Here is a 288,358-nt window from a genome sequence, read left to right as displayed (position 1 = left end):
GTGGAGGTCTCTCCTTGGACACAGACGCTGCTGCTCTCGCCTTTAGGCTCCCCGCCGGAGCTGCCAAACGCCATGAAATCTGCAAAGTCGTCCTGAGACGCTGCCACAGCTCTTCCCGCTGCGGAAGCCTGAGCAGCATCAGAGGATGAGCCAAAGAGGGTAAAATCCCCAAAATCATCTGCACCTCCCCCTGGGGGTTTGGCTCCACCTGGTAAGAGCACTAGAGGGGGGGGCACAGACACTGAGGGGAACGTGTTGGGTTTTGTCTCTGTGGGGGCAGGAACAGAGGGAGCTATAGAAGAGAAAAGGTCCAGGTCGGCCATGTTGAGAGGATTTTTGGGCTGAGAAAGAGACACTGCCGGTTGTTGCTGCTGCTGCTGTGGTAGATGTTGAAGAGACTGAGAGGTTGGGAAAGCAGAGGGGAAGGAAGGTTGAAAGATCTTGGCCTGGTCTGAAGGGTCTAATGGAGAGACGCTGTCTGCGGTTTTAAAGTCTGTGAAGCCATCATCAGCGCTGACGGACTTGAAATCGGCAAATCCTTCCCCTGCGAATTAAAAGACAACAATTTAAGATCATTACTAAATATTTATCGTGGCAGAGAGTCATCATCAAACACTTACAGCTGCAGCCGCCATGATTCTGTTATATTATAATCCTACAAGAAAGGAAGCGGGTAGTTGTTGGTTATGGCCCTGAGGCTTTGTGAACGTTTGCGGTAAACTTCCAGTCCTCCGATCAACAGCACACATCACTGCACAAAGAAAAGCTACGTCATCGAGAGACATCAGCACTACCATGCAATGAGCTGCTCACCCTGGAACAGAACATGATGAAGAAACTCTGCAGAAGTAATGTCCATCTTAACAAGTAATATCGTCTCCTTATGTCTGACAATCTCTCAACTTCCTCCCAGTGGAGTAATAGAGGTCAACTTGCTGCCAGTGCCAGTTTTTTAACAAGTGCAAATTAAATATAGGGACGCACCGAAATAACTTGTCCCGATACTGATATCGTTACCTGGGCTTTGGGTATTAGTGTGTATTTTCATACGTTTTGCAACAAAATCTTATTTTTCACAAGACATTCACTTAATTTCCCTGGTAAACCTGAGGGCTGGCTAATACCTGGAACAGTCATTACCATCCCATAAGGTTCTCATGCAATGGAAACATTGTTCACAGCTCCAGTAAATAGAACAGACGGGAGATGTTTCGAGTGCACTCAGCTCATTGAACCCTTTGGATCAACTACGAGACATGTCATCGTCTCCACCAGTCCAGTATTTTCACAAACAAACCAGAGAGGCCATGTGTACTGTACAGCCTGAAGAAGCCAGTTGAATAGCGAATAAGTGAAGCTCACTTACATGCGTCAGTAAATTCAGAGCGGCAGTGGAACCGTCTGCTAGCAGCTCGTCTGTTACAGTCGCCACAGATTTTGGTCGCAAAACACATGACGATATAATGGAATGGTACTAATCATTTTACTCTTCGCCAAATGAGCATAGCAGTATAATGCCCTTCAAGGTGTCCATAATCAGGAATTAATGGGCTTTGCAGAGACAACGCTGGCATTAGCGCTTACTTAATAGACACCCTGCAGTCTATCACAATCTAGTAATTACTCAAACCGTGGTGCAATAAGCTGCATGCTTCTTTGGATCATTCTTTCATGTTTAAGGCAATATCAGGCTTTGTAAAACAAAATGTAACAAATAAATATGCATAGATGTAAATTTACTGAATTGTGATTTAAAACTCAAATAATACATCGTTTTAGCAACTTGGTAAGAAATCTTCATAATTAACAGGAACTACAATTTGAGTGTAAATCTCTTACAGCAACAAATTGGTCAAAAGTTATGCAGGAATTAAAATTGCAGTATATAATGTGTATAGTATACAAACATAGAATTGAACAGATACCCCAATATCAGCACCGGTGCATCCCGAATTAAAGTTGCACTAGTTACATTTGGCTGTTTTTTGGGTATTCTAGCAAGTTATGTAACCTTTGAGACATGGATCCAACATGGTTTGGAGAAGATAGATTTGACTTTAAATCGAGGAAACCACCATTCATACATTTTACTCCCATTAGATACGTTGCAAAGGTTTTAGGCAGTTGCGACTGCCTGAACTTGGGTAACAATACAAACAGTAGGTTGTTTTACTATTTGTTTGACGAAATAGCAAAAATGTAATTGAAACTAGAAATTGCTTGTTAAGATGGGTGTTGTTTGCAATGACAAAGCTCCAGATATGCTATAAAAAGAGCAGCAGAAACATTCTTGGAACAGAATCTTTTTCGTCTCAAATCTTTTGAAACAAGCCGCTGGTGTAAAAACCTCAAAGAGAAAAAGAGTCAGAATGCATTGTTGAGTTTCAGGGGTTGTTAATCCGCTGCTGTATAATATATGCATGGATGGAAACAGAGAATCTGTTCACACCGCTGGTGTGCGGTGGAAAAGAGATAACTAATGGGCTCATTAAGGAGATGGAGCCTGACAATGCCAAGGAAAGGTCACCGCAAAGCATGACTTACTGGAGTTGTAAGAGCGGTCCCCATCGGGAACTGTTCTAATGAAACAGGGATGGGGGAAACACACTGGCATCAACACTAAAGACGTGCAAAACAAGACATGGTGTAAAGAATGGCATTAAAATATGGCATTGTAGCGCCCTAACAACTTTACCCAAGTCACGATGCAATGTTTAATTCGGAGGGGTTTCACACTAGCGACCATATATGAGCCCAACAGGTCCTCTTTGTCATGTGGCAAAAAGGCCAAAGGATTTATTCTCAGGAATACACAGAAATGTATTTTTCTTAAACGGATTGATTTGCTAATGTGTGCGTTTTAGAAACAGGAGACTTGAATGTGTGGCCGAGTTTCTTACCGACTGGTTTCTTGTCAGCAGGTTGCTCGAGCTGCCTGAATACACTGTATTTGTCCCCAACATCTGGATCAGAACAGATAAAGAAGAATGGGTAAAGTATGAACAGAAAATACAACACATTTAACAGGTAGGCAGGTGTTGCCTTAATGCAGTCTGCTCAGGCAACCGGTACTCTAAGTTTCTTCAAGGACCACTGAGATTCTAAGAAGTTAAAACAATTCCCATAAAACTGAAGGTGGCCTGATTGGAAATAATGTCCAAGACTGAAATTGCAGTACGTAACGTTCAGGGATCAATATTATTTCAGAAGTAGTAAAACGCTATATGGAGGTGGATAGGAAAGGATAATATGTTAGAATCTGAGGAATAGTGGTCGCGCTATTCCTCAGCTGTGTCACGGTGAAATGTGTGGAAACCCATGTGAGAGATGAGACATTCTCTGTGTTGCGAAGCTGGTATCACATCTGAAGGTCATATTTCTTTCCCTTCCCTAATCTACTCTCTCTTTTCTTCCCAGATTCCCCCGACTGGAGCATTTCACGGAGAGCAGACAGTGACTCGTAACATCCCGTCCACTCCGTGTGAGCTATAGAAGGTACCTGAGGCAGTGGGCGCAGGCTCTGCCGGCTGCTCCACAGACAGCTGCTTGAAAACAGCGTACTTATCAGAGGCCGTGACGGAGGCGGACGAAGAACCGGACACTGGAGTCAGCATGGCCGACGCACTGCAGGGACACAATCGTTACAGTCAGACATCAGGACGAGTGAGGTTCGATAGAACAGTTGAATCCCCGTAAGATGATTAAACACTTGCCGTCGGCTGTAAAGTGTGGTGAGTGAGTGCTTTTTAAAAAGCGTTCTTATTCTATGCAGAACTAACCATTATGGTGGCGATGATGAACGCTGAGGGCACTTTTATCTGTAACTGTGCTTCATTCATGCAAACACTGAAAAAGACTAAGTCACACATAACAAGAGAGCCACCTTCATATTTGTGAGTGTCGGTTAGTTTTAATTGGAGTTTGTCCAATTATCACTGCCGTCTGCCTGCATATTGTAAGAAATGTATTTCTGACTAATTAAACATCTGTGCTTTAAACAATGCTGGTCTAACTTGGGCTCAGCTTACTGGGCCTCTCTGAAGTTCTGTTGCTGCCAACTGACATGCAGCCCAATAAAAACAGCTGTGCTGCAGTATTTACCATTGTGCTTCATGTTTTCACCTCATCTTGTTTACTGCTTGTACCTCGTCTCAAAACAAGTTGAATTTAAAAGGAACAGTTTGACATTTTCACCACCAGTAAGTAAATAAGCGTATTTATATGTCAAACCATTTCCTTTCAGCAAATGTTATTTCAGTATATTTTTATGTTATGTCATTGTTTTACTAATTGTCTGTGCTTACTGTAGGAGACTGCAGATGAAAATGTGTGCATGTGTCGCTAAATCTGTGACATTTGCATGATGGACTCAAGTGCTCATGTTAATTAAAGTGCATTGTCCCTTCCATACTGAAAATAAACATAAATGTAGTTGTCTATATGACTATTCGTGTTATGTTCCGATGCCTCTGTGAGATACAAAAGACAACACTGTACATGTGTATAAACCTTGCTTTGCATTGAAAGTGTAGCTGATTGGATGACACATCACATGTGACTGCAAGCTATGCCTGCCAGTTCAGACCGGCAAACCTACACAAGCTTTTCAGCTTCTCATTAATTAGACAATATCAGACTGTGGGGAATTCTTCTTACATTGCTGAAACAGTCAGAAGTGTATGTTTTCAGGGGAGAAACAGGAGGAATTATAAAATGCCTTCAGCTCTGCTCTCTCTCTTTGTCTTTTAACGGATAATTGCTTTTCAGCTTCCTCTCCGTGAAAAGACGGGTCTCTCAAAACGAGCTTGGAAAGTGATAGAAAGAAATGAGCCGATCTGCTGTCCTTTGAAATGAATTCATTAAGAGACGACCCAAACTCATTGCTATTCTAGGGTGGTTATTACAAGATGATAAGACACAGTGTCTGACTGTGTGGTTTCCAAGATAAACGACTGTTGACGCAAATATTATGCAGCATAGCTCAGCTATAAATAACCAACGAGGGCTGAATACGAGACCCTCATCACTACAGACACCGACATCTTTGCTTTAGAAAAGTAGAACTAGTGAGGTGTAAGAAATAACGAGGAACGCTGAAGAAATTGATTTCCTGCAATGTAAACTCAGCATTAAGATCATACAACTTTCACCAAGACATTGCTAATTAAGTGAGCTAGAATTAAATACCTTTTTTGGTGCTGCGATGGGAGGGTGGTGGGGAAACCTCCACCTGAATCCCCCTGGAACTCAGTGAAGGACTGGTCTCCCGCTCCGGCCTTTGGAGCCTCCTGGAAATCCTGGAAGTCATCGTCATCGGCTTTGGGCCCCTGAGCCGACAACGCGTTAGTGAGTAAGATGTGAACTATGATCAACTGATGGATAATGCAGACCTGAAGGCACGGTGTTGTTACCTGTGCAGGAGGGAAACTGGCTATGAAGTTAGCGTTTGTCGGCGCTTGAGCCTGCGTTGCGGTAGTCATGCCCATCACTGGTGGTGCTGATGTGGGCATGGCCATGGAAACCGGGGGCTTGGTCATCATGGGCTGCTGGTGCTGGGGCATGACGGAGGCCATGGCCATAGCCAGGGCCGGCAGGTTGGGCACAGGTGGAGAAGGGAACTGGCTGAGAATTTCCACATTCATTGCTGGGAGGCCACTCTGAAACAAAGGAAACAGATCTTTAGGGAACCGACTAGGGAAGCTACTGTGGAAACCCTCACGAAACATTTGAATGCACTTTATTGTCCTTGTGTTTTAAAGCTCCTGATGATTTACATCACCGATGTTCTTATTGCTTGCATGGAAGCGGTGGCATGCAGTGTTTCGTGAGCTGGTGGTGACAGGCCCAGGCTAAGGATGATAAGAAGCCTCCTGCCAAACACGGCTGATGAGGACTGATGGAGCCGTATACACGGCTTCAAATGCCCCACGAGCCCTGGGCTGATTCACAGCGCTGCCTCTTTCTACCTATTTCTAGCTAAGCCCGTCTGATTACAGTGTGGACTTGACGGCGAGCCTCTGTGGGAGCCATGAAGTCGTTCTAAGGTGATCATTTGTCACCAGCTTACCTGCGCCACACCAATTAGTGCAAGTACAGTGTAGAGCTCCTCCTTGGTCAGCATGCCGGGTGTTGTGCGGTTGGCTGACGCCCAGATTTGCCCCAGTGCTTCCCTGGGAAGTCCTGATGACATTAGTATTGGGTAGAGATTGGCTGTGTCTATCCCTGCCGGAGTCATGGTGAATTCAAGAACCTTCTTGAACATTTCTAAGGAAAGACAAACAGAAAGGGCAATATTCATACATGCTAGAAATAGAGTTAAATGCTCTCAAATCTCAATCGTTATGGAGGTTTATAGAGTTTAATTTCTTTATACAAAATACAGCATCAAAGAGGAATGTCTAAAAAACATTATACTGGACATATTCATGTGTAAATGTTTACCTGGGATGAGGCTGTCATTGTAAAGCCAGGCTGGCAGCATGGGTTGAATGTGCTCTTGTTGTGGGTACACACCAACACCTGCTGGCACAAGCGCACGCGCACACACACACACACACACACACACACACAGTTAGCCTCGAAAGAATTATACATCTGCTGTCTGGAAGACTCTGTGCATATTGCCATGCTCTCCTGCACTGAATCACTAGAGTCTGGCCCCGTCAGACATGAGACTTTTATGGCTTCCAGATGGGCGGACAGACGAGACTGCCTTGTAAAAAAAAAAAAAGAGAAGAAGCTGAAAATCAAATTTAACAGCAGTCATTGACCTAAATAAACAATTTTGTTTTTTAAACTACGGCAAATTTTCAAGACATCTTATTGAGTCTACAAGGCGTGTGTTTACTCAGGCAGCCGCTTTACACATAATACTCCCATCAGCGGGCAATGAAACTAATCTTATTACAAATCTCACAGGTCTCCATGATTAGCCTCTGTATTTCCCTTGATGACACAGAAGACAAACCAATAAAAAAAAAGCACAAAGGAGTAGCTAAGTGGCATGCACAATCAGCCTCGGATTATGTTCGGGCATCAGTGGCACCTGCCGATCCATGCGCGTCCCTGTTAAACCATAGCAGTCAGCATGCGCCAGAGGAGGTTTCTCTGAGAAGGTGTTAGATAGCGAGGGGAACGAGCAGCAGCTTATTGAGTCACCTCAGGACCACGACAGACACGGTCCATTTCCACAACGTGTGCAGAGAGCCGCAGCATGAGAAGCCCCTCTCAACAAGATGTGGTCTGAGGTGACAGAGGTATGAAGCGGGCAGATATAAGAGCAGAGACTTGGCTTAGGAGCAGTTTGTAAAGACAGCGGGGAGGATACCTCAAAGACACCGCCACTCCATTTGATCGAAGAGGCGAAGGAAATTAAGAGCAGAATTTTATTACAGAGGCTACACGAGTATGATGACCAGCCCAGAATCTGGTATGAACCAGTTATGACCCCAAAGGTACAGAGTTGTTTGTTAGAAAGAGTAGAAATATTTTCCCAGGAAAGAAAGAAAGAGAAGTACTGCCTTGATTGTGTGCAGCAAAGCAAGAGAGAGAAGAAGAAGCTATGAAGACTAATAAATAGGCACGTCTCTCACCGCTGTCACTACCGGTTTGAGGAGACGAGTCAATGGCTGATGGGGGGGCGGCGGGTGCCGACCCCGGGACCTCAGGTAGCTTTTCTGCGATGAAGACCGAACTGAAGTCCTGAGGGGCCACAGCCCAATTCCTCGCTTTAGTGCTGGAGTGAAACTGGGTTGAAACTTTAGTTCCAGGACCCATTTTAGCCAAACTCGGCTTGGGTTTAAAGCTAAACTGTGCCGTCCCACCAGCAGAAAAATCGCATGAGGAGAATAGCTTCTCTTCCAGGGACGGGCCTAGAGGGGTGAATGAGGAACAGAGCTCTTGATAACGCACACCGACTACACAAAGCAGTTGAAGCCGTATTTACTTCAGTAATATACAGCGTATCAATCCTAACACTAACCAGGTCAAATATATCATCCAACCTGCAATCGATTTTACATTGTCGGAAAAAGAAGAAAAAAAATCCTAATATATATTGAAAGAGGTCTCTGTCGTCAGAGGTAAGCCTGAGGACATTGAAACTGTTTATTCCAGATGCTCAACAACTAGGTCAGAAGAGACTGAGGACTCGACGGAGGGCTGGTGTTGTATCTCTCCGTCCTGTCATTCATAGTCTAGAGACAGAGCTGTCATGGAGCAGCTGCTCATACCAGAGATTAGACGGCAGATGACACACGAGTGTGACAGTCTTCTATCAAACCACAAACAGATTCGGTATCAATGATGGATTCTGCTACTATATGGTTAAAACTCTCACTTTCTAAGGACGAAGCAAGGCGAGTTTCTTATTGATGCTGCATCCTTGTTTGTAGTGTCTGGTAGCTTTGAAGGCTTTAGGTAGTAAGGCCAGGGTAGCTGCTGGGCTAGCTGTTGGGCTAGCTGTTGGGCTAGCTGCATGCTCTCACACTGTAACACAGGCCAAGGCCAACGAAAAAAAACCAGACGTGCCAGTAAAAATATTTAGCATCAGCAATAAAAGCAGCACTACAATAAAAAATCATCCAGATTCATTAAAATTGTATATGGTTGAGTATAAACTATGAGGATGGGCAGGGAGGTGTCAACAAAGCAAAAAGACAGTTACCTTGACATGTAGATTGGGAACTGTTGTTGACAGCAGAGTGTTGGGTGACAGTGGAAATGGACACAGAGGCAGGAAGGGACTGAGGGAGGGAAGAGGAAGAGGAAGACAGTCCTGCCTTCAGGGAAGGGGAGGAAGGTTGGACTTGGTCGGAGGGAGGGAACGCATTTAGAGGACCCTGAACAAAGTCACTAAACTCGTCATCGTCCGGGGAGAAACCTGTCACGGTGGACGAGGGCTGGACAAGGGCCTGAGAGGAGAGGCCGGAGGCGGAGGAAGTGGAGGAGGGCGGAGGGAAGGTGGCGGGAGCGTCTACATGCCCGTGAAAGTCACTAAACTCGTCATTGTCTTCGGACAAAGCTGGGGGGAGGGAGCGAGTGGGGACAGAAGGATGTGGTGGTGATGAGTCTGCAAAAATGAAGAAATAATGATGATGGCACAACACATGACACACACTGCAATGGAGAATGAATTCCGAGGAGTGAGATAAAGGCTGTATTGTGCAAGACCAGAAATTGTAGAACTGCAAATTCAACCAAAATCTTGCATTTAATTAAATATTCAGATTGAATAAAATGCTTTCGGGGTTGGGAACGTCGGCTGTAATATTGCTTCAGGCCATGTTTGTTATCTGCATAGCTACAATTTCCTGAAATGCACAAGAACAAGTTATAGTGAGGGAAATATATTGTCAAAAAAATGTTTTAATGACAATAGACTGACAGCTGTACAGATGTGAGAGACTGAAACAATAATGTGATAAAAGAAATGTGATCTGTCTGCCTCCAGCTGAGCAGTCATCATGCTGACCTGCCTCTAATCCAGCTGTTATTCTCAGACGGAGATCTGCTGATGGAGAGGAACAACAGGAACAAAACTCTCAGAGGTTACAGATGAAGCCATTGGGGTGAAGGTACCTGGCTTCTTGGTCTGCGATGACGGATTCGGGTACATCTTAGCGTCTCTGCTGAAGCCATCCAGGTTGCCTTTGATTGCCTCCAAGGCATCATCGCGGCTCTTCTCAGCCGTCTGAATGCGCAGTAATACAGGATCAAGAGCCCAGAAGGTTGCAAAGATCAGCAGTCGACATGCCATAAGAAAAGCAAAACGAACACTCACCTTGGGTTTGACACTGCTGAGCAGCCTCAGCTTCTGTTTCTGCTCCTCAAACTGTCTTCTTTTCCGGTCCTCTTCCAGCATCTTCTGCTGCTGCTCCAGGCGTTTTCTAAAGGCCAAGAAGAGGAGACATTATATGGAGAGCCAAAGACAAAATATCCTTAAATGTGTTGGTAAAAGAAGACCTATGGTGTCCAACCTCTCGGTTGTATGCTTTCTCCAATCAGTCAAGTTGCAGTTTACACCCACGTCTGTCCAAAATGTCATTACTTTATCATTTTATCCGATTTGACTTTTGTGTGATATTGTCATAATTAGCCTCTAAATTCTTGAGTCTATCACAATATGCCAGTTAGGCCTTAGTGGTGGGGGAACAAAACAGTGATGCCAGCCTCTCAAACTCTCATACATAATGTAGTGTGTTAGTCACTCAGCTGGCTATGCAGATGCTTACACACAAACAAGAAGCATGATATTATTGTAAAGACGTCTTACTGGTGCTCCTCGGCCATTTGTTTCTGCATGTCCGCAGTGTACTGGGGTCCAGCAGGTCTCATACTCATATACTGTGGCTGACCCAAGAACTGCATCCCAGGGGTCTGCATACCAAGAGCCATCCCACCCTGAGAGATGCAAAACAATAACACAGACAGCAGCTCAGACATGCCATTAGCATTCGTCACACTCTTGCACATGACATTAAATGCTCACACTGAGGGAAAGCATTGCAATTCAGAATGACAGTAAGATAAGCTCTAGGCCCAGGCCTGAATGAAATCAGTTAAATCTACACAGCAGGGTTTCAGTATGCATTCGTGAATGAAAGTAAACATCAGCAAGTTTGTTAAAAACACTACAAATGCAGACGACAAATCTCGAAGGAAACATTAGGACAACTTTCTCCTTAGACAACAAACAAATCGACAAACACAGAAAATAAGCTCACCTGCATAGGCATCGCTCCTGCAGGCATCTGTCCCCCGAAGTTCATTCCCATCATGCCCTGCATGTTCGGTTGCATGACCGGAACCATAGGGAAGCCCTGCTGTTGTTGCTGTTGTTGCTGCTGCTGCTGCTGCATGGGTACCATGCCTGCAGAAACACACACAAACACCGTTATCATATACTGTAGACACGGCAAAGAATAATGTCTTTAATTACTATTTGAAGCACGAGTACGCCCAATTTAAAGTACACTGAAGACGACTTAATACAATCCAGGACTGGAGCCTCTAGAGCAGGGGTCTCAAACTCCCGGCCCACGTCATTTTATGTGGCCCGCGAATCCGCCAGCAAAAATTTAAAAAAAGTTTAAAAAATAAAAGTAAATTAATTTTTTTAAAGTTAGACTTGATAATAAAAATATCCCCATAGTCGGAATTCTGAGATAGAAAGTCATAACTATGATAGAAAGTCATAATTCTGAGATAGAAAGTCAGAATTATGAGATAGAAAGTCAAAATTATGAGATACTTAAACAGTCATAGAAGCAGCTCTTTGGCTTACTGTACATTTGACATGGAAATGTATTGTGAGTACATTGAAGACTACTTTAAACTGTGAATGCAGAGAGTTATTTAACAATATGTTACGAGTAGTGACATTTACAACCGGCCCTTTGTGGGCGACCATGATGCTGATGTGGCCCGGAGTGAAAATGAGTTTGAGACCCCTGCTCTAGAGACTGGACATGATTCAGTGTTGCAAATCAATTTCATACACAGCTGGAAAAGACTCTGGCTCAGCAACAAAACAAATCTATGTTTCTGGTGACTACAGTGACAGCTCGGAGAAAAGTGTCTGTGTTTGTTTTGACGGATGCGGTGTGAGCTGACAGCCACACACTGGAGCCTCCAGATGATTCACTATTGTACGGCTCAACCGGTCTGAAGAAGTGGCTTGTTTAGGTGGCTACACATAACGTACTTAGTCTAAAATGACGTTGCTAATGGGAGCATGTAATGGCCCCTGAGAGTGGTGTGTGGATGGTTTATCGGGAGTTACTGCAAAGTCAATAGCCTAAATATGACAATGCACGCACAGCTAAATGATAGTATGAGGCCCACAATGCACAGCTCTGGGCACAGGGAACAAAGGTGTGAGCTCCGATGTGCTGAATACTTGCTGCTACTTAATTCTGCCGAACCACTTATGGTGATTTTAAGGGGCAAAGACCAGCTGTTATTAGGAAAGAGCAATGAGAAGTCTAATGACTAAAGAAATACATATACAAACAAAGAGTCATCAGCTTTTGGTAATGAAACTGGTCATACATATTTTCAAAAACTCAGCCTGAAAGAACCGGCTGGTAGTATTGACTGCAGAATGACTCACCTTGTGGCGGTCCCAGGCCCCCTCCAACAGGATACATGAAACTAAAGTCAGACAAACAGAATTGCAGGTAATGAGATTCAAACTGAGGCACGAGTAAAGAAAGCTACAGATAACACCTCCAAACACTCATCATGTCGCCTGCAGCTTTGAACAATGCAAAGTATAAATCAAAATCACAGAACTTCTATCCAGTGATTGTTATCTGTCCTGTATAACAATACAGCCAAAGCTAGGCTAGTGGCTGCTATACAGCTGTATAATACCATAGGTATGATGTAATACTTATAACACAGTAGTAGGAGGTGAAAGACTAAAGAGGACATTTTAAACTGTATTTGACTAAATATGGTGATTGCTTTGAGTCAACGAGCAAATAATTCAAATCATTTAATTGGATGTGGTTTCATTGGGCAAATGCCTGCTTGCACTGTAATTGTTGTTGGATTCGTATTGACACAACTAAACAATAAATAAAAGCCTTGATTGCTTTTCATAACTGTGACAATACATTAGAGTGGGATCGTAGTACAAAGTCTGATTGATTTTCTGTTTGCATTCATTGATCAGCAATGAGCATTTATTCACAAAGACCAGGGGGAATTTTCAGACACTGCTCCTTTGAAAATGTAACATTAATGCCCAAAAAGGCAGAATTATTGATGCAGTTTCATTTCCACAGGCGACTTGGACTCACTGGGTCTGTGCTGAGAATCGGGCCTTTAAGAAACAATCAGAGGACGTTCCTACAAGTCGGCCAAGTCTCTACTCACCAGAGCCAACACACACACAGGCCACAGGCTATTTGTCAAATAACGCATTACAACCCAGTTCTTCAGGCTGGAGCTGAGGCTGCAGAGACAAACAGAAGAAAGAGCCGGCCAGGCCTCTCGTGTCCCGGACCGACTCTAAGCATCACTAATCCGATGGTTGACTTTATCATACGGATAACTTTAGTACCAACACAACTGTGCTAACAAAAGAGAGGCCGGGAACTCATCATCGGGCAGTCAAGCATTTACCAAAGCAATTAACGTAATGTTGCTACTAAATCCCTTTAAAAAAAATGTATTATCAAGTCTAAAAAATATCTTTGATCAGTTAAGCGCTATTGTACATGCAAAATGTAATTGTACAGAAATAATATCAAGTTAATAAATAAGCTTTAAAGCTGATACATAATAATACACATATTTCAAAATGAACAACGGATTAAATCTTGTAGTGATGAAAACAACAAATGAGGAGCCAGATGTCTTCCTAAGGAGTTGGTGGAGACTAACAAAAAGATTAAAGAACTCACATTCATCAGGTCGATACAAACATGATTCAAAAGTGATGCTTCATGTCTCTTGCATGTGTGAACAGGCCACTGCATAAGAAGTCAACTTTATAACGTGATAATATGGCTACATGAGTATTGTGCTTCCCCCATGTGGCCAAAAAACAATGTAGCTGTAAATGAAGGGGGCGACATTTTCAACAGAGACTAGAGTAATGCCACCACAGAATGAGCTTTTGATATGCTTTCATGTTATAAATCAACAGGCCTGATGATGCTCGACTTGGAAGGTTTCAGAGTCACATCTGCTCCCTGTAACATTTGCAGCTTAAAAGCATTTAGAGGAGCGCTACAGCGCTGCTGCCCACCATCCTGCAGCAAATAACGGGTCACGGCCGGGCAGATTAACACAGAAGGAGATAAGCGGAGATAAGCGGTGATAGCGGCTGTGCACGCCCGTGCCTTGTAAAAGGCCCGTAATCATCAGACAGCTATCGTCAAAGTGTTTCTGACAAACAGATGGCAGGGTCAGGAGTTTCAGTCAATGTCATCATTACTGAGGAAGCTAAAAGGAAAAATGAATTCAAGCTTATTCTGCAGCTTCTCTCACAGCGGAATATGCAGAATGTCTGACGAGAGCTCCCTCAAAGGGAAATACAGATGTAGAGTGTCATGTACCCAGTTCTCCAAGACTGACGATCGGACAGAGAAGATTTCTAGTTAGAATTCAAACTTTGAAATGTCAACACACCCCACAATAACATACTCTGGACAAGCACAACAGAGCATCATTTGACAGTCAAGAAGTCAAATGTCTGACAATCACATGACCTGTTGAGGAAATACACATGGAGCCAAATACCAACAGAAGCTGATATCAAGCTGTTCTGTCACTGCCTCCTGACAGATACATCTACTGTATCTTTGACTTAACAGCTTCGCATTATTTCATTCATTGATACATTTACTCCAAACACCTACAAATGTTGCTCAAGCTGAGGTGCTATGCTTATTTCACAAGCTGCACCACTGCTCCACCTCCTGGCTTTCCACTCTGGCACTCCTGACACATTGTAATTTATTATTGCTGTATTATTATGTCTGGCAGTCACACACACGATCCAAAACTTCATTCCTTCACATGGAAACAGATTTGAACACGCTACTGATAGATGGCCCCCGGCTAGAAATATGAAGACTTTGTGGATGTGAGAGAAAGTCACCTGTCAAATAAAGTCAAGGCCTTATTAGCAGCAGTGAAAAAGTGGTACTAGTTAGGAGTGACCAATATGGATGAAATCCACCATCTCTGGTACAGTATATATTGATGTTTATGAATGTATATATATATATATATATATATATATATATATATATATATATATATATATGATACGGTGACTTTTCTGAGAAACGTAAGGACAATGTAGCCTGACAGGAATGTGTTTTTTAGTAATCCAGGAAATTAACTAAGATACTGGTACAAGTCAAGGTCCTTCATCAAATAATACAAAACTCCTTTAAAAATTAAACACAGCAATAAGACAGTTCTGTTCATTGATTTGCAACACTGCCCACAGCGGCCTAACACACACAAACACCTTTTTCCCCCCTCACACTTTTGCATGTCACTATTACATTACAGACATTCCTGTCTGACTAAATACTTTAAGTCATTACCTCCTGCTCTGTGCTAATGTTTCTCAGGTCAGTAAGTGTCCACCAGACATCAGCAGACTGATCAACACATAAAGGAGAACTACAATTACCTCCAGGTCTTCACGTTACACCTGCTTTTTTTCCTGTACTGCACTCATTTACAATCATGAGGGCTCTGGTTTCACCTGTCAGATCAGTATCACCTGGCTAACCCGGAGTTCATGTATTATTCAAACTGCTCGAGCTCAGCTTTGAAAGAATCATGAGGCAGGTATCGTCATCATACTGCTCTAATAAGACACATGTACATCTCCTACAACTATGTATCAACCGGATATGGGTGAGAGACACGCGGGACAGGGTTTACTTTACAATTTAGTAAATAATTATGAATACAAAGTAGCTTATGTATCTTGTAATTTAAGGTTAGCTACTCTTTGCTAGATCTTCCCTCCTGCTTCACTTTATTGAATACTCAACCACGTAACAACATGATACTAAACAGCCTACCTACCTGGCAGATCATGTAATACTAACAAAGTTGACCAGGCCAGATTGTAACATTGTCGGCCGTGCACAGGCCTGTCTGTAGGTGCTATAGCTATTCTCCTGACAATGCTAAAGTTACAAGAGAGTAATAAGGATTTATTTTCGATAAATATCCGGATATCACACTGGACACCGTGAGCTGCGTGCACACTAACGGTCACACGAGACGTGACACGTGTTAATATAGGAACACTGAGGCATTGTTTTGGTCCACTCTTGAGCATGGACAGGCAGCAGCAACCAGCTAGCTGACGTTAGCCGACACCTGACAAGCAGCCATCTCATCATCTCCTACAACAAAACCCTGTTTGTAATCGCTGTCTTTGAGGCCCGTCCGTTAGAATAACGTGTCGCTGAGAGGCACTCAGGGGTGGATATTTCACAAGTTGTTCCCGTTCGAGCGAGAGAGTTGATTTTAAAATAAATACCTGCCACCTCCCCCTGATCCTGGCCGCAGCGCCATCTTGATAACAGCAGTCACTAGTAGGAGATGACGTCAGCAGTGATGGTGGCTGACGTGCGGGCTGAGAGGAAGGCTCGTGGCCCTGAGTACGGTCTCCCGGGCACAGCTCGCTTCCTGCTCCATGCTAATCCCTCATGCTCTACCTACCATACCTGTGGAATTATTCAGGAGCAAAGGTTGGGTTTTTTTGGCGGGGGGGGGGGGGTACTTCATTTCCTTTCTCATTCTTGTGATTGTTTTGAGCATCAATTTTGAATATTCAAATCGTTGTTCTCCTGTAGATACAATTTTGTCATTTACAATATCATCCCTGCAATATTATCCCTGCAGAAGGCAAACTGAACGTGACCTCGAGCCATTGTGGAGTTTGAGTATAATAGAAAAATTAGGGACTGATACTCGTTTGGACTTCCTGCGAGGCAGAACACAGGACCTGAGATTCCCAAATAAATGTTATGATTTAGCTGCAATAAAAGTTATTTTCCAGCAGATGTCAGTGTTAAACTGGTTTTCAGCTACGTATCGTGTAAAGTCACACCAACAGGATCTGGCCTCTGTATGATAAAACCTGTATGCAGTGTGTAGTCTGATACTGGATAGGTAGTGTATGTCTAGAAAGACTTATCATTTGTTATTCTGGACAAGAAGCATGATTATGGAAAATTGGGTTCTGCATGTCGCAGCAGATGGAGTTAGGAAACTATTAAAGCGCCCCAGACAAAAATATTTCAGTTCACCAGTTCACCCTAGCACATTCAGTATTTTTTGAAGAAATGACGTCTGCTTCGATTAAGGTTTAGTGTGATTTTTTTTTGTATACTTATGAGCCAAAGTAGAGCTCAATTGATGATGAATGGCAAAGACAACAGCAGTTGCATTCTTAAACTTGCAGACAACTATTTAAATTACATTTTTTTTAAATTAGTAAACAAGATTTAATCTGTCTTCACTTCTTAAACAGGCAGAAATCATCACCTGTTTTTCAGCAAGTGTATATTTTATGCTCTTAGTTAATTTATTTGAAATGTGTCATAAGTACATTTCGAATATTGATATGTTTTATTGCGTTCTGTATTGCACGCCTAATGTGTCCATCCCCTGATGTCTTGTCCAACATTTCTACCGGCTGCTTAAAGCATTGAGGCCATTGACAGAGTAACTCACTTGGCAATTTCATTGTTACACCAATGACAAGGTGGAGCAACAAGGAAAAGCCTCTCTGGCATTGTCTTATAGCGGCTGTTGTTGTGAAAGATTTACAGCTTGATGAGAGCAGTGTAAGGCAGCCGATGACAAGCCCGGCTGCTATCCATCACCTTGTGGGCCCTCACGCTTTCCTATACCTCTGCTTTATTCAACAGCGGCGATTCAGAGTCCATATACATGACAGAGGGACTAATGTGGCCATTTAGGCTGCATAGTGACACATAGAAAAACAGCAGTTTTAGTTTCACATATGAAGATGATGGTCTTGGAGAGAAAGATGTTGTTTTTTCAGTACTTTACGCACATGATGACGACCGTGTGGAGAGTGTTTTTCTCCTGGATTTAATTTATTTTTCATCTTTCATCTTTCACTTTTACATCATCACAGTCCGTCTCACAGGACGGAGCTGCAGCTATAATTGAGGACACTGAGATTGTGTCCTTGGTAATTGTTTTGTGAATTTTGTGGCTACATTTTACAGTTTCAAACATTTGTCATGGCAGGTGTTTTACAGACTGATTACATTATGTTCAGACTCGAGGTAGAGTCACATTTCACTATTTTTTGTCCAACATGAGCAATTTGATAAAGAACTGTGTCCGGTGTTGAAACTTGGTGCCTATATGGACCAAACGACATAAGTTCTCAGTATTGTCTCTAGGAAATTGTTTTGTTTTGTGTTTTTTTAAATGGCCTGATTTTATACTCGACACACATGTTGGGAGTTGGAGGCTAATTCTCGACTTCAGTATCATTAACTTTGAAAGGTTGAAAAATTCTCCTCCAAATGTTTATCGAGAAAGAAATTGATCAGTCGTATAAAAATATGAATGATTTTTTAAAGTAATAATCTCAAAGATTTTCATTTGAATAAATGTCTGTTAAGTAACCATCTATCGCCGAATGAGTTAATACAATGCTGATTGAGCCAATGGCCTATACTGATGAAAGCCTTTGCATTTGCAGTATTACAAACTGTCGGTGTCGGTGGCGACGTTTATGGGCAAAATCACAAGAGAACGCACAGTTTGTGACGTGTTTTCCATCACCCAGCTGTGGTTGGCCCACCAGAGATGTAGGCAGAGAGAAACTGTCCCTCTCCAGCAGATACATGTGAAAACAGCCTTCTAGTGTCAAACTACATTCATCATCCCACACAATGGCGCTCAAACATTCACGTTTTGAGGAGAGGGCGACTTGAATTATCACCTGTGTGCTTTGGCTTGTTTATGTGAGCTCATTACAACTGCTTGGATTATTTCCTGCTGCTCTTTATTGCTTCTATTTAAACTCATTAAAAAGACGACGAGGCCTCGTCAGTCTCCTGTCCCCTCCACTTCTCTGAGAGCAGATCGTGGTGTCCCTCCCTGCTGTGTGTGCCGGGTTTAGCTGGAGGCCGGCCGACTCAGTCAGTCCGTCAGTCAGTCACGTCCCCCTCCAGTGTTGGAGGTGGACTGGCTGTGGGCAGCCCCCCAGAGAGAAGGTCTGGCGAGAAAGGTGAACATTAACCCGGGTCCCATTCTGGGCATCACACTATTCCCCATAAATCATTAACCCGTCCAGCATCAAGCCTGTGACAGCATCAGCATGACAACATCAATCCGTCAGGATTCCTCTAAACTGCAGATTTTCAGCCTCAGATGCAAATAGAGGAAATTTAAACTCATTCTGGTGAATACAGACTTACATTTCAGGACTGCAGAGTCTCATCTGAAACATCTCATGTGGTCCTAATATTTAGTTTAATGCTGGTTCATTAGAGATGATTTCTTTCAGGTAAAATCCCACATAGAGAACCATAAACAAGCCTCATTTCTCCAGTGCTTGGATTGTGACAAAGTGAATTTCGTCCAAACATTTGAATATTTTACAAGATCATTAAAGGGTAGATACATCTGGCATCAAGCACATGGCTCTTCAGCTCTATGTGAGATCCATCACAGTCTGAGGTCATGCTTCTGACAGCTGCTCAAGTTGTAGATGAAATATGAGACGAGACTGAATCTTTACTGTTAGGAATTAATTGTTATGAATTCATTGAGTAACCCCCTTTTGTTTTGTTTTTACATGCTGAATATACACTCCAATAACATTTATTGTTTTTATTTGAAGACAATATTAAGGACATATAAGGATACTGAACAAAAACAGGGCTCTGAATCATGTGTCACCTTGCTTATTAGTTTAGTTGAGAACTCTTTCTGTGTTCCTCCTGTGGCCATGGAAGTTGGCAAAAACTATCCTGGAGAAAAAAAGATTGTGCTTGCTGCGTGATTGGGGAGAAGTGGAAAGTGAGATCCATTTGTCTTTTCACTGGTTACATAATGATTTAAGAGAACCCGGAAATATTCAGGTGTGTGCAGATGATCAAAGTTTATGTGTTGAAGTTTGTTAACTCCTGGGAAAGAAGTCATGGTGGACTATTACTTTAGTATTTATTCTGAGTGCTCAGTATTATTATGAATATTTCAACAGTTTATGAATTTGGTTGTGGACTCAAATGTCTGAAAATGTGATTGTGGAAATGATTCAAATTGGTTTTCTTCAATGAAACAAGCTCAAAACCATTAAAGTATAGACTGAAGATTAAGGTAAACCAAAAAATACTTCTCACATACACCCTTCATATTAATTATTTGAAAAAAGTTAATGCTAATGAGCTGAATGGAACTTAATAAAAAAAACTTGAGATCAACAGCCACCAATCTTTTCACGCGTCCAGCCTAGCTGTCACTGTAGGTGGTGCTGGTGGCGATGTACGGTGAAGGGTGCTGATTGTTACTGCGGAGGCCTGACTGATCTCCATGACTGTGCAGAGCACAACAGAGGCCTGCTTGATGAGGGCTTTTGATGGAAGACCTCTGTCAGAGCAGCTCCATACATGTGTACCGGTATGTATTTCTCCATTTAAAGGTTTGGCGTTCACTCTGGTCGCAGTGACCAATTAGCCCTGGCAGAGAGTGGCCTCCTGACCCTTGACCCCTGCTGGGTAGTCTTATCCATTAACCCCTTGGAACCCCAGCTGGAGTTGATGTAGTATCCTTTCTTCTGCTAAACACACGGCCACATTCACCGAGCAGCTTCCACTTTCTGTCTCTTTGCCCCTCTCCTCTGTTACCCGGGTGTCATCTCGCTCCTCGCGTTGACCTCTCGAGTCCTCGACTGCACAGATCTGCTGGTACACCTCCATTAACATCAGGGATTACGTCTTTTTGTAGGCCAACCCGGAAGTTAGCATCACACTGGTTCCCTTGACAAAAAGCCAATGGTATTTTTCCATTGGATTTTTGATTCGTGCAGAAAATGAGCTCTGTGGCAAACAAACGTCAATGATACATTTTGACATGTTTTGTTCATCATGATACTCTTCCCAAATGAACACAACTTTTATGTTTTTTTTAAGCGTGAATGCAATCAGCAGAAGTAAAAAACTAACGTTTGGCTAGGATGTTTTGTTGTCTAATTTAGCAAATTGATAGCAACCCCCTTTTTAAAGACATGTCAAAGCTTTTGTTTTTGTAGAACGAAATGTTCAAATCTCTTACGCTTGTGTTAACCACAGACCTTATTTAAGGCATCTAAGGGAACCACAAGTGCAAAAATGCTGAGTCCTAAAACCTGGAAAGGTGTACTCATTCCTGTTGCACTCAATAGGACATCTCAGATAGAGGCCAATTGTTTTTTAGGTCACCTTTGTGTGTAGGAATCACCTGAGCTCACCTGAGCAAGTATTACAACTTGCATGATAATAGCAATAGAATGCATTTTAGTGGCATTTTATAGTTGCTATCGCTGATAGCAGTAGCAGTATTTATTATTTTATTGCAGTAAGTTTTACAGTATGTGTCTTGTAGTGTTAACGCCGATTAAGAAACTTGAACTTGTCCCAAGTGCAAATGTGTACAGAGCAGGTTCAGAGGGAATAACTTAATATTACATTCAAATTTGATTCGTTTGAATTACAGGTGAAGGGACAAACATCAGCAGTCAAACTTCTCTTGAAGACATCATGTTCTGACTGACAACATTTGCTCAGATAAACTTCGTCTGGCTCAAGTTGAGGAAGCATCAGTCGTGAGTCATGACCTTCCCTGTTTTACGCTCTGCTGCCTGTGAGTCATGCCAGTCGGCTCACAAGAGGTGAAGGGAGAGTCAATGATCCTCTGTTCCCTGGAAGTCGTGTGCTTTGATCAGACAGATGCAGCGCTGAATTAGACGGCTATGGAGGAGTTGACGGTTATCTTGTAAAACTGAATGTCCTGAAGACTGGCTGAAGCTTCCTGGAAGATGACAGCAGCCCTGCATACGGACAAATTAATTATGATATTTTAGAGTTGAATCACTTTGTTTTGCTCCTCACAATTTTGCGTGCTGAAAAATGAATTTGTATCAAATGTTTTAAGGTAATATTTACTTAGGCCTGTTAACTGTGACAAGACATTTTTTTACATTCAGGTTAGTTGTCAAAAATATTCCCAAAACTATAATGATTATTAAACAATTGTAATAATGACACCATACTTCTATTAGCAATGTGTAATGTGTTTATTATTTTCTCTTGTTAAGCCACATTATTGCTGTTGGCTGGTATTCCTAAATGATTGAAGCCCCCCGCTGAAAGATGAGCAATAAAGAGTAGATAACACACTGAAGACATTATTTTCCCCAGAAATGAATTGTGTAATTAGTTGTTTCAAAATAGCATGTGGCAGCTAGTTATAACTTTAACCGTGTGCTGTAATTACTTTAACATTCAGCATGTGTAATAAATGAAAAAACATTGAATATAATCGATCTGTATTGAGATGGACATCAACGATTTAAAAAATAGCTGTCCATCTTTAAGTTGATCATGTATATATGTGTATATGATGTATGTATCAGAACATTGGATGGCTGAGATGATCAAATAAATCGTTGATTGTATTTCATAGAAAGTTAGCTGTAAGGTAATAAAATCCATGAAAAGATGACCTACAATGTTTCTTCATCAATAAGCATAAGCTCATCCCTCAAATAACAAGACTTACAATGAAGCACACGGGAGGTAAAACAATACAACAAGCTAATCACTGCTGGGTCAGCAAATATAAACCGTGTTTAAAGCCACAAAAGTCCGGAGCACATTTCTAACAGTCGTCCAAGAATGTGTCAATGAATCGAGCTTGTATTCACACTCCAATTCAGGGCAGAATTAAATGGCATGTTTAGAGAGTTCAGTGTTGTGTTTCAAACTCTAACAGATGCTAATGAGCCTTTCAGTATTTCAGTTTATTTTAGAGGAAAGAGAAAAAGAGACATGGTCAGATCTTTAGAGGCCTCCTGGGTCTGAAAATCAAAGGCCTCATTGAAAACCAAATAGAGCAACATCAGTGGATTACAAGGCTTCAAACAGCAGGGCTCCACGACGGAGGCTGCAGGTCAACGCGGGGATAGAAAAGCAGAGTTAAGGGATTCCCAAGTGATATAAGTCATTCGTTTTAAAGTGGTCACTTTTTTTTAACATGACGCAAACATTATTATTAAAGCGAATATCTTTAAAATGGCTGTAATATGTTTTTTTGTACGCAGGACAGGCTTAAGAGTCTTAAAATGACTGGTTTATATCACACTTCATAGATATTACAGAAAGATTAACCGCTTAAAATGAAGGTGTTTCTTGTCATTAGGAGAACTATAATGACAGCAATTATATTTTTTACAGTGGGCTCTGTCAGAACCAGATAAAGGCTCAAATGAATTGTGCTATCAACATGTCGGGTTCACTGAACTTGTTTCTTGAAATGTAATGTGCACTTTAGATCTATGAACTTCAAAAAGGCTGTTTGTCTTATCGCGCAACAACACCACAGCATCTTTGTAGACGTTATAAACATTTTGTAGATGTGGAAAGTAGCTCAAGCACTGCATTTAAGTACACATTTGAGGTACTTCCATTTTATGTTACTTTAAACTTCTGCTCCACCACATTTCAGCGGAAAGTATTTCTCCACTACATGTATCTCAGAGCTATGAGCTACACTACAAGTTACTTTGCAGATCAAGATTTTACATAAGTTGGAAATATATTGTAAGATAAAATTCCAAATATGTTTAATATGATAAAAATATATATAGAAAATTCTTATAAATGTATTGTAAAACATCCCAACAGTATATCAAATCGTTAGACTGAGCATAATAATAGTAATATTACAGCAAGAGCATTTTTTGTACACAAAATAACCCAAACCATGTATTCTTTTTGAAAAAAAACTTTTACTTGAAATATCAACATTTTCTCAGAAAGTATAAATAATGATTTATGATTGATTTAAATTTTTATACAAAAATAATACATTAGGAGGAGAAAAAAATCATATCCTGTCACACAAGTGTGAGTGCCCTCTGATCAGATGGCAGTATATGTGCCCATAATAACACACAAACCAACCGACCAAAATAATAATAACAAATGTAATGACCTAATATTGAACCGGAGACTGGATGTGACACACTTATGATACGCAGTAATAGTGATTCTTGATGCCAAATTTGGTCCCAATCTCTACCTTTCCTCATCATTGTCCAGCTAAGTTAACATTCGCTAAACTGAACTGAGGATGTTGTGTTCGGACAGAACTTAGCTACCTAACAGCCTGTACACACAGTCCGTACACTTTGTACGTTACCTTCGCTGTTTGCGGGCGAACAAACACAAATGGCCCGTTCGCGGCGAAGTAAGTTCGCTTCCGCCCAAACACACTTTGGTACATTTAGCGTGGGCGTCTGTACCCACAGCAGCTGCTCCTCTCCCCAACATTTCCCAATCTCTGTGGATTCCTGTATGATTAGAGCAGCTGCTGTCACAACACTGCCCTGTCATGTCTCTCTCCTTCACAAAATACCAGACTAATTTGACTGTTTTGTTTCAGAATACTTGTCAATATTTCCATTCTAACCCCGGGGGGGTCCTGGTGTATGATGAGGAGTTATTAACAATATTTGTCCAATTTGGTATCTCTTCACATTGAGGCAGGAAGTGGGAGGAGGAGAGGGCGGTTGAGTTCCATTCCTGAAATTCACCTGAACCTGTGTGTGCAAACAACACGGAGGGGAAGGGCACCAGTTAGAGTGTGTGAGTCAGTCCTCCCACCGCAGACTTTGCTGGCTGACTCTTATTCTTTGGCATATTTGTCACACATTCATCCATCTGCTTCTCTGTTATGTTACAGGCAGCTTCATCAACAGCAACTCCAGCATACAGTTTATACTGTATGCTATGGGCTAATTGTTGGTGACTTCACTGATAGTGCATAATTCATGTCCAGTCTCAAGTGTGTGGAGTTCTGTGCAGACTCCGTGATACAAAGAATTGCGTACACCTTTTGGACGCATTGCATAGTCCTTTTTAAGATTGTCAAAGTCTTTTCAATCACAGTATACACATTGAACAACTCCTGAAAGGATGAATCCCTCGCATTAATCACCTGCACTAATGCTAGCACAGTAAAGCTGAGTGTGAAAGAATAATATGGAAGACTTCTTTAAGGCCCAGTGAGAATGTCAAATGCACGCACAAGATCAATACGTGGTTATTGTGATTGTCACACAGTTCTGCTCACGTGCAAGACAATTTGTTTTGGCATCCAGGAACTTGTTGCGAGTCTTTCAGCCTTCACAGAGGCTAATCACTGTCTCTGTTAAGTTTCAGGGTGTCTTCGTGTTCCCACCTTAAATCACAGGGTAATATAAGTTGTCCCAGAGCCTTCATTCAAGTCTGTGCCACCACAGTCTGTGAGCCATATTTGGGTGCTTGGTTTTTGTTCCATTGTAATGTCAGAAAAGAGGATGACGGGTGGCATAAAAAACTGAATACTGTTTTCAAAGCTTGTGTTAAAATCATCTCTGTTGATCATGTGTGTGCGACAGAGGGGGAATCCAGTCTCCTCACTTTCAGGTGCAGCGAGTTTTTGTTTTTCCTCCCCCTCTGTCCCCGTTTCTCATTTTCACCGCTTGGCCCACCGTCGTTGCCGCTCCTCCAGTTTTGTTGACCGACTCGTCATCCAGCGCGGCGTTGCCGGTTATTAAGAGTTGTCGTGGTTACCGCGGTGAGAGGGTGGAAAAATGTGCTCCCGTTGCTGGGCACCGAGGAAGTCAGGTGGACGCTCTCACCAAGCTTGAAGAGGACACTGAGAGGAGAAGGAGAGAAATGTGAGACGAAGTAGACCTGCGTTACATAAAACAATAAATACAATCTGTCCAGTAACACAGGTAGCCTATGTACAAAGTGCATCAAGGCTTCCTGAAAGTGACAAATTACACCTACGTTAATACCAGTAGTGGGAAGTAACTTAGGACAGCTTTGAGGTGAGTTTTTCCATTCCACGCCATAACATTTTCAGAGGAAAGTACCACACTTTTTAATCCACTACATTTATTTTACAGCTATTGTTGCTTTTCAGATGAAGATTGTACAAAACATATCATTTATTAAAATATGATGCATTATTAGAGGTTAAACTATGATGCAGTTTTTAGAATTAGCTCCACCGTGACCAAACTACAATGTTAAAGTGCCATTTACGTCAATAATATTACATGGACAGGATATATGTTTCCTTTTCCTAGGTACAGTCAGTACAATGCGTTGCTGAAGTAAAATTAGGAATGCAGGACTTTTACATGCGATGGAGTATTTTTTATAGTGTGGTACTTTTACTTAAGTAAACGATTCAAATACTTCTTCCACCACTGGTAAACACATCACCCCTGCACCTTCATGTGCCACACCTGACCAAATACATTCCTCGTCCCTCTTTCTCCCGGCTCTCAAAAGCCTTGTTTCCATTGAAATGCTGTTTTTTTGGATTGTTTGTGGAATTTATTTTTCCACCTGCCTCTTCAAGGGTGAAGGCAGGTGACCCTGGTGTGACCCTGGTGTGACCCGGCGGCCAGCAAACAGCTTCACCTGATAAAGGTGACCCGCAGGGTAGGACTTGAGTCATTAGACGCCGGGCTCTGAGCCGAGGTGAGGCTGAAACAGACGCAGGTATAATGGAGGGTGCTCGGTAAACAATGACCGTTATAAAGCCCGAGCGTGCTAGTCGTGTCACAAGAAGAAGGCTGTCCCATCCAAATAAAGTCCTGATAAGAAAAGGGCCTACCAGCTAATTGCTCTCTAAATAGATGTGTTTGTGAAATGCCACAGTGTGATGCTGCCAGTGGTGGAAAGTAACCACCAGTACATCTACTCAAGTACTGCACCTAAGCACAATGTTGAGGTACTTGCGCTCAACAAATGTGAAAATGTGCTGCTTTTCTTGGTAGCATTTTGGGTTTTGGACTGCTGGCCAGACAATACAAAACATTTGATGAAGTCACCGCAGGCATTGACACTGTTTCTCTAATGTTTTTAAAACTTGAATTGACATAATCAAATGAAAAATAATTGTTAATTGTTAAACCAGTGGTTCACAACTTCTTTGCCTTCTGACTCGTTAATCCTCTTGTCAGGTCAATCTTTAATTCACATAAATTAGATTTGTTTCATTCACGATCCATCAAATATCTAAACACTCCATCTGTGTAATTCTACAATATTTGAAGTATTGAAGTATTCCTTATGTTATCACAACAAAGATCTATCATCAAACGTATGAAGCGATTTAGAATTTATAAATCCTAACGTGAAGATTCAGTCTGGAGAATTCATACCTTGTGGTTTATTCACACAGGTAAAGGATTTAAAAATACTTCTTCCACCATCAGGTACAGCGTTTATTACAGCATACACCTGAATTGTTTCGCAAAAGTGTATCAATAAATATCTGATTGACCCCGTAGAAAGAGCAACACCCCGACCAAAATGCATCTATATTTCAAAGCCTCAGAGAGTTTTGTTTTACGTCCTTCCTCCACTGAGGATGCACCGCTCTGAGCTATCATCCCATCATCCCATCTGTCGGTCGGTAGCGCGGCGGTACGAGTGCTCTGCCTCAGCGTGGGAAATTGAGCGTGTGAAAGCACCATGGACAACATTTCAGGCAAGAGCGATCACTGAGCGCAGGGAGAAGTAGGAAAGAGGAAGAGGTGTAATTACCCCCACCACCCCCATCTCATCTCCAGCCTCACTGTAGCATGGAGGAAAGTAGCAGCGCACCAGGCTTGAGAACTTTGATTAACAGCGGGGCTCATTTCCTGATCGCAGAGGTAACTCTCAGCAGGGAGATGAAAGTGAAAGGAGGCAGCATTAATCAGGAGGCGTTCGGGCTGAGGGAGCAGGTGATTGATTAGACGTCTGTTTAAGAGGAAATAGGAATTCTGAGGAGTATACTTTCCATATATCTACCTCGTCTATTAGTTTGGAGGCAAATGAAAGCATTTGAACATCAGCAACAGCCCCGACAGTAGAACAAGCAGTGTGCAGGGCCACTTAAAGTATTTGGTCATTTTACTCATTTAAAATGTGTGACTGAACAGATCAAATGATATTTACCCAAGAGAGGCCCCCGAGTTGTACCATCTTGTTTACAGTACCGTCCTAATGTGACAGGAATTAAACAGGTCAACACACAATCGTAACACACACACTTCTCATTATTTAGTTCCTGCTACTATGTGTGTGCTTTTCGACTGTGTAGTTTCTCTCTATCAGTACAGGGTTAGGGTGATTTCGGTGTATCAATAGGTGATGCGTGAGCTAATCAAGTGTTACAGCACTTTTTTACAAAAGAGAGATTTGATGAAAGGATAATTCTATAGATTGCGAAATGAATTACACCAAAAACTGCAAAAACATCTCAGATTTACTGCTGATTCTCATGCAGATTACCCGACATTGATCACAGACTTTCACTTATTTAATCTGAAAACCCCACAGTAGCAGGCAGGCAGAGGTGAGAACATGCATCTCACTGAGGCCTCTGTGGTGTGACTGACCGTCTTGTTTGAGGACATGGAGCTGAGGGTGCTGAGGGTGCTGAGGCTGTTGCCGTCTGTGACGACCATGGCCGAGGGGAAACGTGACGGGTGGGAATATTGCGGTGGCTCTTGCTTGTGAGGATACACTGCAAAGGAAAGTCAGACAGATACGAGATAGATAAGAATTACACACTTGTACATGGATTTTGTTTTTTAAAAGTACCAAGTTTCAAGGTTGATATCAGATTTAAAGCAACTGCAGAAACTAAAGGAACAAGAGAAGTATGATTTAATCCAACATGTGGTATGAGTGCAGCCTGTATTTGTATCTGGTGAGTGGAGCCCCTTTCCTTTTCTGTTTTTAGAATTGAGAGACAGTTTGGAAATCATGTGTCAATGTATGACACCAAAATGGAATTTGGGTGAGAACATCAATAACTATTAATGAAGTAATAAGTTATAATAGGATGATAGGTTTTTTTTTATGCTTTATTTTACACACTGGTTTCCAATATGGGAATCGTACCCCTTAAAGGGTCCCCAAGATAACTAGGAGAGAATCAAAAACATATGTCCTGCACACCTCCACACTTTACGCTTTTAGGCCTCTAGAGTTACTGAAATGAAACAAATTAAAACAGTTTTAACTGCTCACAGAGTAGACTGTAGCTTTTAAAGCCACGCAAGCCCAAAAGCTTTTGAACCCATGATATAACTGACAGGCAAAGCACACTAGAGGCTTGCATCCAAAGATGATGGGAGAACAAATGAGTGTTACTGACTGTGCGAGTGTGTGACAGTAGCCATGAACGGCTGCTGACTCATGTGGCTGGGGGACTGCTGCATCAGGCTCTGCTGGTGGGGGCTGTGGAGCTGATGGGAAAACTGCACCGGCTGCAGCGCCGCTAGGCTGCCGGCCACGCTGTTGATCACTGGCACCGTCTGAGATTGCGATGAGTTTAAACCTAGTGAGACAGAGCGAAACCTCAGTCAAAACATGTCGTGATGGAATCAATTCAAAGACTTCCACTTCTTGATTTAAGACGTACTCTGTGCTATGGCCATGACTCCAGATAGAGGCATGATGAGGTTCTGTGTCTGCTGATGGCTGTGATGGGAACTGTGGATGTTGGTCAGTGTGCTGACCGGGGGAAGACCTCCGCCTGAACCTGAAATCTGGGGAAAGATGAAGGAAATCGATACAATTAGAGTTCCGATTTATTGCTGTCATGTTTTATGACAAACTACCCCACTTCAAGTTATGAGTGTCTGCTTTGTACATTCACATAAATGTGTTTTCAAAGTGAAACAGATGTTGGCTGCTAAGCAAACAACAGACATAAATGTTGACTTAGTTCAGATTCTTTTGTACGACACTGTACTTGTGTAACTCCACTCACACACAGCACACAAGCAAATACTGATAAGAAACGAAAGGTCAAGAAGAAAAAGAATCATACTAAAAAATGTCAGCAGAAGAGCATGCATGAGTTTTTGTAGCACAGTGACAGTGTCTGTACACCTGCGTGTTGGTTCATGTGAATGATTCCGGGAATATTTGCAAAAAACAACATCTGCATTTGCAGTAATAGCTATCTGGATCCTCCCACTCGGCGGGGCAGTGACTATTTGACGACCGCCAGCTGCCCAAAAACGACAGACCGGCCAAACACACATCTGCAAATAAGAAACTGTCAGCTCTGACCTGCTGTAAAATACACAGCCTGTGGTCATTTCACTGAGTGTCGCTCCAAAAGACAGAAGTATTTTGATCCGACAGGGAAGTTATTGAACTTCAGTTACATGACATATTTATACATATATATTTTATGTGACCCTGAACTAGATAAGTAGTTCAAACGGTAGAACTTATGGTTGTATGGCAATTCAATTTTGGTCCATTGAACCAACATTTGGTTCAATGTGTGATTTTGGTAAATCACACATCTCAAAAGATTTGTTGCACCACGACTCAAACGCTGTGGACCAGTGCACAGGTTTCCTTGTCACTGATCAAATATTGGACGAGGGCAGAAGGGAGAAACTCTGAAGTAGACACAAACAAAAAGAACACATTGGGTATAATCAAATGTTGGCGTCATTTCTCTGGCAGAACAAGCAGGGCTCCACCCGTGGCTCCTCTTTGCGAGGCATTTAATCAATAAGAAAAGAATGTTTCTTTGTCCGGTTTATTGGCTGATGCCCGCACACTCTGGTCTGGTGAAGGCTGTGTGCTAGTCCAGCCATGGCCTGCCACCCCAGCTCCACCTTTCAAACAGAGCAGCACAATGTGCTAATTGTTGGCTCTTTGGCCGTGGGTCCATGGGAGAAGAGGTTCAGGAACCTGCTTTGTACGTTTATGCTAAACGCAGGCCGGGCCTTATCTAATCTGAGGCCATGAGGGCCCAGGTGTGTTCACTCACCATCTTGGCGTCAGGTGACAGCAGGCTGTGGCTGTGGTCCAATCCTCCCGGAGACACCTGCTGGAGCACCGACTGGCTTGTCGCCATCGGGTTGCTACTGTGGTGGCTGATGGTCGTGGAGGAGGTAACCTCACCGGGGCCTTGGCTGTAACGCACTGAGAGAGAGAGAGAGAGAGAGAGAGAGTTAGTTTCACTTGTCGTATCATACAACTATAACAGCTGTTGTGTCCTACAACTATAACAGTTATGTAGAGCGGAGATATAGCAGCGCAGGCATCATTCTGTGCTGAGAAACACTGCTGTCACTCCAATCTACCTGCTCTTTGACGCAGACGGGGGAGGCCAGAGCAAACAAACACAGTGACCCGTCTGCTGCTATCTGCGTAGCTCAGCCAAGGCCATTCACTCGTTCACTCGCTCACAACAGAACTCCCATCAGACTCTCTGATCAGCACACAAATGCTACTAATGGTGTTCTTAATTGCATCAGTGTGAAGTTTCACCAGAAGTGCTCAGATCCTTTACTTCAGCAAAAAGTCCTGCAAGTCCTGCAAACAATTAAATAAATAAGGTATTTTCAGTGTTTTCCACAAGATGTGTTGAAGTAGTTCTTATGTGTGATATATTATTGTACATGACATTGTCAGATTGGTAATACTGATGCATCAATGTGTAAGCAGCATTGTGCTGTTGTAGCTGCTTGAGGTGGAGCTAGTTTGAACTACTTTATATTCAGTTTGTTAGTTTAGTTCAGTGATTTCTAACCTAGGGGTCGCACTCCCTCCAAAAAGTCACAAGATAAATGTGAGAGGGAGATGACGGCAAAAAAAAGGTTCTGCAAAATAAATTTCTCTGATCTTTGATTTTTTTGTGAAATATTGGATAATTGTACCTTTTTCAGCCTAACAATAATCACAGAAGTGTATTTTGTAAACTTATCATATTTTTTTTTACGTAAAATCTTTTACGTTTTAAGAGAAAAGAAATACTAGAAACTATTAGAAAATAAGTAGTAGTAGAGTAGAAGATTAAAAAAAAGACCCAATAAATTCAACGTACAGTGCTCAAGTAAATGTACGTTTTGTGTTATTTTTACATCTCCAGTGAGGTTTCAATGAAAATTGAATTCTTATTTTCGTGCCATCACTTAATCCTGTGTCTAGACTTCTTGTTGTCTCTCACTGGAGGCCCAAAGGAATGCTTCACCCCACCACAACCAACAATCCAATGCCTGTTTGCCGATGCAGGCCCCCTCTGATACCAACAGAGTAAACATTACACAATTACAAGCAATGTCAAACACATTCTTATCCTGTGGTCTCAGCCCCACACAGACACAGAGAGCGTCCCTCCCTCAGTGACAGCGTAGAGACAGACTGTGTTTGCCCTCAGATCTCCCTTCTTCCCCGAGCCCTTGGTCCCTGACCCAGGTGTGACAGCCTGAACGGCCTGTCGAAGTCGCTCAGACATGTAAGGATGCATTGATATGCAGCCATTTTCAGATAAAAGGGAGGGAGAGGCACTGACACTAAATGTGACCAATACGGGGGACATTGTTTTCTTGTTGCTGCAGGATGTGTTTGCAGATCTGACAGTTTGCTTCAGGTGCCAGGGCACACAAATCTTTTTCTTCTCCTGAAATCCTGCTGTTGGAACTCGTACAGATTCATGTATGTCAACGCATAATATGTCACAGCAGTTATCGTAATAATCTTGCATGAGATTCCGCACATTTAAAGCAATACGTTGACATTTTCGGACATACAAGCTGAGCGTTAGCGATCGGCAAGATGGCAAACAAGCGTATTTTCCATACTGTTGAACTATTCCTTTGACTACAGACACTGAAAATACAGATACCGCGATGTCTGAAGCCACAGCGCTATATTTCATCCTCTAAAGTACCTATCCTCCATTTTGTTCAGACCACAGACTTCATATTGTCTTCTGCAACCTTCTAGCAACCCCACAACACTCCACCATGCCTTGTAAACACTGCCGCAGAACAATAAAGCACTCCATTGGACTCATGACCCCCATTGCCACACAATAGAGGAGGACTCATAAAAAGGCAGTTATCTCGGAGCTGGACGACCTCTTAAAGTGTCAGACACAGAAAAGGATGCTATTCAGGCCAGTTTTGTTTCTTTGGGTCCGGCAGTAATCCAGCTGCACGGAGCCTCGGAATAAGTAAAAACGACTTCCACAATCTGAACTAAGAAACTCTGCATTAGAAACCGAGTTTTTTAGAGACACTTTAGTTTCTGTAAAACTAAAGATTTGCTTTCACAAGATGGGACAATCCAAGAAAAACTGAGGCGTCTTTTTTGAGAGCAGGGGGGAGGGCGAGAACTTCAGAGGGGGAGTGGTAGCAAGGATCTTCAGCAGGTTTTAAAGGCTCTAGCTCCCTGTGTGACCCATGTTATATCAAAGCCTGCCTCCCCAACCCCAGGCAGTGCTCATTGTAGTGCCGCTGCATATGACAGACCTCCTGGGTCTCTGCAGGACGTATCCAGTCTCTTCTTTGTGGCTCTCTGGGAGTCACAGAGCAGTGGAAAGTGCAGAGCTAGGCCATTATTTTCTGTGTCAGTTTGTGTGTGTGTGTGTGTGTGTCTTGTTTCAAGCTAGCCTGAGGTGACGGAAAGCGACACAACCCACGGATAATCCCCCCCACTGCTGTGTCTGATCAGGAACTTCTGAGTCTGCTAGTTTTGTAACGTGCCGAATGATGCAGCTCAGCAATGATTCTATTTAATGGTGACTTCAGCTGCTGAATTATTAGTGCTGCAAGAAGCACTAATCTAAAAATACTCCATCACAAGTTAAACTCTTGCATTCAGAATCCTATGCAAGTAACAGTACATAAGTATTGGAAAAATGTACTTGAAGAATCAAAAGTAAAAGTACTTGTCAAGCAGAAAAGCGGCCCCTGTGACAGAAGTATGATTATATTTTAAATTATGAGACTGTGTCAGCTGGGATCGGCTCCAGGGCAATCGGAGGGCGGGCACTACACTTCTGTCGGGAGGCCGTTATCAGCTGTAACCACCAAATGAGAGTAGGGCAGAGCGGCGGCCATGAGCTATAGGGGATATCTCTTTGGTGGAGCAGCTCACAACTTGACATCTGAAAGAATTGACAAGGGGCCCCAACTAGACAGCTTTTTGTTAAATTTGGAAAGAAGCGTTTAATCCTTAACAATGAACGGTATTTTGTAAGATTATTCTGTGTTTTTTTTTAGGTAAAATCTTGTCTCGGCTATTAAACACAAAATTACGTTTAAATAACAATTTACCTTTGTAGAGGAGTAAATGTATAGGCTAAAATACAATGAAAATACTCAAATAAGTACTCGCGTAAATGTACTTACTCACTTCCCACTACCGCAAACAACCTTTTCTTCAGATTATTTTATTATGTTAAATGCATACTTATTATTGTAATTATTAAATTCATGAGGAAATCTATCATTATACGGTCGTATATATTGATTTAGTCTGCATATCTGTGACATGAACTAACTAGCGGAGGTTTATGCTTCAAAGCAAAATGCCGTAAATAAGATGAATTACTTGAGCTCGGTAAACGTTGTCAGCGGATGAACAGCAGGTAAATATTACATGGGAAAACACAGGTGCGTGCACACATACGCCTTCTGACAAACGATGTAATCTGCCTGAGTTCAGTTTCATTTCTGAAAGTAAAAAAGGTCACCAGCAAAACTGTTGTGACCGACTGATCAACGAACTGAAACAGAATCAATAAAAACTCCCAAAGTAAGAGGGATTTCTTTGATCCGACCCAGCGGTGACCTCTCTCGTATGACTGAAGGTGTGGCGACAGTTTAGAGAGGGGGGGTTGACTCGGTTTCTCTCTAGGCGAAGAAGGGGTCATCAGTCCTGTCTGGCCAGAAAAGGGCCAATACCCCAGTGGACAGCTCATGCTGCTCCAAGTCTGCACCCAGCCTCAGCAACTATGCCAATGCCCATAAAGATGAGGGGGGGGGGGAGGCTTTAAAATCAGTCCTCCCCAAGGCCCAGCAGAGATAAATGAACCTAGGTTACAGTCACTGCAGTCTTCTAATACACCACAGACAATGGGACCTCCTGCTGAGGCAGAGTATAGAGAGTAGAAGTCAGAGGAGCCCCTTATCAAAGGCCTAGGAGATGTAGTAGCAAAGGATTTTAATTGTCCATTAAGCATGCATAATACAGGCCGTGCCCTAGCAACGCAATGAGACGCCCTGCTGGGATATTATTGTCAGGCCAGAGTCTGACACTGAAAAACAGCTGATGCTGTCGGCAGGATGCCAGCAGGACACCATGTAAGCAGCTAGCTGAGGGGCTTTTTTGTGGGGAGAGCAAACTGTTTTCCACCACGCACCGACCCTTCCCTTCTGCAACCTCATCGCTGACCCTCTGGCTTGGCAACCTGAGGTCAATGCCTGGTCAGGTGTTCTGAGCAACAACAAGACAAAAACAGAAACCTCAAGCAAACAGACAATCACCAAAGGTAAAAGAGCAAGGCAAGGCAAACAGTTTGTTTTCCCTTCAAAGCGTGCTCGTGTCCGAACACGAGAGGACAACAATAGGCCCCGAGCGAGACTCTCAAATCACAGTTTTATGGCGGGTGAGTGATGGCGCGGAGGATAATGCTCTGCGAGGCCTATCAGCTTTGTTTTTATGTCGTATACGCCAGGTAGACTTAGTCAACACCAATTACTGCAAATGCAAACATCAGCTTAGGGTGAAATGGCCGGAGCAATAACGCACGGCCTTTCCTTGTTTTGGAGACTCTCTGAGCGATGTCATTAGCAACCTGCATGGGAGGAGGAAATGTGGAAACGACGGCGTCATGTCGAGGTAACCTGGATGTGTCTGTCCCCCCCCCCTCCCTGACCCTGGCCTGACCCTGGCCTGTCACAGGATTGCTGCCCTTTGTGTCATGCTCCTCCATGCTGACTTTGGAGTGGAGATTGCAGGTACAATGTGGATTGTTCTCAGTGTGTTTTCAAAGATCAGAATAACAATGGCATTTGCTCAGCTCACTCACTCACGCTCATTGATCACTTGTCCCCTCTTTCTCTGCCTCTCTGATCACATCAACTGCGCTTACGTCGAAGAAAACGGCTGCTTTGCGCTAGCACCGAAAATGTCGGCGTTCAATGATGAATCTGCACACGTAACATTTAAAGCGTAACTCCACCGATTTTACACATCAAAGTCTGATGTAGGCGCCGGGTTTTGATAAAGACAAAGAATGTGTGGAATAAAAAAGACAATATCTCGCGTTGCTGTATTCATTTTGAGTATTTTCTGTCCGACGGTGTTATAGGAGTCCAACCTTAAATGGGTGGAGTACTCTTTTAAAGAAAAATCTGTCATCATGACACATGTTTGCTCTCTGTGGTGCTGAACTGCATGCAAAGCAATGCCACTTGGCATCTTACTGGGAGGTGAGATGCTGGTCTGGGGATGATGTGGCGAGTTGTGGGACAGCAGAGGGTTCATGATGTGGGGGTGGGACGGTACGGTGATGGCATCCATTGCCAACTTCTGCCTGAAGGCTTCCTCCTTACGCCGGTTGGCAAACCAGTTATATACCCGCACTTCAGTGACCAGATTAGAGCCGAGGCCCTGAGCTTTGGAGGGGGAGACGCCTCTCTGAAGACACTCGGCTCTGCAGGAAACAGATGAACAGGGTGAACAATTGGGGTTGGTTTTTGTTTGGGTGACATTTTTCAAAGACGGCGGAGGAAGGTGTCATGTTTACCTGTTGCACTCTTCTACCAAAGCTTCCCTCTCCTCCTTGCTGGGGTTCTTCTGGCGTTCATAGGCCTGGTACAGGATTTGCTGGGACGCAGGCCCCCATTTGAAACGGTTACGTCTCATTTTCTTGCAGGAGGGTTCGCTGCCGACCTCTTCACCTGGCTGACCCATGCCCTGACCGGACGGGTTGAACTCTGGGAAAAAAAACATCGGATCCTGATTGCCTTTGTCTGTCATGTTGCCCATAGAGCCTTGCACTGCCTGGTTGAACTCTGCAAAACAAGAAGAGGTACATTTATTAAAACTCGAATAGAGCTTTCTTTTAAAACCACAAAAGGAAAATACACATTTGTAAAAGTACAAGTTAGTTATGTACATAATAGTGGTGTTTTCTGTCCATAAATCATATGCATTTCCTTTGGATGCCTTGTGACAGAATGTAGGTGCTGTTTAGTCACCCAGCATTATCAGAAAATGTCCAACCCAAAATTGATATCCCTACAGGTGTTAAGCCCAAATAAAATGCAGCGCTTTTGCCAAGTACACATTATAGGCCGGGGCCAAACTGTGAGAAACTCAAATATTAACTTACGTTGGAGAATTTCCCGCTGTTTCCTGACATACCAGGTGTAGAGGGCCGCTCGCTTCTGTGTTTTCATGGGCGTGCCTTTGTTGAGGTGCTGGGAGAGGTGAGACTGGTTCAGCCCTGTGACGTCCACCACCTCCCGTTGGGGGATGTTGTGCTGCTGCATGTAACCTTTGATCATGCGGGCAGCGCGCCATGGATCCTCTCTGGGTTCAGATAAAACACAGGAGCAGAAAACACTCATTTCACCACTGAACTAATCGCAGCTTTCAGAGGGAAGTCGTAAATATAGCAAAGACACCTTTACTCACGGCTGAAACAAAGTTTTTGGTCTATTTCATGCTATTAAAATAATGTACCGTAAACACATGACGGAATTATTCATGCAGGTGGAATTTGGTTAGATTTGTTGATATTAAAATTAGTTCATTTATATGTATACGAAATATACAAATATGGAAATACTCTGATGGAACACACATGAACTTGTTCCTTTCCTTTAGCTTGACTGTTTTTTAGAGCCTCAAGTTTAAAGGGGAAGTCCCTTCAAAGTGGTTTCAGCCAGGTTGAGAAATTTGGACCTTGTATTTGTTGCCTGAACGCATGATTTCAGCCTGGAAACAGTTGGATTAGGTTTGTGTACATTTCAAGTAAACACGAACAATAGAACTGTAAATTAAAAATAACCCCAAAACTGTGAAACAAATCTTCAAACAGCTTGACATAACTTAAAACTTAGGAAAAAGATATTTCTCAGATCATTTAATAGTATTTGGAAAAAATGATAATACTTGGCATCAGTCTAATATATATAGTGTAATGTATATCCTATATTTAAATACAAAAGAAATGCATTTGTTAAAAGACGATCAGATATTCTTTAAATAATAATCAAAGGAACTTCTGGTCAGGATTGTATACTTGTCTGTAATATTAAGGATATTAATCTCAAAGAAAGGCAAAGTTCAGTAAAGAATACATATTTTTCGTTTCAAATAAATTTCATTTTATTATATTCACATGAACGTTGCATGCATATATGTATCATTAAAACATGTTCTTACCTGTATAATTAGCGGTTCAAATTATTCATTCATAATTCCACTTCCTGCAGCAGTATTATAGCGTATGGCAGAAATATACGTGTAAAACGGATCCGAGATTAGCAGGCCTGACACACTGACATCGGTAATTATAGCAAATCTACACACATCTGTTTGTTTTGGAGAATGTGGAGGCCGACATCTAAGTCTGCGGGTTAAGTGGGATATGTTAGTTTATAACTTTTGACAATGAATAACCAGATCTCCATTCACTCTAATCACACGCCACTGTGTATCTTTCAGTTGATGATTTATAGAATAAAATTAATAATAACTTAACTACACGTGGGTTAGTTTTGATATTCTTCCGGTCCGTGTTAGGACCTCAAATATTAGTTTTACAGTGAATCAAGTGGTTTGAGTGGATTAAAGGGATTAGAAGCACGAGGTCCAATTAGGATGTTTTCGCACGATGTGTTTACTGACACCTGAATAAATTGAAATAATAAAACTGTTAAATTGTAAGTAATAACTACACACTTAAATTGATTTTATATTTATTATTGAGAATGTATTATCGTATTTAATAATATGTTCCATATCTAAATTCTCCACCAGAAGTTCTTTAGTTTTTTAGGTGGAGCAGGCCTAGTTAATAATAAATATATCTAAGTGCAGCTGATATTTTCCAAAGGTAAAGAAAGTATAAGCCATGTGGAAAATTAGACCGCGGCGGGTTACTTCAAAATAATTGTAAACAAAGAAGGGAAATTACTTTTATATATAAAGGTCGATTCATATAATCGTAGGCTGTGCTTCATTTTCTAACCTTTAAAACGAAAACAAATAGAGCATTTGATGTGAGTTAAAGCAAATTCCACCCCGCATACTGTGATTGAAATAGATTTAAACTAGTTGTTCACACTTTTGAAAAATGTCAGATAACATAGGAACTTACGCCAACATGCGATCCACCTCCGCCCTCTGCTCGGCGGCCTCCTCCGTGTTGAGCGACTGGAGCTCCTTCAGTATCGGCGGGGTGTCGTAGTCGTCCCCGTCCCCGTCCTCGGAGCCCTCGTCCCCGGACATCTTGCCCTTGTTGTGGCCGTTGGTGAGCGTGTGGAATACGGGCTTCGAATCGACGTCCACCCCGTTCATTTTGCCGTTCTGAGGAGGAGCGGGGGACATGGGCAGGTTCTCCAGTTTTACTCCAAAGCCAGGCGGACTGGGGTCCATATCATCCAGGGCCTGGATCAGAACATCTTTGGTAACTCCTGAGTCCAGCAGGGCGCTGAGGAGCTCCTGCTGCAGAGATGTCAGCTTGGATACCATTTTTGAGAACATTAAAAACTCAACATAGGCCTGCTGTTTGCGCGCTGCAGCAGAGGGGAAAAGGGAGGAAACAGAGAGATATAATAATAAACAAAGTCAAAAATAAAGTTCCTGTCTTCCTCTCTGCTCCAGTGATGTGGGGAGATTGCGGCTGCTGACACCTGCTCCGACAAGCTGCTTCACTTCCCTGTTGAAGGGGAGGATGGAGCTAGTTTCTCATGATGCTTTCAGAGTGCAGGGGGATATAAAACGTGGTAATGAGTGGGCCGGCTGATGGGAGCCTTATGTAAATCCAGTGAATAAGGCCCTCTCTGGGCCGAGGTAGACATGTGTTTACACTGCTGCACTGCTGCTTTTATTGGCTCCCCTTATCAGCAAAACTTTCATGGACTTTGGACCATGTTGTATATGCCATAAAGACTTTTAAGAAAGGCGAGCTGCACATATTCACACTGCTCTTTTATTCTAGTTGTAGGCCTTGACGTAGTTGACGTAGTTCGGCGAGTAGAAACAAAAAGTTACTCTTGTGTATTTATTTGACTAATTATTTAGGTATTCAAGTACTCTCATTATTACTGAATGTGATAATCGTAGAGGTGTTAATAGCTGTCGTTGTTGTCATTAACTCAGCTGGTTTCCTTTAATGAAGCCAAATAAACGCATTCGTTTTAGGCAAATAGTCTCACATCACGGGGCCATATACATGCTTAGTTACATTTTAATACAGTGAGAATAAATTGTTTAACTTTTCAACTTTCTCTGAAAAAGGCTCCGTCTTTAGAATCACAGGAATAATAAAATACTTTTTTTCGGGTTGTTTTTACTTTCAATATATGATGTAAAACTATGTTAATAGTCCATAAGTATAGAAAACGTGTGATGAAAATCCGTTTTAGAAGTTGTAAATTGCCTCAATTGTCTCTTATCTGCGCTCAACTTCACGCCACCATATCAACTATTTGGGTTCCTTAAATGGCGAAATGAAACGCCTCATTTATTATCTCACTTTGCAAATTTAGAAAAAGACCATAAACCTTCAATCCACGAAGGGGATCAACAAACTTTTAACCATTAATGTAGGAACAGGGGTAAGCTATTTGGGACATTTTCACCTTTGCTTCCTTGTGGAATTGTTCTGTAAATAAAACAATAATAAAGCTGATCAGCTGACCCTCCTTCAGTTAAAGCCTTCAACAAAGACAGAGAGGTCAACAAACAGGTGCAGCGCGATGTCGAAGGTGTCCAATCAGACTTCAAAGTTCAAGCAAACCCATTCAAATGTATTTTGTAAACTTTATTAAAGACATTTTCTTGCAAACATTAAATAAGATGCGCTGCATGTAGTTTGATAGTCAGTGGGGAATATTCATGAAGCAGATCAAAGGGGGGAAATCCTGAGAAGTAGGATACAAGACGTGGATAAGTGTTGATACATGAGTCTGTTTTTTGTTGCTGTTGTTATTGGAAGGTGAAACAAATCGGCCTTAAACTTAAATCTGTAAAACTGCATCTTTCACGGAGAGCTGAAGACGTTTTCATAGTATACCCAGTGGCTGCATGAGTTCTCGCGGGGCTGAGCCTTCTGTTATGATCATGGTTTTATTGGAAATATATAAATTGAAAAAAAATGATCGCACGATCAAAGTTGAACTCAAATTAGACTCGTGCGGAAGATATGTCAACTATCGCACAATTAACAATTATCTGCGATGTTCACAGATACAATATATTTATTACACAAACACTATGAACAATGAAAACAAAATAGATGAAAAATTTATGAAAAAAACACATCTATAAATGAAAGCAAAGATGGAGTTGCAGACCTTTATTGTACATAATGGTGTGTTGGCATGTTGCCTCTCTCCATCAGTGTGAGCCTGACCAGAGGTGTTAAATAAACAACACAATATTGCATTAATAAATGCATTACAGTTTCAAACTATAGGGGGAGATGTTTCCATCGACACGCTGCAGTTACAACAACTTTATGGATGAACATATTATTGACTTTCAATCTCCGTTAAATGCCTGTATGTCATCTGAAATAAGACTTAGTGGTGAAAATGTTATTTTCACAACGACAAAAATAGCTTCAGTATCTTTTGTATTGTACAACATTGTAAATCAACTGCATTAACGATTGAAATTCATAAACACTGCAAAAAACATTTCTATTCTCTATTCAACATCAAATTAGTTGAGTTGACTTGATATTAGTTGCGATTACATTGTTTTTCACGCTAGTATGACTGGACTCTCAAATTGGATTAAAGCAATTACAAATAATCATATATTCTGATTTACTGTACATCCAAAATATCACGAGATGAATGATATGTAGCTCAGTGTTGACAGTTGCAAAGCTGACCTGGGAGCAGGACTTAAGATCAGCTTCCTGCATAGCAGGTTGGTTTTACAGCATTAGTTGTCTTGGAAACATGCATATCATCAACAAACGGGCGTTTGGAACATAAAATCCAGGATTTTGTCCGAATTCTGAGTGAAATACTGAACAGGTGTAATCATTGTTTTGATGATAGAACATTGTGTTAGCAAACTGTGTAGTTTCCTACAAAAATATAAACCAACCCGAGTGAAATGATCTTTCTGCAACTTTGCTCTAAACAAAAACATCAACACAGAAGCCACGGACCTCTTCTGTGAATAGGCATGATGGTTTACAAGATACTTAACAAATTATTGGTTAGAGATGTAATCTTTCAGTGTAGTATGTGGTTGATCATTAGTAATACAGGATTGCTCTTAACCTATTAGAACCAGAGCCAATATGATGCAGACACTCTTTCTTAAACACAACATGTGCTGTTAGTGGAAGTTTAGCCTTGCAGGGAATTTTTATGATGATCCGAATGTAACTCATATTATATGACTATAACAACAGTTACGATACAGGAAGAGATAAAACCATGAAGCTCAATAAGGTCATTAACTAATACACTGCTGACTCGAGACAATTCTCTGGAGGAATGTTGATTTTATTGTAGTGCAGCCTTATTAAAAGTACTTTTGCTCTATTGGGACACATCATCAAAGAGCTTTTTGCTGGCGCTTTTGGTGTTATTACACAGATCACACTCTTTTCTCCGGCTACTATTTTGGTATAAAGTTTCCCTGTGTTGTGCACCTGAGCTGCCCTTCGCGCCAGTGTGTTAAGTGCCATAGACGCTGATGTGGGTAAAGTAAATAAGCCAGTGGAAACACATAAATTACAGTCTGTCTGCTGCCCTGTCATCTCCGGGTACAAGTTAATGACTCAAGTGTTTTTAGGGCCCAAACAAATTGACTGATATTCTTAATAACAGAATAAATTGGACCATGTGCTGTCTGACACTAAACCTCACACAATCAAAGGGGAACGTAGTGTTAAAAGTATAAGTTAGATATGATTAAAGAAAGATGATCTGAAAAATAGTCCCATTCATTGAGTTTTCTGCCACATCAGTGTTCATAAATTAAACCAATTTCAACGAAGAACGGGATGACACACCTTCGTATGAATCGAATTGAAAATGTAAGCCCAAAATGATCTCAGAACATCTTTTATGTGAGAGATAATAACTAAACAAGCAACAGTAGCATTAACAGACAAGCGCACGCTAACTTACAAAAACATACATCTTGTCACCTCTGGGTGACAACACTTTGCCGTACATTTTCCTGGCACTTTCACATGTCTCCATTTAAAATGCGTCAACCATTAACGACAAATAATAACAAGAAGCAAAAATCAGTTTATCCAGTACACAGACCGTCACGTCTGTTGTGAAATCGTCCTGAGCGCTGGAGCGTGATGTGGAACATGCACTGCCCATTAACACTTTCACACAGATCGGTGACACGTGGGTTGAGTAACCGGAGGGACAGGGACCATCCGGGGACGGGACAGTCCACCTGTTTCCTGTAACTATACCTGTCTGTCCACCTGAGCATAGACCATCAATCCCAAGACCAAAACCAATAATTAGTTTATTGTTATATTTATCGTTGTCATTTAAAATGTGAATTAATCCGCAGCTGACAACAGTCCCCAACAAATGCCTTACTCCTGTTTGACAAACCTTAGCTAAAAACAGTGCCCAGCTGTTTCAGTAAATTATGTAGCTATTTCAAATATGAGGAAGTCCATTGCATAACTAAAACTTAAAACTAAGTAGAGCTACTGTTGGAAGTATATTTTGAAAAGACACTATGCAGAAAACAAGTAGAAAGTGACACTTTGTCCGTGACACGTCCAAAACTGACTCGAGGTGTACCTAGAGCGTCATAGTTTGAGGCGTAGGGCCACTGACCAAGTTGCAGTATTTGAAGAGATGGGAGTGAGAACCATAGAATATGTCTCTGTGATGTCACTCATAGGTTTCTGAAGAGCCGCTGTGACGACACAGCCTAACTCCAGGCTAATCCAAAGTGGGCAAAGAGGTGCATCGTCGGTGAAGATGAGACGAGCGAGGGTGAGAGAGAGCCTCCAATCTGGTACGGCACCCACCTGTCACTCAAAGCCGCCACACCCTCAACTATGCGTACAGCCTCAATATCATTTAAACGGGTTAGTTGTATCAAAATTAGCCCTAGAGACCAAAACTATTTTTGTAGTAGCGGGCTGTAAATATCAACCGGAGTTGGTCTGTCCTCACAAAGCGGGTGGAAATCAAAGGTTTCCAACGTTGACGTTGGAAATCTAATCTGTATGTTGTACAGATTGTAAAGCTCCTTGAGGCTAATTTTGTTATTTGTGCCACATAAAACTGACTTGACTTGATAATATAGATCATCTAACATAATAATATATACATCTAAACACTAAAAGAATAAAATGAGGGTGAAAGAAAGCAAGCTATACCTGAATTTTGCATCTACAATACGCTGAATAAACGTGCTTCTTTCATTGGCCTGGATATGATCACACTCTAAATCTGGATCCAGCCAGAGTTGACTTGTTCCCCCTGTCAATTTAATACTTCAGCTCCACGGACACACTGTGAGTTACTGATGTTGGATCAAGGAGTGCTTGGCTGCTTTGTGTGTGTGTGTCTCTGACCTCTCTCGACCTCTCGCTCCTCACCCCACGGCCTGGTCAGTGCACTGACTGGAACATTTGGAAAGTGACTGAAATAAAAAAGGGTAAAGTCTGCATGTTGTGTACGTGAGAATCAGGAACCAGTGACCATTTACCGTTCCACAGACTGAGCTGGACCTTACCCTCACCCTGAACTCCCTGACTACTCATCCTCTCCTCACAGACTGGAGATGATGTTTGCTGTCAATCCTGCTGTTAGCTGTATCTGCGTGAAGAGACAAACATGTTGAAGTCCTTTTTGAATTCTGGGCACACTTTTTAAAAGTTTTGACTTAAAGGAATAGTTCCACATTTTTGGAAATAAGTCTTTTACTTTCTTGCCAGGAATTAGATGGGAAGATTGACCCCACTCTCATGTTTGTACGCTAAATATGAAGGTACAGCCATATGTAGCCGGCTAGCTTAGTTTAGCACAAATATTGGGGTAATTAGCTAGATTGGATCAGTCAAACAGTAACCCGCCTTCTAGCGCCTCTAAAGCTCAATAGCAGTTTGGTCAGTGCTCCTACGCTTCAAACTATGACGCTCTACGTACCCCTCGTCAGTTTTGGACGTGTTAGGGATGGCGTGTCAATTTAGATTTGTTACAAAGAGTCTTTTCAAAATAAACTTCACAGGAAGTTGGGTTTAGGCAACACAACTTCGTTAGGTTTAGGAAAAGATGGTGGTTGAAGTTGACTGACTAACGACTCTTGTGACAAAATGTCAACGATTGAAAGTGCTGTGTTTGTTTAACCTCCATCCATCTCCCTTCCCATCCGCCATACTGTGTCAGTTGCTCTGAGCGTGTAATAAGGACGCAGGTGTGTTACATTGGAGTGAACTGCAAGCCTGGTGCGTCGCATGCGCACGCTAAACAGTGCCTCAGTGCGTCAGTGTCAGATGTCAAGGAGCGCTGACCAAGATGCGGTATTAGACGCATTGGGAGTGAGAACGGTCTGTTTGATCCGTACAATACAGTGTGTAAAATGACATGTTGTGGGATTCACAGGATAAAATCTCCGACACTTCATAATAACACACTCCAGAATATACTAACACAAAAATGATTTCGGTAACTGCTGGTAAGCACTCGACACCAGCAAAGTCTTTGATATCTATCGTTGTACAACCAATTAAACATGAACAATACTGTCATGGAAACCTTTGTAGAAGCCTTTTCTAATGTAAAAACAGGAACACATTTTCATCAACAGCAACTTATTAAGTATTTCAACTGAGTTTAGGTCAAAGGTCAACTTAACCCAGGGGCAGGAGACAGCAGTCTGGTGCCCAACAGATGGCGCCATGCAAAGCTAAGAAAAACAAAGTAATAAACAATACTATGGTTAATATAACAACAGTGTAATGGATAGTAACTGCAACCTCACAGCGATGACAAAGCTCAAGAAGGTCACAACGTCCTGCAAAGAAGTAGTCCGGCACAAGACAAACGCTTTTTCACGTTTTTTTGTCCAAAAAGTACGTTAAAGATAGATTTAGATATAACGTGTCAATAAGTAAGCTGTAGAGGTGCTCACTGGCTGATTTATTTTTATTTGGATAGATCCAGGCCAACTGTTTCCCAATGTTTCTTTATGCTAAGCTAAGCTAATAAGGGCATTTTCCAGAAGAACAAACTACTCCCTTTAAATGCTGCAGACAAAAGAAAAACAGCACATTGCCCAAAATGGCAAACTTTCTCCTCAAGGAGAGGCAGTGCTGGCTTTCAAAACGAACCTAAAAAAGGAACAACAGATGAATTCAGTATGTCTTGTTGGTTTTTGCCAAGTTAGGAAAATTGACTCTGTTGACTCAACCAGGAAGTATCAGCAAGAAAAAACAATCCTCTAAGTCTAAGGGGAACCTAGATTATAAAAAATAAAAGATAAGAGTCTAAAGATCCCAATTCTCATCTGTTCTTTTCAACTGCCCTCACAAAACCTCATTAATCATGCAAATCCTCTGGCTACTTTAATGATACTCAGCGGTTGTAAAGGTTTATCTGTGATAAATCCATCAGTGATCAGACTTTTCCACTGGCGCTTTGATTTCGTCACAGTTTCTCCTCATCGGATGGAGCAGCAGCTTTGATCTCTATCAGCGCAATAAGATGTCGTCACCACACCCATGAATCACAGGAAGATGGCCACACGCACACAGAGGACAGTTTTGTTTGCAGTTGACTGATACAAGTGAGGATAAGGACGAGGAAAGTGATGGAAAGCGCTGACATCCATCCACTCCTCCCGATTCATAAACATGACCTATGGATGATCCTGCACTGGGAGAACTGGGGAGTCCTGCCAGCCTGTAGCGCTGGCGATGTGTGTTAAAGTCAACTCTGTCGACACCCTCTGCAGCAGGGTGTGTGTGTGTGTGTGTGTGCGTGTGTGTGTGTGTGTGCGCGCGCGTGTGTGTGTGTGTGTGTGTGTGTGTGCGCGTGGGTTTGTGTGTGACAGATTGTTTTTGTGGGTTTGAATCAAACCCAAGACTTGAAAGTCTTTGGACTGTGTTTGCTCTTCATGCGAAAGGTGTGTGTGTCGTCAGGGATTGAGCTTTTCCTCCTCTTTTCTTTTGTTAAATCATGTCAGATCAGAGCAGCTTTGAGGTTTTGGCTGTTAGTCACTGCACGCCAAATTGGTTTCTGTCTCAGTGTTGTTTGATTACCTCTTAACTTTTCGCTTGTGTAGTATTCTTTTTTTTTCTTTTTTTTTGCAGTGACAGAGAAGCTGATAAGAAACACCAAACAGACCCAACAGATCCTTCCTGTGAAGCTCTGTGATGCAGTATTCTGTTCGTCAGGGCAGCACGACCCCTGGCATCATACAGCACCCTTGATACTCCCACACGTTTAGTGTAACTGAGCCAAGCTGATGTATTTATTGGTATAAAAAGGATAATAATAATTTTATTTTTTGTGCATTTTGTGTGTGTGTGTGTGTGTGTGTGTGTGTGTGTGTGTGTGTGTGTGTGTGTGTGTGTGTGTGTGTGTGTGTGTACGTGTGTAGCAGATGATGATCTCCTGGCTGTCCTCCTCCCAGCTGCTGCTGCTGCTGCTGCTGCTTCTCTCTCCTGCAGGCTGGTGGTCAATATTGACTCAGGGATCGAAGCAACAGCCACTTTGTCAGGGTGCACAGGGGGGCAAGACCTGCTATCTCTATGGCACCAGGTGAAAACAGAAAGAAGACTGCTCTTAATATGATGCAGAATTAAAGGCAACTTTGATTAAGCCAACACAACAGTCACAATTACGGCCACATTTTAAAATACAGTGAGTGTCTTAGAAAAGTAAAGCAAATGAGGTAAAGAAAGGACTCTTTTGTCAACAACGGGCCCTTTTTTGTCAGCAGACATTTTGACTTGTCACAGAAGGAAAAATCAAGGTTTAACTAGCAACATTCACTGCGTTATATTCAAGTTTCCCAGTAAGTCATGGAAGTGTGACAGTGAGTCGGCATGCGCAATACAAGGACCGTGAAATTTAAGCAGCTAAATGGAATTAAAAACAGAAAGTAAAAGTATTAAATGTTTCGCAGTATAATCGATGTTGAGACTGCTCTATCCAATATTGATAGATTCCTAGATACAACACTGTAATATATCTCTGTGCTTGATCGTTAAACGTCACTTTTGTAATGCTTTTATTTACTCAACATTATTATGTTGAGTTGAATTTGAAACATGCAAAAAGCAAAGCAAAGTGGTTGACAGCAGCGTCACACTCAAACTGAAGTAAATGAGCCAAAGAAAAAGCATACATGGGCGCACGGAAGCATGAGAAGAAAACTGCAGTACGACGACAGGACGAGCACGCTGTTGTTTTTCATTAAACTAGATGAAGTGTCAGCAATGTCAATCGATAGATGTGTTAGATTCATAAAAGATTAGCTCCTCCATTCGTTGATTTCACACATTTGTTGGGGCGAACACCCACTCAAAATGTGTGGAGCAAAGCTGCTAAAAGGCTAACACGAGGAGTCAAGAAGGTGTCCGTTGTTCATTTCACTTTTCTGAAATAATGCTTCTATTTTTCTGGAGTCTGGAGATGGAATCATTTGATCCTTCCTGAAAGCACAACTATACCCAAATGTTCCCAACAGTGTGCAAGATGTGCCATGGTCGACATTTGTTCCCTGGTTATCTATTAGTGACTGTTGAACGGGTCAACTATGTATAGATTTGCATGACTCTGACACTGGCTCATGAGCTTCAGTTCCATACCAGTGCTTCATTTTGCATAGTCCTGTGGTGGAGGCATAGACTGCTTTTGTAAAGGCATAGCTGCAAAATGTGAAGCTCCTGAGAACCTCTTGAACTCACTGCTGTCACCTAGTGAACAACAGGACATCGTGCAGGTAAGACTGACCCACTGTCGTGCACGCACCTGCACAGATCATGTTTTGGTCACCTTCTGCAACATTTAATTCAATCTCTCTAATCAAACTCTGTATATTTTAGGAGTTTTATTGCACTACACAGTGTGCACCCATATGACAATAAAGTTCAAACACAGACAACCCTGACCTTTTTTTTGAGCAGAGAAACTGTGCCAGGTCCGTGTAAGGTGTGTCACTGTGCAATAAATCTCCTGAGAAAAGAACATGAGTGAATCAGATCCAAGCCATTAGCTGTTGTACTCAGCGGGAAGTCAAACACATGCCTACAAGGAAGAGTTTGTGACGAATTATGCCGCACGATAAGAAGTCTCTTTATATAGCAGTGCGTTTGGAAACAAGGATGGAATGCAGTTATCAGATGTTTGCTTTGTGCTCGTTAACATACAAATGCTGTGTGAACTCTTTGTTGTGCTTTGCAAGAAAGACAAGACAGACAATCTTTGCAAATTGGACTCATTAAGACTAACAACAGAGTAAATCAGTGGTTCCCAAGCTTTGTTGTCGGGTATGTATATATGTATGAGCCGTGAGAGGCTCTGCCAAAGAGCAGTGATGGAGGACGTATTCAGCTCCTTTACTGGTGTGTCTTTTTTCTTATATTTTAGGTAGGTCGGACTTTATACCTGAGCTTGTGCTGAAAAAAGGATGCCACGGATGTGGTGTCAGGACAGTTTAAAGGGGGCTAAACAAAGACAAAAAAAGACAAAAAAAAAACTAAAATCAACCTGAACTCAAACGTTAATGTTGCTGGTGAAGGTGGAGATCACCAGCTAACAAATTGTATTTCATAATAAGTTTTTATACATAGAATGATGCAGTGTATTAACTACAGCTGTCAGATAAATGTAGTGCAATATTTGCCTCGGCACAGTAGTGGAGTAGGGGTACAAGTACAAGCGCCTCAAAGGTTTACTTATGTACAGTACATGAGTAAAAGTAGTTACTTTCCACCACAGAGTATCACTGCAGCAGGGCTGTTTTATTAGATTGCTTTCGTTAAACTGAGTGTAGCTAACAAAGTACTGAGGGTACTTTCCATGTGATCTGTTTTTATAGCTTGAATAAGAACAAGACATGAAGATCAAGCTTGAACAGCTTTCGGCTCTCATGGTTCTCACACTATTGATGAGTCAGTGATCAGAGTGTTCGGATGCTTTTTATAGAGCTCAGTCTGTCACACAGGGACGTCCCAGGAGTCAGCAGAAGGATATATATGATTTTGGTTGGCTGCCTCCCTGCCCGGTGTTTTTCTTTCTCCTTGTCTGCGCAATTAGAGATTCAAAAGTAATTACCTGCTCAGCTTCCTCCGCGATTAAACGGCAGGTTCACAGCACCCTGATTAATGCAGAGGCATGTACACCTGCCATTATTGGGCCATGAGAGGTGGAACGTTCTGACTGAAACCCTGCAGAACAAACAGACGGCTGTCAAAGCCTACACAACATGAGCAAGGACACAAAAGTTATAAAAATGCATCGACGGTCACATACTCTGACTGGTCTCTGATCACATTTATTTACACACTCATTTTTCATCAATCTGTTTCACTCCACATATTGTATGAAGTGAGATAAAGTGCAGATGAGTATATCATTATGTAGTAGTATTACATCCTGAATTTCAGATGTGTTCAGTCATGGAAAGTATCAAAGTACATTTACCGCTCCAACTTCGTTTTGAGGTTCTCGTACTTTACCTGAGTTTCCGTTTTGTGCTTCTTTAGACTTTACTCCTCTAAATTTCAGAGGAAGAGTATTATTTCTGTACTTCTACTGAAGTAATATGACTTTAACTTTGTGTATGGAGTATATAGACACTGTGGTATTGCTACTTGTACTTCAGTAAAAGATTAGAGTACATATGCATACCTAAAAATCATTTTAGTAAGTATGAATAGAACCTCTTAAAACAAACCACATGACTTAAACGTGGGTTTTTGAAGCTATCCTAATTCATCTCTTCCTCTTTAAAAAGACATTTTAAAGACACTTAAATTCATGGGTGGAATCTCCTCTCTCTCTCTCCTCCCACTCTCCGACACTCGTAGATCTTTATTTTGGCCATAAACGCACCAATAACACAAAAATGTGACGGTAGCAACAATGACCTTTAGTGTCAAGATTATTTTTTCTGTCAGCGATTTATTTGCCTGGTCTGACAGATGCAGTAGGAGGTTATCTGTCCAAGTCTATAAGCTCTTTTTATTTATTTTTTTGTTAACAGTTAATGTGTAACCGAGTGTGCGAGGAATCAGCACATTGCCTTTTACCTCATACAGCGATCGATGTCGGCGTAGCTTCGCTGCGAGAGCGCTAAATGGGATCATTGTCAAGAAAGCTACAGTAACTTATCACATCCTGTCTGGAAGTTTGACGTGAAACAAATGAAGTCATACTGTGTGTTTTAAACAGTGAACTGGGGAGGAGTGTAGCTACCAAACAGTCTCTTCAATAAAAGGATGAACATTATGAAACACCTGTCATCAACCAGTGACACAGACACCTAAACCTCATCTGGTTGTCATGATAAGTTCCGGTCTTTCTGTAAGTCTATCATCTGTTTTTACTGTAAACATGAACTTTGATAGGAAAGGTCTCACAGCAGCTTTTGAACAATTAAGATTCTGGCCCTGTGCCACCTAATGTGAAACCCAGTTATCTATTATTTCACGAGTAAAGAGAAAATCTTCACACTCAGTTAACCATGGTGTCTGTCTTGTCCCCCGTGATTGCCCAAAGCACCTACAATTAACGTCTTTGTATAGTCATCGGACGTGACTCTTTATTCCAGTGAACCTCAGGAACGCTGCTTTAGATCCTACTCCTGTTATTTTTGTCATTTGTGATCCTGCTGAGATTCAGTGGTTCACCTCTCCAGGCCTTGAAAATGGCTTCATATAAAAAGACAAATATCAAAAAAAGAATCAAGACACAGCCACACTAGCAGATCTGTGAGGCCTGGAATGGGAATATCATTAGTTTTGCACATATTCGGTCAGAAATCAAAATGTCAGACGGATGATGGAGCTAAATGAAAAGTTAAAGGGGTCGCCAAAGTTGTCACAAATTGTCCAGATGGAAACTCTGATCTCCCATACTCATGCTCACATTTCACTAAAAGACAGAAATGTCAGCGTCATGGTAGCGCTGGAGGATCACTAAAGTCAGTAGGGTTCATCCTCTGGGGACCATGAATGTATGTACAGCCAATACATCTGATAGTTGTTGGGATATTTCAGTCTGAACCCGACGTTTCTTTATATAACCGTGAAAAGTTGGCCACCGTCGATCTACTCCAGAGGCTGGAAATTAAATTTTAAAGGAAGGAGGAGAGGAAGACTTGTTTCGGTACTTTCTTGCCTTATCTCAGATCATATTCAAGCACCGAAGGCATGTGCTGTTGTGCAATAGGGTCGCCCCTCCCCCCCCCCCCCCCCCCCTTCCACAGCTCCACCACCAGTGGACTCTGGACCGCTGTCTCCACGCTCCTCTGCTCATCCCTAAAATTAATTCATCCGCACATCTCTGTCCCTCCATGACCACATTAACCCCGACCACAGGAGGCATCCTGTCGGAAAAAAATGTCCCTCTCTGGCTTCACGGTGAAATATCAGGTTGACCTTTCCACCTCAGACCCTCTCTCTGCTCTTTTCCCACCCTCACTTGCTTCATCTGGATTTCAACATGCTCATGCTGCTGAATGATCTCAAGGACTGAACAGAAAACAGACAGGCGTTATAAGTGGGCAAACAAGATTTAAAGCAAGTATCAATGCGTCGCTTTATCTAGGATATGAAAAATAACATCAAGCCTCCTTGGTCGCTAAACATGTCTGTGGTTACCGCGCTTTTGTGAGGAAGACTCATTTCAGAGTGTCACGCCACACTAGCTGCTTTCTGAAGGACAGAGAAACTGTAATTGGGGGCCATTAGCTGTTGCCCAAGACCAGTCATGCAGGGTCAGTTTGTAGATTGAGACATGGTGACTGCACAGTCCCACCGCCTGTATCCGTGTCCCCTACCTGTGTGACTTCCCCACCCCCCCGACCTCCCTGACCAAACCCCCTGCATGACCCCCCACACACACACCTCCCCATGTCCTTTATTTTGCATTGTCTTCAAACAAACCTTGAATGGAGTCAGGGCCAGCAAGACCCAACAGCAATCAAATAAAATGTCACTTTTATAACATCCCCATTTTATAACCCCATCAGTTACCTGTCTGACAGCACCTGCACTGCTTTGTTGTGAGGCTCAGCTCTAATAAACACTGATTCAAGGTTTTCATGTAAAAAAATTAACATTTTCTATTACAAAACTGAACATCCCTATGAAAATGAGAACGTAAGTTTATTAACAGTAAGTCATTCCTTAAAAATATTTCATTCATGAGCAACAAATAAACAACTCAGCTCACAAAAACTTCGATAAACTAAGCTTAAACTCAACTATACTAAATAAGGCTAAACTATAAGCTATAAACGAATCCAAACTTACCCAAGCTGGACTTAAAACTAATCTAAACTGCAACTGAACTAAGATAAGCGGCTGTGGCCTTGCGTGAGAAGCTTACCAGCAGCCCACTGCTTCTACATGCTTAGAATGGGTTAAATGCAGAGGTCAAATGTCATGTATGTACCTGTATGATAAATGTAATTAAGTTTCCAAGTTTTAAGTTTTAAGTTAGCCAAGATAAACCGAGTTAAGCGCAGCATAACTACACCAAGCTTAACTAAAAACAAATCTAAACTTAAACAAAACAGCTCTAAACTAACCTACACTGCACTAAACTCAGCGAATTAATCAGCGAAACTAAATCAAGCTGAGCTAAACTCAACTAAGATAAAATAGGTTAAGTTGATGGCTAAACTAAACTAATACTCACATGATTTAAGACGACAATTACAAAACAAATACACATGAAATGAATAAGAAATACTTTCCAAATACATCTCATCTACTCATAATTGATTTTAGATCTGCATAATCCATGCAAAAAAACAGGACAGAATCAGAACTTCAGGCCTATAGCGTATTAATAAGTACTGCTACAAAATGAGTAACGTTGGAGCTTAGAAGTATTGATTACTCTCATATCATGTTCAAATTCCCAACAAAACATCCATGAGTTCCGTGCTAGTTATCAAACTCAGTGTTTTTAACAAACATGTTGAAGAAATGTAGTTTGAAGGAAAGAAATTGTGGAAGAAAACAATTAAAACACATTTGAACAAATAACTTATTTCATCGCTCTGTCTTGATCACTTGAAGACTGGGGCAAACTGCTCATAGTTTTGCAAGAACTTCTTAATTTCTCACTCGGTCTTGCCTCAAGATACGAACATTTGTTCAAGCGTTTTTTTTTGCAGTGCGGTAGCCCCCCTGCAGCCACAGAGTCAGTCAGCGAGGCCGGAGTTTCACAGTCCCTCTCATAAAGAGTTGCCCTGCTTTATGACCCTATTGCACAACATCACATGCCTTCGGTGCTTGAATATGATCTGAGATAAGGCAAGAAAGTACTGAAACAAGTCTTCCTCTCCTCCTTCCTTGCGCTGCTCGTTCAGGCAAATGAACAGGACGGGGAACACGTTGAAGTTTGGTTTTAAAACTGCTGTGACAATAAAGTCTACCGAGTGGAAGAAAGTCTTGCGTCTCATTATTTCTTAATATCAGGGGAGAAGTGGAAAGTGAGACCACCTCTTTGGAAGATATCAAGGAAGGTCTGAATCACTGAGATGCCCTTATTGCACACAAGTTTTATAAATCATGTCTTTATGATAAGCTGATTACCTTATCCTTGACAGCAGCGCACAGCGAGGGCAGTAAAGGTGCAGGATTACAAGGTGATGGTTCATAAAGGTTTGGCTCAGATAAGATGGTGTGTGGGAGCGAGAGACAGAACTGGTGACTTTATGTCAACAGAAAGCAGGTTTTCTTATTGCCAGTGAGGCTGATTCAGCCACACGTTATTGCAAAACATCTGAACGTTTGGCCAATTTTTTTTTGGATTCAGGAATCAAGTTCAGTTTTGCCAGGAGTTAACTTTTATGTGTTGCCAGTAGTGCCTCTGCTGACAAGGTCATAAAAATATTGCGGCCCATGAAAGGCAGCCATTCCAACCTTTAACCTGCTCCTCACTTAGTCATGCAGGATGTTTGCTAAGATCTGGTGACTTTAAAACCGAGCATTATGTAGTTTGTTTGCATAAGTATTTTGTTTTTTATGTTTTCTTTTTCACTCAGAAAAAGTTGATTATTCCTCTCTGATGCCTACAACCACGTTGTTTTCAAAGTCTGCTTTAAGTGTACATTGTTATGCCAACAGTCACAATAAAAAGCCACCTTTCCAATCCCCAGAATGGCTCTATTAATGAGCCTAATGGCACATGGGCGATACCACACCTGAGTGAAACTGCTTCAACAACTTCCCGGTTTGCAATGCGAGCCTTCGTGGATGCACTCCATTCAGAGGAAACCATAAGAACAAACTGCTCTCGGGTGCAGCAAAGCAGATCGGGCACCATCATTTATGAACCAAATCACCTCTGGGTGCCCTACACGCAAGGACAAAGCACCGACTGTCTGCATGCAAACCCTCACACATCCAGATTTATTTGTCTTATGTCCAGTGTAGTAGTTTTCCTTTAGTGTTGGGAAATTCCACTTTTTGGGTGACATCATAATGACATTTGAATAATTCTCGGTACTAAAAAAGAAAAAGCTAAGTCCAAAGGTAGAAATAAAAGCTCTATGTTCATGGCAACATATCTACAGTAATATGAGCTGTGCAATCACTTTAACTCGGTACAATTTTTCCACGATAACGTTGATGGGATATACTTTTCCTGAGCCAAACAGCACAGTATTTCAACTGGAATATTCATTCATCCGTATTTCTCACTCATAAAATGAACATTTTTATCCAAGACATAATTTGTGAACGCATATCATTTGTTGACTGTTGTTGATTATGCGGTTTGTGGCTTTTCACATGGAAATAAAAAAAAGAAGAGAAAAGTGTTTGATATGCAAATATATAGTTTAACTGCGCTGTCAGTTACTAACACCAGAGAACACATGATACAATAATTGTCTCATAAGCATTACAAGCTAAATCAAAGCTTTGCTAGATTCTTATTTGTGTTCAATTAATCGAGCATTCAATTGGATTTCTTCTCCAAAATATAGTGATTATTGTGATTTAATAACAGTGACTCACTGTAGCCGCTGATTTCAAGCGTGGCTGCTTTAGAAAGCATTGTGAAGCTTTTCACCGATGTTTATGTCAAACACTGATCACACTGGCTCCTACATTCATATCACAGCAGAAAGAGATCTGCTATAAAGAGAAATGTTTCCCTCCTGTGGTCAAAATGTGGAAGTGCGTATATATGTGTGTATATACAGTATATGTGATTTATATATATATATATATGAAATCACATGATTTATATGATACATATTATATATAAATCACATGATTTATATGATACATATTATGTATAAATCATGTGATTTCATGTTTTCTCATTAACCACCATGGCCCTTCTCATATCGTCACGTTAGGTGAAGAATATTACGCACATTCTACAGTATTCCCACTTTGTACCTTCATTTTGCATCTTCCAATGGAAATGAGTCAATACAGGCAGATAAAGCAAGGAAGTGTTCTTTGTCATATCTCCATTGTTCCCCATGTGTGCTGTATGTCCTCGGAAAAATGAATAATAGCTCCTGATGCGTTTGTGAGTGTAAAAGGAATTTCATGCAATGATGTGTGCAAAGTTGATTCCCCCTGACAATAACATGTACTTCAACCGACACACCATGTCATCGTGGTGGTCCATGTTGCTGCAATTAACATATTCATGTGGCACCTTTTCTTTCTTTTTTTATCGACATCCCTGATGTTTGAGTCTGAGTCACTCTGACCATGAATTACAGCTCCGTGTGGGAAGATGGATGAAGGCAGCCAGAGGCTACAGTATGAAAGAGAAGCAGGCAGGTATGTGTGTGTGTGTGTGTGTGTGTGTGTGTGTGTGTGTGTGTGTGTGTGTGTGTGTGTGTGTGTGTGTGTGTGTGTGTGTGTGTGTGTGTGTGTTGGGTGGGGGGGGGGGGGGTGAACAGGCTGAATAAAAGCTTTGAATCCATATTTATTTCACTCACCAAAGGGAGTGAATCCCAGGACATTCATGTTTTAAAAGGAGCGTTTCTAATATTTAGGCAAAGTGTTCCTGTTAACTCCACAAAGTGTCTCATTTCACCCACTTTGACCTCAGTCTGTCTCTAGAAATGATTCATTAGTCACTTGTCCTTTATTTTGTCTGCTTCCTCAGCTCTACTGGCCCGGCATGCTCTTGTTCCTGCAGATTTTGACTGACAGACTTCACATAACTTCAATACAAACTCAAGGCATGACACTCTACCCATGCTGATTTTTGTCAATAAAAAAAACAACTGCTGCGACACTGAAACTGAATAAAACGTCTCAGACGATGGTCATATTGTATGCTGTACTGAAGGAAAACATATACTCCGTCGTTTTTCCTTTAATTGCATCGCATTGAAATGTATCCCATTACATCAGCCCTGATCCTGACACACAATCTCTGGATTGAAACTGAGGCCCCACTTCTGTTTTCTGTTTGTCGTCTGCAGCCACGTCGACACAGATGTTTTATGCCAGACAAACAGCACCAGCTCTGCTCTCAGAGTTCACCCTGACTGGAGGTTTGTTTGTCAGTAAAATCAGCTGATGTAGTATTCAAACATGGCTCTGGATGGCACATTGTTGGACACCACTAGTTTGTGATTGGGAAAAGAAATCGAAACAAGCATTTCCACCAGGATTGGGATGATGCAACTGAGAAGCAAAACTATTATTGATTTGTCTGAATGTGGCTGATAATTCTAACATGTAATGATCTGGATTTAAAGTTGTATTCCTGTAATGTAGTATTTTACTTCCATATGTTGGGGGTTTGCAAGAGAGATAATATAGATAGATCATTTTATTCTACAGAGGCTGAGATATGATTTATACTCGCTACTTATGGGTCTAGTAGAATATAGTTGGATCCTACATTTCCCTTTTTGTTAGACATTCTTCATTTTTATTTAACTCCAAACCCCTGGTTTAGGCAATGGAAGGCTTGCAGGTTTTCTGTCAAAACTCACCATCGGAGTGATTTTCTAGATTCTATAATATATTTTTATAATATTTTATGTTGCGGTTCATGGTCAGCACCATAATTCCTCGTCCACTAACTAGACGGGCAAATGGACTTTTTTGTTAATCAGTACTCCGCATGCAGCACAAATGTTACATTTAAATCCGTGGATTGTCCCTTTAAGAAATGACTCAGAATACGGGAAATATGGGAATCAAAAAAAAAGAGAAGAGACTTGAACGCAGCATCAGTGCATCACACAGATGAGTGGTGAGCAGCCGAGTGTTTTTGCGAGCCGTATGGGTAATAACCAGCACAACACTACAGCGACACATGTCACGGTGACGTGGTTTGTGCTCCTCATCTCTGAGCGAAGGTCTCACACACTTGTTGCTATGGACTGTTTTTCACACCACTTGAGCTACAGTTATTCAGAGTAAACATGAATCCAACACTACAAACATACTCTGTGCCCTGCAGCTTCCACGCATGAATACTGAAACCTACGTAGTGTGTGCATGTGTTTATCATACTTTTTGAGATTGCACTTTATGGATTGCTGTTGTGGCATTTTGTTGTCCATTGTGTCGTGATTTATTTTAGAATTGGCATAAAATGTAACCGGACATCTAGTGAAACCATGATGGAAGCATATTGTGATGGAAGGATGTGTCAAGGTCTGTTTGGAAGTGCAGAAGAGGAACCTATCATCTGTACATTGGAGGAACCATCAGCTATCAGTAATGCCTTCAATCGTCCAAAACTTGAAAGATGTTCGAAGATTTAAAAAAAGAGAAAATATGTTAAATCTGACATTGGAGAAGCTAAAATGGTCAATTGTGACAATGTTTGCTTTAAGGTAGACTTAAAGTGACACAGTGTAACATTGGAAAAAGGAAATGCCAAATCAGGAAAAAGTTTGAACAGATCTGTATAAATCAACTGACTTGACTTGGTATGGTACTGTTCCACCAGTTTAGCAGGTCATAGCACAACATAATTGTAGAAAGTACAGCTGTTTAGCAAAAGATACATACCCTCACTTTAAGTGACTGATTTGACATTCTTGGAGATAACGTTAAAGATGACGAGATCGATGCCACTCATGTCTCTACAGTAAATATGAACGGTTAGTCTAGCTTAGCATAAAGATTGGAAAAGCTAGCCTGGGTCTGCCCAAAGGTCACAAAATAATCCAGCTACCAGCGCCTCTTAAGCTCTCTCGTTAATTAGTTACATTTTGTTTTTATACCTTCAGCTGTTTGTCAATTTCTGTGCTAAGCTAAGCTAACAAGCTGCAGGTGCTCGCTTCATATTCACTGAAGAGACATTTAAGTGGCGTATATCTGGGACGAATAAGGGACAACGACAAAAAAAAAGCTCACTCTGTAATAAGTCAACAATTATTATTTTTTTTATTTTATCCAGTTTATACGATTTTGGTTCTGTAGCAACCTACTGGGTGACTCAAATGAAGTGCAACTGTACTCAAGCCGGTTACAGTTGAGAGCAATGACAGGCACACGTTTTGTGCAAATGTAACAGCAGTGGAACGGCTCCTACATACACACAGCAAAAACACATGCCAGAGGAAAACAATACTAAATCATTTTACATTGACAACAGTTAGGAAGACTTCCCTCGATGTCAATCCACGCTAACACTTGAGATACACATTTTTACCCATTGTTGGATTATGGGAGTTAGCAACTGAAAACATTGTCTTTACACACAGCGAGAAATGTGCGGTGTTAACCAACTCCATGGACTGAATCCTTCCAACCTGCCCTCTTAAAGAATCCAAACATGCATTGCCCTCTCAAACTAATTATGCCGACATGACAAAAAGGAAACCCCAAATCAGTGTGCAAGACAAGAGATGCGCCTCCTTCCCGTTGCTTTAGGAAGTACTCTAAAATGTGTCGTATTTCCTGCATGTCTGGCAGTACACATAAAAAAAGAATTACATTTTTAAAAAGTAATGTTTGATGGTAAATGCAACTTGAAAGTATCACAAGCAACACGTGACGGCACGACCATCTGAAACGCACGGGTGTGGGTAGCGCCGGTGGAGTTGACTGCAGATGTTCCTAAAGCTCAGTCCAATATCTACAGACTCAAAAGTTTAATAAATGATTCAGCTTCAAGGTGAGCGTAGGTTTGTGTTTGATGACAGTTAAAGAAATGGTGTTAATTATCCTCCAAACATGCAGAAACACAGGATTACAAGAATAAAATCTAAGTCGATGAGTTGGAAGATTTTGGTGACCAGTCTGCAGTGTTGTTACTCGGACATTACAGGCTTAAGGTCTGTGTTTGTGAGCTTCCTTTGCTCCATCGTCCCTCACAGTGAAAACTAAACACCCCTGGAAACATGTGCACTGGCTTGTGTTCGGTCCAAAATGTCAAGTTTGTCGCATGTTGTGACATCTTTGTCTGAAATCTGTTGAATATGTTATTTAAAATCCAAATTGAAAACATTAAAAGGTTTTGCATTTGCATGTCCAGACAACATAATTCCTTTAAATGAGTAAAATAGCAGTAATAAACTGAACCCATGCCGTTTGTTTACGTGGAAACCAAAGGAAGGCCGAGAAATAACTCACCATGTGAAGACTATTTTGCCCCATTGTTCAACTTATTTTCGTGATCACACGTGAATATCTTGATAATGAATTGTTAAACTGGTGCACGCAGTACGATTTTACCATCTAAACCGACAGATGGAGTCTCATAACAGGGTCTGGCGATGCCACTTGTGAAGGAAAGCAGATGCACAACTACATTCTACAGCTTTCCTTTATTATACAATCATGGGCCACGTTGAAATCGTTTACAACCTAGAATTTAACAGCATCAACAAAAACTACTTCAGCTGCAATCAAATGGCAACCGTCGAAAAGTAAACTTACTGTAACATACATATTAAATAGTGTATAGTCCATGCAATTGCGCATGGCCGGGTTTGCATCGTTATGGTATGTCGTTATTAGTGTATGGGAGACATCAGCCACCAGTGCATTTTCCGATCTAGGTTCAGGGAGCAAACACCCATCAGAATCTTCTCAGCCAGACTTGAAGAGCAAGATGGCCACTTGGCCCAAGTAGAAGTAAATGAAATGCTTCGTCTCGTGGGTGACGTAGCTGCCGAAGTTCCTCCCGACGATGCAGTGCCAGGTGGGGTTATACTTCTTGTCAAACTCCTGAAAAAGGTCAGAAGAAGACGATTGGTGTAAACAAAAAAACTAAAATCAAAAACAAAACCAATGGCTGCAATCTACAAAATCTGGCTTATATATGATCAAGGACGCAGGATATCTTCAAAATTGCTTGTTTTATCCGAACCAACGTGCGCTCGCAAAGATTTGGTGTTTTTGATTGGAAAATGACTGAAATTATTATTCAGTTGTGAAAAAGTTGATCATTTTCATTCTTGGAATTTGGGGGTCAACTATTAGGCCAATAAATAAATGAATAAATAAATAAGAGAATAATTATTGATCCCAGGGGGAAGCAAATCAAAATCATGATATAGTTATATTCAAAAGGCGTTGAAAAAGCATTACAGCATCAAACATGAACTTAAATGGAGACTGGCTTTTGATAAATATGGTTTAGGTCCATTATCAAGTTTGTACTTTAAAAAAAGATATTGTTCGATTGCCTGTTCTAGTGTAAGACATTCCTGTTGTGATATCAATCAACATAAAATATGAACAATACAAACACTTCAGTGTGTGATATATACATGTGTGTATATATGTGTGTGTGTGTGTGTGTGTGTGTGTGTGTGTGTGTGTGTGTGTGTGTGTGTGTGTGTGTGTGTGTGTGTGTGTGTGTGTGTGTGTGTGTGTGTGGTGTGTGTAAGGGGGGGGGGGGGGGGGGCTTGTGAACTCCTGATAAAAAAAAATTCTGTCTACGGCCCTGATCACAAGCGCCTCGTCTCCACATTGAAACAAAAATAGATGTGGGAATAAAAAACGGGCTCTGAATGTGCGGCTCGTGTGCCAGTGATGTAAGCGTCCATGCAGCCGTCCCGTCTCACCTTCTTGATGTAGGCTGCTATGTCCTTCTCTATGTTGTACTTCTCCATGGCCTGGGTGGCACAATCCACCGCGTCCTGCTGCATGTCCTCGGACATGTCTGCGTTCTTGATCACAGCTTTCCTGTCAGTCATGGTTGAGGAGGAGGAGGATGCCTGCCTGAGGAAGAAATAAAAAAGGAGCCCGTTCACTGCACTGGAAATTAAAAACCGCACGTGGGGCGATGATGGGGACAGTTTAGGCCAGCCGGATCATCGCAAAAAAACATCATTCATACGCAGAAGATCGGTCGTTTGACACCGTGTTTTACCCCCCAACATGTGCACTGATTCATCATCGGAACTTGCGCTCGTGTGTTATGTCGAAGCGATGACTTGGATGTTGCATAGATTGGCTGCGAAACTTGATACAGGTGGAGTTATATTACTTGGCAAAATCACTTTCCGATAAAAGCAGCTCGTGCATCAGGAGACCAGAAGTATCAAGATGTAGCTGATTACTTATGTGCTCAGGCAAAAAAATAATATATAAATATATATATATATATATATATATATACCTGCTGTTATCCATGGCAGCACAGTCTACATCATACCAGTCGAAATACAGTAAGCCATACAGTAGAAAAATAAAAATAAGCTCAACATCACAAGAGAAACTCGGATCAGAAATATGTCATGACATGCAAGTCAATCTTCTTCGCAAAAAGGAATCTGCAACTCACCTTTTCTTGAGCCGAATGAAAACAATTATTTCCCAAAATAAATATGTATTTCACCCAGCCGGTGGAGGTTCAGATGATGCTGCGGCTAATTGCTTTTTAAAGATGTACACAATAAGCATGTAGGTAGGTTGGCTCTCTCTGCTGCGCTCCAACAGCTCCCCGCCCCTCTGCTGCATGCTGCACGCTGCCATTGGCTGAGCTGCAGCCTCCCTGTGTGTTGCAAGCGTTTTTCTCCAGCTCCTGTCTGCCGGCATCTTATTTCATCCCACAATGCATCATTCACAGTATACACCACCGAGTGGGGGCTAAAAAGGAAACGAGACCTTGGCCACGAGCAGGTATCGTGTGTAAAAAGGGGTTTTCATCAGCTGTCGTCACAGATGGGACACTGGAGCTGTGAATACTGAACATGTGGACTGCTGCTACTGCGTTGGTGTCATATTTGAAAGTGATGCTTTTATGCAAATTAACCTAATTTTCTGCTCTATTGGTTTCAGGTTTACCAATATATCATCTCTTAAATGTCTTATTAAAGATAATGAAGTAGTTATGAATGGTGTAAGGAATGTGCTGGGCTGAAGTTGTAACTATTGTGCTAAGGAAGAAGCTTTCAAATGATTAATACATCGACATTTTGGTTTCAAATAAAAACAAACTAAAGTATTGTCGTTTGAAAGTGTTTTATTGAAAATGCTAAGAGAAAAAGCAAGATCAAGCAAAATCAAACATACAAACTACTCCCACATGAACCCCCCCGCCCTCCCCAATTTTTAATTCCTTCATACCAGGCATCTACGACTCCATCCTTTGATCCAACTTCCTGGTCCTCAGTTTCGTTTTCTTGTAAAATAAAGCCATTACCAATGAAAAACTTTAAATAGGCATTTGGGGGCCTAATGGGGAAAAACAAATGTTGCTCTGGGACTCCTGTTAATTAGTTCTGAAATCAAACTCATTTGAATCCTGGAAAACCTGATCCCGTTCCGAGCAGCCATCCTTGCCTATCCCTGTCCTAATCGATCCACTCATCCAGCTCCAAGGATTGGGATCCACTGAGCCACTCCTCCAATCAAAACCTTGAAATACCAGGAAGAAAATCAGAGGCAGACTGTTAGAATAAAATGTCAATTTTTGGGCCCAATTTTTCCATTTTTGTGCACTCATGTCAGATCAAGAAAGAAAGAAAAAAACACCACGCGCACAAAAACTGTAGCTCCCTGAATTTAAAACATTTTAACCAATGAGGGCATTTTTTGCAACAACGTGATTCAGATGTTTTTACATTTGACAGAAAATATGTTACACTAACATCACAACACTTGATCTAGGACTGCTTATTCTTACACAAGCCAGAGTAGCAAGTTAAAAATAGTACATACATACATACATACATACACATACGGCTGTATTAAAAATATGATATGCATGATATGGCAACCTATCAAAACGTTCAATTTATGGAATATAAAGCGTACCATTGCCCCGACCTGATTGCTCCTCAATTAGATGTCCTATCCTGATCATACAAATGACATGTGCTCCACAATGGTTTTATTCCAAATCACTTTAATCCTTCTCTTCAGATGTCTAAGAGGAAGACACAAAAGGTAAAGTACAGTTAAGCATCGGGCTCCCTGTCCGACCAGCCCACCCCACATATCCAATGAGAGAAGCTCTGTGTGTTTTTTGAAAAAAAACTAACAAAACTCAATCGTCAATACTTGCAAAGACATTGAGTGCAGCTTATAACAACTCAACGTTTTTGAAGTTCCACAAAGCACAATTCCTCATGTTGCAAAAACTGAGAGGACAGAGAGAGGAGGAGAAAACAAAGAGGACAAAAGCAGCTGGAGAGGGTGAAAGAGGATGAGGGTACATCCACATACCAAGATCATCCACAAGGACACCAGGACATGAAATGCAAAACATCTGGAGAAACTCAAACGGAGGTAAAAACAGGAGGGTATACATCAGAAAAGGGTCAAAACATCGGTGGTAGAAAGGTTTAAGAGCGAGAGCGGCTGTGACGAGGCGAGTAGCAGGGCGATCCTCGGCCCCGGGAGTTGCTGCGGCTGGCGCTGCGACTGCGGCTCCTGCTCCGACTGCCACGGCTGCGGGAACGTGATCTTCCGTAACTTGGGCTGCGGGGACCGTCTAATTTCACACCAACGTAAGCAGTCTCTCCCTGGCGGACACAAGAGAACTTGACATTGAAAAGGCAACACTCCGGCCTACGGTGGGAAAAACCATAGATGGAAATGAGGGCCAGGTGTTGCTTCAAACGGTGTAGCATGTCTTGACGTACTCACCTGGACACGGCAAAGAAACATTGTCCATGAGAATGAACCAAATCAGTACACATACCTCATGGGAGCGGAATTTGGTGTTGTCCAGCTTTCGAACGGCATAGGTCATGTCTTCTTTGCGCACAAACTCTACAACCCCGGTTCCGTCTCTGAAAACGTCAGCGTAGCACACGTCGCCCGCTTCACGCATGTGGTCCTTCAGGTCCTGCCAGCTGCCGCTCTGAGGGAGTCCTGAAACGTTATCCAAAGCTACATCAGCTGACGCACGGTGAACTGTCCAGCTCGGTTTGTGTGCGAAAACTTCAACATGTTAGAATTACACAACTTATTAGTTTCCCTGAACAGAAGCTGCAGGATTTAGTGACACATCAGCAGTTCAATTCATTCAATTGAGACCAACTGTAGTTGAAAGAAGACATGTTAATAACCGGTTGAAACTCAAGACATTTTAGATTTAGATGTATAATATGTCATTTTTATTCCATTGGCCTTCTCACTGTTTGGCCAAAGACAACAGATGAAAATGAACCTTCCTGGTGCAGTTACCACGGGTGCAATCAGCCTCTAAACAGCTGTATTGGGAATCTCTATGAAGCCCGATCAGACAATGCAACACACGACACAATTTCTTAACATCACTGAAACGGCTTCACCAGAGCTGAGTTGTGTCTCTAAAGCACTTTTTACAAGTGTGTTCAAGGCCGGAATGCTGCGTTGTTACTCTGCCTCGTATGTATGAAAACGGTGCGGACACGGAATAAGGGGCATTGATGGCGCATGCAAGGCCAAGTTACAAAAACAACTTTACACTTCATGCCCCCATACTATCTGAAATCCCAAACTGGAGAAGCATTATGCCGGATTTGTTTGGTTCAGTGTAGAAAAGCAAAGGTGGTGTAATGAGGGCTCATCTTAACAGCAGTTCAGCGAGATCGCTGTAGAAAAAGGGCTCAGAGAGAGTGAACCATGTTACTCGTCTACTGTACATTTACTATCGACACTAAACAGTTGTACTTTCTCATCTCTTGATTGTAAAATACAATGTTGTTAAGAGTAGTTCAATAAATAATGCCAGGCCGATAAATGGAAGTCTTGAGATAGACCCTGTGATCTGTATCGGACGCTGCGCCCAGTGATCAGACGAGGCTTCCATTGAGCACAGTTATCAGTTAAAGTTTGTTGTTTATGTTGATCAATGTTCATTGTCCTGGTCTACAAAGCAATGTCAAGCCTAACATTGTGGAGATTATCAATTTAGCTTTACGGTCACAACAGAATGCGAGGACACGTTGGTTTACATTTTCAGTGGTACTATTGGTGCTGCACAGTATACTAGATGAATAAATCAATAACCTGTCGTTTAAACCGCACAACATCACATTTCATTAGTATCGTCAATATGCAACAGCGGATCTCTGCTTCCACTTGCTGCTGGCGTACTTCTGTTTTTTACAAATACAAACGTTCTTGTAAGACGCTCACAGCTTGTCGTCAAAGTATCACAGAGCAAAATATGGCACATCAAGTACTGTAGCCGAGGGTTTCACTTTGCGCCTTTATTTATGAAGGTATTTATTAAGGACTTAATTTTCTGAACCAAGTTCAGAAACTCATCACTGCTCAGACCAAGTAAACAGCAGCAGAGGTGCATTACAGCTTTCCATTCTTACCTTTCACAATAAAAGCCCTAGATATGTATATTGCATCGCTGCTTATGAGAGGGTTCTTAACTTCATTTAGAGCATTTTGCCAAGAAGCAACTTGACAGAACAGCGTACAATTCTGCTGGTGCTTATTTCTGCAAGGATTTATTATTGGCATGAATGTAACATGTGAGGGTGGAGGGATGTAAACGTATAGCTGATCTAAATTAAGAGGAAATAATAATGTACGAACACACTATGGTACAACACATCAGTCCTGACTTTTCACACCCTCCCTGGTCTTGCATCAACCTTTCCTGGTGTTCTAGGTTTAAGCCGTGGGATCGTTTCAGTACCGAGATACTACAGACAGGTAGCATAGCAGAGTCACACCTCTGGTATCATGACAGCATAATAAATACAGACAGCAATTACCACACAGGGAATATCCCATCGCTTTACAGCTGCCTCCCTGCATTAACAACACGCCTAATCCATTTGTTAACAATACATGCACCAAATTAATACAGATGACTGGTCTGTTAATACAGTTCTGACTTTAACACATCTAACAAACTGGAGCTCAACTTTTAGCAAAAGTTTGTTGGGATCCAACCTGTCAAACTTCAAACAAGGCCGACTCTTCGACTGTTACGTTCAACTAAGAAGCATTCAGCAAACAGCCGTTCAGACAGCGGATAGACGAGAATGACTTCTCTGTATAATATGAGCCATTTAAAGGACTACTTACCCGACACTATGACCCTGTACTCGGAGCGTCTGGACGGAGGGCCGAATCTTCCTCTGGGAGCTCCACCGATCTCACTGAAGCCGCCTCTCGAGCCCCTGCCGCTCCGAGGAAACTCCACGCGCAGCCGGTAGCCGTCATAGTCGTAACCGTCTCGCCCATAGACCGCGTCATCAGCGTCCCTGATAACGAGACGGTCCAGTTCAAACACAACACGCACGGAGGGCGGACAGTTAAGTTTGACACACACATACTTAGACGGGGTCAGCCATGCTAGCGGCTAACGTTAGCTCGGTCCAGTTTACGGTTGCTAATCCGCCGTGCAGACGTGCACGGCAACACAGTCATTTTGCCTCCATTTGTGCTAAGACAAAACACAATGTCATTTGTTATTCGTTCGCTAAGAAAAAAAAAACACCCCACGTTAAATATTACTCCATGAAGCGTAGCGTAAATATAGGAGTGCATTGACTATAGCAGCCAGGAACAATACAAAGTGTTTGTTGTATCGTTAAGGACGCAGTGCAAACACGGGCACTAGCGAAGAGTTTCGGGCGCGTGAGCAAACGTTCGACCTCGATTAGAAACACACACTGGAAACCGGAACAGCTCACACCAGGTCAGGTACATGGTACAGTACCAGTGAGTCCAGGGAATAGTCTGAGCCCGCGTTAGCACACGAGTGTGTCAGCCACACAACGGGGCTGGCCATATCAGCAGCTTACCTGGGGTCCTCGAACTCAATGAAGGCGAAAGGCGGCCCGCCCCTCCGGTTCTTCAGGTCGATATCTCGAATCGCCCCGTATTTGTAGAAAACGTCTTCCACGTCTTTTGTGCGAATGTCAGGAGGGAGGTTTCCCACGTAAATCCTGCAGTCGTTGTTCCCAGCTGGGCCTCGCACAACACCCGACATCGCAGCGCACGATAGCTCGCTACTCAACCTAACGGTTCGTTAGCAAGAGATCCTGCAGGGTCGGCGGAGCCACACGGAGATCAGACTCCAGCCACTCACAAGTGTGTAGAGCAGAGAGGAGAAAGCAATCAAAAGCGCAGTTTCACTCTGCAACCTGAAGGGTATGTAAGTGGGGCGCCAGTACTTTCAATAAGGCGCCCACTACTCCTGTTTTCTCCTCAGGACCCGCGCTCCTTCACAGAAGCTTTCACGAATACCGGAAACACCGCAGCCAGCGCGGACACATCCGCCTTACGAAATAGTCCGCGGAAAGGATCAGGTGTAGTGACGACCACCAATTGTTTAATTGACAGTAACGAAACAACATGTAACTAATAGGATGGTGGTAGACAGATTGAAAGAAAAGTATAAGCCTACCTGTTCTGAATATGTAGCCTACATGCAATTATTCATGACATATTTTGACTTGGCTCATGCAACTATTATGATAATCTACTGTTCTGTGAAATAATTGGTAAGAAGTGGTAAGAAGTAAATACAATACAATATACCTTCTTTTTTTTTATCTGATGCTAACCACAGGTTATGTGATCAGCCGGACAAAGAAATGTTTTATATGCAGTAGAAAACTCCCTCTGGGTTGCTACAAAGATAATGCAAATACCTATAATCTTACATGCATAATGTTATATAAGCATATCAGCCGAAATCGTTCAATAGCATCACGATCATGCATGTGACGGTTTATTTAAATTGTTAGATTTCTCCTGATGTGGAGTGCAAATCAACAATTATTGTAAATGTATGCACCCCTTTATCACAATAGGTGTACCGGCTGTCTTATTCCTAACTTATTGTTTCATACTAAACATGTTAAATGGTAAATTGATTGAGTCACTTTACAAAAGATGCCAAAACAGCCAAGACAGCTTTGATGGTGTTAAGACTTTACAGACTACGAGATTGAAATGCAAAAACTGTCTCATCATACCTGCATTTTAAGTGTTGAAGTGTTGTTTCCTAAGAGTAAGAGGGGAAACTCATTTTGAGGGAGGAACCAAGAGGTAAAGTCCAGTTTGCTGTGTCAAATTACTTCTTAAATGAATCACACTGCATGCATTCTTATTTTACATCCCTTAGATATGAGAAATAATTACGAGATCACATGGTCATTTTTTCATTGTGTGTTAGAGGAGGAATAAATGCAAGGACCTTGTTTATTTTTATCTGCTCTGTTCTGCTTTGTTTTAGTATCTCTCCCTCGCTCTCTCCCTCTCTCTCCCTCTATCTCTCTCTCCCTCTCTCTGACTTTGTCTCCAGAGATTACAGTCTACACAGATCTTTGGCTTTTGGGACATAATGTACAATAATGGGACATTACATGCAATATCATGGACATTATCGTTCAATGTTTTGAATGAAACATATGCACTTATCTGTACTTAAACTTTGACCTCGCATATTGTAAATTTTGGATTGTATGGATTTCCCAGATCTGTTTTTTGATATTTATATATTTGCCAATGTAATGATGTTTCATATTTGCACTCTGTCCTACTTGCAACTGCTGCAAAAGAATTTCCCTCGGGAAAAAAAGTTATGACTTATCTGATATCTTCCATATCAAGAGGACTAAAGAAGTATAACTATGTGACATATGTTACCTAATTAACTGTCCCTTTGTTGAGTCTTGTACACGACAGTTTACACTACGGCATGTGATTTACTATTTGGCCTATTGTCAGTCACATAAGCTTTGACAAACATAAAACGAAACACCCACACCAGGCTGAACCTGAACACTGTTTTATTGCTTGAATGCTTACATTTTAACCACGGTATGTTCATCAGACTATTAGAACAATTCAGAATGACAACATGCAATAAAATCACATTGTGTTATAGATCTCTGCTGCGTGGATTGTACTTTCTACCTGCGTACTGCAGAGACACATTAGCTTGCAGCTAATTCAGATGCAATATTTCTAATTGTGCATCGTCACTAACGGAGCTAAAGTACATACACATGGTGCACAGAGACGCTTTGCACATCTTGAAGATATTTCCACGTCACTGGGAAATTTTACATCAGAAATTCAGTGGTTTTCACTATTTTTAATACAAACTAACATCATTGCTCAGCAGCCAATATCCAATTTACTAACAGCAAATGGCTCGTTAGTATTTATGATACGAAGTAATAAATGCGAGATTTTAAAGCTTGAGCGATGGCACTGTCACAAGAGCATGTACATCCATAACAACAGTCAAGCAAACATCCCGAATACATGCATTATAAATATATCCAAGGCCATGCACTGATTGTCCTCATTTGTCAAGACAAGGAAACACGCTGTCACTTGTTTTTTATGTAACATCATCACGAGAGGCCTGAAATAACCTAATTAGCTACATCACAGTTCCTCTTTGTTATGGTGCTGGAAGACAACACAGTGCTTATGGAAACATGGCTTCTCAAAATACTCAGTATGCATGACAGGAGCCATAGCTGCGCTGGCCAGACTCGCCATAGTTATCACCATCGGTGTACTTCCCCTGACATGCCAGACTGTTCGCCTGTGGACAGAGAAGTCATTAAACAAGCAAATAAACACCGAATAGGAAACAAACACTGGTTAGTGGTCAAGTTAGGGATGAGGATCTGCAGGAAACAAGAGGCGGAGGTATACCTCTGCTCTCTTGATGAACTGCTCAGTGGCGGCTTTCTCGTTCTCTTTGTGTCCTCTCCAGGCTCTGAGTGCAGACGCCTGCAGGGCTCGGCCGAAGGAGAACGTGAGGATCCAGGGTTTGGCCAGAGGGCAGTTGTTGATGGCATTGAGGTGGACAGAGGCTTCTTCTTCACTCTGACCGCCCGAGAGAAAAGCCACTCCTGTGTGTGTGTGAACAAAAATAATCTGGTTTTACTTTCATTTCGTTGCTGCAAACTCCAAACATATCTCTGTAAAAAAATCCTCTCCAGACACGACAGCGCTCTGGGTCTGGGTCACCTGTGACCGCTGGGGGGACAGTGCGGCGCAAGGCGGTGACAGTTGCCATCGCAACGTCCTCTGGGCTGTACTTAGTGGAGCAGCTGTGTCCAGCGGTGACCATGTTGGGTTTGAGGAGAGTGCCTTCCAGGTACACATGGTGGTCCGACATGGCCTTGTACACCGCAGCCAGGACCTGCAATACACACATTGTTTCACCAAAGGGACAGCAGACAGGTACTTCCCTTCCTCTCTTGTAGTAACACCGTCACACACACCATGCACATGCAGTATGTAAGAGGTAGAAAGTCACCTTCTCAGTGATGTACTGGCTGCGTTTCAGGTCATGATCTCCATCAGGCAAAATCTCCGGCTCTATGATGGGCACAATGCCGTTCTGGCCGAGAAAAGGAAAGACGATCAGACCTACACAGGTGCAACATAAACACAGATGTGGTTTACACTGTTGGGTTCTGACCTGCTGGCAGATGCTGGAGTAGCGCGCAAGAACATTTGCATTTTCTGCGAGAGCCAGTTGAGATGGATTGGCGTCACTGATTTTAAGCACACAGCGGCACTTTGCAAAGACAGCTCCATCCTTTTTGTACTGCGCACAGCGCTCTGACAATCCATCCAGACCTGTGAGGTTTACAAAGGAGTGATAGTTTGTCTTGTAATATGCATTCCTCTGGGGGCTTGTGAGTGATATCAGCAGCAAACCAAAGTATTTTGTTGTCTGACCCTGTGTGGTGGTTTCTCCGCAAGTTCCTGCCAGGGGGACGAGACCCTTGTCAACCTGAGGAATAAGGCATAAAGACACGATGTTGAATTCTCATATACAGAAACAACTGATAATCAGAATGCATTGCCATGATGATCTTCGATCAGATATTCAACCTATTCCCACAAGGGTTGGTACGATTTGACGCTCCACATTTATATTATTCGGAACTAAACCGCCACACCTTGATGCCGACCATGATACCCCTTTCCCTGATCATTTTGACAAAGAGAACGCTGTTATCAGAGTGCTGGTACAGCGTCTCATGGAAGAAGATGATCCCTCCAATGCAGCCGTTGATGCGATCGTCTGCACTGAAGAGAACCTGCCGGTACTGTCTGCGGTTCTCCTCTGTGTTCTCCACCCCGACCTGGGCCAGGCGCTTAGCCATGCTGCCTGCAGATCACATATTAGATGTTAATATCCATATACATTGCAACATTAATGGCATGCTTGTTTTCTACAGTTGAAAGAAAAGAAAGAGTGCTACAGACCCACAGATTCATCTGCAGCCAGGATGCCCTTCCCTGGAGAAACTATGCGTAGAGCAGTCTCATGTAGCTCCCTCTTCTGCGCCTCGGAGAGTGTGGGGGACTGGTGCGTCATGCCGAGTGACTGATTGCCCTGCAGCCTGATTGTATTATTCACACGTTAATGACCAAACAATGACAAATGTCACCCATCCGTCAAGTTTGACAGAAAAATGTCTAATGGTTCATCCACATTTGTTTCTCCCTCTGTGCTTCTCAAAAGGAGTAGAGCCAGTTAAGGATGTATGATATTGAGATAACTGGGTTTGAATGAGTGCTGAACCTGCTGAAGTAGCAGCTTCTAGAGACGATGTTTTAAAAATGTGGAAGCTAATGTCTGGGTAAACTTTGAGTGCACGGTTACTTGATAATCAAAAGAAAAGATGGAATACATTAACATCTTATGAATGTACATCAAATGAACTAAACCACTCACCAAATTAAGATAATGAATGTTGTCTTTTTTGATCCCTAGAGGTAAATTCACATGTTAGAATAACACAAGAAAAAGACTAAAGAGGTCGTAAACAAATACAACGGAGGCATTAATTAAAAGTTCAAATGTAAAATTGGCTAAACCATTTTTTTATGGTGTATAAGATGAAGTGAAGTTTAGAGTTGCTGCAAGTAAAAACATGTCAGTTATCAGTAAACCTAAGTTATGTATAACTTTAAATATTCCCAATCAGCCCCCTTGCAATTTACACCAACTTTCTCACAACTGCAGGTTTACAGTCAACAGCTTGAAGCGGTGCAAAGAGATGTACTCACTGGAGTCAGTGATATAACCCTACATTTAAAAAAAGAGAGATGAGCAAGATCTTACCTGACAGAAATCGAACGTGTCTTGTCCACTGATGTAATGAACACTAACTGGAGACTCTCAGTCAGCTCTGGTTTGTATCCAGCTCAAGTGTGTCACACCTCATAAGCCGACACCCCTGGGCGGCGCTTGTACTGCCCCAAATAAATGAGAACATTTTTGATGAATCATTGTTCTGCTTAAATAAAGAGGTTTCTTTTTCTCCAGCCATGCAGATTATTGTTTTTTATGCTGATACAGCTGCTTTCTGTCTCTTCCTGCACTGTGATTCATTTATTTCTGTTTGATTATTTTAAATTTTGTTGTTTGAATTGTGCAAAATAAATAACTCTCACTCTAACTCTAACTCTTTAGCATTTCTTCAGTCACTCCATCTCAATCTAGTGCTTACATTGATGGTGTGTATATCTATGATTATTGATGAGTTTCCAAAACATACTGTCGTGTTTTAACTATGTCAACTCACCCATGTTGGCTGATTGTAAAACAATGTATTCTGTCAGACCCTCCTCCCCTATAGCAAGCTAATTTAAGCGTTTAACCATACCCCACGACGTGCTATTTTTATTCTAATTAGTAAAAATGTGCCCAGAGGAAGGTTTCAAGTCTCCTGATAATTTGGTCTTCATCCTCGAATTCTCAGGGGTGTTTCAGTCTCAGAGCAATCCATGCACTCTGTAACATCTTCTGTGAGCTTTAAACTGAGAAGAATGCGATGGAATGGCTTCCGAAATAGAAATCATTTTCAGGTTCCAGTCAATGTAAATGAAAATGGTGATATGGCCCAAATTAGACCAAACTGAGGTCAACTACATCATTTCCATTTTGTTGAAGGAATTTTCTACTTCCCCCCCCCCCCCCCCCCCTCGATTTGTCACACAGCTGGTCATTTTATACTGTATCAGACAATGTTTGTTTAAAAATGCTAACACAGAGAAACTAAAATGTTGTGATTACATTCAGATGAATTATGTTGGTCTGCATCATTGCAGTGTAAGCTCAGGAAACTGCATGTTTTCTGTTTTGTGTTCTGCTCCAAGGTGTAGGCATTTAGTTTGACTCAGTGGGACGGCTCGCCGGCCCTTTCAGGGGACTCCTGTCTTCATTATTGTGGGTCAGTGTGCCTCAGAAACTAGATATGGGTCACTGGACTGCCTGCCACTATACAGCCATAACACAGACATGGTGGACCCGTCTAAGACAAGGGCCTGAGAGGGAATTCGATGTCAGGAGGCATTGGGAGGAGGAGCCGGTGCACTCCCTTTCAGGAAGATCCAGATTTAAATAGCTACATGACTGCAAGAAGTACAGCAATTATACGTGGCTGTCTCCTCCGGGGCTCTGGATTTTTACCTAATTAAAAACATTTAATGATGATACTTTATCTGGTCCTCAATTATCTGTCCTATTAAGGTTGTCCTCGATGGGTTTGAGCGCTCCTCTAAATAGATCGAGCCAAGGCTGAAAGTTGGCCACAATGTATCCGGGTACAACATGAATAGGATAACTGGTTTAGAGTCAGACACGTGGTATGTTTTACCCAAGTGTCAAACAGCTAATACCACAGGAGGACAACTTAACACTGGTGTCACTGACCCTACAGTTAAAATAGACCGCACTGACAGGAGGTTATTGGTATTCTTAAGTTTGATTGATGAAGGTTAAGGGTGATTCTCTATACATGAAGAAAGATAAGGCCTTCATATTATGTTTATACTCTTGCCCATATTCTTTTAAATGAATGCCCCCATACTATCTGAAATCCCAACTGGAGCAGCATTATGCCGGATTTGTTTGGTTAGGTGGTGTAATGAGGGCTCATCTTAACAGCAGTTCAGCGAGATCGCTGTAGAAAAAGGGCTCAGAGAGAGTGAACCATGTTACTCGTCTACTGTACATTTACTATTGACACTAAACAGTTGTACTTTCTCATCTCTTAATTGTAATATACAATGTTGTTAAGAGGAGTTCAATAAATAATGCCAGGCCGATAAATGGAAGGATACATTTGTTTACTGATGTTTCTAAAGTCAAGACTAAACCTTTGATGTCAATTTTAAGACCACATGGACAAGAACTCTAAAAGTGTTCAGAGAAAAATGGAAATTTGAACAGAGTGGACCACGAGTCAAGATTGATTTGTCAACTGCAAAGGACATATATATTTTATTTTCACAGTTTCAATGAAAAACTGCATCTTCCTCAGCAGATGGAGTTTTGCCCACCTGTCATGATGGCTCAGTTGCCCTCATGTGACTCACTGTTTGGAACTTTGGTCACATGACAGCAGGTAGTCACATAGATGTACTGGTCATATACATGTACACTATCAGTCAACAGTCAAACGAATGTTCTTCAACATAAAGGTTCGGAAATGTTGTAAGAATGTTCCAGTACAAGAGAAATAACAATATACGTTGGATTTTGATGATCTGTATAGTAAAACACGATTCACGCTTATATGAAAATAGAAATGAACTTCAACTAAACTCAGTGAAGAAGAGTGAAGTGTACAATGAAACTCATGTACCTTGACTTCTTTTGGTGATAAAGGGTTATTTAAATAAAGAATACAAATGCAGGAGAGAGCGGAGAAATCAAAGATGCATACGGCTCATAGATCTCAACTGTACCAAGGAGGACAAAATGTTGCTTCCAAAAGTTTACATTTTGAGGATAAACCACCAAATAATTTCATAGAACTACAATACTGTAAATAAACAAACAATAATGCCAATAACTGAAAAGGTATCCCACAACTTTGCTTCTTATATACTGACAGCAATACAAAGTGATCAGTAAAAATATAAAAGCAAGTCTAAGACGTGACACGTGTATCAGAGAAATATATCGGCTTCTTCATCAACATATTTCAGTCTTGTGCTTTACAATTCTGCTCCGTAGCCGGGCTCAGGTCCATGTTGGTCAATGTAGGAGACAGTTCAGTGGGAGTTGTAGGAGAATCGAGGATTTTATCGCAGTCAAAGCTGTCAAAGTAGTCCAATGAAAGGCCTCTCATTGCTTTGGCTTCCCAATCAGGTTGAGTCCTGAGTTCCAGGATGACTTCAACAGGCATCTTTTGGAGGATGAGAGAATCAAATGAAGTGCCCCGAAAGAAAGCCTGCATCTTGAAACACTCCAGGTTACGAAGCCGGTTCACTGGATTCTTGCACAAAAGCTGTAAAGAGGATGTGATATTTCATCCAGAGGGATCACAGTGTGCATGTTTGAGAGAGGAGAATCGCATTTACAAACCTCAGAGAGCAGTAAGATCAGAGAAGAGCGGACGGTCTCAGGCAGGACATAAGGGAAGTCTGTGACCTTGTTCAACATGGTGCTGTGGTCCGGCTCTGCCGGTAACGGAAACTGCAAAGTGGAAAAGTAAAAACACTCCAGACAGTTAGCACAGTACCACGTGCAGCGCTACAGTAGTATTACCGGTACATGTATGTGCCCTCACCTGTCCCGTCACCAGTGAGAACAACATTATGCCAAAAGACCACCAGTCAGCAGCGTGGTTGTACGGACCCCCACTTAAAACTTCAGGAGCTTTGTAGACAAAACAGGAAAACAATTATGATAAAAACCCTCACGGATGACAGATGAAAAGATGAAAAGAGGTCATCAAACAGATATGCAACAGAGATTGCAGCACACTGGAGCGAAAAACAAAACAAAAAGTCCATCACAGGTGCCTGATTCATAACTGGGTCATCTGAAGCCAAAGGGAGCGAAACGCAGGTGCAGCTCAAATATCGCTCTAATGCAGTCAACCAATATGCAGCATACCGTACCTCAAACGGCCACTATGTTTCCCTCCAAGTGAAATGAAATGAAACCCAAATCTCACCCATGTATTGTATCGTCCCACATATCGTAAACGCTCGTCCTCCTCGTTTCAGCCGCCGGGAAAGTCCAAAATCAGACAGGCGGAGGTGACCTGAATCATTGAAAATACACGCTGAAACTGACGTCTCTCGTGTTGTCCGCTGGCGACTCGTCTAGTTTGTGTCTCTGTTGTTATTTGTCAGTGTGCATGAAACGAGCTTCTCCTCCGAGGATTAAAAAAGTACTGCCCTCATGTTCTTACAGGCCAAAAGTAATGAAATATGGACAAGCATTACCTTGATCACTTAAAAGAATGTTCTCCATCTGAAAAGAAAAGTACAATTATTATCACAGAAAGCCAAAAATACAAATATGGATGAAATACATCACAAATAAAATAAATCATACCTTTATATCTCTATGCATGATGCCTAAGTCATGAAGAAATCCTAAAAAAAATAAAATGAGAATACGCAACATAAATACAAGATGCTCCGTGTTTAAAATACCCTTTTACCTGAAGCATGATGTCTGTGTCAATAAAGGTCAATGCTAAAGGTCTATATGATGAACTCTTAATGGTCAAACACTGCATACGGACACCTACCCAGCGCACTGCCCAGCTCTGCAGCAAAGAGCCGGACCTCATCCTCCCCAAACTGGCCCTTCAGTAACCAGTAAGTGTACAAGTCTCCAGTGCTGCAGTAGTCGCACACTGCAGAGGACCACACACACACACACACACACACACACACACACACACACACACACACACACACACACACGTTATGTCTTTGCAAGCGGCTACTGAGTTCATGTAGGACAACTTTGAAATGAAATATCAGAAATGAGAAGAAGAAGCAGAACATTTCGCTCGTCACACTGTTGTTCTGCAGGAAAAGGAAGAAGTAAGGATACGAGTCACGTCAGAACCGCACATGCATCTGTCTAGTCAGTCTCCTGTTAGCTGAGTTACATCATTTAATACCACTTTGGATGCATAGAAATCAATGTATGATATGGGTTGGTATGAACTGGAAAAGTCATGCAGGCAGAGCAGCTTTACCCAGCACTCTTATTAGATGGCAGCGTACCTCTTCAACATCCAGCCCTGACATTTGTATTCAGACTCAGGGATGCAGCACAGTTGTACAACAGCGTAACATGTTTCATGTTCTATTGGAGCAGAATGGGAGGAGGGGGCACATAAAGAAGGACAGGATAGTAGAAGGTTGAGGGGTTGAACCGTGCCATCGTTCACGCTCATCGACTCACTAATGAAGAGATGGTGCTGTGTCTGCCAGCAGTCCTGCAGATTGTGGATGAATGGGTGTTTGAGCTGCCGCTGCAATTCAACAGTCGACACACACACACACACACACACAGAGTGAGAGTGAATTGAACAGTGAGAGATGATTCTACATTACAGATGATGTACCGTATAAAAGAGTTAGGATGGAAAAATACTGAATTGTTCAGACATCATTCAAACATTTTCCTCTTTTTTTAACTGCAAGTAAAACATCACTTTTAGCAGCGATATCCCGTCTGACTCATATACTGAGTAGCTGTATTGATTTATATTTTAATACGATTTTTCTGTTGAGTAATAACTTTGACTTAAGTAAAGAGTTAGGGCTGATTATTTTCTTGATTCATAGATTAATTTCTGTGAAATGACAAAACGTTGTGAAACAACAGCCATCAGGACTCCCCAGTCCAAAGAAATGTCCTTAGATTGATTGTTTTAACCAACCAAAAAAAATATTAATTTACAGCCAAATATGATTAAAAAACAAGCAGCGTATCCTTATTTGCCAGCACATATTTGGCATTTTTACTTGAAAAATTATAAACTGATCATCAAAATAGTTCTTTCAATGAATGAATCAGCGGATGTTGCAGGTCTAATGTAGATAAGAACAGTAAAGCTACAGCACTTTACCGACCACTTTCTTCCAAAAACATACCTGAATGATGACTTCTTCTTTTGACTGCTCCAGCGTTCCATGCTTCAAGATATCTGACTTTGGTAGAACCTATGCAACAATGCAAATAATTCCACAAAAAACGACTTTATATAATGTCGTTATAGCACTGATTATTACAGCTGAACTAACCTTAACAGCGTAGGTCTTCTCTTTGAAAATGTCCTTCACTTTCAAGATGGGTCCATATGAGCCTTTGGCTATGAAGCCCAGGATCTGTGAGCATAGGAGCACAGTTAAATTAATGTTTCCACTATCTGCTACTTTTAATTCTGTTGAGCACTCTTGTGTTTGTGGTACCTGGAAATGGTCTCGTCCAGGAAGTTTACGCTGTGGGAACTCCGGCAGAAAGGCAGAGATGAAAGCTGGAGGAGTCGTCTTTGCGTCCTCTGGAGGCAGGAGGAGTTTGGGGACGGGCGGCCTGCCGTCCGGTCCCACGGGCTGAGACAACAGAGCCGAGTGTGCCAGTCTGTGACTGATGGAGACCCTCATGTTTGAGAGGAACCCATGACTGAGGCGACGCTGAGCAGGTGGTCCTTCTCTCTAGATAATAACATTTTTATTTTATTATTTTTTATTGTGATCAGGGGTTGAATGCAATTAACAAAATGTACCCAAGTAGCTTCATTTGTATGCTACTTCATAGTCATTTTAGAGGGAAATTCCTACTTTTTATTAATTTCACACAATCTAGTAAAACGATGCAGCGTTAAAGATAAAATGATCTAAAACCCAAATCAGCTACGATGCTGCTTATATGTTAATGCATGTAAGTAAACTGTTGAAATTACAATATACAGAACATATTTACAGTATAGCACAGTAAAACACAAAAACAGTATCATGTTCCAAAGCATATTTACAGAATCATATTGTAAACCACAAATACTGGAGAGCAGTTATGATGTAAAGCACAATCACGGTAAAGCTGTTTTAGGCCTATCATAAAACATCATAACAGTAAATGTACTCCAAACAAATGATCGTGGTAATTTGCTGCAGAAAGACATGTCTAACAGTATAGTTTAATAAAACCTGAAAAGTGATTATAACTGACTTTTTGCTGATACACTTCTTTTCAAAGCAGAACTTTAACTTGTAATTGAATACTTTATTTAAGTATTTTAAGTATTTATTTCACCACCATTTACAGGGATGATTTCATAAGATACATTTGTAATCATCAATTTACTCTATAATTATGATTTCTAGCCTCTGCAGTTTTGTTAAAAAATCTATTAACAAAAATACGACTTTACCTCTGGTGTCTTTTTTTCTACACTTTCAATAATAGGCAGCATGAATAGAGAATAGATAATAAAACTGCAGAAGCTTCATATTTTGTGTTAAAACTGTGCAGGAGTAAACAGACAACGTGTGACACATGAAGCATGATTTAATTAATCAGCTGCAGCCATTTCAATCAGCGCTCCACAAAACCAAAGCAAGCTTCTATTGACCCCTTAATGCAGCTGTGGAGAGGAAGGTCAGTGATCACTGAACAACTAATCAATACCTCTATTTCTGACAAGGCTCCACTTCGATCAGGCGCAGTGTTGCATTTAAAAATCTAAAAAAAACACGTTGAATGGACAGATTTTTCCATAGTTTATTTCTAAAAACCCAGAGAAAGATTGTTCTGTACAGAAAACATCAAATTCACAAGTTCCGTTTTCTGTCACTGTGGTAGCAAACATCTTCTCCATATGTTGTCTCATCAACCACATCCGTGACATCATGTAAATCAAATCTGATCGACTCACCTCACTCGCTGTACTGATGTCGCTGCCCATACAGAAGACTGAAGTATTTCACACAACAAAGCAATGTAAAAAGAAGAGGCAAACATTCAGTTTTCCTCTCGCGTCCTTTTTGTTGTTTCCGCCGCGGCCATCATCACGGCGTCTCTGCTCCACGTGCTCGTGTTTTTGTGTGAGCACTCGGAGAGCTCGTTGCCCGCGTGTCTGCAGAGACCCGCGGAGCTGCGAGAGCTCGATTCCGCTCCAGTTCAGGCTGTCGGATGAATGACCGACCGACCACCCCTCTGTTCACAAAGTTACTATTGCGCACAAAAATCCAAACGCCACTGAGACTGGAACTGTTGTTTTTATTGACAGATAAACAATAAGCCACAGAGCATTGCAATGTGAATTCTTCTTGCGATATGATTGAAATGTTTCGGGGCATTTTCTTCTTCTTCTTGTGACAGAAACAATAAGCTGAGCAGAACCGTTAGGCAAGAAATTGAACAGACGCGGTTACAAAAATATCAAAATACTTTGCATAAAAAGTGCTTTAGTAATAAAATTACAAAACATACACTCAGTTATTAGCTGAAACATATTTTCTTTTAGCCACAAAGCCAAGTGCGACGTTGAACACATTAAAATGTTTTTGCTGCACTTGTCGCCATATTGCACTGGGTTCAGGTACAGTATAACAGCTATAGCAGAGGGATGCACAGTCACTGACAGGTGAATATATAAAATATCGTCATTTATGGGTATAAAGGCCTTCCTGTCACAGCGACACTCATACAGCCATTTACAATACCTTTCATTAGTAAAACAGATATATATTTATGACATTTCATTTTTTTTTTTGTTTAATTACAGCGGACAGCGCTCCCAGTTGAGTCTTATTTATTCAGGCAGAAACACGGCACTCCTGAGCCAGCAGGAAAAGGTGCTCTCGGTCTTGCATTAATAGAAGCAGAGGAAACAGTGAAGTGCTAGCTACACACTGTAAACACTCTACATCCAATGGAACGCAAGTGGTCATCATGTGTACGAAATGCAGAGTGAAGTATTAATGGCACACAGATAAACAATATAATAATATGGATTTGGTCTAAACGGCACCTCGGTAATTCCTGGAGCTCTTTTTAGTTAACCTTTATTTACACAGGGAATCTCATTGAGACACAAGGTCTCCTTCTTAAGACCTGTTTGAGTTCCCTGTGGCCATGAACTCAAATTTGGAGTATTATTTCAAAAACATAAACATAACTAAGTTCAGCAGGCTCATATGATACAGTGCGATATGTCCATAAACAGTTTTTTTCTTCCCTCTGTGATCCACAAAGCCGGACTGATGTGCTGAAGAGGCAGTTTTTCCCTGATCCTCGTAGCGAGGGAGTGTGGCAGCTGCTGCTGTGGATCCTCCGTGCGAGTGCTTCTTGCTTCATTTGCGCCGACTGAAGATGCTCTTCTTGCCGGAGCTCTTGTCTGCGCTGCTGAGGCCGATGAGGAGCCGGGCCTTCTCGTCTTCCTCCTGCTGCTGCTGGCTGGTGTCCGACTTCCCTTCGGACGCCTTCCCCCGCAGCTCTGAGCCCGACGCCGGCTTCAGACGCAGCTTCTCCTTGATCATCTGAGCAGCGAGGAGCAACAAATACTAGAAAACATTCATGAAAACAGAACTATTTTTGTGTGTGTGAACGTTTAATAAGGACAGGAGTCAAATGGTGTGTACCTGTGCTACAAGAGCTTTGCGGCTGTCCCTTTTCACAGCCATTGCAAAGTCGAGCCACGTCCAGGTATTGTTATGGTACTCCAGACAAGGCAGAACCAGGTTCAGGTCCTTCCAGTCCACACTACTCTTCTCTCCCTGAATAAGGGGGATTCAAATAGAGCCAAACATTGGTTCAACAACCAAAACAAGGGAATTAAACCTACAATATGTTTAGTTTTCTAGCCTTTTGGACATCAGAAACAAGCTGTAAACATACATTTTGAGTTATATTTGTATTCTAATTATTCTTTACACCTTTTGTTTTGCCCAATCACTGAAAAATTAAACCCTTAAATCTTATTTACTTTAATTGCATCTTTAGTTTTCCTGCAAAACCAAAAGGGCCAAAATCCAAAAGTTAATAAAGTGCCATTATGAATTGATGAACATTGTGATTTCCAACAATTAGTTAGTTTTGTATGGCTGACTGTAGCTGGTTTAAGGTCAAGTTAAGAGAGAATAATCCTTTTCAGTCTTATTTCCATTCAAGTTTATCATCAATACAAATGAACAGTGATTGCATTGAAGAGTGTAGCGCTCAGTAACAGCAGAACACCCACCTTATAGCTGACACAGAGGGGCACTTGTGGAATCTTGATGTAGATGAAGGAGTTGTTCATAGCAGCTCGCTCCTTCATCTTGTCAATGTCATCAACAGGATGCTGGTGGGAGGAAATCATAAACCAATTACATTTTTCCCATTTTCTCAGCCTCGACGTCTGAGCACCGATAGTCAGAGAGCACAAATACCTCTGGAGGTTTCCTGAACGACCTCCGGACCCCCGAGGTGCGGTTCAGGCCCTGGGCAACACCTTTGCTGGGGCCCATAGCACCCATGGTGTCCTCCGATGACTGACGAGGCTTCACAGGGAGACCTGTGACACAGATCGCATCAGCACTGTGGCCTCTAGGTGACTCTGCACCCTACACCTTATACTCCCAGTGAGATTCTCTCTCTCTCTCTCTCACACACACACACACACACACACACACACACACACACACACACACACACACACACACACACACACACACACACACACACACACACACACACACACACACACACACACACACACACACACACACACACACACACACACACACACACAGAGCCTTTTAATAGCTCAGAGCGATGACATAGCACATTAATGGCTATTTGATTATTGATCAGCTGGTTAGATTACAGGCTGGTGACCCCACAGAGAGACTGCAGACTGAGTGCTACTCAGCTGACTGCCGTCATGTTGACAACACACACCTGTAGTAACCAATCTGAACTTGTCCTCTTCATCAGTGACCTCTTCCTCCTCAACATTTCTTCCTGGGAAGAAGAATCCCATCATCCTCTTGAAGAACTGGTACATCAGCTGGATGGTGAGAGGCACCACGTTCACCTGGTGATGGAAACAAATCGCTCAAATAAAAGTAAAAAAACACAATCCAGATGTTCTCTGTGAATGTGGCTGCGTGTGCGCGTGAAGCTCGTCACCTCAAAGTGATCCTTAACGGAGATTCCTCCCACGGGGGGGCGCACTTTACTGAAGATACGCAAAGCAAACTGGCGGCCCGACTGGCAGTTACTCTGAGGACGAAGTACAACCTGTAAAACCAAAAGGGAGTTAATGAGACATCACTAAATAACGCTCTCGTCAGATAAGATGCTACTTTGATGTCAGTTTGACTTTAGACGGCACACGTCACTGATGACAGAATGAACACAGTATGGACAACACCACCAAGTTAACGTAACTTGTAATGAGTCCTTGTTCACACATGCATCAAGGAATCCGTGAGTGTACATGCAACACCGAGTGTGAAAGTCTGAAGATGGAGTCAACACAGACGTCTTGTCACTATACGAGCACTGTACATACCCTCACACGCTGCACAGAGGAAACCAGGCAGAGTCATAAATAGCGCATAGTGGAGGCTTTTTGTAAAACACATGTCAGCATCAAAAGGACGTTTGTCATTGCATTTAGTTGTATAGTTAAAGGCAGGGTTGGCTATCTTAATAAAACTAACAAGAGTACACAAGGTTTTAAAAATTATCCTGGATTTTGTTTTTGTCAGAGCATTTGATTTACTGATTGCTGTCAGGAGAATGAAACATTTTCTAAGATTACCAACCCTGCCTTTAAGGCTAAAATGTTGTTAAAATCTAATTATTTTGCCTATTTTGTATGATGAGAGAGAACTGTACCTTGTATGATGCATTGGGCAGGAGGTTGTTCATCGTGAACCACCCTAACTCCAACAGATGCTCGGCCGTGTCGTCAGACTTGTTTAGCTGTGGTAAGAAAAGTATTCACACTCATCAACATTCGCCATCCAGCAGTGATTCATTATCAGTGATTAGTGTGAGGCGTGAGACATCTTAGGATATTGTGCTGCACATTGTGTTATAGTTTCGATGTGATCTATGTTCTTATTATCCCAGGATGGTCCTTCAAATACAGAACGCTAGAAAAGGGTAAATAAGAGCTTCAGAGGGAACATTTTTCTGAAGTGCAAATAGTAAAAGAGGATATGAGAGGCGTTAAGAAGCGGTTCTGCCGTCCTGTCTGCAGCGCTTACCTTACTGTACATAAACCTCTGCAGCTCCAACTCAGCAATGCCAAGCTGGCCGTCCTCTTCGGTGAGACACCAGCGGGCCTGGGCAAAGTAGATCTCCGTCCTCCGGACCACACTCACATCCTCCGGGGGCTTACGCAGCTCCAGCTTGTTCGTCCGTTGCAGCTGAAAGTCCTTAAAACACCTGAAAGACAGAGAATAGAACATTTCTCGACCTGTGTGACATTTCCCGTCCGTATTTCACGTGAACCCGTGCGCATGCGAGACCTGATGAGGATGTTGAGCTCTTCACTCTTCATCTGCATGTCGTTCTTCTCCTGATTTAGCTGGTTCTGCAGTCGTGTGTTGACCTCCATCAGTTCATCGGCGTACAGTTCTTCAGATTGTGCCTTCAAATTGAATCAAATAATCTTTTGTTTGTTGTCCAGATAAACTCTCAGTTGCAATTTAAGGAGTACAGCACCGTGTGACTCACCCTGATGTTGGAGTAAATCTGTTTCTCCAGACGTCTGATCAGGGCCAGGTGCTGCCTGACTGCCTCCTGGAGGTGCAAGATGCTGCTGCGCTGCTCCTCAGGGTTACTGGAAATTTCCAGCTGGAAACGCACACGCTGCTTTTTCTCACTGTGTTCCTACATGTCCAGAAGATTAAAAAAAAAAACAACACCACAGAATGAGTAAGGAGGAAACGTCACAACATGTTTTATGAATTGGGATCATTGGCCATCTGGTGCTCCAGCCTACCTTGCGTCTGGGCTCCACGTGTAACAACAGGTTGTTGACGATGTCCAGGATCATAGCGTACTGAACGGGGTTAGTGGATATCTCGAGATCGTGGTGAATCAGGGTGAAGGTGTCCACTGCCCCTGTTAAATCGACATAATAAAGCTCATCTATGGTGATTTAGTATTGATATATGCTCCCCACCTGACGGTGTTAATGAACAACACTGTACAAGAAACCAGATGCATTATTCCTCGCTGGCTAAACGGTGGTCAGACATACCAGCCTGCTTTTTCAGAAGGTCCTCTTTCTCGTGGTTGTTCCTCAGCTCCGGTGGTTTGATCAGCGTGGCCACCTCTGGGTTGATGTCGTGACTGTAACTGATGTAATGCATCCGACAGCTACAGCGGGAAATGATTCGCTGAACCTGTTGAGCCTCGTTCACCTGGGCTGGCTGGTTCCAGTCTACAGACACAGAAAAAGGGACTTTAGGGTCTGCGTGGTCAGTGTCCTTCAACGCAGCATCGTTTCCACGTGGTTAAGGAAGAAAAGATCCTGCGTTTGAGAAGTAACTCACCTGTGGTGGTGCTAACCATTCCTCCCACAGCCTGGCCGCTCTCCATCAGCTCCAGCACCGAGTCTAGATTACGCTGCCTGTGCTCCTCTATGTTTTTCACCTAAACACAACACAGCGTCACGAGAAGCAAAAATCAAGAGCAGGAACAATCCCTGGTTTAACAACTGTTAGAAGGAAATGGAACTTAATGGATTGTACCACTGAAACAAAAGTAGAAAGAGGAAAATAAACTAAAGAGAACTGTAGTTGGACGACTATGCTGATCTGTGCTTTTTTGTCATTCTTTGTCTCGTCCCGGTCTTTAAGACAGCCTAATGCAGCTACAGAGCAGCGCTCACCTCCAGCCACAACTGCCTGTCCTCCTGCTCAGATGGGTTGGGCTCCATGGTGGCAAAGTACTGCATCCCATCCAGCAGACAGGTCCAGGTGGTTTTCTGCTTCAGGGTGTCGTTGTACCAGGCTGGGTCGTGCTCACACTGAAGCAGCTGAGCCTTCGCTGCAGACACCAGCACGCAGCCTGCAGTCTCTGTGCCGCGCAACATCATCTGGGAAAAGCAAAGAAGAAGAATAAAACACTGGGCCAGATCGACACACACACCATTTCTTTCAGGAAAAAAAAGATAAATTTGGTAAAATAGAAGCCTTTCAAGATCAAAGAACATATTTTTGGAGGTTTTAAACAGCTTTATCAGCAATCGTCATAGGATGCTGCAGCCACTATTGTTGGATTTTGTCAATTAACAATAGTATACATGATCTTCAATAAGATAGAAAACAACAAAACCGGAGTAAACACGCTTTTTAGAGTGACATTAAGGAGGAATTTGATTGAGCAGGCAGCTACCTGACAGTTGACCAACTCAATAAACCAGTTGCGGTTGTAGACATCGTCCGTCTGACAGGCTGCGATGCCACACAGCTGGTCGCTGACCCCTGAATCCTCCTCCGAAAACACCACAAACTTGTCCGTTTCCTCAATCAGTTTCTGAAGCATCGATGTTCCTAAAAAAAAGAGGAGAAAAAAAGAGGTTAGTGGGTTTTAATAGACGCTGCATTTTGTCTTTTACTTTGTCAAGCTATTTCCTTACCTTCGTTCTGACTTTTTTCTGCTCGATTGACGATGGGCGTAACTGGTGTGGTGGGGGCTGTGGTGGGAGAGTAGTTGGAAGGAGAGCGTTTGAGCTTCTTGGTCTGCAGCTGTGTGTCGATCCTCAGACCCTTTAACGCCTCAGTAGAGAGATTTCTCTTCAGCACAGACGCCTTTTTATAACCGTCGTACAGCCCGAAGGCTATGTTCCTGTTCGTGGTGGTCCAGGAAGCACGTAGGTTCACCAGGCGCAGTTTGTGCGTGTAAGAGGTCTCATCCTTCTGGTTCACCTCCTGTCCCGAAATACACAAAAAGAGCTTGATTATGAGTTCACCGACAGTGAAGGACAGGCTTGTAGTGCAGCCACCTCCGGGCTTTTACCTCCTCCATGCGGTTGCTCTGTCGCTGGTAGCTCAGGGAGGACAGGCTGAGCAGGTGAGTCTTCTTCACCTGTGCGTTGATCTGGTGGTCGGCCGTCTCGTCCCAGGTGGAGGCCATCAGGTGAACCGTCACCTGAGATAGCTCACTAACCATCTGGGTCACATTCCATTCAGAGATCAGCCTCCTCATCACGGTGCCAGCTGAGAGACAATACAAAACACACACACACAGGAATCAACATAAAATCATGCGTGTATGAATAAATGATTTTTTTCCTGAATGGCATGTTAACACGTGTACCCTGTGGAATAAGTCTCTGTGCTCCTCGAGTGAAGACGTGGCCTTTGTTGCACTCCACTTGGATACCTCTCTGTTGGGCGAAGGAGGCCCAGTAATGCACCTGGAGGACACGCAATATGCAGAAATGTATTGTAGATATTAGAGCTATTAGGTGTGGTGAAATGGGAAAAAGGGATGGAACTCAGTTTATTGTCTGTCAGACAGTAGTAATCATGATTCAAATGTATTATATATGCATTACCCCAAAAAGCATATGAAACAATATTTTTCAGCAAAGCTTCAAAGCCCCAAAATATTTACCTTCAATATTTGGGACAACACCAACTGATGCAGATGTTGCGGTAACAGCAAGCAGATCTGTAGTGTGCGGTTTCTGGAAGGCAGACTAGAAAAACACTTACTTGTAGTTGTGGAAAGGCAGCCGTGTAGGACATCTGTTTGTAGTGCTGACCCAGCTTCTTGCGGATAGGCCTGAGGCTGTGGAAGAGCTTGCCTCTGCAGATCGGTCGAGAGACACCCGTCCATGTGGCCCAGAAGTTCTGCATCCAGCGCAAAGTGCTGCTATACAGCAGAACTCGCGGCTGGGAGGATTCTACAAAGAAAGAAATACATAGTTCTCCACAGCAGAATACAAACATGCCACTGGTTTTAAAGCGCTAGAGCAGGGGTCTCTAACTGGCGGACCGCGGTCCGGATCCGGACCCAGACGCAATTGCATCCGGACCCAGGACCTAAAATCGATATTTCACACATATCACACATATATTAGGCAGCGAGTTTGTACTTTAACCGGTAGGGTTGCACGGTGTATCGACACTAAAAAGGTACCGCGGTACCTGTAAGTTAAAAACGATACGATTTTGCATATTTTTAGTATCGATACTTTATTAAAATAGCGCGCGATCAGAGCGCACTCGCTACTCCGCTCCCTGTCATGATGCCTGCAGACATGCAAGGGGGCGGGGCTGCCCAGCACGCTCACAGCAACAGGCAGCGCGCGCACTCACAGCGAGTGATCACAGGGGAGACATGCAGGAGCTTTTACCGACTGTCCTCGGGTTGTTGGAAAACAAGATGCCAGAAGTATCATCTGGAAGTACTTTGGCTATATTGCAGACAGTGAAGGAAAGCCCACTGACCTACAGAGACCCGTCTGCAAAACGTGTTTCAGACCAAGTGAGGCAACACGTCTAACACGGCAAAGCACCTTTCAGACAGACACCCCCAACTTTTCAAAGAGTTCAAAGAACGACAGGTAAGCAAATGTGATTATAAACATGAACACCCCCAAGCTCACCTATATACAGCTAACACGAGGAGCCTTAGCCTAGTCTGACAACAAGCCCATATGATCATGAGGTCACAATGCACACAAACGTGCACTAAATGAAACACAATTCATGCAAAATGACTCCATGCTGGTGGAGCCTGAGGGTGGCGCTTGAGCTAATTATTTTTATTTTTGGAAAAATAATTATTCCATGAATTAAGATAATATATGAAGTGAAAATATCAAACTCACTATGCAAGTAAATGAAGCATTGTTTACCCACCCACTCCCACAGACAGATGCCAGAGTCAGCAGCAATCATGGCACCTTGTAGTTTTCATTAATGTCTTGCTGTTGGCTAATACTAATATTAATGACATTTGTTAAGTGTTCAAAAAGCTGGGCAGGAACAAGCTGGTAAAAAAGGGAACCGTACAGATGTTTTATTTATTACTAGATAAATATACCAGTTCTCCAAAAAGAGAAACGTGTTTAGAATATAATTTATAAGCAAGAATGAACAGACTCTTCTATGTTAATTCTTCCCACAGGCAGTGTGTCATATGTTCAGAAACCGTAACTATTGATAAAAGCGGCAAATGAAGCGCACTACGAGGCAAAGCACAACTCCTTTGAACAAACGTACCCACTCGCATCTAAATGAAGACACAGAAAATAAACCTAAGAGCCCAAAATGATCAGAATCCTAACACATGAATTCACTGTCCAACAATGATGTTACCAGAGAGAATAGAGCTGAAACAAGTGGTTTAATAACCACAGATAAAGCCCATACTCACCGATTTCTCTTTTTAGACGACAAAAACATAATATTGTGGCTTTTTGATTGACATCACTTCACACCTGAATGAACTGAATTTAAAGCTGCAGGACAATTCAGTGAAATAAATTTTTCTAAAATGAATTACTTTATTTTAAGATGCACATTTTTCAAAAGCTTTCTGTTATGTCAGTTATTCTTTAATCCAGCCATTATTTTACTTGAAATGAGAAGAACATTTATTTATGTATTATTTATAATCCATCCAGTTAAATTTGAAAATTGAGAATAATAGTTTGTTAAAAATGTAATTGAAATATTATTGTAATGTTTCGGACCTTTGCCAGAGGAGATTTTCTCAATCTGGACCTTTTGGAATTTTAGTTGAAGACCCCTGCGCTAGAGTATCGAACAGAGCTGCAGGTACCTGTGCCACAGTGCTGGTTAAGGTCCATGGTGATGGAGAAGTTGAGGTTCTCAGAGCGAAAGGCTCTGTAGGAGTCATGCGGTTGTCCTGAGGTCACGTCTGCAACGTTCTCCGCACAGCAGAGCATCACACCGTAGTGGTCGTGGGGGTTGCCATGGCAAAGCCATTGGAGCTCAAGGGTCATACACAGGTTGGGCAGGTGTAGAAAACAGACATCATCATACCTAGTATGGAACAAAGGGGGACTTGTGTTACTGAATGATTCAATTAAAGTTGCACTTAAAAGATTTTTCCCCACATCTGACACCTCCACTCACTTTGACGCTGTCCTGACGTTCACGTCCAAATCTCCTTTAAAAACAAACTGGTCGGGGTTCCAGTCAAAGTTCAGCGTATTCCACTCCCAATGCAGGTTTTCTGTCGTGTTGTAAGGGTCCTGTAAGAATGCAAGGTTCATCTTTGTATGCGATTCGGTGATTTATACACTCAGTGACACACCGAGTGTAAATGTCAACTGACTTAAAGCTTTGCTAAACCCGTCTTTGCATCGACTCAACAGTTTTTTTTTAGGTGTACATTGCTTTACCTCTGTAGCCAGCTGATGAAGATTGGCGTGGTCAATGTCCATAACCCAGCGCCCATGCATAAGGAGACGACTTTTGTCCCACCAGGCCAGCAGAGGTGAGGGGTCAACTGTGGGTTTGGTCAGCAGGTCGATAGATTGGCCAATCAAAGTCCAGGCAGGGTCCCAACACGGCCCCCACACAATAGTGTACAGAGAGATGCTTGCTGCATGAAGAGAACATTCAGTGAGAGACATTAAACGTACAGTGTGCGAGAGTAAACCGGCACGGTGACAGCATGATTCCCATAACTCACATTTGACATCATAGTAGAACTTGAGTGGTGGCATATTCCGGTGAACCGTCACATCTCCCCATGGCGGACCGAGTGGGACAATCTCCTTGCGATGAGCCCGGGCCAGTCCATCCTGCTCTGTCCCAATCAGACGGCCCGACAGCTCCCAGTCCCGGATCTCAAACAGGTAGCGGGGGTAATCCCGAATTCTCACTGGCAAGAGAGGACAGACATCTTTAAGTAAGCTAAAACCATGAAGCCTTTCATGACATGTCAACTCCAATTTGGTCTCATCTAAATCCCATCGCATATCTGCAAATGAATGCTGTAAATTGTCATCAACTCACCCAAAAATGCACCCAGTTTGAACTTGACGGCACGGCACCACTGGACCACCAGAGGGAGCCCGTCTCTGGGGAAGGGACTGATCCTGTCGATGTCCCTCAGCTGCTCTCTCACCCTCTCCGGCCCATGAAGACCCTGATCCGCCAGGGCTACCAGCTCCAAGTCCGACACAGTCCAGGTCAGCAGAGACTTCCTCATGGGCGTGTTGGCGTAGAGGCGGCGCGAGCGCTGGATGTAGATCTCAATGTGACTTTTCTCCAGCGTACTATACAGCTCTTCGATCTTTCTGGCAGGGAGAAGTTCTCCGTGCTGCTTGCGCAGATCCACCACCTTCTTATCCAGAAGCTGAAGACGCTTGGCGCTTTCCTTGCTCTCGTCCTTCATTAGCTCGTAGTTGTCTCGCAGCTTGATTTCAAATACGTCGTCCAGGAAGACGAAGGAGAACTGGCTGATTTTGAACACGAGGTCAGGAGGCAGACGCTGGATGGCGGCGGCGGCGGCTTGGCTCGGCGAGCGATGCAGAGTCTTCAGCCACTTCTGCACATTGACGGCCATGTCGAAGGTGTTTGAGAAGTTGTACTGGTAGGGGAACTCGACAGCCAGAGAGGGGCAAGTGAGGACCCAGACACAGTTGTGAGGAGTGGCGAGGAAGGGGAATGCGTCTCTGTGCGGCTGCATCTCCGTCGACTCGGCGTGCGTTTCGACGTCGAGACTTTTAAAGGTGACGATGTCGTTGCCATCCAGGTTGAGGATCATGGAGGGAGAGCGTATATGCATGGACCCAGCGTGTTTGGAGACTGCAAGGGCTTCCGTGTGCAGGAGAATGTAGTTTTGTTCACTGACGTGGGCCGTCAAACGGGTCACACCCAGTTCAACACGCACACACAGCCCTCTAGTCTGGTCTGACATGGTTTCACTCTGCGTAGGTTGGACTGGACTGTCCTCTCCGTTCTCTCCACAAAGCATCCGAAAACAAGCCTGAGCTTCAGTCATGTGCTGGTATAAGACCATGTGGTCGGGCGGCGTCCACTCGACAGTGAGCTCCTCTTCACATTGAACCTGATTTGAGACACAAGATATGAATATCGGCACAGAGATTCAGTCCATTCAGGGAAATATAACTGATGGGAGATCTGAATACCTGTAAGGTGTGGGTGGGGATGAAGTAAGAAAAGGCTATCTCGGTGAGTTTGAGCACAGGATGGGGGGTTTGGGAGGCGGGGCAACACGACTCCATGTTATCCGTGAGTGCTTTGATCGCTGACAAGCTAATGCTCAGAAGAGACACCGTGGATCTCTCTGCAGAGCTGTGGACTTTGACAGTGTCCATTCGTAAAGACACGGCTCCTAAAGAGAACAAAAGGAAATAAAAGATCATGAAAGGTGACGATGGACTGAAGAGCAGATAGTTTTGTGCATGCTGTGGTCTTTAACAACGATAATAAAGATGCATTGAGGAATTACTACAACGACTATGAGCCCACTATGAATATGTTCCTTACAGTGCCGTTTATGTCACATATAGTATTATATTATATTCACGGCTCGAAGCCATGCAACATTCTGACATATTCTGAAATAACTTACCCGCTAGATTAGACAGTGTGAACACATTGACGTCCTCCAGACAACAGTCCAGTTTGAACAGCAGCTGGAGCTGCGAGGAGGGGATGGGTGGAACGGTATCGTCACTAGAGGGAGACACTGAGGCCACATCTGGCAGCTGTGGCCCAGCGTCGGGAGGAACACACATGAGAGACAGCAGGCGAGACAGACACAGCGTACAGGTCTCCGAGAGCTCCACTTGGAGCCCCTTCAGGCTGGACTCCACACTCAAGCTCTGATCCCTGCTACTCGACTCCATCTGGGGTCGGTTGAAACTCCCCTGGAGGGACGAGTTTAGAAGTGCGCCAACATTAGCATTTGAGTTTACAAATAAATCCGAAACCAAACCCAATACATGTGAAAATGGATCATTAAACATACAGTAAAACAAGTTTGTCAGTATTTCTGCTCCTACCTGAAGACTGAGCGAGTCTAAAATCAGCGCTTCTCCCCACACATGTTTACCAGGAGGGTGGGGTGCTTGTTGGATGTGAGACCCCTGACCCACTCTCCACCAGAAGTTGTCCAGGGACAGCGAGGCCCGCCGGTGCACATTCTGGGACTCTGTGATCTCTGCGTCATCTTTAATGTCAAGAAGATGCTGCAGTTCTACAGACACAGGAAGTGAAAGTCATCACTAAAAATGTAATTTTCCAAAAACAAAAGCCACTAAACATTAACGTGGATACAAAGGAGTACAAGTTAATGTGTAACATGTAGAGGTGACTAAGAAAAGACCTTATCTTATCTAGTTTGGCATGTTTGGAAAACGATTGACCCAAAAAGTTGCCTTCAGAATAAAACCCACGAAGATCTACTGAATGAAATCGTGTTGCGACAACAGTACAGGACTTTCAACACGATGTAAAGTAATAACGTTCAGTGCTGCTGCTCGCCATAGGATGTTGAGGTTATACATTAACGCAAACAACGCCCTCATGTTGCTCTGTAGCAGCAACATCACGTGACGTTCCCATGCAGTTCTCTGACCGTGTGCAGCACGTGAAAGAGCCGACCGTACCTGCACTAGCAGAGAGGAAGCCGAGAGCGAACGGCGTCGTGTCCCCCAGCTGGACAGACACGTTGACGTTGGACACGGAGGAGGTGATCATCACGGGGGCGTCCAGGTGAGGGAGGCGCCTGAGGAAGAGGAGGGTGGGCAAATAATCTAATGGACTACACGACACAATCACGCCACGGGAACAAGAACAATACAGGATGAGTGATGTGCGAACACAAGCGTACATAAGGAAGAGAAGACAGTAAAAAAGAGATTAGGTCATTGTGACAGAACACAGATCCAATCACTGCGGTTAACTTTTTTTAGAGACGTCACTGAAAATGTCTGAATCGAAGCCTTTGATTTTTTTATTCTATTTGCAACTTGCCTTTTTCTATGTGCGGCCTTCCTGTGGATTAGCTGTTCCCATGGAAATAGATGTAGCCAATGGGATAACTCCTGGTGACGGTAGTGGATGATGCAAGTGTTGATCGTGAATGACCCTGAGATGTCAACCGACGTAATCTAAATGTAGAGACCGAGTCAAAATAATGCCAGTTCTGGATTTAAGAAGCTTTGCTCTTGCATTGTGACTATCAAGCCTCCTCCTCACCTGCAGGGCTGTCTTCAGCATGTTCACGCAAAGGATTCTTTGCCTACTTTGTGAGAGTAGAAGTCCATCTGTCAGTTAAGATAAAATAAATTCAGAATGCGTTACTCATGGCCTTCGCCTTCGTCCGACTCTCTCTGCATTGCGTGTTGCACCCAGCTGTCCACTGACCCTCGAGAAGGAGCTCCAGGCTGCTCTGGGGAAAGCTCAGCTCGGGAGTGAAGCCTCTGAGAGGGAGCTGCTCGTCGTCACGTCCGTAGCACACTTTTAAAGACTTCAGGGTCCAGTTCAGGTGCCTGTGCAGACAGGAAGAAGAAGCACACGATGGAATAGAATCGTGCAAAACAACAACTATATGCACTTGATGGTAAAAACGTTGACTCACCTTTTCTGGCTGTGCATGGACATGGTTACAGTCGTATTATCAAACTCCATGTTGACCTTGTGCGGAACCAGCCGATGAAGCTGCTCCACCGTCTCAGTCTGGATGAACACCGTGTTTTCACACTCTGAGAGGAAACAGCACCAATACTATTAAATCACAACAGTATTTATGTATGATGCAATCAAAACTGTCGAGTCTGCCACAGCTAAATAACCTGTTAAATGGTTGTAGAAAGAAAAAATAAGCTTCTACAAAATGTAATGAATACGATTAAATTTACATTTTTGGGGCTTTGTCTATATGCCAGCTGATAGTTTCTGCATGGTGCATATTTTAGAGGCCTACTCTATAGCGAATGTATTCTACTTCATTTTTTAGCTGCCTGATGATTCAAAAATGTGTTTGCCGTGGAAATACCTGAGTGAGCTAATGTGTCATATTCTTCCCTTTTTGCAGTTATTAGTGTGTATTTATATAGAGGACAGTGCCAACCTTAACCTTGATGTCTGTGCTACTGGGGTTCTAGTTTTAACAACACATTTCCTACAGTTTTCAGTCAGTGAATAAAAACACGAAACACACGACATTGTTTTCTTACTTTTTAAACTTATTGCATAGCGTGTGCTGTATTTCCTGGGTAGGTCAGATTGTATCCATTCATCATTCAGCGTGTGGACATTTCAAACACCTACAGAGTCAATGCAGCTCTATCATGTGACCGTGTCCTCATTTTTAGCAGAACAGCTAAAAATATCACAGACAACAGTAGACATCCAGGTGCTTTACAATAAGCAGAGGCTAGCGGATGGAAAACAACCATAAGAACCATCATAGTTATAGTTCTTGGGCAATAAAAGGACAAATACAGCTAATCGTTGTATATGTGCGGAATATTGTGGCTTTACAAGTTGACATGCTTCCTCACTCGCCATTGCTAAATTTGTTTATTATTATTCTCATAACAACTTTTGGGCATTTCAGAGATTACACTTTGCGTTTGCTCACCAGAGGCTTCCTGATTGCTCTTTTTGGGAGAGGGGGGCAGCAGGAGCTGGCTCAGAAATAGTCCCTCATGGAGCTCTGCTATGAGTGTCCTCACATTCAGGGACAGAGAACCTGGCTTCATCTCCGGCAGGCTCACGTCTCCAGACAGCAGCAGGCTCAGGGCCACTTCAGCCAGACATATATCCTACAGTGGACCGCATGTTAGTCACTCACACTTAATCACAAGTTTCCATTTCAGGGGGAACAGAAGAACTTACCAACTGACTGCTTTTAAGCACTTTACTGCTTAGCTGCCCGACTGAGAAGTCCCACGCCAACCTGTAATGAAAGCTCATAACATTATCCGCTGATCCTTCTTTCCTTTCTATTAAATGTAATAATTTAATTAGATCGTTGGTAGACAGACGTAACAGAGCGTGAACTGCGCAGTTACCTTTTACTCTGGTGGTCTAGTAACAAGGTGATGCCTGCGATGGTCATGTGCCAGAGAGACTCTGTCAATGCCAGGTTCAGGACCATCACGTTGATTGAGCTGACGTGGACCGACAGCAGCTGAAAACACAAGACAAGAAGAAGTGGGACGCCGTCTACGAATGCGTTTAGCCAAAGAGTGAACCTTTAGTGAGGCTCCATACTTGTGACAGAAAGCGGAGCGTTGTGGGGCTGACTGAGATCCTCCCAGACTTTTTTCCATGGCTCTTCTTCCCCAAAGGTCCGAGTGGTGCCTGCAAGTCGAACCTAACTCTGGTTTCGCCAACGCACAACGCCAGGTACCTCCTGAAACACAAACATGCAGTAGCTGTCTCAAATTACAAAGTTACTTAATGTCATATATATATATATATATATATATATATATATATATATATATAAATAAAGCTTTTGAATCTAGAACTGACTTGCTGAAAGATTTCATCTCAAACTATCCAACTGACAACAACAAATATGACAACTTACGGCAAATCCTGGTTTAGAAGTTTACTCGAAATCCATATTCTGTCAATTTCCTGTCATAAAGAGATTCACTGTTATGGTACAGTAAGTCAAAAAGGATCCTTGATTTATTTTTGGGACAGTTGACAAACTGCCATTTGCCATTACTGAGCCAAACATGAAGCCGTGAAGGGGAAGCATGCGCCTTGAATGAGCTCGCCACATAAATGTCATGTAAACACAGCGTGTCTCACCAGAGTGTGCTGGGGGTGAAACTGGATACTAACGCCTTGGACAGAAAACAGCCCGACTGATTTGATCTTTAGATCAGCATTCAGTGCAGTCTGGAAGAACCGCACAGCCAGGGTGCAGATGAGCCACCTAGACGCAACAAGGAAAGAGCAGAAATGTTAGATTTTGTAAATAATTGTTCATGTAAATAAGACACATCTGGGTTAAATCCTACAACTAGTAGAACATCAGTTGCATAAAAAAAAATGTACAGTAGAATTGAACACGTTTCAATAGTTACCTGAAAATGACACATAACAACACAATCCCGAGCAGAAGAATAAGCAGGAAGGAGATCAGAAAGAGAGACATCGTGTCCCGAGTCGTTCACACCCAAATCTCGGACATGAGTCTGTCTCTTCTCCCATCAGCTGCTGTCAAAGAGGAACAGACTTCAGATGAACACGCCTCACATGCAGGAGTGAGAGTCGTGTGACTGGTTGCTATAAAAAAACAAAAACAGTAATCAATAACTCGTCCTTCACGTTGACAAAGTGTCGCACCATTTGCTGTGGAAACATAACGAATGTTAATTGTGTTTTTCAAGCAACAACGCCTATAGCCTCGCGGTGCTAACGCTGCTCATTAACTAACGGTAGTGTAGTTAGAAATGAACATGAAACAGCACTTAGCTTAACTTCATCACTCAGCGTGTGACAGTGTTACCTAAACTTAGTCCTCGTCAACGAACCACCAGTTCAAACCGGTGTTGAGGGATTAACGTCACAGCGTTAGCTCAAAGTAACAAAACACCAAATAGTTTTAAGGTGTTTTGTCGCCGCGTCATCCAAACAAAATCGGTAGCAAATCAAAGTTAGCAAGCTGACGCTACGGCTAACTTAGCATAGCATAGCTGGCAGACATAACTTGGCGTTCATTTGGGTTACTGCTGTAAGATGTCTTAGCTTCCGTCGGCTCCAGGTCATAGGTTACTTACCCTGACACCTTCATAGCGCTGCAAAGAGCCGTCTCATGTGACAGTTAGCTCTCTGCTCGGGCAGCAGAGGAAACACCGAGTCCTGGTCCGCTCAGCCGGCAGCTCATTTGACTTGCAGCCGAAAACTGTGACTAGTGGGAGAGGAGCTGGCGCAGCGCCAAGTAAACACTAATCTTTAACTTCTTCTTCTTGATTTTATGACGGATGGCACTAATCTTTAACTGTACTCTGCACTCAAACATAAAGAGTCATTAAAGGAGGCCACCCCCACTTCATACACAGTAAACACACAGTCATAATCAAACTATTTCACAATGGTGACAAAGTGACAGAAACTCAATTTATTCACTTTTTTTTAATCTTCACAAATTATTAGATTCAACAACATGAATAAACTATTTATACTACATGACACTGAATGATCAGTAAACAGCTAGCAGGAGCCTATCAAAACATCTTTAAACATTTTAAGTGGAGTAAATTGAATGAAATTGACTTTTTGACCACCCATCTGTGTTATTGATAGTCCAATATTCATTGGAAGCATGTCAATAAAATTAAACAAACAAGTGGTTCTTCCACAAAGTGCTGTCAATGAGACATCATGGCACACATCCAGGGAAGAATAATCCTCACACTACCCGAATAAGGATAATTGGGTTGTCATATTAACACCGCAGGTGCCTTGTAGAGCGTCTTGTCATCATTGATGGTGTTCAATTCATGTCATGCAGCAGCTTTCTGTCTGTTGTGTTCGGCAAACCACTCGTCACTTTTATCTTCGGCCATAGCCTAAAAAACAAGTTTGAAAGCAGAAGGAGCACAGGTACGGTGAATATCAAATACATGTAGCATATTTAATCTAGAGAGGAAGATATTGAAGCAACATTAACCTTATCAAGCAGTTTGTTTCCTTCGGGGTCCACCTTGGACAGCTGCCTGAAAGCCTCATCTCCCACAAAGCAAATTTCATGACCATCCTAAAACAAGCATTGGCCAGGTGAGTTCATTTTAAAAACAGAGACTAAGTTAACTTTATTACAGCATTACATTGATAATGCACTTACTGGATCAGCCAGTATAACCACTTCTACTGTGGTCTTTCCAGGAGTGTCTAGGCTGACTAATGGAGTGAGAATTTTCTGATTTTCCTTTTTCATCAAGGCTTCCAGGTCCGGCAGCTGTGGGATGTAATAAAACATTGATGATGAAAATGCGAAAGATTTTCTCCAATATTAACACTTACTAGAATGCATCCATGACATCATGTTTTACTTGTTCCCGTGGGCATGAAAATGCTATTCTCCCAAAAGATGTTCCATGATCTACTGCCCCACCGTTATCATGAAGCTCCAGTTTACACTGCATGGAAATAAAAAAATAAAACAGTCAGACTAAAAGACATACAAAACATAATTATTTCTATGATACTTGACTCACGTGAGTGTCTGCAAATCCCAGCAGCACCGTTTTCTTTTCCTCATTCTTCTCCACCACCTTCATTCCCAAAAGCGTAGTCCAGTAGTGGGTCGATCTCTGGAGGTCCGACACTCCGAGACAAACCTTCTGCACCGGGTCTGGGAACAAACTTTCAGAGGTGAGTGCTGAACACTTTCCTCTTCAGCATACTGCACATCTGTCTGCCCCTGCTGCATCAGAGATATGGTCAAAGGAAACTTTGCATGTGTCATGCAATTCCCATTAAGAAAATCTGATAATGAGCTTTACTCCAAGAAACTAAAAGATACCGTGGAGCAAGTCATGACATGGTTATATTTAATTATTTTTGGGTTAAAAAAAATCTTTGTAGCAGCAGATCATAATTATTCTTCATTATATATTATTAATGTGTGGATTGATCATTGAATGAATCAATCAAAAACACACAAAATATCATGACATATGCTTAATTAGCTTGGCCAATATGATAAAATGAAAAGAGTATTGCTATAAATAAATGTATAATGCTATGAAACCAAGCAACTCTATGCATTTGTGAAGCTTGGTATTTTTCCTTGACACACGTGATGAAATGACGACAGTCATTGATTCATTGTCACTCACCACTGTGAGGCTGCTCTTTGTCCACGAGGTAGAAGGGATACCCTCCAGGAGCCCGGGTCAGATACAGAGCCTCCCCCACTTCAGTCAGAGGCCAGCCCAGACGTTTAGCGTTGCTCACAGCCTGGCTCGACTGCAGAGTGAGCCCCTAAAGTGAAGAGATAGAGATATATATATATATATGACAACAAGCCTTTACAATACGACATGGTGTTGTCCTCTGTAAAGTCTTTCACTTAACTCTCACCCACCAAGAAGTCGTTGCCAAGATGATACTCTCCCACCCCATAATTGTATGTCAGTTCAGCAACAAAATGGTCATCTTCAGGGCCAAAGCCGACCATCGTCTTGCTCCACTTCCCATCGTACGGGCTGTATGGACACAGGATGAGTGTAGTGGATATTAACAGATCTGCATAACTCTGTGTTGTACACCTTTGTGAGTACAAAGTTCAGATATGAGTTTAGTTTTCTGACGTTACCCATTACACGTTGCTTTGCAGCCTTCCTCAAACTCTTCATGACGTAGAATCTAAAATGAATGAGAAGAGAAAATATGCATTCAGTAGAAGTACACATTTATTAATGTGTGACTCATGTGACAGGAGGAATTGACGTTAGCTAACTGACGTTACGCAACACAAAACAAAGTTAATTAATTGCTTCTGGCCTTTAAATGTAACTCATCAAACGTACCTTCATACCCAGAACATCTCGGTAAAACGTGGCCGTTCTGGTCCTGTCACCAACTTTGAAAACAAAATGCAATGCTCGTCTCAATGCCATGTTTCTTGACAGATATAAAAGTGAATGATGTCTGTGAGTGACGATCGGTGAGCAGGGAGCGATTAAGCGTCCTTGATGATCGAGTTATCTGTCGTCGATTGGTTGAAAGTAAACACAAAGGTAAGCAAACAGGAGGAATTTACAATTGTAAGTAGGATTCCTGGTTATTGTGTTGGCCTTTACTGATGTATTTACATTATTAAATCCCCATGGAGAAGGGAAGCGTCTTTACGTAGAATAAAAATGAATAAAACCACATTCGCCACCCCTATCCATTCAGGTTAATGGTATCGCCCATAATGTCACACTCTATCGCGAGGCTGCAGCACCAGCCACTGTGACCGTTAATTGAAATTAGAAAAGAAAAAGTAAACGAAGAAGACGACACATTTAAAAATAGACTGCAAGTCGCTTGGTAACTACGCGGTTAATTATTAACTTTACCCATTAAACTAGATTTATTTTATATACTTAAATGTAGTGTCACCTTCACTACAGCTGGTGGCGGTAAGTAGATTGGTTTGTGTTAGTGCAAGGTTCCGGGAAACAAGAGAAGAAGAAACGGGGCAAACATGGCGGCGTACATGAGAAGCGTGATATGTCTCCTTTCCATGGAGCGAAGTGCTTTTCTATCACGGGGAGGCGGTGTTCTTGTGGAATCGAAGCGGTATGTACGCGGACTGAGGAGGAAACCTGTCCGAGTGTTGATGCCCGAAAACGAGACGCATAAAGTCATCAAGCCGAGGCCTCAGCCTCAGCCAGCAGGGCGAGACGTCCAGAGGCAGAAGGTGGGAAAAGTCAAAGCTACGATGAAGCATCCTGAAGAGGACTTTGTTAAAGCGAGTAATGTGCATTCAGCTATGAAACACGCTGTTGTAAAGGATCAAGTTGATGGACTTAGCTTCGAGAGGGCTTCCCCTGGAGATAAACGACTGGGGTAAGTGGCACTTCATGAAGGCAGCAGTGGATTATTGCCATGATTGTCTCAGATGTCATCATTTATAAGATAAGGTCTGATTGGTTGATTGTGAGATTTTATCTTCTTTGGCAGTCTCAGATTAGGTCGCAAAAAAGTGAGTAGTTTAGAAAGCAGGGTAGGAAGGACACTTTCTCAATTTTAGGCTACTTTATCTTTCCAATCATACTTCTGATCATTACTCGTATTCCTACTGTAATCATCTCTGCCTCTCTATCTCCCCTCATCTGTCCTCTCAGGAGGTTAGTGAGTGTTGCTCGCTCCAGGACATTTCGGGAGCACCAGGGTAAAATCCTGCTGGAGGGCAGGCGTCTGATCTGTGACGCCCTGGATGCTGGAGCCAACCCACAGATGGTGTTCTTCAGCACCGTGGACCGGCTGCGAGAGCTGCCTTTAGACAAGCTGAAAAGGGCCACGCTAGTCAAAGTCAAGTTTGAGGACATCAAGCTCTGGTCCGACCTTGTGGCCCCGCAAGGGGTGATCGGTGAGGGTCGCGTATTTAGTTCTGGGTCATTATGACGCACAGGTGCTCAGAGTTGTTTTTTGACTTTGACTCCCTGTTCCGCAGCCATCTTTTCTCGTCCGGACCCGTCTCGTTTGGACTTCGCTAGTAAAGGTCATTCAGTGCCGCTGTCCTTGATATGCGACAACATCCGAGATCCTGGCAACCTTGGGACTATGTTGCGATGTGCTGCCGCCGCTGGCTGCCATAATGTCCTACTCACAAAAGGTATGCTTATCAATGAATTATGTGAATAAGTGAACTCCACCCCTCGAATATGGCTTTGTTTCTTTGCTTGTGTTTTTTAAAAATCTGTTTGCTTTTTCCCCCCCCGACAGGTTGTGTTGACGCTTGGGAGCCTAAAGTTCTGCGCGCAGCAATGGGCGCCCATTTCCGCCTACCCATCTATCCCAGCTTGGACTGGGACGATGTGGAGAAACATCTCCCTAAACCCGTCACTGTCCATGTGGCTGACCGCAGCTGTGGCACAGACGGAAGCAGAGAAACGGAGGACTCGCAAGTAAACACGTCTCATAAACCCTTCAAAGTGGGAGACTATGGCTGGGTCAGCACAAAGCCTAATCGCAACAACATGCGCTACGAGGAATACGATTCTGATTCGGACTCAGACTGTGAGGATGGGGGACTTTCACTTCCCAGAGTGGACTCACAGCCGTACCATGAGAGCTGGGCACAGAGTCCCACTGCTCTTGTGATCGGTGGAGAGACGCATGGTCTGAGTGTAGAAGCAGTCCAGCTGGCTGAGAAAACCGCCGGTCGCAGGCTCTTCATTCCCGTCGCTCCTTTGGTGGACAGCTTGAATTCAGCCATGGCTGCCAGCATCCTTTTATTTGAGGGCAGGAAGCAACTGTTGAAACTGATGCAGACACCTGGAGGGGAATGGAAATCTAAAGCAGGAGAGCAGTTTTCATGATGTGTGCTCATAATACCAGTGTGTGTATTTATCATTGTCACTACAGACTGAACTGAATTATTTAAATTTCCGTTCTACATCCTGTCCTGCTAAGAATAAAACACTGAATTTCAATCTGGGATTTGTGAAATGATTGTCTGATTTCATGCAAGTGAATTTATGCCGCCTTTGGCTTTTTCAGTTTTTTTTTTTTTTTTTTTTTTTAGGGATGCATCCAGGAATTAACGTATTTATTTTCCGTTAATTTACAATTTGACTTGTTTCATCAATTTTCTGGAAAATGTGATCAAGTTGTTAACTGGTCATTAGACTGTCTTCGAACACAGGGTAGCATCTTCAAATTCCTTATTTCATCAAACTGTCAGCCCAAAACCAATATGTGAGTGCACTACCATAGATAACAAACATATTTAATACACAAATCTCACTGGGGAAGGCTGAAATGACAGATACATCTGGGATTAGAAAAAGTTAAAGGACTCGTCCTGCTCATTGAAAAGCCAGACTATGCTCTCCTCCCTTTACAAAATAAAAGCACAAAACTCCATTTCTTACACCTCCCTATAATTTCCTGGGAGCTTTAAATACTTGAGGCATAATAATTCCAGTAAGGACAAGGCCTAGACGAGTCCATCCTAGTTCTGCAGCCTATGCAAATATGCAGAAGTCAGTAAACTTCATCCCACCTAGAGTCTGCATTAACAGAAATAATCTGCATACCATCTCCCATAATAAATGCATTTGCATTCAGCCCATTATTTGAGTACTTCTCACAAAGGAACTGGTGATTCATTGCGTTTTACATATCCAAGAGCTAACTTTGTGCTTGCCAGTGAATTTTAATGGGTGTGAGAAGTAATGACTGAAGCAACAGAATACAGGGATTTCTACATTCAACACTTTCCAAACACCATTTCTGTGCCTTCAGAAACAACCTGATCTTTTCATTATGAGACCTTCACAGAAAATCCTCATGACTTTGAGATGACTTTCACTCACATAACACACACAAGACACAGGGGTTCTTCAAATACCAGTCATTGGTCTGTTACAAGCAAGTTTAATGTGATCTTTACTGTATGTGCACCTGTGTTTTTTCTTTAAATAGGGCCAGAAAGGCTTACGGCTACATCCAACTGAGGTTGAGCATTTTTGCACTACAACTATAAAAATGCATTTTATTGTTTCTCAACATCATTCAGAAACCAGAAGTAACAAGGATCTCACAGACAAAACAGAAGGCAAAGAATCAGCTGAGTAAGTAGGTCCACTGGGTCATTCTCTGGGTTTCTCTAGAGTTCAGAAATACTATTGAGTGGAAAAAAATAAAATACAGATACTTTTCTTGAGGCAAAAAAAAAAAAAAAAAGAACCAACAGAATCTCCGTATATATTACTGTAGGGACTATCGTCAATGCAAGGCACCACAGGAGAAAAAGAGGACATGTCTAAAAAAAAAAGTTAAAACATCAGTAAAAAGTGAGACATCTCTCTAACTGTCTGACAAAGTCAGAGGGGAGGTGGGAGAGATAGTACGAGGATGGGAAAGGCGAGGGGGAGTCGCAATAGGTCAGGGTTCGATGATGGCGTGAGTCCCATATAGCGTGTCCGGTTTATATTTGGACTTCCTCTTTAAATGGGCTCTGGTTTGAGCTTTTCAGCCAAGAAGTCGCCGACAAATTGCTCCACTACGGCCGGCGTGATCTCCTCTACGTCGCGTACATACTTGGCGCGAGCCGACATGTCCAGGATGGTGAGCAGAGGCGCTGCTTCGGGGAGGTTAGTGTAGTCCCGCAGGGAGTCACTCATGTCATCCTGTGGGGAGAGAGAAAAAAGTGATTAGGTGCAATAGTACATGATGTCAAAGTGGTATGTTCCTGACATTCATGGACCCGCCAAGGGGTTGTAACATAAATTTAAGGGCTGAGAAGATGACAAGAAGAAAATGGTTTATTGGAATGGTTTATTATAGTTTATTGGAAATGCAACATAGCAGAGCTGACAGTGTGCAACAGAATGCTGGGAACCAGTCGTTGAGACATCCTCATCTACAGCATGATGAAACTCTTTCAGCTTTTGTATGGGCCCTTGCCTCATAATCTGTAGGCATTTGAATTACTTCGGCAAACAGGCAAGTCAAACGCTGGATCGGTTCCAAGAGAGAAGACGCTCTAAATGACACATTTCTCTGCTGCTCATCAGTTCAGACTTGCTTTTGGCAACTCGGGCAGCACCCATGACTTGTACGATATATAATCAAACCATCAAATTCAGAACTGCCTGGCACAATCTTCATCAATGCACACTCCTTGAAAGAGAATATGAAACTTCCTGCAGGCAGCCTGCCCAGAGAGACCAGAGCGTTGGTGCTTAGTCACACATCCTGCTGTGTGGAAAGACAGGAAGGAGCCACGTGGGGGTCCAACAACCTCCCCCCTGTTTCAAAAGCTCACTCACATCACATATAAGTCTCATCACAAGACCTCTGAATGTTACATGTGTGCAGGGGAGAGAGAGAGAGAGAGAGAGAGAGAGAGAGAGAGAGAGAGAGAGAGAGAGAGAGAGAGAGAGAGAGAGAGAGAGAGAGAGAGAGAGAGAGAGAGAGAGAGAGAGAGACAGAGCCAGAGCCAGAGCCAGAGCGAGAGCGAGAGCGAGAGAGAGAGCGAGAGAGCGAGAGAGAGCAGTGCAGAGGTGTGAAGGAATATGTTACAAATAGATTGCTGCAGGACTTGGAGGGCATTCAACTGTTTTTCTCTTTGCTTCACCCATTTTCTGGCTGAGGCTTGATGTCACCCTTTAACAAGTCAGGATTACAACCCCTGTCGCCCCAGGTAACAGAATGAATCAGCAGCGGGCGGGCAGGCAGCAACTTTCAAACAAGCTTGAAAGGGCCATTAATTATTGAGACTGAATAAGAAATCCCACCCTTTCGTAATCCAGCTTCAGTTCCAGCCGGGAGTGCTTCTGGAATCGGCATTCCCACCATGACAGGGATCCATTATTCTCGCCATACCTTCCCCTAAGTCAAAGGGATTTCAGGCGTTGTGCTTTGTAAGGTCACACGGTTCACTGAGTTAGATGTGCACAGCTACTCTCATTTGAGTCTTTTCATGACAGCGCGACCCGATTTCCACTCAGCTTAGTTCGCTGGCTCAGCGAGAGACTCGTAAAGATTACAGATCAGTTTCACATGGAAAAGATTATGTTGAAAATGCAAAAACTAACATGAGAAGGCCAGAGGGTGGCACTGCAACAAAGAGCTGGGCTTCTCATGGAGGCAGTGCCTCTGATGTTAATACTGTTACTGATGTATGTGCCAGTGTGAGTTTTGTCAAAACAAAGTCAAAAGACAAAAGCGACTTCGGATGGATTTCCTGCTCCATACAACGCTCATGCCATGTGTTGCGTCTTCCCTGCTATCAGACAATCCGCAGCTATTCCTGCCAAATGGATCAAACCACACAATCACCCGTCAGACTTCTCGTTGAATAGCTCGACTGCGCTGCTACCTAAAAAGGAAAAGCGTGCCAAGATGAAGTCTGTGACCTCTTCTTTGCAGAACTGCGAACAGATGGAACAGATGAGCAGCAGTGTGGTATTTTGTCGCAGGGCAGCTAACTTCCTCTGAATGGAGCCCATTTTATTGCGCCACAAATCACCATTCATTGGTCACTTAATACTCACAGATGTAATCCGTCACGAAGAACAGTGTCGCTACGAGTGAAATACTGCTCGATTGTCCGACCTACAAATGGAGGCTTTGCCTTGCATGCTCCGTTGCAGCCATATTAAGTGTAGATTATAGATGATCTGGGCACATTGTGTAAGGAAACCACAAAGACAGGAATCTGTCACTGTGGCCTTTCCATGCCTCCACGATATGGGAAGATGTAATCTCTGCGTCAGTCTTCGCCTCCGTAGGAAGTCATGCATCTTCTTTTGTGTGCCTTCCCTGCTTGTGTAAACTGCTTCTCGTGAGGTGCAGCCATTCCAGAGCCCCCCCCCCCCCCGCTGCTCTGCTCAGAACAAAAAAGACAAAGGGCCTCTCTGCTCCAGCCCGCACTCACCGCTGTAATAAGGCTCAGCGCGTGTTTACCGTGTGTGGAACCTGCTGGGCCGTGTCAGGCTTATTCTGATTATTGATGCGCCGTGGCATTTCACAGACGATGGCCGGCTGATAAGCCCCGAACTGATAACGATGAACAAACCGCCACACTGGCCTCTGAGCCGGGGCAGCGGCCATCTCACTGGCCAGCTTTGATGTCTTAAGGGAAAGGCATGATTGTGAAATTGTGGATATTCCCAACAGCAATTGCACAACGGTATATATATATATATACATATATACATACACATACACACACACACACACACACACACACATACATACATACATAAACATTCAATGTGTTCATAATTGAACAACACTAAATGTCGCTGTAAGGCTGTACAGGTAGAATACTTACCTTGTCCACGTCATTTAGTTTAGCGTGTTGCCAATGCTAAACTAAATATGCTAACATTTGCTCAACGGCACCAAACACATTAGCAGGTATTTGGCAGAACACATTAGCAGGTATTTGGCAGTATTGAACAATTTTGACCCGATGATGGCGCCTGCTAACATGTTACTGGGTCACCAAGTTATTACAACTCATGCTGAGAGGTAATAACCTGAGAGGGGCATGAATGTCTCGAACCCCTTTCATTTGATTCATGTCATCGCTGGAGAGACATTTCACTCACAACCAGAAATGTGAACCTCATGCTGGCGCTAGAAGAATAGTTCGGGGATCACCAGACACAGCGGGCATCATCCTCTGGGGACCATGAGTGTCTCTACAAGACCTACAGATCACTTAAACCATCTAATAGTTGTTGAGACATTTCACTTTGAACTAAAGCAGTAGATAGAATGACCATATTGGCAATCCTAAAGCCACGCCACCAGCAGAGCTAAAAACATAATATTTATTGAGCTTTCCGCACAAAATCAAGCATTAGAAACCTGAAAAGAAAAACATCACTGGCACTATCACAGCATCACGGATCAAGCTGCACTTGAAGGGCTGACGGGAGGACAGAGCGCAGGACTCTGTGGTGGGACGAGAGGAGGCGGACTCTGTTTGCATCATGATGCTTTGTAAAATGACTGGATAATACCACGAGAGTACATTTTGCATGCAAAGGCCAGTACACAGCAGCGATGGACGAAGAAAAGATCTTTCATTCTGCGTTTACATCGTTAGTATGCTACTCTGTGGCGTATGTTTTCTTTCAGCAGGGTAAGAAGATCTTGTGTCATTTTGCTCCGCCTGTCCCCCCCCCCTGAGAGACTGCCAACATACTGCTGTCTCATGGACACAGAAAACCCAGCAGCTGGCCTGGCAAGGAGCGTGCGACGACCACGGTTAACCCGGGCCGAAGGAGCAGGAGTCTGAGCCCAGAGCCTGGAAGCTCCACTATCTGAGCGCCTCAAACAGGAAGTGATATCGGACCCTGAATCCGATCTGGAAGCGAAACCTGGTGATTTCATAGCCGGTTGAGCAAAAGCCAGGAAATTATACGTGCACTGTTGATGTAAAAATATCTGCCTTCGCATGTGCTCCACAAGGGAAACAAAGCAAACTTAAGACTTCTGAATCACTTGGAGCTCCAGTGAAACAATGCATCTTTGTGTTCGGTCAAATAAATATTATATAACGCGACACACTATCACGTCAACTCTGTAAGGCTTTCTTGTTCTGTGTGTACATGTCAGGGGCATTTCAAGGCTGACGAGCGGCCTTGAACACGAACACACACACACACACACACACACACACAGGATAGTTAGCACATGTGCGAGCCCCACGGCCACGAAACCTGAGCTTGCCCTCGGTGTGTGATACGAGAGACCAGCGTTGCCCTCCCAGACTGCCGGGCAGAGACAACTGCGAGGAAGGGGAGCTAGAGGGTTGATAGCAAGGGAGAGGTAGCTAATCTGGTAATTAAGTCTGCCGCCGCCGCCGCCGCTGCTGCTGCTAACTCCACCAGCTCTGGAAAGGCTGAGACAGAACAAAAATGAGATAACAGGAGTTATGAAAACTTCTGAGTTAAGACGGGGGAGGAGATACAGTAGGAGATGGAAGGATTATTTGGACGAGAGAAAGACTGCCGGCACGCTCTGGGTCTACCCATTATGAGAAAGGCACCAAGTTGAATTCTGGGTCATAGATAGGAGTGAGTGTCACTCTTGCGGGTTCAAGAGGCTCAAAGAGGGGCCTCTGATGCAGTCATTTCAACAATGGCTGAGGTGTTGGGTGCAGATTCAAAGTAGGGATCAGAGCCCGCCTGCATGGCCACATATTGGCTGATATTAGTTCATTTCAGATACATTGGTATCGGTCTCCTACTTGTAGGCTGACAAATGCAGATTTACATTGGAGATGTTGGACTCCTGTGTTGTTGGAAACAGAGTTTCCACTCCACAGTTTGTTTATTTTTCAACTGGTAAGTGTCCCTCTCAGTAAATATACCTCAGAATTCTTTAATAACCAAAGTTAACATGGCTGTAATAAATATTTTCATATCAACAATGGATCCTATACTTTTTTGAAAAGGTGCTCGTCGTTGTGGTGAACCCATTGAAAATTATCACCTGACTCTGCAATTTCCTTCAGCTCGACAGAACATTTTAGCGTGTTTTAGCTCATCGTTTTGGTCACTTTCATCACCTCCAATTTCAGAGAAAACGCCCTAAAAACAAACTGTACACTACCGGCTCACCACCAAACAGCAAACGGATACAGTTAGTGACGAGCTGTTGACAATTGTGGAGTATTTATCAGCTAAAGAGACAGATTTGTGTTCTCAAGAGTTGGTGGAGAGAATACTACATTATTGTTTATATTACATGTTTATGTAAATAATCTGATTAAATGTAAATAAATCGGGTTAAACTCTGAAATATGAATATAAAATCAGCCTCAAAACTCCAGCATCAGTCAGGTAGTATACTGTATGTCATAACTAAAGCACTTTGCCAAGCGTAGCACAACAAGCACTCACAAATGAGTTACTGTACACCACACAAGACTGACCCACCTTCAACTGTGCAAGTTTGTGTGAAATTACATTTGACTCTGTCTCGAGTGTCTTTTCTCACCTCTCCAGCAACAAAGAACAGCAGCGGCATCTCCTCCTCCTTTGCTTTGTACTTGACCATAAGCTTCTCCGCTATTGGCTGAATCAGCTCCTTGGCCGGCTCCAATTCACCTTCCTCCTCAGCGTCTGAGCCAACCAGAAGAGAGACACAGAAAGACGTTAGAAGTATTGGAGAGAAAAATAAAGCCACCTGGGAGAGGAAAAAATGCACAGGTGAGTGAAATGGGAAGCAAGGAAAGAGAGATGACTTGTGGACAGATGAGTGGGGACATAAAAGAAAGTGCACAGATGGACTTTATCTTGTTCTAATATCCAGTTTGACCACAAGAGACACAAGGATAGTCTCAAATTAAGAGGGTCACCACTGTCCAACTTTGACATTTAGTTCCCCTCAGTCCTCACAAAACCAATAACCGTCGTTCATTCACGTTATGTTTCTATGCTATTCACAAACCTTCTGTATTAGCATATAAATAGATAAACACTTCCTACATTGCCTACAGACCTGTGGACCTTTAAACACTGCAAGAATTTTTTCCGCAGAGTCTGACATTCAATACGCTCCACATAAATGCCACTCCATTCACGCACAAGGAGCTCCGGGCAGAGCCCCATGCGGAGCTGAATCATAAATGCCGGGTCTACTCACCCACAAACAGGACGAGGCAGGGCCCCTCGTGGAGCTGCACGGCGTTGGACTCGCTGAGCTCCAGCACGGGGCGAGGGTGCCAGGGAAAGAGCCGGCACTCCGGGTCGTTCAGCACCTCCACGCGGCCCTGTCGCGTGATCATGTGACCCTCTGCGTCCAGCAGAATCAGCGTGGGAATACCTGGTGAGGGAGGAAGGGGAGGTGAAGGTGGTGGGAGAGGAAGGCAAAGAGAGGTGGGCAGGAAATGGGCATGACCGTCATTTCTGTTAATTATGGCTTCGTGACGCAGATTGCTTCCTCACCCATTGAGATTTTTCTTTATTGTCTGGATGTTTTTGACCAGTTTTCGCCTCTCTGTCTGTGCCCACCTTTTTCCCCATTGGCTCCCACCATCCTTCTGATTACAATCTCCCTGCCTTATTAACAGCCTTATCAGAAACAGACACCATCCGGGAGCGAACAGTGTATACGTGAGCGAGTGTGTCAACAGAGGTGGGGGCCGTCATGAACTGCGTGGGTTTGAAATGCGGGAGGGGGGGCAGTGTTGACTTGTCTTCCATGCATTCCTCACATACTTTGCAGGAGAGAGCCAGCTCTTGCTAACTTCATCCACAGCTCCTCTGCACGCACACACACACACACACAGGAGGGAATCAGGAAGAAAAGAGCAGGGCACAGAGAGGCGGCGCCGCACTTCCGTAGCGAACAAGACCGTAAACTGGATAACCGGCCCACATTCCTCAGGCTGCGGGGCAATCTAATTTGCCGTTTGCATGCCCAGCACAGGGATCTGTCAGCCATTGTGCCAGTGTTTAAGTGTGTGACGTAACTGAGCTCTGCAGGGAAAACAAATCTACACTCGCTCCTCCCAGTTTTGAGGAATTGAAACAACATTCATAAGGATGAGCTGGCTGTAAATTACCTTGTATTCCATATAGTCTGTTGAGTCGTGACCGCCGAGCCTCGTCTGAATATGGCACCGCCAACCACGGCATCTCGCTGAAGTACTGCTGAAAGGACTCCTCTGACCTGGGGGGGGGGGCACCGAACAGCAACACCACAGTTGGTGTTTAACAGCTGAATATAGAGAAGACTTCATTTGTGTCCTTGACAGACAGAGATGGACGTGTGTGTCGATAAATATGATCTTGTCTGCGTTCTGCCTCGGTGAATCTTACCGGTCAGCGCTGACAAACATGATCTCAAACTTCTGACCCGACTCTTTTACGGTTTGATATGATTCCAGCAAGACCCGGGTCAAACTGCGGCATGGGGGGCACTAACGGAGAGAGAAAGAGGAAACATTAGAGAACGTAAAAGGGAGTGAATGAGTGACTATGCAGTACACATTATCACAAATGTGATTGGTTGCGTCAATTATTTTGGGTATTTCCATACACCTTTCCACAAACTAGTAATTGTCTCTTGTTTTGTATCCAGCTTCTTTTAAATACAGACATCTTAAACCACTAATCCTGCTCTAATACTGTAGCTTGAGAACGTGTTGTTCTGAGTGTGTTTGGAGAGCACCCTCTCTTTGCAGGGAGGGTGGTATGGCCGGCATTAAAAGATGACATCAGGGTCTATTTATGGCAGACGGGGAAAGGAACTTGTGCAATTCATGTTTTGGGGGGGGGTAACATTCTTGGACAACCTCCTCGAAGTTTGCCTTCTGGGACCAGAGATGTTGGGAACACTTTCTCTACAGTGTGTTTCAGAGAAATGACGAGCAGATTTCACACAAGCGATACCGTTGTCTAAACTTAGACTGCTCCAACGAAGACAAATTATATATTATAAATGCCATAACCTATTTGGTCATCTTGTCTATTTTTTCAATTTGGCACAAAAGATCTTATAGAAGCACAATTCGTTGTCTGTAAAATATTGGCAATTATCAATAGAAGTATTTGGTCAAACATAATGATTTTAACATTATTATATGAGACATTCTTTTTGTCATCTAATCATAATTCATGTAATCTTTTCATCTTGCCATTAATCTTTAGGAGAGGTCATTATATAAGCTTTCCTACGTCTCCTGCACAGGCTTTTATTTTGAAGTCACGTTCATGAGAGTATGTGAAGGTGTAAGTGTGCTTTGTATATTAAACGTCTTTGTGTACATATCTTTTACAATCGTTATATTTTTGTCATGTTTATGTCAAAAACGAATACATAAAATAAGTTTTCATTAATATTATCCATCTATTAAATTGTATCATCTATCATTACCATTCAAGCTGGTGATAGTGGACACAGTATGTCGAGCACTTTCATTGATCGAGTCATCATACCGACACAAAGGGACTGCAGGAGTGAGAGTGTGAAGCACAAAGCCTCGATCAATTCACTGCTCAACGGACTCCTCAGGTTTGTCACAGAAGTAAACACTGTATATTGTAGTTATGCGATATCATAGCTGACACAATGTGGTGTCAGTGCTGAAGCTTCATGAAGCTGTCCTAGTTGGGCTTTTCTTGCAAACGTTTGTGACGAAAACATTGCGCTAAAGTTTTACAGTAACGAGTTAAAAGTAACAGTCCCTCACCCTGCAGGCGAAAAAAGCAAATGCAGTGAAATATCGGTCATGTTTCTCTGCCACGGGCCATTTCAGGTCCCTAGAACATTAAGGGGAAAAAAATAATAAAACGTTTGTGCAAACGGATGCCAAGGCCAGGTGCTGGCATTCCATGTTTTTAAAATGACTTTAATAGTGGACGGATTTACACGAGTAACCAGGGGGAATATGGTGTAAAACACCGCAAATAAACTACTGTAATGGCTTTGGTGACTTGTCCTTTTCAATTTTGTATGGGTCTGGGGTTTGAGCCAGGCTGCAGGCGTCACAGTTCTGAAGAGCCGGTCTCTGAGGGATAGCTCTGGCAGCTGCCGTGCTGACACAGTAGGAATCATCTGATAACTTCTACCGTGACAGTAGGCAATATCTGATAACTTCTACCGTGATAGTAGGCATCATCTGATAACTTCTACTGTGATAGTAGGCATCATCTGATAACTTCTACTGTGATAGTAGGCATCATCTGATAACTTCTACTGTGATAGTAGGCATCATCTGATAACTTCTACTGTGACAGTAGGCAATATCTGATAACTTATACTGTGATAGTAGGCAATATCTGATAACTTCTACTGTGATAGTAGGCAATATCTGATAACTTATACTGTGATAGTAGGCAATATCTGATAACTTCTACTGTGATAGTAGGCATCATCTGATAACTTCTACTGTGATAGTAGGCAATATCTGATAACTTCTACTGTGATAGTAGGCAATATCTGATAACGTCTACTGTGATAGTAGGCAATATCTGATAACGTCTACTGTGATAGTAGGCAATATCTGATAACTTCTACTGTGATAGTAGGCAATATCTGATAACGTCTACTGTGACAGTAGGCAATATCTGATAACTTCTACTGTGATAGTAGTCAATATCTGATAACTTCTACTGTGATAGTAGGCAATATCTGATAACTTATACTGTGATAGTAGGCAATATCTGATAACTTCTACTGTGATAGTAGGCAATATCTGATAACTTCTACTGTGATAGTAGGCAATATCTGATAACTTATACTGTGATAGTAGGCAATATCTGATAACTTCTACTGTGATAGTAGGCATCATCTGATAACTTCTACTGTGATAGTAGGCAATATCTGATAACTTCTACTGTGATAGTAGGCATCATCTGATAACGTCTACTGTGATAGTAGGCAATATCTGATAACTTCTACTGTGATAGTAGGCAATATCTGATAACGTCTACTGTGATAGTAGGCAATATCTGATAACTTCTACTGTGATAGTAGGCAATATCTGATAACTTCTACTGTGATAGTAGGCAATATCTGATAACTTCTACTGTGATAGTAGGCAATATCTGATAACTTCTACTGTGATAGTAGGCAATATCTGATAACTTCTACTGTGATAGTAGGCAATATCTGATAACTTCTACTGTGATAGTAGGCAATATCTGATAACTTCTACTTTGATAGTAGGCAATATCTGATAACGTCTACTGTGATAGTAGGCAATATCTGATAACTTCTACTGTGATAGTAGGCAATATCTGATAACTTCTACTTTGATAGTAGGCAATATCTGATAACGTCTACTGTGATAGTAGGCAATATCTGATAACTTCTACTGTGATAGTAGGCAATATCTGATAACTTCTACTGTGATAGTAGGCAATATCTGATAACGTCTACTGTGATAGTAGGCAATATCTGATAACTTCTACTGTGATAGTAGGCAATATCTGATAACTTCTACTGTGATAGTAGGCAATATCTGATAACTTCTACTGTGATAGTAGGCAATATCTGATAACTTCTACTGTGATAGTAGGCAATATCTGATAACTTCTACTGTGATAGTAGGCAATATCTGATAACGTCTACTGTGATAGTAGGCAATATCTTATAACTTCTACTGTGATAGTAGGCAATATCTGATAACGTCTACTGTGATAGTAGGCAATATCTGATAACTTCTACTGTGATAGTAGGCAATATCTGATAACGTCTACTGTGATAGTAGGCAATATCTGATAACTTCTACTGTGATAGTAGGCAATATCTGATAACTTCTACTGTGATAGTAGGCAATATCTGATAACTTCTACTGTGATAGTAGGCAATATCTGATAACTTCTACTGTGATAGTAGGCAATATCTGATAACTTCTACTTTGATAGTAGGCAATATCTGATAACGTCTACTGTGACAGTAGGCAACATCTGATAACTTCTACTGTGACAGTAGGCAACATCTGATAACTTCTACTGTGACAGTAGGCAACATCTGATAACTTCTACTGTGACAGTAGGCAACATCTGATAACTTCTACTGTGACAGTAGGCAACATCTGATAACTTCTACTGTGATAGTAGGCATCATCTGATAACTTCTACCGTGACAGTAGAAGTTATCAGATGTTGTGATAATCTAATAACTTGTGGCTCAGTACAGGTGCCTAGCATGCACCTGTACTGAGGTCAGCGCTGGCTGACCTCAGTAGCCGGCGCTGCATCTCATCAGGAACCGCCCACTGATGAACGCCTAGCATGCATCACTGAGTCATGAACTCCACGGGTTATCAGCAGGTCCAGCAGAGAAGCAGACAATAGTGATGATGTCAGTGGGGTGCGGTGACCGATCCCTACTTTAAAAAAGGTCCAGAGGTGGTGGTGAAAGGACTGACAGGGATAGCTAACCACCGTTAGTGTAAACACACAAACACAATGGAGTCGCCTCCACCCTCCTGCTACTCTCTCTTATCTGTCTTGACTAACTGCTGTCCCTTCCTGCTCCGCTCTGCTGCCGGTGCCCTTTCTCACCAATGTTTCGGTGTTCTGACAGAGCTAAGAGGCCAGACACGTAAAAAGAAAACAGGGTCTTTCCGTCCTTTTTTTTCTCTGTCCCCTGTACTCACCCAGTGTGCCGAGAAGTACACTCCCACATAGTGTCCCTCCAGAGAGCTGCTGTCAGTTGTCTGCCTGTTGTTCCTGAGCAGAGGCCCTGCCACCACCTCCGCAAATGGCTTCGGCCCCCAGGGGAACTCCAGGCCTGGGAGAGGGTACAAAAGCAGAGGGGGTGAAGGGAAGGGGCGGATGAGAAAGAAAATAATCTGAAAAAGATGCTTTGCTAGCTGCCATCTGAAGCTGTACATAGACATAGCAGGTCTTTGAGCTAACTTCAGCATGCTAACAATGACAACGTAAACATGCTGTTTAGCATGTCTTATGTTTACCATTTTCACCATGTCTAAGTTTTGCGTGCTAATAAAAATAATTAGCTGAGGCTAATGGGAAAATCATTAAGTTCGCAGATATTTGGTCAAAAACTGAAATACTTGACAAAATTTGAGCTGATTATGGCGCTAGATGAAAAGTGAGGAGATCAAAGTTATTACAATTTATTCTGAGGGGAACATGAATGTCTTTACAAAATATCATTGGAATCTCTTCAATAGTTGTCGAAGTATTTTAATCTGTAGACCAACTGGCCAACGCTGCCATCCACTGCCGGCTCTAGAGAAGTTTAAAACATTTAAAACTATTTCAGGTAAGATGCAAAAGCAGGGCTGCTCCCAACAATTCATTTCATTGTTGATTAATCAGTCAAATCGGTCTCGATTAATCATTTTCCCAAAATCCAAGGGGACGTCTTCAAATGTGTTGTTTTGTCCGACAACAAGACCAAAGCCCAAAGATATTCAATTTACAGAAAAATATCCACGTTTGAGAAGCTGAAACCAGGGGCTGTATTCACAAAACATACTGTGAATACTCTTACAGAGATTTAGAATACTTCAATAGATCAACTCTGAGAAAGGAAGGGACAGAAACCTTTACCTTAGTGAGGAGGTGTGGGTGACCCTGTTGCCAGTATGACGCATTCTTTCAAAGAGTTGTGATTAATTGATCCAAAAAAGTACTCTAAGTGATAAAGGGCATAGAATGGACTTAATTATGAATACTATTTTATGTAATTAGTTGACTAATCATTGCAGCTCTGTCTGTGTCATGGCTGTTAGACAACGAGTCACGTGGGCTCGTCATGTACACTTACAGGTTTTTTCCCCCCACATCTGCGACTGGAAATACTCACTGGATTCAAAATATGGTTTTAATGACGACTGAAAACCAAGCCTCTCACTCAAATAAAAGGTTACCAGAAATACTTTGCCCCCCAGTTCTCCCTCACACTTTTCATTTCCTTTTCAATGTGTCTTCATTGTTACCGTCAAGCTCTAGAGATGCATTTGCCGCAGCCAAATTAAAAAGGAGGTAATCATAAATAAAGCCTTGTATGGCTGGTTCATAATGGGCTCTTTATGCCAGCGTGGTTGTCTAGGGCTTCATTAGGCCGGAATGACACATCTGCACCGCGCTGACGCGGCCTTTTATTGTTCTCCTGATGAAAGTGCACTCCATCTTTGCGCTGCAGGCTAGTCCGTCGCCACTCAAGTCAGGCCTTTCATCGAGAGTGAAAGGCAGAGGGCCCCGAATCGTTCACCCGCCCCTCCCAGTCTCGATGTACGGCAAACTTTAGTGCGCTTTTTCTTCTTTCTCACCAAATCTGTCTGTCACATCTGGGACTGCTCTCAGTTTGCCTTCCAAATAATATGAACGGATCAAAATGTACAATAAAAAAAATAAAAAAAGTGAGCCTGTTAACATAATCAAGTGCATGTGCACATATTTGCAACTCAGTCCAGAGATTAATCTGCTCTCCTCATCTAGTTTTGGAAGATCAGTTAATGAATCATGGATAATTCTGCAGGCTCCGACTGGCTTTCATTAACCAGGCAGCGAAATCGGTCACAATTCTCAAGTGAAATTCATTCTGCTTCACCGCTGCCACACAGCCACTATTCTCCCTTCTCACATGACTAAAGGCACTCCCTTTCACGCTGACCCAACAGGGTGTGAAGAAGCACCTTTTTCAAATATTGAGATCTTCGCAGCCACAGAGGACGTCCTTTGCGCAGGGAGAGGAACGCAAGTTCACTCTTGTTAATTCTCCGTCTCCACTTCAAAGTGCAGAAATGATAGGGTTTGCAGATGAGGGAGTGAGACGTGGACACGCTATAATATTCATGTAGAACCATAATTACGGCAGGATCAACACAAACGAGTAGAAGGGGAAAAAGAAAAGTTGCAAAATGTTTTCGCCAAATGCTGCATGATGTGGCACTGCCACTCTGAGCAGACATTCGGTAAACAGCAGAAAAAGAGTGTTGTCTCCGTGTGCATACAGGTGTGACTTCTGTACATCTACACCTTGCTTTACTTATATTTCTGAAGTTTATCTCACTCATTTACATTAGCGTAACTAAGCAGTACAAACCCCGTGGTAAGTTAGTTTGGAATAATATATAATTCAAGTATTATTATTACTCCAATCGTTCTCACAGCACAGAAAGTGTTTGTCATGCAGAGTTACAAAGTGTGTGAGGAATTGATCCTTTTGACCCTCAAATGTCTTCCTATTACCTCATTGAACTGTAATATTTTTGTGTTCAATGGTGGGTGGTTGGGGTTAACCATTTAATAAAGAGGATTATGGTTAGAGCTTGAGGTCAGGGGATACAAATAAATCAGCCTGATGCCTTCACTAATAATATACCATAAGAGTGTGTGTGTGTGTGTGTGTGTGTGTGTGTGGCTGATCTTACCTTTAGGGTCATCTCTGACCACCAGTAGACCGTTTCGACACACCACCTTTCCCGTGGTTGCGTCCACAAACACCAGAGATGGGATACTGGTTACTTTGTACTTGTTCCACAGCTTCATCTGTGGAGAGAAAAAGATGAGGAGAGGTTGGGAAAAAAAAAAAAAAAGTTGATGGAAACATTTATATGCATTTCAATTTCAGCGCTGGAAAAAAAAAGTTCAACCCAGTCATAAAGTATGTCTTCAGTGCAGCTACGCAGTGTAGTATTTCCACCTAAAATACTGCAGTATAAACGAAAGAAATGTCAGCAGAGTACTAAATGTATTTTATCGGACAAACACCCTCTCTTCTGTTTAAAAGGAGACTCAGGAGACCAGGGGGTAGAATAAAATAAAATACTGGAGCCCTGAGGTGAATTAGCAGAGGGGGAGAAGCAAACTGCTGCACTTTTTAAAACGAGGCTAAATTGGAGCAAACTCATGCTGTCCCTGCGGTGTCATGAATAAGAGTAAAATCAGCTGTAAAAAGAACTGCTTTTGCTCTGCAGTAAAGAAGAAATGTCTGAATCCTAAGTGTGCAACCCTATGAATTATTGGAGCTTCATGGAGAGACATTTCAAGCTTCCACAGCCCATCGGCCTTACATTTAATCATAATAAATGAGCCGATATGAATACGGCCTCGTAAAGTCAGAAAAGATCCTTTAAAGCCAGAAATCTGAGTGAACCGACGCCATTTATATAGTTCAGCGATCAGTGTAGTCCTCCACATCAAAGAGCAGATCAAGCATTTCACATATCTGAGACTCACTTTACACATCAGAGGGAAGAGCCCTACGCCCTGAATAGAAAATATCCGTGTCTTGTAAAGAGCGGCAATTGGCACTGTGCAATGTTGCTGCTTCAGCGAGTGCAGACGAAGAAGAGGGGAATCCCTCCCATGAAATCTCATACCAGCTCAGAAACATCACACTACTGTGACGGTGTGATCCCCTTATTTGAACTTATATGCTTCAGGTTTCTGAAGCCGTGATGCTGTGATTCAATCTTTGCCAAATAGACCCGTTTAACACCGTCTAATTTATTACCTGCTGTACCCAGCCAAACGTATAAGTATCCATATAATATAATGATTAGTGTTGTCTGGATGCTGCAGTTATTTTAACAGGCTGCGTCCCAAATGAAGCGAGCGCTGCTCTTCTGGAGGCTCGGTAACTTAAGCTTGGGAGTTTGGTTTCAGGTTGATGACGTTTTTCACTGAGCAGGAGCCGTGAACAATGACTCTGATATGCAGACTGAATAAGCGAGAGGAAAGCTTGCAGACCCCGTATGTTTTACTCATATTGCGTGTCTCCTCTTTGCACAGATACTCCTCAGAGTTCAACCACAGGCCTGTTCTGACAGCAGGTCAAACAGTCCGTCCCATGGACAAGACAACCCGGAGCCTCCCGACTATGTTGGTCTGGAAGTCCCTCAAAAGCAAACTTCAGCGTCTGCCACAGTCAACAGCTTTACCACACGCTCCACGCTGCTCTGGAAACTCAATCTCGGCTCACAAATTGATGAGGTTTTGGGGCATTAACTGTGGCCGTCTCCGAAAGCTAACGTGGCCGACACCGAATCTGTTTAACTGCAGCCATTTCACTCAGGCCGCCTGCCGCTGTCATCCTGGGGTTGATGTGAGATTTGGGGCCAGATTTAGCCGAAGAGTGCGAGAGAGAAGAAGAACAAAGCAGTGATAGGAGGATTGGTTCTGCACTCGCACTATGTCAAGAAATGTATTCCATGTCAAGGCGCAGACGTATCCACGCTGAGGTTATAGGATTTTGAAAAGTATGTGGATCGTGTGGCTAAAAATAGAAGCCACACTACAGGTTAATGTACATCCCCTAAGATCATATTGAGATAATAGATACTCAGGAATACTTATTTTAAGAGTAGAAGAAGATGTGTACCATATCTCAGGCTTTCCACGTTGTTTCAGTGCTCTCATGTTGCAGCTGAGAGATCTGTGTAGCAACCTCAGGGGCAGAACTAATTCCTCCTTTTTGTCTTGCCACTAATTCACTGCATCCTCGAATCATGTCTGCCTGGTGAATTGGCTGCAGATCAGAGTGTGCGAAATCCTTCAAGGGTTTAGATCTGCCTTTAGAATGAAAGGGCTGTTATGATTTTAGTGAGGGGGGGGGGGGGGAGACTGACCTTGTAACTACAAAAGCTACATGTCCCGGAGTCTGTCGTAAACAAACGTCAAATGGCTTTCATCAACTCGAAAAACATGACTTCATTGTGCAAGGGTGGGGGGTGGGGTGGAAAAGGGGGAATCTCGTCACAGCTGAGCGTTGAGTTTTCATTGTACTTGTAAAACCCAAATCTTCCCCCAAAACACAGAGGACAATAGCTCTCACAATACCAGCGTCCTCCTCGTGGATAGGCAACATGAGGATCGCATGCCACAGCGATCCATTTCCCCCCCCAAAAAAAACACGGTTTCATGGTCGGACGCCGCTGGCTGTCCATTTACAGCCGAGACAATAAATACACAACGTGACATGATACTAAAAAAAACACCATAAATCAGACTCTGCTTGGGAAAAAAAAGTCGTGGAGAAATGACGTGGAGGATGTTTTTGTATGTTTTATGTATCAATCACAGATATATGTTTTAAACAAAAAGATGAATTAACAAAACATTCAGAAGATTAACATTCAAATAACAGTTAGTTGCAGCCCAAGCTGTTTTTCTGTTGGAGTAATTAGAACATTCTGTCCGATAGAGCAGCCAGGACCTAATTCACTGCATCAAGATTGCATATTGCCATCCCCGGCTTTCTCTAAGGGGGCCTCTATTCATTATCAATATCAACAGACTGTAACTATATAGCTGAGCAGGAGGCCTGGCTATATAGTTACACAGCGGTTTAAAGACGCCAATAACCCTTGTAGGGAGCCCACCAACTGTTAAGGCTCCAGGGAGAGCTGGAAATCCATACTAACAATCCATTAACTCTCTTGGACAGGCAGACATTAGCCTCACACTACGCCCACTGCTCATCATGCTAATTGAATCACGCATGGCTGCGGATCCATATCCAGCAGAAGAGCAAATCAGCCCAATGTGGGACCAGTAGATCAGCGTGCATGGACATACAAAGGTTGAAATCGCATCGCCTCACTGATCAAAGCAAATGATGATTATTTTAAGATAAGATGCTACTTCTTTTTTTAAATGGGATCAATGCCTGCATTGATGTCCTACCAGTCCCTGTATGTTCTGGACTGCGAGTGAGCAAGAAAAAGAAAAAAGAGCGAGGAGGGAAACAAAGCTCCTCCAGTGATCCACATTTCCATGTTTAATGTCATGCGTGGCGATCGCTCCCACGCCTCATTGCTCTGTTGCACTTTATGGCAACGACCTGCTCTGTAAAAAGGAGGTTCGTTTACGTGGAGAACCCCCGATGGATTTGAGGGCTAAAAGTTTTCGAACTGTACACTTCTGCTTCAGTTTTTCACCCGGTCCTTTTTGAAACCCCTTCCAGTCGGCAGTGAAATTGGGCCTCCGTCAGTAACCGGTGGCGGTGGGTCTCGGCAGTGGCTTTGGTCGTGGTGTGCGTCAGACCGTCGAGAGAACTAGAGTGGAAGGAATTACATCATTCAACGTGCCCAATTCATCAATCACTGTTCGAGCCCCCGTCTCCTCACAGATCTGCTTTCACTGTGCCGGTTATGGGCCGAGGCATCTGCCAGACGCTCCCGTCGCTGCTTCATTACAACAGTGCCACTACAAAGGGAAGTCAGCCCTCTACAACAGAGGACATGAGAGGTATCCTGCTGTGATAAAGGACTGTGCTGGTCGCAGCACAGTCCTTTATCTTTGAGTATTGTACAAGGGACAAACGGTGATAATCCAATTCTTATCATGAAAGAAAAGGGGGGCTTAAACTAAATGTTCACGTTATTAATTCCATTTCATCCAGATAAACAACCTTCAGTATTCACACTTCATAACTGCACACCGTAGATTTGAGGAATCTAATTTAACCTACGCAGGAATTCTCAACGGCGTTTATTGTCGGGCAAAAATGTTCCCCACATAATCTTTTTATTCATGTCGAGAGGAATGTATTGGCACAGTTCACTGCGCAGATTGAAAAAAAAGAAAACAAGGGACTCAGAGGAAAATCATGTCCCAGTTTGATTTGATGAAAATCTTCAAAAAGATGAGTTTTTCCAAAATGTTATCAAATGTTTCCATTGGTACAATGATCTCCTGCACAGGAGAGACAAGTCAGGTGATCAGTGGCTTCTTCCCATAGATGGAGATGGAAGTTTGTCTATCTGATGGACTGAACCATCCCCCACAAGACATGATCCCGTCCCAGTAAAACAAGACAAGGCATTCGTCTTTGACGGTAAAGATTTAATGTAAAGACAAGCTGGCTGGACTGGACAAGCATCCTAAAATATATCTATATATATATATGATGAATGAACTGTTGCTGCTGCTGTGCACGGACATGTTAGTTTGAATCCATTTGCAGATGTAGTTATCCATGTTGCCCAGGGGATGGAGATAGAGAGATAGATAGAGATAGATAGAGATAGATAGCGATAGATATCTCAGTCCATCCCCTGGGCAACATGGATAACTACATCTGCAAATGGATTCAAACTAACATGTTGGTGCACAGCAGCAGCAACAGTTCATTCATCATGTGTCATTCATCATGTGTCAGCTTGCTTTCAGGTCTAAATCTAAAAACATTCTGCATTCTCTTCTCGGTCTATGTTTGAAGACAGACGAGAAACAAACGTCTCCTGTCTGCTAAGTCATTACTAGCTCCCTACATCTCCCTGCTACGCCGCTGGAACTCCCTTTTGGCTGGGCCCCTGCAGCCAGCTTTGGCTTACATTCCTCCATGCTGCACCCCCGCCTCTGCTCAATCTGCTCCCGAGGCTCTCAGTAACTGCCTGTATCCACTTCAAACCCCTGTTGCTGCTCTTCATGGCTACAAAGGGAGCCCTCCCCTCCCCTCTTAGCCATACTTCAGCCAACACTATGCGGGCCAGTGTGTGTTACTTTGCGTTTTCCATCTGTGCTGCTGTGACCTGACTATCGCTTTACCCGGTCAAGAGTCTTTACCGCCGTGGCTCCCCCGGTGGTGAAATACACATCTCAAACCCTGCGACAGCTGCACAGTCGCTGCCCTTTCTCAATGAGAGACCGATGACCTCTCTCTCGATAGGCTTCATCTTGCTTTGGTATGTGCATGTCATGTTGCATCCCATTAACCACCACATGAAATATGCTTTTCAACTTAAGCATCAGATGATTTAAAAAAAGTGTTCCCCAATTTTTCTATTTACCGACCACTGCCATCTTTTCCCTCGCGTGTCGGCTTTATTCCTAGAATATAAAAAAAGTACAGGCCAGTCACTCCGGCCTACTCCACTGTGCTCATTACAGGGGCTCATCCTGCACTACACACCCATTGTGACGGGCAAATGCACTTCCCCGAATATTGCCGAGCTGCAAGAACACAGCAGGCTCTCGCATCATGCCTCTTCAATGCAAAAACGATGCAGCCATCTCATGTATTTTAGTAAATTCTATAACATTCTCCGGCCGAGCCATTTTCGTGGTGGATCCTCCAGAACGCTGGCTAAATAGATTTTTCCGATAAATAGGCCCCCCCGTTGCCACGGCAACCCCCCCTCCACAAAGTCAGGACATGTCACCGAGTGCCAGACACATTGTGGGCTCTTAGTTAATAATTCAGTGATAAATTAACGGTTTTGTGCGGAAAACAGGTGCCAGAATGTCAGAGGGCTTAGCTAGGGGAAATAACCCAGCAGAAAAAAGGGAGCGAGAGGGAGGCGTGTGGGTGTTTCCCCCCTCAAGCCTTGTGTGGAGGCACAAAAGCGAGCCCCTGAATACAGGCTCTTAAATCCAAACTTGGACCCTGTATGACGAGAAGTTTTTATGTAGTAAAGAACGCAGCGTAAAAAAGCAGGGGGGGGGGGGGGGGGGGGATTGTAAAGGACAAAAAAGCCAGGGCTCAATAGGTATCTGCAGCATTGTCTCACCACATGCGTGGGCTGCCCCTGAGGCCTACATTCAGCAAGGCCAAAGGTCAGGACGGCAGGGGGTGCATTCTTCACTCCCAGTGGTGTTTAGACCAGTCTGCCTTCCTCTCTGGCCCCCCCCCCCATAGACGTACTGTTCTTTATTTCTCTCTCAGTCTATCTATGACACACACACACACACACACACAGACCATAACAACACTAATGTGGAAAATGTTTTAATTGCATCCTTTGTCTCTCCACTTTAGTCATCCATGCATGCTAAAGAGACATTTTCAAAACACAAAGCGCCTCTCCGTCGGGAGAGAATAAAATACACCAGTCTTCCAGACACTGATGCGTGATTATCATGGGATTAGAGGCTGTTTATCTTGTAATGCATGTTTGAGAATCCTGATTTGATGTCGTACTCACTTCTCATGCTTTATTGTTGCGAGTAACAATCCAGTGGAAAGCAGCATGGTGGGGACTAGGAAACACTTCAGCAAACATTTGTTTTTTTTGTAATTTAGAATGGACTAAAAGTAAAAGAAATGCTGTGCCTTAGCTTTCAATTTATGCACGGCATGTAAAAGCAGTTTTTAATGATACAATATGTAGCCATTTTTTTACCTCCTGATTTTAGATCGTGGGAGACAAAAAGGGCTTCTCACTTATAAATCTTTGGCTGTCAATAGCAGACTTCATTAGCTGAAGCTAACTAGCTAATTAAGCTAACGTTAGCTTCATTCCGTCGTTGTCTGAGTTTTTAAAGTTTCGAGGCATACTTGGACGAGCATGACGGATGCTAGTTCAAGCTTTATTGTTCACACTTTCGTACGGTATATTTTACTTCTATTGTTACAAGAGAAAAGGCTTTTAGGGAAAGAACAAACAACTATTAACGCTGGGTTAGCATTACTACAGTAAAACAGTTAGTCAGACAGCAACAGTTTGTTAACACCCCTTTCACATTCAGTGTGGAAAATAAAATATACAGAAACAGTACAGTCGTATGTGAGAAGTAAAGTGTAGTCATGGTAACATACTCATTCAGGTCAATCTCTGTAAGTCAATCATTAAATCCTGCTGCATTCAAATGAGCGGTAATGATTTACCTCAACACTGTTCACAGGATGACAGGAGCTTGTTGATATGAATATTGTGTCATGATTTCTCAGTCAGTTGTAACTCACACCTTCTACACCATCACCAGCCTGCATTTCATCAAGCGAAGGCCTGCAGGGTCTAACAGACACACATGGAGATGATATGAAGCTGGTCTGGCTCTGGACCAGCTGGACGTGCTCTATCAGTTACCTTAGCGTGACCCTGGCACTATACACTCGCAGTCATCTGCCAAGTCATGACTTGGAAAGCCTGCTGCATTTTCTTTTCATTTTTTTAAATCACAGTGTTTGCCAAAAGGTAATACAACTCTCTCTCTCTCTCTCAACTGTAATCCATCATAGTATGGAGCGATTCTGGCGTCAAATAAAGTCAGATATGCGTCAGAAAAGCACTGTGTGTCACTTCATTAAGACAGTCCCTGCACTTGGGGAAACTCGGGCAATTGCATATTAATAACGCAACAAAAACACACAGAATAAGCCTTTTAGCACAGCTTGATTCTTACACATGTGCTCGATTAGCTACCCTCAGCAAACAGACCGACAGCAGCCGTGCATAAATTCTACCCATAAGCCAACATTGCTGTTTCTCTGTTACCCCAGATTCCTGGATTGCCAGCGGAGAAAGGGAGGGGGGGGGGGGGGGGGGGTTCAGACAGCTTCCCTGTTGTGCCCTCTGTTTGACCGCACATTTAACTCCCACCACTCCTCCTCGTGCTGGAGCCCTGGGAAGTCTCCCAGAGCCGCAGCTCAATCCCTGATCCCATCACAACACATTAATATTTATGGAAATTTGAGAGGGAACATTTCAGACACATTATCGGCGTTTTGTGCATAATCAGGGAAGTGCTGAATTCTACATACGATCATCTTTGGAACAAATCTTTACATTTAGGCGGCTGGTTAGCAGTCCATTGTGTATTTGTCTGCGCTCACACTTTTAGCCAATCTATAGCAAGAAAATACACAGCATGCATGCAAGATTTATAATAATATTCAAATGGGGACTCTAACACTGCTGCCAGGCATTACTGAGCAGAAGCAAACCTCTGACAACACACATAACACAGACTCCATGTCAAAATAAACACACCTTTAGACTGCAAAAACTACACTCTTACAACTGCATTTCACACTGTGTGAATTGGGTCTAATAAAGTCTCTGACTCATGTTTTCAATGGTAGTAACTCAATGAACAAGCTTTGATCATAGCGCTGGCTCATCTGTGCATCAAAAACTCGCAGAAAGAGGAAAAGCTGGAGAGAGTGAAGCTGCATGCAGTTAAGGAAAAATATGAAAACATGAAATGATGATTTGCACAACACCACCACCAAGGGATTTTACAGTCGTCCTCAAAAATAGGCTTTTTAGATCTTGAACTAGGTTCTGAACATATCCAGTAAAGCGTTATATACACACAATAAGTGGCATGAGGTTCAGACACTGCGTAGGGTATCATGCATTACTGGTCTATTTGTAGCCCCACAGCCAGCTAGGAGCCCCATAAATCACTTGTGACACCCTGTCTGCTTTGCCTCATGAAACAACAATTCTAGAAACCGTATACTCCCTGGCCCCAGCATGTGAACATATACACAAACAAACACACAGTCACAGATACTATAGAAATATGTAGATGTATAAGCATGCAGCGCATAACAACAACCCTCTGTCCCAGGATATAGAGTCCAACCTCTCACTTATCTTTAACGCTTCTGCTGCTGTGGGCCATGATGGGCTGCCTATTACCTGAGGCAGAGTCACTTGCATGTCTACAGTGACATTTGATGACACTTCATATCCATCTATTAGCCCGTTTCGTCCTCTAGTCTTACGCTCATTAAAAGTTACATCTATTTGGCTGCCTCTGCAGACCGGCCCGTGTATCTTTATGGCTGAGCTGTACAGCTGGACCCCCTTTCGTATCTCGCAAAAACCTCCCCCCCCCCCTTTCCCTCAGCCGCCCGCCCTACTCCATGCAAGCCTCGTTCTCGGCTTATCCCCCCCCCCACCCCACCACACACACACACTATTCACAGCAGGGGCGACAGATTCACATAAGCTCCCTCTCGAACAGAATCAGCCCATATTGGCCAGAGACTCTTGGGTACAGATTTAATTTCATCCAGATTAAGAATTGCACAAAACGTCATACAAATCAAATACCCATCAAGTCTGGGCCACATGTCTCGGGATGCACTGGGGGGAAAAAAAAAAACCTACACAGACACGCACTTTCAATTTATGCGATTTTATCGATGAACAACCACTTCATTATGGCCTGTAATTAATGCAGGCGAATGTCAAAAATGGTAAAATGTCTGACAGTTTGAATGTCCTTAAATTCCATCTTTGACTCCCACAATTTAATTGGGACATTGGGGATTCTATTTCACTGTGTTAACTTTACATAAACCACAGAGTGCCTTACTAAACAGGATTGCAAGAATAGTGACAACGAGTAGATAAAAGGAAATAAAGACGATGTAAATAAAAACTCAACAGAGAGGAGACAGGCAGGCTTGGAACAGCAATCAAAGAAGACATAAAGACTCATTGGAAAAATGCTTCCCTGTACAACCCAGCTTTGAGAAGTGGTTTAAAAGATGCTACTGATCTGGCTAGCCTCAGCTCTGGCAGAGTGCTGCAGACCTCAGGAGCCTCGACAGCAAAGGCCGTCACATTTTGTTATAAGCAGAGTCCTTGAAACAAGCTGGAGCCAGTTGAGGAGGTTCAGGCACCTGATTCCTCCAAACTTTCAGCCGTACTGGGAGCTCAAGGAGGTCCCCCCCCCCTCGTAAAAGGTCTGATCGGAGCCAAACCCCTGCTGAGCCTCAAAATAAACATCCATCAATTTTCTAGATACTTAAGGTCAGGACTGTTGTGGCAGCACAGCGAACAAAGTGTCTTTTTTTCCTCCTAAACTTCCTCTTGCATCTCTTGGGGGGTGGGGGGGGGGGGGCTCCTTGAGCTCCCAGTACGGCTGAAAGTCTGTAGGAATCAGGTGCCTGAACCTCCTCAACTGGCTCCGTTCAGTCTATCAAAGCAGTGTCTTGGTGTCTGATGAAGACTAAAGATGTTGCCTTTCAATGCTATAAAATCGTAGTTGTGGATTGTGCTTTAAATCCAGTCCCTGCCCACGACTAAATTACCACAAACATGATACGCAATGTGAGAAAAGAAAGGAGACGACATGTTTATAGTGACGGATTATGTGCCTGTCTCGGCAAGTTGATTTTCAATGAACGTCTTGTTGCAGATAAAAAAATGCATTTATAGTGTGCTTTGGAGACTGGTCCACAAAAGAGCGAAAACATATCGAATTTGTAGCAGTGTAGCTTTGAAGCCAAGCTCATTCAAGGCATCAAAATGAATCTAGTTTCTTCCTCAATAAAGAATAACAAATAGTGGTATGACTCACAAGCAATGAGTTCCACTAATGATATTGTAGCAATAGTTGTGTATTTGCTTTTTTCCTCTTTCCTGTCAAGTCAATAAACATCAGTCTGAAAGTACGGCTCCGACATGACTGGTGTCACTTTACTTTGAAAAGATGATACGAGTTACGAGAGCACATTGTTGTCAGAGCTGGTGTGGTCCGATGTGGTGAAATTCAAGTGACAACTAAATGCAAAAAAAGCATGTCGGTATTTGTAACACGACTTAACACCGGCTTATTCTACACATCGTGTGGCTTTTCACACACGATTAGTGAAAAACCTCAAATAAGCACCGCGAAGTCATTTCCTGTTACTGCTACAATGCTGTGTTGAGAAAAAAAAGAAGGTAACAGGAGGATTTTTATTATTGTAAACAAAACTCTGACAGTGAGAGTGAGCAAACGACGGCAACAGAGATGATGAAAGAAGGGGAGGACAGAGAGAGGAGTCAAAGAGACATTTGCGTCAGTTTTCAGGGTCACTGAGCACGGGTTCAAAGTTCAGGCCTTTAATAGCGCGGCTGAAACAGCTTGGCCTTCATGTCATCTGCTCACGCCTAACTTCCATGCAAGCCCTGATCCTCCCTGACACCGCCGTCTCAGCTCCTTATGTGAAACACTTACAAAAGGAAATAAAAAACAAAAAATTCCCATGTTGTGGACCTGAGGGCCTCTTTTTGTGAGATTTGTCTTGTGCACACCTGTAAAGACTCTCAGAATGAAACAAAGCCAAGAATAAAATAGCTTTTTTTATTTGTATTAAATCGCCAACTGATTTCCATTCGCAGAGGCAAAGCAAGCCGTCCAGCGTCTGCGCTCGAAGCTTCCCCTGCATCAAAAACATGTGCGACATCAGAGGAACGTGTGCGCTCGGCTGTGTGTTTGTAATTCAGGTCCACAAGCCCGACATACAGATCTGAGGCCTCCCACGGATGCAGGCGGAGATCACCAGCCCTCGCTAAGCCGTGGCTCCCTACAGACTCTTCAGATATCTTATTTCAGCAGTTCCAGGGCTTTTTAGACAAGATGATGTAATCCTCTGGCACCAATCCTCCCCATGCAATCCAACAAGTTATTTGCTGTGCAAGGCAATTAAATACTAAAATCAGCCTGGTGATGTGTGGTTGGAAGCAGTGGCCTTACAGTGGGGACAGGAAGTGAAGGACAATGTGGAGGACATTACAAGCGTGACATGGATTTAATGTAGCAAATGGTTGGCAAATGTCTGAGACTAATGAGCCAACAGCCCTAATCAGATTTCTTGTTTCTAAGATGCCATTTGAATTCCAGCAGCCTGTTGCATCAGCTATGTGTAAATTCATACCACGGTTTAGTTACAATGTGGAGATAAAATAAACGGACATTCCTTCTTAACTGCGTCATTGAAGAACATCTTGAGAGATGGAGAGAGACAGATGTTACAGCTGTTAGAAATGTTTTTTAAAACTGCAGTTCCCATCGACACTTACAATGATTTCAACATGAACACTTGATATTGGGATTTATGCTGCATTCACTGGCTATGGAAATTCCTGACCACTTGGCTCTGTTTAACAGTTGTTGCAACAAGCGTGGAGTTCAGGCGCCTTTTGTTGACATTGTTGTTAAACCTTTCTGAAGACAAATTGGGGGGGGGGGGGACTGTGTCCGATCACTTCTGTAACTTTCACAGTGGGATTAGCCAGCTGTGTGGAGGTGAGAAAGGAACCAGGGTTTGAACTTCTGTCTTCACTCTTTTTTCCAATTCTTGACACAACTATTTGCAGCACTTGTGAACATCTCAACTACTGGGTGAAACATTATGGATGCCTTGCAGGAGAGGTGTTAAAATGTACACCCTTATCCTACCATGGCCAGCTTGAGCGCCGCTTTCCAGTGCAGCCATATCTTTCGGACATGGACAACATGTTGCACAAACCACTTTATTTTCAGTACGAGCCGACGCTTACTGCTCATCACTAGTCAGTCGTAGCTTTCGCTCCAATTATACCTGAATGCCTCACTGGATGAAACGTTGCTTTCTGCAACAATGCTTTGATTACAGTCGACTGAGTGATGTTTCAGCAGTATTACAAAGTTTAGTGTGAAAGTAAATAGTTACATCATCGGAGTTGGTGTTTACTTTACACTGGGACTGACAATCACAATTATTCTCAGCTGGTGCAAAAGGCTGCTGGCCTTATTTTCGACCACAAATCAAGCTTAAATCTCACAGCAATGTGTTGCGATATACTGGACAGTACAGCTTTACCAAGGCCGACTTTGTTTGGAGCAGCTCATAAACAATGTATTTCCACGACTGCAGCTCGGCAAAGACTTGATTACCGTGGCTGAGATGGAGAGACTCCTTTTTTTAATGACAGCCCATCTCCAATGTTTTAAACGTTTCAGGCCACGCAGCAGAGCAAAGCAAAGCAGGCCTTGATATTTGTACTCAGGCTTTAACAATTTAAAAAGGAGCAGAACACTCTTTTAAAGTCTGCCAATTATCAGGAAGGTAAAGAAAAAAAACCCCACAGTGTAGCTTTGTGTTTTAAAGGTCCGTTCATTCCTTTTACAAGCACTTAGACATGCGTGCCGGAGCAACGGATCTTTATTTGTATGTTTGTAGTCAAAATTAAAGCATCCTTTGGAGAGCACAATACAAGGCAAACAAACAAATCCAGAAGTGAAATTATAAGCAGGATTATATTGCTTCCACTACATAACCATTAGCTCATGGGACCTGAGCAGAAAATGGAAGTCTGGTTCAAAGGGTGGGGAAGGGGTGTCCTTTACTGCTTGGACTTCCTCCAACAGTGCTCTGGCCTCAGCTACAGGAAACCTGCACATAACTGCAGCCAGAAACAAAATGGAAGAGGAGGAAGAAGAGGATGAACCTTAAATGACTCTCCTGGGCTGCTCGCGTAATTTTCATCATCAGTGACTGCAGTGTTTTAAACAATTTATTGTGCATCTTGAATAAAGAAACTGGTGCAAAACTAATTTATTGAGAGTCATTTAGCCTAAAGCTCAAGGAAATATGACTTCCTACTAACAAGAAAACCCCGAATGCATTACTGTCCCGTGCTGGTTTTGAAAAGCTGTCCAGGGAAATGTGATGAATATTTTCCACAAAATCTGAAAAAGGAATTCCCAGGAGATTTGAACAAAGAGAGACAGAATGAGCACTTTTCAAAAGTAGTCAAGTTCAGTAATGGCTAACGTTAAACTGAGGAATCCATTGCCAAGGAAGGCCCTCCCATTAATATGAGTCATGGAAGACCACAAGCAGTGGTCATACAAATGCAACAGCCAAGACCAAAATTTAATTCCAAAAACAAGAAAGAAAAAGGGGAGTGAAAGGGTTTTTCATGCACCTCCAGATTCGTGAATAAATCACAATCACCAGCTCTTTTTTCCTTTTGTCTTCTCTGCACTGAGCAACGTCATCCCTGATCCTGACAGCTAGGATCGAGCTCCACGCAGACACAAAGAGGACACACATGGGTGAGGTGCAGCTCTCCCTGCGTCTCTGGCAGCCAGGAATGTGCAGTGGGTTTACTGGGTTTATAAATAACCGTCAGAAACAGGCAGACACAAAAGGCGCCGCTGTTCTAAGCCGGACCACTCTTGCAGAGCACCCTCTCTGCCCTCCTGGTTCCTACCAGCGTCTCACCGGAGCAGTTAGCGACAGTGCCTGACCCAACCCACCCAAGCCAGCATGTGTGTTTCCTTGCAGCTCCAGCATCAGCAGCCCCGTTAGGTCTGAATACAGAAAATAATAAAGCAACCTTTAAGGGCAAACAAGGTGGCAGTGTATGTAGGTCTGGGGGTGGGGGGGATGTAGGTTAAGAAGTAAGGAAGGAGGGAGAAATAGCATCAAATTAGGGCTGCAACCTCCATTTTACAATTTCTCTTTTTTACGATGAATGAATTATTGTTCAGTCCAGTGGTTCCTAACATTTTTTGTCTGATGCAGCATACTGCGCGCACATAGATGAACTAAACCTAGCTGATCGAAAAGATAATGTACAAAACACAAAATCAGTCAGGGAATTGTTTGATATCATAAAGAGCCACTATGGGGAATATGTATGTTTAATACATTAGTTATTTATTTTTATGTGCATTTTCACATAAATTCATCATAACATGACTTAAGATATAAAAGTGGACATTGCTATTGTCTTATTATTTATTAAAATGAACAGTTATTGTTTGGGTCAGTTTGGTCGAGTTTGGTTTTGTACTACTACAATTAAGTGTGGCAGAAGCTAGCTCGACGGTTGTGTATTGATTACTTTTAGCCATTTCTTTTTTAACCATTAGCTTATTTTAGCTAACTTCAACCATTTATTAATTTGTTTAAGCCAACCATCAGAACGTTACATTTACGAATCCATTTCAACCGTTTAGTCATTACTATAAGCTGTCTATTTCAACCGTTTCTCTATTAGCCTATCTTTGCTAACGTCAACAGTCCATCCAAAACTTTTAGCTATTAGCTTGTTAGTTAGCCAGAATTATCGGATAAATGCAAGCAGGAAGGTTGAATTCAGTGCATTTTTTGTCAGGGACCATGCACAAAAAACATGAATTTCATACAAAGAGAAAATATGTGTTGTACCAGATTCAGCTACTAGCCATGTTTTATCTGCAGTCACTGTTTTGTGCACTCTCATCCGCAACATGTGGGTTCCACTTTTTGAATGGAATTGTAATTTCAAAGTCGTAAAACGTGTTGAGCTACTCCACAATCTTTCCACATACCGACTGTAAAAGCGCCCCTTTGGGTACAGAGATACAACCCATCACGACTGGGCCCAAACGGCAAGACTACATATCAGCTCACACAGCAATGAGGCAGTTTCGGAAATAATGAGACCATGTGGCTGTAAGGATATGGTTGCATGGCACAATGGCATGAAGAGTGGCAGACAGCGTTTTTTGAAAAGCAGCGAGTGCTTCTGAATGTGCGCTGCGGCAGAGCTGATAGGAACAGATTGTGACGAGAATCAATCCGTGCTGCCACATTACATCCTTCATCCCGTTTCTCCTGGTACCTGGGGAGCAGAAGCGTGCTGCTGCCTGGAGCTCGACAGAGATAGAAATCAGCCTGGTTTTTATCTCCCAGTCCTCTCGTCACCTTTCCAGTCCTCCATTCCCCCCCACCTTTTTTTCCTAATAAAGGGCTGTAATGGCATGCATTGAGCACGCTCGAGAGGCAGGGACTGAGGGAGGAGGGGTGAAAAGGTGATGGGCTGCACAATGGCCAGTCACACCGCATTTAAATGCTTTTCTCTCCGACACACAGTAGAAATGGAAAGTGGGGCGGGCTGGACAATGTACTTATGCATGTCCTGTTCTTCGGGCTGTGGAAAATTGGATTGTGATGCCGATTCTGCTGTCCAGCGTGATTCGTCAGTGACACAGTTTTCTCTCAAAAACACCACATAGAAAATACATCATCCGAACCAGATCTATTTTCCCTGGCCAGGAAGCAAGGTTCCTCTCCTTTTAGGGTGCTAACACAGAGAGAGTCAATAATGACATGGAGGAAAAACAACAGAGGTTGAAAATAGATGCGTCTGCCTCAAATGTATCATGTCTGTTAACACCTCTATCTAACTTTTTCCCTCCTTAAATCAAAAGAGAAAATATATTCCACAGCACGGAGCACTCTTGACATTCACAATCAGTCACATCTCAGTAACATCCATCCTAGAAGGTTCCTTGTGAAGAGTCCAAAAAAATGCAACTGAAACCATCAATTTCGCTCACCCACCTTAACATGCACCAGTAAATGTTAACTTGTGACATTTTATGAAAACACGCCTTTGTGTTTTCTACGACTGGATGAGACTGCTTGTGTGTTTTTGGAGGAGAACATTTTCTGTAAAAGATTTCCATTTCTTCCTGTGGGTGTAATGTGATAGACAGGGAGCCGAGTGCAGTTGTGTTGCATGCATTGATGTGAAAATAGTCGACTTGGACAACGTGAAATCCCAATACAACGGGGGAACTCCCGACTAAACCAAGCCTCAATGTTCGATCTGATGGATTATCCCTCTGGCAATGTTCACATTTGTGGCGGTTCTTTTTCATTCGAGTCAATGGCTTCCTCTGAAGAGGTGTACAACACTGGTTGTCGATTAAGAACTAGAGCTGAAACCATTACTCAATCAATCGGTGGGTTGATCAACAGAGGATTAAGCCGCTTTTTTGATAATTTTCTCAAGCAGAACATCTGATGGTTTCCGGCTTCTTTTTCATTGGACAACATCACCTTGGGTTAGACCAAACTTATCAATTAATAGAAAACATTATCTACAGGTTAATCGACAATAAATTAGTCGTTAGACAAAACCAGCACTTTGAAGAAATAATCTTGGGCTCGCGGAATTAATGGAATAATCCAAAATATAATTAACAGAAGAATCCAAAAATGGTAATAATCATTGCAGCCCTAATATGTAATTTGCAGATAACAAGTGATGTTAAGATTAAATCATGTCGCTCATCAGGGAGACCATCACGCTGCAAACAAAGTTGTCCTTAAATGTTCTTCTTCACACTCACAGCCAGTGAGCCCATTTAAAAAAATAAATAAACTTGTACGGGTTCATTCAAAGCGATCGGCGCATTAACGTCAGTGTTTAGCGACATGACGTTACTTTTACAGACACAGATGCAGCTGCTCGATGTGGAGCGGATCTAATTAAATGCTGTTCCACATTAACAGGATTGAGCCAACCTACAGACTGCCTGCTCCCTCCGGCCTGAGTGGCACTCGGTGTAATGCATACGAGCAGGAACCGGAGGAAGTCGCTTCCTAGAATATACACACATCCTGCCAGACACAAGCGAAACCGACATCCGTACACACAGATGACCAGCACGCATTGTGCCTTGGGGTGGTGGAACATGGCGGCGTGGCAGCAGCGTTACAGTTGCACAATGGCCAAGTAGAAGGTGCTTTTCAAGGCTTAGGGTCTTTATGTAGCCCTGGGCGATATCTAGAGGTGTAACCTGTAGCGTCACTCTCGATTTCTAATTACAGGTTTGGCTCTACCTAACTCATCTGGATTGAACTGAACATATTCCATCTTTGCCTGCAGTCATTTTGTTGTCACTGGGCTTTAGGGCTGTGGATCAAAACCCATGTAGCTCCATGTTTTGCTCTGATTGCTGCCAAATACCAACCAGGAAACTGTGGTCTGTCAAACACACATAGTATATGCAGCGGCCTACAGAGCACACTGTTAGTAAGTGGTTGCATTCCCCCAACATAAACCACCAGCTAAAATCTCAGTGATGAATGTGGGTTTGCTCATGTCGGATGAAGCAGGTCTCAATGAGAGCAGACAATAAGCCGCATGCTAATTAACAGGCACCATGTGTGAAATCAATTCAGAGCAAACGCTGCAGCATAGCGCTCAATTGTGGCTCTGGAGTCACATCTTCCATTTGTATCCAGCTGAAGGACGAAATAAAGAAAGTATGACGACATCCGAGCCGAGAGCTTTTGAGATGTAAACAGCAGGCCGGTGTTCGTACGAATAGAGAGTCCATATGGGCGTCTGCTGCACGGCCGGCTCCGTTTATGTGCTCACTCACGTTTGTTGAGACAACAGGACCAACTAGGTCAAGATCTCGCCGGCTGCTGCTTCACATGACGGACTGCGACGGTCGAGCTCGAGACAAGGTTGCTCAAATAATATTTATAATTTCTGGCAGATAACCTACCGCAAGGAGACCGCACAGCCGGCTCCTTGCTGCTGCATGTCAGGCCTGCTCACACCGAAATGTGTGAAGCTGAAACACATCCTGCTATTTCATTTGCTCCTATAGCATAACAGCCCACTTTAAAACAGCGTGAATTCACTCGGACTCTCCTGCGGTGGCTAGAACAATATCATGATATTAATGATCTTCATATTATTTTTACTGTATTGCTGTAGTGTACAGCCAAAGACATGCCTGAAGTACACCATTAATAGTTTGTTGGCATTTTCCTATCAGAGAACTAGATGAGACTAAAAATCTAATTCAAACATTAAATCCAACTTTGGGCAGGTGTCACAAAAAAAAAAAAAAGGTACCATTTTTTAACCTTGTGCAACAGAGCTGTCATTTTATACTTTCATTGCCGTTTTATCGCTTGCCTACACCCGCCTACAAGGTTGTGTTTGTTTGGATGTGCGCTACCACTCTACATTGCTTGAGAGTTGATTCACTCGCATCCCAGAGAAAACAAAGAGGGTTTTGCGAAACCTTGCATAGCGCAAGCAAGTCTCAACTGTGGTGCTAGAGAAGAGCCTTGTGAGTCAAGGAGAGAGACATGTCATGGCAAAGATTCACTGTGAAAAATCTTGCGTGAAACGTTGACATTTTGGCCTGAAGGTGGAAAAAAAACGAAAGTCGAGAAGTCTTTGAAAATCGATACGGTTCACCTTAAGGAGAGAGAATGAATGAATGTGTGTGGGCCATCTGCCCATTAGATTAATACTGTGGTCGGGGCAGACTGTTCAGGTCAGGTGATGGAGACTCTATGTGAAAGGACAAAGGGTCTGCAAAAGGCTAGCATTCCTTGTCTGGGGACTTTGACCATCCACAGACAATTCCAGGTAAGTTAAGGCATTTAGTTATTTGAGATACTCTTTCGTGAACTTAAGTGTTGGTCGAGGGGGGATTTTGTCTCGACATTGGTGGCAGACAAAAGAGCAGCTGATCACCAAACATATTAGGAGTAATTATCAGAACACCTTTCGTCAATCTGGCCAGGAGTTGTCGAGGTGCATGCATTATCCTACTGTATAATTACCAGTCACGATCATTTGACATGAGATGCGTCTTGACACTGTGTTCAGCTTTTTGTTGATTAATCCTTTTGTCTCGGGCCAGAAATTAATCTGGGAACCAAATCTGCCACATGATCTTTTTTCCCCAGAGGAATACAATGTTTACTTGTGCGAGCCCACCAGATCAGGGTGGTCCAGCCAAGTGAGCAGCAAATGGACCAGCCTGGACTGGTTCAGCCCAGATTGGATTTTTATATGGGACACATTCTTTTTTCCCTCCAACGCATTTCTCTCCAGTGAAATGACCGATCAGACAATGCTGCCGGGTTTTCTCTCCAATTTTAATGAGCTCACAAACATCGTGAATTGCCTTCCTGTTTCCACAGGGAGATTCAGTCAGCAATTTTCATACATCACACAAAGAAAAGAAAACACCAAAAAAAAAAATGGAATTATTGTGGAAAATGAAAACAAAAGGGACACGATGCTTCAATAATTGATTTTCTTCCACAGTCCATTCCATAATGGTCTACAGAAAGCCAATAACCACTAATTGCTCTTCCAAACATGAGCAGGTGGCTCGTAATGACTCCACGTCTTTAACACTGTCAATTTTTCCTTATGTCTCTACAACTACAGCTCATCTCGTGCTTCAACCCTGTAATGAATTCACAGCGCAGCGCCACTCCCTTCTTCAGATCTCAATGATTAAGTGAAGTAATTGCCCAGGATTGCTCAGGGTCCACTCAGCTATTAGGAGCCTACCAGTGTGGTCCCTTAGCAACAGAGATCTGCAGCCCGAAGAAGATTTCCTGTTTCAGTCAAATTGCAATCAGAGTTGCATCCATTATGAGAGCACCTATTTTCTACAGCTGCAGCCATCGTTAACATGATGTTTGAGGGACAAAATACTGACTTTTATACATATCTTAACCTTTAAACCCATCCTTCTGTTTGCAGATCGTTACGTCCAACACAAGTCTCTCAGCACAACCACTGGACAGCAGGAAAAAAAAAAAGAAAGGCGTGTTGCAGACATAGATCAGCTTAAAACCACAGACTATTTTCCTAACTGGAAGAACCTAAAAGCCCATACTTCAAAACGTCTGCGTCTCCTTTCTCTGCATTTTCTGGGAAAACCTAACATCTACAAGGTTTATTCAATTCATTCCAAACAGCTGCTAAATTGCTGCAGTGTTGTGTTCAATTCGGCCATGATGAGAAGCACAGACTAAAGCTTTAGAGGAGTGAAAAATAAAACAGACATCCCCGTCAAAGATCCCTTTCATGGTACTAATATGTCGAAAGGCGTCTTATTTGGAGGAGGAAAAAAAAAGAAAGATACTTTGAAGAGACAAACAGCTGTTTTCTATACGATGCTATAGTTAAATCATCAATAACGCTGTCTTTATATGAATGTAAAAAGAATATTGCATGATATAAGCACATCAAATGGGTTTCACTGGTTGCTTCAGGCTACCTGCTGATTCTAGAGCTCCTTAGTGTAACCTCTACAGCAGAACATGGACACTAGCCTCCACATATTTTGTAAAGATGATCCTTTTGCAGATCTGAGTTCTCCTTACCTGGCCACACTATACACACACACACACCCCAAAACAAAAGAAAGTACTGAAGATATGGATGTCAAATGAATGTATGTTCCTACTGTTTTGCAAATACAGTCATGTTTTCCCTTCCGCTGAATGTTGAAACTAGATATTCCAGCCACTCTTTGCGTCACCCTGTGGTTTAATGTTTAACACCATGTCGTCTTCCTCATTCCAAAGCAGCTTATGAACTGATCATAACAGTGACAACGCTGGATTGTTTGGTTGTAAAGAGAATTGGGAACATGGCTCCTTTAAGGATCGTGAAGTCACACAGTCGGTTGAGCGGGGACTTTATCAACGGTAATGGCCCATATTGAAATAAATCTCTGGAGCAGGAGTGTATATTGATGCTTAACAAGCCCCGTCAAGAGACGGCTTTGCATGTATTGAGCATCATTGTGGGGGCTGATGGGGCACCGCTCCAGTACTCAGGAAGAACACGGTTTACATTCCACTACTACTTCCAAACCCACACACATCCACAGACAGAAACTACTTCCAATGCATCACCTGAAAAAAGCTAAATGGATTTCCCTCGCAGCCCCCCCCCCCAAAACCCGCTAATAATTCATACCAGCTCAATACCTCTAAGTATACCCATAAAAGCCTATTAGCCCCACGTATCAGCGTGCTCTAATTGTTTGTTTGAAGTGGATTTCTGGAGTGTCACTGTCTTTCAGGCCCTCCTCCAGCACTCGCGCTCACTGACAACGACGCTTGTGGAAGCCCGGGGGCAAAGGGCAAGAATCACTTCGAGCGAGCGCTGCAATGAAAAGAGCAGCCCTTGTACGGCGGGCATGGGGGGGGGGGGGGGGGGGGGGGGGGCAAACCACCACGGCCACTGCGAGTAGGGGTTGACTTCAGAAGCAGCACCATTTTTTTAGTTCCCACAACGAGCAGCAGCACATCTGTGGTTCAGGGGCAGCCGGCCGCCAAAGCCTGAGCGCCAGCTCCCCCAGCCCCCCCCCCCCCCCCAGCCGGCCTTGATCTACAATTACCACCAGTCACTTGCCATTCCATTGAAGCGAAAAGGCTGTTTGATGCATAAAGGGATAAATGGGTGAATAATTACATTTTTAAATCAAGCTGAAATAATCTCTTCCGCGATAAGACAGGCGAGAGTTTCAACTGGAGGAGGTCTGCTCCTTTGGAAGGAAAAAGAAAAGATCCACAGACCCCCCTGTGTGATAAGAAGCCTCAGCTGTACTGAGATGCTTAACCTTGAAGTGCCTCTGTACCACCAATAAATATCCACATAAGAGTATTGAGTCATGCAAACACAGATGAAATAAAAATGTCGTAAAACAAACCGGCTTTGATTTTTTAAGGTCAAAAAACAAAAAGGAAAAAAAGAAGGAATGAGACCAATTACTTTTTCCTCTTTTCCTTTAGCTCAGCATCTTTTGACTTTCTGTTCAACGTGGAATCTGGACACAGAGACCACAAAGCACAATATCAAAGCAGATGGTGAACAATGCATGACAAAGATACTGCATCCTGCTGCAGTAAGACATACAAAAAAACCACTGGGATGGAGTGGGGAAAATAGCTATGGTCTTGATCAGCCGTCAGATGTGCAAGCTGCCCAAAAAAACCAACAATGTGAACAAAAATACTGAAACTTACACTCGAGCTTATACTCTATCTACGATTCAGCATCCTCTCATGTTCACCTACAAGTTTCAGTTAAACATCTGAAAGGTTTTAAAAGTCAAAGTATTTAACTTCCACATAAGCAGCTTTGCAGTATTTCCAAACATTTAAATTTGCAGCAGATGTCAGCGTGATTGGTCGATGTTGACAACACCGCGGGGAGCCTGGCCTTTGGAGGGAGCTGAGAAGTTGGACAGAGGAAAAAAGGACGGGGGTGGTAAAGCGGATTACGAGGGGCCAGCGACGAGGGGACTATTGTTAAGAGCCTGAGAAAGTGTGCAGGAAGAGTGGCACACACTGGAAACAAACTTGAAAGTCTGGCCTCCCAGATGAATAACAGGAAACTGTTACGATACAGGTCGGCACAGTAATGCACAACCCTCACGATCACTGAAGTGACTTTCCATGATCTCCATCATCCTGTGCACAGGAACATGTATGAAGATGGGCAATCAACTAACGGTAAATGTGTTGAGCATAACATATTATCATGGGAGCAATGCAGTATGTGAGTGAACTGTCTGCTGAGCATCATTTTGACCAAAGCGATTGCCTGTTGGAGTGTTTCCATTTTTCAGCGGCTGCGTTTGGCAGCCGGAGATGACAGAGCGCTGCTCATCTGGGAAATGGCCGGGCAGGAGGATGTTGCCGAGAGGCAAAACCCCACCATGTCTGTGAATGCAATCATTAAAAAGACCTTGAGCCATGAACGAGGAATATGAGCTCGCATTAAAGCGCTGCAAATTCTGTCGTGATTCCACATTAAAAAACGCCCTGAAAACATATTTCACAACCAGATTCTCACTATGAACGACAAGGCATATGTCCACACACACTTTTCTGCAAAAGATAAAGGTTTTGATTATTTCACATGAGATGTTTCTGTCTGTTCCGTTCTTTGTTTTAGCTCGTCTCACTGGCTTTAAAGTGGGCTGGGCTCAGGTGGGAAGAGGACAGTTGGGTTGTTGGCTTATGTTGCCGGTCCATTGTCAATCAAATATGCTCAAACCGAGCCCATACACTCCTTAAGAAGCTGAGGACAGGATGTTTTTTTCACCCCAAACTTTACCTTGATCGTTTCATATTAAGCCATGACTTTTTTTATTTATGTGATGAAAAATACTTTGAAACCACGTTTTCAGTGGCCTTGAGGATTCATAATAGTTGAAAAGCTGCCTTGGGAGCTTTTTACACCTCTGCATAAACAAAACATCCAAATGTGTAAAGACCAATGAGGAGAGCGTCATCATCAGGAGAAAAGAAAAACACACACACACACACACACACACACGTCGTAAAGAGAGAGAAAGCAGAGCCGGTTTGCTCGTCCTGCTCTCTTTGGTGTTGGTGGGAAGTGTAAGAAATTTGAGTAAAAAACTGTAGTTAGTAGATATAATAAAAGTGTTTAATAATTAATAATTAATAATTCATAGTTAGTCATAATCATAAGGGTTTTGAGAATGCATAATTAAGATAAACATAAGCATAAACATACATGCAGAAGCATGAAACTTCTGCCAAGTGCAGAAGTATAACTTTTATTTTGAAGGATTATTATAGAAGGGTTTAAAACGTAACTGACAATCATTGAATGGGTTAGCTGCTCAGGAGAGACAGATGTGAAGACAGGCGTTTGCTGAGCTGAGGGTGGGTAGCCAATAGAAATTGAGATAGACGGAAGGGAGGAGTCGTGAATTAATATGTGGGTGGGTGAGAAGCGTTTTTTCTGCCTCTTTAGTTTGAGAATCTGCTGGACGGCTGTGTCCTGAGACCAGAGGTAGTTTTTTTCCAAATGGGGTTGTATTGTTTTAATATGTCATAGGAGTGTACACTCCAATGTATAACTGTAATCGTGCTTACATCAGTGGAATTAAATTCCTTATAATTGTAAACCAGTTTTGGTAGCGTTATTATCGCAGCGTGTGTGTCGACGGCACAAAGCCGGCCACATGGCTGGCTCCGGCCTCCCCTTTGTTATGAGGTAAAAATACTATCTTAACAAATTTGGCACCCCAGATGGGACAGTCTTGCCGGCCTCGCTGTGTGTGCTGACGGCGGCATTAGTCAAGCAGACAATCCTGGGCCCACAATATCGGTCGGCAGAGCCGTTTCATGAAATCTGTGAGTTAGCTATTAGGAACCTTAGGGGAATCTCTGCTTGGCTAAGCGCTGCTAACGGCTAACGCTACGTTGCCGGTGGCCATGTTCCACGAGGGAGGCCATGTTCCACTGAGGTAAGTATGATTTGCTGTCTGAAGTATGATGAACTTAAGGGATTAGTCAAGAGTATAAGGATCCTAAGAATTAATTAAAGACGGACAGCGCTGTGTAAGTAATTAAATCATCACATTGATACCAAGCAGTTGATTAGCTAGAGCGGACTAGCTTTGCATCGCTCTGAGATCCTCCGGCTCTGGGGTGCATGGCTGGGTTTGTGCTGACAACTGTTCAAAAGCAGGTATGTAACTTGGCGGACTGAGATTTCGTGGCATTCCGGCTTTGGCTTGCAACCCTTTGCGGGTCTCGTGCATGAATTTTCGGGTCTTGAAAGCGTACGCTGTGTAGCGTAGCTAGGCTAGCGGGAGTTAGCTTCTGAGGCGCAGACTTCAGGAAAGACACACTCGCTTGTTTTGGCTGTGAATGTATAATTAGAGGGTCGTGTGGATGATTCAGAATACGTAGAATAACGGCTTTTGGCGGTACTAGGCGGACTGGGTGAGTGGTTTTGGCGTTGGCAGTGAATAACTCGCGTTTCATATACGTAACAGTGAACCCGGGTCTGGAGAAGCTAAAAGCCGGTTAACCGGAGGTTTAAGGGAAAAAAAACCGGACAATAAGTCCGATAATACGTGTGACTAGTCTGTGTTTTAGCAGCGTGGAAATACGTTTAAACTGATGAATAAATAAGTCCAATAATACGTGTGACTAGTCTGTGTTTTAGCAGCGTGGAAATACGTTTAAAATGATTGATATTGCATGACCGCGCTGTGGGGAGCTAACGCTAGCTACGTGTAGCTCCGGCGTTGCGGTACGCTGTATGTAAAATAAGTGCTTATAAAATAAAATAACGGCTGGATTGAGAGAGGAGACAGAAGGCGTATGAGTGGAATTAAAGTGTGGGATTTTGGTGATACTTGTGTGTGCGTACGCTGTATTAGAAGCTCCGTTTTTTTCGTTAGCATTGCGGTTAGCATATCTGTACAAAAAAGCCGGTTTCATGACAACTTCCGGTTTGGCGCAGAACAACTTCCGGTTCGGCGCAGACGGCAAGGCAAGTTTATTTATATAGCACATTTCAAAGTGCTTCACATAAAACCATTAAAAGCATCAGAACATAAGGCAAAAGAAAAGGAGATTTAAAAACAATTAAACAGAAGAAGGACTAACTGCAGGTAACCGTAAAGAAGTGTTTAGAATCTGAATTTTCAGAGATTCATTGTCTAAGAGCTGTGAGCTCATATCCTGACCTTAGTTTTAATTAAGCATTATAACTTTAGTCGTTGACTTTGGTTTTAGTTCAGCATTTTAACAAAGATTAATGGTTTCAGTTGTGTTTCTTCAATTCTTGAACTTAATTGTGACTCAGTATTGTGCAGACCAGAGTGTAAGTGCAGTTCAACAGTTTGACTTACATTGGTATTTCTGATTGAATATCTTTGAACACAGTTATTGATTTTTAAAGTTGAATTTAATATTTAATTGATTAATTATTCAGTGTTTTTTAATTTCATTTTACTTCCAATTTTAAACCTTTCGAATTCTGATTTGGAACTGGATTGTGATTGTGATTCTGATTTAGATGTTGAGTTTGATTTCGGAATTCCAGCTTCAATTTTGGATTCGAGATTCCTTCACATATCCAGTATTGACTAATTTTGGTACATTTACTATTTTACATAGTTCCTAAGAATCAATTTTGACACGGACGGCGCAACATATTTGAGAGATCGTTGACCTCTCTTACACTACAGACGTATGCTAACATTTACTGCTGAACTTTTGGCAGTTCTGTGTTTGTTTCAGTCAAGGTGCGTGGCTGAGTGGGTCCAGATCTGGGAAGTGGAGCAGCGGATCCCAGTTTTGGAGTCAGCGGCCACACGCCATACAGCACAGAGGGTGAGTTGACTTTGATTCATGTGATGACAAGCATGCACATTTAATACACACATTTGAATACTCCTAGGCTGCATAATGTTTACATTAAAGAAGCAGAGTAAGGAAGTAGGAGCACTGGTAAGAAGACTAAAATGTGAAGTAACAGAAGTAGAACGCATTAGAAAAGATTTGCAACAGCAGATAGAGGAAAGACGAGCAGAAAGTAAAGAAGACGAGGATATAAAGAGAATGCAGCGGCGACTGCTGAAACTGCAAGTAGCAGAGGTCGACAGAGAATTAAATAGAAAAGTTCAGGCCAAGAAACAGATGATAGCAGCAGAAGCCCAGCAGCAACAAAATCCAGCAGTACCAGCCCCCACGGTGGTGTACAATCAGCCCCCACCACGATGCAGAAGTGGTGCATCCAACAGAGGGAGAGGTAACGATAAAGGGGGGCGTGGGGGTCTTGTAAGTAAGGGAGTGTGCTACGTATGTGGGAGAGAAGGTCATTGGGTGAGGGATTGCCCTCATAAAAGAGCAGGCGGATATGGTCAACCAGGAAACAGAGAAAACCCTGACAGGTTTGGTGAGTACTACGTATGTGGGAGATGGGGCCATTGGGCCCGAGACTGCCCAAGGCAAATGGGAAGAGGAAGACAGATCAGTGCAGCACCACAACATGCTCCGTTCCCACCACAACATCAGCAGTACCTACGACCAGGTCCAGCTGGACCTCCTCCCGTGAGACATCAACAGATGCCCATGCTGTCACCAGGACCATGGGGGGGTTCACTGTATAGGCAAGATACATAGATGGTTGCCATGTGATCCCTTACAGCAGAGATATCGAGGTGAAGGGGGGATATGGTAAGGTGTCAAACATTTATGGTAAGGTGTCAAACATTTTTTGTAGATCCACATTTAGAATCGTTTTCAGTAAAGGTGCTACTCACAAATTTTGAGATTTAATAACGTCATGATAAACCACAACTAGACTTGCTAACTCTAGAAATTGAGAAATATACGGGAGCTCTAACTAACATGAGCCGAGTGTTGTTTTCTCAGGTGACAAACGCAGAAGCAGCAGCTGACGAAAGGAAGCAGGCTGATGTGTCACCAGGCAGTCTGGTGTGGATAAGAGTCCATGAGCGCAGGTGGAGTGAACCAAGGTGGACCGGTCCATGGGAGGTAGTATTGGCAACCTCACATGCAGTAAAGGTGAAAGGTAAAACTAGAGCTACTTGACACCACCTCACTCACTGTGCAGCAGCGAAGGTAACGAGTGTGACACTCGCAGAGACAGGATTGAACATCAGACAGGCAAAATTTGAAGTTAAAGACACCTCAAAAGAGGGTTTAGACAGTACTGACAATGACGTTTCCCCCACAGTTTAAGCGAGGACTTCCATTGGGAGACTCTAGCTTCAGTAGGTTATGGAAGTCTGTAATTACTTTCTTCCTGATTTCAGTAGCTTCCCTCTTAGTATGTGGAATTAACCACAGACAGGAACCAGATCACATGCATGACTACATCAGGATTCGACATTTAGCCTCAGTAGCTAATCAAACCGATCTTAGACCACGTAGAGAGGCTTATCTGACGACACTCACCTATGAAAATGTAACTCTCACTCTTACGTTCAAAGAAGGTACAACATCAACGGTCCAGTTCGACTTCTGTGAAGTCGTTTCCGGTCCCAGGTATGAACACATCTACGGGTGGATGTCCAAAACCTTGTGCATCATAACTGACGAGTGTGGGCCTGCCACACATAAGTATGGGAAGCTGTTATCATATTATGCCTGTGATGTGTACAAAGGGGGTGGGTAGATGTAATCCTTAAGACTTACCTAAATTGACTGACGGAGGACTTTACGTAATACAGGGAAAGGCTACTGATAGTCCTGCCCCACAAGGGCTCATTAGGATTATTGTTAAGCCTGTAAAAAGACCAGGTTCGACATACGACTGACGCAGAGAATGAGGTAAGGGGTGGAAACCGGAATGGCAGATGGGAATTTATGGTGGGTACAATATACGGCTTCAAGTCAGTAGTACAGATTGTATTGTGTGATCAGGACCGAGCAACCCCTAGCAACACCAGTTCCTTCAAGATTCAGACTCATAAGTCCTGAATTTAGTTGTATTTTAACTCTGTTTACTGATGACACTTTGCCCCTCCAACACACTTGTCAGAGGCTACACTGGCATTACCCACCTGTAGAATATAATACCCCACCTCTGTTCAAGGTTACAGAGGGTCCATTTGATTGTATAGTCTCAGATACAGCTATGGGGCCCAATGTAGGTAGTATTATTGCAAATTGTAGCCACAGTCACAACGCTAGCGACTATCTATATAACAGTGTGTTAAGACAGACAGCACCTAGAGCTGATTTATGGTGATGGTGTGGAGGAAGAACCATACATCCAATCCTGCCTAAAGATTGGACAGGTGCGTTGGTGCAACTTGTATTGTCATTCTATATCTTGCCTGTCACTGATGCAACTTATGGAGAACTCATCTCTCCACGCCCACATGCTAACAGAAGATCCAAAAGAGATGCCGGTGGCCCGAAGGGGGCCTTTGATGACCAAGTGTACATAAGATGTCATAAGACTGCCAAGGGGGGTGTCTAATGACTTTCAAGCCAGAAATCAAATAGCAGCAGATTTAGAATCTGTTTTCTCTCAGAGGGTGATGATTAATAAAAATGTCGATTGGATCAACTACATTTACTATAACCAACAGCGTTTAGTAAACTTCACCAGTGACGCCATATCAGGACTGCATGCACAGCTGGCGAAGACTAGTTTAATGACCTTGCAGAACAGAATGGCATTAGATATGATTTAGCAGAGAAAAGTGGCGTGTGCCAGATGTTTGGGTCTGCGTGCTGCACTTTCATTCCAAATGACACAGCTCCTGATGGATCGGTGACCAGGGAGCTGGAGGGACTGACAGCACTCAGCCAAGAGCTAGCAGACAACTCTGGTGTCACTGATCCGTTCACCGACTGGTTGGGAAGTATGCTTAGCCAGTGAAAACATACATTTTTGGCAATCGTAATTATTCTGTGTGCTGTCATCATAGACCGCCTAGTTGTCTGTGGATGGGGGTTCCCTTGCATCCGTGGACCTCAACAGGGGTTTATTGTTTCACCGATGAGCCAGACACCAGTCCAGGCAACCAGTTATGTGACGAGGATGAGGACGAATTGGAGCTTCTGATGGCCACAGTCTAGATGAGGCCACCAGAGGGACTTCACGAGCGGTTCCTGACCATCCAGATGGACTTCTAAAACATCCAGTGAGATGTTGGAAGTTTGGAAAATAGACGGATTGTTTTGGATGAGTATTTGGAGATTAAATTTCTTGTTTAATTGGGTTATAAAGGGATTTTAGGGTGTAAAAGATTAAGAAATGTAATTTTGTCACGTGTAAAAGAACAGTCAAGGCTTCTCAGTATGTGTTCTCTAGCCTACAGGCTGTATCCTGATCCTGCCAGCCCCAAGACGTGGAAGGCAGTGACTTCCAACGCACTCTATCTTGAAACGAACTGAACAGAAATACTTGAAATGATATCTGTGTGCATGCATTCTTTGCCTCGGTTTAGATAGATAGGGAGCCTTTCCCTGGATTGAGTAGGGGGGAGGTCTCCAGGGACATTTGAAAAACTAACTACATTTGAGTAGCTAACTCACAGTGAACTGTGAGTTAGGGGGGAATTGTAAGAAATTTGAGTAAAAAACTGTAGTTAGTAGATATAATAAAAGTGTTTAATAATTAATAATTAATAATTCATAGTTAGTCATAATCATAAGGGTTTTGAGAATGCATAATTAAGATAAACATAAGCATAAACATACATGCAGAAGCATGAAACTTCTGCCAAGTGCAGAAGTATAACTTTTATTTTGAAGGATTATTATAGAAGGGTTTAAAACGTAACTGACAATCATTGAATGGGTTAGCTGCTCAGGAGAGACAGATGTGAAGACAGGCGTTTGCTGAGCTGAGGGTGGGTAGCCAATAGAAATTGAGATAGACGGAAGGGAGGAGTCGTGAATTAATATGTGGGTGGGTGAGAAGCGTTTTTTCTGCCTCTTTAGTTTGAGAATCTGCTGGACGGCTGTGTCCTGAGACCAGAGGTAGTTTTTTTCCAAATGGGGTTGTATTGTTTTAATATGTCATAGGAGTGTACACTCCAATGTATAACTGTAATCGTGCTTACATCAGTGGAATTAAATTCCTTATAATTGTAAACCAGTTTTGGTAGCGTTATTATCGCAGCGTGTGTGTCGACGGCACAAAGCCGGCCACATGGCTGGCTCCGGCCTCCCCTTTGTTATGAGGTAAAAATACTATCTTAACAGAAGAGGACACTGCCGCGGGGGTGTAGTCTATAAAAAACAACATAGCGAAACGGTGTGAGCGCACAAGTGTGCGTCCACGCCCATCAGGTTGATAATAAATCTCCGAAGTGGTCCTGTCTGCACTTAAGTGTCAGCTCCCACTCCGGGTCACAGACTCTGGCCATTAAACTTTCAGTGTATTTGCTTTCCAGAATGAGACCACAGACCAGTAAACCACTGCTAGGTAGTTATGACCCCCCTTTCTTGAAAAAAAAAAAAGAAAAAAAAAAAAGAAGCTACATTACATCCTTTGAAATTCTTTCAACGCCAAAAGGAAACAGCTGCAGTTGAACAGTGTTGACTAAGCCGGCATACTGCAGTAATTATTTCAGTCCTCAGGCTGGCATCCGCCTACAGCTGCTCACACTCCACCACTGGCAAACACGAGAGCAGGCCCAGGACTGTGGACGAAGCCTCGCTCTTGTTTCTCGATCTGCAAACTTAATGCCACACAAACTAACAGTCGACTGCATCACTAAACCACCAAACCAACAGCATATTTCCCTCTGGCATCTATACAAACGGAGTGTGACTGGAACACATTTTTCATTGTTGAGATAAAGAAGTGTTATCTGAGTGTTTGCATAATGAGCAGTGTTGTTGTATGGCGTAAACGCTGCACAAAATCAGAAGTTACATTCACAATCACAGCCCGGCGATATCAAAGCCGAGATGAATGAACATCAAAAGCATGGTAATCTGAGGAATTTTACATGGAAAATCATGACACGTAATGGCTGCGATTTGAAGATCAAAGATGGTGCAGATCATTGAAAATGCAATATTTCCATCCTTCTTTGCATCGCCGTCTTTCTGCCCACGGAAAAGCAAAGGTTGCAGGGATGCCTCTGACTCTTCTGGCTTATTCTGACGTCCTGTGGGCGACAGCGTAAACCATCAAGAGGAAGCAGCCTGATTAAAAAAAATGATTCTAGGCCAGCAGGTTTGGCTTTCAAGGCCAAAATAAATCTAGGATCTTACAACAGAAGGGAAGCTGAAGGAGGAGGAAAAAAGAAATAGACAACCCCTCAACAGGAGGCTGTACAGCGAGACATAAGAACTAACTGAGCCGCGGTAAAATCAGACCAAACTAGGTCACACCTGACTCTTCATAAATGAATATTAGTCTTAATATAATCTACACTCTTGCTCCATTTTGTCAAGGTTCACAGCACGACTGTGATACCAGCAGACTCAAGATCAAAGTGGTCACACTTGAGAAACCCCAGTGAGTCGTCACCTAATATTCCAGGGCAGTGTGTGACACACCCATTTTTCAAAAACTGGGCTTACTAACCGGCCACAAAAGACATGCAATCTGTTATCTCTATCCACACAAACCGCTCTGCTTTCCGCGGAAATATTCTGAGCTTTGAGGCCACGCCAGGTATTTAACTTGGCGCCGCTTTCCCTTTCTGAGAACGGATAAAGGAAGAGCATGTTAAAAAGGAGGCCTAGGAAGCAAAATAACATACAGTCAGTTCCACCTTTTATTTCCAAAGCGTGATACATTTTTCTGTACTTCAAACCGTTACGTCCTTCAGCTCTGCCTTGGTGGAATGGCTTCAAAAACAGAAAGAAAGACCATCAATAATAATAGCCTGTGAGCACGAGTGATGTGAAATACTGCTTTCATATTTAGTGATTATGCTCTGATGCCAGTAATTAGAAGGCATAATTACAGTATACATCATGAGCATATCTCCACCCCACTGGTGGATCCCGACCCAGATGTTTTCTTTTCTCCCACCACAGCAAAGTTAAGAGGATTCCTCGCACTCACTCAGCCTCTCAAGCGTGAAGAAGTCCAACTGAGGGAAAGCAGAGTTTCATAAAGCACCTGTGAGAATTTTGACAGCCTTGCAGAAAGTTCAGGCTTTTTCCAAAAACGTATCTTTGCACAAAGTGTCTATCTGCAGTTCATCTCTGACTGCTCAGACATTGAACACCTGGAGCAACAAAGCGTTGAAGGGGAAGCGATGAAGTGATGGAGATGCCTTTGTTTCTCAAGGGGTTTGGCCTCACAGCACTAATAATTCTTTTGTCTTATTCTCTCCCGTTCACTCTTCTAAAAACATGGTACATACCTCCAGCTCTTGCTGCACACCATAATTATACGATGGATGAAAAGGGAGAAGGGGAAAGGGTACGACTTGGCACAAAGACACAGACATTCCTGACATCCGGCCTTTCTTTCTGCTTGCATGCTTCTGTGGGGGATTGTGTGCACACCAACACTTGGCTATTGATGCGGCCACACTTAATGATCCCAGCGTACGGTCTCTATTCCACCGTTAGAGAACGCAGGCTTACCGAGCACAACACACGGACCGGGGTTCCCGGATCGGAACCTGCTACCACTAGGACTTGAAGAGCACACCTGCTGCTTCACAAAACCAGCAGCGCTGTCAAATGAGCAGGTGGCGAGTGACATACTGGTGGAGTGTGGAGCAGCGGGGCGGGTTGAGTATTTTGGCTGTGTTTACCCACTCCCTAAGCTCACACGGTCTCCGGACTCAATTTAACACCCGACAGGCTCACCAGCAGGGTTTCACTTTAAAGCTCGTCAGCTTTCTGTGAGTTCATTTCCTTTAGAGGAAGAAACCATAAAACCTTAGCGTTAAGTCCTGTTCACATCTAGGAAAACTAGAAAAACTGTTGGTCTCCCTGTGAAGACAATATTTTGGATGCTATAGTAAAAATGTGCATAGTTGCAAACAGTGAATGTGTGTGAATGCTTGAGCAGCAATGTGACATTATATTGTCGTGGCCATCCTCGGGGGGGAATGGTCTTACGCTTTAACCTTTCAGGGAACAAAGCAGCTCTTCTGTGCCAATATATATCTCTTGACAAGCTATTTTTCAAAAAGGTAGTCACATGGAATGGAAGTAATAAAACTGTAAGTCATTATTCAATTCAGAAAAAGTGACATATATGTGGGTGTATTCTGAAAATCGACATTGTTATTTCACATCAGTGAGGTTGTTGGATGAAATCCAGAAATCAAATGCTATTGTGAAGGCTTGCTGCATCTGCTCAGTTGTGATCTTTTAGGATTTTTTTTTATAGCTCAACCTGGAAGTGGGAGGAGTGGGCATGTGTCATCACTTTATGTCACTCAATGTAGAATATCACTACAGTAAATCAACTGAGGAACTTTTTATGACTAAAACAACCAGATGGGAACGTCTGCTTTTGCCAATCCAGCAAATCAAATACCTCAAAGTATTTCAGCGCTACAATCTTTGCCCTTGATGTGCAACCTTACCTATAAGGTGGAATACAAACAGAGAGGTACATTTATGTTATCCCAATGTATGCATTGTTGAACCTTAGGTAACGTTTTTAATATGAATATAATCAGGCTCACTTAACCATAAGCAAAGTAGCACACTTTCATTTGGCACCCTGAGGCTCTCCGCACAGCTCACGAGCATGCAAACTGCTTTACCATGCTACCGTGACATTATGTTGCCATATGATAAGCCAAACAAAACACCAGGCGTGATGGAAGTTGAAACCAAAAAAAATATATATATATTTACGTAAGAATATATTCACATTACAATAGCAACTGAATGTCAAATTATGGGCTGAAAGAGAGAATACCGCCTCTGAAAGTGTGGATACTACATCAGAAAGCAAGACCTCCCATTGCCATCATTTGTGGGAAAGCAAGTTACAGCATTGAAGTCTGTCATTTGATGTCGCATCCAAAGATAAGAGCCCAGTGACAGCGGTCGGTTATCTCCTCTGCAGCCCTTTGAGAAAACAGCACCAAGCGTCTTGCGTCTCAACACCCGCGTGAACAATGCGCGGGACTAGAAAGACGCTCTGGCCACAACTCCGTGTGCCAGTAATCTCTCCTCGAGGCCCCGGCGTCTCTAATTGCCTGGACACTTGTGTCCGAGGGCCGCTCTCGTTCCACAGTGAAAAGATGAGACCTCTTGTGCGCCTTACAACAGGCTTAAGCTGATCAACCGATTGGGTAAAAAAAAAAGACGAATCAAAACAGCGATTAGCCCCCAAACACAGAGACAGCGCTAAGCCACAGAGCAGCCTCAGCAGGGGGTCCGCTCGCTCAACAACTTAAAGTGTGTGATGATTTGTGTGCGGCTTTTTCTGACGAACACACTCCTTATTGAAACTGCATGAGGTGGAATGTGTGTGGAATGCGTGCGGTGGGGTTTTTATTGAAGGAAGACATGGCGTAGTTGATTTCAAAATGAGATAATATCCAAGGCTACTGCTTCACTCAGAGTGTTCAATCCCTCTCTCTCTCAGATAATCAGCACCTCCCATGACACCCTTGCTTCCTGTCATGGTTAGTGTTAGCCAGCCTTTTATCGAGTCTTCCCTCTAACGTTTTCCCTGTTACAGCCAGCAACATTGCCAATAACTCCACATGGATTACCGTCAGTGAATGCTCCGGATGCTGCTCCGGTACGCTATACAGACTCGGTGTGTTTCTCAGCAGCAAGGTCAAGTTCTGTGCTTGTTTACTTTACTTACGGAAGCTAAAGTGAACAAACAAGCCAGACTTCAACACTCACTACAATCTGAAGAACTACTGTAAAAAAAAAAAAAAAGGGCAGTTTTGTCGAGAGCAGATATTATAAACAGCCTCAAAGTACAGTCAGTATTTAAAACAAATCACTGATTGAAATGTCCCTACAAAACATTGAATGGCATGGATCCAAAGACTATGTGAATGGTACCACTTGAAATGACAAACTCGTAACACCCAACTTTGCAGTTTGAACACAGTTGAGCATTTTGTAGCTAAAAAGAAATTGGTGGAGAACAAAACAGAGCGAAAATAAAGAGTATGACTCTTGGCTCGATGTGTCGCCGATGTGTAAATACGTAAATGTTTGCCATCTTCACCTCATTATGACGACAATGTTTTGTTTCCAGCTTGTTGCACACTGATCACAGATACAAATTAGCTTATGTTATGAATTAATCAATTAAGTATTAACTCTATGGTTATGCAGGTTCAAGTACTCTAACGATGTTTGCATCTCATAATTGGGAGGCGTTCACTTCACGGATGCCGGAAAGGTTTGCTGTTGAAGAGATTTGTAGAATTGGGAAATTTACAAACATAGCACCCCCAGAAGTAGCATCAAAAAAGATTATTGTTGTAGTTATTGTACTACAGGGTGGCCTCATTTTATCTACAAAGAACCCCCCGAAACAGCTTATATTTCAGAATATTTAGAAAGATGCTGTAACCACATAGGAAATCTACAACTGTTTGAATTGCCAACACTGAAATCACTAATTATTACATACAGTAAGTGACATAAGCAGGTAAGTCTGCACATATTATTATGGTAATTCGCCACAGGCTTTCAGTGCCAGTAAATATTTTGTAGCCAGCTAATAAATAACTCTGCTTCATATCGTCAATGTGATGTTACTGAAAACACACCAGCATGAATCAATGTATTGGCAACCCTGCAGCACCATTATTAGTTTTCCAGATGAGCTTGCCCACCAGTGACCCTGAGTAATAGCTCACGAATGTATTCTAAAGAGTCACATGACTCGAGCGTGCACACACACACACGCCATGACGCATACCAACTGGGAATATCAACACATCCAATTGTCCAAGTAGATATAATGTGCAATTATGTGGAGAGCGTGCTGTTGCATTGGTGTCAAATAACAGAGGCGCGGTAAACTCTGTGAACCTGGCTGCAGACTGTTTGGAATATTTAGATTGATAATCAAAATCTAAAATACGATCCAAATTCAAGAATGCATGTTTGTATGCGATCTCCTGGAGGAGCAGGGTATGGGTGCGCCTGGAAATGATTCCAAGCGGTTATTATAAAATATAATGAGCAAACTCTCTCAGGCCATGAGGTCTGCTTCAGCCAGACTCCCCTCAATTTATTTCTACTTTTACTGAATGCATCATGCCAACTTAGCAAGGACAGCATTTAAATTGGCTACGCAGCTCGAGCCTCGTTGAGTTGCTGAGGTCCGACAGAAAGTACTTTTTGAGGACGCTTGCTTATAAATTCTTGGTTTTTTTTCAAGCAACTGTTAAAATCCTTAACTTGCTACCACGCTAAGCCATGTAAACGGAGAGCTACTGCGATATTATGGAAGCCGTCTGTGACCTTTCAGACATGGTATATCCTCAGCTGGCTCGCTGTCCGGTGGGAGATTATCAGCTTACTGTAAATGTGGCATCTGCCTCGGAGCAAAGTGAGGATCAAGCGGCAGTTAGAACCAACTGATCTGAATTACGTAAAATGAGCACATGTACATTTACTCCTTGAAACAGTAAACAAAAGGGTAAATATGAACACGCAAGTTACAATTAGAAAGTTTCTTTGAGCTGTCAAAGAAACTGACAAAGTGCTATTTCTGGATTTTAATATTGTTCAGTTTCCACTGGTTCTTCAGTCGGTCTGTTGCTGAGTGACTGGGGTTGGCTGGTGTGTGAGTGCATGTGCATGCTGACAGGTTGTCATAGGATGTGACAGATGAGACTTGGCATATTGCAAATACTATCCGGTTTTACTGTCAATACTTCATTACAGGAATAGCGCAACATTTTGGGAAATATGCTCGTTTACGTTCTTGACCACTGGCGCCTGATACTGAAGATATCACCGCTTTAGACCTCTCTTGATCCCTATCCACTCAGGCCATTTACGACTTTCGTTTTCCACAGTCTTGCTTGTTATAAGGCTCAGGATGGGTTGAAAAAACCCAAAATGAAAGCCAGATGATCTTCATCCTTGTACAGTAGACCGTGATAACTGTTTAGGTGTTTGGAAACGCACAAAGTTGTCTCACAAATTGATCCACAACATTAAAAATCCCACGATGTGATTACAGCAGCAGACAATAGATAAGATGCAGTGCATTGCCCACATGAAATCTATGTTGAATCATAGAAGACCCATCAGAGCAGAGTGGAGCCTTTTCTCTAGCTTGAGGCAGTGACTCCCACCTTCTATTCCTCCATTTTCATCTATTTTATTTAACTATTTCAGCTGTTCATTACTTTTAGCAAACCGTTTCACATGTTTACACAGTGCATCACTTTCAGCCACTAATAACGGTTTATCCATCGTTTATCACACCAGTTTGTAATCCAATGCTTATTTTCCTCTAAAACACAAATTTGTCAATATGTCTTTTGTTTTTAATCAGTTGAGCTGCTCCACTGTCTCCACAACGGCAGAGGTACAACCTGGGTTAGTGGTTGGGAATGGCCAATGCACATCATTTAGGTGTAATCAAGCGCAGCACAAACACACACACACACAATACAATTATTAAGGCAGCATAACCGAAAACAGTTTTGCACTCAAGAAATCAAGCTGCTGATTGTCAGTTGCTAGATAAAAAAAATCCCTTCGCTACATGCACCAGCTAAACTGGAGGCAAGACAGCGGGGCTGGTGCCAGTGTGCCATGCTACACGCTGAGACAGTGGGTCTCTTTGTGCGGCGAGCAGGAGCTGCAGGAGCACTTACACTCGGATGAAAACAACCCAGTGAGGGGGGGGGGGGGGGGGTTCACTGCTTCCATATACACAACAGTGCTGCCATCCTGGAAGCAGGGCGGAGGTCACACAGAAGGGAAAGGGTTATCGTCCGAGGGGAAACTTGTCACGGCAGAAATGTTCATACAATGAATAAATTTACATCAAATCAACACTGCCACTCACTGATACAGCATCCTGAAGAAGATGGGTTTCATTGAGAGTCAGAGCTTAAGATGAACATTGTCAGTGACGGACCAAAGCGTGCATCCATCACCGTGTCTTTTTATTTAGCTTAAGAAATACGATCAGTGCTGATGATGAGGGGGGAACTGGGCAACCACAAAGAGCCAACATTCAATCTAGGAGAGATAACAAAAGGAAGAGGAAAGACAGCTCCGGATGCCAGGATGCCCCTGGGGCGGCTATGCTGTTATTATGTTGGAAGGGGCTGCCGAGCTGCGGTGTGGGGCAATTAGAGACCGGAGGATTGAGTGGGGGAGGGTCCACGCACAACAACCCGTCCGTGACGGGTTCTCGGCTCAGAGAAAAAAAGGACGAACAAACCTCCCGGATACGGCCGCAGTAGCATTAAAAGAAAGAAAGACAGAGGATGATGGAAGATTTATGAATTGAAGGAACAACCCGCTGCTTATTTCCATGGAAAGAAGCTTGGTCTGAGCTGTTTCCTGTCATCAGTAGAATCCAAGATGAATATCAAGTGATCACATGTTGAACTTTATGCTGCACTGGTTTGGATGATTTGACTGGCAAGTATGTGTCAAATGGGCAGGTTTGGGGTAATGTGCGCATGCAGGCGGAGGAATCATCTGCTGTTCTCGTCGAGAGCTACTGCAGCAGACACTGCGGTGAACACATTAGCCACGTCCATTATCTTTAACGTCACTCCGCTTTGGAAAGTCTTGACTGAAAAGCACACAGTCCAGCTGGAGAACACGGAGACAAAGAGCGAAAACTCAATCCCAGAGTATCGTTTCAGGGGTCCAAGGACCGCGGACGGAGGTCGAAGCCTTACAGCTATTGTGTGTTGTCCTCCGACGGGTAGATAACAGAAAGTAAAAACTGATTAAGTTGCAACAGGGAATGGGTTTGTTTACGAGACACACAGTGCGACTGTTCCCTAAACTTTCACCAGGGTAAGGCGAGCCTCCGAACTTCACCTCTGATGAGATCTCTATTGTGGCCTCTCATAATATTACAGATCTCCCAGTAAAGAAGACACAATGGGCGGTGAAAGAAGACCGTAACACAAGCTTGGTGGTGTGAGATGTAACAGCTGGCATTGCAAAGTATCCTGAGCCCTCACAAACACACCGTTTCCATGCCCTCTGGCCCTGAACGGCTTCAGTGGAGCAGGTGTCTGCCCACATTCTTTACATAAGCTCTTGTCAAACATGGCGCACGGCAACAAGGCCTCACAGCTGCAGGACAATGGAGTCACCTTAAACTACAGCGCCGCAGCCAGGCATGCACACTTCCGCGGGTCAGCTTACACAAAACCCAACAGAATGTATAAATAGTCGTAATTGCAAAAGCCATGGCATTACAATACTACATATGTTTGTATTACACCGTTGTTATCCCAGGTTGATACACTGCTGGCGCTGAAGTGATGCATATTTCACGACCAGTGAAACAAAAACAACATTGCAAATATCCAATCAGCTTTCATAAAAAACACGTACACGATCATACCTGAAGCTCAAAATGCAGAGAGGCACAACACATCCTAATCAATTAAATGCCTGAAGAATGTCTGTAGCATTTCATGTACTTTTTTGCTTTGAAATAAAGACATCATAATATGTCATTTGAACAGTTGGATGTATTATCTAGTTGCAGGTATTATGCCAACACACAGAACTTCCTTTGCCTGAATATAAGACTTCTAAGTATTGTTGAATTGGCAATTAGAAATAAATCTGTAATCCGTGTTCATGTTATTAGAAATACGTTTTAAATGAATTGTAAGTAAATAGAATTAAGTGCTGATTACACATTTCTGGGGAGGGGGTTACTAATCTTTAAAATGTAATTAAACAACATGAATCTTTTGGTTAGGTGTTCCTTTTCATTATAGTCATCTTATCTGCCAGGGTCAAACACCTTGAAGTCAGGATTATCTTATTCTCCATTTAGTCCCAGAGCCAACTTCAGATCAGACTACTGAAAGCTTCTGTACTTTGATCAGAGTTAGGAATCTAAAAGAGGGCGTCACTGTTTCAGGTTCACAGCTTTATGTGGAGGAGTACGTTAGACCACCCTCCATCTACTGCAAGTCTGTGTCTGCATCCGCCTACATCTCCCTTAGTTAACCTTCCCAATGGAAAGTCAGTCTTTGGATCTAATGAATTCTGCATGTTTTTACAAGAATGTATTCATTTTACTTTTAAACGTCTGGCAGAAATGTAGATTGCGTTGCTACCTCCCTACTGTGTAACTATACATTGATCTGGATCGATATATCGAATCAGTGGTCAACCATCCAATATTATCGATGTACAGAGAAAACATCGTTACCTATCATCAAGATATGCACGTCTGCGTCACCATTTCCTTCCAAGCGCACCTCCTACCTACAGAGCCCAGTCATACAATTGCCAAATCATATTTTAGTTGCTTTTTGTGAGTTGAAATGTAACCAAGTGTCATACATGGACTCAAATCGATCGCAGGCCCCTGAATTGAATCAAAATTGCATCATTGCAGATTTTGTGAAAAACAAATATTGTATCCATGTCCAAAGAATTAATATAATACCGTATCGTGATGAAACACCTCTACTACCAACCTGGCCATCTTAAAGACCTCAGTTTGATATCTGGCTGACGTCTGCTCCCCTGGGCTGCAGCACAGGCATGCCGAGCAGAAACTGACGAATACATCCTCTACCAATCCTACAATTACATTTCTAAAAGCTCTCAATTACAGATGTTCCACATCAGAGAAACCTCAAAAATGTCACAGTCTGTTGACTGTATGAACCCACACTGTGCGAGTGAAAGAAGAAAACATCCAACGGTACGGGCCAACAGCAACATGGACGGATCCAGAAGAGGGAATTACCACCTGCAGATTAAACAGTCTGGGCCCCTTTTCAAGCCGTTTCTGCTGTAACAGTGCAAGGAGCTATAATGGGCTGGGTGCTCTGCAGCGTTCAGCAGATCAGTGACCTATTGATGAAAGACGTCCTCAGCCCCTCTCCTCAGCCCCTTGCACCCTCAGCCCCTGGCTGTGGGCCGAGTGAGCGGCCGTCCTGCCTCTGGGGGCCGGCTACCGAGCAGAACCCCCGACCAGGAGGACTTGAACAAGAGGCCTTTCTCTCACCGCGATGAGATCCCCCCCCCCCCCCCGCAGGAGCAGCTCTGGCAGCGTCTCAGCTTGTTCTCTCCGCTTTGGTCAAGTTGGGTTTTCACATCGCGTTGGCCAAGGCTTTAATTGATTTACATAGAACTCTCTCCCTCCTGCTGCACAAGTCCATGTAAGGCATTGCCAGCAAGCCAATACTGCCAGACAGCTGGCCGACCCCGGACAACAAGCAGACATCCACTCGGGGGGGAACACGCGATTGGAGGATTCCCGGACACAAACACTAGTGGATATCCTCTATGCTGTTCAGAAACTGGGTTCTGACTTTGTGGTCTGCCTGGCTTTAAGAGTGACACCACCTTCTGAATGCAAAACATCAAATAAGAAAGACTACTAACCAACTATGTTCCACTCTATTAAACAAACTGACCAAAGTGTAACCTTTAGAGAAACAAAACATGCGAGTCAGACATGCACATGAGGAAATAAACTAAATGTATTTATGTCTATTTATGTTGGTTACAAAACCATCAGAGAACTACATGACAGCTTTCACCCCCTCTTGATTAAATACGCATTTTCTGCATCAGGAAGGCCCCTGAGTAAAAAGGACAGCCTCCAGTGAGATATAGCCAGGTCCGTACAGGGCAGATGGGTGAGGAGGAGGAGTGGAGGTGCAGTCGGAGATTCTCAGGTGGGCGCCGAGGCCCTGAAAGAGAAAGTGCACCCTTCAGGGGGATGAGCTCGGCTTGCACTAAGTCAAATAGAGCCCGAGACGAGAGGCGAGAGGGCCACTTAGTCTGCAGACCAGCAACATCTACACGGCCCTGCACTGAGTCAACATCACTCATCACTTTCTGTGAAGTTCACATTCAGACATGACAAGCCATCTTCAGCTCTCTCCGTCTTCGTCTGTTACTCGGAGCCAAATGAGAGACCCTGTTGTCCGATCTCGTCACCAGCTGCCTTCACACTTCCTTATTCGCAAAATATGAATCTCACACGTGAAGTAGACACGTCTAATTATAAGACCAAAAAAAAAAAAAAAAAAAAAAGAAAGTGTGCATTTTCATTGACCACCTTGTGTTCCACCAAGACACATGAATGCACACACAATGGGCAACTAATTAGGGCTGCGACTGACAATTATGTTCATTACATTCATACGTTTTGATTCGCCGATTCGTTGTCAGAAAATGGTGACCGATAACTAACAAATTCCCAACAGCCTAATTTGATGTATTCACGTTGCTTGTTTTATTCCAGCAACAGTCCAAAACCCAAAGATATTAACTTCACTGTCCATAAATGACAAAGAAATACATCTAATCATCACATTTAAGAGGCTGCAACAAGCACATATTTGGCATTAAGTGTCTGAACATTTTGTAAAACATACAATCGATTATCACAATAGTTGCCAATTCATTTTCTGTTGATCGACTAATTGTTGCAGCTCTACAACTCATCAAACCAACAATATCCAGAGGGGGAAAAAAAAGGAAATGCTGCAGTTTAAATTAATGCGCAGATCCCAGCATACATGCATGTTCCATTATAATATAATTGAAATGCCAACATGCATAAATCATACATGAACTAGCAGATGAGGGGTAACAACACGCTCTGCACGCCTCTCACATTTATAAAATAGTGTTCTTGTACTAAAGCTGCCGATGCTCACACGGGTTTCCACACTGCTGTTGTTACAGTGATGAGAGAGAATAGGCCGAGAGGTTGGATGAAGCCCAGACTGGACCAAAACTACAGGCCTCTGCAAAACACCGATGCACAACTGTGCTGCTGTATTGTCATAAGGCCGAGGCAGCCAATAGACCACCAACAAGAACATGAACAATGGTTATGTTGATGCCACAGACAGTCTCCAGGAGCAGTTTAAAAAAAAACACAACAACGCTGCACTGTAGCGATGGACGTGCTCCGCCCCAGACGCAAACAAGACAACCCCCCCCCCCCCCCCCCTGTCATCTGTGAGCCTCATTCATGCCTGGACTTCATTATGAGGTGTAATGGAAATCATCATTGGCAATCTGAAAGAATTTACAAGACAATGATGCAGTCCAAGTCATGCCTCACCGACACAAAGAGCGGTTAGGGTTGAAATGGCTAAACGTGGCGAGTCTGATAAACATGCATCCTTTCTGACAGAATACAGACGGTGTTGAAGACAATATGTGCTAAACATCTTAGGCCAGTATGGTTTGTAACACATGCTGTATGACATGAGGAAGGTACATTCTCTCCTAAAAGTATAATCAAGTCTTATCTAAAAAGCAAAACGGTCAAAATCCTCGAACATTTGAATCCATAGCAATCCATTTTAATTTGCAAACAAAAATCAGCATTCACCGACATGCATGGCTGGCACGATGCGAAACCAAACTGACCAACGGATCTTTGTTTATGCCTCATCTGCACCTACATTTAGATTTAGTGAAAGAGAAAGAGACCTGTGCTGCAAACACAACACGGATGGCCCACAGTAGCGCGCACGCGCGCGCGCACACACACACACACACACACACACACACACACACACACACACACACACACACACACACACACACACACACACACACACACACACACACACACACACACACACACACACACACACACACACACACACACACACACACACACACACACACACAGAAGTCATTCCTGTCATTTGAAAAGATCTCACGTTTATGCAGCTGCAACTATCACTTATTAACTGGTAAAGGAAACCTCCACCATATATATATTTTGCATAATTCATACACAAGATGTAAGTGGGTGATTTTCTGTTTTTATGGAGAAGGTTTAGCTATCAACAAAAGAAACTGGCAATCATTTTTTTACACACACATATATATGAATCTTAAAAATTCATCAAAATATGAGATTACAGTCAAATGTATGATGATATAAATGATGCAATTTGATAATATAGTGGCAACCTAAAAATATATATACATTTTCTTTGTTTATTTCCAGAATAAAGCTATAGTTTTTACACTATATTTTCAAAATAAATATTACAGAAATAAAATCCAAGCTGCCTCATGATTCCCAAAAAAAGAAGACAAATTGATATACTTAATACGTGGGACAAATCAAAACAATTAAACTAGAAATCCTCCAAGCACTGCATTGTTGTATAATAATCAAGAAACCAGTAAAAGATATAGATGAGATGATGGCAAAAATAAAAGGCCATCACTGGGCACACGGATAATAAGATGTATCCAAAGATAAGAGTGCTCTGAGACGTTTGGCTGGAATATTATGTGCAATAACCATCCCTTGAACAGAAACGTTATTCAGTGGAGAGACCAAAAGATGTTCCGCCTTTCTTTCCGTTTCCTCTCCTGATAATAAGTTACGAATGTCTGGTCTGCCACATTTAGATTCTCTTGATAAAAAATGAAGTCAGGAACAATATGGACAAATGGTTTATTTAGAGCTGCAAGTGTGATTATTTAAAGGGTGAAATATAATGTTTGTTTGTAATATTCCTCGTTAAATTGCTCAGAAGTCTTTGCAAACACTGATTACATTTCACAGATCCTTTTTTTAACCCCTGGCTTTATAAAATTAGATTTTCTGAATTATGTTTGTGTGTGTTTCCAAGAACTACATTTATTTGGTTTATGATAATATGACAGAAGCCCATATAATTAAAGTCAGATTTGATGGAATCTGATTTAAAAAACGTGAATGATGCAAGGAAACTAATTCAAGGACCCACATTAAACCTTGTGCACCTGTGCAGAGACAGAAGAAGCGGACATGGCCAACAGGGGCTTTCCCACTCATTCCCACTAAACCCTCTTCGGAGAATAAGCACTGATTTTGCCGGTGTTCCTCTTCGTCACCACAGCCCAATCTTACCTTTTTGTGTCGGTCTTTGAAAGGTAACGCGGGCCACGGCATCTCCTGCAAAAAGTCTTGCCAGTGTATCTGGTCCTGATCGGACGAGATGAAGACGACTTCCAATCTGTCCTTGTGTTCCGACGCCTTTTTGAACCTGCTGTAAAACTCGCACAGGCTGCCGTTGAACTGCTTGCACGGGGCGTTCATGCTGCATCCGAAGAAGAGCCCGACCAGGGACAGCTTGGCGCCCAGCGACTGCACGTCCACCTCGGCTTTCTCGCTGTTGACGAGCCGCTCCCCGAGCAGACTCACCAGAAACTCCGACATCGCGAGCGCACGGTCCTCGAACGCACAACGTTACCCCTCAGCCGAGGCTGCTGTGCGTGTAAACCGCTCGTGTTCGAGCGACACCCGGTACTTCCTCCACCTCCAATCAGAGGTTTTAGGTGAGCTCCTGGCCCCGGTTGAGGCGCTGCGGTGTGTGTGTGTCTCACCGCGGCTCGTCCTCCGGTGTGAGCGCTGTGCAGGAATGCGCTCCGCTTAAATCGCCCTGACTGCAACAGCGGTTGCGCCCCCCCACAGCAGAGACTTTAATCATGGCGTCTGGTTATTATAGCTACAAATATGGCACTTTATCGCGATACTCTAAGGATTTTTTTTACATGTTTAGAATAGAAAATGCAGCTTAATCCTGATACATGTTCCGTTTACTCACACTTGTGTAAATTTCTGATTAAAAGCAGTTGGATTTTAGGTTTTATTTATATTACATCATTCAATTTACATTATGTTTTATTAAGTGCTTAGGATTTGATTATTTAACAAGTTTCATTCGGCAACTCTAGATGAAAATCTGCTTATTTAAAAAAGATTAAGGTTGGGGTAAAGTACCCTCTATTCCTAAGGATATGCTGCCACCTAGTGTCCACAACAGGAAGCTACCCGGGCTGCAACAAACTAAGTGGAGTACATTTCTGAGTGGAGTACATACTTCCAAGGTGCATGGAGGAGGAAAATAGTCTTAAAACGCTGAAAAAACTTGTAGTTCAAATAAAAACTTTGTTCAAATGTCAATATCCCCAAAAACAGAAATCATCCAATAAAAACATGGTTGTGAGACAGGCACATTTTAAGCCTTGATCGGAGTCATCGCTACAAAGAATGTTTCCTTCTGCTACACATGTTCAACATCAAGTGTTAATTTATTTGAATCTTACTGCAAGGCAACACAAATAATCACGTAAAAAATGGTCACAATGATTTTTTTTATAAATGTAATCAACTAGTGTTTTAGATTAACGTTACATTTGAAGAAACATATCAAACTCAAATAACAAAATAACAATTGAGTGATTGCACATAAAGCAGCCCAACAAGAATCACTATTAGAGTTACATCCGTTCTTCGTGTTTCTCTTTGCAGACGTTCAAGTGCTGGATTAATTGAATAGCTGTATCTTACGTTGGAGCTTACACAGTTGCAGATTTGCATCACATTGCAGAAGGAGATGAAACTTGTGCATGGTTGTCAATAATGCTGGAATTGAATGGTGGTGAATTTACTGTTTAACATTGAAGAAATGATGAAATGGCGGATGTGAACAGCGTAGGATCCCTCAGTCCTCAGTGAACATCATCCGCACCAGCTCTGATTTGAAGCATTCTTCCTCCACCAACTTCTGAGGCTGAAACAGGATTACAGGTGGGTGGGGGGGGGGGGATAAATACACTCGTTAGACCACTCTAGCTATAGCAATATTATAAGATTATGCTTTTTTTGTATGAGACTGGATGATACCTGAATATTGTCTCTTATTATCTAATTTCTATGGATTTTTCAGCTAAACATTTACAGTAAAACTCATTTTAGTCTCATCATGTCAATATGATAGTGAGGCAAATCATTCTTACCGTGCCATATCGCAGCAGAGTGGGAACTCCACTCAACTTCAGCGCCTTCTTGAAGTCATTATTTGAATCCTTCCAACTGAAGCATGAACAAAAACATTATTAGGCAGCTGATATAATTCATCAGGATCACATCTGAGAGCAGACACGGGAAGGCTGAAGAGGACTTTCAGCTTTACAACAAGAAAATACATTTGCAGAAATCTGACATTTTTTGGAGAAGTAAATTACTATGAAATCTACGACTAAGCATTATTTGGTGCTCTAATGTATATTATACATTTATACAGCATACCATAGAACAGAAATCCTTTTTTTGTCTTTTACAGACAACAGTCTATCGTATATGTGTCTAGTAGCATTATGGCCTGATCCATTGTTTGCATGCAGATGGTCAACATGTAAATACAGATTTATGACTGAATGGGTGCAAATATCACAATGTCAAAGTAGTCTTAATTAAAAGATAATGAAGTGTCTTAAAGAAATACTTCTGTCTTGACTAGTAAAAGCTCAATGTTTTCTCTCGGGCTACCATTCCTCTATTAGGTTTATATAATTATTTATATGCATCAGATTCATCCTCGTGACACAAAAGACTTGCTGGCTGTCTAGAAATGTAATATTTCTGGCTCTAGTTGGTATCAGTTCCCAAAAATATGAATTCATGAAATGCAATTGCATAATGTAATTCTGAAACCATTAGTTGCTCAAATTGCCAGTTGAACAACAGAAAATGTTTAAATTGATATTTTGTTGATCACATACTTTTTTTAGTACTTTAGCAGGTATGCATACTTGTTATTGGCTTCATAAACTAAGAAGAATTACCTGTCTTTCCATTTTATACTGTTTCAAAATCTTGTTCTATCAAATCTATTTGAGTTTTCGGCTGTTGGTCGAACTGTAAATCAACAGTTTTTGGAGATGTTAGGTTACGTTGTTGAGCTCTTATTACCTGAGGTTATTTATTATATTTCATTAGAGCAGATGATTCAACTGATCGTTTTAAGTGTTAGTCGCAGCACACATTGTCTTTTGACAGCACAGTGTTTCATTAAAGATAGAAAAGTAAAATACTGACTAGGCCCTTTCTCCCACTTGACAGTAGATGAAGACAGAGCCCTCAGGAAGATGAGTCATCTGTCCTCTTACAACGGGTTCCGCTGAAAGGAACAATGCACCAAATGTCCAAATGTAAGTAGAGATCAATGAAAGACATACAGGTTACGAACGTCTCACGACCAGAACAATGACAAGCTTGTCCCATACGGTTATAGATGATCATACATTTCAAGTATACTCAAAATGAAAGTAACTTCCACACATCTATTGGCTATATTATACAGGTTGGATCAAGGTAGACAATATATGACATTACCTGTCACACAGTCGGGGCACCAGCTCTTTCCTTGGGCGTCTTTATTACCAGAGAAATACACAAAAATGTCCTTTCCCTTTCTCTCAGATACAGCCTGACAGAAGTCATCATATCCGTGCACGGACATTTCTTCGTAGTGGGCCATCGTTTAGACCGAGTTCGTGTGAAAATGCACTACCTAATACGAAGCACTAACAAGTGTTATCAGAAATATTACTCCTCTGAACACTGGACCTGAGAGAAATGCTCAAAAGGTGACAGTACCACTTCCGGTCTGTGCAAAAGTTCTTAAAGGGACCAAGTCCCTAAGTTGTATTCAGCATTTTTAAGTTCTCCATTGTCGTAGAGATATTTTACATTTTAAATAATCACATTACATAACATTGAATACATTCAGAAAGTATCGCAGAAGGGTGCATATTTTATAACAGAACAGTTTTTTAAAAATGCGGTTGCGTTGATGTTTGACTTCTCTGACGATCCGTACTTGGTGAAGAAAAAAGAGAAAAAATGAACTTCCGTCCGGCTGCTTTATGTTATTGTCATGGCGGTGTTTCAAACACTTGACAAGCTTGGGTTAAAATTTAAACAGTTAAACCATGTTCCATATTTTAGTTTACTTCCAGTTAGCGACGCTACGTGCATAGTTAATTTATAATTTCTGTATAAACTGAAAAAGTCAAGACAAGCGATGGTCGAATGGATTATGTTGGGATTAATTTAATGTTTGCAAACTTGAATTCAAAAGCGTAGTTAGCTTGCTAAAGATAACTCATTTGCATTAAGTATTGTTAGCTATTTCTGACAGAGCTCGGCGGTTGTTCTCACTGAAATGACTGCACACTTCCTGCAGAGTGGCCCCACGACTTCTGAAGGACAGCAGAGTCGAGGGAGAACCTGGGTTGTTTCAGGTCCAACCCGAAGCGTTCACAACCGCAGCGGTTTAACTAGTACTGCCATGTCCCAAACCAAGGTAAACAACAAGTGATTCATTTGCTACAACTGACGTTAGCTGAATCGAGTTCAGTCTGATACAACAGCGCTGCAGTAAATAGTGTAATGTTTTGTTGAAACTCATCTAGAGAGAGAGTTTTGATTGAAGTTAACAATATATGATCGTTAATGGGACTATAGTGTGTAGTGCTGTTGGATTGTATTGCGTTTTTACAAAGGGGTATTTCTAATATTTTGTCCACCTACAGTATATAGATGGTAGGTGGATAGAGTATATATTAGAATCACCTCTCAGTATAGCACAATGCAGATCATTTCGATTGCAATTATTGGATTGGATTTAGCTAATGGCACTAAACAAATTGGCGAAAGGGTTCAAATTAAGTGAAAGACAGAACTACTTGCTGAGAAAGGGGTGTGAAAAGCCAGGTGGAGAGGAGGTTTTGTGGCTCAGGTTCCATCTGTTGTCACCAGTCTATGGTTCACACCTGGAAGCTACTCGACATTCTCCTGGATCCAATATTCTTTATATGTTTGACTTATAAGTATACATTTTGTATCGCATACAAGGCACATTAAGAGATTGGTATCTTCCACACCACAGCTCCTGTTCAATGAAGCCTTCCCTGCAAGTACCAGCAACCGTGCCACCCATGTATACCCGCCAGCCCCCATCGTGATAGAGAGGCTGCTGCTGCTGCCGCCGTCAGAGGAGCGTGAGAACGTGGAAAGCGCCAGAAGCTCCATCAGCTTCACCACTCTGTCAGAGGAGAGACTGCGGGCTGCGGTGCGGCTGGCCAAGCGAGATATGAGAAGAAGGCGCCTTGAGTCACTGAGAAAATCCCCTGCCAAACCCTCGCAGGAGGCCTCCGTCCATGAAACAAGTGATGTAGAGCTGCTCCAGGTAAGTGATTTAGATGAATGGCTCACATTGTATCATGAACAGTTTACTGGTTCATTTTACTTTTAAGGAATTATTGCTGTTTAGTTCAGTAAATGAGACTTCTCCTCTCTCTATAGGAGCTTACCGCCACTCCGAATAAGGCCAAGTTTAAGACCTCCAATCCATTAAAGAAGTCAATCCGATTTGGAGCCAAATTGTCAGCGAACAAACCCCAGAAGCGTCCCATTGGTGCCATGTCTCGGATTGGCCAGTCACCTCCAACCAGAGACCCCGGCCCCAGGCAATTTGAAGGAGGCAAACGTGCACCTTTAAGCCAGGAGATTGACAAGCTGCTAAATGAGCTGGACGTGTATATTCAGAAAGTAGAAGCGCTCTCCAACAGAGGTAACCCACAAAAAATCTGCTTGTTACATTAGGCTTGTGTTGATGAAATAATTTCACAAAAAGTAATCACATTTTTGTACCCACCAAAATCAGCACTCTTTTCATTATGACATTACAAGACAAGCATAATGATGAATTGTGGTATATAAACAACAGGGGGGGAAATAGAGGAGCCACTGGAGCCCGAAGAGCAAAACAAGTTGGAGATGCGCAGGCAGAAGCAGGCAGGCCGCTCAGCACGTCTCATCTATGTTCTCCAGCAACAGGTATTTAAACCTCTACCACACGTAATTGAAATAAACCTTCATGGACTTTTTAATTTGCTCTCTATCTATAAACACTGTTCCCCAAAACTGCTATTTAAAAGGTCAAAGAGATACAGGAAGATGTGGAGAAACTACGAAGCCAGAACATGTGGGACACCAAAAAGGTATGTCTTCAGCATTGTCACACGTTGACTGCTGTTTTAGAGCTCATTTATTTGTTGATGATGATAAAACATTAAGAACACTTAGTACAATAACCTTTTTTTGGGCCTCCTGTCCATCAAAAGATAAATGTTATTCATGCCTCAAACATCATGGAGCTGTCTGTTTTACTTCACGGTACTCTGATTCACTTCCTTTTCTTCTTTCAGGCCACAACCGTTAACAGGCTTGCAGCTACACACCGTGGGACACTCAGGGTCTTGCAGTCTGTTGTCAACCAGCTTTCAGATCTTTCTCACGGCAAGGTACCCGCTTATTACAAAGAGCTGAGCCAGCTGATTCGCCAGCTCTCTCTGTGCTCAGCTAAGGTTGAAGCAGACCAGGGTTCAGAGACGGCCTTCGTCATCCTGCAGAAACTAGAGGTGAGGAGCATAAAGTACAAATCTGAAAGTATTTGGACCATAACACAGATGTTGTTTTGGCACCGTCTAGCACAGCAGGTTTGAAATGTAACAGCTGTTGTATGGAGGACTATTTTTATTCAAAGTCCCCCAATGTTTGGACATTATAGAACGATAATCAACCAAAATAATGTTTTGTTGAATGAGTTGCTGCCAGTACCCTGAAGTCAGTCATCTGAATGTGTTTTACTGACTGATGGCAAGGCACATTTCATCAGCTAGGCGTTTCAAAGTGCTTACCGAACACAAACAGTTTGTCATTTCCTCCTTATACTTTATGAATGCACTGCACGTGGCTCGTGGTTTATAGTATCGTTTTTTTTTAAAGATCGGTAAATTGAACAAATCTTGTCGTTTTTTCCAGCGGGTTTTATTAATTGATATTTTATGTTGCGTCTACAAAATGCAGCGTATTTTATGGAGGCATTGTTTTTATGTCTTGTCACTCTATTCTGCTTAGATGTTGGATTCTGCCCTCCATAAGCAAGAGCTGCTCGAAAAGATGCAGGCCCAAGCACGTCCTCCACACAGGAAGTCTCCTCATCGCAGCACGTCGCCTACAAGTGCACCCAAGGGTCCCAGCACCTCAACTGTTGGAGGTCCTTGCAAACCAGCAAATCCCAAAAGAGCAGTCCGAGGTGAGTGTGTTTTTGCCTGGACTGAGTTAGCGTGTTAAAAAAGTGTTTACTTCTCTTTCGTTAGCCATTTGAACAAGTGTAACTTTATGAGTCATTTATTACTCAGTTCTTTAATTTTCCACCCTCAGCAACAGTACTTTTCAACATGATTTACAAACCCCATGTATCTTGTATACATGCAGTATTTCCCTTCATAATTTCCTGCTGAAAACTGGCCAGAAAGTGAATTCTGCGTATGCCTTTTGATGAATGACAAACCGTTAAGTCTCCAGAGTATCTGGAAGTCACCTCAGGGCTTTTGTGTGGTTGTGTTTGGGCCTCCTGCTGTGCTTCAACGGCTGCAGCAGGCGATAAGGAGCCATGAAGAAGTGCAGGACTCTGGCTGTTGGTCCCCCACTGCTTAGACTTATGAGCAGTTAACTCCCGCTGGCTCCTATTGGGCTGAGCGGCAAACTGTGGAAGAGAAACGCCTACAATGAGCTCAGGGATCCAACTGGTTGTCAAGAGTGTTCGCTAATTGGAGGTGTTGTGTTGTGTCATGCCTTTGGTCCAAGCTGATTTACTTCTGTTTAATAGTGATGAAGAAGCCAAAGCTATTCCTTAATTTCTGTTTACATGGCATACAATAAGTTAAGATCACAAGCCGCATGTTTCATTTTCAGGTCGGAGAATGGCCTCACAGAAGCCCAAAGCTGCTCCTCACCAGCTGCTGAGCAGACGAGAGGTGCTCAGGGCTGGCCTGCAGAGCCTCGCCCAGAGAGAGCTGCAGGGACGACCTCCGACAAACACCGCCTGCAGAAAAGGAGGGGCTCTACGCTCTGGGAGAAGCAAGGCTGACATTAGAATTAAGGTGCTGGCTTTACTTCTACAAAGCTCAATACTGAATTAGATGTGTTGTAGCACACTGGAAGTGCTTCGTATTATATTAGAAGCAGTGTGATTTTTATTAAAACCCACCGTGAAGAAGGCGTATGAAGGCGTGAGGTCACTTCAAAGATTCAAACAATGTGAGGATCATGTAAACAATCTTAACGTATATATTTGTTTGCCGTAGTGTAATCAGATGCAAGAAGCAGGTTTCCAGCAGCCTACAGTCTCCTCTCAGCTCAGAGTGAACCAGCTCCCTCAAAAGGAGCGCTCTGTGCCCTGGATACCCGCATCGCCTCACTCTCCTCCTCCACAGCGGTGAGAACAACTCATGACATGTTCATTTCAATAACATAAATCATCAGCTATTATTCTTCACCAATGCTTTTGCTCTCATTGCACACTGGCTGACTGAAGTCATTATATAACTGTGATTGTACTGTTGTCTATGTTATGTGTCTTAAAGTCTGGAGAGCTAAATGTAACCGGTTTCCAGTATGAATATATTAATGCGTTGTGAATTAATGTGTCTGTGACACGATAACATTTAGAAATGTAAGGGGCCTGGAGGGACCACTTAAAAAGCTGTTCAGTTTTCAGCCAGAAGGTGGATGTGAGCCGGTTTCATCATAAAACTGGAATACTAAGTTGCTGGACTAATGGCTTTCATTCACTGTGTAAATGGAGGCCTTTCCAAAATCAGTATCCAAACAATATTAATGGATTATGTAAAGTACAGCGCAAAAACATTAAAAAATGACTCTTATTCCCTATAATCCATATATATATTGTATTCCTCTGCTATTATCTCAACAGATCCCCTCAAAGGAGAGGACCAGAACCTCGATGTCTCTTTTCTCCCATGAAGCCCTCGTCCAGCCCTCAGCAGGTGGTGAACGGTGAAGCACAGCCGGCCCTGAGCTCCGAAAAGAAGACACAAGCTCAGAATGAAGCGTTAAGGTCTACAAATCATATCCAGCTTCTAATCTCTTCTATTTATCAGATAATCTACACTGCAGATCTGCGTACATACTGTACATCGTCTGTCCTAGCAAGAGGGGAAAAACAGTCGATATGATGGAATCTTAATGAGTCCTCCTTCTGTATTCAAGGAGTTATTTCTAACCCTTGTGTCAGACCCCACTTGCTGAGAGCCACAGGCAATACTCTGATCCTAATTCAAAGTTAATTCTTTCCGATGAATGAATCGGTGGCGGCTAGATTGAGGCCATTTCTCTTAGCGAGTGATTAATAGTTGGCCTGTTTTCTGTGGTTCTGAGCGACACATTGATTGAGTGTTCCACACATGTCTCTGTTTAATCAAATCTCAATTACTGCGATTGTGCTTTCCAATTAATCGGTGGGGCTAGCCGCCTGATTGTAGAGATGAGGATTATGAGTATTTCTGTGCTGTGGTTTAATTGAGCGTGCATTTTGCTTCATTTGATGATTACTGGCTTGGTACAGGAAAGCCTGGCCGGATAAGATGACGACGCAGAGACTGAAGGAGCTCAACCAGCTGAGCAAAGAAGAGGCTCAACGCATTCAGACGCTACGGTACAGAAGACGTATAATCACAGAGTCTCTCGTTTGAACTTGTCTCAGCTGGAGTCGTTGTAAGTGTGCGAATAAATTCATCAGCCTCTACAGTTGAATAAACCAGGATACATTCACTTCAGTGTTCACAAGGGTTGCCTCTATGCCGAGGGGGGATAGTTTGATGCTTTTGACCTGGTTTTCGCAGTAAATGTGAATATTTAGGCAAACAACAAGCCTGACGAATACTGCTGTTTTGTGTAGAACCCCCATCGAGCTTGAAAACCAGTTAAAATGTGTGAAGGCTTTATATAACTTCCGTGACAGCTTGCAGTGTGGGTGTGTTTTGGTTTACAGGTCAGAAATTGTCTCGCCAACTCAGTGTCCTGAGAGAGCTGAGCAGAAGGCCAGAGAAAGAATTCAGCCGCTTCTGGATGAAGCACAGGTACGAAGACTCATCTGTTGTCTGCGCAGTGGCAGTATCTTACTTCCCTTTCCCTCCTTTTATACGTCGCCTTATATGAAGATGAGGAACAATCGACACAACACAACGAAAGTCAAATCAAATGTGACTGTTTGAGTCGCGGTATTGTTTCTATAGACTGAGAGGAAGTAAATGATGCTTGATTGGTGGGACTGAGTTTGTTTTTGTCCGTTTATTTCAGCAGATCGGTGAGTCCAGGACGAGGATCAGCCCCGTGCCGAGGATCCGGCTGTCTGAGACGGTGAGCTGCGCTGCGGGTTGCCAATACTTCCCAGGGGAGAGGGGAAATTGGCCTTGCTGTTGAATAAAGTTTGAAGTTGGTATCATGTGTGTGTTTCCCTCCACAGGCAGCAGGGAGTGCTGAGCAGCTGAGTGAGGCGCTGCTGGAGGACACTGCGCGGGCGGCGTGGGCGGGCGAGACAGACGGACAGTTTGAAGGCATGGCCCGGCGTAGGCTGCAGGCCCCCACCCTGGAGAGTATGCTGCTTCGTATGGAGGAGATACAGGTGAGAAAAAGGGCCCGGCGACAGAAGGTCAGCGCGGAGCCTCGAGAAGGTCCCCAGTGATCGGGGCTGATGTTCATAGAGCGCTCCTGTGACAGCGGCGGTCTGGTGCTGCTTACTGATGCAGTGTCTGCTGGCGGGCAGACAGTTTGTTTATAATGTGCATTTATCTGTTTGTTTCTGAGCAGAGAGACCAGGAAGAAGTGAGGAGACGTTTCGCTTCCATCACCTACTCGGACCCTCTTTACTGGGACAGACCAGGAGCAGCAGGTAAATAAAAGGCTGAACACTAACGCGCTCCTCTTTATGCTCTGTAACTGCATGCAGAGAGAGGATTTCCCTGATGTGTCCTGTAGGTGGAGACAGCGCTACATCAGAGTAGGCGAATACTTCTCATTCTGACTCTCTGCTCTGCTTGCTTTGTGCATCTGTCCGCCCCCTGCTCCAATTCATCCCTCTCGACACACACTACCTCTACCCTTCCTTTCCTCCCTCCCTCCTTCCTATCTGTTCTTCCCAGGACCCCAGTGTCATGCTCCGTGCTCCAGGCCAGCCTCTCCTCAGCCAATTAGGCTCACGAAGCCGGTGCCGGGGCAGAGCTCTGCAGCTGATATTGTCCTGGAGAAACCTGTGGAGACCGGGTGGGTTGCTACGTCCTTTTTTTTTTTTTTAACAGTCACACAACACATCATTTCTACCTCCTCTTATTTTGCTGATTGCTTCCTCTCCTTAATGTTTTATTCATCTTCAAGTGGAAGCAGGGACATTTTGGAGTGATCCCAGAATATTAACTGGAGTGCAATATCAAGGTTGACCTATTTAATCTTCTGAGCTGAAATTAAAGGTCTAATCCTCCATTTGAAGTAGCCGGGGCTCCCAACACAATGCTACCGATTATATGACATTATGACCATCTGTTTGGACAAAATATGAAACATTAAAAATGTAGTGAATTACAGTTGAGGACTTCTGTTACTAAGAACAACAGCAGCCTCATCCACAGGAAGTCATTCACCATTGGTTTAATTCGGCCTCTCGACTTAATGAAAAGGAAAGTGGTTGATGTTTTTCTAACGATGCTCAGCTAGTGTTTCGTTTTTTTCCACATGCCGTGTCGTCCACCGGGAGGCCTTAGTCATCCTGCAAACAGTCAGTCGGTGGCTGCCGTACCCAGGGCAGCGTCTATTCCTGACTCGGGCTACAGACTCCACAGGGAGACCCTCCACTGCCCAGGGCTTTGGCTGCAGCTGCTCTTCTGCTTAAGTTAATGAGAAACTTTGAAGGAGGAGAAAAGGAGAGCGTAAGGACTGGAAGTTGTTGACAGAGTTTTAAGTCTTTACTTTCTTCAAAGGTGTCCAGCCTTGCAGCTTCTCAACAGGGACAAAGTCATTTGAGGATTGCCAGCTCCTTTCATTTCTTCAAATGGCCTGAATCCCTGCAGCATAAAAACGGAGACATACATCGCTTTCATCCTGAGTCCAAATTACCTTTAAAAAGCATTGGCACCTGGCTGGACCTTTTCTGTTTTCCCTTTTTCTAACACGTTGAATCACAGTGGATGTAATTAGGATTATTTTTACTTTGATCAGTAGAAAAGAAATGTTGATGTCAAAGTGAAAAGAAATCTCTTTTGAAATGGAGCTCAATTTATCACAAGTATAGAACACAAGACGTCGTCAATTCATTAATTCTCACCTCTCGATTTTGAACGTTATTTTAATTCCACAGCCCGAGCTAAAGAGCTGCATTAAAGTCTCCAAGAACAACAATCTTGATTTAATGATACTGCCTCAGCTTGGTGCCAGGGTCAACACAGCGTCCTCATTAAGAGAAGTTCATTTCCCAGATGATAAAAAATGTTATTGGGACAAACATTTCCGTCCCGGTAGGTACAATAAACTGCAGCCAGCTTCAGGTCAGTCTCGATATTTGTAAACCTGCCAACAGTTCAGATGATCGATACTTTTGTGCAGCATGAAATGTGCAGGGCTTTAGGAGAAAGGGAAGCTTGGATACGACAGAATGCGTTCATGTTGCTTGAACATCGCTTGCGTCAGCATGAAGGAAAGTAGCTGACACATGCAGTTTGTTTGTGTGTCAGTGTTGGCTCCTCTCGTCGTGTTCGGTGTAGCAGCATAGCAAGGTTTGATTTTTGGGGAGTTTGTGACAGCGAAATGTGTGAAGAGCTATTCATGTGTGTCATCTCAGCCCTGATTGGCTGTTCATAACCCACATTACTCAGCCCAGAGGGACACGTCAGTCGCTGCTGTTAGCAGGAAAACAGATCTCATACACGCACATTTAAACACACAAAGGAAGAAAACAGACATTTCTTGAAAGCTTCTTTTGATTGTTCTCCTTGATGACTTTTAGGTTATTGCTTCCCCATCTTTATTTTAGGTGCTTTTATATAGTAGGCGATGGGGAAGACTGATGGGGAATGCAATTCTTTAAAATAATTACTCTGAGGTGATTTGGTAAAAGATGAAACAAAGCAGATTTTATTTAGTTGTTTGCAGTTGCTCAGGCTATCATTGAGGTCTCTGCTGAGACTAACCCATGAGTCACCACTTACAACATCGGGGCCTCTCAGAAGAGGGTTCACTCCGCTATTTGTGGGAAAGGTAGTTGTTTACGTGACACCGATGTTTCAACCCTTCCATCGTGCATCGCTGGCCACAAGACACCGGCACCGTCCTCCCAAAGAGTATTTCCAAATCAGCAAAACCCTCGGTGCTGCTTTTTGTGCTCGTGTGGGAGCCATCAAGCGACCACACAGACAATGGGGTGAGAGATTTCATCTGTGGAAACATCAGCAGAGCGGCAGATAAGATATTTCTGTATCCATGGTGAGGAGCGTAGACACAGGCAGTGAGAGAACCCGGCGCACTTGGAACCCCCACTTGCAAGTCTTAGCAAGTGTTGAGTCTGAGTATGTGTCAGCAAAGCTTGTGTGCAGCCGAGACGTCTGAAGCTGTGAGGTTATGAGAGGCAGTGTGGTTTGTGCACCGGCTTCGTGTGCCTACACACACACACACACACACACACTCGGCTGATGCTGAACAACCAACTGCAGTCACATCAACAGGTCAAACGAATCAATGAAAAGATGAAAGCCCCACTCAGCAATATTCTAAACCTTTTCATGTATTATTATTTTTTTTTATATCTGCTCTCTCGCGCCACCGTCTCTTTGTTGTCCTCACAGGCCAAGTGTCACATGTGGCGTACAGTGTTGTGGCTTCTGGAATATCAAAGATGACCGAGTAGAGCATCGATGAGTACGCAAAGAAAAACCACAACACTGTACGTTTTGCTCCACGCTATTCATCCTCCAGCAACTCGGCTTCAGCGCAGCCTGCGGCCCTTTTTGATGTGTCTCATATGGCGTGAACACACACGCGCTGAATGGACTGTTCAGCGCAAATCTACCTGTTTTAACACTGGATGCAGAGTTGCCTGTGCTGACACTTTGATATTTATGGCCTACCATAAATTCGCAGCTGCCAGAATCAAAACAGAAACAAGTTCAGCTGAGGCCTGGGGAGCACAACAGAGAGGCACTTTGCTTTGGGAGCCGCCGCGACACTAAATATAGCACCGAGAGCGCTGTCGCCACAGCCAGGCTGATTTAGTCCAAGCAGCCTGGATCATAAAGCATGGCAATGCCCAGCTGAGCCCCTACTCTACTCTGATCAAGGAGGCAGGCGAGGGACACCTCTCCTAAATTCATCATCCTCAGCCTTATAACAACAAGTGTTTCTGGTCAATCACAGCGCTGCACTCTATTCTGGCTCCCTCGTCAGTACGTTACTTTTTCTCTTCTCCACAGCACTCGGAAGGCCTTTACCCAGAAGGCTCTGCCCTCGCCTTACGAGCATCCTCTTGTGTTTTTCTCAGACACAGCATCCTCTCTGAGAACAGCCTGACCGATGAGGCATCCCAAGATGAGCAGCAGCCCAGACGCAGCACCGTGTTCCCAGGTCCAGCGGTGCGAAGCAGGGCGACCGTTATCTCTGTGCCAGGTGGCATGCTGGGAAACATCCGGCGGTACCGGGAAGACTACGAGGCCTACCTGCGCGTTGTGACTCACGAGACTGTCGGCAGCTTCAACCCCTGGGCCATCACAGACCGGTACAAGACTAGCAGTGAATGTTTCCGAACAGCCTCCCCTGTGTGTGAGAGAATCTGTAGTTAACCTGTGCTTATGATGAATTCTGTAATCCGTCTTTGAGGTTTTGTAAGAATATCTCCACCTCACATTAGCAGTATCACACGCACACTTTCTGTAAGCAGACATAGACACAAGATTGGTCCTTCCTGCGCTCTGTGTTGTCCATGGACGTGTTCGGTCTTCCCACTCTGTGAGAGGATCACGCAGTGTATGGTTTGCATCGTGTGTCTCTGGTGCGTTATTCTTCTCTCCCACTCAAACATTTGCATACTTAACAGAATTCTTAAGTTGCTGCAGTGCAGAAGACTCCATCTCATCTGTGTGAACATACTGTTTTATATAATCGGCTCGAAACTTTCCAAAGATTTTTTTTTTTTTCCTCTCTCTCTCTGCGTCACAGATATGTGTGAGATTTTGAGCGGCTCGATAAATTGTTGCATTCACAATCTCACATCAATGAACCCAAGTTTTCAAGAGATGGATTGTTTCATTTTTTCTTAATTTGGAGGAAAAATGAGGATATTGTGTGAGGAGAAGCCTCCAATTACCTTTTTTTTTTTGCAGAGAACACAAACAGATAGACATCTAAACCCCCCCCCCCCCCCCCCCCCCCATTCATTCTGTCTGCTAACACATTGATTGCAAAATAGCAAAACTTTAGCACAGAAAAAGTACAGGAAACATTCACACGTCAAGCTTCTTTGTAAATTATATACATACAGAATATGAAGAGCCGTTCAGGAGAGCTTGTTGGTGTTATACATGTTTCCTAGTGGCTGTTCCCAATCCATTCTTCACTCTGTCTCACGTGTCCAGTGTCGAGAGCAAAGTCTCCTTGTACTGAATCTTGAAAAGGTCAAGCTGGTTCAAACGACGCACATTAACTCGTGCACGTATCTCCCGTGTCCCTGCTTCAGTCTCCTGGCGTGTGTTGACCCAGATAATGATTAAACAACACGGAAATTTAGCTTGGTGCTGCACCAATCTGCTCAGTTATTTTCCTTCATTTTTATAGTCGTCCTTCATATAGTTTTTAACGTCCAGCTCAGAAAGTCAACAGACACACTGGTTTGGAGAAACCTGCTTTGATCACACTTTCAGTATTTTTGTGTTTTTCAGCTCACAATGCCATTCAAGTGATGTGTGTGTGTATATATATCTTATTGTGTCTAAGTACCTTTAGCAATTATAGTCTCAAATCTATTGGCCAGAACAATAAATAATAACAGGGAATATTACAACCATCGCATTATCTTGGCTTCTCTTTTCCTGATTCCTGTGTTCTTTGGCGTCCCCTCAGCCTGGCAGAGGAGCTGCTGTCGGAGGCTCTGGCTGACGTGGCGGCAGAGTTCCAGGATGTTGTGGAGGAGTACGCCGAGGCCGTCTTCACCTCAGAGTTTCTCCAGCCGACCCAGTCACCTCCTGCTTCAGCTGCTGCTTCGGTCGGCCAATAGGGATGTTGCAGCATCATGGATGTAGCAGTGTCTCACAACATACTATGTGTATTTATTTTGTAGATATATGTAAATATCCGAGACCTCGGGTCTTTTTGTCGACCAAGCACTGTGATTATTTGTCATTTCGCTCCAGTTTCTCAGGCGAATGTTTCATTTTGCAATGTAACTCTTTCACGTATGTACTTATTTCGTTAATTTACAAAGATCTATATTTAATTGGGATTGTAGATATATTTTGAATGAAGCGGACGAGATTGTAGAATTGTACAGGGAGCATTAGTCACGGTACCCTTTATGGTCCATCTGTATCTGCGATTGTATTCCGTTGGGAAAGTTAGTTTAGTTTGGATAAACTTGGAGAGACCATTACGACATTACAGAGGATTATAAGATTACCGCCCTCCCCTGCACTTAGTTTAAATCTCCCTGAGGATTACGCACACTTTCTATTTTCATGTTGGAATACGGAAAGAAATGAATTGCATACGGTCCCCACTGAAATGATGCTGGAAGGACAACTTGATTTCCTCTTTTGCTTTCATGTCTAAATAAAGGGTCCAAACACCCCTCACTGGTGTGTCCCAGTAAAGAGTAACGTGATGACGTTCTTTTTTATTAAATTGGTTTAACACTACTTTTCTAATGATCTCTTCAGTGCTTTTCTTAATTTCTGTTCATCGCTTTCCTCAGAGCCAAATAGAGTATGGCCACTAGTTTATATGCTGTTGCCACTGACCAACTGAATCATAATAATGGCGAGAAATGTCAATTCTGAATGCAAAATACCAAAGGACGGACTCCGCAGACCAAGAAAATGCCTGAGCCCCTTGTGAGCAACATGAAAGCCATGCAGTCTGAGCAGAGAGGACACATCCAGATGTTTTGCTGGCCTCTGGGGACCAGCCCTTGACAGGGGGACGTACAAGTGACTGAACGAATTAGCTCACATTGAATCAGCTGGCTCTCTCTCTCTCTCTCCTGCTGGCTTCTGCGTGGGCGTCTGAATACGTGTGGTCTTTCACAGGCTCGAGCTCTGTTTGTTCTTCGCGATCCAGGACCAATGGAGAATCGGTTGGCTCGACGCGACGGTGGTGTTACCGTCTTCACACCGGCCAACAGGACTGAGGTTGTTCTGATGTTGGCGAATGGGAAATGACTGCTCATTTTTCATGTGCAGGTTTCTGACAATTTTTCATTGTTATGGTTCAGAAATGTCCAAACGAGTCTGCCGAGAGACATTTAATATATTTTCATATTTTGGCAACACCATGTATACATGATGTATTGAGAGAGGCCACTTCGGCGTACAGGTGCGTCGCTTATGCAACGTTTTCAGCTTTAACAAGATATAATGGCTTATCACCCCTGTTTGCTGTGCTCAATCCTGTTCTGTTTGTTTATTCTTTCTCACTGAGCCATCTGTCATGCACATACTTTGCATTGTTTGCATTTTCCGCCTCATGAAAGTTCCTTTCAGTCCAAATTATTTCGAGGCTTCACACTCTGGGACCTCAAAAAGACACCTGTGACTGCTGGGCAGCTTTTGACTGTCTGCATCATTAATTCAGACACAGCTTTGCATTTATTGGGGGGGATAATCAACGGTCTCAGAGCCAGAAGCTAGTTATGAAACACTTGAAGTAGAATGAGTCCCTGCAGATAATCGACCAAATTCACACTGATGGAGTGTGAGACTGAAAAGCTTCTCCATCGACCGCAAAGCAGATGTGAGTCTGAAGCAGTGGCTGCAGCAGAGTTGTGGAGAAAAAGCCATTACGGTGTTCAGATGGAGAAGAGACTCTGACACGCAGAATGACACTCTTCAGCAGGAGGAGCGGCTTCACCTTGATCCTCACTCATCAACTCATCAACTTCCTGCTTTCCTGTCGGCTGAGCTGAGCCTCGGTTGTTTATTGAATGGGTTTAGATTGAAGCAAAAATGATCAGCCATGCACTTCTTGATCATCAACCAAAAAGAAATTGAGAAGAAGATTTAATTAAATAGTCTTTGATATGATGCTTGATCAAAAGATGGATCATATCCTTATACCGCACTGTTACTCTATAACCTTTATAAGTACAAGTCCTGAATTGAGAGAAATATTAAAGTAAAACAAAAAAATTATCAAAATAAATATACCCTTCTTAAAGAACCAAAAGTTTAAATACTTACTCTGCAAAGTGGCCCCTTTGAGAATATTACATATGTATTACTATTGATCGTTTCTAAACATCATATTACAGTATAGCTGGTCAAAGTGTAACTCATTTAACTACTTTATTTACTGTTTTAGTTACTGTCTATTTAAACCTACGCATGACTATTAATGTGTTTTGTACATCTTGATCTTCAAAGAAACCAGTAACTACAGCTGTGAATTAAATACATATTTGGAGTCAGAGGAGTAAAGCACACACACACACACACACACACACACACACACACACACACACACACACACACACACACACACACACACACACACACACTTTACGCCCCTGGTCTGATTTGACATCACGGATGGCGGTCTCTCTGGTGGGTTTTTTCTCCGTTTTTGATGTTGCTGTAAAATCAATCTCTCTTGATGTGGACTCGCTGTAGGATTCAGAGTTATGTGCTTAATGGAATATGGTGAGAATTCTTCTTGCAGAAGAGATTCACTTAATGCAATTCGCCTGTTTGTTTTCCACTTGCATCCAGTCAGTGCAGCCATTTGGTGTAATCAGTGCGATCTGTCTTGCTGGCTTCCTGGCCTTGAGGCTTTCTCCCATTACTTTTCTTCTTTGTGGGATCTCAGCTCAGTGTGCTGGGCCAGAAGTGTATTGTCACTGCATGCGTTCATGACGAATACAAATTGGCTGCATCTTTTCCAAGTATAGAGTTTAGAAACGTAGAGTGATCAGCTTTCAGATTCCAGGGCAATGTTTTCGGCCACAGGCATTTTTCCTCTATCAATATTCATTTGTGTGGACACGGCTGCCAAACGACACCCCGACCAGGCCGCCGTAGACCTACTGCCTGTGTGACCTCGTGTGTGGAGGAGGAGGAGGAGGAGGAGGGGTAAACACAGCAGGTGTTATCATTATGGCGGCGTCCCTCGCTATAGTAATGTCTGCCCCATAAGCGCTCAGTGAGAAATCCTATTTTGCAGCAATTCGGGTCGAGTATTGCAGTAGTGCAGATCAAGATGAGCTTACAAATGAATTAGAGGCACCCATTAGGTAAAGCATCCGTCAGATTAGACCAGATCTCACAACAGGATTTAAAGTTTAGGGAACATGATTCATATGCTTCATTTATCTTTTATCTCTAAAGCGAAAGGGGAGAAAAGGATTGCTTTTCTCTCCTGCCTGGTGACTGGCCCTACCTGACCAAGGCGGTACCTGCTGCTTCAGTGATGGACGGTTGACAGGTGTTTTAGCTGTCACCCATTCATCCTAAGTTTACAGTGATTTAGTGTCTCTCCTGCTCTTCATCCTTAGACCTCATCTTTTCTTCATCCTCTTAAAAAGGCTTTGTAACCGCCATCCTGTAGCAGCCTATACAGGCTTATGTGTGACACTCGCAAGGATTTTTACCTACTTTGTATTTGACATATGTAATTCGTCCTTTATTCCTGCAGACAGGAATATTAATTATTTTATATATAGTCGAGCAGATAAGCTACAACCACACCCTATATGACACTCACTTTAACTTTCAATTTACCGTAGTCATCTGTGTAGAACCTCCAGTATTCTAGATGAATGGTTCTGCTGTTATGTTTTGTCCCTCACTAAATCTTCATACCTCATCTTCTTTTACAAATACTAAATATAAAGTCTACAACAGGGGCTACTTGTGTGACGTTACATTGATTTGTTTGTCCACCAAACATTCGGTTTATTTCCATATGTCAATACATCCAATGGAATTGATTTGTGTTTTCACAACAACAGCCCCCCCCCCCCCCCCCTTAATTTAGGATAGGCTACTTCTTGAGCGTTTTCCAAAGTCAGACACGGTGAGAGGAAAAGAGGAGGGACGCAATTCAGCATCACGCGGAAGTGCGCGCGGAGGCAGTCGAGCTGCAGACAGGGGTCTTGTTTTGGGGGGGAATCTGGCTGATGTTAGCGGTGGAGAGGAGAGAGCGCTGCAGGGTGGGCATGACATGTGAGCCAAGTCTGCACAGATACAACAAATACCCAAAGTATGTCTGCGGCATGGGCGGGTCGATGGCTCTGAGACTTGACTCAGGTGAATGAGAGCTCAGCTGCAGAATTTGTATTTTTTTTCCTCTCCTCTCCTCTTGTGTCCCCCCCCCCGTCCCCTCCTTCCCCTCCACGGTGAGAGGAGACCGACGCGGCAGCTGTAGCTCTGCGTGCCTGCTTCAACCCGCTTCAGTCCAGCAGGCGTCAAGGTGCAGCGGGCGGGAGGACGAGCCGCCGTTCAATTAACTGTCCGACGACACGTTGACGCGCAGACGCGTGACGACTTTGCCGAGTGACCGCAGAGAGACTGAGACACGCGGGAGAGGACACTATGTCAAAGGAGACGAGAGGAAAAGGTAAGGGGCACGCTACGCGTACAGTCTCGTGCTAACAGGTAGACACCCGCGCCTCGTTCCGCTGGATGTTGGCACGCGCGCGCGCTGCATGTTTGGAGGCAATCTGTAGGAATGTGCGACGGTCTGAAAACGGACCTCTGTGTGTGTGCGTTTGTCCGGTGGACTGTCCAGCTTGGTCTGTCCTCATGTCTGTATCTGTCCTGTCTGTCTCTGCGGGTCCAGTCTTCCATCGAAATGTGTGACCCGTCAGATTCGATGATGCTGCAGGGTCCCATAGGGAAAAAAAACCCAAAAAATGGTAACATCTGACACGTATTCAAATTCAGGATGTGAGCGTATCTAGTAAAAAAAAAAACTTTTGCTGAAATCCCCAAGCAGGTCACAGAATCAACAGGACACAAATAGCGCACACATGTGTGCTGTTCTATTAATGTACTCCATTCATACAATTACACTTGAAAATAAATGTCCAGGACAAGAGTAAACCGGGAATAATACAGAGGACTTCAGTGCGTTGCTAATAATAGCGGGCGTGTTTGTATGCAGCTCATTTGATTGTTAATTGAATGTGTGCGCCAGTGTTTACAGAACAGCCGGCCCCTGAGGGTTGTGACATTTCTGTTGCATAAAAGCCTTATTGTTGCCCATTCAAAAGTAGTATTGCCTTAAAATGATGCTTGTTCAAAGAAAGAGGCAATCATAACAATAGATGAAATAGAAAGCACTGCAATTTTCAGCAGTGTAAGAGACCACTGGAAGCCCAGTGCCTTTCTTCTTTGTGTATTTGATGCAACAACACACAGGTTCTACTTTCTAGCTGATGTAAAAACCTGACAACATGCATGGGGGGCATTGTGACTCCGCCCTTTTCCACGAGGCAAGGGCAGAAAGACAATTTCCCTGCAGAGATCAATAAAATATCAGAGCATTATTACTCTCAGTGGGGACAATACGTGTCACAATGGCGAGGGGAGGATTTTATTCAATATGGTTAAGGCTTTAAAATATTGCTGTCTACATCCTCACTGTACAAGGGTGCCCTGTCATACAAAGTGGATCGTCTCTGAAATAGAATCAAATATTTGCCTGTCGTCAATAAGAAGTGCCAAGCTGAGGGATCAGTGGCTGCATTAACCCATTCAATCCCTGCACGTGGGCTCCTTCAATTTCGACAATGCATTTTCTGTATCTGGATTCATCTTGAGTCATCTCTTTTTAAATCACTCTGAGGCCAACAATTATACAGGAGTGCAATGGTTTTCTAATTTGAAATAGAGGTATGAGGATTTGAAGAAAGGCTGGCAGCACAGTACATCCAACATGAGGCATAAGCCAGTTACATGGTTAATAAAATACCTTATAAATGATACAAATAGGAAAAGGAATAAATGCAGACTTAAAACGCTGAAGGTCATTGTCATTCTGAAACCGAGGCACAGATGTTTGGGTCACTGTTGATAAAGAGTTTGTTTGCATGTTCATGTGTACCAAATCTGTGTAAATTGTACTTGAAGATGTCAGGTGCAGCCTCGCAGGTCACCGAGAGTTTGTTCCACTCTAAAAAAATCAAGCAAATAGTCAGGTTTTTAGAAGCCAATCTCACAAATGTGGTTCTTTGAATGCTGCAACTGGATGGCCTCTTCAGTTAATCTTAATTATATTGCAGGAAGCCTCACCGTAAAATTCCCCCGCGAATGGAAACTACACTGTGAGGCCTTTCCATCATCTCAGCCCCAGCTCTATGAAATCATGAACCCTGCGATGCTCCAGCAGGCCGGTGGAGAGTGAAAGCAATGGGCAGTATGTGTGGGTTTATTGCTCGTGCATTCATATTTCAAGCAGGCAGCGTTTCTGTTTTCATTAAATATCGCTTGACCTCAGCTCACGTCATAACTTGTGAAGTAGAGCGGCTCCCGTAGAATCATTGCTCTTCAAAGTCTATACATGTACATGGACAGGGCAGACTTTTTTTAATTTCAAGACTTTCACTTATGTACGCAGATCTTATCTTTGTCATTTTCAATTATAAGAGGGCTGCAAGGGATTCTACACTTCTTAATTCTAGTTTAAACATTCTCTCTTGACTCACATGGGAGCTAAATCTGCACTGTTAAGGACGATGAAATGAAAGGCAAGGATAATATAGGAGTGGATAGATTTTTTTCATCATTGAAGTATGGCAACAAGCAAGTTCACAGAGGATTTTCTCAGCTTCTGCAGAAATGATGGCCCTGTGCCCAGATTCACTGACTAAGATAATGTCAAGCAGTAATGAGGGTTCAGGAATTATGGGGGATGTGATGAGTAAAGCGTCAGTCCTCAAAACAAAGCAGGTGTGACTCAAACATAGCCATTTTTGTCTTCAATCATTTGATTGGTCCACCACTTTGGTCCTTGCTGAGGTATCTCAACAACTATTGGTTGGATTGCTATGATGTTTTTTGTCTTCCTTCATTCCCTGAATGTAGCATCACCACTAGATCAGTATTTTTGATTCATACTGTTCAATTTCTCGATGGATTAGTGAACTACAATATTCATGGTTCCCCATATGATGTACGTTAATGACTTCGGTGGTCCGTGATCCCTGGCTTTTCCCTGGCGCCGCCATCATGAGGTTGCGTTTTGTGGTTTTGGATTAAATGTCTTGATAAATGAATTACCGTGGAATTTGGTGAACACATTCATGTCCCCCTTAAGATGAATTGTCGTCACTTAGGTGATGCCTTTGAGGTCATGTGTGTAGGATTCCGGGGCATATATAGACAGAAAACTATGTTTTTACTAGGTTAATGTATAATCAGCTGAAACTAAGAATCCTTGTAATGTCGTCTTGCACCGCCATGTTTCTACAGTAGCCCAGAATGGACAAACCAAACACTGGCTGTAGAGGAAGCCTTCTGCGTTTTTATGCTACTTGAAGGCCACCGTAGCCCGCCGACATGCTTGGGAAGGGAGGGGTTAGTGGAGGGATATTGTCACCGACTCACTGCTAGATGCCACTAAGTCCTACACACTGGTCCTTTAAAGTTTCATCTAGTATCTGGATAATATTTAAATTTATTCAACACTTCAGTTTATGACCAAATAGCTGCAAAACTAATTCCCATCAGCCTCAGACGTCCTTTCTGTTGATTAGTTTACCATAATAACGTGCGTTAGCATTTAGCTCAAAGCACTGCCATGACCACTACAACCTCACAGGGCTGCTAGCGTGGCTGTAGACTCTTAATCTTGTTGAATACACATTCAAAGATGACAATTAGCCATTTTACAAATGTTGTTTTTTTGTTTAATTTTACTTTGTATAGGGAAATGCAGATGCTCAGTTCCAGCTGCGCTCTGAAGCCACATGTCTTGTGCTGCCAAATCTCTTTTTCATATTTTTGAGTCATCTTCGTCATCCTTCCCTCCCAGAGTCTTAACTGATCCGTACTGTTTGTCCTCCCTAAGATGTTATGAACCATTTCCGTGCTCAGTGTGAGATATGGCACCTCGGAGCATTTTGTATTTGTCATATTTGATGAAATTGGATCTGTCCGAAGTGGGATATTTTTCCATTTGCTGTCCAAATTGAATAAATGGGTAGCCTACCCGCTGTTTTGCTGAGATTCAGCGTCAAGCTAAAAATGGAACAGAAGGATGCTGATGAACAGTCTCTCTCTTCTCTCTGCTTCCTTCTCTGTGAAGGTGGACCGTGAATGTTTGGCAGTATTTTAGTGTTGAATCTGTCATGTTGTTTTGGTAATAGACTGCTGCCACATTTTCTGCAAAAGAAATATTTTATTTGATGCTGTCAGTGATACCCTAAATCCAGCTCAGTTACTCGGTTTAAGACTGTATATATTATATTATACCACAACAGCTGGTTGTGTGTTGGGTTGTTGTCCTGGCAAAAGGTCTCCAGACAGCCTGATCAACAAGCAGCGCACAATGTTCTCTGAATTGTACCGAGGCCTGTGCTAATGCATTCAGCCCGTGACCTCTGTTATTTTATTTGATCATACAAAACAGTGCTAATTTCAATTTAATAGGCGCTTGTCATGGGGAAGCACACCGGGCCTGTGTCGGGGAGCAGCTCTTCACGATGCACACAGCAGCTGGCCCGCTGCTATTCGAGGTCGGGAGACGAGGCGGTGGCAGCGGACCGTCTCACCTGCAGCCGGGCACCAGTCTACTTGTTGTTTGTCACTGCCAAATGTCTTGACGTCACACTGGTGTCTGAATACAGAGTGTGAGGCAGAAAGTGTGGTTTTCTATCCCTACTTTAGTGAATCACAGATTTCTGGCTATGGGGAAGCTTTCAGAGTCTCTAAATAGGCTTTTTGATGGCGCACTCTCAGCTCTTTAATGCTGGACTATATCACAAACATGTTAACTTTAAAATCGACTAGTTTGTAGGAAATGTTTTAGGTAGGTCATTACCATTATCGGTTTTGGCTAATTTAGGTTTGTGATTAATTAGAAGCACCTGTCAGAGAGCAACCAGTTGAATTGTCAATTACAAATTGACCATCGAGCATTAGACTATCGAGGTTAACCATTGTTTTTTCAACAGGCAAGTTTACCGTTAGGGTCATTTTGGGAGCTGTTTTTAGTTAAAAAAAAAAAAAAAAAAGTGTACACCACGTGGAGCATTTAGCAGCTAACGAGATGATTTTTCACAGAGCTAAAAGAGCAGTGGATATTGGACTCACATTCACCAGGTGACCAGAAACCAAATGAATGCGAATGTTCTGCTTGTCGGAAGATAAAAATGATTAAATTAGTCGGAAAAATGTCAATGCTAGCTTTCAGGCCAACTTGTTTCCTGACCCTCCCAAATTCATAATCAAATGCTTAAATCATGTACAACAATTAAAGTTGGGATTAAGTTTGTGATCTCCTCACCAGCCAGCTGCAATTAAGTGGTTGCCTCTTCACCCAGTGCATACTGTATATCTCATTTAAAATCATGAGAGCATGCAGTTTATAATGTAATCCCTTCACATGCAGTCATCCTCAGGCTGAAGATGCAGTGCTATGTGTGGTCATTGTTGCATAGGCAGAAGGGGAGAGTGTGCAGGCGTAGCAGCCCATGTACAGTCGATCTGTGTAGCTGCACTGCAGATCAATAGCATCCAGGATGATAATGTCTGGAAGGTGTTTTTGCAAACGATTCATTTTTGAGGAGGGATCAAGCTCTCTGAAGTCCCTCAATGGCTGTCGAGATTGATTTTACCTTTGTGCTGAAATGAGGTTGAATGACAGGCTATTAATAGATATTTCCAGCTCACAGAGGACCAGGCAGACCTTTCTTTATTGTTTACCTTCTGTGAACCACAGGGTGTTCACTGTGGCAGGACATAAACACACAGAGAATCAGTCTTTTTCCTTCACGTCTAGTCAGGTCCATGGGATTTTCATCTCTATACTTGGCCATGTTGCATGTTTAAGATGAGGGGCAGAGGCACTTCTCATTTCCTCCCGTTTCTCCATGCGCAGAAGAAAAACCTCGTTGGATTTCCTCTTGTTGTGGTCGATATCGCACTCTGATGTTGTGGATTGTCCAGTGTTCATTCAGAAGTGGTTTACATCATCAGAGAGCCCTCCTGCACTTCCTCTCTGCGTGACGGCAGCCGTCACCATCGCTTGTGACCCGGTAGATCTTTTGGCCGCCGTTAGTTGAGAGAGTGAATATGAAAGGCTGCTAATTACAAAATGAGGAGATTGGCAGTTGTTGAGCTTACAGACCATCTGGGTTGGCGAGGAGAAGAGAGAGGGCAATAAGAGATAAAGCTCTGGCAAGGACAAATTATTTGAGGAAACCGATTAAAAACCAAAAATCAATCCTATGAGGCCGTCCTCAATGCTGAGGGCTCATTATCCTCAAAACCCCGAGCACTTTATGAGGACGTTCTTCAAGCTCACGATGAAGCAGTTTCACATTCAAAGCTGGAATGCTTTTATCTTGCATATATATATCTCTACATATGGACGTTTTATTTCTGGCTGAAATGAATCTATTGGTTTGGACACTTTAATTGGGATCACAGAATCTTGTAACATACAATCATATCATCATAATACCACCAAGTCTTCCCAACTAAACAAACATAATATGCTCTCTATATGATTGCTTCTGAGGCTGACCCGAATGCTTTGAAGCTTCGACCGTTGCTAGGGATGCCCCCCCCCCCTCGAAACCCGGTTCTAAACGGGAACCAATAAAACAGTAAATACCCAGAGTATCGATAAGGTCCGGAGTTAACGGCGCTGCCATCGGTGCCTTAGAAGTTACGAGGTGAGATACAAAAAAAGCACAAACAAGCAGCGTTGCAGACCTTCTCTTTTTGTTTCTGTCTTTGCACAAGTGGTGGAGTCGTGCTTTGCTTTGACACACACAGAGAGAAGAAACAGATTGAAAGTGTGGCTACATTCTACTCTAGTAGATTCCTATAACTGTCGTCTCAAATGCAATAAAACCCATACAAGTAAGACAGGTAATACCAGCAATTCATTGTGTGTATATTGAGTTGTTCAATACGAATAAGGGGAACAGCTGTGTGGTTGAAGTCTATTTAGCCATCTGCTAAGAATGTTTATTTCATACATTTGCTTATTTATTTACTTTTGTTGTCAGCATTGGAATTGTAACGGGTGTGGTAAGGACCCAGAAGCATGACGACAGACACACTGAATAGTTGCAATCAAAGCTTTATTCTCAACTGAACACACAACAGGTAACAGTCTAGGATATGCACAGGTGTAGAATCCCACACGGTGGAACGCCAAGCCGTCAAGAGAGAAGGCAGAACTCCGAGGAAACAGAGACAGGATGAGATCTCATGGTCGGGGACAGAAGGCCGAGGGGTTTACTGGGGCAGAGGCAAGGCGGAGAAGTCCAAACAGGCAGGGTCGGTAATGGGTACTCCGTTGGAGGGCAAACACTGGAAGGTCTGGCATGAACGCAGAGAAGGATGGGGCAGTGTGTGAGACTGGGGTCTAAATAGTAGGTGCAGCAGAGTGAACAGGTGAGAGTGATGAGCTGATGAGGCGGGTGTGACTAGCAGGTGCACTGAATGAGCTGATTAGGTGAGTGAGAGAGAGAGTGATAGAAATAGTATAGTCTACAATAGTGAGTGCATTAAATAATGCTGCTGTTGCTGCTCAAGAATGACGCAAAAAATGTCATGTCAATGTCATAACGTCTTACATATCTTTCAACTTGTACTCCTACTACTACTAACTTCTGCTAGCTAGCTTCAGCCTCACAACAGTCACGCTAGCCCACTGACCAATCACGGTGCACGTTAATGCTGACGTACTTGTAGGCTACCGAGAATGCACGTCAAAGAATACGCCCGACATGTCAAACTAAAGATCTGATTGGTTGAACACTATGATAATATCGTCCCCATTTACTTTAATCTGCAAAGTCTACCTAGCGGGCAATGGGCCTCTCTTCTTACCTAGAGACACAGGTGAAATCTGATTGGATAAAATGACTTAAAACAAGCTGCACTGGAAGCAGAGCAACTGAGGAAGACATAGCTGTGCAATGAGAAAATAAGATAATGGGGAAAACAATTATAATACATGTAGTGTATTTGTGAAAAATCATTAAATTATAAAATAGCTGTAACTTTGTGATTCTGTTCAGGGCAGCAGAGAAGGCTCTGCTGGCCCTGACGGCCCACCACTGCATATAATGTGTACATACTCCATCGACTGAATATACTGTATGTATACAGTATGTATATAGACAGACAGCATTGTTTGTTGTGTGTAGAGGGGGTCGATGTTGTTTTAGCTCATACAGACGTTGAAGCGTCAAACTGTATTTTTACGTTTGGCTGAGGTGGAAAAGTTTGTGTATCAATGAAAGCAAAACTTGACAGAGTGCAATGATGACTGAATTAGCGAACACATCATATACATGAGGCATATATATTTCAGGGGCTGCAGTCAAGCTATTTCTCACTCATCTCCCAGAGCTTTCAACATCAATCCATAACCTCACAGCGTCTTTCGCAGAAAAATGTCCCCTTATATCACAGCCCTATACAGGTAACATGTCTGTATTGAATTTCCCGTAAATCTTATGTATCTGTGCAATTACACTCGATGGAAAATACCACATAGATTCATAAATTATAGGGTGTATTTCAAGAGAATAACCTGATCCAGAGAGAGAGAGAGAGAGAGAGAGTGAGAGAGAGAGATCTTCTCCCTGTGTTTATGTAACGTGAGTCATGCAGGATGAAGTATGTTAACATCCACTTAAAAAAATAGATAGCTTGACTTAGCTTTTTCATCCGTAAATACAGACACATCTTTAGCAAATAGTCACCACAGGTTTAGCTGGATATCAAATGGGCCTTCGAGAAACCCTTCTTATCACCTTCAGCCATGAAAACAAATATATGGCAGTACACTGTCTACAGATTTCTATACAATAAATGTTGCCCAGAAAGCTCTATATATAAATAATATACATTCCTCTAACAGCAGCTGTTCAGTATCTGCCGCCCTCCATTTGTTTGTAATATTAGACTGCGGAAGTTTCTTCTAAGGGCGCTTTCATAAGCCAACATTTAGTCTTTTTTAATGATACTCTGGTGCTGTTTGTCTGGGCAGTTGTGTACGCAGTAATATACCCACACAGAATATGCTAAATAAAGCCCACAAAACTGGTTACTTTTATAAAGTAAATCAAGATAAACTGGGGGAGAAGGGATTTGTGCGCACAGGAGATCAGTTCCGAGTCAAAGTGAAAACTTTGACAGCAACATTAGTCCGCCATTCCCGACAAATTCGCTCCTTTGTAGACACCCCTCATCAAATATTTTATTAATTAGTCCACTTCAATTTGTGCACTGTGAAACTAAACCAGACTAAATAGAAAACAAACTGAAAGTAGCAATTTCACTCTGATTATGATCACTTGTGAAAGCTCTCTCAGGCGCTATAGGCTTCTTTTTGCAGTTTCTGTGGCTTAGCTAAAATCAACTCTGTTTCGTCAAACAACTCAAAATTCTCCACACCCACATGTCAAATATGCTGTATCAGAACCACTTATTTGCTACGTTATGTTGTACATACAAGGAATTTGACATGGTGGATAGTGCATAACATTAAACAATCAACACAGTGCAAAAAATTGAAAACATATTAAAATGTACACTAAAATATAAAATATAGTGCACAGACAGACAGATAACAGTACTTTAAACAAGTATAATGTAAGTGTAATGTAAATGTGTCAAGTGTATTTAAATATAGAAACATAGAAGGGATGTCCAGGGGAGTGTACCGGTAGGAAATTGTCCCGGGGATGAGTCAGTCAGTGGGGGTCCCGGGCTGTGTTGATGAGCCCAACTGCAGATAAAACTGTTCATGTGGTGTGAGGTCTTGGTCCTGATGGACCGCAGCCTCGAAGGGGCTCGAACAGTTTATGTCCAGGGTGAGAGGGGTCGGCTACAATCTTTCTTGCTCGCTACAGGGTCCTTGAAGCAAACACGTCCTGGAGGGACGGCAGATTGCAGCCAATCACCTTCTCAGCAGAGCGAATGATGCGCTGCAGCCTGCCCTTGTCCTTGGCAGTGGCTGCAGCGTACCAGACCGTGATGGAGGAGCAGAGGATGGACTCAATGATGGCAGTGTAGAAATGCACCATCAGTCACACAGGGTGATGGGGACAGGTGGGGCTGCGTTCTTGCGGAAATCCACAACCATTTCTACTGTCTTTAGAGCGTTGAGCTCTAGGTTGTTCAGATCGCACCAGGTCACCAGATGGTCAGTCTCCCACCTGGAGGCGGACCCATCCCCACCAGAGATGAGTCCAATGAGGGTGGTGTCATCCGCGAACTTCAGGAGCTTGACAGACTGGTGACTGGAGGTGCAGCTGTTGGTGTACAAGGAGAAGAGCAGAGGGGAAAGAACGCAGCCTTGTATTTAAAACAAGCAGGAACGAGACACAGCGGTTTAAAAAGCCTGTCGTTTTGAGGTGTTTACCGACCAGCATAAGGACCTGGCGAGTCCTGAGTTCAGGCTTTCACTTTCAATTGATAAGAGAACAACATTATATGACAAAAAAGCTCTTTGCCTGATATTCGCCTTTTTTTTTTACCAAATAACATTTTCAGGGACTATGTTACAGTCAAACATTTGTCCCTGTGACTCTCAGCACTACCTCCTCATACATGGGTAGGACTTCAGCCGTGTGTTGGTAGTGAAGCTGCAGATTCATACCTGTGTGCGACAGACAGATAGAGCGGTGTGTAACCTGTGATTGCAATGGAGCTGCTCCAGTGATTGATGCTGTTAGCCCACCGCTTCAACCGGCTGCCGGCCGCTCTGTAAACGCCGCTGGAAGTGGATGATGGAAAGAAAGAGATGAAAGAGGAAATAGATGAGTCACAAGCAGCCTTGTGTTGTGCTGCTCTGAAGTAAAGCTTTTTAGATACTTGCAAACAGATTTTGAACACAGCCCAGTGAAGTGCCGGGCCTCTCTCACGTTAAAGTCTCTTCCTCTCTTCTTCTTGGTTTCCATAAGCTGCATATTTACATTCAAAAGACAAGCTGTTTTGGTTTTGCATGCTTTAATTTTGCAGACAAAAGCAAATTGATCAAAGTAACTGCTGAATCACCTTTTGCTGTTTTTGGTAGGGGATTCTATTGAACACTGAAACCGAATTTGAGCACGTCTAATTAGTGAGAAGGACTGGAACATCCTAATATGTAATTTATAAAATGCAGCTTGCTAATCTCCTTAAAATCTATATTAACCTGTTAATACCACCCAAAACATTTCCATAACACATTATGTTAACTGGAAATTGAGTCATATATATATATAGATTTTTTTTTAATGGTTACTCAGTTAGGGTTGAAAAGGCATGAAATAAATGGTTGTTGTCAATGGGAAATATCCATTACATCTGATGTGTAATTATACTCAAGTGCATGAAAAGGCAAACATATAAAAAGCTTAATTTCAGCCAAAGTCCATTGTTCAAAGAAAATATAAGCAAGTTTAAGGAATATTGCACTACATGGTCATGTCTGGATCTATTACTTAAATTCCTTCACAACTGCCACTTTAAGTCATTTTTCAGTACCATTGTTTCTTTAAAATTAAAAACAGTCCAACTCATAAAACTCATGTTTTGGTACGCTTCACTCATGGCCAAAACAAGACGAATACATCAAATGTTTTAGTCGACTAAAGAACTATAAGAAGTATGAGGTTGGAAAACAAATGACTTTCAATTCCAGGACTGAGATGAAAAAACAAACACCTGACAAAATCAGGTGAAATACTTATTTGTACTTTAATACTTTGCTTTTGACAAATACCTGAAAACTAATGACATTCCCATCATGTTAGCATTGCCGTTAGCATTTAGCTGAAAGCACCGCTGTGGCATAGCACAGCCTCACAGAGCTGCTAGCATGGCCGTGGACTCTTCTGGTCTCATGCACACATAGTGCTTTGACATAACTATATCGGAAGTGTGACCATTTGAAATATTTCAAAGTATTTTGATCAGTTTGTAAACACTTCACTGATCTGGTTCAGCCTCCTCACAAAGAGTTTTAATTCTGTAAGCGATGTTGTGAATTATCAAACATCGTTAAGCCAATCACTTCTAATTAGCTTGAGACTACAATTGAATTACACGAACGCTGATTTCCACAACGCTGTCTTGAATCATGGGCCTTGTTCTCATAGAGATTGAGTGACATGAAGGAGCACTCTCCTGTCACCAACCCATACAACATGCCGACTTGTAGACGTGAATAGATGGGACATCAGCTCTCACTATTGACAAAATGTTCCTATTCATAATTCTTGGCTTCAAGCGGGATTGTCTCCTCAGATTTGCACTGCTGCTGGTCGTGTGATCGTAATCTGTAGTTCTTTCAAGCATTCACTCAGTATCTGTGGGGATATGGCGTCGTGAAATGCTCTGCAGGGAGCCACAGCAATCATTTCTATTACCCAGTGGGAAAGGCAGCGCTTTGGTGATAGGCGCTCCGGTGTGAGGCTTCAGCCACACACGTTTTGGTTAGCCTCCTTAAACGTTTGAAGACATTTAACACGCACGCACAGCTCCTGGAGAAACATCCATTACCCATGTGTGTCTGTTCCACCAGTGGATGCATTAGCTCAAGACGGCAGCGGCTGGCTTGGAGTGGCTAAATCGGGAGTGTTTCTACTTTTCAAAGTTGTACCTTTCCTTTTGCTCATGCCGTGCACCCCATCAGCTCCTCGTCCAGGAGCTCTGTGGCACACAGCAAGCCCTCTGCTCATCCATATGCCTTCTCAGCACGACTCTCTCAAAGCCTCAGACAGTAAGTAGGATGCACACTGGAGAGTGACGGGTCCATTATTGGATGCTTGAACAACAGGCAGAAATTTGTAACCACGCAGGCCTATAAGTTTGGGTTTTGACTAACTAGCTTACTAGTGCCCTTTTATACCACATTACGAAAATGCAACGAAAAAAGCATACATTTTACCTCTTGTCTTGTTTGTCCAAGTATGTAAACTAAGCAGCAAAACAGAATTGGTGAAACAATAGCTTTATAATGGCCAGAGGCATTACGCTTGTGTGTTGTCCGTCGGGTCCATTCTCGTGACACAATGTCGTAGGAATGCCTGAGAAAATTTATTGCGATTTGGCACAAACGTCAACTTGGACTCAAGGATGAACCGATTGGACTTTGGTGATCACTGTGATCTCACAAAACATGTTTGGGGCCAAGAACAACCATAACTCAAGAATTGATGTGCTAATTATGACAATTTGTCACAAATGTCTAATATAATAAAATAATGAAGTGATGATATTTTGGACAGACATGGCTGTAAACTGTAACTGTAACATATTTCCAATTTCAAAGAGATAATGATCATCTTGATGTTGTGTGCCCTAATGACTTATTTCACTGTGAGAGGTTTAGTCGACACAAATGTATCTGTGCTGCTGTTGGTCTGTATGTTGATGCACATTAAATTCTCCGCACAAGGACTGAACTAATCCTCCAAGTTGACAGGGTTAAAGGCTTTGCTTGGAGGTTCATGGATCCCGGAGAACAATTTTGCTGACGGGCAGATCTTCCCCTAAGTCAAAAGTAAAAGAGAGAGAGAGCTTCAGTTTATCCCTAACTTGGTTGGCATATTGACTAATTGTCCTGGATTAAAGTGCTTAGAAAGCAGTTTCAAGGTACTTTCTTTAAATCCTGTTCTCTTAAGATTCTTCATGGTTTCTTGACGCCAATGGAAAATGATAAAGAGGCTTTTTACCGAGTGTTTTACATTTGGGAGTCATAACGGTTGGTGTGTGTGAGAAATGTACAAACAGAAATAATACATTGGTGTGTTTTTCGTGACGCAGTAGGAATGGATCAATAATTTTGATTCCTAATGCTAGTGTCATTGCACTACCCCCGCACATAAAATGGACATTTTCTCTTGAAAATGATACCCTATTGCAACGTTGCTGGAGAGATGACCATTTATCGCAAAATCCCCCAGGGACGAGTTTCTTAGCGACACCATTTTGAAATGCAGGGGATGAAGAGGCGCTTGAACTGGGTCGTGTACTGTGTGAATTGCCAAGGTGATGGGTGGAAACTGTTTAATATCCCTGGAGGGAAACATCATATCCAGCACAGAGTAAATAATTGTTTGCATACAATGCAATAAGCAAAACGGCCTTCTGTTGTATGCATACAGGTACAGTGTACGTTAGAATGAATAGTTGAACTATCATTTGAAAGCGCCTCAATTTAGTGAATTTAAATGTGCCATTTGGGCCTTTTTATTAAACATGGGTGAATAACTATGATTTGTATGATGTAATATCTTGTGTGAATGCTTTAATCGTGAAACATTTGACAAATTGCCACATTGTGTCTGTGGTGTAAAGTCTGGAAGGATGCAATGGACCCAGACTTTGGGAAAATGGAGTTTCATGCTTTGTGACACTGGGCCAGAAGGGAAACGTGGTTCATTACATCATCAGAGTGCAACAATACTCAGAGGTACTCGAGGCTTCTTAAAGTCGCTGGCCCAAAGAGCATGAAAACATCAATTGCATTGAAAGAGCAATAATACTGCTTTTCAGCCCAATGTTTAGTTGCTGTTGGAAGGTATTTTAACCCTGACACAGTTCAGCAGAATAACACTCACAGAAAAGGCTCCTGCAACTCCAAATCAATCTTGTAAATGAATACCAACCTCAACAGAGCAGGATTTGTCATTTCCCCCGACTGTGTTACAGTCACTTTCTGCTTCGAAGAGTTTTGAGAAATGAATTGCTCTTCTCTGTTGTTTGCGATGCTTTTATATCTAGGGTACTTGAGAGTAAATATTGTCAACAAATGGAAAGTGCTCTAAATCCCTTTTCATCCCTGCTCTCGTATCAGAAGGTCATAAACCACTGCCTGGCCTCCGTTGCTGAGACACTTGTGTGCTATGACACTGCACAGAGGAAAGTCCATTTTGGTTTTTGGTTCTCGAAAGGCCATCTATCCCCACCTGGGGCATTGCCGCTTTGTTTTTCAATGATATAAATATGTTTGAGTGGCCCGTCCTCCAGTTGCGTGGCACGGCCCCGCTGTCTTCCTTTCAGTTCTAAAAGCAGATTTTATTTTCCTCTTCTGACCCACAGGATCATCACGAAAGCACAGCGCCGCTCGTTGGTGTCTGCAGAACATTGCTCAGGAATCAGTTGAAAGCTCTGATGAGGAGTTCTTTGATGCCAGAGGTTAGTATTGCATTTTATTTCCCCCATTTTACCTTCACCGTGTTGTTTTTCTCTCTCTCTCCACCAGTAATAGTCTCAGAAATGATCCGAACCTCTGTTTGAGCATTTTAAACAGACCCTTGTTTTCACTACAGGACCTAACATGTAGTCATTGCCACGGATGTTTCTGTGTTGACCAGAACATTCAATAGAAACAGAGAAACTGTGCAGAACCGTTGTAGGACGAGACATGCTCAGTAAAGTCCTTTCTCAGAACAAAGCAGACAGAATGAGTGAGAAATGGAACATGTATTAATAATCATTCCGAATCGTTTCAAACCAATATCACTTTCCTCTGTTATAGAGTGTTGTACATTCGTTGAAGATGTAGAAATAGACACACTTGAGAAGATATTCCTCTACCAGCCTTTTTACTGTCCCAGAGGGAGTGAATCAGTGGAATACTCATCCCACCTATTATCCATTACAAGTGGTCATCCCGAGAGACTGATGATAGAGATACTTAGCTGTGTTGTTTTTATCATAACATGTTATTTTATATTAAGTCAGTCAATAGCCAGGGGTGTGTTGAGAGATTCTGGTGTCCAACATTCTTTCTTATTGTATGAAAACATGATGAAACCAGGAAGTGTCCAGGAAGTCAGGACATAACCCCCATAAAACCACATCAAACCACATCAAACCACATCAAAATTGTTGTTTTTATAATTGGCTTATTTGCTGGCTTGTTCTTCAGAGACCAAACATATCACAGCTCATTTTTGCCATCACTCATTGATGCACACAGGCCAGTTGAATTGTCCTTTCAAGCTGCATGAAAGCACGGCTGTCCTTATTCAACAAAGCAGCTCCATGATAGAAAGAACAACATTAAAACATGAAGTACAGCAAAGCTAAAGAAATAAACCAAGAGAAGAAAGGCGGAGATGTTTGAAAGGTGTCTTTTCTTTGCGGTTGCCATGTGACTTTATTGTCTGAGCTCATGGAGAAAGTGGAGCTCAGTCTCTCTGGAGGACAGAGCAAGTTATTCCAAACATAAACCTGCTCTATAGAGTGGTCTCGTGTGACGTCACAGTTTAGCTGTCGGCCATGTTGGAGTACACACAAAGCCACTGGCATGCACGGCTGAGTCGTATAACCTATCGGTGGTGAACTTTTGTGCTGTCTTTGGTTGTGGCAGCAGAGCTGATAGACAAGAAATCATTCTTTCGTTTGCCAGCGGTCATTACACATCAAGGAAATGACACGAAGGAACTATCCAAGCGACGTCGCGAGAAATGGCTGTCACGCATCTCTCGAGATATAAAGGAATGGAATTTGGCGTACACTAGAGTATGTGCGGATCACTTTACAAGTGGTCAGTGATTTTATTTACAAATTCGTTTGTGAACAGTATTTAATAAAGGAAATATAAATTAAACTTGGACATGAGAAGGTTACCGAAGCTTCATCGGCCCGTGACAGCAGTCGGTACCAGAGACGTGTCGAGCGTGTACAACAGGCGAAACACAGAGATGCAGCCTCAGCATTGCTTGATATGAGTTTAACGTCAGATCATATATATATATATATATATATATATATATATATATATATATATGTGTGTGTGTGTGTGGGGGGGGGGATGAGGTTAGGGGTTAGTTGAAAGTGAATTCCTACGCACACACACACAATGACATGCATGTACAATGTAAACAAACACACGTGTCTGTTTGCGCTGAGTAAACATTGAATATTGCTAAATATCTGACCAGATCTGTATATATTTACCCTTCCAATGACGAGATGAGAATTCTCGACGACCGTTGCTTTGACGTCTCGGACCCATCCACTGACAAACTGATTATAAGCGTCGAGCCCTTTGTAGCACTCAAACTCGTCTTTTGTGTAAGGACTGGGGGTGTTCACGAGATACGTGTAGATGTTGGCGTAGTTTACCGATGGAAGATAAGTAGGATCGGCACTGAAACGATCTGCACTCATCGTATAGGGATCCAAGTTACCAATAACCTTCAATTTGGCCAGGTAGCGAACCTTTGATGCACTATCCAGTGATTCAAAGTATGGTATTTTCGCCGCACTTCCTTGTTTACTTGCCACCATGTAGGTTCTGTATGTACTCCAACATGGCCGACCGACCTCGTAACTAAGGAGATCGTGACGTCGGTGAGACCACTCCATATGAAGGATAACTCCCTTAAAAGGGAAACCAGAACTCTGCAGTCACTTGCTAACTGCAAGACTGTGACTCTGAATCTTAGCTGCATATAGCTGATCTGGTCACTTTTATTTCTATACCGAGCCCACTGGGTATATGTTTCTTTTTAGCCAAAAGCAATTTCAGCCTTTTATAGAAAAAGCAGCGAGAGAAACTGAAAGAATCACATTAAAGAGTGACCGACGGGGTGTTTGCAATATTATAGGCTGACCACTTAATCCGTCACACTAAGCTCGGGGGGAGTTTTATTTATGTGGTTATGATGAATGCCTGCAGCTACACTGTGTAACCCAGTGCACCAAGAAATCTGTGAAACTGTATGAAGACTGTAAGGAATTTGCTCAGTTTTCTGCTAAAAAGATGAGCCCCGACTGTTGTTGTTGTTGTTTATCTGTGTCGTCTGCCGTGTATTTTTAACCATTTATCTTGCTCATGTCTCTGTCTCTGTATCGATTATTTTGTAAATGTAATTTATTGTCAGGAGCCTCTTGAAAACAAGATGAGGCATCTCAAAGGGCTCTTCCTGCATCCTGGAAGTTGAATTCTAGTGTTAAGTGCTGCTCCTTTTTTTTATACTCGTCAATGTACGATTGGATTTGAAAGCAAACAGTGACCATCGGGTTTATAAAGATGGCTTTTATTCTTGAGTGTTTTTTTTAGGGCGTTCACAATCATACTGGGTTGACAATGAAGGACTGAAAGCCCTGATTTTCATACAATTTTAGAAGAATGCAGCAGGACACTGGTCCCAAACATAAAGCCAAAGCAACCAATCAGTTATTTTGTGACTGCAGTAGTTTTATTAGTCTGTCACCTGACCTCAGCGCTGGAAGAGCAGGCTGAAAGCAAAAAGGCAATCAAAGTTTAAACGGGTATAGTAAAGGTCTGCCAGAGCCTCTTTAGGAAAGATGCCAAGCTTCTGCTGATGTCAGCGTCTTCAGGCCTTTTAGACTTAAGTCATTGATTGTAAAGATATTCACTAAACTATCAAATACAATGTTAAATTGTTCCACTGTGTTGGTCCCCTAAACTGGATGATCACAGCAGAGTCAGCTACAAAGTGAATCTACTTTTTCACACATTGTTTCCACACAAGAAGCTGTGAATAGCAACGGTCTGTAACTCATAGCAGCGGTCTGCTGAATGCCGTAGAATGCCCTAATTGACCATCAGAACCACGTATTCAATAAAGCGGTGTAATGAAAAGAAAACGTTTCTTTTATTATCTTATCTGAATCTAGGTGCTCAGGTTAGAAGATGTTGTAAACCGTACAAATTGTTCAGTGAAATTATTTATTTTATTCATGATTTTGAATTACAAATATATTTCACTGGAGTCATGAAGAGCTGAGGTTCCCTCCTCGTCAGTAATGTTGTCATGTGTCAGCCAGTGTTCCTGCGACATGGTGTGGAGGCAACACAGATGTTGGCTGGTTGATCAACGCCTCTGACATCTGCACACACACACACACTCAGGATCAGTATGTCACACATTCGCAGCACCCCCGAGCTGGCCTGCAGTGACGACGGTGAAAACAGAAGTGCAACACAGATTGGTGTTCGAGCAGAGAGTGCACTTTTCTACTGTTGAACAGTTTGAAGCTTTGTTCTCAGTGAAGGAGCCACATGCTCAAACACGGTGGAGATCCCTGAGTTTCAGTGTGAACAAGCAGATAGACTAAAGGTTTTTTACAGTGAAGACCTCCATGCGTTTCACTTTGCCAATAGCTCCATCTCATCTTCATCAGTTTTCTGAAAAAAAGGGACCAAAGCCTGCAGTTTAAATATTTGTTTAACGAGATGAAACACTGTGCTTCGGCCAGAAGATTCTGGCGTTGTTTTGGGTTGAGGATAACCGTGTCAGTTTTGTTATTTGTGAGAATATTTTGATTTCTGTAGTCTGTGTTTCGATTTCAACATTTGATTTTGAAAAGCTTTATAAAATGGCATTTCTTGGTGGTTCAACCCAATTAACAGAATTCATTTCTGGTGATGAATTGTTTTGGTGTGTTACATCAGGCTGGTAAGTAAGTCCTCTGTGCTGTGTAATCTCATATACACATACGTATATCTTTATACATGTATGTTTAATAGATCCTTCATTCAGGTGGTTCTGCTCTTTCACGGCTGTTTCGGCCGCAGGTGAGCAGCAGCAGAGCGGGAGGTATTTGTGCAGGATTGCTTTCACTTCCCGAATCTGAATTCCAGGGCCATCCGCTCGCCAGTAGTAACCAAAATGATAAAATCATACCTCTCTTCTACTCAGCATACTACTGGTATCCATCTCCACCTCAGCATGTTTACCTCTCACACACAGTCAGTTGCACGCGAGTGAAACATCTCATTTTCTATCGGGACTGAATGTGCCTTCAGGCTACTTGAGCGAATGCCATCGCAATTGTCGCATTGCTTATTTATGTGAGCTGTTGACAAATTTGCTCTGTGTTAATCCAGATTTGTTATTCGATGACATGAATTTAAATAATGAGCTGAGTTGACAGACTGGCCCTGAAAGGAAAGCCATGCTGGCTGCTCCCTCAGTTTAATGACATAATAAATTGTCATGGGAGGTAAACAATGTCTGTATGCAAGTACGGCATCCACTCCGCACTATTTTTGGGTGTGAACTGGGGTGACGATGTTATTATTTGCAACTGAACTGACGTTTGATGACAAAAGTCGTCAATAAAGGGTGTCAGAGTATATTTCAATGGGAAATCTAACCTCATCCATCATATACAATACAACAGAACACCATTCCACCTGGTCATCCCTCACTATGTTTCTGCAAACGTGACACCACCCATTCTATTAATATTGAAATTTGTATCGTATATATACCGGTGTATATATATATATATATATATATATTTTTTTGTGTATTTTTTATTTCTGTTTTGTTTTTCTTGCCGGACAACCAATTGAAACCCACATACATGCATACATGAACATCCATATGCACACATACTTACCTGTTTTTCATTTTATCATTTTTTTTGGTTTGTTGTTTTTTTTAAATTATTATTATTATTTTGATATTTTTTTCCCTCCATCTCAAAAGGACATTCTCACACACACACACACGCACACATACACACACACTGACTATATAATATTTTCTGGCTTTTATCCCACTGTTCTTGTCATCCTCTTGTTGTTATGTCTATGTATTGTCTTAATATTGTCTCGTGTCTTTCAATAAATAAAAAAAAATGAAGGTTGTCAGAATAATCCTAAAATGTGCTGGTTCACATATGCCTATCTGCACCACGACAAAGTAAGACCTGCCTCCAAGGAAAAACTTAACATTTTGTCAAACGCTCACTCGCTTTCATGAGTGAGATGAGAAGATTAATACCACTCTCACGTCTGTCCATTCAACATGAAGCTACAGCCAGGAGCCGATTAGCTTAGCTTGACTGGAAACGGCTTATCTGGCTTTGTCCAAAGGTAACAGAATGTGCCTACCAGCGCATACAAGCACGTAAAGGCTTATGTCCGTCTGACCAAAAACGCTTTCACACGGAGCGAGCGAACCAATCACAAGACTCCGCTGATGATGAATTTGAATCTGCGACTTGTTTGCAGTTAAACATTTCCGCCAATGCTTTCATGGAAGATTTTATTACAAGAACACTGTCAGCTCACTGGCTTGTTAAATAATAAGAGATGTCTTCGTACACGTACATCCGGCTGTGTCCCATCTTCTTCTTCTCTGGAGTTTTATGGCAGTTGGCATCGATAAGTGTTGGGGACTGTCCCCTATTATAAAGATATAGTGGAGTAATGTCTACCTGAGCAGAGAAAGACGTCACTCTGCCACTGCTTTGTTGACTTAGCATTGACATCATCCTTTCCTGAGCCCTAACCTGAAGGAACTGTTAAAACTTACTTTTCACCTATAGATCTAAAACTAAGCTGGTCCTCACAATGATAGGAGAACAAGAGCACACTGACACACTCACACACATGTCATTCCCCCTTGATTTTGTTTGTCTGCACTGTTGATGAAAGAATGTGTCTAAAGTAATCAACATTGTCTTCCCTCACTTTAATCCTGCATCTATGTGACATGTGCGGCTCTGAAAAAGAGGAAATGATCAATTCTATCTTGCTGTCAGCCAGTGCATTTACTCAACCTTCCTGTAACTTCACAGCACGGTTTGTTTTCATGCTGTGGATTTAATGTTGTGCACCAGTAGACCTCTGGCCCAACAGCCTTTGATAAAATGTTTCCGTTTAAACCGCATGAATTATGCAGCTTTCACATTCTGGTGGTAAAGTCCTTGTCAAAGGTCAAACAGGAATCAATTCATGCAACATTTTATTGGGATGTAAAACCAGAAAGACGAATAATTTGCACAATTTTGTTGTCTGGATGACAGAGAAAAAGTTAAAAATATAAAAGTGAGAGGCAGCACTGCAAAGCTCCACTTTAAGCACTGCTTAGGAATCATAACTACACGTTCTTTCACACATTTTCTTTCTCACTCTATCCGATTACGCACACCTTGTGCTCTACTCATGTGCTTCCATGCCATCCGTCCTCGGCAGCCTACTTACCTGACATGCTGTTTATGCCATTTTCTACGGGATAATCCCCGAAGCAATCTCCCTTTCATAGTGCCTGGTATCGAGAGTTGAAAGGGCCTGAAATAAAGCCAGAAGTGGTATTTTGATAATTCCACCCCTTTAACCAATGCACGATGATGAGATCAAGAAATTGAGAATGGGACACTGAAAAAACTAAATTGAAGTGGGAGAGGTCACCCGAGGCCCTTTCCTCATCATCTCACAATCAAGGCATCCATTCCTCTCTCGTCCACTCTTGACACTTGATCACCGTGAGCCGACAGAGTGAAGGATGTTTCTAAATCTCTCCTCTCCCTCAAGGCTGTTGGCTGCAGGCAGATCTCAAGCTTCATTTTCTCCTCTCGCCTGTCGTTCAAATCGGATTTCGCCGTTCTGGCGTATATTCCAAAAGCAAGAGGATACGGCAGCTCCAATCGGCTGGCGTCATTCTCCTGATTATTCGTGCATTGCTGTCGTTTGTGTTTTGCACGTGGTTTTCAGTGTAGGTACTAGTTTTACCCCGGCTCAAACACATTATGCTTCTCAGAGGAGCTTGTGTTTTGGCTGCGAGCGTCTTTTCCTCGGCTCTCCCTCCAGGAGGTGATTGAGTAACCCTCCTTTTTTCAGGGTGTTAAGCCCGCTTTGCTTTCTCCTCCTCTCCAAAAACAGGCTATCTTACATCCTGCAGCGTGTTGTTCAGATCCAATATGCACCTCTCTGTGTGCCTCTTTCTCGCTCCTCTCCAGTTTCCTTTGTGCTTGTCTGTGTATGTTTGAATCTGTCCCTGCATTGTTACATTCGGCTCGCTACCGTCTGACCGGAGGGAAGAGAGGGCACCAAAAGGGGGGGTGAGTCAGAGTCAGAGCAGATAGCGAAAGACAAACTGTGACCAGTAGACCGGTCGCTGTGTGATCCACATGGACAAGGCAGTATAGATCCACGTCGGAGTCTGTCAGAGCTGCCAGCCAGGAATGTGTGAGAGAGGAGATACGTCCGTCAGGTGGAGGGGTTTCTTCCTGCATGACTCATCCTGTCTCAGACCGTCTTGGTTGCTGATCCACACAACACACCACGCTTCTCTTTTTGGTTGATATTTGCCGCTACAACAGAGCTCGTCCTTTACCTCGACAGTGTGGTGGTTCCATGGTTCAAAGGGCCTGCAAGCCAAAACTTAGGTTTTCATTTTTTTGCCTGGCTGTTTAAACTGCTGCTCAGGCTTGATTTAGTGAAGCTCTGCTGGGAACTGCTCAAGATCACCCCAGTTTGGTGCACTGATTGGACCGTTCACCTTCATTTTTTTTCTTCCAAATGAGTTTGACTAACTTGTTTACAACCTGTTTGACTGTTCATGTTTGTTACTCTAACCTATTTGTTAGCAATGGTTCCATTTTCGGGTATATCAGGAATTATAGAGCTGATGGCCAGAGCTCCAAAACAAATGAAAACTAATGCTGTGACCTTCCTTTAAGATATCCTGTGGAGTTTTTGGCCGCTAGCAGCACTATGGAGCAGTGTTTTGATGAGCAAGTCCTTGTTTTTTTTTCATATCTCATGCACTACATGTATAAGGACACGTTTCACATTATTCCACTGATCCACGGTCGATGGCAAAGTGCCAGCAACTGTATCAATATGCCCACCGACGGTCCAGGGAAGAGAAGTATTATTAGCCGCAGGTTTCATTGAATAAGTAAAATTGTCTTTTCAAATTTATTTTCTCAGGTCTCACGGCTACACAAGGTGTTTTTGCAAAAAACAGTGAAAACAAACAGTATTTGTGTCCAACAAAACTCTGCAGCGTATCTTTTTAAATAAAGTGCAGGCACGTAAGACACCGACTCTATCAGCTGATAATCAAACAGCAGCCAGCAGCGTGGCGATAGGTGTGATAGTGCTTCCTGTTGGAAATAGATACATAGAGATAAATCTGATAGGCCAGCTTAATAAACATGTCACACCACAGTCTTTAGGGTGTAATTAATCTGTGTCGACATCATTCAGGCCAGATTTACATTATTATCTTTGGACAGCTTGCAAGTGTTGGCAAAGGCAGCACAACAGCAATTCCATTTGTGTTCGGCCAAGACAAGCCCTGTGAGTGTTCACTGGAGTCTGTTTGCCATGACGTTGGCCGCAGTGGCGGGCTGTGCATTTTATACCTGGGCCTTCACTGCTGTCCTGCAGCTGAAATACCACCTTAAAACCACATTGTTGCACCACAGCTCATTTTTAAGTCTTCGTATTCATTAAACCGTTCGGTACGAGTCATTTGAATAACGCTCGAGCATTTAGAGAATGCAAAAGCCTAAATTGAGGAAAATAGAATGTTCTCAGCTGGTCTGGCTGTGGGATCCACTGTCATTCCTTAATGACAAGCTGTGACCCAAACAGAGTGACATTTTACTTTCACAACATGAATGTTGTGAAACGTTGTGAACCTCTCTGCAGTGTCTTTCCTCCTCTGAGCACCTTGTGTCATGGTGCAGCTCAACTCAGTCAGAATGCATTTTGATTGGTTGACCTAAATCACGTGATGTGATCCACTACCCATCAGCCTCAGCTGGGCTGTTAAATTTCGTGATAGTCACGTGCTCGCCCACTGACCAATCACAGCACACTGCACCTCGCGGGAAAGCTACAGATGAACACTGAGCTGCACGTAATGCTGACGTCATTATCGGCGGCTAGCCACCGCTGCATGTCAAAGAATACGCCCAACATGTCAAACTAAAGATCTGATTGGTTGAACACGATGACAATCAACAATATCATCCCCATGTACTTTAATCTGCACTGGCTGCAGAGCCGAGTCTGCAGGCCTCTGGCACAGACACATAGAGGTGAGATCTGAGAGCAACTGAGAGCAACTGAGGAAGACAGTAGCTGTGCAATGAGAAAACAAGATAATGGGAAAAATATTTTTATAAATTATAATTCATGTAGTGCATTTAAGAAAAATTATTAAATTATAAAATAAATTATATATTTATATATATTTTTTTTTCTTTAAACAAAAATATATAAATAGCTTTGTGATTCTGTTTAGGCCAGCAGAGAAGGCCTTGCAGGCCCTGACGGCCCGCCACTGGTTGGCCGTCATGTGGCGTTTTGTTGCTTCGTTCAGGTTGGCGTAAGCAGCATGTTTAGTGAGCAACATTTAAACAAAGTGGAAACCAAGTCCAAGTGGCACCAATCAGAGCGGCCTTGGTCGTGTTTTGGGGCGCGCACTGAAAAGAGGTGTACCGTCAGTTCGTGGAGGTGCCACGCAACTAACATGAGAGTGAGGGAGATGTCAGGCACCTGAGAAGACGTTCAATCTGGCAAAACAAATCAAAACACGTGTAGCTTTAATCTCTTCTACCATCAAATAGTTTCCATTTCATTGATATGCACAGTGAGGGTTATTGTCTTTGCTGCACTGTCTTACTCCTCTTTGTATGTGTGTGTGTGTGTGCGTGTGTGTGTGTGTCTTTGTGTGTCCCAGCAGATGTTATGGAGGGGAAGAGCGCCATTCTACTGGGCATGAGTCAGTGGAACTCAAATGACCTGGTGGAGCAGATTGAAACTCTGGGACACATGGAGGACCAGTCGCACGGTACACTTTGCACACACACACACACACACACACACACACACACACGCACGAATACATTTGTAATCACACTCATGAGTCACTGTGTGCTGGTAATGGTGGCTGGACTGATTGTAGCTTCTATTTAAAGCTGCATTAAGTCATTTTAACTCTAGGGAGCAGTAAGAGTAAGAGAGGTGTAACGGGTACAAGACAATATTGGCCAAACTGCATTCGGGCCCACAGTAGCCATCCAGATAAACACTGCAACTGGGCTGCGTTAGTGTGTGTCAACAATATTTCTTGGTTTCTTGCAAAGTGAACTGTGAAGTTAGCACAATGCTTCTATTTATCTTATCTGGTAGGATCATGTGCATGTATTTGACTGTCTAACAAAGCACATTGCTGGATGTTGTTGCACTGCGTTGTGAGAAAGTTGAGCCAGGATCCACAGAACTATAGTGTTACTGTCTGTCTAGATGCAGCATATCCAGCAGGAACAGAGCAATATGGGCGTGGTGTCTGAATAAACGTAGTGAGCAGAAACAAAAGATAAACATAATGGTGGCTGAGGTTTAACATGCAGACATGCGACGCATTTCAAGCTCAGTGCTCCTGCTGCCTGAGGAAGAACGCTGAGCTCTAAACATGTCTGTCCTCTGCAATATAATTCACTCTTTTCAGGCAAAGAGGGTTTCACTTCTGTGTCAGTACCGTGACATTTCAAACAAAACCCGACAAGACGACAAATGGGTTCAGCACAGATAGGTGTGGATGCTCAGCTTCATTTTGGCTCTTTGTTCTTGCCCAAACCATTCCTCAAATGCATCAATGAGGCACCAAAGAAGTAAATATGGGAACAACTTCCGTGCTCAATGAACAGAATTTCCCCCCTCCCCTTATTTTCAGTTGAATGTCATTTCAACCCTTCCTCAATGCTCTCACTTAAAGATCGTGAGGACTAAAATGCTAAACTGCTGTTATTTACTTTTGCCTCAAATCCAGATTGGACGACTTTTCTTGATTCATATTTTTTTGAGAATAAGCTTCTTCTGTAATTCAGTTAATCATCTACATCTGCTCCGTTAGTGTGTTGAAAGTAGAATCGTTATAAATAACTGCACAGATGCTTTGGCTGTACAGAGCAGTTGGAATATTTGTGACGCAAACAGCATCGCCAGGAGGAAGATCATATTTCAGCTGGTTTTCATATTAGTCTTCAACACAAACTCTCCTGATGAATTCTACTTGCAAGAAAGTTACTGAATTAAATTCATTCATCAAAGTCTCTGCTGTGATTATCCAACCACAGTCACTGAACAACATATCGCCCAGAGGTTTAACATCGCAGTATTTTTCAGACATAATAAGAGCATATCTGTTCATGCGACAAGGATCAGAAATTGGATTTACTCTCACTCTCCATTAAGGTTTTAAAGCAATGTGTGAAGATCAAGTGGCTCCGTTACCTTTCAATCATAAAAGTAAAGAAAGATTATTTTTTTTTGCTTCATCAGCCAAAGATTAAATCCTGTTTCCCAATCACACCAGACAACAGGTGTGGCTTTACATTTCTCTGGCAGCAAAGAAACAATCATCCTATTTAACCGTACAGCGCAAACTCAACGATAAAAACATAGATTCAATACCAGCTGTGCTTTACAGATCCTCCTGTGCTGATAGCGTGGCACTTTTTGGGGGGTTTTGTTTACTGAAAAATGGACCGGCTTTCGTCATAAAGGTCAGCGCTGAGGTTTGACAAACTGGAGTGGATGCTTTTAATCACTGTGCTTCAGTGCGAGTGTAGTCTGGTCCTGCAGAGATGAAAGAAACGGCTCCTGCAGGGATGCTGTAGCTACTAAATCATGTGGTGGTAACTGAAGGAGTGGGTACACTGTGAATATTTTACACCCCCCACACATCCCATCAACAAACCACTCATGAAAACCAGTAATGCACTGTGAAGTGGTCCACTGCCGCAGCAGCGCAAGTTAGTTATTGAAGTGCTCCAGAACAGTGCCAGTGCCTGTCAAAACAAAGGAAATAACAGGTTTTCATTACCATGAAGAGCTGCCCCATTTTAAATATGTTTTTCAGGTCTATCTTAAAGCTTAAGTCTTGCAATATTTTTCAAAATCAACAACAAATTAATCCTACTAACCAAAATATAGAATATCGTTCTATATTTATTATTCTTCAAAGGTTGAATCAGCATTAATTTCCAGGTGTTTCAAATGGAAAAGCCCACTCAGCCATTCGCAAAAAGCAGTGACGTAGGTTACCAAAGTAAGCGAATCAATAAGGTTATGAATAATGTGAAAGCTATCTCTGGCAATATCAGAATATTTTCACTGCTTTACTTGCCATCTGACGGCCATATCCGACAAGGAACTGAAGCTGTGATCTCGCTCTTTTCAAAGGCACCCAGACTTCATTGACAAAACAAAACGTTACCTCGCAGAACACGGGAGATGCTTGTCTATCGCTGCATCGATCGGTTGCTTAGTTTGTGGTATTGTGTGACTTTCATCTACAAACTAACGTGGCATCCACAGCAGTACATTACTTAGCCTCCGTACCTGTACCCCTGTCTGCTTTTCCAAACAGGGAGTGTGCCAACCGCCATCTATGTTACTGTGGTAATACACCAACTATGGATACGGATATATGTAGCCATGTCATCATGCATAAACCTGTCAGGTCAAGTGGGAAGAAGTTTTTAGAAGGGCTTCGGAAAATAGCATTTTGACGCTAAAATATATATACTTCTAACAAAATGTAAATATTGGGATTCGAATACATAAGGAGCACAATACAGAATGATATACAATGTGACATTTGTTTCTGATTCTGAAACGATTGCGCGAGAGTCTATAAAGAATAGCTGTATTGTTGCTGGAGCTGGACGAAGCTACACTATGATTGGCGAATCTGCGTACGAGGGGCGGGACTTAAAGAAGGGTCAATAATCACTCAACGAGCAACTTCCAGCTTAGTGTTTTGGCTTTACGACCCACAACTTCACTGTTGTGTTTCAGTTTGTTTTGGGCCGCAGCAAGTGTAACCTCTGTGCACGCAAATTTGACAACTTGCTGGTGACACAGTTGACACAGAGGAGCATTTAGCAGCTAAAGGGACAGATATTTTTTCTGAGTTGTTCTCTTGTTGCTCTGTGTCTGGTTCCAGTAGACTGTTAGCTCATAGGCTGCTGTTGACTGCAATGAGAATGTAGCTTGAACTGCCTCAGTTATGGTAATCGCATTCTCTCTCTCTCATTGTCAACAAAGTCAAACTTGCCAAAAATAGAAACGCTCCCTAGCACGGTGCTGCATACAAATGTGCAAATGCCTGCTGAGGTTCTTTGGTTGTTTGTTGACATCCTACACTCGTGGGGGCACAGGAACACACGGATTTAGCTGTGTGCAACTGGGCATAGCAACCAAAAAGACAAAATAAAAATGCAAAGCAGCACCAACAATAGCGGCTGCAACAAAAGTGGTTGAGGTCTCGGGAATCTTGAAATCGGATATGAATTATTTTTGAATTCCAAAATGTCCCGCTCAGTACGTACTGTATGTTACTTCATTACTTTAATTTTGGCCATGTTGGGGCAACACAACAAGCTGTAAAGCACATCAGTGACATATTGTCTTCTTATAAAGTTGACATGGAGAGTTGACCCCCAGCAGGTCAGGTAGCGTTCATTGAGTTAATCGAGCGTTTGACCAAAGACTACTGCTGCTGAAAATCATGCTGAGAATGAACCAAAAACAATGGAGTTGTGAGCCAGATGTGCGGAAATTTTGGCTGTGGGTCCCGAGTCACGGCAGCTGCAGCTACCAACATGCTTAATTACCTCATTGCTTGTGATTTATTGTTGCTGGTTCGTTGCGACAGGTGAGAAGAAGAGGAAACCTTGAAGGTGCGGCGGGACTACTCTCCGCCTGTGTAGCAGTTGAGCGGTGACGTCCACTACCCTTTCATCTCCATTTATTTGTCGGTTCCTCAAAAGCGCCTCTGGGTTTATAACCTCTCTCCCTTTGCTCTCCATTATGCCCTCATTCTCTCTTTTGTTCTCCTCAGCTTCTGTAACCATCCATTTCACCTCCGGCTGCTCCCTCACTCCCCTCCCATCGCATCACCTCATCGTGTTCTTATACTTCCCCTCTCTATCTTCCAACATTCATTACCCCACAAGCCATGGGCGACTGTAAACACTTTCCCTACCAATAGAAGTAAACAGCGATGGAAACCTCAGTGATGGAGAGGAATGCCTGGAGCACAACTGCCCCTTGTTTTTCCACTGTAGTCTTCCTGATCTCTTCTCAGTGGCGTCCTGTGATTCAAGTTCAAAGTTCAAAGTTCAAAGTTCACTTTATTGTCAAAGTTTCCACATGTGTTATGCATACAGAAAATTCGAAATGCCGTTTCTCGCAGTCCCACAGTGTAATATAGACATGAACATATAACATATAATAGAATAAAATAGAATAAAGTTAAGAACATAAGGGCCTAGATAAAGGATTAAACAAGTAGCAGCAGAGAATAAAAAGTGACTGGTGCTGATAAAGTGACTGGTGCTGATAAAAAGTGACTGGTGCTGGATGAGGGAAGGGGTGTGAGGGGGAGTAGATGTCCTGGTATGTTCCATTTGAGGCAGTGGGGAAAGGTGGGTGAGGGGGAGGGTAGAGAGGTCAGGGGAGAGATGGCAGGGGGGGAGAGAGGGGGAGCGAGAGGAGAGAGGGAGGGAGAGAGTTCAGCATCCTGACCGCCTGGTGGAAGAAGCTGTTCCTCAGCCGGGTAGAGCTCGAACGGAGACTGCGGAACCTTCTCCCTGAAGGCAGGAGGCTGAAGAGGCAGTTGGAGGGGTGGGTGGGGTCACCCGCAATGCCGAGTGCTTTGCGGGTGAGGCGGGTGTTGTGAATGTCCTGTAGTGTAGGGAGTGAGACTCCGATGATCCTCTGGGCAGAGTTCACAATGCGCTGCAGGCTCTTGCGGTTGGAGGCGGTGCAGCTTCCGAACCACAGCGTGATGCAGCTGCTGAGGATGCTCTCAGTGGCGCCTCGGTAGAATGAGAGCATGATGGGGGGGGGGGCTCCTGCTCGCTTGAGCTTCCTGATGAAGTACAGGCGTTGCTGGGCCTTCTTTGCCAGTGCAGTGGTGTTGCTGTTCCAGGTGAGGTCATCTGTGATTGTCACACCGAGGAATTTGGTGCTGCTCACCTGTTCCACAGCAGCACCATTGATGGTCAGAGGGAGGGGGGGTTGGGAGTGGGTTCTCCTGAAGTCAACAACAATCTCCTTTGTTTTCCCCACATTGAGGAAGAGATTGTTATTTTGGCACCAACGGACCAGCTGGTTCACTTCCTTCCTGTAGTTAGTCTCATCGTTGTGGCTGATGAGACCTACCACGGTAGTGTCGTCAGCGAACTTCACGATGTGGTTGGAGCTGTAGTTGGGTTTACAGTCATGGGTCAGCAGGGTGAAGAGAAGGGGGCTGAGCACACAACCTTGGGGGGCCCCCGTACTCAGTGTTAGTGTGTTCGAAGTGTTGTTGTTGACCCGAACAGCTTGTGGTCTCTCTGTGAGGAAGTCCAACAACCAGTTGCAGAGAGAGGGGCTGAGGCCCAGGTCTGTAAGTTTACACACAAGCTGCTGGGGGATGATTGTATTGAATGCTGAGCTGAAATCTATGAACAGCATTCTGACGTAGGAGTTCTTAGTGTCCAGGTGTGTGAGGGCTGGGTGTAGAGCGGAGGAGATTGCATCCTCTGTGGACCGTTTAGTTCGGTAAGCAAACTGAAACGGGTCCAGGGAGGGAGGAAGGGTGGATTTGATCTGCTTCATGACCAGCCTTTCGAAACACTTCATGATGGTAGAAGTCAATGCGACGGGGCGGTAGTCGTTGAAGCAGGCTGGAGATGACTTCTTCGGCACAGGAATGATGGTGGTTTCCTTGAAGCACGTGGGAACAACAGCCTGGCTCAGGGAGGTGTTAAAGATGTCGGTGAGGACATCCGTGAGCTCCTCTGCGCAGTCCCTCAGCACACGACCAGGAATTCAACATCATCCACTGCTCCAGCATCTTTCAGGCTCGCCATCTGTTCACCACGCAAACACTCTTATCGGCATATTGATGCTGTTCACTTTTCATTGTCGTCTTTTTCCCCCCCCACTTCATTCACCGACTGATGCTGTTCAATGTACATGATGTATGTGAGGATGTAATTCCACACAAAGTGACCCGGAGATAAATGTATTATCTATCTTTCTATGGAGCACCACGGCTCTCTCTTCTACATGCACGCTTTAGCTCGATTCAGAAACACATGCAGAGCGAGAGAGTGAAAGAAAACATACATTTAAGGTCTGAGACTCATCTGTATTCTGCCCACCGCCTTCCCTTTGGTCATTTTTAGCACACAATGCTCGCATCGGCACAATTGTCCTCTCACTTTAAATGAATATTTCTTCCTTTCGTCTTTTTCTTGGAAACAAAAACACTTAGAGAGGCTTCTCAGGCGCAAAGACAAAAGCAATTTCTCTGCAGAATTAGAGTAAAAGACTGCAAACAAGAGAGAGAGGTGAGATAATGAAAACAACTGACTCCATGTCAGGAGTATCGCTCTGCCTCATCTCTTATTTTTACAGCCCTTTGTTGTAATAGGCTCTTTTCTCCAGTGTGGCTGTTTGCATATCTGTATGCCAATATCGTTTGTGCAAGTCTGCATTTGTGTGCATATGTGCACGCTGGTCTCATCGAATAAGAAGTAAAAAAATGCAGTGTGATCCCACATTGAGAGCAGATAATCACACCCAAACAACACTGTCGTTGCCTGGAGCTCCGGGGAGGGAGAACGACTGTATGAAATGAGAGCCCTCTCTGCTCCACATAGCTTTCTCCTGCTGAGGGTTAACACCTTCCTTGATCCTTTAGATTTGTTGATCTTACAAATCTTACATCTTACATTTCCGTTACCATCGTAATCTTTTAAGAGGGCCTTTAGGCCACGAATAGAAACCAAAATAAGTTATAAGTCATAAGTTTTACAAATTATAAAGCCATCTGATACAAACGTGACCTTGGGCTATATCGATAGAATTGACTTGATTTGAAGAGTCTTTCTTTTCCAAAACCGATACCAAAACATTGAGTGTTTGCCTATTTGCCACACTGTGTGTGTGTGGAAGGCTGGGAGTGTTTGTTGCAACATATAGACAGGGAGCAGCTGGGACCTGTTAGGGACAGACTGTGTGTGCATGCGTCTAAAAACGTATGCGTCTTTGAGTTCATGTGCTGCATCGCCTCATGATGTGTGTGTGTGTGTGTGGGTCAGCCAGCCGGTTTGTCATGCAGTGGAGATGGTGGCGTCTCCCGGGGTCTTTTCGCAGTCGGGCAACACGACAGACCCTGATTCCAACAGCAGTGAGCAGATGGCTGAGCTTGTTAGCAGGCGTGCGCCGTACCAGGGGTCAGAGTGGGCTGTTCAACCAGTCAGGAGGCAGCATACCTCCAAACAAGCACCCTAACCTGTTGCTACTTAACAGCACACCTAGGGCTGGGCGATATGGCCTAAAAAAAAAATCTCCGATTTTTTTACAAAAAATCCGATTCACGATTTAAATCGATTTTTTTCCCCCAAAATTTTTTGCAGATGACAGAAGCTGTTGAAAACAATTTTTTCTTTTATTTTGTGATGATTTTCCCAAGTAGGTTGATAAAAATAAAGTGCAAACAAAACCTGAACATTGTAGAAAGGTGCCTGTAGTATACAAAAAGTATTTGGTCACTCTTTTGTTTGCCTGAATCATTTAAATATAAAATTAAATTAAACATAACATTAAATGGCATTAAATAGTAGCCTTCCATTGTAAACAACTGTGCAAATGTAACTTTTTACAGTAAGCTTTTCTAACTGAATACACTGATACAAACACAGCATGAAATAAAATGTATATGACCCTTTAACATTCACATTTTCAAAAGTGCAACATCTGATCTAACATCAACATAACATATTTTGCACAGTAAATAAGTGCATGTAAACAAAATCAAGTGCATTCACAACATAACCAACAGTATTAAACAGTAGTGCATGTTTTTTCTAAATATTTTTTGCCAGGAAGACAAGCCTGTCTACTACCTCTGGCTTCAGGCATGCACGGTGGCATGTAACAATGCCCCCCCACACACTGAAAAGCCTCTCAGAGGGGGCACTTGTAGCTGGCACAGAGAGGTATTTCTTTGCTAAAGTACTTAGCCTTGGAAAGTTAAGTTGGTGACGCTTCCACCAGTCAAGTGGATCGGTGTCTGGGTCAACCTGCTGGACCACAGGTCAGTTGTTGCGGAGTAGAATGACATCCCCTCCAGCTCCGCAGAGATCCTTTGGCGTGTACTATTGTACAGCCGAGGCAAGGCAACGTCAGAAAAATGTTTACGGCTTGGTAGCACGTACCTGGGGTCCAAAGCTTTGAGACGGTGAATAAACCCCGGCTTTTCCACGGTGTATATGGGCACCATATCTTTTGCGATATACATCGCGACTGCATCCGTGATGGCTTTCCACCGTGTGGAAAGCAGTGAAGCTGCTGGCCGCCATTGTTTTAGTTTGTAAACAATGCGCGCGCACTCTACTACGGGAAAAAGGGGTGGGGGCGATTTTCTCGATTTTCAATAAAACACATCGCCTTAAAGCACACATTCGAATTAATCGATTAAATCGATTTATCGCCCAGCCCTAAGCACACCCTTTTAAATCAAGTGATACATGACCTCTTCACATTTATTTTCCCTAGCATCTTACCTGTCATACAAAAATATTTCTTCACTCATATTTTTAGCAGAAAAACTCTCATGGCAATGGCGATGTCCTCGTCATATTCGGACTGGGTACCTTTGTCAGATAAAGGTGAATATTCCACTCTGTTATTCTCTTTCAAAAAATAGAAATAAAAAAATCCTTCCATGGACATCATGCATTTCTAGTGTTAACTGTACACTGCTGATAAAGATGTGCTCATGCAGAAGATTTGTCTTTAAGTTATTCTTATTTCCGCATGAGAATAGTGAGCAAAAAACACAATTAGCATGAAGCTTTTTCGATTTACCCATTAATCAATCATTGCACTTTGTGTGTGGGAGCGTTCACCATATCGTCAACCTGTGAAGGAAATCTCCCAGTTGTTTGGGAGTAAATAAACACTTAATAATGTGTAAACCTGCTCCATCAAACGGTTTAGCTTCTTTGAGTTCTTTTTTTATGGTTTGCATCTTCACTGTTCGGGTTCAGTCTCACTTCTTTCATCAGCAATGTTTCCAGCAGCAGCAGTCAGCTGAAAAACAGAATATTTTTCTCAGGAGTTGGTGGAGAACAAAACAGAGCTAAAAAAAACAACAACCTCTTGCTATCTCTATCTTTCCATGTCATCATGTTAATTGAATGAATGACAAAGGTCAAAGGGTGCTCCTCCTCAAGACCACAGCTAGTTTTGTTCTTCATTGTAAATTGTTTCTCCATGTTTCTTGAAATCGTAGCATGTCTTGCTGAGTTGAGCTTTAGACTTCGAGGCAACAATTATTTGCAAGGAGACGCCAACGCTGCTCTCTGTGCACGTTATTTCGAAAAAACAGAAAATTCACCCTGACACTGAATCTCTCTAATGAGGTGATTAAACTCTATCAGGCAGGAAAAATTGAGTACATGATGCCATTTTCATACTCCCTGGGTACAAAATCTGTCGTCTGGAAGTCAATCTTCCCGATGATGAATGTAATATTCTTTGCACCTCTCTCTCATTCCCCTGCTCTTGTTTTCTCCCATCTGCCGTCTCCCGTATGTGTGATGGTGACAAAAGTGGTCAAGACCTGAGACGAAACAGAAAATAAATACTTTGCATGCTGGAGAAAAGAAGAGACATCCCCTAGTTTTATGGGAAAATTACAATTTATATTAATGTTGCGCAGACAAAATGACAAACAAGAGGGTAGAAACCTGGATCAACAGATCAATATGTCATCCTCTCTCATTCCGCTCCAGTAGACTTCTCTGTAGAGCCCTTTCATCTTCACAACCCTCTGTCTGGGGTCAATTGTCTCTTCCTCTCACTCGAACACAAGTCAATAAATATCTCAGACTGCATTATGATAACGGATGTACTGTGTGTACCTGCAGTGAGTGTGCGCCTGACTGGGCTTTAAGCCACTGGAAATGGCCACGGTTGCTGCTGAAATACGGCATTGTTGTTTCTCGCTTTCCACAGGGAGTTTTCTAGGTTCGGTCGTTTGTTGGGGGAGAATGAGCGCAGACCAAGAGTTGCTAAATAGCTCTAAGCTTCATGAAGTACATCTTGACTGGCAGGACTCAGACCTCTGAAAGAAAAAAAGAAAAGCCGACGGATTGCTAGAATTGTAAAAACGGAAATTGGCCCCGTAACCGCACTAAGCCGGTTTATACCACTGAGCCGAGCCAAACAAAAAGATGATTTTGTCACTTTCCTCCAATATCAGACAAATGTCTTACTTATCGTTGGATTCACGAGCAGCACAGCATGTGTGCTGCTCTCACAAATGATGAGGTGAGCGAAGCTCTGCTATTTCCTCCGACTGTTTATCCTACAATCTGCTGAACGCAGCTGTTTGCTGCAGATTGGCAGCCAGTACATTTTTTCGAACAATGCTATGTGTGAGATGCAGGGCTTTTCATATTGGCTGTGTTTGAGTGTGTGCTTGAATACACTATTATTGTCTTATCTTGTGTATTCTATGATAAAACAATTGCGTACCTATTTATTGCTCTTAATGAATAGAATGTCTGTCTTTAAAGATTGAGGTACAAGTGATTCCTGATCAATAAACTTGATGTTTATTGAAGCGTCAGAAAGCTAAACTACATTGGATGTAATTGCAACGTTTCCCGTCCCCCAAACCAGAGAAATCATATTTCACTCAATCAGCCACATGAATTGCAGTCTGTGAAACTTGTAATACAATTGAGTCCAGCCTTCTGCTCTAAGGCATCGCTGCAACCCTCCTAAAATAAAAAAAATGTTCTGTCAAGTGTCATGCCATGCTGTTTCAGGGGATTTTGTCAGTGTGAAAATTATCAAATGGCTATTTCTTGAAGATTGGTCTCAACTTAAAGTGCTCTCTGCCCACATAAAATGATTACCAGCTGCAGCAGTCACACTGGTATTAAAAAGAAAGTGGCAAAAGGGCCATTGCCCCCCATTGTGTGCACAGAATTAACGCTTCATTTTCCTGACGAAATATATCTGAGAGCAGCCAATCATACTGCGCAATTGGAGGGAAAGGTGTGTTTGGCAGAGCAGCAGAAAATAAAGATAACAGGGGACCATTTAAGACTTGGACTTGATTCTCGGACATCATAGCCAAATCATGAGATTTATATGTGGCTTGACTTTAACCCCTGTTAAATATCACATATCATTTTTGAGAAATTAGATAAATTACTTAGTCTTTAAAGGATCAGAAAATAGTTTTTAAAAAAGTCCCAGAAAGTGGTAAACAATTTACAATGATAACAGAAACACTCAGATTGGGGAAGCTGAAATCAAAGAATATTTGGCTGTTTTTTGCTTCAGAAATTACTTAAATAATCCATTATTTATCAAATAGTTGCCGATTCATTTTCTGTCAACTAATCTATTACTCGACTTGCCAATAATTGTTGCAGTTTACAGTAAACAGGAGTTTTTATCGTAGACTGTATAAAATATGGACCTAGTCTCCGTGACGTCCTCCATAGAGATCTAAAGAACCGTTGTGAAGCTCGTCAGTCTGCCCTTAATTATGCCTAGTTTTAAGCCTTTAGATACTTTACCCAATGAGTACTGTAGAAGCCATTACTCTGATTTGTGTTTTACCTGTACATTCTATACTTTTAAGGAAATTATAGTCATGCTACCGATTGTACATCAAACCATGCTAATTATGATTTACTGTTGAACCTGTTAAGATGTTACTGCCGAAATGATTATGACGCAATGATGACGTCAGGGGGCGTTAACTCTTTATGTAGACCTCACCTGAGGACGTGCAGGGGTGTTCGGTCGACTAGAGAGCGGAAGGGCTAACTATTTTCAACTTATTGTAGGAGCGGTCGGTCGATTAATCCAGACCTTATTTCACTTTAAATGAGAAGAACAGTTATTTATGTATTTCTATGTATTATTTATAATCCATCCAGTTGAATTTGAAAACTGAGAGTAATAATTTGTTAAAATATAATTGATGTGTACTTTATTTGATTTGACAGTTGTTGACTACACAGAGACGTTGTTGCGACTATTAGGCTTCTTGAATATATTTATATATATATATATATGGCAGTAAATAGCGCGAGCTAGATATTATTGTAATGTTTCGGACCTTTGCCCGAGGAGATTTTCTCGATCTGGACCTTTTGGAATTTTAGTTGAATACCCCTGCTTTATATGATTAAAGTGGGCGAGTTATATAAAAATGTACCTTCTGCAAAATCTTTGTTTGTACCAGGCTGTAAACATGTGTATTTGTGCTTTAAAGATGGGCATCTTAACATGGGGGTCTCTGGGGATTGACTCACTTTTGAAACCAGCCATCTGAGGAACTGCAGTTTTTTGGCACTTCCGGGTTGGCTTCATTTCTCAGCATCTGCTCGCTGTCAAATTCCACCGCACGGTTTTCCCCCTAAAATTCTTAACAAGGTTTTCGGAGGAACTTTTCTGCCCAACCTCCCTCTTTCAGAAGAAAAGAGAAAACCTCCCTCCATTGATTTTCTTTGCAGTGTGCTGAGTCCCTTGTGTGTGTGCTGAGCTGTTCCAGACGAGCAGGCAGTCGGAGGCAGGCTGTGGGCTGGGAGCGGAATAGAAGGGAAATGACAGTGCGTGAATCCGTGTGAGCCGCCCATGACAGGCGGTCCCAGACGAGGAAGCCAAATAAACACAGAGCCCTACCTTGAGCCTGGAGAGACCAAATAGTAAGAGAGACAGGAGAGAGCTCGGGTGTAGGACGACACAGCCTGCAGAAGCTTCCGGAGAGGGTAATGAGTTTGGCCAGGTTCACATGAAATGCTGAGAGCAAGAGAGAGAGAGAGAGAGAGAGAGGGGTCATCACAGCTGGGATGAAAATGTCCCCATCCCTTAGTCTTTTTTTTACTCTAGAAAAGAAGTCCATTGTTTTCTGCATCAAAGAGGTCAAAATCCAATCGTATGTGACTGCTGTAGATGCTGCAGCAGAAAAACAACCACGCTCCTGCTGTTTACTGTCTGTATTGACTTCTGAATCTTATGCTCATGCCATTTGAGCCTAAAGGTACATAGACCCGTCACCCAGTTTGGAGTACGAATGAAGAGGCATTAGTAATATTGACCATATTCACCGATCAATGTCCATTTTAGCTTGGTGCTTCTGGATAAAGTGGCTCCTGCAGTGACCCTTTCTTTCCCCTTTCCTCTCTCTTTATCGTCCCTCTTTCCTTCCTTCCTGCTTCTACCCTTTACTCAACCAATACAGAGGGTCTCTACCAGCTGGGTGGTCCACGCTGTGTCCCTCAGAGCAGCATTGAAGGACTGGAGGACACAGAGGTAGGATCATCATGAACAGCCTCTCAGTTCATCCACCAGCAGCCAGGAACATGTGGAAGTACCCAGTTATTTGTCTTGCTGATATGTGGCCTCACAGAGTGTTCCCTTCTTTTAAGTCTCTTTTTTCTTTACCTGAACCCTTTTTGCAGAGGGAATGTAAGACGCATGTGCTGCTGCTGGTGGTGCATGGAGGAAACATCTTGGACACCGCAGGAGGAGACCCCAGCACAAAGACTGGCGATGTGGACACGCTGGCCTCTGTGCTAGAGAAGGTGACGCGGGCGCATTTCCAGGCCATCGGCGAACACGTCAAGATCAAACTGGTGCCATGTCTGGCTGTGTGTGCCGAGGCCTTCTCGCTGGTGTCCAAGTGAGTGCTGTCGCCAGAACAGGGAGTCTCACTGGTCATTCCTATCTGGATTTTATCCAGATAGGAGAAGTGGTCTAAAAGGCTTTTGTTTAAATTTGGCCACATACACACTGCAAACAAATGAAATGACCCATACTGAAGAAAGTGAGATTTCCATTTCTTTTTTTCGTTATAAAGCAGGTTTGGGCGCTAAATACAATAATGTGAAAGTATCAAAGCGCTCAATCCACGGAGAAATGCTCACAACCCGTATTCAGAAACTGCACCTTTTAAAACGAGCCGTCAGGATTTATGTACGGGTGTCGTGTCACAGCTATGCAGTAACCTGGTAGAAAGGTCGCTAAACTTCGGCCGCAGTCACGCTTTGAAGATGACAAAAGCGCAGATGCGGAAGACCAGAAAACGCTGACCGATCAGAGCAGACTGTGCAGAATAGAGCGTTTCAGACAGAGGGTGAATACAGGTAGAGGCAGACAGATGTGTTTTTTGAACAGTAAAGCATGTAAACATGTTCACGAGAAAAGAAGGAAACACCTGTTGCATACCGTTAACTCTCACAGTCACAGGTTTATGAAGAGAACTGGTAGTTGCCCCCATAATTCAATCAGGGTATCTTGGGGCTAGGTATATCGGATGGATAATCGTTATTTCCTTTAATCTGTCACCCGTCTGTATATGTCTCTGCATCTGAAGATGTTCATTAACTCCCAAAACATGCCAGAGGAATAACGTGTGCTAAAAAACAGTTACTCTACCTTGCTAACAACTATCCATCAACAAACACAAACACACGGACGGGCTGTGAGCGAGACTTTATGTCAATCGTGTTATGCCTTCTGTATAACAGCTGTTGCAGCCTTTTTCTGACGCTTTCATGTAACAGGGAGAACAATTGATAATTTCAGTGACACTAAAGCTGCAACACCCTTTAAGTGGACTACTTCCACTTGCTGCTTATCGGCGTAGTTACTCTTGGGAGGAGATAAGAGTTAAGTTGTGCGGAGAGACGGATGAATTAACACTTCTCAAGCATCTGCTTAGTTCAGCCAGAGAAACGCCAAGTAAATGACCAGTATGAGATTTGATGGAAAGGCTTTGCTCTCACAAGGAGCTCTCAAAGACTCAGAGCAGCGACAAGGAAAACATATTCAATTTTCATTTCAAATCAACAACAAAAAACACATGAGGAAGATGTTGAATGAAGGAACGGGTGGTGGAATAAGCAGAGCCCTAAGTGGGAAGCGTCAGGTCTGATTGGCCGTGCTGTCCACCAGCGTGAATGTGATTGGAGGTTAGTCAGCTGGCGATTGAGCATGAACGAAACGGCTAGTGTGAAAACGGCTAATGCTCATCAGCGCTTCACCTGAACATCTTTGCTGTCCTCTGCTTCTTTCTTTTTTTCGGGGTAGGAAAAAACGCAGGCGTGAAGTAGATTGATGATGTCTGAATTCCATTCTTCAGTTTCACGGTCCTGTTACTGTGAATCACTGTCACGGCTTAGTTAATATTAGTAACACCTGTTCTTTTCCTGCAATAATTCAAAACGTCTGCTGTGAAAAAGGACCATCATGTGCTTCAAACTGATCGGTTTCAAAATAATATTTGACATGATACTTAGACTCCACCGCTTCCCGTAATTTGTCTTTACGTTTTTTAGTCTCCCGTTACGTTTTTGTATTCAACCGACAGTCTCACTAGTTTTAGAGACTGCCTTAATTACCGTTAGGCAGTCATCAACGGAGTACGCAGGACTGTTTCAGCGGGTATTTGAGGAATCTGTCCAATATGAACGCACGCCTGCAAGAATCGGCATAGAGGGAAAAATGCCGGGATGGCTAAGGAAGTGAAGGTCAATCGAGGAAAAGATATTGACCAAATACCCCAAATACACAGTGCAATGTGAATTAGTATGCTGAAGACATTTCTCAGCCCCTGCAAGCATGTGGCCATGTGGCATATTTAATTCGTAACCTTTTTAAATGCTGTTGTCTTTAATTGTTAATTCTCCCCTTGAGTCCCGGAGGCAAAATTAATGACCAAATGACATTATACAGTTTCCACTGATCCCAAGGCCTCTGCAAGGAATGTGTGTAGTTGTGTTTATATAGTCAGCTACTATTACTTCGTATTCAGGTTACATTTGTGGTGTCAATTTTAGAGTTGGAGTTAATTGTGGATGGTACCTCAGTGATGAACAGCAGTCAGTGGATGATTCTTCCCTTATGATGAATTAAACTGTTTTATCGTCTTAAAAGTCAGGTCTGATTTCTTGCTGGGAGGTGAGTTTGCTTTTTTAGTTTTTTTAAGTCTTGTCTGCTGCCTGTGCAGAGAATTGCTGAAGCGTGACTAATTATTTCTTTTCACATTCAATGCCACATGTCCCAGTGGTGACCATTTTTATCTTTGACAGCGTCATAGTTTTCGCTGCTCTCCTATTATATGCAGAGGATGTTTTTGTCTGAAGTGGCACGAATCACCGGGACTGAGAGGTGTTTGGCAGTCAAGTCGAGGCTTCTGTCTGGTTTTTGTGATTGACGTTGGGCAGAGTGAGGTAGTGACTGGAAGCAAGACGAGCGTAAAGCAATTTGAGTTCTGTAGCTGCTCGACAGCTTGACGGCCGCTTACCTTCCACCACATCCAGAAATGAATTATTAAAATCAGCAACTGCCCATGGGAGCGGAGCAGAGCTGAGTCATTGCCACATGTCTCGACTGTGGACGCAAACACACGCACGCAATGAAAAAAGACCCGTTCATATCAAAACGCCATGTCACAAAGGACCGAAGCTGCCTCAAGAAGAAATAAACAAATAATTCAATAACAGTCCAAAAAAAAAAAAAAGAGAAATCAAAAAACAATTTAAGTACCCAAACCAAGGAATTCAGAAACAGGTTTAGCAGTGTAAAATATTGATTACACAGTATCCATTTGGTATTTATCAGATTCATTTTCCTGCAGGGGTTTTATTTGTCCATTTGTAGACATATTTGTTTTTAGCAGAATTTTGTTATCATAGCCTTTGTTATCGCCTCAAAATACAATTTACACTATTTCATTGTTTTTTCCAATAATTTGAACCCTTCCACATTCTTAAGCAGCCAATCTAGTCAGTAAACTGGCCTTGACGTATTTGAACGGGTCCTACCAATGTCATACAATCCTTGCTTGACCCAGGTATAATAAATATAACTGTATAAGAATTTGAATGTAGAGTGGAAAATGAATATTTTAGAATAAGGCTGCAACCAATAAACTGTTGAAAGAACATAAATTGGTTTGGAAGTGGACAAAATGTATGAAAAGAAACACACAGAAGTACACAAGCTACAGTAATGGAGACGTGCAGTTCAGGGAGTACATTCGATAAAGATGCTCCTTGGGGAGTTAACAGGCGTCAGCCCGTAATGATGTGGGTCAAGAAGCAGCTTCATGTGCTAAGCTATTGTTGACTTCACTAAGAGTGACCGTTCATGTTTTTGTTTGTTAAAGGGTAACTTTGGTATTTTTCAGTCTGGAACCTATTTCCTCATGTTTTCGTGTCTTAGTGACTAATTTGGACAACAATTTCTGAAACTGGTCCAGTGTTGAGCGAGAGCACAGCAACCGGCAGCCGCAAAATGGGCTTAAAGGGTATTTGTGCAGCGTCAATGTTCACTAAAAGTGCTGGTTTTGCCCACTGACAGACTCAGATTGATATTATAAAAGTGTCATCATAGAAAGAAACCTACAGAGAAATAAATAAATTGTTTTTCCTTCCCCTTCACTCGATCCGGTCTTTGTTATTGTGTCGAAATCCCGCTCGAGGAGAAGTCGGCGTGTGAAATCTGAATGTCGGGCAGCAACAGGTCTCACTCTTTACAGCATTCTTCCTCTGTGGTGCTCATAGGATATAAGCACTCACAGGAACACCAACAGTCAGTCTCCCAAGTTTCACAGCCTTGCAGCAGCTGGTTCACCTCACTTCTCCTCTCCATAATGTTGTCAGACACTTCTAATAATCTGAGTTTGTCAGTGGCATAAAACAAGCACTTTTAGTGGCCGCAAAGTTACATTGACAATGTGCAATTGCAGCGCAGGATCAATACTGGACCAATTTGAAAAGTTGTTGTACTCAATAGTTACTTACAAAGAAAAAACGTGAATAAATACTCAACACACTCAAAGCCAACGGCCTAATAACTAGAGGAAAAACTCACCAGTACCTCAATACATAGGATTTATAGCACAGGTACACTCAATTAACCATTACAACACAAAAGCACATTAACCAAACGCATCACTCTGGATGTCCTATTGATAAACTGAGGAGGATAAACACTCACTAAAAACATGATGGTTTCTGTCTTGGGACATCTTCAATGTGAATGTTTAGGCTATTCCTTCCATTTTTTGGGGTTCTGTTATTGGTAGGAATGACTACGCCCTTTGACTGTGACAGAAAATGCAACGTTAACAGCTACCCGTGGGCCTCAGCCCGGTAGGCCCATTCGGTAGTCCAACATGGTTCTCCTAGTCTATTCCTCGTATGAGAGCTCGCTCAAAGAGCAGTGCCTAACAAGACTACTCTATAATCATTTGCTATACATGGTACATTCCGTGACACAAGTGTGACATTTTTTGTGCCTCTTTGTTTATTCATTATCCCTTTATAAATACTTTTTTACATAATAATGTAATGTTCCTGTTACAGCCCAACTGATAATGGATTTTTGAGCAGTTACTGATATTGATATTTCAGAGTTATTATAGATACCGGTATAATATAGTGGCTGACATATGACAACATAAAGCGCGACATTTTACTGTGTAAAAATCGATACATCAGTGCCGTCTCGTCAAAAAAAATACTATGACTGGTTGTAAATGATGTCAAACCTAGTTTGGCATTTTTGTACTGCAATATCTTGCATTAAACTCCACCAATACAGTCACGTCCGAGGGGCAGATCAGAGACTCAAGCGCAGACAGACACTGGAGACGAGGTGAAGTTGAAAACAAGGTCTTTTACTGGTCACCAAAAAGGTAATAAACAAGAACGGCAACAGGGAGCGAGCAAAAACCGGAAAAAGGCAAAGTTACAAAAAAAGCCAAAGTCACAAACCATAGAATGCAGCGAGACAACACGAGGGATAAACACTGGCGACACGATGAGCACACCGGTAGGACCAAGGCCGGAACATGAAGCACACACGGGGAAGAACAAAGACGATCTGACAACCAGAGCAGGGAAAGCAGGGGAGTATATATGTGTGTGGGGTGATGAGTAGATTGCAGGCAGGTGAGTTGAATGAGTGCAGTGTGGGTTTGGCAGAGGAAAGAGCCAGGGGCAGGTGATGTAGCACAGGTGAAGTGAATGAAAGCAATCAGGAGACACAGAGACACAGGAGGGAGCCGGGAGGAGATCAGGGGCGGAGCCACACAGACAGGAACACGGGGCAAAGCCTAAACCGTGACAAATACCTTGGTGAGTGAGACCTAATATTAAAGAAAACCAGTTAATTAACAGCTTGTTGAAAATCTCTTGAAGACAATGAGAAGAGGATATTTTATTTACAGCTCTACACAACATTTTTTCAGCGATACTTTTGCCAGTTAACAGTTTGCTCTAATGACAGTGTTGGACTTGTGGGTGTGCCGAGTCTCATTTAGTTGCACGTCAACATAAACAGAGGAGTGGGCAGCCCCTCGGGAAGGAATTGCTGCTGTGTGGGTAATTCACTCTCGTTCTGGCTGAAAATCAAACCGCGGGACGGAGGTGGCAAAACCTCTTTGCGCCTCGAAGACAAACTTTCACATAAACAGGATGTCCCCATAGAGAAGGAGCATGTTCCTCAGCTTGTGTTGTCCGTGTTTGTGCACAACGCCTGCTGTGCTCCCGCAGGCTCTGAGTGCTCATCATTAGCTCTGCCTGCTAATGAACGTACCTGGCAGTGCTGGCTAGGAGCTGGGTGTCAAGACAACACACACGTGTAATCCATAAACACACTCGCACAAATGCATCCCACACAAAAACAGTCGGAGCGCGTCCAATTAACACCGACGGTGAAAAGGCTCCAGAATTTATTTCCTCTCACAGCCAACACAGTGCCTCTGCCACAGTCTGAAGAGAAATAAACATTTCAGCTTTTGAAAACTTCATCTTAACAGCAGGAGAGAAACATAAAATGGGTTCCTTTTTCAGTAGCTTCATTGTCACTTTATCGGATCAGTTTTCTATCAGGGAGATGAGATGGAGGAGGACGACGTGCTCTTGTCAGTGTGCTCAGATCGTGACCTCAGCTCAGGGAGATATAGACTCATTATTCTGGCCATTGGCGGCCGAGGACATGCCGCTGCTATTTCTAGGCCCTCTCCCTAATTAAGACCCAGCACTGTTCATTATAACTGTGCAAACTTTTGCAGTGCTGAGCCAGCCATTAAGGAACAGGGCGAGCAATTAAGCAGGAATTGGACAGATTTCAGAGTTACGCAATATATATGGCGAGAGGGTGGCAGGGCAGCATAATCGAGTCTGTCTGAAGGTTATGCTGCGTGAGATGAGGTTGATTCGAGGTTTAATCGGCTCACTCGGCTCACTCGGCCTTATCTTCCCCCCAATGCTGTTAATGGATCTCTCCCATCATCACATTACCATGAAACCCAGAGGAAGACTGCTGTACGTCTCTCCGTATGGAATAATATGGTAATTATTACTCTGCCTTTAGGTGTTGTTGAGTGAGTCTTTGACAGTGTTTCTAGAGAACTTAACAGTAATTACTGGAGAAGAAATGAACTGTAAAGCATCAGGATGAATGACAACCAATCTAAAGTCAACTATGTGGCCCAGAGGAAAACAACAAATTAGGCTTGTTATGCAAGCTGAGGTCGTATTGATGTGTCACATAAGTGCACATCATTAAACACTCATATGTATATGTAGGTATGTAGATATGTCAATATATATGTATACGTATATGTATATATGTATGTATATTTCGGATGAACACGTGCTCTCAACTAATTAAAATATACAGTCATATAGAATGAAACCCAGACTATACAGAACAGTCTGTTTTTGGACAATAAATACGCCGCTGCAGTTTTGCTCCGTCTAAAACGACATGTTTGAAATCACAGCTGCGACTGTATTGATCAACAGCATGTTAAAGCAAGTTAGAGTCAGGTCTATTAAGATTAATTAGCCGTTAAATGCAGATGGGATTTTGATGGTTTGGGGGAGCAACCTTTTCAGAAGCACATGTTTGTGAAGAAAAAGATAATTATGATCGCCTCAAATGAATTAGGAACCATCGATTCTGAACAGAGAACAGCCGGCAGTCCACGAGGACTTTACACCTTCAAACTGCCTCACACACAAACAAACAAATCATTTATGTGCGCTCCTTTGCATGTAAAACAGTGTCTGCTCCGTCTTAATAGTACTAACAAGCGCTCGCATAATCAAGTAATTATGCAACACAAATAATGAGTGTCTCACCTTGCATTTGTTGAGCAGTGCAGCTGGTGTTAAACCTCTGATCCTGCTCTGTGACTTGTGAACCCTGTTTAGAGGTAGAGCTGTGTTTGGAATATTAATTGAAGCCTTTTTTTATAATTTGTGTTTTGGGGGAGAGTGTGTGAGCAGCAATTGTTAACTAGAAAATGCATTTCCTGCTGAAAATGCGTTGGAATGCTGAAAGCTGAAATGAATCTCAAAAACATTGCTGAAAATAGATATCCAATTTTTCAAAAATTGCAAAAAGCTTAATAATTCAAAAAGTTGAAAGATTACAAATATGAAGTTATATCACCCCTCTCCTGAAAGAGCTGAACATTTTAGAACGGTTTCTGTAGCTTAAAAGAATTCCAGCAGTAGTGATATTTGTTGAAGTAGTAGTAGAAGTTGTATAGTTGTAGTATAAGTATTAGTAGCATTACAAGTACTAGTTGTAGCAGTAGTGATATTTGTAGTAGTAGTAGAAGTTGTAGTCGAAGTATTAGTAATTGGAAGTAGAAGTAGTAGTATCAGTTGTCGTAGTAATAGCTGCAGTAGTGGTCGTAGTATTTAATATAACAGTAGTAGTAGTAGAATAAGTAGTAGTAATAGTAAAGTCAGTTTTTGAAGTAGCAGTAGTAGTAGTACTAGTAGCAGTCGTTCAAAAGTAGCTGTAGTAGTATTAGTACTGGTAGTAGCAGTAGTAGCAGTTTTGGTATAAGTAATAATAGTAGTGGTAGTGGTAGTAATAGCAGTAGTGGTAGTAATAATATTTATGGTAGCAGTAATAGCAGTCGTAGTAATAGTAGCAGTAATACTGGAAATATTAGCAGCAGTAGTAGTTGTCGCAGTATTAGTAAGAGCATTCATTATTTCAACAAAAAAGCCTAATTTTGAGCGAAACGTTTAAATACAGTTAATCCATGAGGCTTTTATTTTGAAAGGGTGGGACTGGGTGGGGGAGGGAGGGGGAGAGGAGACATAATCATCATGTTTGACACATAAACAGAGGTTATTAAATGACAGGCTTCATCACAAGCAGTTTAGTTAGGATTCATTCTGTGGGGCTTTTATTTTAAAATGGCGTGTGTATGTGTGTGGGGGGGGGGGGTGGAGGAGGGGGGAAAGACCTCTAAAGATCCCTAAGACCTGAATGACTGTATGAGAGAGACACAGAGAGAGAGAGAGGGAGAGGAGTGTATGTGCAACATTGGTCTCTATGGAGCAGAAAGTTGGTTTTCCTCAATTAACGGCTTCTGTGTCAAATGTGTAAATCTGTGGGATTCCACAGTAATTTTTCTACGACAAGGACAATATTAGCTACTTCTACATCCAGAAATTATGCATGAAGAGTGAAGATTGTGGACACAGTGGCAAAATACAAATGTTTTTTTCACAAGAATCTCAAGCTGCTCTTCACTCTAGCGGTGACATCACGCACTCTAAGCTGCGCAATACACACCCATTATAAAGTCAGAAAAGGGCTGAAAAATCATAAAAGTTCAATTGCTGCAGTTCAAAAAGTTTAAAAGATATCGGAAAGCTGAATTGTGCGGCAATAGTTCAGGGTTTTCTCAACATTTTAAAGTTGAAATGGTCTCTGTAGCTGAAAGTATGAGGAAGTTGAAGGATTTGAAAGTTGAAGAAGTTTAAGAGGATTTGTAAATATTCTCCATAGACATCCCATTCAAAAATAAAGTTGCTAAAAGCTTAATAATTCAAAAAGTTTAAAGGTTAGAAATAGAAAAAAGTCATAGCAGACATGAGCTGAAGGAGCTGAACATTTTGATAGTTGAACGGTTTCTGTAGCTTAAAAATGAAAAAGAAGAAGCGTTGCAACGAAAAATGGGGGGGACGGAAGAAATAGTGGAATAAAGAAACAGGATAACAATAGTTGGAATGCTTAACAGCATTCCAACAACAAGAATCGAATCAGATCAAGGCCGGGGCGACTTCAAAGCTTGGACCTGAGTGGCTCTCAGCTGGGATGTTGGGATTTCTCATTTCCAGTTCCTTGAAACTCAATAAACAGGCACCTGAAAAAAAAATCAACATGGTTTAAATTAGGAGCAGAAAATCTTCGTCTCGGAGCAATATGTTGCCATCTCTCTGCTTGAATTGCTTGAGCTGAATATTTCACACAGCAGCATCTCTGGAGGAAGTGACACTTTTAAATAACGGTGTGCAGTACTGTTCCAGTGACACAGAATGCATTTTAAAGGTCAAAGAGCTGCTCTCTGGAGCAGCGTCCATACGGAGCTGGGTCCCACTACAGGCTGCAGGTTGAGTGTAGCTTTGTCAAGCATGTTCTGCCCTGCCGCCATTCAGTTCATTGACATGTTCCTCTAGTTACAACAATAACACTTTTGTGATTAAGGCAAAAAAACAAACTCAGAGCCCATGTAAACAATGTCATTTTTCTGAACTCATGTAATTGTTCTTGTAATTGAAGTGGTGATAATCACAGTAAAATGTAGAGTTCTTTGACTATGATAAATGTTTGTACACCCCAATTACATTTTTTAAAATTGTGGTCAAGTTGTGGACTAGTTTATAGTTTACCTTATAAATGAGGACCTCGTAATAAGCACTTTCCGTTAGACTATTAAGCCACTAATGGCTACTTTTAGCCATTTCAAATATTGAGCGCTCATCTGTTGCTGATCTTCTCCATATTCTTTTGCCAGGAAGTGACCGATGAGGGACAACTAAATAACATGTGCACCATATCGACCAGGTCGGAGTAGCATCTCGAGCATGCGCCGGATGGTCAGGGGACTTAGACATTTTTCAATCCATTTATTCTGCTGGCTGATGTAAATAATCACCCTTCAACACAGATCTGTCACTGTCTGCTGTTGTGTCAGCAGAGGGGATTGTGTAGGTGGCTTTATCCACGAGACTGACTGGCGAATGCTGTGTTGCTGTAAGCACAACAATCAATTGTCTTTTTTTTACAGGTTTCACAATGCCAGCAGCATGATATTTTGCAATTGCAACCAAAATAGGCAATGTCTGATGAACATGCGGTGGTACAAAATAATGGCTGATGGGGATTAGGAAAGAAAAGAAATAGCGATGATAATGGAGCTGGAGGATTTTTTTTTTAGAAGAGGTTTTATCTGGATAATTCGAAGCGTGTCGGCGCTGAAAATAGCAATATAATGAGAAGATTTGCACTGATCATGCAATCAGTGTAAAGCAATCAAGGAAATGGCTTAATCTGAATTTACAACGGGACATTCACAATCAGTGAAAGAACATTATGTTGCGCTGGCCCCAGTTGTTCCCAGAACGGGAGAAACACATCCTAACGTAGATCGTGCACAAACGCTTTTGTTCCTCTCCTGGGATATTGGAACAATAGGCAGACATTTTGACATGTCATAGCAGGGTGAACGCGGGTATAGTCAGAAAGTGTGCAGAGCCAGTACTTTAAAGATGAGGACAGGACCACTGGGCCATTGTTGGTCATTAGCTAATTAGCCCCAAAGTGTTATAGCTAACTGCTCGTTAACAACTTTTTCATTCTTACTTGGCTGGTGGTATTCTGCATTTACACATTTTTTCAATACATTCCATGAAAATGCATAAACCTACAATAAATGTATCAGCTTTTCTGACTTTTTCCTGTATATTCAAAGCCTGATACATCTTATAGCAAATCTTATTTAGCAAATGGGCATTGGGCCTGAGTGACATGGACAGTTTATGGTAGTTTGACGGTATTGAGAGACAGTTTTCAAATTGGTCTTTTCATGGGACTTGTTGACTAAAAGAAAAATGCCAAACAGTTTTAAAGTTGTTGGAAGGCAGAGCCTGGTACCCATTTCCTCTGCTTGCTTTGAGTTTTGGTGTTAAGCCAGACCGAGTTGAAATTATTTTTCATCTTTCAATCTAAGCAGTGTCTCTCAGACAATTGTGTCCTTCCCAAAGTGTTGCATGATATACATTTTGTGTCAGTGCTACATCAGAACTGTCAGCCCTTTTACTTGCACAGAGGTTGTGCCCTTCTGTGTAGTGAGGGTCCTGACATAGTTCAGCCTTGATGCGGCGTTGCATGCTTCTTCCTGTAATCAGAGCATCTGATGAATGATGACAGGGTGGGCAATGCCATCTTTTACCGTTACCCCACAGTATCACATGAAATGTCTCGCTGGTTCCATGTCTGTCATTGTGACACACACACACACGCACACACACACACACACACACACACACACACACACACACACACACACACACATCCATTAATGTCTACACAGCAGTAAAGACCCAAATACTCTGCTCTCATTGCTGATACCTGTGCAGGTTTGCACAGTGTTTTATTTCTTAAGATAACATCCTTCTCTTGTATGTGTACGCACGCATGCACACACGCGCACATACACACACACACACACACACACACACACACATTGTGGGAAAGCCATGCTTCCAGTCAGATCAAGAACAGATTGGATGAGACATTAATACATTTAGGAAAGACAAGCGGTCGCGTATAAATAATCTAAGCTTGCATTTATTTTAACATGACTCTTAATTAGAAATTAATAAACTACCATTTGACTTAAGTTGTAAGGAAAAACTCCCAAAGGGCTTTGTTAAGATGTGAAATGATTATTCAACCTGTTGGATCTATTCCTCCTGTACCTTTTTCCCCCATAATCACCCTTGTTTTTCCTCTTCCAGTCTGAACCCATACAGCTATGACGAGAGCTGCGTGTCCAGCAGCGTGGACCACCTGCCCCTGGCTGCTCTCCCCCTCCTCGCCATCGTCTCACCTCGCTACCAGGATGCCGTGGCCACCGTGATCGCCCGAGCCAACCAGGTCTATCGCAGCTTCCTGCAGTCAGAGGACGGCCAGGGATTCACGGGTCAGGTCCGTCTCAAACTTCTTCTGGTTGGAGAAGAGAGGACTCTAGACTCTCCTCCTTGAATAATGAGCTGTCGGCACTTTGATTGAAGTCAATGATCTATTGGTCTATTGTTTAAGCAGACCACATTTCATGCTCTTGTACATAACGACTACTCGGCTCTTGGTAACGAGCTGCTTTTTCTTGTGAGGTAATGATCTGTGAGAAGACTGTTGACCATTGACCCTTTGCTAAGCCAGAGCTGCCATGGAGCCCACGCATTTACTTACTTCACGCCCTGAATAAATGTTATCTCAATTTTGGATGAAAAAAAAGAAGTGATTTCAGAGAGCAGCAGACAGAACGGTCTACAACATGCGTCTGACGGATTTCTCCAGGATTTCAAACTAATTCAGCAGCGGAAAATGAAAAGGTTAAAAAGATAGAGACAGAAGCTGAAGCCTACAGATCACAGTGTAAAAATGAACCACCACATCACCTGGCGATCGAGACAAAGACGATACAATTAAGGAACAACACTGTTCCTGTAGAACTTGGTAGGTCTTTAGTCACTGCAAAAGCAGCATCTATTCAGGATACTCAGCAGCTTGCGTAGCATAGAAGTGCTAAAGCTAGTAAATTATGTTTTAACGTACTCTGCTATTATTAGCTCCACAGGTTTTTACATGCAAGTAACGTTTAAGAAACGTTTATCTCCTTCTAACCTCTCCGGGTAACAAGCATCACTATTACCCAACATTTAAGAGAGCAACTGGTTCTTACAATCCTCATGAGTCAATCGACAACAACAACAGACATGTTGGGAGGAGGTACAACTCAGTAACCCTAACAGGATATTACAATAAAGGTAATACACAAATACCTGTTATTGTTGATTGTCTTTTGCTATTGTGGATAGGATTGGTTTTGATACGTTGATACTTTCTGTACATAACGTTGGAGTTACTGTATATACGGGTACATTATGTCCTACCTTTCCCACTTTATTTCTACAACTTGGTTTGCGTGATAACATTGTTAAATTCAATCCCTGTCCTCTAATTACTCTGCAGTATTTTCCCTACAAATTGTTCTACTTGTAATTATATTTTTTTAATAATCAGCTTTGGGGATTTTCACTCTCACAGTTTTGATTTAATTGTTTATTGGCTGCTGATGCAGTAGTAGTATAGTCAAATAGCCGTCATCTGGATCGACACAGAAAACACCACTTAACTGAAAAACTGGAGTTATGTTTAAAGGATTTGGTTTATTCTCACTGCAAAAGTGACAAAACTAAGGATACTAAGGATGAAAAAGCAAGCATGCTAATGATGAATCACCTAATGATGACGGAATGGGAAGAACATGAAAACCATTCTGACTTTTAAGTCTGAGATATAATTCCTGATAATTGACTGTTCGTAATTACAGTCTGAATGATATGTTCTGACACGGCAGGGGAAAAAAACCTCAATTTGTAAGTGTGCAATCGGCGTCGTTCAATGCAATGCACACAGAAAATGGAGGAGCTGCTCATAGCTGAAAAACATTCAAATAAATTGGGAATTGTGGTGAATCAGCTCCAGAACAATACTGTGGAGGAAAACATAGGTTTCTGTTCGTTAAGGGAATATATATGTAATACATACTGTATCCTATTTACAATCTAGAATTGCGACGCTACGGCTGTCATGCCTTCCTGCAGCAGTGAAATATGTTGTTTTCTCATTTTTTAAATTCCATTCACACGCCTCCCCATTGTCCTCCTGTTATGTCCTTCACTGACTGAGTGCACCATATGTGGAGGCTGTCTCAATAATCTATTTTTCCGAGCAGGTGTGCCTGATGGGCGACTGTGTGGGAGGTGTGCTGTGCTTCGACGCTTTGTGCTTCAGCAACCACCAGAGGCCTGGCAGCCCCAACAACAGCAGCAAGAACAACAGCACTGAGAGCCTGAAGGTAGGAACTCACTGTTACAGTGATAACAAGATGATGGCGATGGCGGAGGACGAGCACTTCACTGGTGATACATCATTAAGAGATCACCGCAAATGCAAAATGTTACATGCGATGCTTGTGTTTTATTTTGTCAGTGGAGTTGATTACAAGAGTGCACCAGTGGCACCCCTAGACCGCCTTAGTAAACAAACGGAGACTGTCATACACAACAGTCACCTCTGCTACTTCAGTCAGTGTTTTCAGGCTGTGTCTATCAAGACACAGCTTTTACAAATGTCACTGTACAGTAGCGGCAACGTCCTTGGCACCATGTTCTCTAAAGACTCATACATAATAGGTGTAAAATGAAAGTCACTATGGAGCTGAGTTTTGTGTGTGTGGATCACCACTTGTTTCCTCTGGATGATTTGAGCAGCAGCTCCTGCTGTGTGCCTGAAACATATTTCTCATAATATTTGAGCTGAACTCTTGAGACAGCTTGTCATTTGTTGTCCTTTTCTGCCTGCTAAGCATCGCATGATCCCCACTTTCTGTCTGTTGCCCCCTCCCTCTCTTCTTCTCCCCCTTGCAATCCACTCACATCTTTACATATCCACTCTTGCACAGGTAGGGTTCACCTATGGGAATCAACTCCCATCTGATTATGTGTAATTTCCTGGTGAACCCACTCCTTTTAAGTGTATCAGGCTTTTCAGTATGTTGCACACTCTTCCTCCTTCCTCTCAGGATAACTCGGGCCTACTCGGGGAGTCCAGCCCCGGTCTGAGTTCCAGCAAGAGGCTCAGTAAAAGCAACATCGATATCTCCGCCCCCAATGAAGGGCACGGCCAGAGCGGGCCGCCGCTCAGCCGTAAGCAGAGCGACTCCTACGATGGAGACACCATGTCCACGGGCCAGCACAGCTTTTTTTCAAGGTGGGACAGTACGCATGAATATACCCGCACAAAAGGGTGGACAGTATCCTGTATACTGTGAGACAATAATAGGTTGTTTGCTGTCAAAGATCTTGACATGCTGTTCATGTCAAGGTACCTCTCCATTTCATATTTCTAAATGTATTAGTATTAATTATGGGCAATGTTAAAAAAAATAGGATTTCTTTTTTAGGATTCATGGTTATATTGAAATTTTATATACAATTTAGCATCACCGAGGTTAAGAACTTAGATTTTTCAGGTATTTCCTGGATTTACCACAAACAAGAACTCCTCTCTGTTAATTATTGTTATCAATTAACAAGTTTTAAATTGAGTTTCTAGAAAATAATTGATATCACTTTATAGCATGATATATAATTACATGTGCCCTTTGAAATATACCCAAATGTACTACTTGGAAAACCTGGACAGTTCTCACCTTACAAAATAGTGTTTATACACACACTCATTTACACCAGCACATACATACAGTAAGGCAAGGCAAGTTTATTTGTATAGCACATTTCAACAACAAGGTAATTCAAAGTGCTTCACATGAAACCATTAAAAGCATAAAGGCAAAAGTAAAGGAGATTTAAAACATACATTGAAACAATAAAAACAGTCATTAAAACACACAAAAAAAGAAAAAAAAAGAACAACTCTAACCCGGCCTCTCTGAGGTCTTATATAGCGTGGGACTCCAACCCCGCCTCGGTACACAGTCACAATCAACACTTTGGATAAGATCTTGGATGAGCTTACTTGACCTTAGTGCCAAACCATTGGTTGTATTTTGTTTTGTGCCCATACCCATTATACATTAAGATGCACACACACACACACACACACACACACACACACACACACACACAAAGGAAAAAGCCTAAACTCTCAATCAGACTGCTTCTTCTTCACAACAAAGGCAGCAGGTAGGAGAGTTATAAAAACTGTGCACTTTGTACAATCAAACAAATATGTAATCAACAGCAACAGTGTTTTCCTGTTGGTCAATCTGTAAATACGCTGGAGCAAAAGGTGATTTAGTTAAAAAAATATCACAATTTCCCAGATAAATGATTTACAGCATTCAAATTTGCATACATTTGGCCAAAATCAACATTTAGTTCACACAAACACCCACATGTTGGCAAAACAAGAGGTACAGAGGAGAAATTCTGTCATCCACTTCTGTCAAACAGCATTTGTCGATCACTGATGAGTGTGTTAGGGTTTCAGATGATAACCCAGATGTTGCACGCCATCCCTCATCCAGGTTTCCCTGGAATGTGTCACCCTGTCTCGACCCTGCTCTTTATCAATATTTGCAGCTCGACGTCCCTGCCTGCCTACCTGCCTCTGCTGGACTATAAATAGCCCGTTTGTGCCTGTGCCAGCCGGTTTGAGTGGGAGGCCGAGCGCTGCGGCTGAATTTAGCTGGGTCGGGTTGGCTGGAGGGGCGACAGCTGCCATGTTGACTCACTTCAAGCAACCAGTGTTCCCATTCCAAATCACACGCTCCACTGGGCTTATTAAACCATCACAGTAAGGCAGTGGCTGAAGATAGGATCCCATCTATTCACAGTTACGCCACATTGTGTCCATGGTGGTGCACATCGCACTCTGCTCTTCTTGGTACACTGATTCATCGCGAGCCTTGCTGTGTGGAGGGTAACCTCTGCTCCTGGACGTGCTCTTTTCCCCGGCACCTCCCAGTGGATATTCCCAGTCCACATGGGGGCTTATTAAAGCTCTTTTTCACATGCATTATCCCTTCTTTCAGAATTGGAAAGCTGTCTACGTCTGGTTCCCTCCTTTTCACATGACCCTCAATGGCAGATGTAAATGGTCACAACACTTATTATGAAAACCCAGCAGACTGCAATCAGTGCATTAGTGCTGATGTCCTTGATGTTTACCACTTATTTCACTGTGCTCAGTGTACTTACAGTCTATCTCTGTTAGGGATGTGCCTTTCAGCTAATTTTACTGATATTTAAACAGATGGTAATAAAACTAACCTCTCAGGTTGAGAAAAAATGACCGACAAAGTGGACGTAATTGACAAAATGTCGACATCTATTTAGTCTAAAGTGCTCAGAAAAAAGAAACGATTATGTGCAGCCAGAGCTACTGAAAGGCTTCATGCATTCTTAATGCCCAGAAGGAAATATATTTGCAACGCTTTAGTTTAATAGGGTGGCATCAGTCAGATCTATTTGCTGCTCTCAGTAGAGAGCTGTAATGCATTTCTTTACCTATTATCCCTCATAAAAACCTTGTTAACCACTTACTCAATAATGTTGGTTCCATACCACCACTCCAGATTCTATGAGTAAAGGTGTAGCGCCAATGTAGTATTTGTCATATTGATCTAACATGTGGGTATCAATCTGCAGTTGCTGTAGCTGCAAAAAAAAAAGAAATCAAGCAAAATAATATGTCACTTTCTACAACAACAGCCATTGTTTTATGTGAATGACAATAATTTAACATTGGACATGAGTCTATTGAGTAGAGAACATGCAGTCGTCCAGTCGTTTAGTCATGCTTATCCCTGCTCTGCATGCACTGTTCCCTAATGGTTCACTGTCTCTTCAGCCACACAGAGACCACTCGTACGTTCTAGTTTGGAGGACGTTAATACATGTGCAGATGTTTTGCAGCAGTGATACATTTTTGCAGACAAACAGACATACTGGATGGCATGGTAGGTAGAAGTGAAGGAGTGGACACATTTCTAGAGAGAAGACAAAGAAATCAAAGCACTATTTATTTGGCTTTTAAACATGGCTGTTGGCTAATCCTTTTCCCCCACACAGGACTTGCTGTCATGGGGAAATGACGCAGCCTGTGTGAAGGCTGAGCGAAGAGTCATAAAGGCTCGGTGCCGACAACGAGCCCTGGGTGTTGAAACTATCCGGCCTACCATTGATTCAGGATTAAGCAAAAAGCGTCACTGACTTTTGCTTTTCCAATTTCAGCAAGCACATTAGGCACATTTCAATTTTCTGATTTATTCCTGATTTTTTTTTTTTTAAACAAAAGCGAAATTCAAAAGTGCCATTGAAAGGAATAGTTACACCCCAAAATGATGAGTTTTTGTATTTATTTATTTCCATTTACTTGTTCTTCATTCATCATGAAAACATCTTTTAAAAGTGATGAACAATATCAATTATGTCCCCAAACACTTATCAAAGTGAACCTGCAGCATAATCGCAGTCTCACTTATGCACTTGAATCCTAAATGCAACCCAGCTGTCACTACATTATTGCTTAATCAGCCACTTTCCCAAAGTCCTCACATGCCTCCCTCCAATCCATTTATTGAGTAAGCATCCAAAGAGTGAATAACCACCAATTTGGACTGGTTGGCCATTGAATGAGAAGGCAGCACTGTCTTATGTTCTGTGGCTCTGATAGGATGTTTTATTTATTGACGTTTGCTCCACCAATCGTGTGCAGGTGGAACAGCTGTGGCGTTAGTGACTGGTAGAGAAAAGTAACCTTAGATAGTTCTGTTGGTGTGCAGTCCATTGTGAGTGTATGAAAGTGAGTAATCAACGGTCTTTCTGTTAGAAATAGAGTTCAAGAGGGAGCAGTAGTTGACTACCAATAAAGGGATGTTGTACGCTTTTAATCGCTCCTAAATCATCGCTTTATGTTATTAACCACCTTGAAGGGATTTAACACAAGGGTGGGGTTAATTGCTGTTGTGTCTCCAACCTTAATTTAGTATAAATATATATGCATAGGAGTCATTCGAGATCATTTGGATAATTTGGGTTATGGTATTTGTGGTCAAACTATTATTTGCTATAATTTCAACATTTTTAGCTGTTACTATAATTTAGTAACAAAGGGAAATAATGATTATTCCCTCTAATACATTTGTAATTATTTGCTGTGGTTCAATATGCTGTATATCTCCTTTATATTTGTTGGCACGATTACAACTCTGCCAGGTTTAATCGGATGCTCTGTAGCAATTCAACTTCCCACACCAGCAGTAAAAACAACACATTTTTGAGCGACGGACAGATAACATTTAATATTGTGTGTGTCCCCAGTTTGATGAAGGAAGGTGTGGAGCTGCGTGGTGGCAGTAACCCCGGTCTGGTGTTGAATCCCGGTCGATTTGACTTTGAGGTGTCCGACTGCTTCCTGCTGGGCTGCCCTTTGGGCCTTGTGCTGGCCATGAGACGCACTGTGCTGCCTGCCGTCCAGGGTAAGACTCAAAACACATTCAACAGATATCAGAGAGTGCAATTCTTCACATCCACACCTCTATGCAAGGGCAATGTGTGCACAGGCTCTCACAGATAACAGCAGTTTTTATCTCCAGTTGTTTTGCTTTCTATTTCTACTGCACACATGACTGCACTGACCTGTATCAAAGCTGCTGTACAAAGTTAGTTTGATTGACTAATTTAAAGACGACTGCAGTGCAATAACATACATGATCAGATCTGTTTGAACTGGTTTTCACTTGGATTTTACCCCTGCACTACAATAAAAGCATGTTTAATTTATACCTTCTCCACGACAAAATAAGGTCCTCTGCCGCTTATAAAAACAGTGAGAAAATGCAAATGAGCTGATGATTATGTGGCAGAATCCCTCTAAGTACTAAAAACCAATTATTTCCACTGGAAGTTTGGTTGCCCCACTTATCTATTGTGTTTCTAACTCCTCCTCACACAGCTGCTGTATTTAATACTCCATATGCTTCATACTGTTCCTAATGGCTTTGCCTATCCATTGTGCTTTCTGACCCTCAGTGAGCCAGCTGCATCCAGCCTGCTCTCAGATTTTCAACTTGTTTTACCCTTCGGACCCTTCAGCCTCCAGACTGGAGCCGCTGCTGCAGCCGCTCTTCCACAAGTTGCCACCTTATGCTGTGCCGCGTTACCAGCGCTACCCTCTAGGAGACGGACGCTCAATGCTCATCGGTAGGAAATGTGATTCCAACCTGGAAATCAATTTACGAGCGGCGGGAGATGCGAGAGCAGCTCCTCCTGAATATTTCATTGGCTCATTTATTTTCTGGTATAATTGTATTGCTTTATTAATAATAATGGGTTTTACATTTCAAAGCTGGCATGAAATCTCTTAGGAATTCTGTTAGCGGGACTAGATTGCAGCGGCAGACAGATCCTATGACTTAGTAATGTGAATTTTCAAAGGCGCGCATGTGCACATAGGAGCCTCGGTCCCATCTGTGTGAGCTTTCCCTGCAGACGCAGAGCTAAATCCTGCCCTGAAAAGCCTAAAGTTTGAAGTAATTAGACTTCTTGTGGTGCAGTACCTTTGGCCTGCCACCACTTCTCTGAGGATCAGGCACCGTGTGTGAGATATTAGTCTGCTGGCAGAGCACTGTTGTAATCCACCTTGAGGGCCTGGATGTAGAGAGTGAGTCCTTAATGAGCCACTGAATTATTTGAAGCATGGTTTTAGCCCACTTTTGGGACATAGATACTCGCTCTAAACAGCAGGGCTGCCACATAGGCTGGATACCCTGCCCCATATATGCACCTACCTCACCGAGAGAAAGTAGGGCGAGGACTGATCTCTTGAGCTAACAGCCTGTGAGCATGAACTCAGATCACAGGATAAGGCTTTGTGGTTTGGTGCAAGGCTTTAAAAAAAAAAGAAAAAACTCCTCTCGTGAACATGCAATCATTAGAAATATGTGTAACTCAAAGCAGATTTGTCAAATGTGCCATCTCGGTGATATTTCAATTTCTTTTCCAATCATGCGTTTTTACGAGGAACCCTGCAAAGCAGTAGAGTCTTTTGTCAAGTCAAGTTTATTTGTACGGCATTCTGATTTCATACGACAGGAGATAAGACAAGAGCAGAAACAGATTGTTTAAACATGGAAGAGTATTGGCTAACTAACTCAAGTCCAATTCAGACATGCACAACGTTATGTAAATGTGGTGGCAAGTTTACGTTTAAAGAAATGATAGCCACGATGATAATCTTACTAGGTCGGGACACAGCAGTTTTGTCAGATGCCTGAAACAAATATCCATAGAAAGACTTCAGAATTATCATATTCATACACCATACCAAACAAAACTTGAGGACAACCGTACTGTACCAAACATTACAAGTTGACAGTTAAACAAAGAAGAAAAAGTTCAGAAATACAGTCCTAAAAACGTTTGGAAGTGGTTGTGAGGGACTTCTTTGACAATATCTCACTAGAGATCTAATTGGATAATTGATGGCAGATCTATGATCAGTTGTCCTTGTTCTTTACTGACATGGTCAATGTACAAGATAAATAAAGCAAGTTACAAGTTAACGCCGTAACATTTTACTGAGATGGAAAAATGAAAATGTCCAAACGAATTGTACATTTTGAAGTTTTGAGAATAATTTGTCACATATTGTACAAGGGGCAAATTATTATACAAATAGGATAATTGTCTTACAAGTGGTAACATTACTAACCTGTCAAATCTGAAATACAGCAGAAGTTAGAATTGAATGCTGTCATGCAGTGTTGTAGTCAAGACCACCTAAACCGAGATCAAGTGATGACTAAGACCATAATGTATCAAGACCGAGACTTTGAGGGGTTGAGAACCGAGACCAAGAGTAGCTGAGGTGAATGAGGTGCGAATTGTCTTTTGTTTTCTGTGAGCAATCACAGTAATGATGTTGTAAAATACACCAGACAATGCACAGGCAATTCAGTGCTAAATTATTTGCATGTTTTGCATGTATGTGACCTGTGTACCAAAAATGTCTGACACATGGTGTTAAATATCGCAGTGTTTTTACCCGTGTAAACTGGAAGCCCAAGCTGGGTTTTATTAATTCAATCAGGTTCGCCACTCACAGAGCGAGATGCTTGACGCAACTCAGAGCCAGTAGTGAAGATAAAGGTGATGGAGTGTAAAGTCAGACACACAGCGTAGGCTTGCAGCAATACCGGTTTTTAATTAAGGGTCTGCACCCCTGTTCCATTGATCTGGATGCTGTCAAATGATGTGTTGAATTGAAAAACAAAGAACAGGTGCACACACGGACGGACCCAGACATACAAACACACTCGCTCACACAGACACACAGAAGCAACAACAGCACGCATCACCCATTTCCTGCTCTGTAATACGGTAATTAGTCGTTATGAAGGCATGAAAAGACAATCAAATCAGGCTCCTCTGGGTATGACTTGGACATCAACACCCGTCAACAGCAGAGCTTTTATTATGATGAATGTTGCTAATATAGAGCGAACGAGCCCTCTTCCTATTGATTTCCAGCGATGGTCCAAAGGGAAATATGATCGTCCAAGACAGCAAATGCACATGGAATCATAGTAATTTATATCAGGATTGATCATATGGCTAGCGTATACTTAACGTATTGGGCTTTAACGTAAGAATGGTGGTGTATCTTTTGCTCGCTATTGAATTATTCCCTAATGGGGTGCCAGTGTGTGTGAGAGCGTGGTGAGGACTGGAGGGGAGGGACTGAGTTAAAAGTCTCGAATATGTTTCAGGGCCACAGTGCAGTCTTCCTCCCTCACCTTATGAATAATCTGCTTGTCCTTCCATTTACCACTGTCATCAGCGGGTTCACTCTCCCCTACCTCGTGCTTAAATCTTTCGGTTTCCCTACCTGTGGACCGGTGTGTACTGTCATTTTGTTTTTACTTTTCTTTTCTTCTCTGATTTACAGACATGCTTGTACTTTTTTCTCGCCTTTGCGTCTGTCTTTGTCACCATGATCACCTATCTTTCCTGCTACCCCTTGCAGGTTTTTGATGCTCCTCTCTCTCTCTCTCTCTCGCTCTCTCTCTCTCGCTCTCTCTCTCTGCCTCGCTGTTTATTTTGCTGTGAAAGAAAGACAAAGTTATGCTAATATTCCAGAGATTAGATGCGAATAACAGATTGTAGTGTGTGTGTGTGTGCCACTGCAAACAGTATACAGTATCTTCAATGACCCTCTCTTCAGTTATAAGTAAACAACATTTTGATTAGAGATTATTATTGGGTTTTGTGTAACATTCAATTTCCATCATAACAGCCCAAACAGGTGACTTTAGTACAGAGTAATCAACCTCACCTGATTCCGTCTAACATGAGGGAGAGCGAGAGAGTCATATTTAATCTGTATTTCTCCATCAGTTTCCACAGTAACAGTCATTTCTGAAAACCTGTATGAACTCAAGGATGTCGCGGCACCTCAGCATGTTCCTACTCAAGAGAAGTAGTACTTCATCGAAACTCGTCTCTCGCCAAGACTTCTCTGAAAAGAGCCTCTCGTGGTCTGCCACCACACTGCCAATCACACCTGAAGTCAAGGAATACAGTCAGATTTCAAATGACTTCAAATAACTTTCTTTCTTATTTGTATGATTGTGATTTAATTACAGAAATTGTTTTCTTTTGTAAATTTATTTATTACATTTATTTATATTTTCCGGCATGGATTAAAATGTGCAGATTTGTTTTACGATACATCAATTGGTCTATAGATCTGAGAAAAGCCCAGAGTGATGTCATTATTTGTTTTGTCCAAAGCCCAAAGATATTCAGGTCGACCTTCCAGACAGGGAACTGAAACTGTTAGGGTATACATGTATCCATCAAAACCCTAATTTTGACCTTACAGAACACGTAAGTTGCTGGTCTTCCGCTGCCTCAATCGGTTCATTTTTTGTGACTTTCGGTATTTGAAAGAGTTACTTTGGTTTAACAAAAGGGTTTTTTTTCTGGTTAGATAATGCCAAATACGTTTGTATTTGGCATTATCTATTTTCTGCCCCTCAAAAGCAGACCCATCACACAAAACCATCCAATCTAGCATCACTGATATGAACACAGTGTGTCAGATTCCATCATCTTCATCATCCTAAGAGTCCTGCTTCATTAACCACACCTGATCCTCCCTGAGAGGGCGGCTAATCTGTTTTCTGCGACTGGTGCAACATGTGGCTGCATCTGGCGGTTTATTTATGAACATTCCAGCAGGCAGCAGAGAAAGGGTTAATCTAGCACATCATGCCTGACACAAGGGGAATAACGAAAGAAAACGGCACACTGTGTCACGTGGGTTTCGTCACTGCCACATCCCTTCATGAAAATAGTGGCTGGTCTTGAGTCCATTAACTCCAATGTGAAGACGTGAACATGAGCACAGAGTCTTTCTCCCCATGGCCACATATATTTCGAACATTCTGAAACCAAAATGGTAATTTTCAAACACATAAATCAGGAGAAGATTGACTTTAACTTACCGTTCAAGACCTCTCTGTGTCTCAGCAACACATTCTTGTGAGATCTGGCAGCACGGATATGTCTTCCCCCCTGTTGGTGCTGAACCATCGGTCTGGTAACGTTGCTAGATTAGTGTGAACGTGAGCCAAACTGTGTCAGATTTTTTTAGCCGGATGTCAACTAACGTCTTTGATGGTCATAGCTCACTTATTTTAGTAATGCTAAATATATCTCTAAGCCGTGTAAAATAATAAAGAAGATATAAATACATTAGACCGAAGCTAAGGTGCTTAGGAGACAAGATGTAAGGCGTCATCTGATGATATAAAACATCTTTGATGAACACTCGCAACAAAAACATTGTCCTTGACCACAATTAAAATGTCAAATAACAAGCTTTTATTTTACTATAAAATATAAATACTATAGTATAATTATATATCATATAGTTTCCCAAATATTTATTTTTTTAGAAATGAATCCAGGTCCTGGGACAGCTCACCCAGTGTTCCCTCTGTGTCGATGGGCCTACATGCACGTACAAACCTACAAATATTTAATGCAAGCGAGCACACAAGCCGTCCACTCGTGGAGGTTACCTCTGTAATGCCAATCTTTGTGAAGGCATTGTACATGGAAGTCATGTAAGCGAGAATAATCTGTAAGGAGAATCCTTTTTTCTCACACCCTGACACGCTGTGTTCTGGTTTACATTCGCAGGCGAGCAGGCACACCTGCTCTCATTTGATCTCACCTCTCCTCAGACGTGCTGCTCCCCGTTTGTACTTTACATCCGCTCCATCACATCAGCAGACGTCCCATTGGATTGATACATATTGCAGTAAATGTGAGCGAAGTAGAGGACGTGATGCAGGAATGGGGTCATTGAATCGTGGCTTGTTTGTGACATACATACAAATATAGAGTACATTGGTTTTGTACGTTGTCACTGAGTTCAACATTCAATCTGTAGCACGCTGTGTAGCGCAGCAGTGGAGTAGAGACTCTTTCAGACATGAGTCGAGCCTTATGTCATAATAGATCCACAGCAACATGCACGGCCTTGGTAACAGGATAATGAGCACCCTCCAGAGTTTGGCTGGAAACAAAACATTGTGAGTTAAGAAGAGTGTTCTCAAAGAAAGAGAGGGGCCTCATGGCTGTTATGCACTGCTGTTCAGTGGAAGCAGTATTGCATTCAGTCAGTGTGGGTCTCCTTTTGTCCCAGGATGTATTGTAGGTTTTTGCTTTTTGTTGTTTTTTTTCATTTTATGTCTATTGGCTTTTTTGAATTTTGAATAAACAGAACAAACACCCTCCCTACCATCTCTAATAACTCAACAAAGAGAGCCTTAATAAACACAGCATTAAATATAAATATCCAAATAATTGTAGCTATGGGGAATACAAAAAGAAAGAAATTGCACATAAACATACATATACAAAAGAAATTTAAGTATAAATATTTAAATGAGAATAATAATATACACAACAATACAGAAATATCCATATTGACACCTATGAATTGTAAAGTAAGCTAAATGTGCTATTGAACTGAGCTGGTAGCCACTTGTCTCTCTGACGATTACATTTTTGATGAAATATGCTCCTTCTGCGCTCTACTTCTCAGGGAATAGAAAGTAGATCCATGACGTCTGCTGAAACTACAGTATCCAGGGAAAATGTCCTTTTTCTTGTTATGGAATATTATCGCCGAACAAATAGGAAAGAGCTGCGTAGAGATGCGCCGGTGAAGAGAGAAACCCAACCAGATAAAGCAGGAGCCAAGATCAAGATGTTTTAAAGAATTCCAAAGTCTATACAATTGGATTTAACCCCATAAAGAGTAGAGGCAGTTTCTGTCATTACACTTGGTGCTTGTCTTTGGTTTTTCCTTGATAAAACACAAAGCAAGTCGATGCTAGAGGCTATCTCATTTGGAAAAATAACAGCATTGATCTTACGATTGAGGCCAGTCAATTGTCGTGTGATCAAAGCATGTCCTTTCCTCTTCCCTCTCCGTTTGTCCTCGTCTTTTCTCTTTCACTCCTCTTCTCACTCTCCCTAGCGGAGAGTATCCAAGGCCATTCAAATGTGTTTTTGGAAGGTGAGCAAACCCCCGGAGGTCCAGCTTCACAGACGTCCTCTGAGACTAAGACTGAAGTTGGAGGGGGAGAAGAAGGAGGTCGGAGAGCCAGCGTGACCAGTGTGGAAAGTGAAACGTCCATTTGCTCCACGGGCCAGCTGGGAAACACCATCGCTAACAGTGAGTGGGAGGGAAGGAGAGAGTTACAAGCTCTACACTGTCCCGTCTTATTATTCAACTTCCTCCTGTAGATGGATTCAGGTTCATGAGGTTTCACAGCTCTGAAGTTAAACTCTGATTTCCACATGTATATATGCTTGTTTATGTGTGTGTGTGTTTCAGTTTCCAGTAGCTGGTGGGGCTCCAAGAGGCTGGATTATGCTCTGTACTGTCCTGATGTGCTGACTGCCTTCCCAACGGTGGCTCTGCCTCACCTTTTTCATGCCTCCTACTGGGAGTCCACTGATGTAGCAGCCTTTGTTCTCCGGCAGGTGGGAAAGCCTTATTGACAGCCTATTGTTTTTTTCCCCAGCAAGTTTCACCGCTTAGAGAAAACTATTGTCTCAGTAATTAGTACGCAAATATTAAAGATGGATTTAATTAGCAAACTAAAACCAAGATTTAACCTTTGCATAATTAGCATACTTTATTCTCAACAGTGGCAGGCAACTAGCATCCTCTAAAGGCCATTTCAAAATGAAGCTTCACAACAAGACGAAGCCCGTCGCAGGGTAACGTAGTAGCTGTGTGAATCGTAGTCTCTGAAATTGTTGGCTGCTGTCTCCAAAGACTGAACTTGTCAAATCAAATATGAAGGGCTTCTGTAAGCACGTTGCTCTGGGAGGAGATGAAACAAAGTGACACAATATGGCACATCTCCTGCCTCTTGCTGAGGCCAGAGGTTTGCGTATGCACTGCGTCTCCTGTGATGTGACAGTTGTGATCTGGTCCAAGTCCACGGCCTCCGGGTTTGTTTGCTATTGTGACATGTCAACCAAACGAGAGCAGAAGGAAGTTCCATCCTTTCACTGCATCATCATTCAGCTTTGTGTGAGATATATGGTAACATGTTTCTTATACTTATGGTATACATATTCACCATTAAGTATCTGCTTTATTGACATGCATATCATTTTCATATTTGTGCTCTATTAGTTATTATGAAGCACTAAGTAATGCCTTATTGTTCATGACCATATTAAAATATATAATGGACCATTGAGATGCACAAGTTATATTCCCTTGAAATCTTTTCGTCCAATATGTTTGGTTTTATGACTGACATCTGAGCAGAATTTTGTAGTTTGTGCTGGTTTATGTATAAATGTATAAATGGCATGACTAGATTCTGCAAAAGTCAGAAATTGAATGTGTGGTACCAATTTATTTTTATGACTTGTTAGGATTTCAAAGGTCTGCAAATGTGTTCTCAGCCTAAGTTAAGAGTCCAGGCATTTGTCATAAGTCATAAGAACTTCATCAGAATAGTCTATAGTGCCACCAGTCTATACTGTATATGTATAAGTGGGACCATATATATATATATATACACAGTATATAAACATTACATGATAACATTCATGTGGAGTGTGTATTTGTGCATCTGTTGTAATGACAAGTATAGGCCCTTAACTCCTCTGACACAACAAAGAGCAGGACAAAAAGAACAGATCAATAAGATGGGTGTATTACGTCATGTCCTGTTAAAAATCCCTGGAAACGCTGGCAGTCTTTGAACTTGATCATTAGAAAGCAGGGCTCCCAGAGAAAAAAACAGATTTGTTTTCACCCTGCCACTGTCTGCTGCAGCATGTCGTCTTTGTGAGAAAACGTGAGAGGAATAAGGAGAGCACACAGGGAAGAATAAGTGCTATCGACGCCATCAGCAAGCTAATAAACCCGAAGATCGTTATTGTGGTTCAGTGGTTTACAGTTCCACTGGATGCCGCGTTGTATTAAGGGATCGTTATGGAATTTAACGGCTGCACAGAATGTAATTTGTTAAAGCTGAATCATTTACCTTTCTGTCAATCCAAGCTCGGTGTGTAAGAGAATGTCTTCCAGTCTCACATGAAACAAGAAGCCGCTCTACATCCAAGCGCCAGGAATGATTTGCATGGATTCTTTGTGTGCGGTGATTTTATTTGAGTACTCCAGATCACCCCTGAGCCTTTAATCTGTCTCAGTGCTGCTCTTGTCACCAAAGCTTCCCATCAGAATTGTGATGTATGATCCCTAAACATCATTTCTGATTTCATTTCTGGGCTTCGGATGGTTAGCCTTCCACGGTATTATCGTGAGACGAGAGCTATTACGACTCTGTTCTGTCTGCTCAACAGAAGGATGTGATATCAAAGGTTTGTGTGTTGAAATGCCTGCTCTTATATACATGCATGTGTTTGTTGACAGCTCATGGGATGTGACTGTGTGAAGACCCAGGAAGCGGACAGCTTGGGCTCTGCTCCGTTCTCTCCCTCCAGCCCACGAGAGAAATGGCTCAGAAGGAGGACACATGTCAAACTAAGGGTAATGAATTATTTGGTTGGTTCATTTTGCACAAAGATACTTTTGCCCCAGTTTTCTCTGCTAACAGAAATGCGGATTGATGGCTACTCGGTTAACTTTTAGGCTCATATTCAATCTTAATGTTTTTTGTCAAGCTTAAAATTTTTCTTTTCTCAGTGTCATCTTGTTCATGCCTCGCCTTGGCCGAGCGATGTGTTTCTGATATAAGGGCACAAAGAAAAAAAGCAGCTCTGAAAAAGTTGCCTCATTGAATACGAATTCAGTTCGTGGAGATTGAGAGCCGCTTTGTGCCGATTCAATCGGGGCACCGCCGGCTCATCTGCTGCAGAGTGATACTGCTCAGAGAGAGTAGGCATCTATTTCTGATCTTCCTCGCCTTGGTAAGAGGTGTTGTCACGGCTGGAGAGGGGCCGCTAGTGTAGCCATTGTTTCTTGTACATGCTGCTCTTTCGCAGGCGGTAGTCGTGACTCCCCAACTCATCTCTTCCACACTTTATCTGTGAGTGGATAGTGATATTGAGGCACGTGTAGTTTTCACATAAGGGCATCCAGAGTACCTAGAAAACTGCATCTGGGAAATTTAAGTAGATATTGAACACTGTCAGGACTCCTTACATCACAGTGGCTGTGAGGTTCTGTGTACTGTGCCCATGTGTGCATGTGCGGTTTGCTTACTTGCCATCACTGGATCAGTAAGTCAGACCTTTTGCTGGCAGATAAATGCATTGTTGTCAAAGCTAATGCCAGGATTACAGTTGGAAATGTTGAACTTCATTGTTAGATGCCACGTCCTTTAAATTAGTTATCATTAGGTGATGAGGTGAAACCGTCAAATACAACATGTTGGATCACATCAATGCTTAGCAATATTTATAATGTGTACCTCTGTTATAGCCGAGCAAAACGTTCCAGGATGAAGTCACGGTTACAGAAACGGCAGAGAAGTCGATAGGGGAATTAAAATTTCTGTCATGGTGGCCCGCAACAGAGTGGAGAACTGTACATTAGTGTGCTTATAATGTGCTCCTGAAATGCTGCCATTTAAGCAAGAAGAGATTTAGGGATTAGGGTTTCTCTGCTGCCTCACTTAAGCTCCTCACTGAATGATGCAACGTGGAAAAAAAGAACGAGACATGGCAGTTTAACACTCTTTTCTGGAAGGTCCTGGAGGCATTTTGGCTTTCAGGTGTACAATGTTAGGCACATTTTAGGCGGTCCATATAAAATGCTTTTAGCATTTTTGCTCATGCAACTTCCCCTGCCGCCCCCTCTATTACATTACGTTTGGACCGCTTATTATTTTTTGGCCAGCAGCCATCTGTAAACACAAAATTAACATGTGATGTAAGTTGATGTGGTTAACTTGTTAGCGAACAGATGCCCATATCTTTTTATACACATCAAGTCGATACGGAGCAACATTAGCATTCATTTGAAGTCGAGAGTGGACCGAGCTGCCGAGGGCTAAGAGGAACTGCAGAGTCTGGTGATACATTTTTTTAAAAAAATTTAAATTTAATTTTACACATGAACGTCGACCTCGGCATTTAATTAACCCATCCTACGCATTAGGAGCAATGACCTGCTGTAACTTGGGGTTCAGTGTCTAGGAGCCGGGGATCAAACCCCAAACCTTGTGATAAAAGGACAACCCGCTCTACCTCCTGAGCCAATGCACATTAGTCATCAGATCCATTGATAATATTAAAATATCGACTGTAGCAGCTTTAGATATGTGTTCATGTTCAACAAACATTATGTATCTCAGGCTTTTCTGAGTTGGTTTAATTGGAAAGAAATCTTAATTCAAAGTCTCACTATCTTCATCATTAAATTATGAAATTGGCTCCAGAGCATCACATAAGCGGCAATAAAAAACCTTGACTGAACCGTGTCTTGTGCTCTTGTCATCTGCTGTAGAACGTCACTGCCAACCACAGGGTGAATGATGTCATTGCCACCGAGGATGGGCCTCAAACTCTGGTTGGTCGCTTTATGTACGGCCCTTTGGACATGGTCACTCTGACCGGAGAAAAGGTGAAATGCAGCAACACGGTTGTGTTTGACAGATAAAATGTGCACGAACGACTTACATTCATCTACAAGCTGTTGACTCACTCTGCCCCTCTTAGGTGGACATCCTGCTAATGACACAACCTCAGTCCGGCCGCTGGGTGCACTTTGACATCGAGGTGACCAACAGCAGCGGCAGAGTCGCATATACGATACCCAAGAGCAAGAAGCTTGGCCTGGGAGTCTATCCGATTAAAATGGTGGTCAAGTAAGCATCCGTGTGGCATTACAGAGTGCTGAATTATCAAATAAGACGATAAGTCCTGTATTTGTGCAGTGCGTATGCTTTTAGCCAGACTGTGAAGTCCCTTGAAGGGAGTTACAACCATGTGCAGCAAATGCAGTTTCTCTCTCTTTTTCTTTACCAAGGGGCGATCAAACAAGTGCAGAGGCCTACCTGACTGTGTTGCCGCGGGGCATGGAGTGTGTGGTGTTCAGCATCGATGGCTCTTTTGCTGCTAGTGTGTCGATCATGGGCAGTGACCCCAAAGTTCGCCCTGGAGCTGTCGATGTCGTCAGGTAACCGGTTAACAGCCTCCAAATGTGTGTGTGGCTGTGGCCGTGAATGGCATTCCCCACTTCAGAGATTGACAAAAAGGTTGAGAAGGGCGTACGTTCAGAAGTGAATGTGTATGCTTTGGTGCACACCGAGCACTTGCAGCATTTCAGCGTGTCCTCTCCGTGATCAGGCCACAAATGATTAAAATGAAAGACTTGGAAGTGTGTTTGATGTTATGTATTCACATGCAGGCATTGGCAGGACCTGGGTTATCTGATCATCTACATCACAGGCCGCCCTGATATGCAGAAGCAGCGGGTGGTGTCTTGGCTGTCGCAGCACAATTTTCCTCACGGGATGATCTTCTTTTCTGAAGGCCTGGTCCACGATCCCCTTCGACAGAAGACCATCTTCCTCAGGAACCTCATACAGGAAGTACGCTCCTGAGACAATCCTTCCTTCTGACATTGACCGGGCAGTTCATCTTTTTTTCTTCTTTTTTTTTACAAAGCATGCAAAAACATTTTCTCCCCCCTACAGTGATCTTGATTTCTGTCATCCGCGTGATCATTCTTTTGCGAGCTCACAGTGTTGTAGCCTTGGGTTGTGCTGCATTGAAATGTCACAAACATCTCTGACTGATTGTTCTCTCTCTCACCAGTGCCACATTAAGATCAACTCTGCTTACGGCTCCATGAAGGACATCTCTGTTTACAACATGCTCGGCCTCTGCCCCTCACAGATTTATATTGTTGGCAGACCTTCGAAGAAGTACCAAAATCAGTGCCAGGTAGTTTCATTTTCCTTGTCTTTCATCTCTCTCGTTAGAAGTATTTCATAGTGTTTCTATTTGCCTTTTTTACTTGAAAGGTTTTGGTTTTCCTCTTGTTTTTTCCCATTAACTTGAATTTTTTGAACTCCTCTCTTTCTTCCTTTTTCGACCCTTTCTCCGTGTGGCATATGTAGTTCCTGAGCGAGGGATATGCAGCGCACCTCTCAACCCTTCAGTTTGGACACAGAGCCAGACCCAAGAAATCCCCTTCAGTCCGTATGGTCCTGAGAAAGGGCTCCTTTGGTCTCTCGGCGAAGCCGGACTTCCTGTGTAAGCGCAGCCACCTGCGCAGGACCATGTCAGTGCAACAACCCGACCCGCCGTGCACACCCAACCCCAAGCCTGAGCGAGCTCAGAGCCAGCCGGAGTCAGATAAGGACCACGGAGGAGGAGGACAAGGTGCATGGGGACGGCCCTCCATTCACCGTGGTGACACCACTCCCTGACGTCAAAAAGAGATGGAAGGATTGCAGGAATAAAGAAGAGGAGGAGAACAAAGTTGTCTTAGTGTCCAGGGCCAAGGTGACATCTTATGTTTAAATATGGCCGTTTTAAAGGACCAGTGTGTAGGAGTTACTGACATCTGCCAGTGAGGTTGCAGATTTCAACCAGCTAAACACCTCTCTGCTTACCCCTCCCCCCTGGGTTGGAGAGTTACGGTGGCCTTCAGGTAACCAGATGCTTGGTGTGTCCGTTCTGGGCTACCGTAGAAGCATGTTGATGCAATGTGGCGGACTCTTTGGAAGAGGACTCACTCCCTATTATATATAGATATAATAGGATCATTCCATTTCAGTAGATCCCTCTAAATGCTACACACTGCTCCTTTAAAGAATATTTTTTGGTTATAACAACATGCGTCTTATTTTTCTAGTTGTGGCCGCCATTCTTGTAAGAAAGAATACCGTTGTACTTTTCCAGCAGTAAACAGAGGCAGACAGATGATCATATACAAGCTCCAGACTGATGATGTCTTTGATAAGACGTCCTCACTGCCCGAGCCGACTTTAAACAAATCCCCACCTTCAGTGTGTAGCACAATCTTTTTATAAATCTTTTTATAAATCTTAGTCTTCAGCACAAAATAGATAATCTGCACCAAACAGAAGCATCTTTTGACATCAGGGTGATTTCAGACTTCAGAAAGCTTCCCCCAGAGCCACGAAATACATGTCATGTTTTCATAAATTAGACCGAGTAGTACGTCTCAAAACAAATAAAATGAACTGCATGCATAGAATTGGAGGAGTGACTCTTTTTTAAGCAGATAGCAAAAATACGAATGAAATGTGGAAACATCAAATGATGTGGTGATAGTTGACTGTGCCCTTTTTTTGCACAGTGGAAAACAAAAGCTCTAATGCCGTGCAAAGCAAAACATCTTCATCCCCATCTTTTGATCATGCACAGGTTTTCTCAGACAGCCTGTGATCAGGCGTTCGGTAAGAGCAACAAAGCGGTAAAGATTGTCAGAATCCAACTCCTCGGATCGCTGCACCACCTGAGACGTTGTGTTATTATTGTTTCCCACTTAAGGATAACCAACGGCGGTGCATCGTTGAATAATGCAGCCTTCCACCTTTTATTTCGCTGCGTGGTCTGTTAAGCCATATTTGAAAATATTGTTTGTGCAATTATGGAAATGGGGGCTGTGTCACTGTGAGAGCCTGTATACAAAATGACGCAGAACACGCATATCAAAATGTGAGAGACTTCACTAACTTTCCTCTCTCTTTTGACAGTGTCACCTCTACCACCATGTAGATACATGTACATCGGATCCTCTGCTGGTATCCCTCGCAGCTGAGCTTTACCGCCTGCTTGGCCCTCTACACTTTCCCACCTGTTCGGCCCTTTTCTCGTGATCTGCTCAGTGGATTATTAGTCTTTGTGCCTCAAATGTCAAGCAGTTGCAGAGGGATGGCAAGGATGTTTGCGAATGTCCCTGTCACGCTAAAATTGTGTCTAATTGTAAAATGAAAAAAAAATAAATGTACTTCAGACAGTAGAAATATGCGCGTATTCATGCACACACACACACAGGCTTCAGAGGAGGAAAGATGTGGCGACGGCGGTGACTTCGAACCTGTCGAGACCTTGCAACAGATTACCCGATGCAATCCCGATGTAACCGTCCGCTGATGTAAATACTCAACGCACGTCATGCCTGTGTGGGCCTCTGGACACAGAAGCACTGTGACTTTTAGGTTCAAGCTGTACGCGAGCTCTGAGATCTGCCGCTCCAATGAGCCGACCTCGCCGGCCGCCATTTCCCTCCCACTGTAAGATGTCTCCCTCGCGTTGTGGCTTCTGGCTTGTCTGGCAGAACAGGCGTTTCGACAGGCCGCCTCAGATCGGGTCCACATGCGCTCAGGGGCTACTCGGGCCCCTGAGGTCGCACTTGCACTATGGAAGAACACCGCAGTGGTTCTCAATTCAGCTGCGGCACTCGCTTCAGAATCAAAGACTTGTGTTTTATTGTATTTGTAGTTTTTGTTTTTCCTGCAGATTGTGCACTGTTGCTGCTTGTTGGTTGGTGTAACTCCTGGAAGATTAAACACAAATGGTTTGTTGGTTTGACCAACAAAAATGTTTACAGATTGACAGACACGGATGTAAAAAGTGATCAGAACTTGTTTATCTACGTAATTAAAATGACAGTGTAATTATCATCATTGGCAACATTAGTTTAGTTGCTTGGTAGTTGCAGTTGCTTGCAGGATATTGTACTGTACAATACACCCCATGCCAGTTGCATCCATTGAATATAGCTGCACTGGAACCAATAGATGTGTGAATAAATCTGATGCTGTCTTGTGCACTCGGGGTTGAATTGAATCCATGTTTAAAACTGTGCAAGTCAAACATATTTTTCTATGAGGAAATATTGTAAATAGGAATATTTTCAATGTACGTTTTTGAACCGTTTGTTGTTTAACTTGTTGAATCCTTGATTTTTGTTGCCTTAAATTGTATTTGATGTTGTGTAGAGACAGTTATTTGTTTGACCAAAGTGTTGAGTTTATGACAAAGTGCATTTTATCAAGTTGATATTTTAGCTTTGACACGTTTTAGATACTGTATATAGTAGGTGTGTGTGTGTGTGTGTGCGTGTGTGTGTGCGTGTGTGCGTGTGTGAGTGAGCGTCTTTGTCGTAGAGTTGTATTTACTGTGAACATGAAGACAGCTATGACGAGTACACGTCAGTGTGTTAACGTACCGTTGCGTTCTCACTGACCTTCTATTTTACAGGTTTGGATTGAAGCACTGTGTCAGAGGATTACTGAGTCGAGCTTTTTAAACCTGCTATGAAAGAAAAAAAAGGCCCACGAGTTCTCGGAGGGTCTTGGTTTAACTGAAAACTTGCGTAGCAGAGCGGAACGTGTCAGCCAGGAGGGAGCAGTCTAGTCTCTGTCTTTCCCCGCCTGTGCACAATAGGTGGTCCAGTAATTAGCTGTTTGATTACTACTACTAAGTACGTGTGGCTCTCTGTAGTGCCGCCCCTGTAATTGCAGTGCACTGAATAGCGTTACTTGGTAAATGTATAATATTGTAGAAACAACACTTAAATGCCTAACTCCATTGTGTTTTGCATTAAGATTGTTAAATACTGAAACATTGTTTTCCAAGCAACAAAATGATCATCCCCATCAATGCATAAGCTACACAATAATCAATTTTGTATAAAAACGTCGTGATATTTTTCTCCATGACGATACACTGGAGGAGTGAAATATGTATGCTGGGCAGCATTTCAGTACAATGTTAGTAAATGGCAAATGGTGATCTAATGGTTAAATGGTGATTGTTCTGTGCATGTTGATTATTTCATATTGTGGCTATCAATTGTCATCTTTGTCATACTCTGAACTGATGGGAGAGTCGTGTTTTGTAAATAAGGGGACAATAAGAATGAATGGTCATGAGTTCAAACACCACATGTTGGGTGAAATGCAAATCAGAATCCCAATAGTCACAGAAGAAAAGAAAAGGATGTAGTAGAATGTAAAATGATTGCATTTGTTTGGAGATGTGAGTGTTATATAATTATCCTCTCACTAAGTACTGATTCATGTTTTCAAATGATTCGTTTTTACTAAATCATGACTTAACTATTGGCTATTGGCCTAATTTGCCATTTATTAACAATTCGTATGACTTGTTAAGTAGGCTTTGGTAAGTGAACTAACACGGTGTGAAACATGTTGATTTTGTTTTGTGGTCTTATTCTTGGTCTTATGAGTATTTGACACATGTGGACAAAACACCTGGTTTCATTGCTACAAAGTGTATTGTTTTGTACAGATCTCATGTAATGATGAACATGTTGTGTTTATTGGACTCAGTCCGTCTTTCATTATTGCATAAATAAAGATATTTCACATTCGAAGGATTTAGTTTTCCTCCAGGAGTGCGTTAGTATTACCTCCACATGCTTTTCATCTACAGAGAAGCTGAATCCCCTCTGATGCTCTTTATCTTACTTCACAGTTTGAGGGTGGGGGCATGACTGGGGATATCCTCTTATTTGGATTTCGTAAGGCTTACTGTGTTGTGAAGTCAGTGTTAGAAACCTGACTCCAGCTTACCTTTTTTATCACCATTGACCAACCAGAATTAATGGCTGAATCAGTCCAGCCGGTTTAATTTAGCATTGAGTACAGACATTAGGGACAATGGCTTTTACAGTGGCAGTGGCCTTATGCTGTCTCACGCCCTCATCAGAGCAGCGCTTCTGCTTAACCAATAAATGGATACAAGCCTGTGTTGATTACTCGAAATAAAAGCCTTCATCCATTCTCTCTCCAGTGCTACACCACAGACTGCAGAGTTGATAGCGCAAATCTAGGTGACTTTAAAGATGAGTAGAGTTATTTGCAGTTCAATCTTGACCCTGCAAACCGTTAAAAACAATCGCGCGTCAAGGTCCAATAACCCTTACAAACTGGGGATCTTTAGGGGTAGATAGCAGGTCAACAGTGTACCGGTACTTCATCATTTCTAGTCATAAATCTGTAATAAACATTGTGTTTTGGTTCGGAGTGTATAAGGTCTTATAACATTATAATGGGAATTTAAGATAGCCATAAGTCATTGCAGCCTTTGTTGGGCTGAGATTTGTTGCACTGATTCGGTGCAAACTATTTATTTCAGACCACTTAAAAATGTATTTTTAAAAATTGTCAATAATCCCTCCAAAATACTACATTAAGACACCAAGACTTTAAAAAAACCTCATGCTGTGCTTTGGTATTTAAAAATGACATTTTGAAACTTCTGCAAGAATGGCATTGGATAGCGAGCTCCTGCTCTGGAAAATGTCAAGAAACCCCCGATGGAGACTAACAAATGAATACAATTGAGCTCATTAAATCCACAAGAGTCTCAGCTTTACACTCATACATACTCATGGTTTAGGGATCCCTGTTGACAGACATATTCAAATACATGCATGCAAAAACAACTGCATTGGATTAGCATTGAATGGGCATGTCTGTTCACCCTTCTTTTATTCTACACCAGCCATTTTTTTATTATTTTATCTTTTCATTTTCTCTGTGTAGATCGTTTATTGACCCTTGGGTCACATTGTGTTTTTTATGCTTTTAAATGTCTGCTCTGTTAAGCACTTTGTGATACTACTGTCTGTGAAAAGCGCTTTATGAATAAAATTCATTCATTCATTCATTCGTGTGCTATAATGAGCTGGAGCTGTGATTCTCCAAGCTGCATCATTAGTAACATGGTTTTGGGAAAACAGGCAAAGAAATTGCTCCACTGCGGGCTTCTTATACTTCATGATTCACATGAAAGGTTGAAGTCAACCACGGTGGAAGCTGTGATTGAAAACTCAGCAATCGTTTCTGGCTCACTTCATTTGTGTCCCTATTCCCTGTTGTCATGTTCGTTTTCTTTTTTCCCCCTATAATTCACTTACCACAGCTGATCAATATCTTGAATCAAGGTCATTTTCCTCTTTAGTGAGACTGTACTGTCGCTACTTCACCAATCAACTCGGTGCTCAAGTAACTGCTTCAAATCCTTGGATAGTGTGCTCTTTATTTAGACCGTGTGATTAAGTACACGGCCTTCATCAGGGATTTTAAAAGTCGATGTCACTTGTGTTGATAGCAGCACTTCACAAAACTGTCTCTTGGACCAGAATCATTTTTAAGCGAGGTTGAAGGGTGAATCTTGACCCTGCAAACATCAAATTAGAAAATCATCCATTTAGTGGCTGTTCTTAGCCTCCGAGCATATTGCACGGCCTTTCTCGTGCGATGGAGTACCGGGGGGTTTGTTGTGGCACCATACTGTACTTGAGGGCGGCCCGCTGCGACTGAGCCAACGAAACTGATAGCTGAATTTTACAATGGCATCGATGAAGAAACTATATTTCATGTGGATTGTCACATCTGGCCCGAAATATAATAAAAACAGAATCAGAATGTTAGAAGTGTGTGTGAAACAGAGATGTGAACACTGTCACATACTGTACATGTATGTCAGTGCATACACAATCGTGCACAATACATGCACATGAGCGCTACAGTTATTTTTCTTCCTGAATCTGTTGTTGCAGTTTGTTTCGTTGTTTTAACCTGAATGTAAAAAGCAAACCACGGACAGGGGCTCAACTATAACCGTATACATATATGATGGATTGCTTCTTCTTGTGTAACCAAAGTTTCTCTATTATGCCTGTTACGTAAATTATATTAATTGAAATAAATCCTGTGAAATAGTGATCCCAGGGACTTGATTGGTACATCCCTCTATGCCAGGGGTCTCAAACTCATTTTCACTCCGGGCCACATCAGCATCATGGTCGCCCACAAAGGGCCGGTTGTAAATGTCACTACTCGTAACATATTGTTAAATAACTCTCTGCATTCACAGTTTAAAGTAGTCTTCAATGTACTCACAATACATTTCCATGTTAAATGTACAGTAACCCAAAGAGCTGCTTCTATGACTGTGTTTAAGTATCTCATAATTTTGACTTTCAATCTCATAATTTTGACTTTCTATCTCAGAATTATGACTTTCTATCATAGTTATGACTTTCTATCAAATAACTTCGACTTTCTATCTCATAATTTCGACTATGATATTTTTATTATTATTAGTCTAACTTAAAAAAAAAAAAAAAGTTTTTTTTAACTTTTTTGTTTTTTGCTGCCGGATTCGCGGGCCGGGAGTTTGAGACCCCTGCTCTATGCCATACTTGCTTTTAGCTAAAGCTCCTGGATATCTGAGGCTTCTTCAGGTCACAGAGTCTCAATCTTGTCAAAGATTAACGGACCTATCTTGTGAATCAATGTGTGCTGTTGCAGTGCTGTGTTTCTTATTCTGATTCTGATGATCACTGACAACACTTTTGTCACCAGATGAGCAGCGCTAGATGTCGTGACACCTGTAGACTCTGTAATGCTGTTCAAAGAGCACAAAGTTGCATAAGAAATAAACCATCATCCTTATGTACCTGAGTTCATCCAGGTTACGCTCTGCAATACAAAACTAGTTAGTTACCTAGCAGCAATTTAACACTGTGACCGTGACCGTGACCGTGACCTCTAGTAGGGTTAATTTTTTCTGTGACCTGGCAGGTGATAAATGAATGCATTGAAATCTGAATAGATCAAGACACCGGAGCAGCCCAGAGACAGAGCGAAAGGGACATTTCTTCCAGCCAGGATGCCTGGTTTCTACACAGCAAGAATAGCCTCAGATGGTGTAAATAACAGTCCACTCATTCTTAACCAAATCACATTCCTGAGGTCAGCATGGAGAGACAGAGATAATGATGTGTACCTCTTGCAAGTCGGCATTGGCAACACTCTGCTGTTTAGGGCAAGCCTGGTTTAACATCTTATTATATTATAATCTGTCTTATTTTACATTCTGTACGTGGTCGTCTGAACTCATTTTACTGCGAAACAGCTTTAAATAGTTGCTGCAGCTAAATGTGTGTCATGATACTGCTTACCAGGCTTGTTGTAGTGAGCTGTTTGTTGGTAGTCTGGAAAAATAACCAAAAGGATGCACTGCACCAAGATTAAAAATAGGTCCCCACATTATTGTGGAGGGCGCAGCACTGGCTGGAAGCTCGGTCGCTTGGATGTGTACAAAATCCTGTTATACCAGCCGACAACCCAGCTTCTGAATTAAATTCTGGGTCACCAGAAATTTTATAGAATTTGGAAATCCGTGGCGGGGATAGATTGCATTTGAGAAAGCAATTATCCAAAATGCCCCCCCCCCCCCCCCCCAGAGGAGATGGTCAGATGCCGGAGCCCCATATCACTGCTCACTCTGAGGCATCAGATGTGACAGGCTGTGTCCGCTCATAGCAGCGATCAAACCTTTCCCTTCCATCATGAACCAAAGTCATCAATATTTAACTGAAGCGAATGGACGGACTGCTCTGGGAAGGGATGAACCTTTCCTGCTCTTTGTTTTGGGGAAGTTTGATGTGACAGAGTGGAGGCAGTAGCTAAACAAGCAGCACCATTTGTTTTTGTCTGTTTGGTGCCTGCAACCAATATGTCTCACAATTCTAAAACACAGGATTCTGCTGCATGTTCAGGTTCGTTTTAACATGTTTGTTTCATGTGTTTTCCTCCGCTTTGGTATTTCATTTCAAATACGACATGGTGGATACGGGCATCTTTTATTCAAGCTGTCCAGGCAGCGTTGCCAACCTGGTAGCTCATTAACGCAAGATCTGTTTTACCTCTTGGATAAGCTGGTTAAGCAGGATTAACATGAGATGCTGTAGCTCTAGTAATGTTAAACCAAGATACGTCTAGAAACAGATTAATGTTTAACTTTGAAATGAGCTGGTACAGTTTAGAAATCATCTTTTGTTTTGGACTGTATAACTTTGCTTTGTGATAAGCAAAGGGGTTCGTCTCACGGACATCTAACATTTACCATGAATGACTTTGTCCTCTCGGCAGATGGCTGAGGTGACTCTGTCAGCGTTGTGAATGGACAGAATGGGACCCAGTGCAGACCTCAACAATATGTTCATGTGTGGTTTTCCACACATGAACATGGCTATTTACTTCATTTTAAAAACCTGCTGTTGGGCCGTTGTAATGAGATTTAGTAATGATGCATGCTTCCAATAAAATGCCCAGTTAGCACATCAACAAATATTTACCACACAGCTCAGCGGGGCTCACTAGCTGCTGGTTGTCCACAGAAGGTACAAACCATAAATCGGGGATAAACAAAGATGGGGCGCAGCACGAGCATGGTCAAAACACAAACACACACACACAAACCAGCAACACCTGAATTACCTTGACCTTCTTAAAGGTGCCCTGTGGAGGTTTTTTCGGAAACAAAAAAAAGTGATGTTGTCATTCAGTATTACTCACGCAACCCATGTGTGTCTTTGACGTCCAACAAACGTGTTGAGTGCATGTCTTTCCTCGTGGAACATTTTCAGAGCCAATTTATTGAACATTTTGAAAGCTTTATTGTTTGCATCCGTTATTACGGGCTAGCAGTCTACTTCACAGTCACCTTAAGATCAGTGGTTTAACATGAATCCATTGGCAGGATTGTCACTGTCCGAATTCTATATTTTACGTTCTGATTCTAAGCAAATTTGGAGTATGTATTGTGTTCATGCTTGAGAAGTGATACAAGTGTAAAGCAGACATAATGCATACTAAATACGGTGTATTATTCTCCCACAATGCAATGCACAAAGGAAATGGCGGAGCTGCTCACAACTGGTAAAAATAATTGTGGGTGGTGGTGAAACAGCTTTATAAAAATCTCCCCACAGACGCTAATGTATTTTCCAGAAGAAGCACATCAAAATACCAATTTTGTAATTGAAAACTTCATCAAACTAATTAAAGTAGAGTTGAGGAAGTGTTTGAGTTTCTGAGTCGTTCTGTTTTTTCTGACTGTGTTCACCCTCCACATCATCATTAGACAGCTTCGGAGCTTAAGCCAAAACTAAACTCCGTTGCTAACTCTTTGACACATAATCATCTTTCAAGAACTTTTGTAGCTTTTTTAAAACTTTGTATTGTTTCTCTAGTAGTCTCAGTACAATGCACATACTCTCCGACAATCCCACAGAGCATCAGTGAACAGTTTGTCAGATCAAGATGAAAATGAACATGCCTGATTCAAAAAACAGTGAATTTCACATGAAAAACAAGTCTGGATGGGCAGAGACAATTAGAAGAAGGGGAAATAAAGCTTGGAAGACGATATATAGAGGCTAGCGGCAGGGAAGCAGAGACACGAGGAGCCGTACGATGGACTTAGAAAACACAAAGGCCAGAGCAGTGTTAGGGAAAATAACAAGTGACAGAAACAAATCACTGCCGCTGCAGCACATGGTATCCGTGGCAGTCATTCCAACAGGCTGAATGATTTCGCCAACATGAAGCCTCGAGGGCTTCGGGTTGTCTCACTAAGGGGAGCTCACTGCAGAGGACACTCAGACTGAGCAGAAATTACACATTTCTGTTCGCCCTTTCCTGTTATCAGAGGTGTATATACAGATAGAACTCAAACATCCTTTCTGATCTGGTGAGATCAATGGATCAGATGAAAATAATCGTATTCTCGCTCTCAGTACAGTTGACTCTGTTTGTTTAATCTTTCAAAGCTGATTCTGGGGTTATCAAGACACTTGTCCCTGTCTAGCAAAAAAATAATAATCTGGCTTTTTTAATATAGTTCAGTAGCAAAACAATATTAGCACTGTAAGAGAAGAACAGTGCATGAGCCCCCTTCATTCAATTGTGTGTGCGTATATTTACATTTGATTGTACTTTCTAACACAGGGATTCCCAAAGTGGGGTGCGCGCACCCCTGGGGGTGCGCGAGCTGCCTCTAGGGGGTGCGCGAGAGGAAAAGTGTAATGGCGGTCTGATGGTGTAATAATATTAAATATTTAAAAAAAATGTAATTTTAATTTAAAAACTGTAAGGTGGGACATCTGAAGCTATCAGTCGTAAAAGAGGAGAGGGACAGAGAGAGAGAGAGAGAGAGAGAGAGAGAGAGAGAGAGAGAGAGAGAGGAATCGGAGGCGAGGGGAACGGAGAGGTGCAGCACAGACAAATCTGGAGCACATCGGCCCATCGCGGAGTCAAGGTGAAAAAGAGGAAACGAGAGTGAGCATCAGACTGGGAAAAAAAAGAGGAAATATGATGAAAAGTATCTGTGTCTGGGCTTCACTTGGTTTGGCAACGCAGATTCCCCAAAGCCACAGTGCGTGGTGTGCAGTGAGGTTCTGGCTAACAGTCTGAAGCTCTTATTTACGTCGCCACCTGAACACCAAGCATGCCAGTGCAAGTCAAAAGCCCCTTACATTGTTTATATCCAAATTGGAGGAGTTACAAAACAGCCAAAAACAACTGCAGTCTCATTCATGTGTTGGTCTATAAATGACGCACTACGGGCTTCATATCTGGTTACAGAATAGCGAGAAAGGGGCTACCGCACACAATCGCAGAAGACGTGTGCTTGCCAGCTGCCAGAGAGATGGTGGAATGTATGATTGGGGAGAAAGAAGCAAAAAAGTTGTGCATGATCCCGGTGTCCAACAACACTGTGTCGCCGCATCGATGCTTTGTCCGAAGACATCCTGGCTACATTAGTCGCTCATTAATTGTAAGTTAAATGTGATAATCTGCCTCTGAGCCTGTGCGTGTGTGCTCGCATCCGTATTGCTCTTTAAAAGTGACGCCTTGTGTCACTGAAAGTTATTGAAACTTTGTTGCAGTGTTTCAGGGCGTTTTCACACCTTCAGTTCGTTTGCTTTGTTGCAGTTGCTCCTTTGTTCGGTTTGTGTTCACACTGCAACATTTAACAGCGGACTAAATCTTGTAAACAAATGCCACGCGCGAGCAAACTGTTCTCTCATTGGTCCGATTCTTATGCGGCTATGAAGGCTTAAAAGGCTCTGTTGCTTCTTTTTTTTGTTTTTTTTTATTAAGGGGGGGGGGGGGGGGTGCGCGAACCCAGTCGGGATGTAGAAGGGGGTGCGCGGCCTAAAAAGTTTGGGAACCGCTGTTCTAACACAACATCGATACCGCCTCTCTGTGCGTCACACTCTTATTTTAGAGCATTCATTTCTATGAAACCATGCTGTGTTTCTTTGCCGTACTGCATTGACGAACATGGTTGTGCTGACATACTGTGTCAGGGCCATATCCAAAGAAACTTCTGAGTGGAGAGCGAGCACAAACCTTGCACATTCTGCTCTCAATTATAAAGTGAGAACTCCCATTCATACTTAAGCTTTGAGAGATCTGAGAGAAACCTGCACACGGAACACACACACTATAGTTGTGTAGTCTCGCTGTGAGATGTCACTCTTTACCATGGATTTCGACATTCACACAAAATGTTTTTTTCGATGAAACCTATTGCCATCACTTTGCCAAAAGCCCACACTGGTTGATGAGAAAACTGGGGACGTTATAGTCAAATTATTTCTTACTGATGTTCTTTCTAACATTATTATTTTTCTACAGAGTTGAAGGGCTTAGAGATGAAAGAGGGGGGGGGGGGGGGGGGGGTCCAACTTTCCAAAGTGGGCAACGACACAAGCACACTGTGTGTATTACTGTCGAATCTGTCTCTACACCAAGTGGAAGGCTTTATCCTTAAGTCAGATTTTCAATGAGAGAAGCAATCACAGCAGCACACTTCAGTTTGTGGAAGCTACATCTTCATGATTGTGTGTCTTAAACTCCTGCTCCCTCCAATGGAACTAATAAATACACTCCACGGATGCACAGACTCATCACTTCTCCGTCTATGAGGAAAGCTGAATTCACCAGAAACATAATCACTGAGAGCTTAGTGCAATCATCATATTTGGTCCAGCTGAGGCAGCAGTTCTAGAAAGTATGATTTTGAAATCTCATAAATCACCCAGAATCTGAGTGTGTAATCTCATTGATACATATTCATACACCAGCTTTGCCTCAAGTGGAAAATATGTTTTCTATCTATGAATCTCGCAGTGATGCACGCTGTCTCTCTGCAGATAGTTGAATGGGGTTTTCTGCCTGATAGCAGCAGAGGGCTGCATCTCAGTTCAGATGTTGCCAGAGCGCTGACTGCTTAACCTTTGGTGCTCCCCACAAAGAACCACATCATGATGTCTATGTTTCATATCCCTTAAAACACTTTAATGAACATGTCGCCCTGAAGGCTGGAGGCTGATTGGACTGATTTCACTTCTTCTCCAGGCATTCATATGCAAGAGATGTTCATCAATAATAATGACTTCACACCTTCTGTCTGTTCACATCTGACAACGCAGAGGTAGAAGGAAGGCAGGTTATGGTTATTAATATGCTTCCCACAATGGCACCTTGGCCATATAATCATTTCACTCAGCGAACGCAATGAGATGCAAAATTACATTTTAACTGCATTTGAATTTTAAATTTGATTGTAAATGTCATTTTTTGTGCATCTCTGCTTCCACTTAGTACACATTATTATATAGTTACTCATGTTATGTACTGTGTACCATGTTACCAGAATACCATAGTTGGTTTAAATCATTTTGTCTTTTTTTGTGTGTCTAACCTGAAATGCATTACGTGAATTCTTGACTGAATTAATAATTTACCTTTTAAGGGGTTGAAATACTTTGCACAGCAGCAGGGAATTCTGTCCCTGGAGAGCATCAGAGATAAGTAACTGACATAAAGGGCCAACACTGCAGTGGAAAAACCTGCATTAGTATCTGGTCCTGAAGACATGGAGGGTTTCAGCGACAAGCTTTTCTGCTGCAGGTGGGTGCGCCACAGAGTTCCCCTGGCCCACAGAGAGGAACTGTACCACATCCTGAGGATGACCGGCCCTCTGGTAAGGATTGACACTGTTTACATACCTTCCTCTGTCTGTTAGGGATTGTGTGGATTGAGGCTGATTGAGACTTGTGTTTCTGGTAATTTACAACGTGTCCTCTGTGTGCTGTATCAACTGCACCATTGTCCATGTTTGTCTTTCTAGCTGCTCTCTCGAATCCTCAATTACCTGCTCCCATTTGTGATCACCATGTTCTGTGGGCGTCTGGGAAATGAAGTGATGGCTGGCTATGGATTAGCTTGTGCTGTAAGTGATGATCCTTATGCTCCGTAGACTTGTGGAGGCTAGCATGAGGGAATGAAAGGTGTAAATGTCAATCCAAAGGAGGAAATTTATATAATAAGTACTATATTTGCTGTTAAGAGTTATAGAAACATTGGTTACATCAGAGGGATTCAAGTTTGTTTCAAATTCCTTTCAGACCATTAATATTACCACTGCAGCAACAGGATGTGGTCTGGGACTGGCATGCGATACTTTGGTGTCTCAGGTTTGCCCTTTGCAATTTTGCCCTCCCCCTCAATTTCACAAACTCAACATCCCCATTGTTCATTCATTACACCCTGTTCTGTAATGATAAACACGGTCTGTGCTGTTGTGCGCAGACATTTGGTGGTAAGAACCTGCTGCGGGTGGGAGTGATCCTTCAGCGGGGCATCGTCATCCTGCTGTTGTTCTGTCTGCCCTGCTGGGGTCTGCTCATCAATGCCCAGGCCATCCTGTTGTGCCTGGGCCAGAGCCCTGAGGTGGCCAGGTGACTACGTAAATCTGTTCACGAATGGTGTTCAGTCAGAGCACGACACCTCATCCTCTCAAACACCTCTACTATTCAAATCAAATCTGGTCCCCACAGATTATGAGCAGATTCAGCATAAACAGATTATCAGTATTCCAAATATTGATCACATGACCTCTTAACAGTTCACGCCTCTTCTGTGTTATTTAATGTGTGTTCTGTTCTCTGTTAAGCACTTTGTGATACTACTGTCTGTGAAAAGCGCTATATCAATAAAATTCATTCATTCATTCTCCAGGGCTAAGCATACACTGTATAAAATACTATCTTATTATTATTTCTCATGAAAGGCAACATTTTCTTGCGATGAATATATGTTTTTAAGTGGCAGTGGAAATAAATGAGCTTCAAATTATGACATTGAACAGTGTATAGTATGAGATTATCATTTCCTTGGATCTGAATACAGCCTTCTGATTTCAGAATAGCCCAGCTGTATATAACAACCTTCCTTCCAGCCGTACCAGTGAGTTGTGTCTTTTCTCTCACCTTTTTAAGCAAATTCAATCATTTTTCAGGGATCTCTAGAGAAACCACTACCTCTCAAATGTGTGTTAAATCTATTTTTTACATCTTTCAGGCAATGTTTCTACATCAGCTTCAGGTGTCTTATCTGCAGAACCAGGTGCATTTTAATATCCTGTACACAATTATTTTTTTTCAGAGAGTCAAAACATAATTAATGTAAAGTGGTACTCATCATCGCATCATCTGGTGTTTGTGTACTCAGGGTATAATACTGCCACAAATGTACACTGCTGCCATGGCAAACATAGCGAATGTTGTGACGAACTACATCTTTATTTACTGGCTGGATCTGGGTGTTAGGTAGGTGTACTCACACACCATTTTAAATCTGATTAAAACACACACACACACACACACACACACACACACACACACACACACACACACACATACTGATATCAACGTGTCTGTGTCCATGTCTTACAGCGGATCTGCAGCAGCCAATGCTCTGTCTCGGATTTACATCTGCGCTTTTCTGTTTGCTTACATTTGGTGGAAGAAGCTCCATGTAAAAACATGGGGAGGTGAGAGATTTCACATTTATAGTTTCCCTGTGCTTTCATGCATCACTCTCTTCAGCCTCCATCTTTTTTAGTCTACATACATGAGTGTCTCTCTCCCCCTGCAGGCTGGTCTGTGGAATCACTGCAGGAGTGGGGCTCCTACATGAAACTGGCCTTTCCCAGTACATTAATGACATGTTTCGAGTGGTGGGTTTATGAGTTTGGTGGATTCTTTGCAGGTAATCCAGATATTTTCATGATGACATTAATACAGATCTATGTTATTTAAGACTATCTCAAAGCTCATTGATTTAATCAAAACAGCATGCGATGCAAACTTCTTTGTTTCTGACGATCAGGAATGCTGAGTGAAGACGAACTGGCTGCCCAACATGTTGTGACAATGGTGGCTTTCATGACCTACATGGTACTAACAACAAGTCAGAGTGTGATATTCTCACTTTAAAAGTCAGATTTAGATTAGTTAAAAAAAAAGAAGGTTAAACACTTTCAGGAACAAGCTCGTTTGTAAATCAGTGTTCATTCTTTCTGATTCTTGAATGTATTTTTTTTCCGTGCAAAATGATGAATCCACAGTTCCCTCTTGGTGTTCAAGCTGCAACATGCGCCCGTGTGGGTAATGCTCTCGGTGCCGGAGACACTGCCAGGGCCATCCTCACCTGCAAGATGTCACTCGCTCTCGCAGGTCAGTTCTAAACATGGTCTGTTGATGTGAATCAATAAATCAATAAATCAGCATTTGATGTTTGATTTCTTTACATCCCCTTTTTTCCAGCTAGCATGTCAGTTGTTGAAGGTATTGTGCTTGGCTCTACTAAAACAGTGATTGGCTTCATCTTCACCTCTGATGAGTGAGTCTTTGTAGCTGCACTTACATTTCACTTATTGAACGATAACGTTGTTAAAGTTGTTACAGTACAACTGCTACACACAAAGACACAATCTTAATTATCCTTTCAGGAAGATCATTGGTCTGGTTTCCCATTTGATGAACGCTTACTGTTTCGTCCAATTCTTTGATGGTCTTCTGGTGAGTCTAACAGCCAGCAAAATATATTTGCAGTAGAATGCCAAAATCAAGACATATTATGTCAAATAAAAAGGTTTTCCCCATTCTAGTGTGTGTGCACAGGCATCTTCTTGGGCACGGGCAAACAGAAGATACCGGCTGTGGCCAATTTCATTGGATACTACTGCATAGGACTTTCAATGAGCGTAGTTTTAACGTTTGTTGCCAAACTGAGAATTTTGGGTAATTACATGAAGTGACCATGTTTTGCTACTTTCATAGACATTCGAAACAAATAAATGACTGCCCAGCATGAAGCAAGTTCTTATAAGTGAGGCCTGCTGCGTCTTTGACGGACTAATTTGTCTTTTTCTCTGCAGGTTATTGGCTGGGGCTGCTCATTTGTGGCGTCTTGCAATCCACCTTCTACATCACTGTCATCTTCAAGCTCAACTGGAGGAGAATGACAGAAGAGGTATGCCGCTGGCCAATCAAACAATCAGGATCATTCAGGGCCTCAGCTGTTTCGATATACTGGCAGAATCTGCTTCATTTATACAGGATCGGCTGCTCAGGCAAATCTGACAAATCTCTGTACCTATTTGTTGGGTTTTTGTTTCTGCTTGTTTGCAGGCTGTGAAACGAGCTCAGAAAAAGACAGACATGACATTATTACGCAAAGCTTCCCTGTCAGACGGCCAGACAGCAAGTAATGGGAACGTAAGTGGCTTGTTGTTCTTAACACTAACAACCTAGATAGCAACCGAGCTAGTTTCACACTGTTATCAATGGGCTTTTCTCATTTGTTTTAAATGTAATATTCTATATCAGTCCAAGAAACCAAATATCTGACAACTTTTTATTTTTAGGTTTACTGCACTTGTTCTCCATATGACTCAACAAAATAAATGAATATGATACTTTTTCCTTCAAGTCAGTGGAAAGCTACATGTCTGTGGGCACTGAGTGCCATGACGGGAACACGGAGACACAGGATGGACATGTGGTCCAGCTGAAGGGTGTCCGTCTCTCCACTACCCAGCTGATCCTCAGGCGAGGCCTCACTGTGTTTGCAGCAGCTGCACTTCTGGCTGTGGGAGCGACTGTGCGCTTTCTTGTGCCTTTGCCAGAGACCTGGCCTTCAGAGGCCAACTTTACTTTGGACTGGATCAACACGACATATACTCCCGTTCAAATTCTCTCCACTGCACTGGTCCCAATTAACGGATGAGCTCCTTGGACATTCAGTTGTTGTTTGTGCTGATGGACTTGTTATCTTTGACAGGAAGTGCCTAAAACACTGGTAGATTTGATGCAAAATGAAGTGAATTAACGGTTGAACTAACATTTAGCTAAAAGAGATTCATTCTTTATTTGATCATAAACAATTTCATTTTGTAATGGTCCTTCTGCTTTTCCTCTCATCTGCACTTGTTTCATGTCAACCTGTGATGCAGCTCTGCATGATAAATGCTTCAGAGAATTTGCTTTCCCCCTGAATCTTTAGAGCATTTGTAAGTGTAACCCTCGTCTGATGGCAAAATAAATAATGGCGTTTGTAGAAATGTGTGTCGAAGTTCTATTTAGTTGAATAAGAATATTAACAGTGCGCTCTCTTTTCTTATCTAGCGTGTAAGGGTTCACATTGTCACGCTAAATGCTTATATACTACTTACAGTGGCTGTAAATACTTGTATGCAACGCAAACAGCTTAGGATCACACACTACAAAGAGTGCACATTCACTTTACTACATTAAAACTCAAACAAGTTAAGTATAATGCAGACGATAAGTCAACATAAACAGAATACAAAAATTATCAGAATATGTGCTTTTGCATTACTAAAATGAATTGACTGTCAAAGTCTCCCACAAACACATTTGTTTGTTGAAATTATAAAAACTGTCATGTCCTTCCTATCCTTCCCTCCCTTCAACCACATTTCCATCTCCTCAAACTAATTCTTTGTCATACTCTTGTCCACCAGGTGCCCTCTGACCTTTTTCTCCTGTCTCCTGCACACCTTCCCTCCCTGTGCTACCACTTTCTTTTTTCACTCACACCTGTTTGCCATTACTTGTCCTGTCATGCTGTTAGCTGGCGGTTGGACTGCCTTTGGTCTTCACCCTTGCCTGCTTTGTTACTGCATGAGCTTATGTATCTTCTCCATTTAATCACTGAACTGACTAACTAACTGTATGTCGCTTCAACAATAAATCCTTGAACTCTTCCACTCAAGTTCATATAAGGGTGGGTGTACTGTATGTTGATGGTTACTTTCCCAATGGTCCCTGTTGGTCCAATACTTAACACATCCATTAATACACAGTCTCAAAGTTCATGTTTCCATAAATGTTTTCCACAATCGCTATCCACTCTACTTTTGCCTCTTTGACTCTTTCCTTGAGCAATGAGGTTGATCGATACATTAAATATGTTGCACTGAAACTGTCGTCAATCACTAAACCCAAACTTTATTCAGTGTGGCTTTGTGGCACAAAGGCTGTGTGCAAAAAACGGCGCAAAATTGCTCCATTCACTTGAATGGGGTTTTGGCGTGTAGAGAGCCAAAAAAAGACTTAACTTCGGGCCCATATTGACTAGCCATACATTAACGTAGAAACATTATTTTTAAGTTTAAAACGCAGACAAAACGCCGAACTATATTGAGCCAAATGGGTATTTTAATAGCTAGCACGGTTTTCATTAAGTCACAGATTAAGTTTCAGGAACATTTTAGGTCTGTTTCAGATTTTATAATGGGTGTGTATTGCATAGAATGTTCAGCGCTAGACTGATGACATCACGGTCAGAGTGTAGCAGAGCATAATTTTGACTTTCTATTTCATAATTTTGACTTTCAATCTCATCTTTTTGACTTTCAAGCTCATAATTTTGATTGTCAATCTCATAATTTTGACTTTCAATCTCATAAATTTGACTGTCAATCTCAATCTCATAATTTTGACTTTCTATCTCATAATTTTGACTTTCTATCTCATCTTTTTGACTTTCTATCTCATAATTTTGACTTTCTATCTCATCTTTTTGACTTTCTATCTCATAACTTTGACTTTCTAGTTATGACTTTCTATCTAGGGCCTATCTAATAACTACGACTTTCTGGCTCATAATTTCGTCTATGGGGATATTTTTATTGTTATTAGTCTAACTTAAAAAAAAAAGACTTTTTTTTTTTTCCTTTTTTTTTTTTGCTGGCGGATTCGCGGGCCACATAAAATGACGTAGCGGGCCGGATTTTGCCCGCGGGCCGGGAGTTTGAAAACCCTGGCCTAAACAGTCCTTGGTCTAGTCCCCAGGGTACATGAGCACCATTTTATAGTTCCGGGAGGTACCATTTATTAATTAGTAGAGGGTAGTAAAACTGAATTACCTGTCCGGGCCTTATGTGATCTCTATTGTGATGTGTAACCACAATAGAGATCATACAGATAATTGACATTAGGAATCCATTTTAATGTAGTTGTTATAGTTTAGGTAATTGTGTTGTCAGGTATGGAGCACAGTTACCTATACTGTAGTGGGGTTGAGGTCCTCGTCAGTGGCAGGCTATATAAGGCTGCCATATTAAATCTAATCTGGTGCTGCCAGGCCCACATGGTCCACCATGTAATGAGCTGTGCCATGTATTTTTTATGATTGTCGGTTTGCACCTAATCTCTGTGTCAGTCCTCCTGCTTCCAAAGTCCAGCCGCTGCGCGGGCAGCCTAAATACTCATTGAATCCTTAACAACCAGAGCTGTAGGTTGTGATTGTGTTTTCAATATTAAACCACTCAAGATCAAAACATTCTTGCTTTTAAGTCATCCAATTTAGTCTTTGTTGTGATTGCGAGCTTTTTTTGCTTCTTGTTTTTCCACCATCTTCGTTGTTTCAGCTGGCCTTGGCTTCATTCCAGGGCAGCTGAGCAAATATTTCTATCTGGTACAACATTATCTCAGAGACCGTGAGATAAAAGGCCGATACTCCAGCAGAAGGATCTGCTTTAACATTTTGTGCTGCAGACATGGAGGGTTTCAGCGACAAGCTTTTCTGCTGCAGGTGGGTGCGCCACAGAGTTCCCCTGGCCCACAGAGAGGAACTGTACCACATCCTGAGGATGACCGGCCCTCTGGTAAGGATTGACACTGTTTACATACCTTCCTCTGTCTGTTAGGGATTGTGTGGTTTGAGGCTGTCCTTGCTGAAAACCTGATTTATACAACAGAAGATTGATGGCGAAAAGAAAAGGTTCGGATGCCAGGTAAACATACTTTTGTGTCTGTGACGTCACAGCAGAAATCATTAGACCTAAGACAACGTATGGCAGGTAGTCATGACAGTGTGATGGCTCATTTGCAAAGAGAGCCCTGCTTATTAATTGCGACTTGTGTTTCTGGTAATTTACAACGTGTCCTCTGTGTGCTGTATCAACTGCACCATTGTCCATGTTTGTCTTTCTAGCTGCTCTCTCGAATCCTCAATTACCTGCTCCCATTTGTGATCACCATATTCTGTGGGCGTCTGGGAAATGAAGTGATGGCTGGCTATGGATTAGCTTCTGCTGTAAGTGGTGATCCTTATGCTCCGTAGACTTGTGGAGGCTAGCATGAGGGAATGAAAGGTGTAAATGTAATTCCAAGGGAGGAAATTAAATATTAACGCTATATACTCAACTTCTTGAGATTTTACAATTGTCTCACATGCCTGATGAGTTAATCAACAGTATATTCACTGTTAAGAGTCATAGAAATATTGGTTCCATCAAGTTTGTTTCATATTCATTCCAGACCATTAATATTACCACTACAGCAACGGGATATGGTCTGGGACTGGCATGCAACACTTTGGTGTCTCAGGTTTGGAAAGCTCTTTTAAAATGATGATACAATACATTTGAATTGTTTATTGTCCCTCCTGTTTAATACTGCACCCCTTTCTAAAATGTGAATTATGATGTGCAGACATTTGGTGGTAAGAACCTGCTGCGGGTGGGAGTGATCCTTCAGCGGGGCATCGTCATCCTGCTGTTGTTCTGTCTGCCCTGCTGGGGTCTGCTCATCAATGCCCAGGCCATCCTGTTGTGCCTGGGCCAGAACCCTGAGGTGGCCAGGTACAGCACCTAATATGTTGCGATGCTATTGCACAAGGGATGTGGGTGCGTTTAAACTTGGGAAGTCGAGACCTTATCCTCCCTACATTAAGAAAAAAATCTCACTTTATTGCACCCATTCTGCTCCAGTATTTTAACTATCCCTTTCAAGCATAAACTATGACAACCTTGGTCAGAATTTTTTTTTATTCCTTAAAAATGTTCTGCCACTAAATGGCAGTGAAAATGAATGAGACTGAATGAACTTTGTATCTTATCTTAGATTGAGAAAGTGCTTCTTTGTCTTGATTTCAGAATAGCTCAGCTGTATATTACAGGCTTCCTTCCTGCAGTACCAGTCAGTCCTACCTTTTCTTTCACCTTTCAGCAACAATTCAACATGCTCTAATCCTGTTTTGTAGTGTTTCTGCTCAACAAGCTGCTAAATAAATTAAAAACACCTAACTGAAATCATCTTTCTCTGTAGGCAATGTTTCTACAGCATCTCCAGGTGTCTTACCTGCAGAACCAGGTGGATTGCTGTCTTAAACCCATTCAAGTTCTCTGTGTTGGCCCTCTGTATCATCTTATTTTAGTGTATGTTATAAATCGTATCCAGTCTAATTTTAATAAGTTGCGGCAATGATCTGGTGTTTGTGTACTCAGGGTATAATACTGCCACAAATGTACACTGCTGCCATGGCAAACATAGCGAATGTTGTGACGAACTACATCTTTATTTACTGGCTGGATCTGGGTGTTAGGTAGGTGTACTCACACACCATTTTAAATCTGATTAAAACACACACACACACACACACACACTGATATCAACTTGTCTGTGTCCATGTCTTACAGCGGATCTGCAGCAGCCAATGCTCTGTCTCAGATTTACATCTGCGCGTTTCTGTTTGCTTACATTTGGTGGAAGAAGCTCCATGTAAAAACATGGGGAGGTGAGGGACAGTTATATTTAGCAGATATTTATGGTGACTTTATGATCTCCTGGACCACTTTGTTTGATCTTTCCAAGAGTTTCCCTGCACTTGAATAAGTGTCTCTCTCCCCCTGCAGGCTGGTCTGTGGAATCACTGCAGGAGTGGGGCTCCTACATGAAACTGGCCTTTCCCAGTACGTTGATGAAGTGCTTTGAGTGGTGGGTTTATGAGTTTGGTGGATTCTTTGCAGGTAATCCAAGTATTATACAAATTTAAGACATTTGTTTTGAACATACCAGATACAAACTTTGAGTCACGACTTTCTCCTTTGTCTCTAATGATCAGGAATGCTGAGTGAAGACGAGCTGGCAGCCCAACATGTTGTGATGACGGTGGCTTTCATAACCTTCATGGTAATAACACGTCAGAGCTGATATTCTCCCATATAAAACCTTTCTCTAAACATATCAAACTCAAGGTTTGTTCACCTTGAGTTAGTTTACTTCTGAACACTCTCAGAAGCCAATTCTTTTTCATACTTTTATCTAAAAAAATGATGAATCCACAGTTCCCTCTTGGTGTTCAAGCTGCAACATGCGCCCGTGTGGGTAATGCTCTCGGTGCCGGAGACACTGCCAGGGCCATCCTCACCTGCAAGATGTCACTCGCTCTCGCAGGTCAGTTCTAAACATGTTCTGTCGATGCAGCCGAAATCAATAAATCAGCATTTAATGTTTGATTTCTTTACATCCCTTTTTTCCCAGCTAGCATGGCAGTTGTTGAAGGTATTGTGCTTGGCTCTACTAAAACAGTGATTGGCGTCATCTTCACCTCTGATGAGTGAGTCTCTGCAGCTGCACTTTCTTTCAGTAACTGTGATTGCAAAGATTGGAATAAAAAAATAGATGCCAATTATAAAATCCTATTACAGGAAGATCATAGGTCTGGTTTCACACTTGATGAATGCATACTGTTTCCTTCAGTTCTTCGATGCTCTTATGGTGAGTATAACAGTTCTTCTTGTAAACACAGCAAATGTATTTGCATGTTGAAAGAGCCAAATATATAAATGTTTAACTCGACAGGAGTTAGTAAATGGTGGCCAATGGAGTGAGACTGCATAATAATTAGAGATCTGTCTCTTTACATCCTAGTGCGTGTGCTCTGGCATCTTCTTGGGCACGGGCAAACAGAAGATACCAGCCGTGGGCAATTTTATTGGGTACTACTGCATAGGACTTCCACTTAGCGTTACTTTAACGTTTGTTGCAAAACTGAGAATTTTAGGTAATTGTATGAAGTGATTTGTTGTTTTTCATTTCCAAAGAGAAGGGTTTTTATTTTCATGGAAAGCCTGCTCTGCACTTAACTGAATAATTGCAGGTTTTTGGCTGGGACTGCTCGTTGGTCTCATTTTACTATGCACCGTCTACATGACTGTCATCTTTAAGCTAAACTGGGAGAGAATCACAGATGAGGTATGCTCAGCAGGGCCTCAGAATCTGGACTTTCAAAAGCTATTTACTGCATGTAAGGATCTGAGGAATTAGACATTGGTTTAGTTTTTGTTTGTATTTGTTCGCAGGCTTTAAACCGAGCACAGAAAAACACTCCCATGACTTTATTAAGCACAGCTGTCCTGTCAGACGCTGCGGGTCACAACACTGTTGACCAGACAGCGAGCCATGGGAACGTAAGCGGCCTGTAACAACAAAACATCTACATTTATTTTCATAGCTTGTTTTATCTTGTCAATTGGCATTTATATTATTACGTTTTTGCTGTCCTTTGACATTGTTCGTTTTCCATATGACTTAACAAAATAAAGTAATGATCAATGTCTGTCTCCCAAGCCAGTGGATGCCTACATGTCTGTGGGCACTGAGTGCCGTGACGGGAACACTGCGACACAGGATGGACATGTGGTCCAGCTGAAGGGTGTCCGTCTCTCCACTACCCAGCTGATCCTCAGGCGAGGCCTCACTGTGTTTGCAGCAGCTGCACTTCTGGCTGTGGGAGCGACTGTGCACTTCCTTGTGCCCTTACCAGAGACCCGGCCTTCAGAGGCCAACTTTACTTTGGACTGGATCAACACGACATATACTCCTCATCACATTCTCTCCACTGCACTGGTCCCAAATGAAGAGTCAGATTGACCTTAAAAGTAACAATATGGCACACTGCCGGCTGTCGTTTAAATTGAGTACTACAAAGCCAAATTCACCCCCATCACCCAGATTCGAAGTGCATGCGGTTTGCCGGGTTGAGGACACTAAACCGTCACAAGCGCAACACTGTACTTTGAGAATGAAAATTACGAGTCATACACTGTAAATTGATCCTCTAATGTATACATTTGCAATGTATTTATTGTCTGCAAATTATAAACCAGCGCATGTTCTTTTTTATCTTTCAGCTCGCTATAGATGTGTGGCTGGCTCTGTTTATGGTAGCCAAAGCTCAGCCTGTTATCCCAAAAATGAAAGCCAAGTGCTTCGAAAATATACATTCCAGAGTTGGAGTTCAGTGGCTGTTGGCCTTACTACTTTCCAGGCCCCATTAACGAGGTACTTTGTTGATTTTCCACTGAGTGACGTGACTTTCACCGGCAAATAAGCGAGGAGGTTGAGCCGCTCGCAACACAGGGATGACATAATGTGATGACACACAGCCGGTTGAATGAAAATCTGTTAAGTATTCCGACCACTAGACGTGATAAATTAGTTAAGGTTAGCTCAACGCTCACTGTTTAGGAGGAAAAATGGCCATCGTCTTAGAATCCTCTCAGCTGTCCCCATCTCTCAAACGCATTTCCAATATTGATGGAAATGGTCTTTTTATGATTTAATACAGTAAATATATTGTTGTTCCTTTAAGAATTCAAGATGACCACAATGTTTATATTTAATGCATTAAATACAAAGGTTGTCAAACTGTCTTTAGTTTGACTCATACTCATGACAGAATGTGGTTGTGGGACAAACACTGCAGATTCACTGGGAAATCTTGTGAATTATTAGTTTGACAGTAATTCATTGATCATACACAATTTCTCACTCTGTGTACTGTCCATCGGCACGTGTGCCTTCCTGCTGCACGTGCTGCTTTGACATCCTGGAATACAAACATCTGCCTTTGCTCATGTTCATTTAAACAAGTTAGTGATCAGCAGGTTAAGAATGATTCCAGCAGCCAGGATTAATAGCATGACAGCCAGAGTCAGCCCTCTACGCAGAACCAGAGTCCTGTGAGAGAACCTCTCCATTGTTTGTACTGCTGGTTCCACCTCGGTGTGAACCAGGTCAATGGCGTCTTTTTGCCCTGGTGAGTTCCCTGGATCATCTGGTTGGGGACCTGGATACATAAAAAAAAAATATATATATATATATATATATATATATATATATAAAAATATATATATATATATATATATATAAAAATAAATATATATATATATATATATATATATATATATATATAAAAAATATATATATAAAAAAAAAATATATATATAAAAAAAAAAAATATATATATATATATATATATATATATATATATATATATATATATATATATATACACACACACACACACACACACACACACACACACACACACAACCACACTCTACAAGGATATTAAGCTTTTGCATTGACTTAAAAGGTGCTGGAGTACATGTATCATTTGAAGCAATGTACCACTATTAAACTACATGTCTTATAGTCTCCAGGAAGAATTCATAGTTTTCCCTGCTGAACAGGATAAATGTTTTCTTTTTCTCGAGCAGTATAAAATGTTTTACTTACTTGTGTCTGTGGAGCTCGCACACACTCCCGCTCTGATTTGAGCCTGGAAGAAAAACAATGCGTGAACGTTTAACCATAAAGAAGTAGCCTTCGTCCATTTAGAATGGGAAGATGCACCTCTGAATACTAACCTCGACTTTAGCTTTCATCCAGTCCATTCTTACCAGGTAGACAATTAAGAATGAAGACTGCAGAGCCACACAGGTAAACAAGCCTATCCACAGACCTAACGGAAATAAAGAGTTTTACATCTTTAGCTTTAAGTGTAGCTGAGTCAGATCTCGAACTAAAAATAGACTATGGGGACAAAAAATGACCAGACAGACAGAAATGTGGCAAAAACAAACAGATTAAGGCTTAAAAACATGCTGTAAATATTACCCTTGATTCCCATTTTGGCAGCAAACATCAGTGTCACTCCAATGGGAAAACCAACACCATAAAACCCAAAAATGTTGCAAATAGCCCCAATCCTCTGTTTACCAGCTCCTCTTATGATGCCTCCCGAGGCTGCCTAGTCATGCAAACACAATAAAGAGGTGGTTAGACATGTATTTTGCAAATGGAACAATATATAGGTGTGTCAAGGGATCTTGTTTGGATGTGAATTGCAGAGATACTTACTGATACTGCATCCAGGAGGATGAATGGTGCATATAAAAGCATGATATCAGCAACCCTTTCCCGTATTTGGCTGATGGTAAAGAGACTCAAAATTAACAGTTTGACACTGAAGAGAGGTTAAAAAAATGACCATGAGATTTGCGTGTTATATATTGTGACATATTATCGTTGACCAAAGAGAAATCAGTAAATTGCCCCAAAATCACAGTGATGCCGAGCGTAACACTTCCCTCAAGTTAATGTTTAAAAGAGTTTGCCGGGCAAAGTTCACTGTAATGCACGTCATGTTGAAAGGTCACTTAAGTGACAGATTATTGCAGACTTGACACTGTAGATGTTAACACACTGTTTCTCCCCCCCAAAGGTAATGAGTATAGTCGCGGTTTGAAAAACACATGATAAAGATCTACTCACTTGTCATATGTAAAGACATAAGAGATATGGTCCTTCAGGCTCCCAATGAGAGCGGCCAAACATATGGAGATCGACACTGTGGTAAAGAGCAACACACTTCATTTTCCACAGGTTGCATCATGCAAAAGGTGCTGATTTAGTTTACTTTTTGTAAACTGACTTATATTCACACAGAGGACAACCACAGTCTTCTAATGTTGGCCAACGAGAAGCTGTGCAGTTTCTTGAGTGCAATTAGAATTATTTAACAATTACCAAAGTATTAACTTATCTCCAAATGCATGCTTTTGATAAGATATTAACAGATAGCATAGAAATGGTGTTTACTGACCTGCACAGAACATAGTTAGTTTAGCGGACAGCTTAGCCTGCTCCGTGTCTCCGGCTCCCAAGGCGTTTCCAACTCTTACATTGCCTGCTATACTGAAACCCATAGGGAACTAAGAACAAAAACGCAATATCAACATACTGGTACACTGCGTGTACAAATAGGGGATTCATATGAGAAAATAACAATTTGATGTATATGAATTTTGGTTGCGGAAAGATTACCATGTATGCAACAGTAGAAAGTCCATAGACAACCGATTGAGCTCCAAGCTCCACCTGACTTATTAGACCTGTCAATGACAAACGGCACTTAGATTTCACACCAGCAACCCTTTACACAACAAAGTGGCCCATGACATTACCTGCTAGAAAGCCTCCAATCTCATACGTCCACCACTCAACACACATCATGACCATGCTGGGGATGGCCAAGTTGATGTATGAGCTCCAGTCCTGCAGGCACTCTTTAGACCAGCCTGCATGGTCAAATAATGAAGCAATACATCATTATATCACTCACGCGTATGAAATATAGCTTAGATCAGATCAGTGCCTTGTCTCAACAATCAGATCTGTACCGACTCCGAGGAGCTCTGCTGGGAACATATCATAAGCAGATCAACGCTCATTTGATTTGAGATCTACCACAACATTCTTAAATATGTCTTAAACAAACCGGGAAGCAAAGAAGAGAATAAGAAAAGAGCTCGTATACGTGTTTGTAGTGGAACAAGCCTTGAGTTCTGAACTAAACCACAGTTTGTTCCCTCAGCGTATCAAATATGGAAGACGTTTTATACTGCCGTGGGGGGAGCGGGATGGGAGAAATGGTAACTTTCCTGCATAAGTTTAAGATCTTAGCCACACAAAACCGTCACTGTATTGTGGTTGTTCCAGGCATTGCTGACAAATTGCACACACGGCCTTGAATGGATATTAGTTTCTCTCTGAAGATGGGTGTAAAGTGCTCTTGAAACTCCTTTCACACAATTAATTAGATGTTTGTTTTCCAACCAAACATGTCTTGTGGCAGCAGCATTACAAATCATAATAATACAATGAATAATAACTATTAGAAAACGGTGAGTTTCTCCTGAGCTACAGCCTTATTAAACCACAACCATCTCCCTCTGAGCTTCCTTCATCACCGCGATAGCTCATTAACATTGGCATGAAAGAAGCAACTGGAGTATTATTAGTTCATGCAGGCTCACGGTCCTCCAATGCAAATGTGCTTCTCACCTCCCCAGGTGGCCTTGTGAAGACCTTTCCACATGATATAAGAATAGAGAACTGCAGCCATGGAGAACTGGGAAATGGTGTTGGCCACAGCAGAACCTCTGGAAAGAGTAGTTCGTTGCATGACATTGGTGATGTAAGCAGCAATTGTGTTACTGAAAGAGGCAACAGGCGAAACTCACGCTACTCCCAGATTTAATATGTAAAGGAAGATGTAGTTGATGACAGCGTTAAGAAGATTGACCACGACGCCTGTGATTACCTGCGGCCATATGATGCCCTGAAAGAGAGCCACATATTATTCATAATTAGACAACAGGCAAAGTGAAAACTACAGGAGATTAACGGAGGACATCAACAGACAGAAGACAGATGATTCGATACCTCTGTACCTAATAAAAGGGCCTCTGTACTTGTTCTAGATAAAATAAAATAAAATAAAAATGGAAAGGGGGCCATTCTATAGTGTTGTTGAGTTCTTGGGATGCAGGATTTACAGTACCGTTTGTAGACTCAGCACCTGGACAGGAAATATGTGCATGTGTTTTGCAAACTGATTGATTTATAAATGCAAAAAAAACCAAAAAACATTTGGTCCAAATGGAGGTTTTGTGGCTTCAATCACATTAATTTGCCCCAACTGAATTCGGACAGCACTTATCTCTAACGTCACATCAACAGCAACACTGTAAATAGAAGTCAATATATTAGCATTGTACGGTATTATAATACTTTTGTGGATACGAGGAAGGAATTCACAGGCTATCTGGCATCTCTTTCATGTAATCATCCTGCGCTGTCCTTATTTAAGCTCATCAGAGAGTTACTTAATGTTGAATAACAATGAACCTTACCTGGTTTTGCAGATATCTTGTTTGTAATGAATACATGAATGTAGCCTAAACACAACAAAGAAAAAAGAACATTATAAATATATCAATTTAGTCT

The 288,358-nt window shown here is 42.6% G+C and overlaps 15 protein-coding genes across 26 annotated transcripts in view; 4 read left to right on the top strand and 11 right to left on the bottom strand.

Moving 5' to 3' along the window:
- The window catches only part of synrg (synergin, gamma), a gene marked incomplete at its 5' end in the record, with an annotated part of 31,338 nt that extends 15,276 nt beyond the window's left edge, over positions 1-16,062 (bottom strand). For 2 of the 6 annotated variants that reach the window (XM_079272381.1, XM_079272383.1), the window contains 15 exons: positions 1-544; positions 2,901-2,963; positions 3,500-3,624; positions 5,188-5,327; positions 5,412-5,657; positions 6,068-6,264; positions 6,442-6,522; positions 7,593-7,871; positions 8,666-9,070; positions 9,580-9,691; positions 9,782-9,887; positions 10,274-10,401; positions 10,725-10,870; positions 12,113-12,153; positions 16,028-16,062. The exon at positions 1-544 is cut by the window's left edge and continues 425 nt beyond it. In XM_079272381.1, the coding sequence (XP_079128507.1) occupies positions 1-544; positions 2,901-2,963; positions 3,500-3,624; positions 5,188-5,327; positions 5,412-5,657; positions 6,068-6,264; positions 6,442-6,522; positions 7,593-7,871; positions 8,666-9,070; positions 9,580-9,691; positions 9,782-9,887; positions 10,274-10,401; positions 10,725-10,870; positions 12,113-12,153; positions 16,028-16,062 (2,648 nt within the window). Of the gene's footprint in view, positions 545-2,900; positions 2,964-3,499; positions 3,625-5,187; positions 5,328-5,411; positions 5,658-6,067; positions 6,265-6,441; positions 6,523-7,592; positions 7,872-8,665; positions 9,071-9,579; positions 9,692-9,781; positions 9,888-10,273; positions 10,402-10,724; positions 10,871-12,112; positions 12,154-16,027 lie in introns of those variants that run through there. The other 4 variants (XM_079272382.1, XM_079272384.1, XM_079272385.1 and 1 more) reach the window with 3 other exon arrangements.
- A 9,357-nt stretch (positions 16,063-25,419) lies between these two features.
- On the bottom strand, positions 25,420-39,335 carry hnf1ba (HNF1 homeobox Ba; the record flags this gene model as incomplete). 2 transcript variants are annotated; one of them, XM_079272244.1, is made up of 10 exons in its annotated part: positions 25,420-25,440; positions 27,747-27,791; positions 28,190-28,317; positions 28,954-29,136; positions 29,221-29,347; positions 30,595-30,749; positions 36,032-36,273; positions 36,367-36,634; positions 36,955-37,154; positions 38,950-39,335. In XM_079272244.1, the coding sequence occupies 10 exons, from the start codon at positions 39,333-39,335 to the stop codon at positions 25,420-25,422; spliced, it is 1,755 nt and encodes a 584-aa protein (XP_079128370.1). The 2 variants fall into 2 exon arrangements, with proteins under 2 accessions (XP_079128370.1, XP_079128371.1); XM_079272245.1 differs by having other exon boundaries at positions 36,044-36,273.
- A 20,081-nt stretch (positions 39,336-59,416) lies between these two features.
- On the bottom strand, positions 59,417-62,875 carry dynll2a (dynein, light chain, LC8-type 2a). The gene is made up of 3 exons (XM_079271276.1): positions 62,738-62,875; positions 62,016-62,172; positions 59,417-61,173 (listed from the first exon to the last, which is right to left on the bottom strand). Exons 2-3 carry the CDS (start codon positions 62,145-62,147, stop codon positions 61,036-61,038), a joined length of 270 nt encoding a protein of 89 aa, XP_079127402.1. The 5' UTR covers positions 62,148-62,172; positions 62,738-62,875; the 3' UTR covers positions 59,417-61,035.
- A 645-nt stretch (positions 62,876-63,520) lies between these two features.
- srsf1a (serine and arginine rich splicing factor 1a) lies at positions 63,521-68,582 on the bottom strand. The gene is made up of 4 exons (XM_079272706.1): positions 68,160-68,582; positions 67,438-67,616; positions 65,102-65,274; positions 63,521-64,922 (listed from the first exon to the last, which is right to left on the bottom strand). Exons 1-4 carry the CDS (start codon positions 68,345-68,347, stop codon positions 64,743-64,745), a joined length of 720 nt encoding a protein of 239 aa, XP_079128832.1. The 5' UTR covers positions 68,348-68,582; the 3' UTR covers positions 63,521-64,742.
- Positions 68,583-70,831: 2,249 nt separating this feature from the next.
- On the bottom strand, positions 70,832-73,668 carry LOC306779864 (fructose-bisphosphate aldolase C-B-like; the record flags this gene model as incomplete). The annotated part of the gene is made up of 8 exons (XM_079271922.1): positions 72,606-73,668; positions 72,300-72,507; positions 72,076-72,130; positions 71,813-71,973; positions 71,648-71,731; positions 71,356-71,530; positions 71,038-71,237; positions 70,832-70,924 (listed from the first exon to the last, which is right to left on the bottom strand). The coding sequence occupies exons 1-8, from the start codon at positions 72,719-72,721 to the stop codon at positions 70,832-70,834; spliced, it is 1,092 nt and encodes a 363-aa protein (XP_079128048.1). The 5' UTR covers positions 72,722-73,668.
- Positions 73,669-76,340: 2,672 nt separating this feature from the next.
- LOC306779664 (ribosomal protein S6 kinase-related protein-like) lies at positions 76,341-81,077 on the bottom strand (the record flags this gene model as incomplete). Its single annotated transcript, XM_079271641.1, has 12 exons — positions 76,341-76,646; positions 76,724-76,834; positions 76,929-77,017; positions 77,319-77,408; positions 77,593-77,620; positions 77,705-77,745; positions 77,904-78,011; positions 78,572-78,641; positions 79,267-79,335; positions 79,417-79,500; positions 79,585-79,827; positions 81,048-81,077. The coding sequence occupies 12 exons, from the start codon at positions 81,075-81,077 to the stop codon at positions 76,341-76,343; spliced, it is 1,269 nt and encodes a 422-aa protein (XP_079127767.1).
- Positions 81,078-81,371: 294 nt separating this feature from the next.
- LOC306779821 (bridge-like lipid transfer protein family member 2) lies at positions 81,372-98,997 on the bottom strand. 5 transcript variants are annotated; one of them, XM_079271839.1, is made up of 40 exons: positions 98,886-98,997; positions 98,190-98,391; positions 97,912-98,038; positions 97,682-97,731; positions 97,360-97,501; positions 97,158-97,276; positions 96,982-97,042; positions 96,725-96,908; positions 95,720-95,843; positions 95,506-95,630; positions 95,338-95,405; positions 95,113-95,249; positions 94,746-94,864; positions 94,140-94,333; positions 93,707-94,004; positions 93,261-93,466; positions 92,122-93,178; positions 91,796-91,987; positions 91,503-91,705; positions 91,234-91,352; positions 90,917-91,140; positions 88,840-89,030; positions 88,439-88,538; positions 88,139-88,338; positions 87,759-88,050; positions 87,515-87,672; positions 87,009-87,215; positions 86,671-86,770; positions 86,376-86,558; positions 86,115-86,236; positions 85,847-86,002; positions 85,639-85,760; positions 85,375-85,555; positions 85,001-85,087; positions 84,287-84,397; positions 84,056-84,191; positions 83,545-83,669; positions 83,355-83,456; positions 82,756-82,890; positions 81,372-82,677 (listed from the first exon to the last, which is right to left on the bottom strand). In XM_079271839.1, exons 2-40 carry the CDS (start codon positions 98,258-98,260, stop codon positions 82,468-82,470), a joined length of 6,738 nt encoding a protein of 2,245 aa, XP_079127965.1. In that variant the 5' UTR covers positions 98,261-98,391; positions 98,886-98,997; the 3' UTR covers positions 81,372-82,467. The 5 variants fall into 5 exon arrangements, with proteins under 5 accessions (XP_079127965.1, XP_079127967.1, XP_079127966.1 ...); XM_079271841.1 differs by having other exon boundaries at positions 81,372-82,653; XM_079271840.1 differs by having other exon boundaries at positions 87,759-88,047.
- Positions 98,998-99,239: 242 nt separating this feature from the next.
- Positions 99,240-101,780, bottom strand: glod4 (glyoxalase domain containing 4). Its single transcript, XM_079272718.1, has 9 exons — positions 101,643-101,780; positions 101,429-101,478; positions 101,198-101,318; positions 100,950-101,094; positions 100,326-100,462; positions 100,161-100,247; positions 99,953-100,066; positions 99,779-99,865; positions 99,240-99,677 (listed from the first exon to the last, which is right to left on the bottom strand). Exons 1-9 carry the CDS (start codon positions 101,730-101,732, stop codon positions 99,612-99,614), a joined length of 897 nt encoding a protein of 298 aa, XP_079128844.1. The 5' UTR covers positions 101,733-101,780; the 3' UTR covers positions 99,240-99,611.
- A 509-nt stretch (positions 101,781-102,289) lies between these two features.
- Positions 102,290-104,240, top strand: mrm3a (mitochondrial rRNA methyltransferase 3a). 2 transcript variants are annotated; one of them, XM_079272116.1, is made up of 4 exons: positions 102,290-102,669; positions 102,948-103,192; positions 103,277-103,438; positions 103,549-104,240. In XM_079272116.1, exons 1-4 carry the CDS (start codon positions 102,305-102,307, stop codon positions 104,142-104,144), a joined length of 1,368 nt encoding a protein of 455 aa, XP_079128242.1. In that variant the 5' UTR covers positions 102,290-102,304; the 3' UTR covers positions 104,145-104,240. The 2 variants fall into 2 exon arrangements, with proteins under 2 accessions (XP_079128242.1, XP_079128241.1); XM_079272115.1 differs by having other exon boundaries at positions 102,302-102,669; positions 102,948-103,198.
- Positions 104,241-105,497: 1,257 nt separating this feature from the next.
- Positions 105,498-166,569, bottom strand: nxn (nucleoredoxin). The gene is made up of 8 exons (XM_079271680.1): positions 166,091-166,569; positions 120,155-120,272; positions 117,407-117,540; positions 113,118-113,218; positions 112,862-112,968; positions 111,940-112,119; positions 111,292-111,416; positions 105,498-105,959 (listed from the first exon to the last, which is right to left on the bottom strand). The coding sequence occupies exons 1-8, from the start codon at positions 166,397-166,399 to the stop codon at positions 105,777-105,779; spliced, it is 1,257 nt and encodes a 418-aa protein (XP_079127806.1). The 5' UTR covers positions 166,400-166,569; the 3' UTR covers positions 105,498-105,776.
- A 713-nt stretch (positions 166,570-167,282) lies between these two features.
- Positions 167,283-169,610, bottom strand: txndc17 (thioredoxin domain containing 17). Its single transcript, XM_079272066.1, has 4 exons — positions 169,361-169,610; positions 169,064-169,145; positions 167,983-168,058; positions 167,283-167,756 (listed from the first exon to the last, which is right to left on the bottom strand). Exons 1-4 carry the CDS (start codon positions 169,503-169,505, stop codon positions 167,688-167,690), a joined length of 372 nt encoding a protein of 123 aa, XP_079128192.1. The 5' UTR covers positions 169,506-169,610; the 3' UTR covers positions 167,283-167,687.
- Positions 169,611-170,067: 457 nt separating this feature from the next.
- kiaa0753 (KIAA0753 ortholog) lies at positions 170,068-182,734 on the top strand. The gene is made up of 18 exons (XM_079271266.1): positions 170,068-170,333; positions 170,919-171,218; positions 171,335-171,602; positions 171,759-171,868; positions 171,970-172,032; positions 172,240-172,452; positions 172,952-173,129; positions 173,792-173,979; positions 174,184-174,314; positions 174,813-174,956; positions 175,464-175,553; positions 175,890-175,977; positions 176,198-176,257; positions 176,364-176,522; positions 176,708-176,789; positions 177,040-177,160; positions 180,420-180,653; positions 181,994-182,734. The coding sequence occupies exons 1-18, from the start codon at positions 170,193-170,195 to the stop codon at positions 182,145-182,147; spliced, it is 2,724 nt and encodes a 907-aa protein (XP_079127392.1). The 5' UTR covers positions 170,068-170,192; the 3' UTR covers positions 182,148-182,734.
- A 3,857-nt stretch (positions 182,735-186,591) lies between these two features.
- pitpnm3 (PITPNM family member 3) lies at positions 186,592-258,683 on the top strand (the record flags this gene model as incomplete). Its single annotated transcript, XM_079271768.1, has 19 exons — positions 186,592-186,697; positions 201,361-201,456; positions 211,734-211,841; positions 225,330-225,400; positions 225,550-225,770; positions 237,937-238,126; positions 239,940-240,062; positions 240,789-240,976; positions 245,053-245,210; positions 245,764-245,934; positions 252,290-252,487; positions 252,650-252,798; positions 254,717-254,833; positions 256,754-256,870; positions 256,966-257,114; positions 257,276-257,425; positions 257,657-257,840; positions 258,067-258,195; positions 258,372-258,683. Exons 1-19 carry the CDS (start codon positions 186,673-186,675, stop codon positions 258,681-258,683), a joined length of 2,856 nt encoding a protein of 951 aa, XP_079127894.1. The 5' UTR covers positions 186,592-186,672.
- A 13,315-nt stretch (positions 258,684-271,998) lies between these two features.
- Positions 271,999-283,153, top strand: LOC306779663 (uncharacterized protein; the record flags this gene model as incomplete). The annotated part of the gene is made up of 35 exons (XM_079271640.1): positions 271,999-272,106; positions 272,254-272,355; positions 272,531-272,599; positions 272,715-272,863; positions 273,329-273,371; positions 273,486-273,530; positions 273,636-273,733; positions 273,860-273,957; positions 274,062-274,175; positions 274,296-274,363; positions 274,534-274,646; positions 274,737-274,808; positions 274,918-274,987; positions 275,077-275,209; positions 275,347-275,441; positions 275,600-275,690; positions 275,905-276,179; positions 276,474-276,480; positions 278,993-279,102; positions 279,432-279,533; positions 279,758-279,826; positions 279,932-280,080; positions 280,375-280,417; positions 280,547-280,591; positions 280,726-280,823; positions 280,918-281,015; positions 281,134-281,247; positions 281,343-281,410; positions 281,566-281,678; positions 281,766-281,837; positions 281,929-281,998; positions 282,152-282,284; positions 282,381-282,475; positions 282,583-282,690; positions 282,851-283,153. The coding sequence occupies 35 exons, from the start codon at positions 271,999-272,001 to the stop codon at positions 283,151-283,153; spliced, it is 3,540 nt and encodes a 1,179-aa protein (XP_079127766.1).
- A 989-nt stretch (positions 283,154-284,142) lies between these two features.
- The window catches only part of slc47a3 (solute carrier family 47 member 3), a gene marked incomplete at both ends in the record, with an annotated part of 7,265 nt that continues 3,049 nt past the window's right edge, over positions 284,143-288,358 (bottom strand). Inside the window, 12 exons of the mRNA XM_079271639.1 lie at positions 284,143-284,339; positions 284,804-284,846; positions 284,935-285,029; positions 285,185-285,317; positions 285,428-285,497; positions 285,842-285,917; positions 286,173-286,281; positions 286,394-286,461; positions 286,534-286,647; positions 287,414-287,511; positions 287,593-287,690; positions 288,265-288,309. Coding sequence (XP_079127765.1) covers positions 284,143-284,339; positions 284,804-284,846; positions 284,935-285,029; positions 285,185-285,317; positions 285,428-285,497; positions 285,842-285,917; positions 286,173-286,281; positions 286,394-286,461; positions 286,534-286,647; positions 287,414-287,511; positions 287,593-287,690; positions 288,265-288,309 — 1,146 coding nt within the window. The remainder of the gene's footprint in view (positions 284,340-284,803; positions 284,847-284,934; positions 285,030-285,184; positions 285,318-285,427; positions 285,498-285,841; positions 285,918-286,172; positions 286,282-286,393; positions 286,462-286,533; positions 286,648-287,413; positions 287,512-287,592; positions 287,691-288,264; positions 288,310-288,358) is intronic.

This window comes from Melanostigma gelatinosum (assembly GCF_949748355.1).
Source record: "Melanostigma gelatinosum genome assembly, chromosome: 7".
In the NCBI taxonomy this organism is placed as follows: domain Eukaryota; kingdom Metazoa; phylum Chordata; class Actinopteri; order Perciformes; family Zoarcidae; genus Melanostigma; species Melanostigma gelatinosum.
Note: the sequence above shows the minus strand (reverse complement) of the source record. Positions and strands in the feature narration are given on the sequence as shown.

Excerpts from the sequence above, each read along its gene's own strand:
- dynll2a (XM_079271276.1), bottom strand. The coding sequence starts at position 62,147 with ATGACTGACAGGAAAGCTGTGATCAAGAACGCAGACATGTCCGAGGAC. Across the intron at positions 61,174-62,015 it reads TAGCAGCCTACATCAAGAAG|GAGTTTGACAAGAAGTATAA; the intron begins GTGAGACGGGAC and ends GACCTTTTTCAG.
- srsf1a (XM_079272706.1), bottom strand. The coding sequence starts at position 68,347 with ATGTCGGGTGTTGTGCGAGGCCCAGCTGGGAACAACGACTGCAGGATT. Across the intron at positions 67,617-68,159 it reads ATTGAGTTCGAGGACCCCAG|GGACGCTGATGACGCGGTCT; the intron begins GTAAGCTGCTGA and ends TCTCGTTATCAG. Across the intron at positions 64,923-65,101 it reads CCAAATTCCGCTCCCATGAG|GGAGAGACTGCTTACGTTGG; the intron begins GTATGTGTACTG and ends TGTGTCCGCCAG.
- LOC306779821 (XM_079271839.1), bottom strand. The coding sequence starts at position 98,260 with ATGTCTCTCTTTCTGATCTCCTTCCTGCTTATTCTTCTGCTCGGGATT. Across the intron at positions 96,909-96,981 it reads TGCTTAAAAGCAGTCAGTTG|GATATATGTCTGGCTGAAGT; the intron begins GTAAGTTCTTCT and ends GGTCCACTGTAG. Across the intron at positions 94,865-95,112 it reads AAGGCCGCACATAGAAAAAG|GCGCCTCCCTCACCTGGACG; the intron begins GCAAGTTGCAAA and ends CCTCTTCCTCAG.
- glod4 (XM_079272718.1), bottom strand. The coding sequence starts at position 101,732 with ATGGCATTGAGACGAGCATTGCATTTTGTTTTCAAAGTTGGTGACAGG. Across the intron at positions 101,319-101,428 it reads TGCAAAGCAACGTGTAATGG|CCCGTACGATGGGAAGTGGA; the intron begins GTAACGTCAGAA and ends GTGTCCATACAG. Across the intron at positions 100,248-100,325 it reads TGGGATTTGCAGACACTCAC|TGTAAACTGGAGCTTCATGA; the intron begins GTGAGTCAAGTA and ends ATTTCCATGCAG.
- mrm3a (XM_079272115.1), top strand. The coding sequence starts at position 102,305 with ATGGCGGCGTACATGAGAAGCGTGATATGTCTCCTTTCCATGGAGCGA. Across the intron at positions 102,670-102,947 it reads CCTGGAGATAAACGACTGGG|GAGGTTAGTGAGTGTTGCTC; the intron begins GTAAGTGGCACT and ends CTGTCCTCTCAG. Across the intron at positions 103,439-103,548 it reads TAATGTCCTACTCACAAAAG|GTTGTGTTGACGCTTGGGAG; the intron begins GTATGCTTATCA and ends CCCCCCCGACAG.
- nxn (XM_079271680.1), bottom strand. The coding sequence starts at position 166,399 with ATGTCGGAGTTTCTGGTGAGTCTGCTCGGGGAGCGGCTCGTCAACAGC. Across the intron at positions 117,541-120,154 it reads GGTCAGAGATGACCCTAAAG|GCCTGGAGTTCCCCTGGGGG; the intron begins GTAAGATCAGCC and ends ACCCTCTCCCAG. Across the intron at positions 112,969-113,117 it reads ATGTTTGTCAGCGCTGACCG|GTCAGAGGAGTCCTTTCAGC; the intron begins GTAAGATTCACC and ends CCCCCCCCCCAG.
- txndc17 (XM_079272066.1), bottom strand. The coding sequence starts at position 169,505 with ATGGCCCACTACGAAGAAATGTCCGTGCACGGATATGATGACTTCTGT. Across the intron at positions 169,146-169,360 it reads GTGCCCCGACTGTGTGACAG|CGGAACCCGTTGTAAGAGGA; the intron begins GTAATGTCATAT and ends TGTTCCTTTCAG. Across the intron at positions 168,059-169,063 it reads CAAGTGGGAGAAAGGGCCTA|TTGGAAGGATTCAAATAATG; the intron begins GTCAGTATTTTA and ends TTCATGCTTCAG.
- kiaa0753 (XM_079271266.1), top strand. The coding sequence starts at position 170,193 with ATGACTGCACACTTCCTGCAGAGTGGCCCCACGACTTCTGAAGGACAG. Across the intron at positions 170,334-170,918 it reads CTGCCATGTCCCAAACCAAG|CTCCTGTTCAATGAAGCCTT; the intron begins GTAAACAACAAG and ends TCCACACCACAG. Across the intron at positions 174,315-174,812 it reads CACTCTCCTCCTCCACAGCG|ATCCCCTCAAAGGAGAGGAC; the intron begins GTGAGAACAACT and ends TTATCTCAACAG.